This window comes from Labrus mixtus, chromosome 9 (genome assembly GCF_963584025.1).
Source record: "Labrus mixtus chromosome 9, fLabMix1.1, whole genome shotgun sequence".
NCBI lineage: Eukaryota > Metazoa > Chordata > Actinopteri > Labriformes > Labridae > Labrus > Labrus mixtus.
In genome coordinates, this window is record NC_083620.1 from 10393003 (window position 1) to 10599125 (window position 206123).

The 206123-nt window shown below is 39.0% G+C and overlaps 12 protein-coding genes and 4 long non-coding RNA genes across 23 annotated transcripts in view; 8 read left to right on the forward strand and 8 right to left on the reverse strand.

Annotated features, from left to right (window-relative positions):
- Window positions 1–24, forward strand: part of efhd1 (EF-hand domain family, member D1) — an 11294-nt gene extending 11270 nt beyond the window's left edge. Inside the window, exon 5 of the mRNA XM_061046198.1 lies at window positions 7–24. The gene's annotated coding sequence lies outside the window, so the exon portion shown is untranslated. The remainder of the gene's footprint in view (window positions 1–6) is intronic.
- An 810-nt stretch (window positions 25–834) lies between these two features.
- On the forward strand, window positions 835–3255 carry LOC132980206 (uncharacterized). The gene is made up of 2 exons (XR_009674145.1): window positions 835–2166; window positions 2305–3255. It is a non-coding gene; the product is annotated as an uncharacterized LOC132980206 (long non-coding RNA).
- On the reverse strand, window positions 2455–2894 carry LOC132980207 (uncharacterized). The gene is made up of 2 exons (XR_009674146.1): window positions 2768–2894; window positions 2455–2697 (listed from the first exon to the last, which is right to left on the reverse strand). It is a non-coding gene; the product is annotated as an uncharacterized LOC132980207 (long non-coding RNA).
- A 2939-nt stretch (window positions 3256–6194) lies between the features above and the next one.
- Window positions 6195–15387, reverse strand: kcnj13 (potassium inwardly rectifying channel subfamily J member 13). Its single transcript, XM_061046200.1, has 3 exons — window positions 14899–15387; window positions 10340–10902; window positions 6195–8138 (listed from the first exon to the last, which is right to left on the reverse strand). The coding sequence occupies exons 2-3, from the start codon at window positions 10854–10856 to the stop codon at window positions 7564–7566; spliced, it is 1092 nt and encodes a 363-aa protein (XP_060902183.1). The 5' UTR covers window positions 10857–10902; window positions 14899–15387; the 3' UTR covers window positions 6195–7563.
- Window positions 15388–20882: 5495 nt separating this feature from the next.
- On the reverse strand, window positions 20883–33734 carry gal3st2 (galactose-3-O-sulfotransferase 2). Of its 2 annotated transcripts, XM_061046201.1 has the most exons (4): window positions 33569–33733; window positions 28259–28363; window positions 23619–24270; window positions 20883–22637 (listed from the first exon to the last, which is right to left on the reverse strand). In XM_061046201.1, the coding sequence occupies exons 1-4, from the start codon at window positions 33622–33624 to the stop codon at window positions 21837–21839; spliced, it is 1614 nt and encodes a 537-aa protein (XP_060902184.1). In that variant the 5' UTR covers window positions 33625–33733; the 3' UTR covers window positions 20883–21836. The 2 variants fall into 2 exon arrangements, with proteins under 2 accessions (XP_060902184.1, XP_060902185.1); XM_061046202.1 differs by lacking the exon at window positions 28259–28363 and having other exon boundaries at window positions 33569–33734.
- An 11467-nt stretch (window positions 33735–45201) lies between these two features.
- slc37a4a (solute carrier family 37 member 4a) lies at window positions 45202–49093 on the forward strand. The gene is made up of 8 exons (XM_061046203.1): window positions 45202–45798; window positions 45970–46202; window positions 46758–47001; window positions 47440–47598; window positions 47691–47776; window positions 48217–48330; window positions 48423–48561; window positions 48831–49093. The coding sequence occupies exons 1-8, from the start codon at window positions 45651–45653 to the stop codon at window positions 48995–48997; spliced, it is 1290 nt and encodes a 429-aa protein (XP_060902186.1). The 5' UTR covers window positions 45202–45650; the 3' UTR covers window positions 48998–49093.
- Window positions 49094–49460: 367 nt separating this feature from the next.
- On the reverse strand, window positions 49461–51416 carry trappc4 (trafficking protein particle complex subunit 4). Its single transcript, XM_061046204.1, has 5 exons — window positions 51196–51416; window positions 50758–50932; window positions 50301–50404; window positions 49913–50039; window positions 49461–49727 (listed from the first exon to the last, which is right to left on the reverse strand). Exons 1-5 carry the CDS (start codon window positions 51368–51370, stop codon window positions 49649–49651), a joined length of 660 nt encoding a protein of 219 aa, XP_060902187.1. The 5' UTR covers window positions 51371–51416; the 3' UTR covers window positions 49461–49648.
- Window positions 51417–55963: 4547 nt separating this feature from the next.
- On the reverse strand, window positions 55964–58648 carry rps25 (ribosomal protein S25). Its single transcript, XM_061046205.1, has 5 exons — window positions 58548–58648; window positions 57591–57680; window positions 57322–57505; window positions 56120–56221; window positions 55964–56031 (listed from the first exon to the last, which is right to left on the reverse strand). The coding sequence occupies exons 1-4, from the start codon at window positions 58548–58550 to the stop codon at window positions 56124–56126; spliced, it is 375 nt and encodes a 124-aa protein (XP_060902188.1). The 5' UTR covers window positions 58551–58648; the 3' UTR covers window positions 55964–56031; window positions 56120–56123.
- Window positions 58649–63884: 5236 nt separating this feature from the next.
- sgcg (sarcoglycan, gamma) lies at window positions 63885–79016 on the forward strand. The gene is made up of 8 exons (XM_061046207.1): window positions 63885–64043; window positions 69450–69658; window positions 70382–70486; window positions 71560–71647; window positions 72815–72934; window positions 76653–76725; window positions 77057–77180; window positions 77840–79016. Exons 2-8 carry the CDS (start codon window positions 69464–69466, stop codon window positions 78005–78007), a joined length of 873 nt encoding a protein of 290 aa, XP_060902190.1. The 5' UTR covers window positions 63885–64043; window positions 69450–69463; the 3' UTR covers window positions 78008–79016.
- A 271-nt stretch (window positions 79017–79287) lies between these two features.
- sacs (sacsin molecular chaperone) lies at window positions 79288–108649 on the reverse strand. The gene is made up of 10 exons (XM_061046206.1): window positions 108239–108649; window positions 107992–108093; window positions 104805–104955; window positions 102166–102256; window positions 102002–102087; window positions 101560–101671; window positions 101130–101276; window positions 98904–100392; window positions 98681–98772; window positions 79288–92903 (listed from the first exon to the last, which is right to left on the reverse strand). The coding sequence occupies exons 2-10, from the start codon at window positions 108012–108014 to the stop codon at window positions 81352–81354; spliced, it is 13743 nt and encodes a 4580-aa protein (XP_060902189.1). The 5' UTR covers window positions 108015–108093; window positions 108239–108649; the 3' UTR covers window positions 79288–81351.
- Window positions 108650–116577: 7928 nt separating this feature from the next.
- LOC132980216 (mitochondrial intermediate peptidase-like) lies at window positions 116578–134431 on the reverse strand. The gene is made up of 19 exons (XM_061046208.1): window positions 134018–134431; window positions 133734–133907; window positions 133157–133245; window positions 132887–132973; window positions 132728–132791; window positions 132402–132584; window positions 131413–131569; window positions 131179–131227; window positions 130660–130720; window positions 130120–130172; window positions 128569–128722; window positions 128302–128379; window positions 126994–127201; window positions 122789–122898; window positions 122471–122545; window positions 122047–122163; window positions 121499–121620; window positions 120108–120181; window positions 116578–117465 (listed from the first exon to the last, which is right to left on the reverse strand). Exons 1-19 carry the CDS (start codon window positions 134162–134164, stop codon window positions 117365–117367), a joined length of 2103 nt encoding a protein of 700 aa, XP_060902191.1. The 5' UTR covers window positions 134165–134431; the 3' UTR covers window positions 116578–117364.
- A 919-nt stretch (window positions 134432–135350) lies between these two features.
- Window positions 135351–162938, reverse strand: brwd1 (bromodomain and WD repeat domain containing 1). Its single transcript, XM_061046215.1, has 44 exons — window positions 162746–162938; window positions 162575–162633; window positions 162435–162464; window positions 162190–162249; window positions 160716–160866; window positions 160435–160533; window positions 158932–159092; window positions 158583–158804; window positions 157695–157795; window positions 156884–156954; window positions 156654–156754; window positions 156478–156518; window positions 156285–156386; window positions 154507–154660; window positions 154264–154398; window positions 153028–153156; window positions 152623–152771; window positions 152277–152353; window positions 151581–151811; window positions 150963–151146; window positions 149488–149575; window positions 149042–149152; window positions 148851–148921; window positions 147942–148170; window positions 147626–147742; window positions 147281–147388; window positions 146851–146975; window positions 146406–146488; window positions 146079–146190; window positions 143412–143473; window positions 143166–143321; window positions 142885–143005; window positions 142580–142705; window positions 142416–142479; window positions 142082–142132; window positions 141773–141898; window positions 141493–141645; window positions 141130–141290; window positions 140345–140508; window positions 139343–139468; window positions 138620–138784; window positions 138251–138532; window positions 138010–138132; window positions 135351–137910 (listed from the first exon to the last, which is right to left on the reverse strand). The coding sequence occupies exons 1-44, from the start codon at window positions 162780–162782 to the stop codon at window positions 136514–136516; spliced, it is 6615 nt and encodes a 2204-aa protein (XP_060902198.1). The 5' UTR covers window positions 162783–162938; the 3' UTR covers window positions 135351–136513.
- A 4512-nt stretch (window positions 162939–167450) lies between these two features.
- On the forward strand, window positions 167451–186770 carry LOC132980217 (SH3 domain-binding glutamic acid-rich protein-like). 6 transcript variants are annotated; one of them, XM_061046214.1, is made up of 14 exons: window positions 167451–167599; window positions 169204–169369; window positions 169783–169850; window positions 176707–176892; window positions 177002–177082; window positions 178673–178762; window positions 179288–179500; window positions 180657–180686; window positions 181981–182004; window positions 182429–182455; window positions 183577–183603; window positions 184603–184632; window positions 185137–185198; window positions 186125–186770. In XM_061046214.1, the coding sequence occupies exons 1-13, from the start codon at window positions 167510–167512 to the stop codon at window positions 185152–185154; spliced, it is 1050 nt and encodes a 349-aa protein (XP_060902197.1). In that variant the 5' UTR covers window positions 167451–167509; the 3' UTR covers window positions 185155–185198; window positions 186125–186770. The 6 variants fall into 6 exon arrangements, with proteins under 6 accessions (XP_060902197.1, XP_060902192.1, XP_060902193.1 ...); XM_061046209.1 differs by lacking the exons at window positions 167451–167599; window positions 169204–169369; window positions 169783–169850 and adding an exon at window positions 174259–174429; XM_061046210.1 differs by lacking the exons at window positions 167451–167599; window positions 169204–169369; window positions 169783–169850 and adding an exon at window positions 174259–174429 and having other exon boundaries at window positions 180660–180686.
- LOC132979872 (uncharacterized) lies at window positions 173159–173633 on the forward strand. Its single transcript, XR_009674114.1, has 2 exons — window positions 173159–173277; window positions 173325–173633. It is a non-coding gene; the product is annotated as an uncharacterized LOC132979872 (long non-coding RNA).
- A 2387-nt stretch (window positions 186771–189157) lies between the features above and the next one.
- Window positions 189158–202939, forward strand: igsf5b (immunoglobulin superfamily, member 5b). 2 transcript variants are annotated; one of them, XM_061046216.1, is made up of 10 exons: window positions 189158–189262; window positions 190314–190392; window positions 191556–191870; window positions 195258–195382; window positions 197292–197457; window positions 197983–198114; window positions 200772–200796; window positions 201748–201836; window positions 201915–201979; window positions 202489–202939. In XM_061046216.1, exons 1-10 carry the CDS (start codon window positions 189224–189226, stop codon window positions 202597–202599), a joined length of 1146 nt encoding a protein of 381 aa, XP_060902199.1. In that variant the 5' UTR covers window positions 189158–189223; the 3' UTR covers window positions 202600–202939. The 2 variants fall into 2 exon arrangements, with proteins under 2 accessions (XP_060902199.1, XP_060902201.1); XM_061046218.1 differs by lacking the exon at window positions 197983–198114.
- On the forward strand, window positions 195652–197119 carry LOC132980221 (uncharacterized). The gene is made up of 2 exons (XR_009674148.1): window positions 195652–195933; window positions 196101–197119. It is a non-coding gene; the product is annotated as an uncharacterized LOC132980221 (long non-coding RNA).
- Window positions 202940–206123: the final 3184 nt, after the last annotated feature.

Consider the following 206123-nt stretch of genomic DNA (forward strand, 5'->3'; position numbering starts at 1 on the left):
CTGCAGCAGCTTCAGATTTAAAGATTCTGCAGCAGCTTCAGATTTAAAGAGTCTGCAGCAGCTTCAGATTTAAAGAGTCTGCAGCAGCTTCAGATTTAAAGATTCTGCAGCAGCTTCAGATTTAAAGAGTCTGCAGCAGCTTCAGATTTAAAGAGTCTGCAGCAGCTTCAGATTTAAAGAGTCTGCAGCAGCTTCAGATTTAAAGATTCTGCAGCAGCTTCAGATTTAAAGAGTCTGCAGCAGCTTCAGATTTAAAGAGTCTGCAGCAGCTTCAGATTTAAAGAGTCTGCAGCAGCCTCAGATTTAAAGAGTCTGAAGCAGCCTCAGATTTAAAGAGTCTGCAGCAGCTTCAGATTTTAAGATTCTGCAGCAGCTTCAGATTTAAAGAGTCTGCAGCAGCTTCAGATTTAAAGAGTCTGCAGCAGCTTCAGATTTAAAGAGTCTGAAGCAGCCTCAGATTTAAAGAGTCTGAAGCAGCCTCAGATTTAAAGAGTCTGCAGCAGCCTCAGATTTAAAGAGTCTGCAGCAGCTTCAGATTTAAAGAGTCTGAAGCAGCCTCAGATTTAAAGAGTCTGCAGCAGCTTCAGATTTTAAGATTCTGCAGCAGCTTCAGATTTAAAGAGTCTGCAGCAGCTTCAGATTTAAAGAGTCTGAAGCAGCCTCAGATTTAAAGAGTCTGCAGCAGCTTCAGATTTTAAGATTCTGCAGCAGCTTCAGATTTAAAGAGTCTGCAGCAGCTTCAGATTTAAAGAGTCTAGCAGCTTCAGATTTAAAGAGTCTGAAGCAGCCTCAGATTTAAAGAGTCTGAAGCAGCCTCAGATTTAAAGAGTCTGCAGCAGCTTCAGATTTTAAGATTCTGCAGCAGCTTCAGATTTAAAGAGTCTGAAGCAGCCTCAGATTTAAAGAGTCTGCAGCAGCTTCAGATTTTAAGATTCTGCAGCAGCTTCAGATTTTAAGATTCTGCAGCAGCTTCAGATTTAAAGAGTCGGAAGCAGCCTCAGATTTAAAGAGTCTGAAGCAGCCTCAGATTTAAAGAGTCTGCAGCAGCTTCAGATTTTAAGATTCTGCAGCAGCTTCAGATTTAAAGAGTCGGAAGCAGCCTCAGATTTAAACAGTCTGAAGCACATTCAGATTTAAAGAAGTGAACTTCTTTGCGTTTTAATATATGTTATTTTGAAGGCATACAGAGATGTAATTGTTTTACTGATCACTGGAATTTTTGAGTGTCACATCTCTTATAAATCCTATGGCGCTGTTACCACCAACTCTCAGCAGACGTTCATTTTTTCACTCTAACTGTGTGTGGCTGTTAGCGCCCTCTGTTTGTGAGTTAGACTCTTTTTACAATGAGGCTGATCTACAGAGAAAGAGCCCATTGTTTCTCAAATGACTGAATAATAAACATAGACACATTGTTTGCTCTGCAGCGCAGTTAGGGGAGCATTTAACTCTTTGCATGTGGTGAATTTGACAGTGTCATTTAAACTCCTTATCACAGGTTGAGCTAAGGGTCTGAATCAATCCTTATGTGAATCAGACCCTCAGTAGAAACAGGTCATCAGTGTCCACCTTGTCCGCTTTGTTGTCTTGTTGTTGGTGGTGAGGACTACAGGTCTGATATTGATCCTAAATCTTTGTAAAGATCAACACTACATGTATGCTAAGCTCTGTTCTAATCTTTATTTTTTTATAGAAACTTTATTTTAACACTGTGAACACATAAGAACTTACAACCTACAGCCGGATGTTTGGCTTCTTTAAGTGTCTTTGGATTTAGGACTTAGTGTGACGTGGACACTACATACTTTGACCACAGGGGGTGCCATAATCCACAATTACTGATAGATCAAGGGTTCCTTATTTGAAATTATTTCATGTTTGATATTAAAATTATTTGTTGGAATATTTTCGGGGGAAACTACTTTAGGGGTTATATAATGTATAACTCTACTTGGTCTATAATGTCACTATGAATGACATCTGTAGGGTCAACATCCAGGACCAACCAAAACTAAGAACGACAACCCCGATTACCACGATACATGTAGCATTTTGTTTTAGTGAAACACGACGGACAGACAGACAGACAGACAGACAGGCAGGCAGACACACAGAGAGGTAGAGAGACGGACAGACAGACAGACAGGCAGGCAGACACACAGAGAGGTAGAGAGACGGCCAGACAGACAGACAGACAGACAGACAGACAGGCAGGCAGGCAGACAGACAGACAGACAGACAGACAGACAGACAGACAGACAGGCAGGCAGGCAGACAGACAGACAGACAGACAGAGAGAGGTAGAGAGACAGACAGACAGACAGACCGGCAGACAGACAGACAGACAGACAGACAGACAGACAGCTCTGAAGGAGTTGAGACAGGGATGTAGTCCTCTCTCCTCAGTTAGAAAACATTCTCGTCACTGTGAGTGCTAGTTTTATTCTCTCGTCATTATTGGTCAATGTTACTGGATGTTAGAGGAACAGTACCACAAATATACACATCCACTTTTTCATAAAAGCTGAAATAAATGTTTAAATATGACCAGAACCTGCTCAATCCTTCATCTGATTGCGTCCAGGGTCAGAGCCTGACAGGAGAGTCCTCCAGCCCTTAATTTCTCTGTATCTTCGGCCCTTTATTTACTCAGTATATTCAGTATCCGGCCCATTATTTACTCTGTATCTTCAGTGTCTTTCCCATTACCATTATTCACGCTCTATCTTCAGGATCAGGCCCATTATTTACTCTGTATCTTCATTACCTGGCCCATTATTTTCTTTGTATCTTCAGTGTCCGTCCCATTATCATTATTGACTCTGTATCTTCATTACCCGGCCCATTATTTACTCTGTATCTGATGTATCCAGCCCATTATTTACTCTGTATCTTCAGTGTCCGTCCCTTTACCATTATTTACTTTGTATATTCAGTATCCGGCTCATTATTTACTCTGTATCTTCATGTTTTTCAGTTGTAGCATGTTCCAGGTGTCATATAAGAAATCTACTGTACGTATAAAACGTAACTATTTGTTGTGGAAATGGACAATGTATTTTTTCATGAATAAAATAGTATATATATTGTTATTTGTTTTAGCAGAGATTTATAAGTTGCCAAATATAAAGACAAAGTCATTGAGATATATTTTTGGGCACTTGTAAAGATGTTGTGTTGTTATAAACCCCGTCAGGATGGAAATGTTTGACTTGATTGCAATAATGAACAAATTAAAGTGATGTTAAAAAAATATACAGAATCTCTTTTTCCTTATGAAAAGAAAAATATGTAATTTTTGTCTTAACACAACCCATAATATTCAACTATGGAAGCCCAAAGCAGACATGCATTCATACATTTGATTTACTTTGTTTTCCACTGAAAGAAAGTTTTTTCTGGTTGTTTCTCAAAATCTGGACTTATTTTCTTTTACCCCAGAGTCTCAAAGCACAAAATACACATTAGTCTGACCTTACTTTATTAGGGTGGACAATGGCAGCTTGGGATGCCTTATAAATCTGTTGTTGACATATGACAGCCTTTAGTTTTCTTCAGGTAAACTGATCATCATAATGTTGACTCCCAAGTGCCGTTGGTTTCCTCAACAGCATCTGAATCTTTTCCCCCTTGATGGATCTCAGTGTTCATTGTGTGAGTGAGACTTACTTTTTCTTGTGTTATTCACTGCTGGCTATAAAGCAAATTGCCCTGTTGGGATGATAAAGTTTACCTTGGCATTGGCAGTGATTTGTCTCCAGGTAAGTTTATTTATTTGAAATAAACACAAGGTGTACTTGTGCGCTAATAAGGATAAGGGCTCAGTGTAGAAATCCATCTTCCCAACTATGCCCCTTGGCCCAACTGATAAATTACATATCCTACTCTATGGCCTTAGTTACCAACACAACCAAACCAGCATCGCCACCTTCAATAGACCCAGACCAGGTTCATGTGAGTTAATAGTTAATGCCAACGTCGATACTACCTGCCCTATTAGATAGTCGCATCTGGCCCCCCACAACTGAAGTGTGTAGACTGACAGTCAGCAAGAGCACTGGGGATTTCAATTGGGAACCTCCCTTCAACAATGTTTCATCCGATTAGCAGAACCAGACTCATGATGAACAGACAGAAACCTGGAGCAGAACCAGACTCTTGATGGACAGACACCTGGATCAGAACCAGACTCATGATGAACAGATAGAAACCTGGAACAGAACCAGACTCATGTAGAACAGGCAGAACCAGACTCATGTTGAACAGGCACAAACCTGGAGCAGAACCAGACTCATGATGAACAGACAGAAACCTGGAGCAGAACCAGACTCATGTGGAACAGACAGAACCAGACTCATGTAGAACAGGCACAAACCTGGAGCAGAACCAGACTCATGATGAACAGACAGAAACCTGGAGCAGAACCAGACTCATGATGAACAGGCAGAAACCTGGAGCAGAACCAGACTAATGGTGAACAGACAGAAACCTGGAGCAGGACCAGACTCATGTTGAACAGACAGAAACCTGGAGCAGAACCAGACTAATGGTGAACAGACAGAAACCTGGAACAGAACCAGACTCATGTTGAACAGGCAGAAACCTGGAGCAGAACCAGACTAATGGTGAACAGACAGAAACCTGGAGCAGGACCAGACTCATGATGAACAGGCAGAAACCTGGAGCAGAACCATCATTTTCTTTGGTACAGGTAAACTGAGGATGATGATTTTGAAGTTAATCCAGATATGTGAGTTCCTGAGTTGTCACAATACCAGACATTATACTGATTTCTGCAGCCAAACTCTTTCACAGTGTCTAAAAAACACAAACATATTGGCCATGTTTCAGTACAGCAACGATACTTTAAATAATTTGCATAAGGGAGCTTGTATAGTTTAAAAACAGGTGGTATCGAAATGTTGAAAATGTTGAAACCTTTGTGTGTTCTGATATTTCAGGGTTCAGCTTCTGCCAGGTCAGTATGTGTTGTCCAGAAGCTGACGGATTTTAGTAATCGTAGTGAACAGTGAAATGAAAAACAGATCGGCAAAAGACACAGATTAAAAGTGATATGACTTAAACATGATGGTGAATCGTAAAATCTATTGAGTACTAAAGAGCTTCAATTAAATGTGCATCACCTACACCTTTAAAGCTCACATATGTAGTACCACTTTTCACCAACAGGAAGCAGCACCCCTTCTCGAGGCAGTGCAGAAATAACAAAATAAATAATAGAATATGGAGTCCATGTTTCCAGCTTGTTTAGAAAATATTTATTTAATGTCATGTACACTGTACAAAGGCTCTAAACATGTGAGACACTTCAACACCTCACCATTTAAAATCTTCTCCTCTGAAGAAACATAATTTGTTTAAAGATTACAGTGATTCATATCAACAGCATTGAAATGATATACGAAATAAAAACATCTGACTACAACTGCCTCCTCTGATCATCTAGAGATATTTATTATGGTACTGTTTGGACATGAAACTTGAATTTCTGCTTCGCATACTGATTCAAGTAATGATTAAAAAAAGATATACATTAATCAAATCAATCTATCAGTCACTACTGATCAATTTTAAGCAGCTTAGTCTAATGTCATATATTAATGTCTCATGTTCAAATGAACAACTGTAGCAGCTTCAACCTGACAGAATCAGACTCTGTGATTGACAGCTTGTGTTGATCGTTTACAGTTCGATTCTTCAGTTGTGTTGCTTGTCCACAAACAAACATGAATGCCCTTTGAGATGACGAAACATTGCATTTAGTCCATTCCTTATTGCTCTTTCAACAATTTATCACCACACTTGTTCAACCTTCCCCTCAGATTTATAAAATAGCTGATGTTTGGAGGTGAATTTCAGGTTTGATTTTCACTACAAATTTAATTTACTTTACATCAATGGTGGCCATTTCCCAAAGCACTCTGCGGGGTTTAAATATTTGACTGTGCATCTTTTCTACAATAGGTCCATTAGATATCCTGTTCTGTTTCGCTTGTGTACCTAAAATGTTAGCATGCTAACAAGCTAAACTGTCACGGTAAACGTGTCATAGTCTTTATAGCTTGGCTGAGTGTAAATTATAAGACGTAGATGTATTAACTCCTTTCAAGCCTGATTTATACTACTAGTAAAACAAGGCCTTCAATGTCCATGTGACTTCCAGGTTCTAAATGTTCTAAATGTTCATTTATGCGACAGAAATAAGCATGTTTATAGCTTGCTACCAAAACCCTCTTTGGTAGGGTAACCCCCTACACTTAGTTCATGCCTTTATCGGCACACACTGTACAGTGGGTGGGGGTTAAAAAGTCATCCATTTTTGATGAGTTATAGAAAATTTGCTTTTATGACAGATAACAGTTTTGTATAATTGAGGGCTTACAGATATGACTGCAAGCAAGCGCGTTGTCCAGGAGGCTTAAGGCCTGCCTCAGTGCCTTCTCTTTGCTTTTCAATGAGGACCAAAAGTCAGCTTTTTCAATATGGGGAACGCCATCTTTGGACTTCAAATTGTCTTTCAGTAATGACGGATGATGTCACGGAGACTTCGTCCATGTTTTGTACAGCCTGTGGTTAGCAATGAACCAATTCATCAAAGCGTAACAGTCTGCACTCTTTGCTAACTCATTACCTGGTTAAGAAGCCAGTTAAGCATTGCATACCCACAAAGAGAGATTGTTTACATACACTGGTTTATAAGCTGGAGTCGTTTATTTATTGGACTGAAGAAACTAAGAGAGTTTGTAGTTGTGGTTTATGCTTCAGGATGCCGTTTGTTCACATCGATGTTAGCATTTATACTGGTGTGCTTGTGTGTCTGTGCCACTTAGCAATGACTCCCACGAAAAGCTAGTTAGTGGTGGAATTTCACATTCGTTGTGTTTATGTTTTCCAGGCATTGTCAGGTAATTTAAACAAAGAGAAACGGAGTTAATCAAGTTAGAGTAGTAGCTAGATAGAAAAAATACATTTACTTTTATAGAAATGACTGCAACGCAGAAAATATTCAAACACAATACACCTGGAAGCCGACAACAGGAAACAGCTACATGGTATTGTAAAGCCCAGTCATCTTGGATTTTAGTGTGATTCGATCAGGAAGAATAGTTAGAGATGCTGCAATTAGAAACAGCGCAAAAGCGAATTACATTTCATCCCATAGGGTCCATGGCTTCAAGGGCGTAGTATAAATCAGGCTTTACTATTTTGATAGCTTAACCAACAGAGCTCATGACAAAACAAAACTTGTAATAAAACTATTCGTTCGATTTACAAAACATTAAATTCAACACAACAGGATATTTGGGGGGGGGGGGGGGGGGGGGGGGGGGTATGGAAGCCAGTAGGGGGTTATCATTTTTACTACTTTAGAAGGAATGGTTGGGTAGGGGTAATAAGGGAGTCTGAAGCAGCCCCCATATCCGGTATATTTCAAATTAAGCATTTTTTTAAATGAATTCCCAAATTAAATCAAGAACCTCATGATGAAGCTATCTGCCCCACTGTTCCATGCCCTCCATATTAGGCTGCCCTTCTGCACCCTTACTCCATCCGGTCACTACCATCCCCGTTAACCTGCACCACACAGTCCTTACTCAAAGGTTCCTTTGAGTGGGCCGTTTCAAAGTGCTGAGTGCTCACTATGTATCTTCCCCGAGCATCCAGCCCCAAGGCTGGCACAAAGCGACGGTCAAACTGGATTTCCTGCCGCAGGTAGGAGGTCCTCTTCTGGCAAGAGTCTCCAGTTCCCTCCTGTAAGGCGGACAGGAAGATCACCAGCTCAAAGTGGTTGGACGTGCCCTCACACAGGGCAGGATACAGAGGACTCCGACGGTCCAGGGGATGGTAAAAGGTGAGCGGGAATATGAAGAAGGGACAAGGTTGTTGGCCCAGATGATCCAGGTAGAAGTCAAGAGAGGTCTGGTGGAGGGCCTGCCCTTCATGCTCCTCATAGAGCACAGCACTCACCTTCACGTCCACCAGGGGTCGCTGCAGCAGATTGGTGGCTCTTATCATGAGGCACGTCTGGCCTTGGTGTTTGCCCACCACCGCCTGGGGGCTGAACTGGATAGCCCCTGCTCGCTTCTGGGGACGAGCAATCTTTGCTACGAAGGCACCTGAAGGGTAAGAAAATGAGATATAAAAATCACATGACTGGGAGATTTTTAAACCATGTTAACTTTTTGTGTATAATCATTAAGAAATAAAATAAAATAGTCATAGTTGTAACTAAGAACAGATGCCTCATTCATAATATTGTTCAGCCTTTTTTGGCTCTGATTTGAGATCATTTTAAGGCCAAAGATCAGTTGATAATAATGAATGATTATGCCTGATATATTTTCACCTCTGTCTAAAGTATTTAAAAGAAAATGGTACCAACCCAACTGAAGTGAAAGGCAATACTTTCCCAGCTCTTCATTCAAAACTACACCTCTGGGGTGCTGGTGGCGCAGTGGTTAGTGCGCGCACCCCATGTATGGAGGCAGCCCAGGCTCAAATCCAGCCTGTGGCTCCCCTCCCGCATGTCATTCCCCACTCTCTCTCCCTGATTCCTCATTTATGCAAAAACAAACCCTGGTCATCTGGGTGAAAGTCTCATGTTGGTTTGATTTATTCATTCATCTTTGCAACTCCCTTGAATTACAGCTACCACTAGACTGAGTTTAAAGACAAAGACGATTTTTTGTAATGCTTGGATCAGAGCCAGTTATGGTGGTTTGGGTATCCCATCAGGGTCCCCAAAAGTGTCTGTGGAGGTTTTCCAGGCACACTTGAGGAATAAGGCATCCCATATGGCCTCAGAATCACCTAGGAAAAGCTTCTAAAAGTTGATAGATAAAGGAACATCTGGAATACCTGGCTGCTGTTGTGACCCATTAATGTAAATTGGAAGAAAATGGACGCATTGATGCTCTCAGTGTCATGGCCTTGGTCTTTCCCATTTTCCCTGTGTTGTTCTTGTGTTTCCATCAGGCATACATTTTTATATCACCAGGCCTCCTCCCTCCCAGGAGGGATCCTTACTCCTCTTTCAATATGAAGTAGCAACTCTACTCCAAGCTTCTGATGACAACTTATTACAGCCATTTAATGGACTGATAAGGACTGAATCAGCAGCCCCAGGTAATGTGTTCCTGCAGCTTCTCATGGGTCAGTGTACGATCAACATTTGGAAGGAATTCAAGTGAAAATTTAATTTAAATTTTGGGCTAATGGTGGATACAAATGGATTGCTCATGGAGGCTACAGGGGTCAATATGCATCAACCAAAGTGTTTAATTTGTCAAATAACAGCATTTCAGACTGCCCCTCCCCCCACACCTTTTCCACATTTTGCACTCAGGGTGGGTGTACTGTATCCTACATTTAAGTTCTTTAGTGTTTTTTTCTTACTGCTCCCACATTCAAACGATTAATTGGAGGTCTTTGAGTGCAACTGCATTGTTGTAAGAGACACAGTGCTGTTATGTCTCCATCACTACTCCCCCTCATTGTTGACAAGCAGAGGGAGGTATTGTGAGAAGCCAAAGGCTCATGTGGAATGACAATGTTCAGTAATATTACATCATTTTGTGCAAAAACATAACTCGGGTTACACGATTATCTGTATACATTAAAGCTGCTAAACTGAGGGGGAGACGTGACGTAAAAAAAAAAGATGCTGAAGTAGCGGATGAGTCCTCTATACGACGCTATAATGAGAATATGTATCTTTCTATCAAAGCTACGTTTAGTTGAACAGAATCTCAATCTGAAGAAGAACATACTGGAGAACAGGAAACATAATGCAGCAGGTTCATTAGAGCACAGAGATGGTAGAGGTGGCGTGCAGACAGTCTATAGTCGTGCAGCGATCACAGGGAATAAACGTCACCACCCCGTCCCACTCACTCCAGGTGAATTCTCCTGATTATATCCTGCTGCGTTCTCACATCAGCTCACTCTGACTTTCTGCAGAATAAATACGAGGAGGCTGGAGGAGAAACTCCGGGTGAAGAGAGAAACATTCAGCTGTTTGTGTTCACACATGACGCTCAGCACGAACACTTCAAGAGTTTACTGCAGGTGTGAAAGCACGAATAGAAACTGGCCTGGCAAAATAATTGGTAGAGTTTCAAGTGCTCCACATTCCAGACATTCCTAAATCCTTTACCATTCATGCCAGATCTCATTACTTTCCTCTGTTCGACAGCAATGGAGGTGGTGCACTCTGAATTAATTTTTAGACAAAAGCAAATCACCAGTTATAAAACTAATGGCCTTGAAGACTATGCTGATAGTGGAGATGGAGAGTTTCATAATCGGAGAGTCGTACCTGTGATGAAAGCCTCCAGCATGAGCCCCAGCAGCATCTGCACAGCCAGCAGAGCAATGGCACTGGGACAGTCTCCACTGGGGAACATGGTGCCGTATCCGATGGTCAGCTGTGTCTCCAGGGAGAAAGAGAAGGCTGCAGTGAAGCTGGTGATGTGCTTCACACAGACCACGTGCCCCTGTGGGGGGGCATCATGGTCCTGCACCGCCAAGTCTCCATTCAGATGGGCCAGCAGGTACCAGAGGCAGGCAAACAGCAGCCAGTGTGCCAGAAAGGACGCACAGAAAGCCAGAAGGACCCACCTCCATCGTAGACCCACCAAAAGTCCCCACAGATCCTGCAGGGCCAGCCGCCAAGCTCTGCTCAAAGCCCCCCGCCAGGACCCTGAAGGGCACAGAGTAGGCTGGAGGGCACAGTGTCCATCTTTGGTGACGAGGCGCTGACAGGGCGGAGAGGACAGGAGAGGTGAGGAGGAGGCCTTTCCACCCAGAACCAGACTGGTGGATTTGGTGGTCATGGCTGTATATAGATCTCGATCAGAGCGAGTCAAGGTGAGGACGATCCTGAAAGAGAGCCGGGTATAGTTGTCAGCTTATGAGCAAGCAAAGTTCATAGCACAAACAGAATATGAAACAGCTGGAAAATACTTTTTCCCCTAGATTATGTGTAGGCTTTTTTGCCCCTGGTCAGACTCTGTGGTCCTGTCGGGACTTTTTTAATGATGTGAATAGTTACTGAAGACAACTGTTGTCTAAACACAGCTGCATTTTGAGTCGGTTTCCCTAAAATAGTCCCTACCAATATTTTGTTACTTTGGTTCAGGCAGAAATACTTTGCAACAATTTTTTGTCATGTTTTTTTTTTTTTCATGAAATAATTTACCCTGGGAATCAGTCACTTTTGTTTCTATAAAGGACACTTTCCATAAACATCATGGTCTAGACTGTTCTATGTGATATACTGTACTAAGAGAGACCCAACATCAATCCACATTTTATCCACAGGCAGAAACCTTGAGCAGAATCAGACTCACTGGTGTAGACAGGAGTTCTTCCTGGACCCAAATAGTGAGTGTTTGAAGTGTTTGGATAGGGAGGCACTTTCTTTAAAATGCCTCTATTTCCATCATGTTGGTGGAAACCTTAAAACACATTTGACAAGTCTTAGCATCAACCTTCACCAGGAAGTCAGACAAACAGATGCTAAGACTCCCCAATAACATCAGAACATCATCAATGAATGCACATTTTAAGAATGCAAACAAAAGTTTCATATTTACTTACTTACTTAAAAAGAATGATGTCTTTGGAATTTATAGTTAGCATTGTGCAAACATGTAATCCTGTGCACACCTGCAGAGGCTTGTTTTAAAAGGGTTAAGCTATTTTTGCGTGAAATCAAGTCTCAAGTCAACAAATCAGTGACTGAGTCCGACTTGACTTCGAGTAAAGTGACGAGAAAATGAATTCTGCAGTCTTAAACAAGAAGGCACCGAACTGTTTCTCTGAGTGTAGCTACATTAACGAGTCCTGGAGGTCTTTGTAAAAAAGTAAACGATCAATGGTCTGAAATATGTTCCTCATCCTAAATCCATGCAGAGACACCATGTTCGTAACTGAAACAAGACATGTGCATCGAGTGTGTGCTCAGCAGAGGTATGAAACAGGACATACATATGTGTGCAGTGACTTATCAGCAGGTGTATGTGCAGGCCATGTGGACAGCTTCAGAGTCTGTCTTTGTCAGAGTTTCTATTTCTATGTCAATATTGTTGCCAGGAGATTAGAGCTGGTCCCAGCTGGGATCAGTCTGAGGAACACAGCGACATGCAGAGTAGGAATGTGTCTTTCATCTGCAGGGAGCTTTAAACCGACCGCACTGCAACGCTCAGCTTGGCCTGTTTAACAAGTACACCATACGTTCCCTCTCATTTTACACATAGTTTAAATTAAACAGTGAATCTCGAGCTACATACCTCGAACTCTGTCTGTTTGGAAGAACAAAAACAACTTTACCAAGGAGAGAATTTCAACCATCTTCTCTTTTTCATATCTTCTATAGAAAGAAAAAACACTTTTCATATCAGTGACACAAACTTCATCTGACAAGGACACACAGTCTTTATTTCTTAGCTGAAGCATGAATCTCACGTACACACCGCGTCAGGATTATATTTTAAAGACTCACAACAAGAATCAGATCAGATTCTAGATGACTGCAGTATAATTTAAATGTTACATTAAAGCCCCTTCATCTACTTATTGGGAATATAATCATGTTTTTCATGTGTTTAGTCCGACTACATTAGTCATGAACACGTGATAGTTGACTTTAAAGAGTCCTGGTTTAGTGTCAGTGTTCATTGTTTGAAGGTTAGGCTTAGCCTTGTTTTTTCAAAAGTGACTATTTGCCGTAAAACAAGAACTAAAGTAAATAACTGATCAAGTTTATTTCACAAAGTTTAAACTTTAAAAGTATTTTGAATTTGTTCGTCAGTTTGTGTCAGTTCAGGATTAATTATCAACACGAGCTGGAGTTAAGAAAACAGATCCCCATCACAGACAAACAGCAGGAAGGGCAATGACTGATTGATTGTGTGATGAAGATGAGGAACCTGTCACCTGATAACACGCTGTAAATTATCACATGACCTCCGTGGTCTGTCACAGCGGTCTCTTCTGGCTCTTCTATTGATAAGGAACAGGGAATTAACATATTGACTATTTTAGTTCTCTCTATCAGTCTATCCACTCTCAACCCAACTCAGTCTCAGCTGATGGCTGTCCCACATGAGTCTGGTTCTGATCCAGGTTTCTGTCTGTTCATCATGAGTCTGGTTCTGATCCAGGTTTCTGTCTGTTCAACATGAGTCTGGTTCTGATCCAGGTTTCTGTCTGTTCATCATGAGTCTGGTTCTGCTCCAGGTTTCTGTCTGTTCAACATGAGTCTGGTTCTGCTACCGGTTTCTTCAGTAACTGTGTCTCATTTCATATCCTACATGTGAGCTAGTGTTAGCTCATGGTTAGCTTCAGCTGTCACTTTGTTGTTTTGATGGAATGTAACAAACATTAACGTTTTTTTGTGTGAAAAAAGCCATGGAGGTTGTTTATGCGCTCATGTTGGGTACTGTGGTCTGAAGTCAGACAGAGGAACTTGCTAAAAGGGATTCTGGTGCCTTTGGTATCTAATCTGTCAAAATGACAGCCTATAGATTTTTCCGTCATTTATAAAAAAGTATGTGGTTAACGCCACGCCTGATTACATTTATTTGTACTTTGTGTTTTTATGTTTCTTCTGCTCTCTCAGCCAGTTCATCCTATCTTAACATAAGAGACAGGAAGCAGGAGGAAAAGTCCACGTGGTTCTTTCATAAGTTTAAACAATCATCCACACTAAACTCTCTGAGCTGCTGATAGTTTAACTCTTAATGTCACCAAGGGAGGAATCTCTTTCAAACATCACTTGATCGGTTCGCAGAGTTTGTTCTGACTGTAGCCCTCTGTGTTGTGTTCACTGGCAGCTGGTTTCATACAGTGTTCAGAAGTCAAAGTGAAGAGTTGTTACAGGTGATTGGTTCAGGTAAGGCTGTGAAAACGTGATGGTTACTAAGAGATGGAGGTTCCTAACCAGTTTATTAAACGTAAGAAAACAAACAACCTGGCTTTCATAAAAGTTTGTTTTAGTTGCTTTTTGGAAAATGTTTTTATGAACAAGTCAAACGAGAGTCCTGACCCAATGATCAAAAAAAATGTTCTAACAATGTTACAGAAGTTCTTTTATTTTTATAGAATACATTTATTATTTATTTTGAACATAGAGTTTGATCTGTGGGGCTAAGTGTGTATGTGTGTGTGTGTGTGTGTGTGTGTGTGTGTGTGTGTGTGTGTGTGTGTGTGTGTGTGAACTTTAAAGCTGTGTCTAATCCTCTATGTCTATGAGTTCATGTTAACGCTGCAAGTGAGTGAAGACAAAGATTGTGATTTTGCAAACAGAATATTTCAAACTTAAAGATCATGGGACGCTTCATCCTTACAAACTTCTGATCGGCTTCTTTCACTAAACTTTGGATCCACCGCTTCAAGTTTATTCCCTGAATAAGTTGAACTTGTGATGTAAGGACACAAACAACACTTTGTGTTCGGTCCCTTCAGGCTGCTGGAGACAGAGACTGACTGAAGTCGTCTCTTCGCCTCACTTATAGTCTGACATTTTTCAGGTGCTAAGCTAATTGTGCTAACTCAAGAAAAGTAGTCAATGGAAAATAGTCCTTATGGCAAACTCAGAAAGTGTATGTACCTTATAGTTTGCAGCTTTAACTTCTTCTACACAATGAAAATGTCTCAAAAAGTAAAATATCTGCTTAATTGCAGACAGAGAGTTTGTGGTTTTGACTTTCAAATGCCCTTGTGTGCCCATGAAACCTTTAACCTCCTCTCAATATTTAGTTTAACAAATGGATGTCACCTGAAAATGTTAAACAGGTTTATCAGCACTGATCAGATCAGTGTGTCTTTGTCTCTGTGGTTTGAGGGCATCAGTGTGCCCAGCATCACACTTACCAAGAGCTGCAGTCAGGCCTAACCAGGGGCCCAGTGACCTGAGAGCTGATCTGAGGTCTGTGGAGCTGGAGAAAAGGGGGTCCTGGTGGATGGAAGAGAGCAGCTAGTGTCCCTGTATAGTCCAAGAGGAGTCCAGTGAGGATACGTCACCCCGGAGAGTTTCCTCGGTGTGGGAGCCGGACTGAGCGCGCTCGGCTCTCTGTGTCTCCGCTCTGCAGCCTCCAGCTCCGGCGAGGATGATTCAGTTGGTCACATTACTCTGCATGGAGCCTATTAGTGTTCCCGGAAGACAGAAGACAGAGGGAGGGAGGGGGAAAGAACAACACCTTGTCACAGCTCATTCAAAGAGCTGCTTGTTGCTGGTTGGTGTCCCGCAGCTTCTGCTCTGCTCACAACATGCTGCTTGTGTGTTCAGGTTGTCACGATATTATAAATGTACACTTCGATACGATACAATTCAAAATAACACAATATCAATTCTTGTTTGAAAACCATGGCAGCCAAAGTAAAACTGCTGAGCACCCAATAACTGATCATTTAATCACAAACGTTTGTGACCTCTCAGTAACTTTAGGAGTCTCTGGGTTAACGCTGACCCTAAAGATACAACTCGAGGTTTCTGCAAAGTTTAAACTCCACTGACCCCTGACCCCTGACCCATGACCCCTAACCCAACCCCCCCCCCCAATTAAACAATTATGAGAGTTAACTTTTGAAAACGGAGCTGTTATCACAAGTACAAAGTATTTTACATTATAATAATCTTGTGTGTGTGTGCGCGTGTGTGTGTGCGTGTGTGTTTGTGTGTGTCTGTGTGTGTCTGTGTGTGTGTGTGTGTGTGTGTGTGTGTGTGTGTGTGTGTGTCTTTCTAACCTCCTCCTGCAGGTTTAATTCATAATGAATTAATTTAAAATCTAACTCTAACCCGTCCTGGTTTCATTTCTCACACCAGCTTCACTCAGAAACAGCTGACTCGACGTCAATCAGTGTGGGATCTGAAATAGTTAACATATTGAGCAGGAGTCACAGAGAGACTATTCTCTGGGGACAGAGTGATGATAGAGCCACATGACTGGAGGTCAAAGGTCACACACACACACAGGAACAGGACTGATATGAAACTCAGTTTGGATTTACATTACATGAAGACGGATCATTTCAGCCTTAATGTTTCAAAAATAACTCAAAATAAAGCTGATGTGTCCACCCGGTCACATGACACAGGACGGACAAAACAACAGTAGGATAAGACATGTAAAGATGGGTAAAGACGGGTAAAGACGGGTAGAGACATGTAAAGATGGGTAAAGACGGGTAAAGACGGGTAGAGACATGTAAAGACGGGTAAAGACGGGTAAAGACGGGTAGAGTCATGTAAAGACGGGTAAAGACGGGTAAAGACGGGTAGAGTCATGTAAAGACGGGTAAAGACGGGTAGAGTCATGTAAAGACGGGTAAAGACGGGTAGAGACGGGTAGAGACGGGTAGAGTCATGTAAAGACGGGTAAAGACGGGTAGAGACGGGTAGAGACGGGTAAAGACGGGTAGAGACATGTAAAGACGGGTAAAGACGGGTAGAGTCATGTAAAGATGGGTAAAGACGGGTAAAGACGGGTAAAGACGGGTAAATGTCAAAAAATCATCACACACATGAACAGGAAGTTCTCCCACAGATGATTGGATCTGATGTGCAGTTGTTGTTTTATCTGTCATGATTGTTATTACCAGCAGGTGGAGCTGTTTTCTTGTAAATACCATAACAGTTCCTGTTCAGGTTTGCCTCTGATTCCATGACCTCCTCTTTGAGAAGCTGCAGGCAGCTGTGGGCCATGAAGCTTTCACCTTTACACGTTTTAGATTTTATTACACAGAGTCCTTTGCACAGCGGTAAAAACATCATAATGAATTTGTCACAGAATTTAAATCATATGATTCTTGCGATAATCAAATAAAACCTAAAACCAGGGCGCCTGTAGCATCATGGTTAGTGTGCGCAACCCTAGATATGTAAGCTAAAGTCCTCCAAACAGGCTTCTCTCTCTCTCTGGCTCGGGGTGCTGTCGGTTTAAAATATGACTGTGCAGTTTTCTTTAAAGTCTTTATATGTGAATTTTCACACTTAAATATAATAGAAATCAAGTATATCCTCTGAAAATAACTCTGTGAGTCATGACTGTCTACAATGGGTGTAACACCTGAGTCCCACTGTCTGTGATGCTTTCAGAGTTTTCAGAGTCCTATCTTCACTTTATTTACATCGCCCGGACGGCGGCTGACTCCTCCCCTCGAGTATAAAAGTTGTTTAATTGAGGGACCAGAGAAAAGAAGAATAACATACTGTACTCACTGCTTAACTGTGTTTCTAGATCACGCTCATTTCAGGTAAATTTACATGCAGTGTGAAGATACGAGCATAATAAAGATCGCTAGCATTAGCATGCTAACACAACAATGCAAGTTGTTTTGGTTTCATGCTGGTGCTCAAGGGCGACATCTGCTGGATCAAAAAAATCACATATAAAGCCTTTAAGCTTTGGTTCTTTTCCATACCATTGTACATAAAAGAATGACTGGTATCATTTCAAAACACAAAGAATGAAAAGTGTTGAATAATTTTTACCATCATTTGTAACAACTGGGAAACAAAAAATGTTTAATGGGAGAATTCATTAGCTGGTGTCAATACTCGTCTAGTGTAAAAGTCTCCTACTGAAATATGAGAAATGAATGTGTAATTTTGTCACACTAACGGTTTCTTTAAAACACACATGAATAATTCACCAAGCCGGAGGAATGAATTACAAATCTGATGTATGACCCTTTAACCTTAAAGAAGATGAGTCTCTGTTGTGATGAGCTTCAAGTTGCCCAGTTAATAAGGCTCACATCTGCTTTTTGTAAACCAGAAATAAAACTGAACAGATAACAGATAATCAAAGTAACAAAATCAAGTGCAAGGGAAAACAGCTGCAGTTCCTGGAGTTTCCACTTGAGGTTTTTTGCAAGAACAAAGAAACCGCCGTTAAAATCCGGATTGATTTTTTTTTTTTTTACCAGCAGAAATCAAGAAGTCAACACCTAGTTAAAAAATATAGAATAAACATCTCATTCCTTGTTGGTTTACACTGTAGGAGTGAATTTGTTATTTTAGGCCTGACAGTTATTCCTAAATCTGAATAATTAGGGGCGTGGCTGAGTTGACTGACAGGTGGGCGAGTTAAAGTCTCAGCTTCAACTCTTTGTCTCTTTCTAGATTGATCTCGAGTGACCATTTCCAAAATGGCCACAGCAATGGTTGTGCTTCAAAATGCTTGATGTCATTGAGACTCCGTCCATGTTTTATACACTCAGTGTGATCAACAAGAATCTAGCCTCTTCTAAGCTAATGCTAGCTAGTGTTATACGCTCTCTGCCTAAATAAAAACATCTCAAGTTCTTCACACAAAATCTGTGGAGACAAAGTTCGAGGCAACAGAAAACAAACAGGCAGCTGTAATGTTTCATTTACAGTTAGATATTTTTCCCGAATCAGTGATTCATAAAGTCTTTTAATTATTTACATACTTCAAACTTTGATTTCTTTCAGCTGAACAGTTGAACTCAGATGTGTTAAAATGGACCCTTTGCGCCTTGTCGTCTGACTCAGGAACTCCACTGTGTTTCAATCGGTAAAAATGAATCGATAGAAAACTTTCCTGCAAAGAAAACTGCAGCTTTCTTCTGTTTTGTCCTAGTTTCTCCTCATCTCACTGAGTCAGTCCTCCAACTTTATATCAAAGAAGGATTTGTACTCCTTTAAAGCTGGCTTCAGGGACGGCCTCACCTCCACCCTGAGCTCCCTGAACCAGCTGAGAGACGAGCAGATGGAGGTTACTGATTTCTGCAGAAGAGGAAGAAGCTAACTGTTGAGATGAAAGACAAAACAATGAATAACAGAAAGAAAATATTTTCACTCAGAGAAGACGTCTGACTTTGACTAAATCTACGCTCCAAACTGGGAGCTCCATGTTCCTGATTCAGAATATTTAGTTAAAGCCCTCTGTGTGTGTGTGTGTGTGTGTGTGTGTGTGTGTGTGTGTGTGTATTCTCTGCACAAAAGGAAAACATGGACGTGTGTGAGGCCTCGTGGCGTTTTCACGTTCAGGAAGTAGAAACATGTTCTTGTCTCTGGAAACAGATTTCCTTCAGTTTACTGTAAATAATCATCTTTTTGACCACGTCCTCCTCCTCACTTCTGACCAAAGTAAGAAACATCCCGATGTTTTTAAGGTTCTAACGATAATGTTAGTTTAAAGAATGATCCGCACTCCTCAGAAGAACTTTGTGGACACAACGATTTCAAATCGTAAATAGTTTATCTATCCATCCATCCATTCATCTACTCCACAAGCTAACGGTTAGCTAACAACAAGCTGTAGATGCTAGCAGAGTCAATTTTGATCTTCATTATGTAATATTCCTGAACCTCATCAGTCGTCGCCATACAGCGCCAACCAACGTCCTACATGCACCACTCATTGGAGAACAAACATCTGTAAGGCTCAAGTTTTCTAATCATGCTGACAGCCGGATAGAAACTCCTAGAATTCTGAATACTTATATCAATGCATCGTCTGCTCCAGGACAGGAAAAAACAGTTTCCCTGTGTGGGATTTGAACCAGTTATACATTTCATAGAGAAATACCCTAAGCCTAAACCCTAACCCATTTCTAAAGAAGAGTTTATAGAGCTGTTTCAGAAAGCAGATTATTTTTCCCTTCTGTAACTTTATAATCTGAAATCAGTGTATTGACCTTCATAAAGTGCAGAGCTGGGAAACATGATCGTCTGTGTATCTGTAACAAGAGCTCAGAGCTCGTAGGTTCACCTCATGTAACCCTACTCCATCAGTTGAATTATTTCACATGTTTCCAAAAGCTGGGGCCTGTAAATGGAGGTGGTGGTGGTGGTGGTGGTGGTGGTGGTGGTGGTGGTGGGGGGGGGGGGGGGGGGGGGGGGGGGGGGGGGGCGGAGCTTGGTAATAAGGCCTTCTGACATTCTGACCTTCCTATCAAGAGTTATTCAAATTTAAAAAATGAGTGGGAGTATAATCTGGGTTAAAATCAATCAATCAATCAATCAATTTTTATTTGTATAGCGTCAACTCATAATACAATAACTTCAGTAAAACCCTTTTCTCTAAAGTTCCAAGTCAAAACCCTGAGCAATTCAGAAAAACTTAAATGTAAAAATTTAAATCGGAAAAAAAAACAGATTTCATTTGCCTGAAGTCTAAATCTAAAGGAATGTATTTAACACTAAACACAGCTCTGTTATAATTGAGTTGACCAAAGTCTGAACAACAAACCTGAAGATGCATTCTGACTCATTTCCAACTTATTTTATTTCCCATCATGACCATGATCAGTTACATAGATTTATTTCAGACTTTGGACCAATCATGTTCTGTCCTGTGACAGACACAGAACAAGAGATGACACCACTTGACTTAATTAGATGTTTGTTTTTTAATAATCCAATGCTATGTATCTCAAATCAAGTACCTGGTACTTAAGAAGTTAACTGAAGGGTTAAAACCTGAACTTAAAAGGTAAACAACCAGCTGCAACGCCTTTTTGAGTCGAAGTGAACATTTGGGTTCTCTCAACAACAGTTAAGAAGTGCTATTGACGTTTGTTTTCAAACCATATAAGAACACACTGTTTCCATCTTATCAAATTCAAATATGTGACTTTTTACAATAGATGAGGTCAAGTGTGACAAACTTACTGTAAGATAGCACAGTCAGGAAGGCTGTGCAGCTGGTTCGTTTTTGAGTGTATCATGTTTTACAGTGAGGAAGCAAAAATACAACTTTATTAAGAATGTAGCTCTTTCCACAGAAAATATATTTTTGGCTTAAGAAGTGAATTAAAGTTTGCAGGATGAACCATCAGTTTAGGACATTATCCCACAACTGATAACGACCTGAATTTCCTTCAGTTCAATGAAAACTGTTTCATCAGTCCAACGTGTAAGTGAACCTGACCAGAGAGGAGGAAAGCACAATTCTGCTGCACAAATAAAGAGTGTTTAGATCAGACGCAACCAGACGCGCTGCTTGTCATTAGGCAAGGCAGCCAACTGTTTGGGACCTGAAGGGGGCCGACAAAGGCTGACAAACTTCAAATCACAGCAGTGGCTCAAAATGTACAAAGTTTGCAATGACAGTAGAAAACCTCCCTTAGGGGCCCCATCTGACAGCATCATTGTTGCACCGCTAAGCGTGGCTTGCTTTATTCTTATGATAACCTGAAGCAGGGGATTCCGAGTGTGGGTTTAGATCCTAAAGGATACTACGGAGTTTTTAAGATAATCACAGATTTAGGACTACATTTATGTTGAACTTTTTAATTTGTAGCTAGGTATTTTTTTGTACATCTTATTATTAATGTTATATTTCTTTGTTTTATCCTACTAACACGAAAGCCTGCTCTTTTCCAGTAGAGCACAACTTTCAAAGGACTTCATGTTATTTAATGATTTAAGAATTTAATGTTTTGGAATGAACTTGGAAACAAAATATGTTGACATTTAAAGACAATGTTGATGAACGCTAGTTTTAGGGCCCCTCTGTACATTACACAGACTCTAGAATCCCCTTCTGGACCCTGTTATCTGCAGCAGCATGATCCTCATAGATTAATTACTGGTGAGGCTATTAGAGCAGGAAACCACATATTTCTTATTACATCTCAAGACTTTACACAAGTGGTTTCAAATGGACTTACACATGTCTTGGGAACCTTCTCTTTTGTGTGTGATAAATGAAAAGTGTTGCAGGCTCTTTCTTTTTGAGATTAGAGAGTGTGCGTCTGATGACGTTTGTGTGACAGGCCGTTCCCACCACACAAGTTCTGTCCAAGAGCCATTGTTAAACTTTCCCAGTCGATTGTCCTTAATCATGTAGATCTGGAAACTGCTTGTTGTACAGGAGCTTTGTGTACTGCAGTTCTGGAGTTATGAGTCTCATACATTTATGTTTGGTTTGGATGTCTGTCAGTGGGTTTAAATTATAGCCCTGAATAATGGCTTTCCCGCTCTGATATGGCTTTAGCTTATGATCTTTTAGCTGAGACGGGTCAACAGCCCCACCACCTTTCAGGCAGACGTTTGCTAGCTTGGCCTGCAGCGCTCTGAGGGTATTCACTTCCCTTTTCAGCTGCTCTTCCCCTATCAGGCTCTTTACTGTATACCAGAAGGTGTTGTTAAAGTGCAGGTAGATCCTCCAGTCCAAAGCGTTCCACCTCTTGATTTTCTCTGCAGTGCTCTGCAAAAGTGGCTGGCGAGATCTGTCAGAGCGACTGTTGAGCTTAAAGGAAACCACATCTTCCAGGGACCAGCAGAGGGCATGCTTGAGCAAGATCAAGGATTCATCAAAGTATTCAGAAATAAGAATAAGATGGAAGTCCTGTTTGATGGCTGCAATAGCCATGCTAGCTCTCTCCTCCAGGTCATCAGCATAAGATGTAATGTTGTTGTTGAGGCCAAAGTCGAAGGCCAGAGTATTGTGAGCATAGTGGTTTCTAGACACAGCAGACATGTAGTTTGTCAAGCTGTTGTCCAGAAAGTTGTCCAGGTTGAAAGTCTTGCGAAAAACTGCAATGCTCTTGTAGTAAGTGTAGAGGGACTCCATCATGGCCACAGGATGTCTCAGGATAGAAAAGTAGAATGTATCCTCAGGCATAACTTTGGCCACCTTGGAAAGAAGGACAATTATTTTAGAGAAAGAGGGTGAAGTTTCTCTACATGTTTCATCTCTAACTTATCAAGACTATACATTTTATTTAATAAATCCTCAAACCGACTGTGAGGAAGTTTAAACTTGTTATGAAACTGACTATGTGCAAAAGATCCAGTAAGTGGAACAGTGTACTGTGAAAAAAAAAGCAGGATGACATTTTTTCTTTAAAGAATACTTCACACATGAATTGGACAGGATCAGAAATGAGACAGGATGCAGTGCTTCCCCACAGAGGGTGCAAAAATCCACGCAAAATCTAAATTTGTCAAAGTAGCTTCAAGCGATCACTACTGTCCACAATGACCAGATTCAAAATGGCTGAACCCTTTTAGTCAGATAAGTGAATTGGATCCATGAAAGTGATATTAACAGAACACTACTCCTTCAATACAAGTTTGAATGTCTGTATCTACAAAATAAGTCCCATACATCAGAAATAAAACATCTTGAAGAGGAGGAGGAGGAAGAGGAGGACTATCTGGCTAACATTAGCTACGACTGGAAGGCAGCTGCTTACTAGTTTAAGTTATGTGTTAGCCAAGATAGTTTTCCAGTGGTTAGATAAAATTAAATGCATAGTTATTTGTAATAACATTTTTTATTGTTTATGAATTTGCTTATCCAATTATCCAAAAGTAATCTGAAAAGTCAAAGGAGGAGTTTTGCTCTGATTTCTATTTTTGTTGTTCATGGTTGTGTGCTTTTTATTTGTTAGATTTGTTGATTAATGGATTTCATTTTATTATGACCTGCAGTTAATTCCCTGTCTTTGATAAGTGAATGTTGCTTTACAGTTTAAAGTTATTTATACATGTTTGTTGTGTCAAAAATCACTGACCGCCACTTTCTACTCTCCTACTCCTGCATAGCTCCACCAACCACAAGTTTCTACATATATCCAAACAACCTGGAAGTGGAACAGTAGATGACGCTCACCTCAGACTTTCTGAACCTCATGTGGTTGCACATAATGTGGAACTCCTTCACACTTTGGCTCTGAAAACCTTCCACAAAATGCTCTGCGAAGAAGTTTGGATAAAACAGCTGCATGTGTTTTTTCACAGGGAGAGCGAAGGTCAAGTTCCTGCTTTCCCCGTAGCGATACAGGATGTTTAAGATGGTGCTGCTTGCTGTTTTGTGAGTCTTTAGGAAAACTATGTGAGACTTGGGCTGGCAGGTGGTTTCAGTGCCAGCCTGTAGATGACTGGATGGAGTGGGAGTGTTAATGAGCCTTTGAGTTTCTGCAGATAAACTTGTCCTTGTACTTTGAGAAACAAAGAAACGTGGAAGTCCGAGGCTCGGCCTGTTTTCAGGTTCTGGTAAAAGCATCTCTCCATGAAAAACTGTTCTTGCCTCCATCTTAGGGCCTGTGTCAGGGTGGATATTTCCATCCACCTGACTCGACAGAATATCATCTGGTGACTTTCTATGATGCAGATTTGAAGTTCTGTTTTTTTGTAGTGACTTCAGGTCCTGTTTTTCTGCCAGGAGAGACCCAGAGTTGAGGCCTTCTAAAAAGTTCTGTAGAGAAGTAAACAGGTTCTGTTTGCTGACAGTGAGATGTTGGAGTCCTTTCAGTTTGTCATGCCTGAAATAAGTCATAAACACAATAAATTAGAGAATAACATATACAACACTGAAATATATTCTTACTACTTTCATGCTTTCACACCATTATCTTGTTGACCAAAAAAGATGATCTACCTTAAAAGAAGATGATCTACCTTAAATGTGAGGTCAGGGTTTAAGATTTTATTATGATCACCTTTTTTCAAATATCAAACCATTAACGAAAGATAATAGGACACACAACCCTGAGCATAACCCACCTTGAAATCATTTCTGATTTCCTGATCACATTTTTACATTTATTATGGGGGTATAGAATTAATAACTTATTATTAATAATAAGGATTACAGCCCCCATTATTTTAATTGTTATTTGCCTTATGCAACTGCTCAAATATCCTAATGAAATCCTGATGAAACCGCCTAGAAACACCTTTGGCTTTTTCCTGAACATACAAACTATTTTGTCAAATTAAGGAAAACCAATTGTTCTGTGGATAAACTTAGATTAAGGAGAAAGAAAAGGACAGGCTGTAACTTTGCATCCAGCAGGGGCACCAGCGATTCAGAAGGCTGTGGTGCCAATGCAATTATTATCAAGGGAGAACCACAAAGCAGCTCTCAGTGAAACAGCAGCTGATTAAGAAACTCATAGCACGTGTTCACGGACTCTCTGCAGCTCAGCAAACACACATATGAGACTACTGTGTGATTAGTCTTTCTCTGATTTCAAAAAGAATTAAACCAGCTGAAAGAGACATTTTTCCACTTGAGGCTTGAAACCTGCTTGTTGTCTTTTGCGGCACAAAAAGAACTAAGACTCCCGTCTGTGTATGATCTGTCCTACTTTTGCTTGTAATTGCTCATTATCAGAAACTCTATACATTTTTTTTTTGCTCTTAGCGCCAGTCCTTGCAAAGTTTTTGTGTAGAAGTGCAACACATTTTTTGTATGCAACATTTGTAGACAGGACAGATCTTGCTTTGGTACAAAGTCTCCACTGTTTTTCATTGTATTTATAGTACCACCATCAGGCCAATTAGAATGACATTTTTGTGAAAGCTCTATCGCATCACGTCAAGTTACAGTGCAATGTTTGTTGGTTGTAGTTCTTTCCAGCTTATGGGAAACTTGAACATAAGACAATAATGATATCAGACCACACCCTCAAATACTTAACAATCTGTTTGTTATTCATTTTCTGCAAAGCCCAGCCCTTTGGAAAATGTTTGATTGATAGCGACCACTTTTTTGAAATTTTTTGCTAATTTTTTAAAGATCTGTATTCATAAGCTCACACAGTATAAGGTACTAAATCGATTTTATCACACACCATCTAGACTTTACAGAATGAAACTGTTGAATGATAAGTTGTGCTGAAAATGTCGAACTGAAACAGGGACTTTCCTGCATTGTATGTGGGAGTGTGGATTGGTCAGACCTCACTGGACTGAGGTCATTCATATCTTACGTAGTTGGTTTAAGTCAGACATTCCTTTTAATCCAGAGCTGTGTTTACTAGGAGAGCGATCTCAGATACCTAACAATTCTGTGTGATCATGGTCGGTACTAGAACAGCATGTCGAGTTATCTGAACACACTAGAAAACATCACAAGCCCCACATGTAAAAGAATGGGTCAGTGCAATGACTGAAACAGCATCTTATGAGTGTATGCTGAACAGACTCAGTGACAGTATGGTGGAGCCAAATTTGGTAAAAATCTCTTGTACAGTTAAAATCCAAAAGTTAATGTATCGTTGTTCACATCATGAAAATAAGTTTAAAAGGTCAAATTCTTCTCCAATTTAAGTTGTCAGTTCATTCAAATCTCTTTGCAAAGATTCATGGGCAACATGTTTTCCATTCGATCATGCTCATTCAGGACTTCTTGTGCGGGTCAATCTCTGCTCAGCTTGCGTACGCTTGAAGCGAAACTGTCAAAAATGTTGCTCTAGCAAGTTCAGTAACGAAGACTATATTCTACATGTTGGTTTTATTGTTAATTCTCAGTCACATTGCTCCTCCAGGCATGCTCACTCAGTTTCTTGTAATCATCCCCTGGTCACATCACCTGGTCATATCTATCCAATAGCTATGCTCCACTCCTTCATCATTAGCCTATCATATTGCAGCTGGCTTTCTCTTCCACTAGTTTATACATACTATCGTTGGGTACGACCCTCCACCTCCCTGTCACCACCAAGCCTTCGCAGTTTCTTCACCATCATTGGGGCAGCTGTGGTTCAGTGGTAGAGTTGGTCGTCTCTTAACCAGAGGGTTGGGTTCGATCCCCAGCTCCTGCAGCCACATGTCCGATGTGTCCTTGGGAAAGACACCTAACCACGAGTTGCTCCTGCTGCTTAGTCAGCCTTGTGAATATGTATGAATGTTCTTCTGATGATCACTTTACATAGCAGCCTCTGCCATCAGTGTGTGTATTGCTTTTACCCATTCAGCGTAAAAGCGAGTAGTCAGAAGACTGGAAAAGCGGTATACAAGCTCAAGTCCATTAACCATTTACCTTCTTCATCGCATAAGCCTCAGATCACAGAATCAACCTTCTTCCAGTCAACCTCGGTCTTCACTGTTTGGTCAGCCTCTTCATCTCTTTAGCTTCAGACGACATCCTTAGCTTTTCCAGTCAACCCCAGTCTTCAGTTAGATTTTCTTTCATCCCATCAGCCCCAGATGACATCATCAGCCATCTTCTCATCAACGGCAGTCTTCACAAATAAATCAGCTTCTTCAAACCATACACCCAGACCACATCATCAGCTCACGCCTCCACCTTGGACTCCACAGGGGGATAGATCTTGCTGCAGCTCAGGGCAGACACCTTCGATCACCCTATCTCCCTACAGAGTTTTCAGAGAGAGCCAAAGATTCTCTGGCAATCATTCAACATCACATGTGTAAAATTAATAAAATATATATTGTTTTGATGCATTAACTTGTCTCTCCTGATTTAAATGGACCCGTTGTGTATTTGCATAGAGCAAAGTCGGGTGGCGCTGCTGGAACATTCCAGAGACAGATGACAGTGCATGCTGTAGAAACAGAAGCATTGACTACAGAGGACACAATCCGCTCTGTAGTGTGCTGACAGGACACACACACATCTTGTAGAAACTATGTGTAGTAAAGTCAAGTCAATCGGACTAGTATTTTTGGAGGCAGTGTCTTTCAAATCTCTATTTGTTGGCTTAATTAAAGTACACAAATCTAATTGGACTTCTGCTTCTGGAAACATTATAGGTGTATAACATGAGTCTGGTTCTGCTCCGGGTTTCTGCCTTTTAAAGGTTTCCTCTCCCATGTAACTTTGCTATATGTTGCTTAGTGCTCGTGGTGGATTGATGTTGGGTCTTTTTAAATAATACAACATAGAGTAAGCTCTAGACCTGCTCTGTTTCATTACATTTTATGTTTGTAGATCATTCGGCGACCAGATTTGATGATGACTGCTTTACAGGTCTGAACCTTGATAAATAATTTGCAGAAAAATGAGGGGAGGGGAAATGTACCCCTTTGGATTTGAAACATGATGAAAACAACTGTGTAGAAATGTATCCAAATAATTCATTCAAAATGACTTAAAGGTTTATAGTGTTGGTTTATCTAGATCTTTGACAGTCTGTTGCATGTGTGTGCAATTAAACATGGTGAAAGACTGGAAACAGGAAGTACCATTGCAGTGTATTGACCTCCCCACTTGGCAACTAAATAATACAATTAAAATCGTTTGAAAGTTTTTTTTACTGTTACATACCTAAAAACATAAATATTCTAATCTATTTCTGTATTTTCAAAATAACCAGAAAACCAAATCCACACTTAGTTACTGTGAAAACAATATTCCCCCATTTGTTACAACTGTGTGTGTGTGTGTGTGTGTGTGCGTGTGCGTGTGCGTGTGCGTGCGTGTGCGTGTGCGTGTGCGTGTGTGTGTGTGTGTGTGTGTGTGTGTGTGTGTGTGAGTGAGTGAGTGAGTGTGTGTGACTGTACCCTGTCCGGTAGGCAACGAAGGTCTGAATGGCGATGCACACGATGAGTATGATGAGTAACGCCCACAGAGAAGGACGCCTGATGCACAGCCTTCTCCTTACACACCTGCAGGGGGCACATTCACACATTATTTTATAAAGCTTCTTAAATAAATCATGATCTTGTGAGGATTGTTTTGTCCAGGTTTGAAAAAAACATTACAAAAAATAGATTTTTTTAGGAACATTTTAAGGAATATTTTCTTTTAATAAAATCTAGACTCAGAAGTTAATAACTTTCAGGTTGTGTGAAATGCAGCATGCAGGGATCATTCCTCAAACTGAACATGAGCCGAGGTATTTCAGAGTGAACTTGTTCCAGTGGTTGCAGAGATTTTGACAGCAGCTCTGTCAGCAGACTTGGCAGAGCGGAGCTAATGAACACACTGTAACGTTTCACCATCAAAAGTCTTTCAGAAGTCAGGCGGCCTGAACAATATATCAAGCTACCATGAAACGATTTTTCCATTTTAAAACCCACTCACAGAGAACATGGCTCAGTTACGAGTCTCCACAACAAACAGAAGCGTCAAATATTCACGAGTTTTTATTCTGCATCTGTTCATTCAACATGAGGAAGACGAGAGTGCCGGGAAACCCACACATACAGCCTTACTGAGTTTGTCTTCCTGGCAGACGACAGACCAGCAGAATCCAGTGAAGACCTTAAACAGTAAATACTAAAAGTACGAAGCCTGAATGACGTCATCTGTCTGTTCATGCAGGGGGCGCTGGAGTCCCATCGATGGCGGTCTCCATGCTGGAAATGCTGTCTCCTAACTTTCAGTAAACCTAACGACAGGCTGAGAGCTGGAGCTGAGGCGGGTTTTAAACCCCACTGGGCCCACCTGTCAATCAGGTCAGCTGAAATGAGGGTTTTTACTGACGCCAGTATCAGATAAATGAGATCACGTGAAGCTGCATAGGTTTCACAAATTGACAACATGAAAGTTGAACATGAGGAGGAGATGGGAGCTTTAAGCTTCCAGAAAAAATGCAGAAATATGGACTATATGAATGCATGTACATCTTGGATGCTCCGTATTGTATCATATTTAGAGCATAAAGAAACCTTAAGGAGAAACAATTGGATCAAATTTTGACATTCATATTGACTCGGACAACAAATAGCATAAACCAACTCTGTTGTTAGGAATGAAATGGACCAGTGTCTTCCCATTGAGGTTTCATTTTACTTCTTATATCCATGTTAACAACAGAGAGTCCACGTATACAAATACTTTTTTTTTCATTCATGTCTGTTTCCAACTGCTGATGTATGTGCTGTTGGTCTGATGGTTTGAGCTTCTATAAAAAGATTTCAGTATCCAGCCACAGCTCTAAATACCGACCTCATGGAAAAGGAACAGCACACAAACTCCTCCAACAAACCATGAAAACAATGTTTGGATTCAGCTGTTTTTAAAGACCTGTAGGGACACTCATCATCACAGATACACATACAAATATTATACATATATAAAACAACAAATCCTATATGTCCTCAGATCCTCCACAAGTTTATTGATCTTTAACATCAATCTGTCGCTTCTCCTTCATTTTCTAATCCAACATGTTTATATATATAAATATTTTTTTCATCACTATGCGGCCTGGCTCATGATATAAAAACAAAACCTGTTGGTGTTTTCACTCATGAACCCAACTTTTCTTGTGAGCTGCGTTTTTTTACAACAACATGTTCTCGTGAGCCCTCTGGTAAAACGTCCTTGTGAGGTCACGATGAGCCGATGTGCAAACGCAGCAGGATAATTCATTGCTGGCGAGCAGGTAGTGGCGAGGATGTTAATATCCTGAACAGTGTGATCTTCATACTCTTTTCATGAAATCCCTCATAACTCCCCTCTTCTACATCGCTTGAGAAACTCTGTCATCCTCCTGCTTTCTTTTCTTTTTGTTCTTTGTTCAGCAACTTAGAGTACTAAAACATTCTCTCTAAAAGTCTAATGTATTGTCATTATTATTATTCTGCTCACCAGTTCTTTACCACTTGTTGGTTTGTACTGTCGATACCTGTATTATCATGTAGCGTTGGTATGAAGGCAACTGACCAATATGAGTTGCCAATGTATTTGAGCAATTTAAGGAGTGTGCAGGTGTTTGCTTTGAAAATAAGAAGTTACCCAATATGTATATGGGACTTCTACTTTTGGTAACCCGAAATTTTCCATAAATATGTTCATTTCTGGCTCCAGAAAACAGACACGGTGGCGTCATAATACCAAGGGTTAGGGGTGCTGGGTGACGTCACAGAGGCTACCACCATTTATACAGTTTATGATCTGCATGTTAACAAAGTCCAATGTTCATCTCAATTGATTTAAATACTTTACAGATACGAACAAAAACCACTCACTGTCTGCAGACAGGAAAACTGACGGACCCTAAAAACTCTGTTGAAAACATTTACAATGCGATCTGACAGTGTGTTATTACGGTCAGAGGTCAGGGGTCAGGGGCTGTTAGCAGAAATGAGGACTTGATGAAGAGGGAAGGAGAGCTAGGGGCTAGAGTCACATCTGGAGCCTTCTCCTCCTCCAGGCCTTCCACTACAGCCCTCAAACATAAACTTTTAACCTCAGTCTTAAGTGCAGAGGTAGCACTTTGTCTTTTTGAAGAATTCCAGTCATGTCAGTGCCAGCAGCTCAGTGTGATGCAGAGCAGAGTGAGTGCAGATCAATGTGTGCTCTTTGCACAGCTCATACTGTGTTCACACACTGATGTATCCTCACAGCCAGGTCACATGAATCACTTTCACACTGGGCTCAGTGTGTATGCAGCTACGGTAACATGAACTCAGGGACATTTACTGATATACAAATTATCCATTGTTAAATGTAAAATATAGAAAACCGCTGCTCTCTGTTAAACACCTGATAACAAACACAGGGGAGGAATAACCTGTTCTCCTACAGATAGCATAGTAAACTCTGTCTGTCTACAAATAGTACAAAAGAGTCACTTCATTATTGACTGTAATTGTAAACGTTCACTGTACAATGCTAAGGTTTCTTCAGCGTTGAATCCGAGATCTTCAATGATAAGCTTTTCAGGCTTTCACTTTTCAGCAGACTAAATATAAAACACTAAGACCCAGATTCACTAAGGCTGCTAATATCTCCATAACTGGTTCATCTTATTCTCCCTCTATCGTCTTCGTCTCTGAGTCTAACTCTCAAAGTATAAAGCTCTGATGATCTTCAGACACAAACACTGATAGCTCTTGTTTAGTCTGGGAATATGGAGAGAAGCTATCTGCACCTTTACTCTGCAAGGAGCTGCGCTCTCACGCTAACTGAGCTGCACTCTCACCTTGAAGGAGTTGTACTCTCACACTGGTCGAGCTCAGTTCTGTCTACATACAGAAGATGAGAAACTTTTGTCAATTTATCAAGAGGACACACTCTAAACATGTGAGATGAGTTTCACCGTTTCAAACAAAGCTTCATCCCTGAATGGAGTGAGAAATTACGACTTCTTAAACTAGAAAATGTATTTTTACAAGTTCCCGGGGAGGATTGATTAATGGACAGAAGTGTGTTAGCATGACTCTGCCACAGACCTTCTTCTGGTTGACCTATTAAAGTATATTATTATTATTGTGTAATCCCAACATACTCTGTACAATTGTAGAGAAGTTGTGTTGGAACGTCAGCTCACACTGAATGACTGAATCCATTATGACGTAAAATCAGCTCACGGTGTACGACTTGAGAGTTCACAGCTGTCAATAGAAAACTTTCCCAGACAGAGGATAATATCTGTTTTCTCACATGCACGACTGAACTGGGCTACACCAGCCGGCATAAAAGCTCTCTCTCTGTCTCTCTCTCAAACACACTAGCAGCTAAAGCATGTTTTTCCTGTGAACTGGAGGTCTGCAGATATAGTTTCATGATAAGAGGGGGGAGACAGATTAAACAGACATGTCTGCTGTTGTTGCCATGGTGATTGTTGTTGGCAGGTAAAACGTGCAGTTTTACGACAAAAATATCAAACATGATCAACCAACATCAGGTCTTAATCGAGCTGAAATGGCACAGTGTACGCCGGGCTTTACCAACTCAGTGATTGGCCATTACTGGTTTTCTTTTAATTATTGTATCTCAATTTGTTGAACTACTTCAGCTGTCTCCTCGTCCGTCCACAAACGCATGGTTATGGATGTAGCATTCGCCATGTTGATACCTTCATCTTGCTTTCTTCCCAGCTTCCTTCAATGCATTTATGCTATTCTACTTCCTACTCAAAGACTTTAGTAAACTGACCCCCAACCACATTATCTAGATATGTTGTTCCAACGTCCAGAGTGACTGACCCACATGCAGTCAAGTGTGGAGTTACAGCTTCACCTCCATCAGCAGACAGAAACCTGATGCTGATGAGCTCATGTTTCAACAGAACCTGCTGTGATCAAAGATCTGCACTGAGACGTCTGAGGTTTGGGTTTGATTCATTTTCTGACCAGACGATGGACTCAAGAACGTTTGTTTTAATGGTCAGCAGCAGATTTTGTGCACGTACTGATCTTCACTGTGACAAACTCTTCACTGTGACAAACTTCAGACGGTGATCTAGTTTCTCAGGAAATGACCCGAATTAATTTAATGGAATTGGAATGAAGCGTCAGGGGAAATCAGACCTTCAAAACCTTGTCGGAGGGAGGTGACTGCTGCAGCTTGTTTCTTACAGAGAGTCGTCTGTCTCCAATCGAGGTCTAACCCTAAACCTCCACTACAGGGTCTAAATCTCACCCTCTAACCAGGTTCTAGAACTTTGTTCTTCCCCTCGCTCTGTAGAGGATCTCACAATCATAGACTCAAACCCTGCTTCATAAAACCAGTTTCCTCTTTTACTCACTCTTCGGACTCGTCATCAATTCTGCCCTTTTGAAGCCGGTGAAACACATTTAGACTCAGGCTTTTGAGACTATCAGTAACAGCTATTTTAATGATTAGTTGTTTCAAAAAAAGCAGTCCTGAATAAATAAACTTTGCCAATGTTTTTGTGTGAGTGACGAAGTTTTCCATGTTGGGAAATTAAAACCATGAGAATGATTCAATACAACAATAACAACACAATACAACAAATATATAAGTCTCTGTCTTTCAAATGGATCCAACTTTTATAGCAGACTCAGTCACACACTCTGGGTGAGTGTTAGAAAAAGAGATAACGAATAACCGAGACAGAACCAGACAGAAAAACTTGAGCCGGTCAGAGAACAGAGAAATGACACAAAGGGACTTACGAGGTTACAGAGCTGACTGGCTGTTCTCTGATCCATCTCCTCTGAGGAGGCAGCATCTCCTAAAACCCTGTAACTCCTGATCCCACCGACACAGAGACCTCCGTCCGTCTTCGTCAGCTCAGACTCTATCCGTATGAGTGAGTCTCTCTCTCTCTCACTCTCTCTCTCTCTCTCTCTGTCTGTCTAGCTCACCCACCTCTTCCTGTTTAACCCCCCTCACTCAGTCTGAAGCCGAGAGAGAGAGAGAGAGAGAGAGAGAGAGATACAGAGAGAGCGCAGAGTGATCTTTAATGTAGAATTAATTTGTCTCAGTGTCATGTTTCTGTTTCTGTTAATCAAAGGTAAAATAGGTTAGTGTTGTGTTGCCTTCAGGGTCTAAGAGAGAGGGTCAGACTGCAGAGCTTTAGCCTTTAGGTCCTTTAATCCAGCTTGTTACAAAAGTAATAATGAATGGTAATAATCCTCTGTTCATATGCTCACAGCGCTCAAGAAAGCAGCATGAGTCCCCCCCTACACACACACACACTTGCAGAACACTGCAGCCACTTCCTATTTCAGAGTACCAGTCCAGACTCTATAATCTGTGGCCTGTCTGTAATTCCTCTGTGTGTCTGTATGTGTGACCCTGTTCAGACTGCCATTCAAGCCGTGATATTAACGTCTCTGTGACAGCTCTGACTATATCTTACTGTTGTGGAGGTGTAATGGGGGGACGAAGTGACCCCCCCCCTCTTTGTGAGTGTGTGTGTGGGTGAGGAGGACCTATAAAGACTCCTTTGTCTCCATGTACCCAGACTAAACCCGAGCCTGCAGCAGTAACCCTCACAGGGGTAAACATGGCATTGTGTACACACACAAGAACACACACATCCTAACTGACACACACACACAAGAACACACAGACACACACACTGTGATTGGACGGGAGGTAATGATGCTGAACAGACCCAAAGATTTACTGTCCAGGGTTAAACTCATATCTACATCAGTTCTTCATTTTCATTTTAAGAATTTAAAGAAAAGATACAAATGTTGTTTCAGTTTTTAATGTTGATTATAAATTCAAACTTTTAATTCTGGTTGAGGAGGCTACTCCCCAAACTTATCCACATACCAGACCGGTTTCATCTCACAGAGACAAACACATGATATAATATTATAATAAAATAATAGATATAAGTGAGTTCATCAGGGTATACGTATGTGATACACAAATCCAATTATTAATTTATCATATTAATAAAATTATTATTAAAATAAACAATATCTATCAGCCAGAATTAAATAAGAATGTGGGCCAAGACAATGCTGCAGAGAGTCACCTCTGCTCTTTAGCTTCTTAGAGACCCTCAGAGGATCAGACAAGCTGAGAGTATCAAGGGCATCCATATCGGTCCTGAACAACATTAGATCGCACTATATGCAGACGACCTATCACTATACTTAGCCAAACCTTCAAACTTGTTCACTGAACTGATTAAGCTTTTAGATTCCTCCAGTCTATACACTTTCTTGTTCTAAAAACACAGATCCTGACTTTAAATTTGAAATGGATCAGACTACTTTGAAATATTTAGGAGTACTATTACGGGAAGATTAATTATGACCCCCTCCTGACTAAAATGAAATCAGATATACAGAAATGTAACTGTACCCCGTCTCACCCAGAGGACTGAATCTGTTCAAAATAATTTAACTCCAAGATCTCTCTTTATATTTGAAGCTGAAGGTGATATTTAAAAAAAATGTATCTCCAGATTCATCTGGCAAGGAAAAATACAAAATGGAGGTATGGCAGTACCACAAGATGATTTCACTCAACTAAGACCATTGTTGAATCTATGCAATAAAGACTACCACTCCAAGAGGAAAGATATAGAACTTTCATTGGCTAAGAACCGTCCAATCCATGCAGTTCTAGCTGATAATGATTTAGGAAAAACTAGACGACATCCAGAACCCCTGGATTAAATTGTATCTGGAAAGCTGTTGAAGAAGACTATTACCTACAGGATCAAATGGAACTCAGTAAGTTCAAGCAGGAAGACTGGTTACAGTCTCTGACACATTCATTCATTATTCTTCATTCAACTTAGCCACTCCCTCTCTTCCTCTCCCTCCGCCACCCTGCTCTGGTGATCAGCTAATTTTGGGCTTTTTCACTTTAAGTTATAATGTAACTAGATTCTGCCACATCCTCTCTCAACAAATGATCCACCAACACCAGGATCAAGACTTTATCAGGGGGAATCACCACCACCACCAGTGTCTTAGGTACATGTCCTTGATTAAAAGTGTTAAACATAGCAATTTAGAAGAGACGTTACGGCCAAAGCCAAGGGAGCAGGACGTGCAGTGAGCCTGCTGGTGAGCCTGCTGGTGAGCGGCGCTCTGAGTGCTGCCAGCGCAAAGAACGCTATTAGTGGACAAAGGCCCTAAAGGGTCAAACGTAATTAAAGGAAAAGGGCCATGGTGGGTGTCCAAAAGTATTGAAGTATTGATCATTTGGGCAACCCTAACTTTGATGCTGGACAGAAGCGAATATCATCACACGAATGTCAGCAATGGAACTCTTTCCGTTAGAATTCCTGAAGTGTGCGGGACGGAGGACTTTAGAGTTTGGGTGGTATTTATAGGAGCAATTCACTGGCTAGGAAAAGACCTGTAGGGCTCAAATCACACAGAGGTCCAATAAAAAGAAAGAGAAAGAGAATCAAAAATAAACTTTATGAAGTGTGAAAAATAGACCCCAATATAAAAATGGAGTGACGTTTGAATGCAGTTTGTGTCTCTGTGGTAGACAAGGGTTGAGTAAAACTGTCATGCTGGAAGTCGTAGTGCAGTAAATCACCTGAACACGCTCATGAAACAGTCCAATAAAAAGTTAACGAGGTGCTGAGCAGAGAAACAGGAGCTATGAGGAGGAGAATTAGTATTTATCTTTACTTTCTGTTTTCTGTTCAGCAGTTAAAGAAGTTAAACATCAGCTGTATTTAAATTGAACGTATTCACAGTACAAACGAATCAGTGGAACATCATGGTGAGCAGTAAAGAATATAGAACTACAATTCTACAATTCACTTAGCAGATGCTTTTATCCAAAGCGACGTACATCATCGAACTGCTTCATTACGTGCACAAATATCAAACCTGTCGCAAACCGGTTGTGTGATAAACAACGTAATCCCGGCAGCTTCGCCCACAGTGAATCTTTCTGCGGCTTTCAGTTGACTAACCCAACTTCACATGGACATTTGAATCGGAGAACAGCAATGAAAATTGTTACTGTGAGAGAACAATAATTCTTCCACAGCGATGAATTGTATGGAGTCTAGATGAAATGTTAGAACTTAAAGGCACGTTTGTTGATAAAGACCCTTGCAAGTATTCCTGTTCCTGTAATAGTTGTTTGAAGTTTTTTCTCTGTATGTGACAGAGAAGTATTTTCTGAAATGGCTAATTGTTCTTTTCACTTGTTCTGTCTCAGCCTGAATTTTTGTTTGTGTGTGGGCGTCCTCTCAGCAACAGCAGCGACTGTCTGCTTCATGCAGACAGCAGCACACTTATCAGCCAATCAATAAAGCTTTTTAAAGTCCAGAATGTGTGGACTTCAGCTTTACAGTAATCAATTCTACAGCCTGCACTCACTGTGATGCATTACTTCTATATATGTATATATATATGATGCTTTTAGGCACTGACTTTGTATTTAACCCTGCCAGATGCAAACGAGTCTTTCCTCCAAGTTACATTGTTTTTTCCGCCCTGCAAATGGACTAAAAGAAGTAACAAAAGCAGTTTCACACATGCACTCATGAAAATGTCTAGTAGGTTTCAGACAGCCTACGGACAAAGTGAAACTAAACCACCAACCTGCCGAGCAGCTGAAAAAAACATAGATTAAAGGGCAGGGTTTCTGACTCTATCCACTGTCCTATCTCTCAATTAAAGGCACAAAAAACCCAAAAATAAATCTTTAAAAAAATGCCCGGCCCCAACAAACTACACTTAAGCCATTTTCACATATGCACTCCGGATAATATCTAGATATTTACAGGAGGACTTCTCCGGAGATTCTCCCGACCTAGCCGTTCACATATGCTCCTCACAGCTGGAGACTTTCCCTGTCAGAGGGGAGGGGGACGGGGGATTTCCTGAGGTAAGACGTGACGTAAAAAAACAACGCGGAAGTAGCGGCCGTAGCAACAGAGTCCGCTACACGACGTTATAATGACAATATTTGCCTTTATATCAATGCTATGTGTAATCCAATGGAATGACAACATCCACATTTTTTAACCACCTGAGCTTTTTCTTAAATGTTTGAGGTTAGAATGCGTGCAGATGTTACAGCCTGTTTCACTGCTGCAGGATGAACAAACCTACTGGAGACATTCAGAAAGTGTTTGTACCTTTTAAACCAACTATGCAGGACTTTGTTTTGGTGCTTTAGCGCCCCTAAAGGTCTGTGAGTACAGCTACACTACACTATAAAACGTGCTGTTATCTCCTTCCTCTTGTCGACAACGTGCATCTGTTAATAATCAGAGGGCAGAAAAGAGAAGAGAAGCCAAACAACTGACAGCGTCTACAGCCCGTTGTTATAACACTGTTAGCATGTGGACTATGTGTTTGTGTATTCACCTGTTGCCATGACTATAGGCCGTGGCTAAGTGTTTCCATTGGAGAGACTCATTAATTACATGCTAGCTGATCTGTTGTGAATAATATCTGCAGGATGTACACTCGCTCACTCGCTCTCTTTACCTCTTAGCCTCAGCCGCTGTATCAAACAGTACAGAGACGGGCTAACTGGCTGCTTTGTATCTGAAGGCTGCTGTGTGAACTAGCGCCGTAAAGACGTTCGCACTTCTCACCAGATGACCTCGGCCCGCTGACAAAGTTACATAGTGCTGAAAACAGGCGAGCGGGGCACTCTGTGGACACGAGAGAGGTGCCATCCTCCCTGTTGGAGGTTATTGTTCTATTAGATCGACTTTGAAACAACTGAAGGGGGAGGAGTTACTTGTTGATGCTTTAAATTGTTAAGACACCAAAGTTTGTAGGGCCCTGGTTTAAAAAATACCTGAATTCCTCTAAAAGTAAACTAATATGGCTGCTGTGGTTCAGACTATGGAATGTGTTTCGTCTCTTTGACTTCACACAAACAGACGGGGGGGGGGGGGGGGGTTTCTGCTCTCTCTGTGGATTCAGGAGTAAAACCACATCATTCCCGTGTTTTCCACTCGCGCTGTTTCACCAACACACACACACACACAAACACACACACACACACACAGATACACACAGTAAGACACACACATACAGACAGACACACTGATAGGTTTCCACTCAATTATTTGCGGGATTAGAAACAGATGTTTTCGTGACACTTTGGTTTTCTGAATGTTTCATCTGAAGCAAAAACACACACACACACAGGTTTAAGGGGTTAGGGATCTATAGCTCAAACACACAAAGAAGAATTTATTTCAATCCTGAGTCATGAGGAGGATTATTCCGTCCACACTAAATCTTATGATCGTCTTTGATTGTTTGGCAGCTTAGAAAGTGAAGTAACTTTGAAAGAATTTAGTTTTTATACTTCTCGCTCTGCAGCTGAGAGCAGAAGAAGGTCATGACGGAAGAGAAGGAATCCTTTATGTTCAGCATGCAGAACAGGGAGTTAGTTATTTTAATCCATGTCTGTTCCCTGAATAAAAGCCTTCAGAGCAGGAGAAGTCCCCGAGGCAGGCCCTACAAGCTCCCTTTAATATATATATATATATATATATGTGTATATATATACGTTCTCTCCAGTGTTACCCTTAAGATCTGTGTCACAATAGACTGCTGACAGCACGTTTAAACAGGAAGCTCGACCTCAGATTCAAATTAGAGAGAAACATTATTAAATGGTGTTTGTTAAGAAAAAAAGAAAGGCAATAAGTTAATTCATTAATTACATTCTAATTAATTTCCTATGAAATGCTTAAAAATGGAAACTAAATCAAACAAATCCAATTATAAGTTAAACAAAAGGGACTAATTTTATGAAACAATTAGGCTAAATCAAAAGGTTGAAAGGGGAAGGAGGAGGAAGGGATAACGAGGAGAAGCTCTCCTATGTCTATATACCTGGGAGTTGAACAATGTAAAAAAATGCCTCAGGTGGCAGTCTCTGGAGCTCTACCACCATCTAGTGGACAAACGAGGCAATTACATGCTATAAAACGGCTGTAACCAAGGTTTGGTTAGCTAATCCTGGCCTGTGGAACCAACCAAATAATTGTCTTCACCAAGCAAGCACAGATTACACATATATAGCACAGGTTACTGTCTTAAATTGAGGCCCAAAGTGTCCAAACAAAGTCTCTTAAGTAGCTTTGTTCAGCTTTAAAGCGGAGAGGGAACATCTGAATCCAGACAGGAGTGTTGTGAGTCACCCTATCCTGAAGGAGCTGGATCCTTTGTCCAGCTTGTTAGCTTTTTCTCTGGATTAGGGTTATAGGGAAAGGGGAAAGGGATGTTTGAAACAGGATCTTTCAAAGGTCGTAGAGACTCAAGGACAAGACCAGCGTGTTCAGCGTGGTCAAAATATGTTGGATGGATGGCGGTTTGGAGTGGATGCTACGTTCCGTTGTGGAGTTATACCTAAACGTGTTTTGGTCAAAGGGTTGATTCAGAAAGTGTTTAGGAGCACAATACAGAGCATTTGGAGTCTTTGAAGTGTCATTTTTGTGAGTGGACTTGTGTACTTAGTGAGACTTGCAACACATCCCGACTGGTTAGGTTTAGTAAAAGGGTTTGGGAGAGGTTAGAATATTGAATTGTGAGCAAAGAGGGTTAGGGTTAGGGTATGTTAGGAAAGGAGCTTTTAACCAAGATGCAAGGGGGTTGCATGTTCGAATGTTTGAAATTTTAATAACAAGACTTGGAACCAAGATGCGCACCCCCATTTGCAGGCTCTGGCTTTCCATTTGTAGCACTCTGAAGTATGTATCACATCAGGAAGTGGTCGAACGGTGATTGATCAAAGTGTTTTTGGCCATATCTCAGGAATGGAAGGTCGTAGAGACTCAGGGACAAGACCACTGGTTCAGTTATTATGCTAGACGAATCAAGGTTTCGAGTCCGTCCGACCTTCCGTTCTCGAGTTATAGGCGCTATTCTGGAGTATTCAGGAGGTGCCAACATCAAGGCAGAGTCCATGTGAGTTTTTTTTTTAAATAATGAACAATTGAACTATACTAGACTAAGTAAACAACATGAATATAGAACTAAAAACTTTTACAATCATAGCAACGAAAGAACAGTATTATTTATTACTAAAATACACAAAGAACTATGTACACACTGAAGTCCACTAACGCTACTAACGCAATCTCTGTGTTTTGAATGCAGCAAGGGTCTGAATTGGCAGAGATTTGTCTTTGCACTTTTCCATGTACAAGGCATATGCCTCTTTGTGTGTCTTTGCCTTGTCCCTATCTATGATAGACACCTCCAAATCCGACCAGGCCTTCTTTGTGTTGGCTGGAAGACACCAGGCAACGGATCTGACAGGAGGTCTGATGTCGTCTTGTTCCTGCTCCTCCACTGCCTGGACGTCCTCCAGTGGCTGGACACATTCATTGTCGGTGGGTGGGGCTCTCAAGGAAGGAATACGCACAGCCTGCTGCACAATCTTGTGCGGGACTTGTGGGTACTTGTGGGTGCAGCCTCCAGATCAGGGCATTCTTCACCTTGGACAAGGTGAATTTGCCCTGAATCTAGAGCTGAATCTGAATCTAGAGCTTTTGCAGTCCAGACTGAGACATGCCTCCCAAGGACATCTTTTGGAGAACCTCGAGGAGCTTTGAATAGTCGACAAAGCCACAGTTCATGAGGACCCCGACACACGAAATGAAGGTAAGTGTGTGTAGCAGCAAGACTCCCTTCATCTGCTGTGGCAGCCGCTGCAACACCACAGACATCCAAGGCATGCCGTGGTCCCTGTAGACCTCCATGCTCCTGGCATAAGAGAGACCTTGCCTTTCCATCTTGGACAGGACCTGGAGTGTTTGCGTGGCTACAGCCGAGAGGGGATGAGGGTTAGGGATTAGGGTAGGGTTAGGGTTAGGTTACGGGGATGATTACTGCCTATCGCCCAGGTCTGATTTAGAGGGTTAGGATAAGGGATGACTACCACCTGGCTATGTCTAGTTGTTTAATAACTTTTGATTGGAAGGTCGTATCGACTCGAAACCAAGATGCATCCCCCCCATTTGCGGCCACAGGCTTTCCAACAGTATCGGGAAGTACCGGAAGCAGCTATGTCGAGGTTTCCGTGATGTCTGATTGTTGAATAACGTTTGATAGGAGCACAGCATCGCCGTAGCACTAGTGTCTACCCCCCATTTGTGGCTACAGGCTTTCCAACGGTACCAGTGCCTGTAGCACATCGGGAAGTGGGTGAAAAGTCAAATTCAGACGTGAAATGTGGATGTCTGATAACTTTTGATAGGAGTGCAGCACTAGGTCCTACCCCCTCAAATGTGGCAACGGGCTTTCCAACGGTACCACTCACGAGTGTGTGGGCTCGTGAGTGCCTCAACTCGGTGGTATGGGCCCGCTATCCGAAAACTCCGAAAAGAGTAGGGTTGAGGCAGCAGCAAGTATGGCCATTGCAACTTTTAATGAGGGGGCCTCTTCCATGCTTGCTGTTATGGATCAGCTATGGCTTGAAAGCACTATCATTACCATCACCACCATCAGAGAAACCGACATGCTGAGGATCACAAAAGCTGACACCATCCAGTCTGAGTCTGCAAAACGTCGCAGAAAGAATCAGTGCACAGCTAAAAAAGTGATAAGGCATCAGCAAGAGGGGCCTACATATGGTGCAGGCATGGGCATCTAGCCTGTAAAAACTCATGGGTGAACTTTGTGTTCTGTGTGGACATTTTTTGTTCTTATATGGCAATGTTGTTCTATTCAGTTGTTGGTCTAAATTGTTATAACCAATGAACTGAGAAGTTGTTTTGCTTGTTAGCAATGCTTTCCTTTAGAAATGTGTGTCTCAAAAAAAGTCTGAAATCTCCACTTCAGTTGCACCTATACACACCAAGCTTTCCAGTCTTGGACCTAGCTACATTATGAAGACTTTTACAGAGGGATTTGTAAATATATTACTCCTAGCCTGATTTATATAACATTTTATGCCAAAAAACATGGCATGGCATTTTTTAAGGCTATTGGCAGTATATTCTGATTTATAGGATAACAAAAGTAGATATCCATAAATCCCTCTGTATTTTTTTTTCCATCTAATATGTCAACAAAATGAAAAAAATATTTTGAACCTGGCTTTATCACATGATCAATTTTGTTTTTTAAAATGTATGCAAATTAGCACATATTTAATTAGATAGTCCCAAATTTGCATATTTAAACATTAAAATGCAAAAAGCTCATAATACATTTTTTTCTTATCTTAACATAAGTAATCAACTGAGAAAGTTTCATGGTGATATCTATTATATCTTAATATAATATATATAATATAATATACTTTATCTCCTGCCTTATAGCTTTCCTTGCATGCACGGGAAGGGCAGGGAGATCCCTCAGAGCCATACCGCCAAATATAAATAATTGCGTCAAAGTATTCTTTTGACAAAGTGGTCCTGACCGAAATGAAATAAAGGAAGATCTCAAGGAACTTGATGCGGAAAGACTAGCTGCCTTTCTTGCAACAAAGCAGTGTGACATCAGCTTCATTTTGCCTCATTCAAGTCATGTTGGTGGCACATGGGAACGATAAATCAGGACAGTTAGAAGTGTTCTTAGCTCTACACTGTCTCTCTCTCCCGGGAGACTGGATGATGCTTCGCTTCGGACCGTTTTCTATGAAGTAATGGCATTGATTTAAGGCAGACTGCAGTTTGTTGAGAAGTCTCTCAACTACTGTCTCAGCAGGTCCTGTTAAACAAACAAGGTTCAGATAAGTAAAGACAGCAGGCACATAATTAGCATTTACAGTTTAATTAAGTTAGAAAAAGAATTAGCTTCAACTAGCACAATCTTCCTCAGTCCATGTATTATTATTGTTGTAATTTATTTAAGATAACTGGTGTCTTTGACTGGGTATATGCAAGTAAGGTTATCAAAATATGTGAGTGGGATATCTTTGATTCACTATTTTGGGTTTGTCAAGCTGATCAACTAATGAAAATCTTGGTAGAAGCTAGTTAGCTAATTAGCGGTCTATCAAAATAAAAAATTATTATTATTTGTATTATTTCCCAGGCCTAAACTGTAGGCTATAAATGTAAGTACAAACAGAAATACATAGAAACATGTAACTATAATGCAATTCAAACTACTTACATGTGGCTGTATTTTTGTGGTATTTTTGTTTGGTCGGTCAGATGACATTGTCCGAGTCCGACATTGTGCTAGCAAGGACTGCTAGAGAAGGATAAGGCAAAATAGTAAAAAAAAAAACACAAATGTGTCAGAGTCTCTGTAATGTTAAACTAAACAAGTGTTACGCCCCACCATAAGGCAGCCCTATGGAGCTAACAACAATACACACATTGGGTCTCATTCACTAACAGTGCGTACGCACAAGTATGTGCTTAAATCGTGTGTACGAACGTTTGATGCACAAATCTGGGATTCATCAATATATTCTTACTTGAATTTATTCTTACTCTGCGAACAACAATCAAATTCCTCAGACCATGCGTACGCACAAATGATTGACCAGCTTTCTCAGAAAATGTTAACACACACTCTTTTAACTAATTGCATGACAAATTAAAAATACATTCAGTAAAAAAAAAACTATATAGGCTATATAAATATATATATTTAAAAAAAAATGTTGAAAAGACAAGCATTAAAAACGTTAATTAACTAGGGCATTGACTAAATGTATTAAATAACCATGAAATGTTCACCTTATCCTTTAATCTAAAATATTAAAGGTCCCATATTCTGCTTTTTCTGGTTTTATATGCTCTTTAGTGTGTTTTCCAAGTGTCCTGTGCATGTTTAGGCACGCCTGGTGTCTATGTGCAAAAATTCAAAGTCCGCGGCTTCTCCTACCTCCTCCTGTTAGCTGTAGCATTAGCTGCATGTAACGCTCGGTTCTAGCCCCCCTCAAAAAAAATTTGTCAGTGCGGCGTCATTGTCAGTGTGAGATCACTGATCTAAGCCCATTGGCTCGTTGTGCCCTGCTGCTCATGTTGAAATTTCCGAGAAGCGTGCTGAGCAACTGACCAATAACGACAGAGAGCGGATCGGCAGACCAATCAGAGCAGACCCAGAAGTGGGTGGTAAGGCGGTAACCTACCTGCACACTGAGACTTTGAGAGGTTGTTAATGCACCCTTATTTGGATTGTTGCAAGCATTATAACTGATTTAGGCTAATTAACACAGTATTGATTTTAGTTTGCTCAAACCAATTAATTTTTCTCACATAGAACTTTTATAACTAAAGTGGTTTAAAAGCTCTTTCAAAATGTTTTTGCTTAAAATTGCCCATTGATCACTCAGGAATGAGGTACATAATGCCATTAAATGGTTCTTTGCAGCTATATGCACCTATACCTCTGTCCTATATACATTCCTATAATGATCAACACAGGTCACACATCCCTTAGCTTGGTAAGGAGACTCCTCCTGGGCTACAATATTGGATTCCCCAGTTAATCATTAACTGCAGTAATCAGAGGACTTCATCCATAACAGCCTCAGATTGACATGCATAAATAGATGAACGTTACCATAAAGCAGTTGTAAAGGAATGCTAATAGCTGGCTGAAGAAAACAAAAGATCCGATACAACATTTATGCCAAATAACCGATTACTTTCCATCCATTTGGCTGAGCTGCAGCACCTTGTGACAACATAGATTTAATCAGTTTTGGGGAAGAGAAGTTGAACATTAACCATCCTTACCGGTTGGATACTCCCCATGTTAGCAGTTGCTTCTGGTCGGTGGATCCTGAAGCAAAGTTCACAGGCAGCAGAGGTCTGTCAGGAATCAAGACATTCTTTCAGCTTTTACATTTTTGTATGCATCTGCAGTCATGGCTACGAAAAGTTATGGATACTACCGAGGCACTATATTTCTGGCCATGTTTGTAGGATACACACTGTACTACTTTAACAGAAAGACTTTCTCTTTTGTGATGCCCTCTCTGATGAAAGAAATTGAGTTGGATAAGGATGACCTGGGTATGACACTGTATTTTCTTGACTATCCTTATCTTTCATTCTTTAATTATTAGTGTGCTATACAGAGAACAGTGCTGTATGCTGGAGATATAAAGGACCCGACCATGTTTTGCAATACATTTTAAGTGCTTTGATAAAATGCACAGATTCTCATACCTTCCCTATTTCTAGGCATGATCACCAGCAGTCAGTCTTTGTCCTATGCTATAAGTAAGTTCATCAGTGGCGTGCTCTCTGACCAGATCAGTGCCCGTTGGCTCTTCTCCATTGGCCTCTGCATGGTGGGAGGTATTAACGTGGTCTTCTCCTGGTCATCAACTGTCACTGTCTTCTCTGCCTTGTGGTTTCTCAACGGCCTGGGTCAGGGCCTTGGCTGGCCTCCCTGCGGCAGGGTGCTGCGAAAGGTAGCTGAACCACATACCACTATATCATCTCTCTCTCTCTCTCTCTTTATATATATATATATATATATATATATATATATATATATATACGTATATATACACACACATATATATATATATATATATATATATATATGTATATATAGGCAGGCAGACAGGCAATAAATAAAGTTAAGCAGCTGCATTACCAAGCTGCGAAGGTGAACCTGTGAACTATAGGTTACAGTCAACTGAGGGTGTTGCAACACCCCCTAAAATCAGGCAACATTTTATCCATCAGCTTATTGGAATGTTAAAATGTTTAATTGTGGAAAACACATATCATGAGAAAACCTTGTTGATGACGGCACGTTCAGTCACTCTTTCTTGACATGACTGTTTTGTAGCCTGTCAAATCATACAAAATGACAACTGTTAAATGACCATTAGTGGGATATGATCTGCTTTCAGTTTTTAACACTGATTCGATTATTTTACACCTCTGTGTAAGATAACAACATTTCCTGTTATCTCTATCATGGTGTCATGTCTTTGTGTCCTCTTCTCTCCTTTCAGTGGTTTGAACCTTCTCAGTTTGGAACATATTGGGCAGTTCTCTCCTGCAGCATGAATCTGGCAGGCAGCTTTGGCCCCATTATTGCCACAGTTCTGGCCGAGAGTTACAGCTGGAGGACAATACTGTCTGTATCTGGAATGATTTGTGTGGCATTCTCCTTTGTCTGTCTGCTGCTCATCAAGAATGAGCCTAAGGAGGTGGGGCTGCCCAACATAGAGGCAGCAGCAATACATAGCAAAGAAGGTGAGATTGTTTATTACTATATGGTTTTAATGTCATTAGGCACATGACATTTGTTATAGGTTATTTACAGTTTATTGTACCTGCTTTGCCAATGTGTGTGTGTGTGTGTGTTCAGACAGCATGTGCTCATGTGTTGTGATGAAAGGTCAGTGACTCAGTGGACTTTGTACCCAGTGTGCCCTTCACATGCCACTATGTGTGCTGCTACACCTTGCTTAGACATAAGTAAAGTGTTTTGCAGTGTAAAAGCGCTTTATAAGCTCAAGACCGTTCATCATTTTCTAAAGTTGTATGTTAGAAGATGACGTTCCTTCAGACCCTACCTTGGATATGTTAAATGAACTTTTTGGTGTGGACAGTAATGCTCCAGATATATACAAAAAGGGCAGAACAATGAATTGGGAAAAATACTGATTGTTATGCCTGCTTCCCGTTCAGGATCCTTCAGTGATAAAAGCACTATGTCAGAATTCCTTCTGTCACCTTACCTGTGGCTGCTATCTGTCTCCTACTTGGTGGTGTTTGGGGTGAAGACAGCCTGCACTGACTGGGGCCAGCTGTTCCTCGTTCAAGACAAGGGGCAGTCTACACTTATGGGTACACAGGACGAGCACAGAAAACACCTTCTATTAATTTGAGAGAGTTAATTGGCTAGTTATTCTTTGTAATCACTATATTCTTCTTTATAGGTAGCTCATACATGAGTGCCCTGGAGGTCGGAGGCCTTTTGGGCAGTCTTGCAGCAGGATACATCTCTGATAAAGCTGTGGCCACAGTGAGTTATATATTAAACACACTTGTATGATTTAAATCGTATAGATGAGGAGGAGGAGCAGCAAAAAGGTTGACATGTTCACTATCATTCAGAAAGCAGAGGGTTGTCTTTAACTAGATTATGTCATAATATTGGGATATCATTTTTGTATTATCGGGCCAGTCAATGGCCTGCTGCTGGACACTACTTATTTATTGTTTGTTTTTTGCTTGTGTAAGTCACTGTTTGTTCTTTGATGAGTAACTTTGTCAAGACTTGTTTGTAAATGAGATGTTGTATCTTAGTGGGAGTATCCTGGTACAAATGTTAAATATGTTGCAGGCTAAAGATTACATGACATTAGTCATTTTGTAACTTATACATAAAAGTCTAATACAATTCTGCCTATAGAGAGCAAAAAAAAAAATCTCTTATTTAATATATTTACTGATTTTGAACAGCAAGGCAAGAGAATCTACGGCAATCCTCGCCACTTCATCCTGATCTGCATGATGGCTGGAATGTTTGTGTCCATGTACCTATTCAGAGTCGCAGTAACTCCACACAGCTCAACGGTATTTGAACACTGACATCCGATTGGACCAAAATGAATGACTTAGATTATCCTGAACAGATTTTGTAATTCTCGTGGATTTTTGTACATCAGGTCTGGATACTCAGCCTGGGTGCTGCCTTTGGTTTCTTTTCCTATGGACCAATAGCATTGTTTGGAGTTATAGCCAATGAGAGTGCCCCAGCCAACTACTGTGGAACATCCCATGCAATTGTTGCCCTGATGGCTAACAGTAAGTTTGTTGGCTTTCTTTTTTGAGATTAAGCATATTGTGCATCAATAACACATACATCAGTATTTTCTTCTGTTACTAATTTCTGTTATTTTGATAATGCAATGCCAAGGTAAAGTTTCTATATTTGTCATAAGTTTTGTCTTTATTCAGTTTATATATTGTAAGATTCTATGCCTCGAGACATTGCTGGAGTAGATTGGTTTTAAATAACTTAATATCCCTAATCATTGGAATAACCCAAACCATGACCCCTATCATCTTCTCAGTTGGGGGATTATTGTCTGGCCTGCCGTTCAGCACCATTGCCAAGTACCATGGCTGGGAAATGGCCTTCTGGATAGCAGAGATCACATGTGCTGCTGCCACTATTGGATTTTTTTTGCTGCGCAACATTCGAACAAAGATGGGTCATGTGTCAAAGAAGACTGAATAAACCATCACTACACCTCATCCTCGATCCCCCGAGGAAACCGAATACTTTGGGTGAACAGCGTATTTTAATTTTCCATTACTTGAACATTTTTTTTTTTTTAAATGAAGAATTTCTCGGTCAGTCTTACACCAGACAAACATAAGTAGAGGTTCTGAGAAGTTGATCTCCTTTCTTATAAAACCTGTCTACACATCTTTTTTACAGTATGTAAACATGGCATCAAGAACTCAACAAGGGAATGTAAACTACTGCACATTATAAATTGTACATTAAAATAAACTATATCTCATGAATAGAGAATACAACACATTACTGTCTTGTTGAAATTAAATGTGTGGCCAGTGGACTGAATGAACCTTGAATACTTCAATTTTTCTTTTTCAGTTACTTTCATACTTATGTACCTCACCCAGCTGACTGAAGTTAGATCAGACATAATTCTATATAAATGGAGCCAAAACAATTAAATGCAGGTTGTAATTTAATTCTCACATATTTACAAAAAAGTTATTTACATAGTATTCAATCCCAGTCTAGGAAAATTAAATAAAAATGTCATTTGTTTTAACCAACTGCAATCCCAGTCTTAAAATGCCTCTGAACCTGCTGTGAAATTAAAATGATAGAAAATGTGCTCTGGTCTTCCCTGGTTCAAGATCCAGCTCCAAAGTTGCCAGCTTTCTCTGCAATCTCCAGTGCACTCTTCAGATTCTGATCAAAGAGTTCACACCTGAAATTCAGAAAATCAACAAGTGGCTTAAAAGACAAGCAATTACATGTGTGTGTGTGTGTGTGTGTTAGACACTGGACACTTGAGATGTATTTTGAGGTATAAAATGTAAGGTTAAGGTTCTAAGGTTAAAACACATAAGAACAATAGAATGAAGGACAAATCATCATGATACTTTCTACTACCTTATTGGCATTTCCAGAGAATAGAATGGGTTCTTGAGGGCGAAATCTGAATATATTTCGTAAATTTTCCTCAACAGCGCATCAATGCCAGATTGTCGAGGGTCCGCCAGCACAATGAACTTTATCCCTGAAATATCAAGAAATCATCCATTGAAGAGTAACCTGTTTAAAAATGTTTAACTCAGACATACAATAAGTGACAAGGGCAGACAATCTTAAGGGGGGGGGGGGGGCGTTTTATAAGGATGTAACACAAGGGGATTTGCCATGGGCCACTTGAGCTAAATATTACTGTCTCTACTTTTTCTCTCACTATAACTCATGACTGACAACATCATGGCACCCAGTCTTTATGTCACCTATAGCAGCCCTCAGTCACACCACTCACCTGTTAGAGTCTGGAAGCAGTGGAGCTTGAAGACATCAGTTTCTAGCATCTCAATCCCTGAACTGCCAACTTCAGGAGACAGCTGTGAACCAATAGCAAACAGCCTGGAGACATACACAAAACAGGAACTATAATTCTTACGTCAGGGCTGCACTTATATCTATAAAACTTAAAAACTATACGCAAAACTTTAACGGGTAAATGATTCCACGGTGGTCAGACCTGACTGATTTATAAAGCATTGCAATAATTGTCTGTCCTTCACTGTGAGATGAGTAAATAGTTTTAAACCTGGAGCTTAGCACAGTCAAATTGTTGCAAAAGCATGTCATTAAAATCAAGTGAAACATCTTTTTAACGTACTTTATTAATCCCCACGGGAAAACTATGGCTTGTACTTGGCTCAACAACCCCAAGGTGAAGTAAGTGGTTATGTATAAATATTTATATGTCTTACGAGTGGAACATAGATGCCAGCATCAGTTTTTCATTGGAGCTCAGGCGTGCTCGTCCAAAACGAATAGACACTGGATAATTAGAGGGATCCTTCAAGTATTCAAGGATGTCTTTTCCTTCTGCCGTGTTCTTGCCAATCACATCAGCTCCATTTATAGACAGCACTGCATGGCCCACTGGAGAGGGACACAAAAAAACAAGTCAACAAATCGGAAAGCTTTGAAACATGACGCAGTGAATACAGAGCACAAGGCTGACTTAATGAGAAACTAGTTATTGCAGTAAAAGTCGGGCTAAGCAACTCTATAATTATCTATACTGAAGGGTACAATAAAGCGTTTATGTGTCTACTTATAGTTGTTGAATATCGTAGGAGACGTCGTCAGCTGAAGTAGCTCCATTAGCTTGTGATAAATAACGATACGCTGTCAAACATTACCTCTTATTCCGTCTCGCTGTCCAAATGAAACGACTACCTTTTCATCGTGATGCTTGAGTACTATATCTAAAGGATAGCTGAATGTTTTCTCAGCCTCGGCTCTCGGGGTATAATTGTCGTATTGGTAAATTAAACCTCCAGCCTTGTTCACAACATACACACTGAAGATCACCATCTTTGCAGTTTCGTGTCAGCTGATAAAAGTGTCATATGACCTTCTTCTTCTTCTTCTTCTTCTTCTTCTTCTTCTTCGTTCAGCTTCGTGGCGGGAGGCTTTCAGGTGCATTACCGCCACCTACTGCGCGGGATGTGGAGTCGACCAGGAGTCTCTCTCTCTTTATTCAGCATTTTCTATTTTCTGTCACTAACACGTTTTACATTCATCATGATCGTTAATGATCGCAAGGTTTGAAAATGTTCTGTAATTTACAATAATCCTGAGACATCCATATTTTTTTTAAATTATAAAATACACAGTTCACTATCATATTATCAGTAAAAACAAAACATTAATAAATTATTATTATTTAAGCTTTTAGTCGGTAGAAATTGTCTGTTTGTTTTCTTTATTAGCAGACTGCAGGTTGTTCTTCATGATGTTTGTTATCAGGTAAAGTACACAAACGATACACTTTTACTGTATGTATTTTATTGGAAATAATACAGTGCATATGTGTGTGGACACAAACAGACAGCTGATGATCAGCTGATATCATCATCGCAAACCGACGTCACTTCACGTCACTCTGTGGAGGAAAGGACGTCTGATGAACTGAAAAACATGCTTACATTAACAATTTTTCACAAATATCCAGAGTTTTCTTTGCTTTTTTGTCTTTCAGTCCATGTAGTGTTTGTAGATAGTGTTCCATTTCTATTTTAAATTGTTGTATTTTTGGTATTTTCTGATTCCATTTACACTTGTGAATAAAATATTTACCATACAAAATAAAAAAATATAACATGAATAATTTTTCGCTCTCAGTCCCACTCCATCAACAACAATGGCAAACTCCTTAGGAGTAACTATATTCCGTATTTCTTTAAGTATTCTGTGTAAGTAAACAGCAGTCTGTTTTCATTTTATAATTGTGTCACAAATAAAATGTAATTTTTAACCCAGCTGTTAAAGAACAATGTTTTATTCTTATATCTGATATCCTTATTGTTCCAAATTAGAGTTTTGTGTGGAGAGAAGTTGTGCTTATAAATGATTAACTAAGATAATAAAGTTTGCCTATAGTAGTTTGACAGATTAACGGGAATCTTGTTAATATCAGAATTACAATGTAAAAGAAAATCAATACCACCTACCTTTTGAAAAATAAGTTCTGGTATAATATACCATAAACTATTTTTTCCTAGTCTTTTAACCAAATTAACTTTGAAAACTGTGTTTGATGTGCCAAAATGTAATACATTTAAACGCCTGTCACATAACGAGTTACACAATACACGTTTCCCTAAAAAATATTCTTCCACACAAATTCAAAAAGCTTCCTGCCAATCTGTTTCATTATTTTTTGTGGAACATCAAGAACCATTGCTGGAAATAAGCCGTGAAAGCCCCTCACTTTTAGACAGCAATACACGTCCTTCTAAAGATAAGTCTCTTAATAACCATTAATCAAATTTCTTCTTTATGTTTTCCATCAAGGGATTTAATTTTTTTTTGTTTTAAAATAAAAAAATTATTTAACCAGGAGAGCCTCACTGAGATTAAGAATCTTATATACAAGAGTGTCCTGGACAAGAGGGGCAGCAGCACAACAAGAAGTTACAGACATAAAACACAGAGTAATTACAAACACAGTTTAACGTGTGTAAATCAGTGGACTTCTAGTGATATAAGATACAACAGAAAACTCAAAGTACTTTGTCTTTTTCGATTCAAGTTCAAGTCCATCCTTTCCCTTTTGATCCTTACAGATTTTGATGCCAAGATATGAAACAATATATTTTACAGGAATTCCACAAACTTCATTTAAATCATTTGGTTTATCTTTTAGGGCAAACAGCTCACATTTATTTACATTTACTTTTAAACCTAATGCCAAAGTGAATGGCTCGAGACAATCAATGGCTTTCTTAATAGTAGAGGAACAAACCCCCAAAAAAGGCTTTTTTTGACAGAACCACACTGACTTGCAGGAAGTTGTGTCTGCAGAGGAAAATACTTTAAGTATTAACTGAGTCCTCTGCTTCTGCCTAAAAAACAATATTTTTAACGTCAGGTCAGACAACTTATAATCCACTGTTAGAAGAATAAAAGTGAACTCAAAACTGATAGGAACAGCCTAATTTTACAGTGTGGCAGAATCTAATTCAGATTTATTGTATGTTTACAATCTTAACTTAACGGACTATAATGTAAAATCATGCGGGACACATGAAGTGTCCTCCCCCCTTTCGATCAGTGGGCGCAGATTTTCACAGGTTAAATAATAATAATTTATACTTTATTGATCCCGCGAGGGGAAATTCGTTTTTACACTCTGTCTAGTAAACATGATTTGGTTGATTTGAGGTTGATCTCTCATCTCCAACATAACCTCCTCTGGAGCAGGTTAGGTGTGCAGCATAAGTTACCATGGTGATATACCCAGTTAACAAGTGAACCACCTTCGTAGGAATGAAAACCCAGGGTTAACCCTGAAGTTACCTCACTAACCCCAAATCCTTAGTACAGGCCCCAGGACAGATTTATAAACAGTGCATAGTTTGTTTTTGTTTCCCCTGGAGCTGCGTCTTTCACCTCTGCAACATGTCCTGTGATTTCTTTTTTGGAGAGTAGATATTTGGGTATGTAAGGGCTATTGTGTAGTTGTGTTTGGCATTTTTTATGAAGAGAAGAAAGCTACAGGTGCTTTCAACATCAAAGCAAAGTTTGATTTGGAAACTCAAAGCTCAATAGCTTGCATATGCATCAACAGAAAGATACATCATAATTTATTTCCCTATTATCTAGCAAATACATATTTGTGCTGCAATTTCACACACAGGCACAATTTTGTTTTTCATGCACAAACACAAATCATTATCTGACATCATTAAGATCACAGCTATGTAAAGATTGTGTCATTAATTTGCTCCATTGGAGTGCAGTAAGCATCTGGTAGAAAACTTTCAAAACTACAATTTTCAAGTGTTGACTTTAGAATGAAAGCAATTTTACATAAATTGTATTATTTTATACTGTAAATATGAAGGAATTAAAAAATGTAGTTTTCATGGGTTTCAATTGGCCAAAAGTGTACCGTGCAGTACCGTTCATTCATGTATTTAAAGAGCTGAAGTTGAAAATTTTAAAATCAGAAAAAATAAGTCAGACCCTTGTGTCTATATATGCATTAACAGCTAAAGTGGTCACAAAAACAAAGTGGCCACAAATGGCCAGCATAGAGCCCAGAGGGTTAAGTGTGTTCACTGTATATTTATTTTGTGATAATCTTTTTGCTGTAGGCAGGATCAATTGAATAGGAGGCTGAGCTGTGATTTCCCCCAGCTAGCATTTCACTCTAACAATCGCAATGTGTGATGTTTTGTTGAGACAATGTCAGCAGACAAGTTGAGAGCCAGGCTACATCTTACATCAATAGTAATATTAATAGTTTCTCAGCTGTAAGGAAATTGGTTGTTCTATCAACTTTTAGAGCTTCTAAGTAAAAGGTGAATGACTTGGTTACATGTTCCTGTCAGTATTTTAAATTCTAAACATTTAATGTTAACATTATGTTTCCTTGTTTGATTTTCCTGTCTCTAATTTGTTATGCTGCTGTCCTGGCCAGGTCTACCCTGTAGACCAGGTCTACCCTTGTGGTCCAGGTTAAGGATTATTTAAAATAGTGACAGAGAAATCCTGGATGGTATTCCAATTTCTGGATCCATGAACTCAGAGGACCCCGCCAATTATTTTGTGAAGCAGTCAATACATTTACTTGTTTCACCACAAACAAACCCAAAACCTCAGCTTTATTAGTGCTCTGCTCTCCCAACTGAGATTCAGGAGCCCAGGAACCTTTGAATTAAACAAGATTTTACATAACATGGCTTTATTCAACACTTAAAATTGTGTGGTTTAAATGTATGCAAAATAGTGAATATTTTTAAATAATATTTCAGAAATTTGTGGGGGAAAAAATTATCAAAGAAACAACTGGGGAAGTTGGCAACATCTGATAACATATTACCCTATTCACCTGTAGTGTCTCCCCTTCAGCCATCTTTGTCCTTAGTGTGCTTTCTTTCCTTCTTTGTCCAATTACAGTCTGAGAACTTCGATGTAGTAAACATCAGTGTTTTATCAAATTTACCATGTTTAATTTGACTAACTTTGAACACTAAGCCAATATGAGAAGTGTCTATGCAAAAATCAATTTAAAAAGTAGTGCTGTGGAATGAAAAGCACTTTTTCATGATTCCCCTTGTGGCCTTTAGTTATTTTAGTCAGAAACAACCACAACACTACGGGATTTCTAGACAATGCAAGTCTGTCGAGCCACATTCAATGTCCTTGCTTGTGCATGAACTGTACCGTGCTTAAGCATTAACTGGAGCGCTCACTAGTCAGATGAACTGGACTTTGAAGGTGCATGCAGCATGCTTAGGCACAGTATTGCCTAGTGGGAGTACCTCCTAACTGAGTGCTTTGAAAGAATGCTTATAATTTAATTATATGCCACATTAACATCCTTGCAGTTGTAACAGCACCTTTGAACCAAATCTAGGAACATAACCTGGTCAGTATTAACATGAAAACAAATGCAAGTGTTTTGTCTACAATTTTTTTATTCACCTTTCCTTACAGCGTATTAAAAAGGAAGCAAACAGGAGAACCTGCAACACAAAAGCAAAGGGTCAGTGGATACAGTTAAAAATATATTTAATAAAGATGCATGCATTTCTAAATATAACAATGCTGTACCTGTTTATGCTTTCTCTGGTGCTGCTGCCTCCTCATCTCCACCCTTGGTGTTACGGGTATAAATCAGCTGTGCTCGGTGTTTGGACACCAGTTTGATCATGCCTTGAAGATATAACAGGACAATGTTTTCTGTCAGCTTATTCTCATCAGTATAATCACTTAACTAAAATGATTTCAGTTAATCAGTCCCACAACTCAGTGGTCCTGTAGGTATTCATGTCATTTAAAGTGTTGTAAGTCCAGAGTTTCACATACTAAGCAGTATGTGATGATTAACAGTGTAGAAACTTGAAAGAATTTTCAACACATGACTGCACAGATTCACTCCACAGTGGCTGTCAAACTAATTCTGTCATGTGCCTCCTAGAGGATTCAAATTTTGTGTGACCCCCCATCCAAACAAAAAAGTAATTTAAGGGGCCATGTATCACTTGCCATCTTGGTTGATGACTTTAAAAGTAATTTATTTGCTGTGTAACAGCTGGAACCATCAGGTAAGGGGAGGGTCTGGGGTTTTCCCCGAAAAGATTTCTTGATTTATTTTCCTGCACCAATTTGTGTCTTTTCTGCAAACTTCATAATTATGATTAAACTAAATATATTTGTCAAGTTTGTAAAACACAACAAAACAAGGGCTTTAAAAAGTTTCACTTGACATTTTTCCTGTAAAGACCTCACAGCTGCAATCTCTCCTTTTCTCTCCGGTCACCTGCAGTGTAGTGTACGGTACTGCAACATGTATGACGGGTACAGAGTGAGGGAGATCAATCACTTGCTAGTTCTTCAGTCTTAAATGCCGAACATATGGGCAGAAAATGTACCTAGACTGCACACCTAGCATAATCACACTGCTTGGCCAATTCTGATTGGCTATGAACATGAATCAGGTTGAGAGCTTTGTTACTCGCTGCACATTGGTAGGTGAACTCCATTGACTCACTATTCATCAAGTGCATCCGTAACAAATTCCTATGTTTTTTTCCCCCTCCCGGCCTCACGCTGAAGTTTACTGCAAACATGACCTCAGCCCTCCGTCCCAATTATATCTAAATCAAAACTGAACATTTCTGCAGCATAAAAGTAGTCTAGTAGAGTACAATATTCAACCTTTACCACATTACTCTGTAATCTACAATAAAATATATCTGATTGAATTTATCTTATATGCAGTCTTTTTTGGGTTGCTAAGCAGAATTATTCACCTTTTGCAAGCAATTCCTGGAGGGCATTCCTTGCCAAGGAACCACGGATCTTCAGCCTCTCTGACACAACAGCAGGCGTGATAAGTTTATAGTTGGGAACTTCTTTGTACAGCTTTTCATAGGTCGCCTTGTCGAAGAGCACCAGGTTGTTGAGCTTATCCCTCACTTTTCCCTTGGACCACTTCTGCTCAGGATCACAAAAACATTAGTCATGAAAGGCCCACAACACAAAGACCAATACAGATTCTGGGTGATTATGAATCACGTACCTTCTTCTTGGCCTTGCCTCCGGACTTGTTGACTGGGTCCTTATCCTTTTTGGACTTCCCAGTGTCCTTCTTCTTGTCTTGCTTAGGAGGCTGGAAACAAACAAGTAACAATTTCTCACACTGTCTTATCCAGAATGGGTTAGGGCTCCCAAACTTCTCAGCTTGTGGCCCCAAAATAAAGGTGCCAGAGATTTGAACTTCACAGACACAAGTGAACATCTTTAAGTGTGAAAGACCAGCAGACACCTACATTGTTGCTGTAATGTACAAACTGACTAAGTATTTTAACAACAATTTCATGCAAATTGCAAATACTTTTGTACATGTGTTTAGTAAAGTGGGAAAAATAAATTTGAATATTTTTGACATTTGTTTTTTGGAAGGAGGAAATGGATCTGGTGACCCCCCTTGACACTTAAAACTATTGTGTTAAGGTCATGTGGCACCGACACAACCCTTATTTTAAAGGGATAGTGATACAATATGATTGTTGGGGGGGTGTGTGGGGGGGTCCAGGCTTAAGTAAAGAGTCGGCGGTCTGAGCTGAACGGGACGGGCCGACACGGGCTTGACTTGTAATTCAATGCTAATTTGCCTTAGAAGTGCTACTATCATGCACAGGTAAAAGTCGTTGTTCTCTTCGTTGTGAAGAGCAAACAGTAATACCTCAGGCGTACGTGTCGTAAGTAATTATATTATAGCAGTAAACACGGGATTATTCACTTTAACAACAATGTAGCACACAAGCATGGTGATATTAGCAATACGGCTAGTTAGCCGGCCAGTCGGTAACAGGTAATAAAAACAAGGAGTTTGCTTAATCCTCACATTTTATCACATCGTGAGGAATCAAATAGTTCGTGTCATATGAACAGAATAATTTGGACTTGACAAAAGTGACTACAATATGGTATTTATACATTTTGCTTTCACAAAACGTGTAATGAGAAAGCTCACCATGTTTCCTCGTTAAGATGTCGGAGCAAAAGGAAGTTCTCCCGTGCAACTGCCCCTTAGAAAACCCGTTTATCCGGAAATGCAATAGGGGTTCATGGGAAATTGAGTTTTTACACATTTCGACGTTAGACCATTTTATTCACCCAGCACATCCACACCGGTTTTATCTGTAAGCTTTTACAACTAGATCTAACAAAACCAAAAGTGATATGAGCAGGATTACATTTATCTTTTGGTCCTCTGTCATTTAAAGGTCATGTTTACAAACATCAGTTTCACGTTCAGTTTTAATGCGACACAGTCGTTGAAAACAGATAGTAGACATATATTATTTATGAAATGTAATAATAGCTATAGATAACAAATAGACTGAGGCATCTATCATTAACATTCATCTGTATAACAGCACATAGAGGGATTAAAGGAAACAAACATGCAGATCAACCATCAAAGGTCTTTAAACTGGAGTCCCAACATTATGGAAAATCTGATGTACTGACTAGTACATCACAAGATAAATTAATTATCAAAAACTGCATTAGGAAAGAATGGCAGAACATTTGGTATACATGCACCACAGGCAGACACCTTTACTATTTACAGCCTAAAGTGCCATGTAGATGAATAAAAAAATAATGTTATGTCATTTTATGTAGGCTATTTGTTGTTCATTTTTAATTTATTTTCTGTGTAACAGCCGTAATATTTACAGTCTATAGGGTAACGGTCTGATTTTATATTAATGCTATGTAGGAACTATGTTTTTGGTTCATGTTGTGCGACGGAAACTTTTAGTTGTTGCACATTTCCTTCACGAAGGAATGGGCCGGCCCTTTCCGAAGGGTGCGTTCGAATTGTCCCTCCTATCTCCTTTCACTATCCACTTCACCTTAACCCCGGGGAAAACGTCATGAGGTTAAGGAAAGATGTGAGGAGAATTCATAAAGGACTTAGGGAAAGGTGATCTCGTTGCTCTGACAATCCGACCACATTTCCACTAGGTGACGTCATTAAATAAGACGGGCCGGCGGAGGTTAATGACGTGTGTCTGCCGTGTTGAAACTACAATGTTCCGAAAATGGACTACAAAAAGATCATCTTAAAAACTTTCCCTTGTGCCCTCTTACTGGTGAAATAATCCTAATTACCACAAGGTTGGGAATTAAATAAAAGGCATATAGATTACAAGGCTACGAGTAACAAAAGTGAAACCATCACCTTCCTGTCCACTCAGAAATCAACATCAAAATAAATATGATTGTATGAAATTAATTGTTACATTAATGTAAGATATAGCCTACACATAATGTTTTAAGCATACAAATGTACAACTGCAAAAAGCATTCTTAAGTGAATGAAATATGTTGAATAAAACATCATCTGGATAAAAATGTCTCTTATCTTTTTGTGCGTTATTATTTGGCATAATATATTTTTTTTCAAAGCGATCATCTTTGTCTATTTTTCACCTGGGTTTAATTTTCCCCTCTGACAAAACAACTGGCCCCATTTTGGCCCCCTCAGTAAAAATGGTCTAGAACCGCCACTGAGAGGCGGTACCTACTATCCGTGCTGCATACTGTTAGTACCTACTATTTAGTATGCACACACAGTAGGCAGATATTTGTCCCTACTTCTTCTGATTCATTCAGTATGGAAGTGACGTCATTTACGTTTCCCGAACCGGCCGCATCCACCCGTTTTTTTTTTTGTTTAGCTTTATTCAAGAAGAGTAATGCACATATACAGTCAGGTAAACAAAAAACAATATCACAATGTAAATCAAGTAAAAGACAGATTAAATAACTAAATAACATACAGTACATAAAGGAAAGTACAAATGAAAGACAGTAATATACAGAATATAAAGTAAAATAAACCAATAAAGACACATTTAAATAGTGAAATCATTATTTAAATAGAGGGGGAAAGGTTTTATAATAATGCAGATATTTGTTATATTTTCTGTTGTTAATTAAAAGTAGCGATATCAGTCGGGTCTTTAACTCTAGATTAAAAATGTATTAAATTAATCCACGCTCGTTTGTTTTGATTTGGAGGCGGACGTGAAGTGACGATTTACGTTTAATTTCGCACAGCATTGTGGGTGGTAAAATACAATGCATTTCCTGAAAGGATGCATCCGATCCATACTGCATAAAACCCGGAAGTTAGTATCCATACTGAAATGTTCAGTATACTGAGGTGGACCCAAAAAATTCATACTGAATGACCACGAAAGTTCAGTATACTGAAACTCCCTACTGAAAAGTACGTACGTGCAACCCAACTTGTTGTTAATCAGTTACATATCTCAGACTGTGCTGAACAACTGGTAGCACTGAGAATATAGAAAATGGTCATCATTGAGGTTGTTAAACAACAAGTGCATTGTGCAAACAAACTGGCATTTGAAGGGTTAAAAAATAAAAAAAGAATGGATATTTTATACTTATGACAAGAACTAATGTTAGTTAAAAACTTTAGTAGCAAAGAACTTAAAAAAAAAAAAAAAAAAAATACAGACTCAATGGCAATGAACAGGCTGAGATAGCGATTTTGAACAAAGCCAGAGGGTTACGTTCATGCTAGGCTGACTTCTAAATGGACATAGACTGTAAATAATCATGGACGAATCCGTGACGTCATCCATCTGTTACGGCAGTGTGTTTCGGAGGCTCATCGGCAGCAGCCGTCATGGTCGAAATTCTGTCTCAGCCTAACTTTTAGTCAACCAAACGACAGGCTTAAAGCATAGGTTTTAAGGTTTTACATCGTGCCCACCTGTCAATCATGTCAGATACAGTCAGCATCAAGGGGAACGCCCACAAAATGTCACATCCGGTTCGCACTGAGGGGGAAAACAAACCGCTTGACACAATGCTAAAGGGCTGCTTTGTGCCCTTCTTCACTACAAATAAACAGACAAAATCTAAATCTAAGGTTTTATATTTTATCCCACTGAAGCACAGAGCCGGAGGAGAGGCGGGAGGACAAGCATAGTTGCCAGTTGGATTAACTAAAATATGCTATTGTATTCGGTGTTAATGGTTAGACCAGGATACTAATATTATGTTTAGTGTAATTTATAATATCTATAACAAATGTGATATTGTCTTTTATCGGGTGATTCAACCAGGTAGTAAACCTATCTGAGAAAGGATTATTTTCCTGCCCTGCCTCCAACTATGACGCGATGCCAGCTGTATCTATGGATAACACGTATAATTTTCAAAATCAAAACAGAGCCATTTTAAATCTGCCTGAAGTCCTGGTAATGCAAATATCTATCTAATATCTAATTTATTTGATGCCTTTTACTATAAGTTTACCAAATGATATGCTTTTATCACAAAATGAGCAACTGTTATGGAATATCTAGTTGAGCTGCACCTCTAAATGGAAAGGAAACGAGTGCTGTGTTTAGTGTGACATTAAAAAGGAAAGAGTACAAAGAAACACATTTTAAGATGATAAATTATATTATTCTGATTCTGAAAGAGTCAATATTGAATACAATATTTTTTGTGAGTGTGAAATTACATGCACACTTTTTTTGTAGAAGTCAAACCCCCTGTTTTATCTTCAAGAATTAGTTAATAAACTAAAAAAAACTCTTATTCAAATATATTTGAACTAAACAAGCTTAAAAGATTAAGGTTTTGATTCCATATCAGACCACTGACTGTTTTTCTTTTGTTTTCTTCTGTTTATTTTTACAGTATACTTTTGTTTTGTTCCTCTGTTCTTTAAGCGGTGCTTAGTCTTGTGTTTTTTTGTACTTTTTCATAATTGTTAAAGACCAGATAAAGTTGGGAAAAAAGCAATTTTGCAGACTTGCAGCTTCAGGGTGCGATCACACTGGCCATCCGTTGTGCCGTACTCAAGCACGATTGACCCCTGTGGCACCATTCACACTGGCCAGGACTAACCGTGCCTCAGCACGATTACCTCTTGTACATAACGTTGTATTACAATACATGCATGCTTTATGTTATTGTGAAGCGTGCTCAGTTGACAAACAGGCGAGAGAGAGAGAGAAAGAGAGAGAAAAAGGGACACACAGTCGAGTCTGTGTCTGCACATCAGAGAACAACACAGAGAACATGACAGCTACTTTACTGACTTTGCAGCTTATTTTTTGTCGTTTGGCCAGTGTGACCACACGGAGCGGTCACACTGGCCAAACCAACTGGACTTTAGGGTTGGGAACGGTACGGATGGCCAGTGTGACCGCGCCCTCATTCTTTTAAACACTGTGTTTGTTTTAAAACCCTGCTGTGCCTGACCAATCAGAGACATTCAGCACTGCAGGGGCTGCATGCCCTGCCCCCCAAAGTTCCTGGACCTTTAGAAAGTACCCCTAGAAGGGTCCTTCGTAGGGATAGATCTTTCACCCCCGAACTAAATTTATACCCTGGTTCATCCTACATTAGAAATACACATAGTTCCTCAAAAGGTCCCTAGTTCCTGCAGCTGAAAAAGGGACTAATAAGTATGAGTATTGATACTGAATTGCATTCATTGTTGACAGATATATCAACCAGGCATCTAGCTCTTGTCAGGTAGGTCACTTAATTATAGTTGCCTTGCTAAATTCATACAGGGCTCCTTTCTAGTAAGATTTTTTAAATTTGTCAACACATAAACTAGGCACTTTTTTTTTTTTTTTCCCAAAAAGTTAAAGACTCATAATTTGACAACTTTCATATCAACACATGAAAACATTTAGGAGTATGATTACTCTTATTAACAGTAGTAATCACTTATATTCAAGTTATATTGAAGGATGACCACTGTTTATTTATTTGTTTACATAACATACATATATTAAGTTATTAGAATAAGCTTTTAACTGTTTTAATTCACAACTATGACACAAACAGTTTAGTTTCAACATCTACAACCCTCATGCCTATTAAACTTTCTGTTTGTTACCTGGCTTCTCTAAACTCTGACTACATGTCATACTAACAGCCCTCTTCAAGGCCCTGCTGACTATAACTGGTTGGAGCCATTAGATAAACTCAGTGTAGGTTATTACACTCAGTGTGACTTAAGGCTCAAATTAGATCGGACTGCATGGGTCCTAAGGTTGGGCCATGAAAGTAACTCTGGTATGCATGACAAACTACCTTTGATTTCTATTGACAGTTTCTGTGTAAGAAAGAAAGAGAGAACACAATTCTTTAATGAAGATTAGTTATCTTCCCGCTTCCCTCTTTCTTTTGTTTGTTTGTCAGATGCATTCTTAGGGTATTTAAATATCTGCAAAAAGTCCTAATATGCAGAGGAAGTCTTAGTGGTTATGCATGGTGAGTTGTAGCACCATCTCCTGGTGATCAAATGGCACAATCAGAGTTGGATTTATGGAACGCAGCTGTTGAGTGGCTGACAGACGTGTCAGAAGCTCAAACACTGCTGCTTCACAAGCTGTACGTACAAGCTTGAGCTCTACTTTCTGTTTATAATAAAGGACACAAACAACAAACAACGGTGAGTAGACATTTTCTTTCAGAACAAAAACAGATCTGTTTTCTCCTCAACTTTGTTTAAAGGTAATTTTTAAGTAGCTTCATTATGGCAAGCTGACCTACGGTTCCATTTTTTTCAATAGGTTTTCGTTCTTAGTGAGTCATGTTCCATGTTCATAAATTCCTAAAATAGGTTGTTTGGTATTTGGAGAAAGTATTTTTGGCTGCCAGACATTTAATCTTACATGGCTAACAATAATGGAGTACAAGATTAACTTTTAAAATATGTCCTCCATAGTATTTCTTGTTTGTTATGGGGACTACTTCTGTATCTTGTGTTTGTTGTGTTTGTTTGTTTATACATTTGTAGATTGTATCCTGTGCATTTAAACTTTGTTCAAAGCGTTGTGTCCTATTTTTAGAAGTTAAGGCATCACAGCAGATTGGACACATGACGCCAGCCACTTACTACAGAGACCCTAGCTGTGTCCATATTCAGGGGTTGCATCTTACAAAGGATCCAGCTTACCAAGTACCCAGCCTTTGTAGCCTGCATAAACTGCTCAGGCAAGACTTAAATTAGACGGTCTGACCAGAGGATTTAGTTTGCATCACCAGTTGTTCCCATCCTTAACGTTTCATTGAACAGCCAGGTCGGGAGAATCTCCGGAGCAGTCCTCCCAAAATTATCTAGATATTTGCACATGTGAAAACAGCTATACAGAGCTTTCTTAGTGCTCTTGTTTAAATAAATTACATTGCATTGGAAAAGATCGGTTGACAAAAATATAAACAAATCAAGAGTTATTTCATCCTCAAGTCTCAAGAAAGTAAGAAGATTATGCTGCTCAACATAATAACAAACAAATGATCTATGCCTATGGCTTTAAAAGATATAGTTTGATGATATGGGAACAGATCAATTTAACATTATACCAGTTCTCATAGTCCTTTTTTGAGTCTCAATGAAGAACCCCCTTATAAAAACATTGTAAAGGAAGAATGTGCGACTTTTTGATCCATTAGATGTCGCCCTTAAGCACCAATATTAAACCAAAACAAACTGCTGTTTGGTGACACCTCCGCTATTCTGAAGCCTTCCGCTCCTCCAGCTGCACACCTCCAACCCCTCTCCACTCACGTTTGCCCAAAGGAGTTAACAATTAGAACGAACCATAAAAGCATTATTAAGCGCAAGCGGTGGAAAAAATAGTCCTTTGCTTGAGCTGCAATTGCCTGTGGTCTGCATTGTTTTGTTAGCAGGCTAATATTAGTACACTTTGGTTAATTCATAGCTGATCGGGATCTAAACACATCATATCCAAATAAGCAGTGAGCAGTGTTATTCTTCTTTTCTCTAGTCCTTGACTAAAAAAAAAAAAAAAGCTTTATATGCAAGGCCACCCTGTTCATGTAAACATGATGGGCTGTGTTTGGTTATTATTCATATTATAGCCTTTATGTGAAAACACTGTTCTCTTTGCAGCCCCATGAGGCTTTGCAGTCCTTGGCTCTACTCAAATACATCATCCATGCTGTGAAATCTGGACCTGACCTCTGTTGTCAGTGTGTCAGATCATCCAACGGGGCTTTCTGGGGGCATCGGCAGGTTCTGCAGTCCTGTAGTTGGGGTTCTGTCTACCCTCATGTAGAAACACAGAAAACTGCTCTTGGCCTTACAACTTATAAGTACTTGCTGAGCTAAAAATCTTCATTCCTTTGGTTTTAGCCACTGATAGGTCGCTGATGTGTAACCAGAAATTACTGCCTCTGCTCCATAATGAGTGGTATTTTCCTTTGCCTTTGGCTACTTGAACAACTGCTGGAAAAAAAGTTTTCCATGAGCACAGTCAGTCAGATATCCACTGCGTTGTGCAGGAGCTCTTGGCTCAGTTATAAATGATGTACTATGAGGCATCATAAATGGGAAAGCTGTGGCTCAGTCGTAGATTTGGTTGTCTCTCAGCTAGAAGGTCAGGGATTTCGATCCCCTGCTCCTGCAGTCACATGGCGAAATATCTTTGGACAAGACACTGAACCCCAAATTCCTCCTACTGCTGCATCAGTTTATGGATGGGATTAACTGCCTGTTGTGTTTACAAATGCAATGCTTGTAATGTTCCTTCTGCATACTTTGAGTGTAGTTACACCTTCAGTCTACTAGGGGCCGCAGTGAGTTGTGAACGTGATTCACGTCGGAGCTCTCGTTCAGTTCGTTCAGTGATTCATGTCGGAGCTCCGCCTCCGAGTCACTCTCTTCCTCTCAGTACATTCAGTGAACGAAACACTGACTGAACGTGAACAAGCGAGACTGCGAGTCACCAGCCTCAGTCACACACACACACACACACACACACACACACACACACACACACACACACACACACACACACACACACACACACACTGTACTGACTGAGGAGAGGAGGGAGGGCGGGCTTTGAGCGACTCTTACGGTCTAGAGAGAGAGACACGAGACGGGAGAGAGGAGAGCGCAACTGAAGTTGAGAAATGAACGACTCTTTTCAGTAAGTGATTCAGTTCAGTTCGTTCACCCAGATGATTCGTTCGTTTTGAACGAATCGTTCACGAACTACACATCACTAGTAGAGACAAGCAGTGAATAAACAACCGTCACAGTTCGCCGTCTCTCTTGCCTGACTCACGAACATAACAGTGCCTCCTCCATCAGTGGGTTAATGGGTAAATCTGTGACTGTGATTTAGGGTGTAAAAAGTGATTTGAGAAGTCAGAAGACAAGAAAAGCACTATACAAGCTTAGTCCATTTATCACAAACTTTTCACTGTTTGCACTGTCAACAAGGCGAACAATTGAGGTGCAATTGGGTAGCGATTCTGTACACAATTAAATCTAATGGCTTATAAAATATCCTGAATACTTAACAATAACAGTTATAGTTTACATTACCTTTACATCATGATTCAGGATATTTATTTCATTTAAGTTTACCAAACTTGTTAAACCTGCATTTAAGAGTGTACCTAAAGCCAGAAATGTATGGAAAAGTTATCGTTTTAAGATCCAGGAAGAAAAACATGAACTGGGAAAATAAACCCCTTTTGAACTGGCAACAACTCTGTACAGGAAATACAATTGGAGTAAGTTTACTTTAAAGTAAGGACTTTGATGGCCATAGCTGCCAGAGTGAATATTTTGATATCCAGAGTGAAAAGGGTCAATTGTACCTATAATGGCAAACACACATAAACTATTGTATTCCTCCTCAGCCATATAGAATGTTAGAAACTATTTGCAAGACAGTCTGGCTGCAGACCTCCACTGTCAGCTCTACAGACCTCCACTGTCAGCTCCTACCTCTACAGACCTCCACTGTCAGCTCATACCTCTGCAGACCTCCACTGTCAGCTCATACCGCTACAGACCTCCACTGTCAGCTCATACCTCTACAGACCTCCACTGTCAGCTCCTACCTCTGCAGACCTCCACTGTCAGCTCCTACCTCTACAGACCTCCACTGTCAGCTCATACCTCTACAGACCTCCACTGTCAGCTAAACGTTTTAGTCATGTATTTATATGTACATAAATACATTTAATGAATATAAATAAATTGAACTCATTCCTCAACATCCTATAGTTTTTAAAATTGTTAATTTAGTCAGTTAAGATGAGAGATGAACAGGAGAGTGAATTTAATGCAGAGAAAAATGCTTATCGAGTCTGCAGTTAAGAGTCTCTTCTTAGGAAAACACATCTCGTACAAAATTCCTTCTTTAAATATTATAGTGAAGCATATACGGTAAATGCAATCAGCCTTATTTTAATATTTTTTATCATAGTATTAGCTTACCTTGTGCATTTTAATTTGATGTTTTTACTCCTCACCATCATTCAATATTTTTGCTCTATTTGTCTTATTGAGGGATTTTCTTACCTGAGGTGTGCCGCTGTGGCTCAATTGGTAGAGTCATGGTCTCTTAACTGGAAGCTCGAGGGTTCGATCCCCAGCTTCTGCAGAAACTTGTCCCTGGGCAAGACATAAATAACCCCAAATTGCTCCTGCTTCTTCGCCGGCAGCATATGAATCTGTATGAATTAATTAGTTACTTCTGATGGTCTCACGACATAGAATCCTCTGCCATCAGTGTGTGAATGGGTGTGAATGTGTAGGTGTAACATGCGGTGTAAAAGCACTTTGAGTAGTAAGATGACTAGAAAAGGGCTATACAAGGTCAAATCCATTCACCTCGTGCCGTGGGACCATCTAACTGTGTCAGTGAGGGGACATTTCAAAATACATTAAGTCCAGTATGTGTTCAAACTCGTCTTTGTTTGTTCTCAAAGTGAATTATTAAGTCCTTCATTTAAAAACAGGAAAAACACACAAACAGAAAAAATTATAAAAAAGTTCTATTCAATTGTATTATGACCCTGCAGAGTATTAAATATTATGAGGGACGCATTACATCCTGGACACTCTGTTCACCACCCTCCCATCAGACACTGGTCTTTGGAAAAAAGAGAGGAAAGGGCTTTTTTAAGTCTTATGTTGGATCTGAACTCAGGTTACTGAAGATTATCCGAGTTTCCAAGTCGTAATTACAACTTCAAGGGGCGTTCCAGTTGACTCTTCCGTCAGGGAACTCGGAATTTCCGACTTCCGAGATCAACTGGTACGCAGCGTATGTGCTTGCATACTGCGCCGAGGGGAGGGAAACATTGTTTGACAACTTTTTGCATAAATATTGTTCTCCTAATAGTATAATCATTTTATTCAATCATAGAGTGAGTCAATAAATTATGGATGAAAGGGCATATTGCTTCAATGTAGAGTGTAGTATCATACACAAATGACCCCCATAATATTTAGGCAAAAAGTTATTACGTTTTGGGCTCAGCATCTTGTTGAATTATCGACCAGTTATTAGATTTTGGGTTTTATTACATTTTTTTTATAACATTTCGGGTCGTTGTTACATTTTGGGCTCTTACAGGGCTTTGGGCCTGAACCTGTGTCGAGAGCTGGAGATAACTGAAACCTCAGAACAGCCAATCAGAGAGATCCCCTTCGCCTCAAAAACTAGGGCGACCACCGCTCACCGACGGTCCAACTAGGACCAACGGCCGACGATTTCCTTGGTGTGTCAGGGCCTTCAGATGAGGTTGTTACTCCTATGTGAGCCATGTTGTAACGCACAGAAGTAAAATGACAACAGTGTTTCAGTCATAGCTGGGTTTGATGACCTCAAACCGCCCCCCGAAATAGTTCTAATATGTTTGAATGTGTCAAAAGAGTTCTCTCTGTGTATTTGTATTAGAAAACGTTTCCACTGATTCTATATTTAATATTTCATCTCTTCACAGAATAGTATAATTTGATTTCTGATTCTATGTGTATTTATTTACTATTATTTATTTTTCTGTATTCCTTTTTGACCGTGTATAGGACCCGGCCAGCAGATGGTGAGGGAGCAGTATGTCACCACCACCCAGGGCAGCAGTAACCCAGGGCTGGTGCTCGACGACTTCCACAAAATTGGCATCTACGGCTGGAGGAAGCGTTGCCTCTATTTGTTTGTCCTTCTGCTTCTCATCATTTTGGTAGTAAACTTTGCCCTCACTATCTGGATCTTCAGGGTTATGTGGTTCAATACGGTACGCATCTCTCACCATGGATGTTTATATTTTCAGATGGATCACCTCCTTTCCATGCTTGTCTTATATTAAATAAATAAGTATAGCATCAATATTATCAATAATGGATCTGCTCAAGTCCTTCCATAAGTTTTAGTATGGTATCAGTGCCAGAATAGATAAAAAAGTGTTTCTGGGAACACATCAAAGAATGATCTATGTAGGACCTTAAAGGATACTTATCTAACTTTGTTTGTGAAAAGATATTTTAAGGTAGAGTTCATATACTTTTTAAACTTTTTCAACACTTTGAAATAAATGACATATAGCTTTGTAATTATTTTTGGTATAGACAAAAAACAAATCCTGCCCACAGGAGTTTCCGCTGGATAGCAGCTGTTTGCATTCACACATAAAGCTCCTCCTGAAAATAGCAGAGTTTTTTAGGAGTTTTGTGCAAGTGTGAAAGCCCTAGCTTCTACCACTACCAAACATGGGAGCAAGGATGGCAGCATTAACCCTGTTGTGAGCTTCCTCCCACCATCTTTCCTTAAAATAAAGCCCAAGCTCCTTTCTCATGCAGTTCACTGTAATACCTACAAGGGGGGAAAAAAACATAACCTGCTATATTTTGGATTCTAACATTTCAGATAGAGCCTTTCTGTTCATTCAAAGATTGTGATTTACCTTTTCTTGCTGTTTTTTTTTTTGGATGAAAAAATAATTTTCCTCACTTGTTTGTAGGAAGGGATGGGACAACTAGAAGTACACTCTGATGGGGTCAAGCTGGAGAATGGCGAGTCCGAGTTTCTTTTCCCCTTCTATGCTATGGAGATCCACTCAAGAGAAGTAACATAATCAGAAACATACATTATTCTTGCATCTCTTACCAAATTTTCTCTACTTGCCTGCATGGCAATTATTTCTTGTTTTGTAAATCAAGCTAAAAATTTGTGTTCTGATTCTTAACAGATGAAATGTTGTGTTTTCATCCAAAATTATTTTGTAGCAGTGTTATGAAGCTCTTGTAAGTGAAATGCATTTTCTGACAGAATTGTTTTTGGGAGACCTGTCAAAACAAACTTCATAGAGCATATGGCATTCTTAGTAGTGTTGTTTAATGCCACAGGGATTTTAATGGTGTAAACTAGTTTATGGCTCTGAACTGCAAGAACTAGAGGGTATACTTTTCTGAAGTTGTTATTTTATGGGTTTTCTTGCTCATGGCAGACATTTTTTTAACCATTCTTTCTTCTTTATGGACCTCTTAAAAGGGTTGAGTGTTGTTTGACAGACACGTTCTCTAATGTACCATATGGATCTCCAATAAAATTGAGGATTAAGGGATTGAAAGCAGTATAAGTAACCTTCAATTTATGTCAACTTTGACATAAAAAAGCTATATATTTTATGTCCTTGTTTATTTGGTCCTGTAAATGCTTGCATTGCATTCTCAAGAAGACTCTCCTGCCTCCCTTCTGGCTGTTTCTCTCTGTGACTTTGCCAGAGAAAATTTTAACATAAGCACTTTCTATCTGTATATACCTTAAATTACTGTGCCAAAATTCATCTTATGACAGCATGACATGTATTAAAAATAAAAATATAGAAATTCGGCCAAAATGTGTCTATAAAGGCACCATGATGACTTAGACACGGTTTAAAATGGTTTAATAGATGCTTAATTATCCATTTAGTAAGCCAGTTATCCCTGTGGTAACTTTTCTGACACCTCCTGCTTAAAACCCAAAAAGTCAGAAGGATCGTGAGGCCCCGCTTTCACGGTCTGTATTCATAGGTTAGTTATAAGCCACTGAGATAAACGATTTTGGTTTATCATGTGTATACACATACTATCTTATACACTCAAGCAGAATTCTGAATTTCACAGCACTAATTTAGTGCTTCTTTTATTTTTACAGGACTCTATTCTTCTAGCAAACTCATCGGAAAAAGTTTACCTCAATGCTCGCAGTGAAGATGGTGATGTCAAAGGGAGGATATCTGTGGGTAAGAGCCTAAAAAATGACACTTGCACACACAGACACATATAGCACTCATGCATGGCAAAGTATCCCATTGATGTAAGCAGTAAAGCCATTGCCAGTAAAGCCATTGTCCTGCAGGATTTTTTAACATTAAAGATAGAATCAGTAGCTTTTCCTTTAAAGATAAAATATAGACTTGTAAAAAAGTAATGGCACTCAATCATCATTTTATGGGCCTCTATACATGTGTGGTGGTGACTGTGTCTGCAGAGACCCTGTCCCCTGCCTGTATTTTGACATTTTGGTTTACTTGGGAAGAACTGGGCGCTGTGTGTCCCCCAGACAGTGACAGCACACAGGTGAGTATGGGAGAGGATTCAATTCAGTGATTGGACACCATTCAAACCAGCAAAATATTGCGAATCTGGTTGTAGTGGCAAAAAAGGAACATATAATCATACTGAGGTGAAACGCCACACGGTCAAAGCTTGTTCAACTGCAGCCCACCCAACCCCCCCATTTTGAATGTTATGTTTACAAACTACAACATTTATTCTGATTCTACCTTTATTAGTATCAAAAAACAATTAAATAATTGTATGATTGCTTAGATTTTCAGTTTAAGTCCATTGAGTTTAAATTTCTTCTCTCTGCCAATACATCTACAGTATGTCATTCAACAGCTGTGTAGGGGTATTTTGTCATAATTTAAAGGCCAACAAAGCCACAGCCCTACTATGTGTCATAGGTGTTTCAACATAAAAAGCTTGCATCCTATTGATCCTCTGTAAATAGAAGTGAATTCTTGCTAAAGGAGATTTAATAATTTGTTTTTGTGTCTTCTTTCCACAGTGAGTATGTTAAATATCTCACTGGCTGATCTACCTACTTTAGATACTATACTCCTCAGCATTGATTGTAGGCATTGATGTAGCAGAGTGAAGGGGAAATAACCTATATTACTTTTCAGTTTGAGCAGTAATTGTCTTAGCCATGTACACATTTTAAATGACTAATTTAATTAATTCATTTTCAGTGGTTGGTGGTTTACTCAGTTTATTGCTTCATCTGTAAAGTTTAAAAGGTGGGAATTTTCAAAGAATTATGCTTTAATATATCTGTATTGCAGATGTGAAAAATATTTTATTCTGTCAATATATTACAGCTGTCATTGTCTTTGTGGTTGCAGGTGCAAAGGAGGCTCATGGACATGCTGAAAACCTGCTCATTAACTCCCATAATGACAACATGCTGTTCACTGCAAATGGCAACCAGACTGTAATTGGACCAGACAAACTACGAGTCACAGGTATAACAAGGTCAATGGGCGTGTCATAAAACACATACTTTAAAAACCACATTGAGTTGGTAGGAAATTCCAAAATCATTGAAAAAACAATTGCTGCCAGTCCATAGAACATTACATATTGAGTGCACATTTAAACACAGGATCCGATGCCGATGAGTTTAAACATGTTTTTTTGACCGCATGGATGATTTTACATCATTAATGCTTCCACTTCTGTTCTACTTCACTCTCTCAACAAAGGTGAATACAAGGGGAATATTTGTTCTCTAGCAAGTCAGGCTTGGTTTGGAGGGAAAGAGGGAGTAGGAGGCATGAGGGCAGGCCTTTATATCTTAATGTTGGGGGTGTGGCTTGAACAGGCGTGGCAACGAAGTCTGGTATGGTAATGTGAATTGGACGGAGACTTGTGATTTAACATCATAGTATGCTTTAATAGCTTTATTAGAGTGACAGGACAGTTGATATAATCAGAAATCAGGGAGAGGGTAATTGGATGACATGACATGCGGGAAAGGAGCCACAGGTCGGTTTGAACCTGGGCCGCCCGCTTCGTGGACAACAGCCTGTGTTCACTGGGTGTGCAAACTAACCCCTATTATCCATATTGTATATTTGATGCAGAGAGAATAATAATAATAATAATAATAATAATAATAATAATGATAATAATAAATTAGACTTTTATAGTGCTTTTCTAAATTAAGACGCTTAACAAAGAATACAAGAAAAACAAAACAACAACAGCAAAATGACAGATGTCTGGATTGAACCACGGAGAAGAGTGGGTGAAGGAGATTGTTTTTGTTTTAATTGGTGCGACCTGTTTGAGGCAGGAGGAGAGAGTGCAGAATGTACATTAGTATGGTGCAAAAGGCAGTATGTTAGTGTTGAGTTGAGTACTCATTTTACATTTGTGCACACTCAATTGAATAAACGCAAAAAATAACGATCGTTTTTTTAAATATGTAATCATGACTTTAAAATGACAATAGTGACTCAGATCGTGTTTATCACATCCATGATGTGATGGTCATGACAGGTTCACAAGACCTGTCTGACCACATGAGGGACCTGTAACACCCATGCTATTTTTCATTGTTGTTGCAGGTCTCTAGAGCTGCACCCCCTTTAATCTCAGATGCACCCTTAGTCATTTTGTTCAAGAACCGAGCCTGCTCTTATGGGTGGCTCGGTTAGTTTTTCGGCAGAACGATCTACTACTTTCGTGTCCTGCTCACTCACCCGTTTGTCTGATTAAAGAGAAACTATACATCCTCACAATAGTGCAGGTTACGCCAGCAGATGGTGCTACACGCAACGGCATAAAGTTTCACCAAAAGTTTGGAGTGAGTTCTGGGGAAATGGCGACAAAATGCATTTTGAATCCAGATTTAGATCAATATCTCATTAACATCAGAATGAGAATGTTGTGATGACATTATTTAATCTTAACTACGGAGCCCATAGTGCAAATGGCGAATGGATGTCCCGAGTGTAGGGCAGACAGTCCATAGTGCAGGGTGAGGCAGTCCAAAAGTACATAGTACCATAATAATGGTGACAGACTGTCTGTCCAGTTCATACTGTACAAGAAATGCAGCACATACTGTAGGTAACAGGGAAAAAAAGAAAGAAAGAAAAAGATTAAAACAATAAGCCATATTTAAGTGTCGTGTGGCTTGGAGGTAGGTGCTATCTCTGAAGCGTGATGTTCTGCTGGTGAAGCTTCTGAACCTCTTCCCTGATGGCAAACGAGTGAACAGGTGATGTGATGTGCTGGGTGGGAGGAGTCAGTAGTGATGTTTCTAGCTTTCCCTTCTGGTGTCATAGTGTGAGGCTATGGTATTCAGACTGCAGCCAATGATCTTGGAGGCTCTGGGCACTACTTTCTCTAGCTGTTTATCCTGGTTGGTCGTGTTACCGTACTAGGACAGGATAGAGAAGGTCAGCACGCTTTCTATGACTGCTCGATAGAAATGAGTCATACCTTTCTGGCTAAACCCAAATTTCCTCAGCTGACTGAGAAAGGAGAGTCTCTGATGGGCTTTGCATACAAAACCCAACACAGCTGTTGGACATGATGGTTGTAATGCAAAAGAGCAGGAAGTGGAGGATCCTGATGTTCAGGTCCCATGAGAGGGACTGGTGTATGGTGGAATGTAAGAAGCGGAAGGAGGAGACCCTCTCAACAACCTGGCCATCGACGGAGAGGGGGAGATGTTGGGTTGCCTTCTTTCTAGGGTTGACTATAAACTCTTTGGTTTTAGATGTAGGCCTACAGTATTAAGGATTAGGTTGTTGTCCTGGCAGCACCTCACCAGCTGTTCTACTTCACTCCGGTAAACAGATTCATCACCATCAGAGATAAGACCTACTACAGTGGTATCATCTGCAAATTTTAATAGTTTGACTGAAGTTGAAAGGGATAAAAAGTTGTTGGTATAAAGAGAGTATAAAAGAGGAGACAAGACACACCCTTGTGGGGTGCCGGTGTTAAGAACCCTGGTTGATGACACATAACTATGAATTTTCGCATATTGTTTCCTACAGGACAGGAAGTTCAGGGTCCATTGACACAGTACAGCATTTACACCTATGGCCAGAAGAGAGTTGTACAGACTAACAAGGATAATGGTGTTAAAAGCTGAGCTAAAATCAAAGAATATGTGGACTTGGCCTCAAGCTGTTGAAGAATGAAATGTGTGCATAGTGACACTGCATCGTCCACTCCCCTATTTGCCCTGTAGGCAAATTGGTGAGGATCTAGTGTAATATGCATCAAGTTCCTGCAGACAAACACCTTCATGACAACAGATGTGAGTGCAACAGGCCTGTAATCATTAGGCAGGCGATGTTATTTTTCTTAGGTACTGGAATGATAATGGATGTTTTAAAACAAGGAGGTACCGTAGATGAGGGGAGACCAATTAAAATGTAAGTAAGTACGGGGGTAAGCTGGTCTGCACATCTCCTCAGTGTGGTTGGTGTCACACTGTCAGGCCCTGCAGCTGCAGCTTAACTGATGTTTTGACAGTGAAAGTCATAGCAATAAGGGACATTGATTGTAAAGCACTTTCCAGAAATAACTGTATTAATCGCTCTGAGCATTAGCGGAGCTGCACTGAGCGGTAATTCTCGATAACACTCTCAGGAGAAACAGCATTCACAGCTGCTCCTCTGCCCATAAGTCAGAGCCACAGCCCCGCTTCTTTTCATTATCTTGAATCTTGAATATATCGGCATCATTCCATAATTTAACCCCAACAACTGAAACACATCTACTTTTAATAACTGTTTTTGCATTTTGTACAACAAACTTACAAACACCTCTTAAATCATATTTGCTCTCTCGAATTGTAAAGCACTTTGTAAAACCTTTGTCAAATAGAAGCCAGGAAGTTTCCCAAAAAGCCAAAAATGTCAACTTTACAATTATGCAAAAAATAAATTCAGATGATCCCCAAAGTCAGTACTTATACTCTGGGAATAATGCAGGTCACAACTTGACACCACTTGATGCAAGTTTGATGTTGTACAATAGACAAGAAATCCTTGGAATATGCTGCAAGCATTGCAATTGGTACGATCAAATGCAACACTACATTTTACACACTCTGAATATGTGAATCAGACCCTAAGGCAGCAGCAGATTCTATTACACACAGATTTTATGTAACCAAAGGTCAGGTATACCAATGTGTGTTCCTCTCTCTGTTAGGTCCTGAAGGTGCGCTGTTCCAGAATTCGGTGGAGGTACCCCAGCTGAAATCAGAACCTTTGAAAGACCTGAGGTTAGTATTTCAACTGTCTTATGAGGGTGTCTTATTGCTTTTCTTCCTATCTTTAATTGTTTTCTTTCAAAAGCCTCCAGGTGTTGAGAACTAGCGTGTATGCTAAAACACTTAAACAATGCATCTGGTTCGTCCAATGTAAATGTGATGTCCATGCCATATAAAGTCTATCTATATTTATTTTCCCATCTTAAACTTTACCGTACTTCTTATTTCTCATATTTGTTTAAAAGTTTAAGACTATAATTATTGGTGAAAATTTAACAGTATAGGCTACATAATGATATGATTGAAAGCAGTTTTTGTGTAATAATGAGCTGATTTGCTTTAGGTTGGAGTCTCCTACTCGCTCTCTCAGTATGGCTGCACCAAAAGGAGTTCATATCAAAGCACTGGCTGGCAACATAGAAGTTGCTTCTAACATGGATGTGTTTCTGCAGTCAAGTGAAGGACTGGTAAGAAAACCGCTCACAACTTTAAGAAGTCTGAACTTCTTCATGATTTTTTCCCCTTTTGATTCCCAAGGGAATGTATAAAGCTGCTTTTTAGCAACATGCTACTTTATACTTCTGTCTGTTACACCCGGGAAATTCAGGAGCTTCCATATATTGAGTTTTTTTTTCCAAAATTAGCTCTCAGATTTCATTGCAAGGGCTCATTACTACTTTAGTTCTCCAATTCTGCTTTATACTGTTGTAATTATGTATATATGTTCATTGTCCAGGTAACAAAACTTCTGAATTTTTGGTGGGAAATGTTACTGTTTCAAAAGAGTTAAGTGGTTGATTCTGATTAAATAATTCTTTTTAATCAGTTATTCTGTTTTTATGACATGGTAGACACAGGGCATACGCCACCGGCAATTTGCTGTTATCGTTATAGGATAAAAACTCTGTGTTAATTCTACGCAGATTATTTTAATGATCATATTCTGATCTGATTTTATTAATATTCTTCTATATCATGTTCTATTCAACATGTCTTCTTCACAGGGCACTACGTTAGGCAATGTGGGACATCCTTGTTTATCTCCTGCCACACTGTTTTCCATGAAGTGTATAGGGTTATATTTCTGGTTGAATTGTCTTTCCTCTCCACACTGTGTGTTATGCAGCTGGTGCTGGATGCTGAAACTGTGCGCTTGCCAAGTCTGCCCCTGAGCGAAGAAGGGGTTTCTGGAAATGCACAGGGTCTCTACGAGGTCTGTGTCTGTCCAAGTGGTAAGCTCTTCCTTTCAAAAGCTGGGGTCACCTCCACCTGCAGCGAGTATCAGCAGTGCTAGGACATGACAATCTCCCTTGCTCCATCATCTGAGAGGAAACATGCACAACTGTATACCGTCATACATGAGTATTTTTAATTAATACAACAGACACTCTGTGATGGTCTCAGTGTTTAACTCCAACTGATCCCTTAAAAAAAGGCAGCTGGTATACATTTTTAGAGATGTTTAGTCACATCCAATACCCAATTTGCAATCTCTTCCAAATTCATCTCAAAGCTTTGTGGAGAATTATTTTTCCACAAATAGTATCATATATGGGCAATGATGAGCTATTAAGAGCTTACATAATGCAGTTTTACCTTCCGGTGCTATATATAATCTGACACATATCAAGGGCTTGTAAGAATAATGTATTAAAAGATAACCCTTGAATATTCAAGAGTTCTTTTGGTATAGTTTTCTTTAACATATTTGTTATTAGAATTATTTGGGGTAAAAATTGGAGAAAATCTAACAAATATTCTTTGTAGTGTCAAAGTTTATTCAGGGTTAAAAGATTCAATTTATTTAGACAAAACACTACTTATTTGTTGTTTTGTTAATTTGTTTTTTGGGACAAAGATACTATTTCCTCATGTTACTATTGTGATATCACGTGTGTGACTGTTTTTTCAGTTTGTAAGATTATTAAGTTTGCACTGCATAAGCATGTAATGATGTATAAATAACAAGACAGACGCTTTTTCTTGCAAGTAATCTTGAAAGGCCTGTGTTTGCTTAGTATCTTTATTGATGGCCAAGAGTCTATGTGCATTTAACACAATATGCATGACAAGTAACTTATATTAGCCTCTTTTTAAAATCGATGTTCACAGTTGACCTGTATTACAAAGGACTATATATTGGTAATAGCGACTTTGTGTTAAGCACAATTTTCTGGCCTTTCTGTATGTAAGTTAGGCATAATAACCATCTCATGATGCTGTGCTGTCATTTTCAATATGCCAAACAGTAGTACATAACTACATATTAATCAATACATTTGTTGAATAAACTATGCATTGTTCTTCTCTGTGTCTAGGTATTTATTTACATATAATTTAACTTTTTTTTGCAAGTGTATTTATTTGATAGGACTGAAGAGTGACAGTTAAAATGGGGCAGAGATTGTTGAAATGAACAGAATAATCCAGGGTTTAAGTTGAAGCCTGATCCCATGTGGTGAGGATACAAGTGTCCCTGTACCAAAATTAACCTTATCCCTTAAATAACACATTAGAGCCACTGCTGTCAATTACAATAATACACATTTTTAATTCAATATACTTTTTCTTAAGTAAGTACTTTCTGAAAGTATTTTTTTCATTGCAAACTTAAGACACTTGAAATAAGATATTTAAAGACTCATGCAAAATAACAACCAAAAAGTAACTTAAATCTTTATTACACTCTGTTAAAACCTTTATAAAGAGACATTTTTAAACAATAAAAACACACAATTTATTTAGGGGAATTTATTAGGCCTTACAATGGCACAGTGTAAATCAACATGTTTAATATACAAGGTTCTGTGTTGTCCTGGTTGATGTAAGAAACATGAAACAAAACAAAAAAAAAGAAGTTGCTTGCCAAACGTAGCGAGTTCCAGCCCTTTTCATGCCGCTAACTGCAACTGGTAGGTTTCAAACCTCAACATGTTGAAAAATGTCACTTTCAGCTGGTTTAAATTTGTTTAAAAAAAGAGTGAGAACCATCAGTCATTTCATCATCACAAATCCTGCAGCATTTCAGTGTTTGCTGACTTAATGATCCCCCATTTATCCACCCGTCTACAGATTTGAATGAAACTCAGGAAAAAAGAATGTTGTCGCCGAAAATCCATCATGGCTGACTTAGAGGGTCCAAGAGGCTTTTTTGTAAAGCACAATTAGCTGGACTTATGTCAATATGACTTACAGTGTGAGGGGCGTGGCCTTTCAAAAATGTTTTGTTTCCTTAACTACAGTGCCATTATCTGGCCAATTGTTTTCCTATTTCTTGGGAAGCTGATGCTATTGTGTTAATTTTTTCAGTTTTTCATTTTCATCTCACAGGAATTTGAGCCAGGGCATAGGACAAATAATAATAAATCGTCACAAAAATATAAGCCTAAAGCCTAAATAATGCAACAACAATGCCTTTAAGAACAAGGTAAGTGTGGGGTGACTGATAGCTTCAAGTCGCACATGGGGGTCCATCAATCTGTAGTTAGTGCAACAGAAGGTGCAGGGAACCACTCGTGGTCAATCACCACTCGTGTATGCCAGTAAATGGACCACAGATTTTTCTGTTGGGACATACTAACGAGGTTTGGGTAAATTCACACTTGAAGCTTCTACTATTGCATATTGGCAGACATGTTTTCTTTTGCTTTACTCCTGTGTTAGGTGCCTGTGGGTAATGCTGTCTTAATATTCATCTGTATATTCAACATGTGTCCAATGACATATGGCAATGGGAACCTGAGGTTTCCCCACACAACTGATTTGCAGAAAACAAGCAGGTCTTCTAGCTATGCTGTGTCCTGATATATTACTTTTCTTCCCCTTTGGTTTTATCGCATCTGCTTCTTCTTCTGGGGTTGTTGTTAAATAGCGGTTAGAAAACAATTACAAGCAATAATGCCACCTGGATGTGGATACTGCCATGTGTTATAGCCCTTCATCTCAATTCAGACGTATTTGTTGTATGACTGCATGCACAGAACCATGACAACCTGAATACATGTACCGTTACACCCCTAATGATTTCTGTAGGAATCAAATGTGTTCACATGACTCTGTAATGCTATAATGCAGCAGTTAAAATATAAAATAAATCCTGAGGAAAAAAAATGTTTTGAAAGTAAAAAAAAACAACATTTCAATCACTAAAAGATTGGCCCAAGTTGCTGGTGTGACTGAAGCACTTAAAAAAGGCTGTATGGCACTTCATGAAGAAGTGATTGACTTCACATGTTACAGAAAATGTACAGTCTTTGCAGAAATGAAATAACCCCTTAAAAAAAGAGACAAAAGTTTTTATTTTAAAAAATGACAGCTGTTGAAGTATTTGACATTAAACATTGATTAGACGTTGTTTTAACTGGGTCTGTGTGTTTGTGTGGCAAAACAAATTCAGTGTTTGAACTTTGACAAACAAAATATATATTATATATATATATATATATATATATATAGTGAGCCATACATTAATAAATTAACATTGGCCACAAAATCACCATTACTGGTAGAAACTGCATATATGCCATATGCAGCCAGCTAAAAAAAATAAACTTTTGTTGTATCGCACACAGCAAGGAATATCCTCTATTATCATCTGTTACACAGAGGATTTATTCATACTGTAGATTCAAGACATTATTATATTTTTTGCTGCACAAATGTTTCAAGCTTTATGATAATCCGTGCGGTACATTCCATCACTCTCATTGCCACCTCAGATGTGTATCTGTCATTGGGAATCTGTGGAAATGGCAAGAGATCTGGATAGCGAGTTCTTAGGCTGTCCACACCATATCCTTCCAGGATCTGAACATCTTTGGCAAGGCCTGTTAACTGGGAGTTATACTCTTCAACTTTTTGAGCCAGGGCAGTTGGTTTTACATCTTTATCTGACTTTCCTCTGACTGCATAGTCAGCAGCTATCAGGGCAAGCTTTGTTGCCAGGTAGCATTTAAAACAAACCCACTCATTGGCATTTTTATGAAGATCATTCCGAGCAGCAGAGTAGTTGGCTCTTGCTTGTCTAAGCCACCTCCGGGCTTCCACAGGGTTACCAACTGTCCTGAAAGTAGGAGGCACAAAGAAACGGTGAGAGTGCGAGGAACCTGCATAGCCTGTATAATGTTCCCTAAACTGCTGTCTTTCAGACTTGTGGTTCGTTGCTTCCTGGTTCCATGATGAATAAAACCTTTGAAATGAAAACTTCTCTGACTGGAAGCGGGATGATGGTGTTGAGTAGGATCTCCTTGAAGCCCTGTCTGTAGTTTGCTGATCAGCCACAGATTGTTTCTCCATCCTATTGATCTCAATCTGTAAGTGCTTGAAGACTTCAGTGGCAATGTCCAGATTTTCTGCATTTTTGTCTGGATGCCACTTGAGATACAATCGTCGGATTATTTTCTTTCTCTCCAACTCAGGAAGTTTCCAAGCTTGTTCAACCACTAAGGTCACTTCCTTCAAAATCTCAGGCACTGCAAGAAGCTTGATCTTTCTTGGTGACTGTTTTTGAGGGGGAGGTCTCAGATTTTCCTTACCAGTAAAAGGGGGAGGGGTCATTTGTAGACTTGAGGAACAACTGTTTGGACTTGAAGGAGTTGATGGGGCACTGGAGTCACGGACCTGGGTACCATCATCTTGTCGGGAGAATTTGTACAAGTCAAGGGAACTGACTATTTTGTACTCACTGTAACCAATGTCAATCTGGAAGCATTTTCCGAGGAAACTTGTATTTTCCTCCTCTTGTCTATCTACTTCTTGAACAATGATGGCATATGTATATGTAGGCTGGTAGGACCCATACATTTCTCCACCCTCAGAGTCCACAAGGTAACCTACATATTCTCCTGGATAAAATACATTCATAGGATCCATGAGGAGTGTGTGATGTATCTCAGCTGGTATTGGGGTTCCAGGAAGGGGAAGCTCAAGTTTTGAAGGCTCTGTTGAGTCGTACTTTACCCCAAGATTGTCCAACTTCTCAGAGATTCTGTATATGTCATTACAGCCAAGCATGGCAATCAGATAGGATGTATCAGAAATCAAATTGTCTGTGGCAGATTTCAGTGTCATTGCCAGTGCTAAAAGAAAATTAATGTCTTTGCTGTCTGAATGCTGAATGTAAAGGTGAATCACAGCTGTCCCATATCTCTTCAAGAAAGCAAGTGTTTCACTGCGGCTGTGTGGGATTGGACTAAATCCTTTCACTCTTAAAGTTGTTTGGAGTTTTTCAAAACAAGATACTTTTAAACCTTCACAAAGTGCTTTACAGAGACGTATGGCTTTTTCCTCGTTCACAAGGTATGCATTGTCATTCTCATGTTTCATTATTCTGATCAGTCCTGTGATAAACTGCTCTGATGACAGCAACAGCTGAAGGCGTCCTTGAAGTGAACAAAGAGCTCCAAACTGGCACATTTTCGGAGAATCCTCATCAAGTTGCTCTTCAAGAATGCTACTTAACAGTCTTGGCCTAAGTTTTTGTGGAAGTAGCATGATTAGCTTGGTGTGAAAGGAGTGATCTTTGCCCAGATAGCACTGGCTCATATCCACAAGCATCTGAACTCCAATGTTGCCATGAATTCTACTCTTGTAGTGTGGGGCATCATCAAATACCAAGCTACTAGATTTTGCTAACCTACCATCATGACTTGGCAGATAAAATGTTAAATCTCTTACATTTTCGAGATCTTTGCGAATCTCCACTGGATCATTATGGAGAGACTTAAACAACCCTGAAACAACCCTTTTTACTGTTCTCATTTCATTTGGGTCCAGCTGCTTGCCCTCTGAACTTCTGTAAATTCTCCAGAGTACTTCGACATACTGTTTAGTTGACACAACATCTTCTGTACCAAGAAGTTTGAACAGCTGATGAAAAGTACCAAGTTCTAGAGGTAATTTATACAGGTAGGGTTTGAAGTCAGATTCATTGTCTAAATTAATGACAACCTCCTCAGGTTTTAGCAGTTTCCAGCCATCTTCCACCATGACAAAAGACACCCCATGGAGCTGGTAACGGAAATCTCTTTTATCTGCACTGAGAAACTCGTAGGTGGACCTTAAAACTTTGTTTCTGGTTTTCACCATTTCATCATCTGGACTTGATATGTTGCAGATATTCTTGCAGTTGCTTATGACTTTTTCCAACATTGGGTCCAAGTTGACGCCTAATATGTTTAGTACTTGGTCAAGTTGTTCCTGTCCTGTCAGTGCACTTCCCTCCTGGTCCTTAATGCATAATGGTGTAGCTTTTTCAGGTAGAATTGGGCAAGATGTCCAAAGGAGATGAATGACATCTGTTTGCTTGAACTTTGGATTTACCTGAGACCCACTAAAACGAATCAGAGAAAGTGTGCCACTCATGTCTTGGTACTGCGAATGAAGCTTTATAAGCTCCTTTGGAGCTCTCTCTGGATACAGGAATGGTATCATTGAGAGCTCTTTAAGAAAAGTACCCTGAAACAGATCTGACCTCTCTTTGAAGATGTGGTTTAAGAGAACATCTACAATGGTTTGCACTTTTTCTTTGTTCCAGCCCTCTGTTTGGGATTTGATGCTGACCTCTTTTGCAAACTGTAGAACTTGCTGCTGTGAAACTACATTCTTGAGACCAATACTTCTCAGAAAGGTTGTCCATGAGGTCAGAAACAATGCCCCATTTTTGGGTTTTGACACTTGCTCAACTTTCTTAAAGAAGTCACTTGGTATGAATGATTTTGCAGGTAGCATTACTTCAAACACCTTCACTGTTTCATCATAGAAAAACTTGGCTGACCGGAGTCTGTTAGAGTAGTCATAGATGAAGCACAGTCCCTCCAACTTATCAAAAAACTGATCCTTCATCTCCCATGATTCTTCCATTGACAAAAATCTCTCTTTCAAGTAGATAATATGTTCAACTTTAGCATCATAGGAAAAACTCTCAAACTTTGGCAGGAGATGTCGAAGGTAGATTTCCAAGTCATCAATTGGAATGCAGCCAAGGAAGGTGTATAGATCTTTCAGCTGCTGATTGTCAGCAAGAAAGGAAGAGGAGACTGTATGAGCCCATTTTTCAATGTCTGCAGTCGGAATGCTTTTTGTGAGGACATAGTTTGCTCCGTAGTTTGCAATGCTGATGTATCTACCACTTACTGATTTAAAGCATGGTAGGAGTTTCAGCCTCTGTGTATCCTTTTGTGTGAGGTTAGCTAGATTGCAGTTGAAATACAACATTAGAGCCTCAAAGTCTTTGTCAGTCAAGTTTGCTGTTTTGAATGCAGATGTTTGAATCATATAGTCTAAAGCTTTTAGAACACTTGATGGATTTTCAATGTTTGCAGTTCGTTGAGCTAGAAAGGGAATAATGGGGTTATCTTTGACACATACTTTGTTCACTGCAAGCTGGATGCACCCTGCTTTCATCAGAGTGTGAAAGACTTTGTCATTTTGGGCATGAGGAAAAAGGGCTATGTTTATCAAACTCAGAGGTAAAAGTACATCTTGCTCAGGGACAACTATCCTTTCCCTTGTCATGAATTTAATTCCTGGTAGCAATGCCCAGTCTTTCAGAATATCAAGTACTGTGTCAAAACTGGGCTTGCCATCCGCCTGATCTTCCTTTACATCAATATTTTCACTGATGAAGTTCCACACATTCTTCAACCAAGATTCACTTGCAAAGGTGTCTCTCCATTTTACAGGGATCTTTGTTCGATACTCTCTTGGAAGAACTGACCCCAGTAAATCACCAAAGCAACTGATGTCAAAGTTTTTTGCAATTCCTTCCTTTAAAAGGATGTTGCTGTACTTAATGTACAACGTATTCATGAACAATTCTTTCCTTGATGAGATAAGCTCATGATGTATTGTCAGGAACTTTGGTCTCTTGGAATCAAACACCTGAAGCATATTGTCCATTGTTATCAACAGAGGCAAACCCTCAATTTTGACTTCATCCACTTCTATTTCTTTAAAGCAATAGTCAACTAGAAGTTTCAAGTTATGAACAAGCTTGTAGCTTGACTGTTGGAGACGGCAGGGGAGTTTTCCAATATTGCAAGATGTGTCTGGTGATGAGAAGGTTTGTATAAAGATGTGGACATCCTCTGGTGTCACAAAACAAACAGGTATCCCTGCATCTTTCAAACAGAAATAGAGATTTGCTGTCTCATCACAGCTGTAAACCAGGTTGAAACCAATGTCCAGAAGCAGGGTTTTCAATCTGTAAACATTTTCAGCCACAGACTTTCTTGAGGTGATGTTGTACTCTGTGTTTTTCAAGTGCTGAAGCTCATCTTGTAGCAGGTTGTCAAAAAAGGCTCTGTCCTTGTTTGCAGTCGATGTATTCACCCATGAAATGTAAACAACAGAGTGCATTTCAGAGTTGTCATACTGCACTGCTTTGACTACAGGAAGTAAGCGCTTCAGGTCAGCATGGATACAGTAGTAAACTGCTTTAACCAGACAATACCAATCAGGTTGTATATCAAGTCTGTTGACTGGGAAGAAGAACAGATACTTTCGCAATGTATCTTTAACCACATGTAGTGGTGTTCCTTGTAGAATGGTTAGAGTGGAATCAGGACCTGGGAAGTATCGATGCTTAAGCTGTATCAGCAATTCCACACAGGCAGGGGCTATCAATGATGTCATCAAATTGTTATTCCAGTCACTCCTGACTCCCACTCCATTGTCGTCTCTCCATAGGTTTCTTCTAGCAGAGTCTAATGCAAAATGGCCATTTACGTGAAACGGTAAACCAGTCTCCAGTGAGAGGGGCAAAAAGCAGAAAGCTCTGTGTGCTTTTTTGTAGTTTTGGCTTACACATGCAGCTACGCCTCCACGTGGAAAAAGAGTTATGTCTAAATTTTTGTGAGCTGATATCACACTTTTTGAGACGCTTTCAATGTTCGGGAAGCCGGATCGGTTGCACACCATCCATGTTGTCATATTTCCATCAGTGTCTTCCATATCCATTGTGTAGGTTATCTGTTGGACTGGGATTGCAGTGAGCTGCTTCTTTTTAGTCACACTATCAACAACTGAGGCATGAAACTGTTTACGTTTAAGCCGATCACCATCTGTAATTTTGGCTGTTACAGAATAGAGTACTTTTAGTTCTCCAGATACATTATCAATTTCACAGATTGATATTTTCTCCATGTGGTTGAGGAACATTAAAAGCTCTGCCCCATCATTTTTTAACTTATCCAGAAGGTTTTGCACCATTCTGTCTGATGCAGGGACAGAATTGATCTCTGATGTCTTTGCCATCTCTGTGGAGCGGATGGGAAAGCGGAACATTGTGCTGTGTTCTAACTTGAAATGACTGCCCAAGTAAAGATTTAGTACGTCTGAAAACTGAGATCTGAAGTCAGAGTCTAAGTCTTTAAACATTCTCCCAGGACTCACAGATGTAGCCCCAGGTGCATACTGTGCATGTGGGTCAAAGATGCATAGAATGTCATTGTTTGAAATGAAAGACGGGCAATCAGTGATGTGATAAACAGAGTTGAATCCTATGCCATACTGACCTGTTTTTCCAGGATTGGCCTCTTTTGTTCCTCTTCCAAGGTTTTGTATACCTCTGACATCATCCTCTGTGAAAGGTTGGTTGTTGTATACACAAAGGGCAGGGCCTTGCATTGGGATCCATTTGTCATCAAATATTCTGTCAGTTGGGTGTGTCCTTGAATCAAAAACAAAGTAGATTTCAGTTGCTTTTGCATCATCTGCATTTTGCAGCAGCTCTTTTAGCATTTCTTTTTCTGATGGATAAGCATTCAGAATGCTTTTTATCCTGCTCGTGAGTTTTTCTTTCTGTCCAAACTCACTCCCAAGCGGAGTGAAGCAGACATTTGAGGCGTATCTCTCCAAGGCTTTGTGGCGTTTTGGGACCGCTCCTAATTTCACAGCTACCTCTCTTGGAATGTCTCCATGACAGTATTTAACAGACGAGTCTTTGACTTTGATCCAAGGACAGTCATTGTAGCATAGTGATTTTGATGGCTGCAATGTCAGTTTGGAGTCCGGTAAAAGAATCCCGCCATAATTTTCTTTGCAGTATTCTTGGTTCTTTTCTCGTATTAAACTCCATATTCCTTCACTTATAATTCTGCGGCACAACTGAAAACTCTCCTCTTTTAGTGAGTTTTGGCCACATTCTTGCTTCACAGTCTCAAGAACTGCAGAGAAATCCTCAACAGTGTACTTTGGCTGTACCCCAACATTTTCAAAGAGTTCACGGCAGCTGTTTCTGTATTTGTTAGGGAGTTGATAAAGATGTGGAGCTGCATCAAAATTCAGGTGGAAAGCAACTTTGGGAGGATTGACATATGTGTTTTCCACCAAGATGGAATTGAACGCTTTTAGTTCCTCAGATATTTGTCCTTTTGCCTTCTCATCCTGTAGCATTTCCTCATGAAGAAACTTGTAACAGGCATTTGTTATGTTCTCCTGATACAGTGTGATACCATCAAATGATTTAGACAGTTTCTTAAGTTGACTGATAACCAGTCCAACTGATGGCTTCCTTATTAGACCAAGACATTCTTTCACAGCCAGTGACATTGAACCACAACCTTTGAAAGATGGGGAATTTTCATTCAAGATTGGCTTCATCAGACACACTGTGTCCTGGTGTTCCGTTGTGAAGAGTTCTCCAGAGGAGAACAGTGTTGTTGGAGAAAAGTCATTCCCATGCCATGGGAGTGAGAAGCCTGCAGGTCTTGTCAGGAAAGGAAGGAACTTGATGTCCTTTAGCTTCTCTGAAAGTTTAGCTGCTCCTAAATCTCTCATTTTCAGTTTCTCATCAATTAGACTCAGTATTAAACTGCTACGAAAGCATGCAGCTGTGTGGTCGCTATCATTAAGATCAATAACAGATTGAGCACGTTCAATAAGGTCCTCCCATGACAGATCATCTTTTACCATGCCCAACTCCACAAGCTTCACTAAACAAACAGGGTTGACATAGTCCTTAGAAGTCCCTTCAGGAAATCTTCCATCATCAGTGTTGTAGAGTTTAGCAACTCTCCCCTCTGGATGAATGAGCCGGGAAGGCAAAACCAGATCTTTATTGGGACCAGAGCATGGGATACAAGGAGTATCCCTGAGAATTGATGCAAAATCTTCAAGTTTCTCATTCAAGACATAATGCATCAGGGGATCACGGAGATCTTTCTCTATTTCTTGGATGTGAGGGAAAAATACATCTGAAAAGAACTGCTTCTCTGTGAGAGTGTTTTCCATTAACTTCCCTTTACATCCAGCATCGTCAAATCCATCCTTCACCCAGTCAGGCAGCTCAACAGCACAAAGCTTTTGTGAGCCACTCTTCTTTAGGTATTTCAAGAATATCTTGAAAGCAGCAGGCCCAATATCTGCCCTACATAGTAAGGCATCATCAAGGAATCTGACGTATTTGATGGACACCCAGAGTTTGCTGTCTGAGAAAACCTTTGCATGCTCACTGTCACCCCCTTTTGCTATTTCTTGGTAGACACCCTGGCTGATCAGTGTGAAGTCATCATGCACTTGACTTGGATCTGGCCATGCTGCATAATAACTGTAGTTGAGCAGTTCTCCACTTTCAGCCATTGAACGTAGCATTGTGAGTGCTGCTAAATATGCTTGGACAATGACATGTCTCATGAACACAGAATTCCATTGTCCTTTGGTGTCAGTCTTCCAGATCTCTTTTCGGTTCGATGTCACCGCAAAACAGCCATTGATGTGGACTGGAAGACCTGTTTTGATTCTAAGAGGTAAGTAACAAAAAACCTCTCCGATTGGTGTTGCAGTGGTCTTTACTGTCCATTTATGATCCTCTTCCTCTGCAAGCAGAACAGCAACTCCTCCACAAGGCACAAGTCCAAGTCTTACGCCACTGTCACTGAGGGAAAACTTTAGGGCCTCAGTTACATCCATGCATGAGCAAATGAGCCAGTTGGTAACATCTACTGCCTTTTGGGGCATTTCATCTGTAAGTCTTCTTGTCTGAACACCTTTTGCAGCCATCTCAAAGTACTGGTTAGGATCTTCCTCTGAACCTCTGAACAGTGGAGAGTGAAGATCAACAATACGTTTGAACACATTGTGAAACTCCTCCACCAACACACGTATGATACAGCCAGACTTGGGAACATCTGCAGGTACCTTATTGGTGCTTGAAACTTTTTTCATAACCTTTGCAGCTGATTTAAGGATACTCAGAGGTCCATATGAGACCTTAGTTGACCATACACTTTTGTTGATGGTGACCACATCTTGTGCTCCTGCTGGATTTTGTTCCTCACATTTCAGGTATTTTAAGACCATACTGCCCACATGCTGTGTAAACAGAATGAACCTATGGCCACATATGCTGAACTCATCAACCAGGGAATAGATGTCTGTGGTGTTGTAGTACAGACAACTGATTTCACTCACTGATGCTTCCTGCTCTGTTCTAAATGGAAGTCTGAACAGTGTGCCATTGTATTTGTATGGGGAGTCCTGAGCTAGAGGAAGCTGGCAGTTAAATACATTAATGAAAGGTTTGAACTGGTTAGGGAATTTCCTCAGCCTCTTCTGTTGTTTGCTCCAGTTGATTTTGATCCCTGGATTAGACTTATCTCTGATGTGCTTGCTGATGTGATTGATGTTTGGATCAAACATTATCATAAATTCTCTGCTCATTATGATGGGAATATCAGTGATGTGATAAACTGAGTTAAACCCCAATCCAAACTTGCCAACCTTGTCTGCTTCACATCTCTTCACTGATCCACCCAACCGTGTAATGTTCAGAAAGTCATTGTCTGAGAATACAGAGTTGTTATAAGACCATAAGCAGGGCCCATGACAAATAATCATTCCAGGATCAAGAAGATTCTCTCTGATTCCAGTGTTTTTTCTCATGTCAATGAGAAAGCTACACTCTGTTGCACATGCATCATCAGCATTCTGGAGTAGCTCTTTAAAAATGTCTGCTACAGATGGATATTCTTCCAATATGTTCTTTATTCTGACTGTTAGTGGTTCTCTTTGGCCTGACTGTTCAAAACCAAGATTCTCTGGGTTTATTAACCTGGTGCTCAAACATGGCACATTCAACCACTCTGCAGTTTTCATTGGGATGTCATCATGGACTAATATAATGGGCTCTGATGCATCTTCAAGTAGGTCATTCAAATCATCAACCTTGATGTCACAGTAGGTGCATTCATGGATAGGCTTCATCACTAGTTTGCTTGTGTCTTTGTAAGAAAGAATCGGCACATACATGTTAATGTCTACAGGTATCTGACTGTTGTATAGCCATCTTAATATGTTGATTAAAAGGAGGATATCATGCTTGCTTCCCTGGTTGGTGATCCCTACTTCACATATTTTCTGTATTGTGCTAATGACTTCAAACACATGGCTTGGGACAACCTCTTCAACCGATCCACAGAACTTGAAAAGTTTGTGAAACTTTCTTATTGTCTTTGGCAGGGAGTAGAGGTAGGGCTGCAAGTCAAGATCAGTGAGGGGTTTTAGGACCGTCTTGCCAGGTGATGAGAATGTCTTTCCTGTCCAAACCCAATCAAAAGGCAATGATTTCATTGCTTCTCTAGCATCCTCAAGATGAGCCTGCATGAAACCATAAATGTCAAACAAGATCTGCTGGAATTGATACCAATCCTCAGTGGTGAATGCTTGAGATTTATGCCAATCAATCACTGCTTTCAGGTGCTGTAAAACTTGATCCACCTGTGGCTCTGCAGATAGTTTCAGTGCCTTTTTCATGCCTGTAGATGTGTGTTCAACCAAAGCTACTGATGAACCCACAAGCACTGCATGGGATATGTCACACATTTCAGACAAAGAGCTGATTTTGACAGTATCTCCAACCCAGGCAAGGGATTTAGGGTATGTTAGAGGTCTTTCTCTGCAGACAGGTACCCATTTAAGTTTAAACAATGATGCCTGTGCACCTGCTGATTTTACCAGCTTGGTTTGTCTGTTAAGAATTTGGAGGAGTGTTTTTGCTTTTTTGATTATCAAGTCCCATTCAGGTTCCTTGCAACTTTGTAACTCCTCTATTTTCAATCCCACTTTGAGCACATCTTTTTCACTAAGCTGTACTTCATTTCGAAGTCCCAGTTGTCTAAGTGAATAAAGAATATCAGGTGAAGACCTGAATGTACTTGTGGGAAACCTGGTTTTCTCTTCCATGTAGAACAGATTTTGCAGAATCTCCAGCTCAGGATCAAAAAGATCCGAGGCTTTGACTAGCTTTCCACAAGGCAACTGAATGAATTTAAGTGAAGAAAGCCATCCAACAACAGACACATTTTCATTTTTTAGAAAAGCTAGATGTGCAAGTGCCCAAAGCATGATTTGGGTTATTTCATCTGTTGTGTAAAACCCCCTATCAATATCTTGAATGATAATCTTCAAACATTCCGTTGTTTTAATTTGTTCCACATTGAGAATCTTGATGAGGCGAATTGATTCCTCATCACAGCAAGAGACAAGATTCAGAGATAATTTCACATCTGGTGGATACTTAGCTCTATGATGTAAAGCCCTAGCTCCTCTCAACGATGTAAATGTTGTGGTACCTTCAGAGCAGGTCCCAACTTTCTCAAAGATGGCAAGCTCAAGCAGGGTATGCTTTTCCCTCTCAGAAATGTCAGACAGTCCTGCAAGAAAACCTCTGAGCACAATCTTCTCTTTGACAGACAAAGAAGAGACTTGGCTGGATAACCGCTGTATTGACCATCTATCCATAATTTTCAGAAGGATACCAGGAGAGGAAGGGTGAATGTAGTTTTTAAGCAAAGGATGCTGCAAACATGAATCAAGCTTTTTTATCACAACTACTCCCAGCTTTTCCATGATATCAATTAGACTTCCAGAAAGCAGTGTCTCTTCCTCATCAGCAACAACTATTGGGGATGGAGTTTTGAGGCGAAGAAGCTTTACCTTGTCCAAACTTTCCTCAAGTGGCACAAGTGGAATCAAAGGCATGTCTTCAAAAGTGCTTAGGTCATCAGAAAAATGTATATAGAGATGCTTCCATATCATCTTAAGCCAGGAAACTGTAGGCTGCTTCATCTGTACATTTCTAGGTTCCCATTGGACAATGAAGTCCCTTGTTGGCCATGCTGTTGAAAGGATCTCCTTGATTAGTCGAGCTGATCGTTCAGGGTTCAGTAATTGTAGTTGAGTGCAGGGTCGTCCTGTTTAAAACACAAGGAATATTTTATTATTCAGTATTAGACAAGTTGAATTAAATTCAAACAAATTTATTTAACCCTCTTGGGCAATTGGTTTGGAGCAGCTTGTATAATAAAAAAACACAGCTGTCAAACAATTAAATGTTTTAATCGCAATTAATTGCGAAATTGCAATCGCATTTTTAATACCATGTTTGAAATTCCATGATTTCTCATTTTGTAAATAAAAATTGTTAGGCTTTTAATTTGAAGTTCTGATGGTCTTAAACTGAGATTAATTTAATTCAATCATGCTTTTATTTTGAAATAAAGTAAGGACCTTCTGGCAGATCGAAGGTTATGACATTAACTTAACCACGTAAAAACAAACTTGTTACGGAACAAAAATAAATGAAAACAGCCAAATGGAAAGGTAAAAAACTGAGCTGTCTGGAATTTGCAGCTTCACCTCAAGTATTTTAATTGAGAGCCCCCTGGCGGCGGATTTGACATACTGTGCATTTAACATCACATGTCCAGAGGAAGCTAAAATACTTTCAGCCTTTCTGAGGCTGGTTACAATAGAAATTCAAATCTCTTTGTTAACGCCAATAATCAGGTTTAACAATGCTGTTCAGACTGTTTCTGTCCTTAACTGAGAGGCTGTAAAACCAGCAGAGATCTTACAATCTCAACATTTCCATTATGAATGATGCACTCTATGGCTGCCTCTCTCTTGCATCTAAAATAAAAGACAATTCTTTTAGACACTTTCAAGTCTAAAAAGACTTGAAAATCACACAACTTTTAGTAACTGAATGTTAACTATCAGAGCTGTAAAAAATAAGTTTGTTGCAGCACAATATAGAAATTAAGGAGATATTTTCTCAAATATGACCAAATACATAGGCAACAGGCACATTCTCAGGATAGATGTCATGTCAGGTCAACTGCACAACATAATTGGTTAACAGCCTTACTTCCCAGAAATCAACATAAAAGCTTCCTATATAAATGTGGGTTAAATCTGGGCTTTCACTTATTTTCACTTTCATGAAGATTAGATTTTTTGAATTTTTTTAAAAACTGGCCCATCAGTCCAGAAATAGCTTAGGTATTTGTATGGAGCTATTAGTGTTGCAATATTGTATGAGTAGTTGCAAAAATAAATCCACACATGCAAACACAAACTGTAAAAGAATCCACAAATGCATCCAGAGATTCACAAATGTACACAGATACACAAATGCATACACAAATATTTTCACAAATCCACAAATGGTTTCACAGACACACAAATGCATTAACAAATTTGTACACAGATCACCAAATGTATACACATACAAAGGTCCACATATGTGTAACCAGATCTGCAAATATGGAATTTGTAAATGGGCATATATTTATTAACATCTAAAAAGAGATATGCCTTGTGTGTATTTTTATTTCCCAGAGTAAAAAGACTCAGCTCCTTATTTTGACGGCTTAAAGTGCATTGTCTAAAGCCACTGCACAAAGTGATACAGAGTGTGTAAACTACCTTTTGATAATTAAACTCCCTTTCATCATTTTCACGCAGGCTGGTCTCGAAGTCGTTCATTTACAAGGATGCGGGGATGCTGGCTTTTAAGCCATTGATAATTATGTGCCCATAAATAAATTGCAGATCTGTGTACACATTTGTGTATCTGTACAGAGCTGTGTTTGCATTTGTGGATCTGTGATAGCATTTGTGAATTTCTGTAAAGATGCAGATCGGGTAAGTGGCCGTGGGTCAGTGACAGAGTCAGCTTCCCCTTTAACTGGAAGGTCAGGATAGATCCCAAGCTCCTTCAGTCATATGGCAAAGTGTCCTTGGGCAAGCCACTGAACCCCAAATTGTTCCCGCATTAATGGTGTGTGGGTGTGTATCAATGGGATGAGTTAACACTGATGGACACTTTACATAGCAGCCTCTGCCATCAGTTTGTGAATGTAGTGTGAATGGGTTAATGTGACATGCAAAGTGCTTTGAGTAGGATTGCAAAGAAAAAGACTAGAAAAGCGTTGTACAAGCTCAGGTCCAATTTTTTCATTGAAGTCAATTTGTACACATTTGTGAATCTGTGTATGCATTTGTGGATCTGAGGATGTATTAATTGATATGTGTATGAATTTGATGATCTGTGTACAGATTTGTGGATCAGTCTAAACATTTCTATACCTGTAAGGGTTGTCTAACAGTTACAAATTTGAATCCCAATTAATCACAACATTTTATGGGTGATCCCATATAGTCGAATACTCAACGTTTCGTTCATGAGCCTCAGCTGACTTCCAGTCTCACAGTTGAGCACAAGGATCATCCCGTTCAAGCTACATGGGGGTGTTTAATGTCTATTTTTACATAGATTTGCCTGTTTACTCCAAATAATGTATTGCTCATAGCCTATCTTGGTATGAATAACACTTTATTAATATGTTTAATGAAGTAATAAATATACAGCACAATATTGTCTTGACTCGTTTGATACAGTTATTGAAATTGCTTGGGCACGCTATATCACTACTTCCGTCTCCTAATGGTGGTGTTTATGACATGAATGAGGGTAACGTGCGCATAAATTAACTGGCCACAGGTGATGAAGCCTTTGAAATAATGTAAAACTTGGCTGAAAAGTTATTTATTAAGAGATGAAGCGTGATAAGAGGTGAAAGTGACAGAATTTACATTATTTTGGAAGTAAATCTTAAATCTTGATAGAACATTACATTATTGTTTTGCAATATAACATCAATTGCATAATCACTGTATCATGATGTCATTGTTGTTATTGTAGGCCATGGTATTGTATGGGGAATTACCCTGCAATTCCCAACCTTAGTTTTGACAGAAATTAGATAATTTTTAAGTTGCAGCTTGAGATCTCTCACCTTACTTTTTTTTTTTTTTTTTTCACAGTGCCTTCAGTTGCCCCTTCACATTTTTGTGAAGGTTTTAATACAAATACTTTTGTTAAGTAAAAATGAATCAGTCAAAATATTTTACAATACATAGGACTGGGTTTAAAAAAGTCGATTTTCTGATTTAAATCGATTCTCATATGAAAGATCTGATATCGATTCATAAAATCAAAGATCAATCTTTAATAGGTCGTTCCATTTCCCCTCATCTATTGGAATCAGTTTGGGTGAATAGTTCCTCCTATCCCCTTTATCCCACTTTACCTTAACCTCGGGGAAAACGTCATGAGGTTAAGGAAAGATGTGAGGAGAATTCATAAAGGACTTAGTGAAAGGCGATTGCGTTGCTCTGACAATCCGACCACATTTCCACTAGGTGACGTCATTATGCGATGGCGGAGGTGAATGACAGTCTGCCGTGGTGAAACTACAATTTTCCGAATATGGACTACTAAAAGCGCATCTAAAAAACTTCCTTCTGTGCCTTCAGACCGGTGAAATAATCCTAATTACCACGAGGAAGTGAAATAAAAGGAATATAGAATACCAGGCAAGAGTAACAAAAGGGGAGAGTTTGCTCATGTCACCTTCCTGTCCACTCAGAAATCAACATTGATCCAAAAATAAGTATGATTGTATGAAATTAATTGTTACATTTATAGATAGATAGATATCCATAATGTTTTAGGCATACACATTTAAAACTGCACAAAGCATTCTTACGTGAATTAAATATGTTGAATAAAACATCATCTGGCTAAAAATGTCCCTTACATGATCTGCTTCCCTTTATGGTCATCATTAGTTTCCATGAACGGTCGGGTGTGCGAGTCGCTTTAAATGTTGCGGCTGCAAGGAATTGTGGGGCGGCGAAATCTCATCTCCTTTGGTAAAGGATGGTCCAGTGTATCCTATGCTAAAGGAGGTTATAAAGGGAGCATTGACCCACCTTTCCTTAACTTTTAGATCATTTGAACGGCTCTTATCATGGCCGCCACTTAAATGCTTCTGGGGTTAAGGTAAAGAGGATAGTGAAAAGAGGAGGGACAATTCAAATGCACCCTGTCTTTCGTATTTCTGTACAGTGAGCAGGCTGGATTACATTTATTTTTATGAGGATTGGATTAGGACAGTCACTGAATATACACATACTGTAGCCCTCTATGCTTTTATTAGTAAGCGCGTTTGATGTAGCTGCAGCTACTTTTCCCTGCAGTCTACATGACGGAGCATCGAGGGGACAGACACCCCTACGTGCTTCACAAAGGCACACACACACTGGAGTACCAGCCACCATGCGCTCCTGTTTACTTTAAATTCGACAGAACAGAGTCGATCTGTAAGGACCGAGTCGGGAGAACACGTGACCCGGTCAAACGGTCGGGTCGACTTTTCTCTGTTCAGCGTGTCTGCAGCTAACTTAAGAATAACAACGTCATCCACACAGACTCTGTGAAACAGCGCTGCGTTATAAACTCTTCAGATGTAGCGCTTGTAAATGCAGGCTCCACTAGTGGTGTGTCGTTCGCGAACTATTCGTTCAAAAAGACTTTTGAATTTTATGGGTGAGCGAACTGAACCGTATAACTTACTGAAAAGAGTCGTTCATTTCTCAACTTCAGTGGAACTCTCCTCTCTCCCGTCCCATGACTCTCTCTCTAGATCGCAAGTGGCGTGCCAAGTAGAGCGAGTCGCTCTCCCTTTCATGTCTCATACTGGTGCCTCCGAGGCATTGGTCAGTTAGTGATTTGATTTGTGTACTGAACAGGACGGGAACAGGATGGGAGCCCCGTGTCGCTCAAGCCCGCCCCTCCATCTCCTCTCTCTCAAAAATCGAGGAAGTAGCAAATATTTTATTTGACAATTATGTGTCGCGAAAATGTATGTGCTCTTTATAGCTGCTGTCAGTTTGCAAACGGCTTATTTATCCAACTTAATTTAACTCACCTGACTGTTTTATCATCCACTAACGACAGTCTCAATCCGATCATGTTTCAGTACAGTGTCTGTGGGCCTGGTGTTGGTGATTCACACGTTCTGATCTGATTCACAGTCAGAGCTCCGGTTAAGCAATGAACGAATATTTTTACTGAACTGATTCTAATGATTCAGTACCTTCTGCTTTTCCCATCCCTAGGCTCCACTTTTCACTTCCAACATGCGCAGCAGGAGCAGTCAGAGAAACACACACCTCCAACAATAAACAGTCTGCTTATATTAGGTGTTTTACATTATCGAAGTAAAATAGAGAGAAAAGCTTGTTTTTGTGGATTTAGAAAATAAAGGTATAAATATATTTTTTTTTAGAATTTTTCAATTTCCTAATCCGGTAAAATGATTCAATCCGTGATTTACATCTCTCTCTGAATTTTATCATCTACCCACCACCTTGGTCGGTGAGTCAAAAAGTTAATTTCGGACCCTGTTCTCATTATAGCGACAATGAGTGGAGACTCAGTCACATGTTTTTCAGGCAAGGCAAATTCAAGCAAGCCACAAGGCAATTCATCTAGATTAATTGTTTTCTAAGGTGACTTAATAAGTACATTCATGGAACTGCTTTGGGGTACATTTTTTTATGTAAACCTGAACCTTTTTAATATGTTTTCTTTGAGAATCCTAATCATATTGAAACAGAATTGGTATTGTAACTTAAATATCCCTAAATTAATTGCTATCGAATCAAATCGGGAATCGAATCGGGACCTTATGAATCGGTAAATTGAATCGATTCAGACAATCAGTGATGATACCCAGCCCTGAATGACACTATGTCAATGCAAGGTAAAAAATGACATCTACATACATGCATTTATGTGTAAGTAATTATTTGTTAAAAATAAGTCATGTTACATTACCTCTAGTTTTTACTGCTTTCTTTAAACTGCCCATTACTGAAGGTTTGAGGTTTTCCAATATGAACCGACCCTGAAGACCTGGATACAGAGACCTAATGTAAATTCAAGAGAAAATAGGCAGCTTAGTGTTATTTTGACATGAAAATCAACTCAGTTGTAATACAGACTGCCTTTGCCTCCTAATGAGGTGGAAATACATAAATAAAATTCAGTTTATTTCTACCTGGGGTATTCTTCAGATGCAATGTAAATGGCATCCTTTTCACTGACAGGAGATGTAAAGGTTGTAAATGTCCCATCCTGCAGTGGAAGGAGCTCCAGTCCTATGAGGTCACTGTAATTAGCATCACTTAGTGCAAACTCGAGCAGCAGCAGCAGCTTCTCCTGTGAGGACCCTTTGGGTTTGTTCTTCCTGATCACCTGCCGCAACAAAGATGCAGTCACTTTCTTCACCTCAGAGGACTCAGCTATGTAGGCAGCTAAGACAGCGTCCACAACCATAGATGCTTTTGCCACCTGCATTCCTGTGCCTTGGAGGTAGTTGATCACAGTCGCTGAAATGTCCTTATCTGTGTCAAGGTCTGAAAACACAGCCTGCTCTACCTGTACCCAGCTCATATTGAGTGAATAGATTACTGGTTGCTGCAGTAAGCTTTCATAAAGTGGCTTGAGGATGGGTTTCCAGCGAGATTTGACCTGCTTAGGGTCTGGCCAGGCCCTATACGTCCCTGTAGGGGATAGTGGAAAGTCTTGGTCCTTTTCTGTCTGCACCCTTTTTATAGTGTCAGTTATGAGTGTGAAATAAACTCTAGGGGTGACAGTGATTATCAGCAGCTCATTCCACAAGGCTGCTGGATCCCTCCACTGGTCCACCTCCCGCCATTTGATACTCCTACGGTTGTCTGTGAGTCCAAAAAAGCCACTTACATGAACTGGAAGCCCTGTCTCACTCTCTTCTCCGGGAGGAAGAGGAAGGAAGCAAAAAGCTTGTCCTGAGAAACCAGATGTGGCACCTTTGTCTTCTTTGTTCATCAAAGTGAGAGGTAGAGCAATGCCAATGGTAGGCATGAACTTCAGTTCATCTGCCAGAGAGTCTAACTCTGCACACAGTCCTCTGCCCCCAACACCATTACAAACCAGCCATGTCATCCTCTGAGTCTCTTTGGCCATTTCATCCTGTGTCTCTATGTTGACCTTATAAGTGACGCATGTTATTTTAGAAGTGAGAGCACCATCGCTATAGCTGTTCACAGCCTGACTCACTGTCTTCAGTGCGTTAGGTCTTTCTAATTTATCATCAGTATTCCCGGTTGATGTAACCTGAAACATCATGTGCTCTGTACCATCAGACTCACGTACATGCAAGGAGATCTTTTGAATGCTCGTAAGAAAGAGGAGAACTGTGTCTGCATCTGCTTTAAAAGACTCAAAGAGCTCCAAAACCTTTTCTTTGTTGTAAATGTTGCAGCTTAGCTGGGAGGGTTTCATGCGGAGCGGGAAGCGAAACAACGTTCCAGGGAAACTGCTATCCTTAATGGTTTTCTCAGTGCTTCCAAAAATCCCAATGAATGGAGCAAACTGGTCAGCCATTTCTGCGATCTCCTTATGGTCTGTTTTCACGTTCCAACAATGTCCAGACTCGTGCACTCCAAATAGGGTCTGATGAGGGTCCAGCATGGCTATCTGGTCTCCACTGAATATTCCAGGAGCATCTAATTATTGAGAAGAAAACACAGTCACTATATATTCAAATGTTAATCTGTTGTCAATTTCAGGGCGTTATTAAAATAAAGTTTAAATGTGAGATTAAAAGAAACATTTGTTATTATTAAAGTCATAATTTATACATTAAAGCATTTTCTTCAGTTTTTCCAAGGTGAATGTTAGCGACATTTTTGTGTTATTATAAACAAAATATCTTGGGCTGTCTTCGAGACAAAAACACACATTTGAAGGTGTAATCCTAGACTTAAAAAGTAAGGGCCACTTTAAGTATTTTTTCACACCTTATAGACTATGAACCATGCATGAATTGAGAAAATCAACAGCAGACTGGTTGATAATGGTAAATGCAGCCCCACATGAATACATTAAATAACTTTCTTTCAATAAGGGCTTTCAAATAACTTATTTTCATACCAGGGGTTAAGACCTGGTATTGCATTTGCAATCCTGTTATTCAAACTGTTCTTTATACATTGATAATACTTTTTTTCTCCTGTGATTTGATTCTGATGTAAAGCTCAAATTATCAATTAAAAATTGTCGTCTTTTTACAGGCTTGGCGAAATATTTTTTTATAGGCAAACACCAACAGAGTTTCCCAGATAATATTTTGCCAAGATCATTCTTTACGAAGGATACTATCAGATTTTAAAGATTGATTATTCATGAAGGGAAAAAAGCATTCACTAACAGAAATCATAGCTTTCTTCAATACACATCACACCTGTAACATGGTATACGGAATTAAAGCCAATCCCAAATCTTCCAACTTTCAAAGGGTCATCTCGCTTCCTGCTCCTTGCAATTTCCTGAATGCCTTTCCAGTCTTCCGAAGTGAACTCGGCATCATTGTAGACATACAATGCGGTACCTGCAATATAGTGAGTTAAAACCAAGTCAGCATAAACAAGTTAGGAAAACCTAATTATACATATTCGGCCAGGTAAAGTGTACTTATGTATTATGCTAATACTCCCATTATCAATTTAAAAAAAAAAAAATCCTATTTTCTGTTCACAGGGAGAAACTGCTTAATGATGCTTAAGGAAACTGCTGCCATCACAAGGGCTTGAACCCTATTCTCTCTATATGAAGGACAGTCTGCATTGTCATTGGTCTATCCTGATGTGCATATGTGTACTGTAACAACTGACCTTGATACTGAGCCATGTCAGCTGACCACAGTGACTCCACTCCATACTCCCTCTCATCGTACATAAACTTGACTTCTGTGGCTCCAGCATCTTCTGCATTTTGAATCAACTCCTTGAAATAAAACACAGCAGTGCATTCATTTAGAAAGAAAATCCCTTTGTTGTGGCTTTAGGACAGGTAATGTACATGATGACATTAGCTGGTACAGAGAATGCTTTCATCCCAAAAGTGTGTTAGTATTAAAACAAAAGGCTGCAGTCAAAACGTCACGCGTTACTGACTATAGTCTTTAGATTATAGACTATAGCCTTTGCCTGGGATGACATCTTAACATTAAAAGCACACAACAAATAAAATAGAATCTATTGTTCTAAGAATAAAAAATATTTTTTGTTGTTTTTAGGTCCAAAAATCTAAAAAATAATGTAGCATGACACTTACTTTCAGAATCTGTCCACCCTCAGGGTACCTCCTCAAAATATCTTTCAAAAACTCAACAAGTGGGGGTGTAGTCTGTCCAAACCTCCCTGTAAAAGCAGTGTTGAGTAAGACTAATTCAATTCAAAATTGTTATTTTCACAGAGAAGTGGTTGTTTAAATCCTACCTCCTCCTTTAAGGCCTCTTCCCTCCAGTATTACAGATACTTCTGGACTTCCAGCAGGCACCAACGTTCTGATCAGCACACTGTCATCCAGCTAGAAGTGAAGGATGTGGAGACAATAATGTTATTAATGAGGAACATAAATGAATAAAAACATGCTAGTATGTTATGCGAGGATATTGTCTTATGGAACGTTCAATTGCATGCGTTCAGCCGCAGCGTTTGCCTCTCTTATCGATTTTGTATTTTTGTAAACCTGCACAGTTGTCACTTGAAACTTTTGAATTACATAAGATATTGCACTGCCACTCCAATACAGCTTGTGTTTTCTTTTAATACAACCAACACAGTTATCTCTTTTAAAGTTTTTATAGCCTTTTTTTAATCTTATTTATGTCCTATTGATGTTTTTTACTTACTACACAAGAAGTAAGTTAAGTTATTGTTTAGTTAGCAGTCTAGTGAAAACATGAAATTCTCCAGAATTCCATACAGACTTCAACTAACTTTTTTTATTTTTTTTTAAGATTAACTTTTGGGCTTTTTGTGCCTTTAATTGAGAGATAGGACAGTGGATAGAGTTGGAAATCAGGGAGAGAGAGTGGGGAGTGACATGTTGGAAAGAAGCCACAGGCTGGATTTGAACCTGGGCTGCCCGCTTGAAAGACTATAGCCTCCATACATGGGGCGCGTGCACACTAACCACTGTGCCACCAGCGCCCCAGACTTCAACTAACTTTGACCTAGCAAAAACAGATTAGGTCTGAAACAGATTTGTTAGACAAATTAAGTGGTTTGTGAGAAACTAACTGCATTGTCATTGAGGAACAAATCTCAAAAAATGAAAACTTCTACATCTGCCTTTAATTTAAATGTTACTTTACACTCATTGAACAGCTTGAAAGCCAATAACTGACAATCATTTTGATGCAAACTATTAACAGACTTTCAGTTATCCTCCAATCAAAGTAAATATACAATAAGTATCTCATTAGACTGATCAACTATATGTGCTGACATAAGTGTGTTCAAAATTCTTTTGATGCAGCAGGAAGACAGCATTTGTACTCTGCCTGAAACTGCTGCTCTTGCTCTTACAGTAAGGCTTTTTAAGGTGACCCACTCTGCAGTCTTTGTACATTAACACGCTGTCCAGCAAACTGAGCTCTGCTCAATGAAAAACTCTTAGTCATCCTCTTTACAGTCACTGCCCTGTGCAATAGTTATTTGTAGAATTAAAGATAAATTAAATTAAATTCATGTTGAATTTCATGTAAAAATAATGTTGATACTGCCCATATATAAATGAATTGATTATTAAAATGCATACCTTTTGCTTAGTGTGCTTAAGTATAAAATGTTTGGATATACGGTATGACAATATAATATGGTATGGTGGTTATAATGAAAAATATTATTCAATTAGTGTAATCACTGAATGTTTTATTTTTACTGAAAGCACTAACAGAACAGACACACACGCATTTAGTATAAAAAAGTGTAATAAAAATCACATACAAGAGGCAAAACCTTTCCTCTAAAAAGCCTACAACTCAGCTAAGTAATGTTTTGTGCAGTGCCTCCTCCTTTGTTTCTAATTTAAATGGAATCAGGCAGTAGGACAATGTAACTCTAAAGGCACAATGATAATATTCATACAGTATAATATACTCAGTAATATTTTTTATCTTAAGTTTTGTCCTGATTTGTACGCCCTTTGTACTTGATGCAGTGTATGTGACTTGAGTTTGTAGGTGTGACACTGTGGCTTGCAGCTAATTTTTGCTCATGAGATCAGAGGGGGGCTTCTAGAACTGACCACCACCTGGTGTTTTCCATCAGCCAAGCCAAAAACCATAGGATTACCTCTAGTTATATAAGGCACTCACAGGAACTCTGCAAACTATCTATGGCCTTTAGTACTTTACCTTCCCTAAACATCACAGATACATCTGTTTGGTCCAAAATACAATTTATCTATCAATAATAATTATAGTAATCATTCTTAATATCTTAATACTATTAGATTAATATTAAATAATATTATTATAAGATTATAAACATGGATTTTTTAAATGTACCAATAAAGCTATATAATTTTAAAAATACATCACTCCATACATATTTAGTTTACTATGTAAAATGACAAATAATGTGATCTATGCAATATAATATACTACATACTGAAACTGAGCCAAATAAAGGGTTTATGATTATGACTAGGATATGAATTCTACTTAATTACAAACTTCTTTAAGGCCAACTTCAAGACAGAATTGCTACCTTTCCTACTTTTTGTTCTAAAATCTTTGAGCAATCTTTATGCACTCTTAAAGTCCTGTGTAGTTTGGCAAATGCATCTGCTGGATAACAAACAATGACCAAGAACCTAAATATTTAAAAAAAACATCACATTAACACTGAACAGTGAATGACATGAATACAGTGTATTTAGACTATGGACAGACATCTTTTGTAAATACAACATACCAATAACAATTTTCTGAATAATTTACAGGTTTTTGATTAATGGTGCAGATTAGGCTTGCTATTTTCTCAATGGCAAAATGACCAGTTTCCTATTTTTTTATGTTGTGAAGTAGTATATTTAAAGTATTTATTTATTTAAAAAAGAAACGTACCACTCTCCCATTGTGAGTGAGGCGTTGCTCAATGACAGGCAGGTTTGTCTCCTCGTAGAGCAACTGTTTGACATCTTGAACAGATGTGAAGGGAGAGACCTCATAGGACCTCAGGCCAATGTAGTCATGACGAACTGTTACCCGTGGAAACCTTGTGAAAAAAAAAAAAAAATAGTAGAGAAATCATTATTGAAAGCATTTTCATTGTATACAGTGTGAAGAATTTCAGTGTATTTCGTGTGTATTTTTCATTTGTGCCTATTTTGATCATGTCAGCAGACACAAAAGGCACGCTAACCAGGCTACCAGAGAACAATGGTTATTGAACACTGTTGCTCATTTATTTAAAAATAAATAATAATTATGCACATTCATAACTTAGGACACCGTCCAGGCACCATTGTCAATAGCAGAAAAAAGGTTTCAAAATGCATCTAGACACTAGAGGACATTAGAGAATTACTTACAGTCATTATTGATCAACAGAGCTGGGCACACGTCTGTTAATCTACTAATCGTTATTTATCTTTGTTGTCGTAAATATATAACTACACAAGATGCTCTAACTTTCTCATTTACTTATAGGGAGATGCTGCTCTCCTGGTACAGGCTTACAATAGATTAAAAAAACAACTTTATTATCGTAAATCTATTACTTTATTCTCGCAAATTTAAGACTGTATTCTCGGAAATAAAGTCATACTTCCTCTCCCCCTTAATACTCCATCGTCCATCATCCAAAGCCTGCTCCTACATGCCAAGATGGATCACGGACAACCTGAGCATGAGCACACCACCTCCTATACTTTAGAGCAGTGGTTCTCAAAGTGGGTTCCCGAGCTGTTTTAAGGGGCTCGCAAATGTGTGCCTGAAAAGAAACTGTGTGAAAAAGTAAGTGAGTCGCTTTTTAAACAAGTTTGTTTCTTTTTTTTGTTTCTTTGTTATGTCACATTTTGTGTACTGTCTGAGGTCCAAACTGCACTGCACTGCTTGAGGCTGGACCAGATGAGAATCACTGCATTAGAAAGCTTGTGGAAAAAACGAGCAAAAACACCGGTCTCTGCCCCGGGCCTTTGTTGTAAAATGCTGATTGATCTAAATGAAGTTACTTCTGTTTACTGCTAGAGTTAAGACATTGGTGAGTTATCAAAAAAGTTACGACGCTTGCCTGTTCTTTTATATTTACAGCAATACAAACATTATATTCTTTCATATCCAGCAACATGGCACTTGACCGATGCAACCAAGCCAACTGTGCATCCAAGGGGGCTTGAGTAGCAAACACAGTATGGTTGAGAAGCTCCTTGGCGCATTCTAAACAATGCTGGACTCGAAAGAACTCAGGGCCGGCGCGTCCATATAGGTGTACTAGGCGATTGCCTAGAGGGGCACTTTGGTGAGGGTGGAAAAAAAATCAGAAGTAACCAATTGCAGTTCTTCCTGTAGGCAGTACGGTAGGCTAAATGAATTGTTGAGAAATATGTGGATCAATTTGCTCCTACAGCTGCATCCTACCCTAAGACTGTACAACAGCAGCCTATGACAACAATAACAGTCCGTCCTTCACCCCCATAAAACACTACCCACATGACCTGCTTCATTATTATCATTGTATTATTATTATTATTTAGCATCAATATATATATACATATATACTGTACATTCTATATATTTTATTATATTATTATACTAGTCTATATTATATAACATTTCATTATATTACACTATATTGTTCATATTGCACTATATTATATTATACATTATATTATATAACTGCACTCTGCATTACTGTGGTACAACACTGCCTCTCTTCTCTGCTCTTTACATTACTTGCTGCTGTTTATCATACCAAGTCACTTTAATCACTTGTCACTTTATCTTGTCATTCTCTGCAAATACTGTCTCAATTCTCAACTCCCTGTATAGTTAACTTCATCATTCATTTTGTACTGTATATACCCCCTGTTTTTATTTTTATTTATCTTATCTATTCTGTTTAATGTGTATTTTTGAGCTTTCTTGTCTGTGCTGCTGTAACGCCCGAATTTCCCCTCTGGGGATCAATAAAGTACTATCCTATCCTACCCCCACCTCCCCCTCTAAGCTAGAAGAGGAAATGGCAGCAAATTCTACTGACACTGATTTTAAGTCTCCAAGACATATGTCTCAGAGTGTAAACAAATGCCATGTGAGGATACATAAATAACGCTGCATGATTTAACAGCCAAAATGATCCAAAAAGACTAGAAGAAAGAATCAGAAAACAAAGAGTTTACATTTTAAGATACATAGATCCTGAGTGTTAGCAAATACAACTAAGCTAAACAAGGATGTGGATGGCACAAAGTCCACTGTTTAGGTCGACAGAAAACATCCTAACGAGTAAGTCTTTGTTCAGTTTTCACTAAAGACATGGCATTCTGATGAGTATTTCCGACACTACAACAGCCACAAACGCATTCAGCTGAAAGTCACCAGTTAACACGGCCACTCTTTAAGCCGTAACACCGGTTCATCAGCCTCACAAGAATGCCTTTTTTTTTTTCCCTCTGATAAGTCGTCTTAAGCTAGGCTACAACAAAACAAGAGAGACTTTGTGGACTGTTAAGGACCTCCACACAACATCAAGTCACATCTTTGCTGCGATGAAAGCTCATCATGTATACCTGTGAAAGGTAGGTGATAAAACTCTTTTTAAAACTCAGCTGTTTTGTGTGTGTGTGTGTGTGTGTGTGTGTGTGTGTGTGAGAGAGAGAGTGAGTGTGTGACCGAGATGAGAAAGTGTTGTATGGGAGAGATGTGCTTTGGAATTGTTTATTTTGAGGATTTGAAATACAGTTGTTTGAAAAGTATCTGGATCCTATGTGTTGTCCTGATCATGCTGTAATCTATTCTTGCTTCTTTTTTTTTTTTTACTTCCATTCTTTATAGAGTTTCAAAATGAGTGCATGTTGACGAAATAGTAATGCTGACAATTTATGCAATTTTTTATGACTGGGGCAAAACTTGCTTTTTGCCTAGAGCAGCACCAGTAGCCTACGTGCTGGGCCTGGTAGGACCTTACAGTAGAATGACACAGATTGGTAAACAACAGTATGGAGAATATAATGCTGTGTATCTATCTGTTGGTTTACAACAACATACTTTTAATGTGGACAGAAATGTTTTTGCATTATATTACACTAACCTTGACTCTGGACAGTTGGCCATCTCGTTGCTGCTATGTGTCCAGGCACACACACATTGATAGTTTGATCCTCTGCAGAAGAAAACTCCACCCCGAAGACGGCTGTCAACAACAAACCCGTTAGTCTCCTCACCTGTCAGACCTGCACAGCGGGGTGCTACAGCAGCTCTAACATTCACAATATACAAGCAGACAAAGTCAAAATGATAGCCTATATATTGACTTTAAAAGGGGGGCTTTCTCTTACCGTGCCAGTGCTCGGGGTTTGGTTTAAACCTCCTTAGTATCATGATCCTGTTGTGACTCTGTCCAGTGCGCACCGACAACAGTCATCTCTAAAAGCCGATTCACTTCACCACAGATTGTGTTCCTGGAAATAAAATCAGCAAAAATAGAGGGTTACGTGATACCCCTCCTTAAACAACACGCTAAGAACTGCAAAGGCGAAAGGCGATGTTGTAACTATAATGGATTACACTGCATGCCAGATCAAAAACTCTGGAGACAAGTCTTGGTATCTCCTCCTCCCGGCTACTTCCGCGTCGTCTTAAATCCACTCAGGTCTTAAATGTTCTTTGGGCCGTCAATTTTTTAGCGAAACAAAGTGGATATTCAATTTCTTAGAGAGCCCTTTTTCATATTTGGCAAGCCTTCACTACTTCTGGATCACGAATACATACCATATGGACTACCAAGGACCGATCATATTTCGCGCATGCGTTGTTGCGTACTTATGGGATCAAACCATTTGGAGCTAGCCATCTACCAACTATGAGGGTCATATCAGGGGCCCACATTTACAAACAGGCATGGGATGATAGTTTTGACATTGTCAAGGGAAAGGTTTATATACATTTACATATTATTATGATTACATATTATAACATTTTATTATAGATATTTAAAACAAACCAAAGATAAGGGTGGTTCAAAGCATTTGATTGTTTCATACTATATTACATGCCATAATGCAACAGAGATCTGATTATATGTTTAATATATATATATCTAGCTGAGTACAATGAGCTAAGATATTTAACATGTTTTTTTCAAGGCTGAGACCAGCTGAGGAGGGTCTGGAGGATTCTCTAATAAATAGATAACAAACTAATAAATAATCATTTGAAATGTGTTTGTTAAATTTATTTTACAACTAATATCAATAAACATCAGTTGATTAAAGTTGTCATTTCTGTGCATTTCGGTGACCACAAGTTAATTTTAGGGTTAACCAAATATATCTGGGCTAATATTCTCATTATAATGTCGTCTGTGGTATCGTCTGCCAGTTGATTAATAACAATTTATTTTTCACTTATTGTGAGACCTTTCAAGGGACTGAGTTTAACAAAATGACATCGCAACTGAGCGGATAAAAGGAATACGTCTGGGGGAAATAATAGCCCTGTCTGACTTCACAATTTAAATCAAATCTTGGAGAGGTGCCTGTCTGCATTTTAATTGAATAATTTTCTTTCTTATTCATGGTTCAATAGCTGAACAAACGTAATTACCAAAGCTTATCTAATGCATATAATATGAAGTTATGTTCAATGGAGGCCACATGCCTTGTGGATGTCTATAAATTAAATGAAACTATCTTCAACAAAGAGACCAGCATAATCAATAAGGTCTAGCATAAGTCTTATGCTATTAAATATGTAACCAGTTTGAGTTCAATAGATGACATGGACTACAACAGGTTTTATTTTTTTGGAAAATGTTTAGCTACAATATAATAAGCATTATTAAGGAGGCAAATTGGTTGCCAGTTGTCAATGTGAAATGGAAAGAGTTTAAAGACCTTGATCTAAGGTAGGAGGAAGAGTGTGATTGTCAATGCTTTAATAAATACACCTTGCAGGAGGGGGCTTGTTGTTCTGCAAATGCAAATAACATTCTGGTATAAACAGTATATGTGTATTTATCTATTTATTTTACTAAATTGAGCACTATGCTGACAAGGTCAGATTAATTGACTACATTTAAAGTTGTAGTAGATAGTTTTTTATTTGGACTGTTCTTTAGACAACTCTTGAGGGAAATATGGAGCTTAATAAAATGATCATAATACAATTGATAAATTGTTGTTATTAGCACAGCTTTCATGTCATTATTAGACTTTATTGACTTCACCCAGGAATAACAAACCTACTCATCATTCTTACCACACCCTGGACCTTGTAATCTGGCCTTGAAATCAATAATTTAACAATTTTGCCAGAAAATCCTTTTAACAGATCATTTTCAAATAAGATAATAAGATACCTTTTCAGCCAGGCTGACAGAGAGTCATAACTCCATTTAGCCATGTATTCCTTTAACCCTCAGCAGAAAATATTTCATGAGCTTTTTTGATAATAAAATTCCAAACATTAGAGATAGAATTAGTCACATCATGCCCTACCTGGTGCAGAGTCCTCCTCACACTTTGGTGGCTACTTTTTGTGTGACTTTCTCCATGGCAACAGTTTATTTGAAAATGTTCAGTCAGGATATTCAGATAGTACTGAGACTGCACTGGTTGAAGTTACAACTTATCTTCATCCTAACATCTGGCTTCGTCCAGGGGACTTCTCTCTGTGCTTGTCCTGTTAGATCTTAGTGCTGCATTTGACACGATTCTCCATCACATCCTAAATCCTCTACACACACAAAGGTTAGCCATGGAGTTCAACAAAGGTTCAGTTCTTAGACCGATTCTCTTCACCTTATATATGTTTTTCCTCTGGGTAATATTATGAAAAATTCTCCATATATTTACATTTTTAGGCAGATGATACCCAAATATTTCAATTAAGCTGGATGACACCAATCAGTTATGTAAACTAGAAGCATACTTTAAGGACATTAGGATCTGAACGACCAGTAATTGTTTTGCTGCTAAACTCTGACAAGACTGAAGTTGTTGTAGTTGGCCCCGAACAACCCTTTTTAAATTACATAACTAGATATCATCAGCCTGGCATCCAGCTGGTTAGAAATCTGGGAGTTCTACTTGATCAAGATATGTCCTTCAACTCCTAAACCTTCATCACATCTCTAAAATAGGCGACATGGTAAATGAACTTGAGCTTATATAGCACTTTTCTATAGTCTTCTGACTACTCAAAACACTTTTACACTGCATGTCACATCAACACATTCACACACTGATGGTAGAGGTCACTATGTAGTATCATCCATCAGAAGTAACTAATCCCATTCATACACCGTCACCGAAGCAGCGGGAGCAATTTGGGGTTAAGTGTCTTGCCCAAGGACACATCAGACATGTTGCCCAGAAGGGGATCGAACCCTCGACCTTCCTGTTGAGAGGCGCCAACTCTACCAACTGAGCCACAGCCGCCCCAGACATCCTGTCACAGAACATGGAGAAAAACTAGTCCCTGCATTTGTTACCTACAGGTTGGATTTTTGTAATTCTCTTTTATCAGACTGCCCTTAGTATACCTCTAAAGACTCGCCTGTATTGGCTTCTTATTTTTGTGCTGTGAAGAGTCAGATCCTATTCCAGCAGACGCATGTTCAGTCCGTCTCCGCTCCGCCACGGCAGGGGAGCCAGGTTTTTAATTTATTCAATATGTGTGCGTTTCATAGACTGTAAATATTAATGGATGAAGCCTGAGTAACGTCAGACATCTGTTACAGCAGGGGGCTCCGGAGGCTCATCGTCAGCCGGCGCCATGATGGAAATGCTGTCTCCGCCTAACTTTCAGTCAACCTAACAACAGGCTTAGAGCTGAAGTTGAGGCGGGGTTAAAGCCTCTTGACGAACTGTTACATCGCGGCCACCTGTCAATCATGTCAGCTATAATGCGACTAACTATGGATAACACATATTGTTTTCAAAATCAAAACGGAGCGGTTTAAAAAAATAAATAAATGAAATCCCCCCTGTACAATGTGTGATGACAATCTAATCAGACCTATTTCTTTTTTTTGTAACTTTCTGTAAACATGTTTATTAATGCTGTAAAAACAGCTTTTTTTTTTGCCAGTCATGAGTAAGTGACTTCCGGTGTTCCTGGAGCCAGCCTCAAGCGGACACTGGAGGAACTGCAGGATTTTGCACTTCCGGAGCCATCTGCTTCAGATAGGCTTCTATTCCTGACGGATGCTGGATATACCACCAAGCGGGACAGGAAATCATATAGGGGTCTCACCCTACCGAAACAACATTAAACATCCAGTTTATTTCCAGAATGACGTTTGAAAACAATTAGCCTGCATTATGTGTGTGTTTTTTTTTTACTAATCACTGTGGGAACTCCTTCAGTTCTCGGGACTCCAGCTGACCTCCGCGCTGCTCCGCGCTGCAGGTGACAGCAGCTGTGTCAGCCTGCACACTGCGCAGCGTGTGTCTGACTGTAAACATGGTGTTGACGGACAAGGGAGCACGGAGCTGAAACGCAATGCACACGTAGACTACTGGAGGAAGTGAAGTAGGGGCGTATTCCCCTCCATCCTGATCCGCCACACTGGACATGTCGTCAAGATGGAAACTTTGTCTGCTGCTATAGTCAACATGACCCGGCCGATTAATCCAATTTATTTACATACGTAGGTTTAGGGCTGATTTGGAGGATTCAGGCTAATGCGACTCTTGATGGGCACAGGTCTACCTCTACCTATCTGGTGGATGAACTACCATAGACTAACAAATCTGTGTTATTATTTGAAAGAATCGGTCAGTGTGCCTTTTGACAAAAATCAACATGACTCGTGAAAGTGCAATTATCAACTCAAAGTCAAGTAGCCCGGGCCTAGGAGGGCCTACTTCAAAGTATAAACTGGTCTCAGAAGGGTCCTGTTGGATTAGCGAATACTTCACACCGTCCTTCACATCATAACATCACGACAACCATGCAGTGAAAAACATTGTTAGCTCTAGAATACTGTATGCAGAAATACGTCAAACTTACCAGAGTAAAATGATATCAGCCATCCTTAGCTATGCAATAGGTTTGCATATAAGTGTGCAATATATGTGTTTTCTTGGGATCTTAAAATGACCGTATAGCCAAAATGCAATTGTGCGCTGTAGCCTTTCTCTTAGTGCCGCATTGGCGAGAGAGAGGGAGAGAGGATGATACTCACTTTGAAAAAAAGGGGGCATGCAGCGTCAGTGCAGCATCTTTTCTATCCAGGAAGGCTCGAGTTCCTTTAAATGGACTACATCCATGAGTAGCAGAATAATCGACTATAGAGGTGACAGTTTGGCAACAATATGCCTTAGGATGAACTATGCAATGTGATGAGCTCCGGACAGTTTCATACAGTCTCTTAAAGCGACAGCTGCCGTATCAACTAAGATCCAATGGGGTACATACAATCACAAAAATGGGATGGGCAAAGAGTACCAAACTCAATAGAATTAAATGGAATAGAATACAGATGAAGTTGACTTTAGGATGAGAAGTATGCATTTTTGATATAGCAAGTATAGACTTAAGAGTAAGACTTGCACAGTTGATGAATAAGATAGAATGAAAGGGAAAAGACAAGAGTGAAGAGAGTTTTGTTGAAAAGTATGTACATATGGTTTAAAAATATTTTACAGAAGTGTAGATAAAGGTAAGACTGCAGCTCAATTAAAAGAATATAGAATTCATGTCAATTTGCCACTTTGTAAGAAACATGGCCAAAATATTATAGGTTAATAATAATTTAATACAAAAGAACAGGATAGAGTAGGGAATCACATAATACATGTGACTTTATAATATATAATGCCTGTATGTTTTTTAATAACTAAATTGCTATATTGACACATCCCCAGCTGACTAAACAAATACAACAGCAGCCATAAACCATGACACCGACCTCCAAGTAGATGGGGACAAAGCTTGAATCTGTGTGTGAGGGAGAAGCTCTGTAGTGAAACACTTAACACTATAGCTCATGGCACAGTAATGCATGTCACCAGTCTACAGATTTGTTCCCAGCAGAACTGACTTTTACATGTAGGCGAGTACAAAAGCTGAGAGAAGATATATTTCTAATGAAACTGCTTTAATATATAAAACGTTTGCTCAATTTATTAAAAAAAAAAAAACACAACTTAAAGAGACAAACAACAGCCAACTATAACTCAGTCATCACCTAGGTCTAATAATAATCAATAATTATGCATGCATCACAAACACAAGGGTACTGGAATATAAATAGCCATACAATAAGCAACAGGCAACACAATTAGCAAAATCGACACTGATCTTCCTAAATCATATTACACATGCCCAAACATGTAAACTTTTGCTATGCTGAACTTTAGTCTTCTTTGTTTTTTACCTTGGTTTAGACCACACTGGTATACACACAGAACAGATATGATCATGTTTTTAGTTAAAAACAAAATAAAAAAAAGTACAGTGAATGACCTTTATTTTTTATGTAGTGTTGTACAAAGTAAAAAGCCAAAAAGAGGGAGGAGGATTTAGGGCTCTAAAGTGGAATCTGCTCTGGGGGGACAAATAGGTAAAGGAGAGATTTTATTTATCATATCTACGCAGTGGTAGGACAATTGACTTTGATTTATTTTTATTTTTATACAAGCACAAGGACTTCTTTTATTACCAGATTGGACCGAAGTACATATCTTTTTGTCTTGAATGGTTGTTGAACACTTTGTGATTTGGATCTAGAAATGTTGCTAGAAATATTTTGCTTCAGTGTGTTAGTTTTAGAGTCCGAAGTGAGAGTTCAGGTTTCAAAACAAAAGTCCTGGTTCCAAAATAAAAGACCTAAAATAGTTAATTAATTAACCCACTAAATTTAAATATTTAAAACCATTTATCCACTTAAATATACAGAGATAAAGTAAACTGCTTTAAACTTAAAGGAAGATTGTGCAACATTTTAAACATAAATCAAGTAAATGTCTTTCTGAGTCATGTCTGTCCACAATGAGAAGCGTGAGTTCGACCAACTCTACTGTTGTCTGAGTCGTGTTTACATCATGTATAAAACTGTTGTACTCAAGGTCTTTAACATAACCTACTCACTGCTTATTTGGATGTCACGTAAGTGTGTTCAGATCCCGGTCATTCCTTGTCAATTTATGTGCAATGTGATGCTACGAGTTAACCAAAGTTTGCTATAGCCTGCTAACACAGTGCAGGCCACAGGAAGTTGCAGTTCAAGCACAGGACAATTTTATCGTCCGCTTGTGCTCAATGGTGCTTTTATGGTGCGTTCTAATTGTTAACTCCTTTGTGCCAACGTGAGTGGAGCGGGGTTGGAGGTGTACAGCTGGAGGAGCAGAAGGCTTCAGAATAGAGTATGTCACCAAACAGCAGTTTGTTTTGGTGTAATGCTGGGGCTCAAGGGCGACATCTACTGGATCAAAAAGTCTCACATTCTTCCTTTAAACAGAGCCTAAAACAGCAAATGGGTATAACTAAAATAATAGCACATAAACAACTAATGGGACCAGGAGACCTAAAATAATCAAAGAGAGGTGTTATTGTGATTGTGTTGTTGGTTTTTCTATTGTTTGTCTGCTTTGTAAAAGGAAAAAGGAATGTATTAGCCTAACTGGTGAACAAAGTTAACAGAGAATAAATGTTCTAATTTGTTAGGGATCATTTGAAAGGTACGAACAAATTAAAACATTTATTCTTACCTTTCAAATGATCCTAAAGCTGTGTCTTGTTTCACTTTGGCTGGTCTGTATCTGCTATTAATTAAATGGTTTAATATTGTATTTTGTTGTCAAATCTTTTAACTTTGTTTAAAATTTTTATTTTACTGTGATGTTGACTGTCATTGTATGTGTTGTTTTCTGTGTGCTCCTGCTGCAAAAGAAACTTCTACGGCGGCCGGTAAAGGCCGAAAGCTCAGCAACTGCTGAAACCAAGCACATTTAGGAAAAACGCACAGCATATTCATAAACGCTGCACATTCAAAAGCAAATGGAAACTCCCGAAACAAATGCAACTGCTGAAACACGCTGCGAACGCGTGAGGAGGACGGTAGCGAGGTGCCGGGCTTGGCTTCAGACATATCAGGGCTGCTCTCACCAAATCCTTGCTTAGGTCTCTACAGATGGACTTTCACAGATTCAGGAGGGAGACAGAGAAGTGGATTTATTTTCAAAACACAGCCTACCGATAAACACCACCGGAGCAGCGTTTCTCCGATGCCATTCCCCACTGTATATTGTGCAAAGCAGGACTCTATAACATGTTCACACAACTTTGAGAAATGAGGTCTGGTTGACAGGGAGTTGGCTGTAAAGTTGGCTGCCAAGCTGCCGAGACTGATGCCTGTCATGAGTACAGGATAGTTCCTCTGGTCGAAAAGGGGCTAATTTATAGCCTCTTTTCGACTGCAGGAACTTCCCCCACGGAACTAGGGACTTTTTGAGGATCTAAGTGCATTTCAACCACAGGAACCAGCGTCTAAATTTAGTTCTGGGGTAAAAGATCTGCCTCTAAAAAAGACTTAAAGAACTTTCTAAAGATCCAGGAACCTTGTGGGAGCAGGGCATTTATCCCCTGCAGTGCTGAACATCTCTGTTTAAAAGAGTGAAGCTGCAACACTGCATTAGTATTAAAAACAAAAAACAAAAACAGTCAGAGGTCTATTCTGGAATCAAAACCTTTATAGTTGATGTTTTTTAAGTTTATTAACTCATTCATGACAATACAAATGTGGTGGTTTGACTTCAACAAAGAAAAGTCTACATTTATTTTTTTAATTTCAAACACATTGATTAAAGGTCCTCTGTGGAGCTGTCTCCTGTTCTCCTGTTCTGGTTAGTGGGATCATTTACTTTGGACACTGAACTTAAGTAATGGATGCAAATCAAAATGCTGCCATTCCTGTCAGTTGTCCGCCAAAACCAGTTTGTTGTCCCTGAGATGCGTTCACAGGTCATGCTTTGCTTCCCAATATCCATCCTTTTCATCCAGTACTGTGAATATTTTCTTGCAAGCTAGTGTACACAACACTTCCTCTGTTGTTGGGATGGAGTAGTGATGCCTCAGTAATTGCTTTATTTAAATCAGCAGGGTCCAAGCAAACCTGTAGTTTCATCTAGTCTTTTTATTTGATTTGCTGTGAAAACAAAGCTATTTACCCATGGAGTAGGTTCAGTTTCCTGTGCGATCACATTGGCTTTTAACAGGTCATCTAGAATGTTTTTTTAGTCAATCAATTACTTGTCAGAGGTATTTTTCTTTTAAATCAAGTCGATTTCCACAGACTAGGAAACAATCCGATTTGTTTCCAGGATTTGGTAGCGAGGCTTTTATTCTGTTAATATAACCTATTATTGAAGGAAAAATCAGTATCAAATTGTGCACAGTTACTGTTTTCTTTGTCTCATACAGGTTCAAGTCCATTTCAATGCTGGAAATTGCATATTTTAACTTTCAGAGTCCATGATGAATGTCTCAAAGTTTGGGTTGAGCTCAGACACCAGCGCATCCACAAAGTCCTCAATGGTGGGCTGCCTCTGCAGCATTCCTGTCAATGAAAAACACAAAGCAACAGCTTGAAGGTTAAATGTGTCTATTGAGGAAAAATCGCTTTGGCATGGAATGTTAAGCTAAATTCACTAAAGTGCATTCAAAACAGAGATTGGCAATGAAGAAGAAAGTGTGCTATTCTTGATTATTCTGTTTTAATTCAAAATCCTCAGCATCGTGATTATCTCTAGTATCAATAATTGTAAAAAGAGTTGTATTTTAAGATACAGATCTTTAAAAATGTTTTTAAAGCCAATGTAATAAAAAAAAATTAAAATCTATTTTTGGGCTTTTGTGTCTTTATTTTAGAGACAGGACAGTGGATAGAGTTGTAAATCAGGGAGAGAGAGAGAGTGGGGAATGACATAAGGGAAAGGAATATTAAATCCAACTTTTAAGTTTCAATTAATGTGCAGATTGGTATGTTTTTGTCTGTTTTGACATTAAAACACAATATATTTGTTTATTTTTATAAGCAGAAAATTTTGAATACATTTTTTTTCCTGCATTCTGATTTGTTTTTATGCATCAATTTGTGCCTTTTCTGCACAACTTTATAGTTATGATCTAGTGTACTTGTCCTTTTTTGTGTCTTTTTCAAATCTACTTAAATAAACATGTGGACTGGAGAGTTGTAGTGTTTCTGCACCATTCCAGATCTGCAGAATTTTCAACGTTTTTTTTTATACAAAGGTCTATGTATAGCTGATATATAATTTAGTATGACTTCATTTTGGTTTGTTTATGAACGAATGGCAAACAAGATGAACATTTTTAAACATTATCCAGAATGTAATTAATGTATGTGAAGACGCAAACTTATTTTTTTTCTGGGTTCTTTATTTGTTTGTTATTGAAAGAAGGGTCAAAAATGTCAATGACAGACACACTGGCACCTGCCTGCCTGTACACTGAGTGCTGATACAGTATGCTGCATGGAAATAGAAGTGAGGGAGATCAATCACTTAGTTCATTGGTCTTAAATGTCAATCATATTGGCAGAAAAAGTACCTAGATGGTGCAACTAGCATAACATGCTGGGAATTTGTTTGTGGATGTGGCTTATTAAGTCCGAGTCAACAAAATTATACTACCAATGGTATGTGAGTAACAAAGCTCTCACTCTTAACCTACACAAAGTTACTACCTAATCAGAAACAGAGTAGGGCGGGTTTGGGCAACACGAGGGACGTGTGGGATTTCGATATGCTATGCGCGCCTTCCATGTAAACTCTCCGCCCGACCAACGCACTAGTAAGTGATTGATCTCCCTCACTCTGTATCCCTCCATACATGTTGCATGTCTGACTGCTAGATCTGTGATTCAAATACTTTGAAGGTAAAACAAAAAACTTCTTCATTTTGTGCAGCTGCTTGCTGCAGATGTGATTTTCGCTCTCTTGGTTTTGTTGCGTCTTCGCCACAGACTGTAAATATTAATGGAGGAAGCCTTGTACAGTGTGAGCCAGTGATGACAATAACTAATCAGACCTAATTGTTTTTTGTACCAGGCTGTAAACATGTTAATTTATGCTGTAAAAACAGCTTTTTTGTCGGTTGTGTGTATGTGACTTCCTGTGTTCCTTCAGCCAGCCGGAGGTTGCGGCTTGTTGTTTTGTTAACTGCTTAAAAAACAGTTTGATAAGGTCACAAAATATCTGATTAGTTGTGTTGGTGCTTTACGATTGTAGATATGAACCTACAGATCCTTTTGGCACATCAGCATCACATTGTCATGAGTATCAGAACCCTGAAAAGATACTGCAAGAAACTGGTGCTTTTACAGAGAAAGAACCACATTGACTTGGAGGAAATTGTTTACATTATCATCATTTTCACGCAGGCGGATAGCTACTCTTCTGACACACTAACCATAGCTTATTTAATGGGATTTATTTCAATATCTTAAATTTACGTCTTTATTCTTGTAAATTGACGTCTTTAATCTCGTAAATGTACGACTTTGATCTCAAAATTGTATATTTTCTCTTCTTTAACATCGCCCTAATACTCCATTACTTCAACTATCCAGTCCACATGTTTATTAAAGTAATCAAATAATTCAAATAATGCATTCTGGTCTGATCAGATGTCTGATGAACATTGAAAGATATTCGTAACAGACACAAAAGAGAACAAAAAAGGGAAATAAAAAATAATAAAAACAAACATTTCTGATTGATAAGAGTTAGATGATACGTAGATATAATGACAATGCACTGATCTGTTGGTGACTTCAATTTCAGAGGCTGGGTGCAGGGCTGGTTGCAGCAGTCAAAATGACAATCCCATGGAGAAGGTAGGACCTGACCCTGAGGGAGAGTCACCTGATATTTCTACTTAGTTTGCCTCGAGGCCTGTTGCTAAGCTGTTTCTCAGTAGTAGAGTTGGCCGTCTTTCAACTGGAATTTTGGGGTTTTCATCCCCAGCTGCTACAGTCACATCTGGAAGTGTCCTTGGGCCATACACTGATCCCCAAATTGCATAAACAGCTATGCCAGTGGCGTGTGAATTAAGAAGTACTGTTAAATGATTTGGCACTTAATGTAGTGGCCTCTGCCATCAGTATGAGAAAGGGTGAATGTGAGAAGTCAGAAGACTAGAGAAGTGCGATTCAAGTCCAAGTCCATGGTACCCTACCTTCCACCATCAGCATTGGCTCCTTGGCTCCTCCATGGGCTAGCATCTCCCGACGGTAACGTTCACCCATGTCTCTAACAGAAAGAGAGCAAGGGAAAGAGAAAAGGGAGAGCCGTTAGATACTAGGATTCAGAAAATATTCTCCCCTGCAAGCTCAACATAGTCCGCCAACCCCTCCCTCACCATAGATGCCACTCCAAGCCTCCTAAACTGCGGTCAGGTAAAAGGGAATAGATATCCTTAAATTCTTGATTCACGCAAGTAAGTTAATGTATATAGCACTTTTCACAGACAGAAGTTACTTTACAAGGACAAAACATATAGAAAAAAATATAATGCAATATCCACAATAGATATAACAACAACAACAGAAATAACAACAGCAACAATAAAGACAAGGCAAGACTGTAAAATGAAGCCCACATAAGAGAGTATGAAAATTTAAAACACAGTTTTCAGATACAATAAACAGTAAAGTACTCGTTGCATTAAAAAGATGCTTTGATAGAATATAACTCTTATTTTGCGCAGACTTGCGTTGGAAGCATGGGAGAGGGACCACATTTTCTGTAGGATTGAAGGTCCAAACTTATCCTTTGCCACAACTAAAACCTCTATTTTATCAGCATTAAGCTGTAGATAATTGTCAGTCATCAAGTGCTTTATTATATTTATGAAGTCAAGGAGCTTAGACAACCTTGAGGACTTACTAAGTTTAATTCTGAAGAGAATGTGTAAGTCAAATGCTTATAGTTGATGTCCTAATAAAATTGTTTATAATTTGTCCTAAGGCAAGCAGATAAAGGGAGAGAAACAAGGGACCCATGACTGAACCCTGCTGTACACCACATCATAGTGGAGGACTCAGTGACACACAGAGGCGCTGCTTGACAACAGGCAAGGCAGGCGTTGTCAGCCCTTGGTCTTTTATTAGTGGTATAAGAATAGAAGAGGCGCTTCTGTATTTCTTCTCGTGCACTGGCTCTCCTGTTTCGCTGAACAGCCAATCAGAGAGATTCCTATCCACAACCACTCCGATTCAACATGTGGAATCGGCCAAAAAAAGGCCAACCGGGGCCAACAGGTAGCGACGGAGCTGGACACAAAGCAAAAACTAGGGGGGTGACCGCTCACCATCTCTCCTTGGTGTGTCAGGGCCTTAAGAGGGTCCCATATGACAACAATCACTCTTGTTGCTCTGCTAAGCTAGCATGCATTATCCCTGTGAAAACCTTAGTTTGTCAAAGTCACCAAGGAAAAATGAAGAGGAATAAACCATCTGGGAATTACCTAATCTAATTTATTTGGTTTCTTGACAGTAAATCTTTACATTGCAAAACAAAATCAAAAAATCAAATGTACTTAGATTAATACAAATAACTGACTCTTACCTGTTTAAAGGATCCTGAATGAAGCACTGATTCCACACCATTGAGGCGACAGCTCGGGACATAAGGTATGAGTAGTACTTGGCCCCATAGCCAATAAGGTGGCTAAATCTCAGTTGCCATGCCTTCATAAAAAAATAAAATACAGCATTATCACCAAAAAGAGCATGGGCAACCTTAAATTAAAACAATCTTCTACAACAAACATTTTTTTGAGTAGGATGTTGACTAAATGTATGAGTTAAGTTTCAATGAATTGTTAATTAAAAAGAGAAGCAACCACTTTCTCGACAATAGTCACACATAAAATAAATGTCAACTCAGCCAGCAGAATGTCTTGCTTTTTATTTGAAATGACTATCTTGGCTTAAGGAGTGAGGAGAAAATGAAAGGAGAAGCTAAAGGACTCATTTGAGAATTTGTTTTGATGCGTTAAACTTATTATTATGCTCAACCTTAAATATTTTCCTATCTACAAATGCAGTATTATGAGATACTATAAAGGTAGATTAGTCAAAGAGATGTATCTACACAGAAAGTAAGAGATTTACTGTATTTGGCGTATAAGGCAAGCCGTAGAATTTCTGCTGCATCTCCTTCAGTAGGTCCGTGGTTGAGCGGTTCTGTGGTGTGCTGTGGTAGATCTGGTCCAAGACAGCATAGAAAATCTGCCCACACAAAAATAATATTAACACATTTTCTACTGAATTAATCCATTACACATCTAAAGAATTGTAAGCTGTTATTAAATAACATATTGTAATTCACATTACCTGCTGCATTATTTAACTTTCAAGACCAGACAAACTCAGTATTGGCTTCTCGGTTAATAAAAGGTTGTGCAGTCACTTCAATCATCAGATGCTAAATTTGAACAGTCTAATATCAAAAGTTATATCCTAAAATGATAAACCTCCGCAGTTGTTATTATCTTAAAAAGGGGAAGTACACTTTAGGTAAGGTTGGTCATAGTACCTGCAGCTGGGTGTCTGCGGCCCCACAAACCTTCTTTGACTCACACAAGCGAGCCACCATACTCTGAGGCAGAGGCTAGGCAGAAGCAGACACAGATAAAATAAACATGTCAGTTTAACATTGTTATCATCTCATCCAGCCAAATTCTCTTAAAGTTTTTAGTAATGAATTATAATTGCTGTCATCATACAATAGACAGCAAATAGTTATATTTTACAATCATGTATTGATATTGTAATGGAATACCTACAATTTCTTATCAATGTTATTAAGAGCAAAGACATCACAATGGACTGAATTCCTAGGGTTTATTTGTACCTGTCCAGTTTCATAATGGCGTGCAAACTGGCTGATGACTCTATAGTCAGTGGCAAAGTACTCCATGAGGATGGACGGGACTTCAGCAAAGTCAGTCGCACATCTGGTTCCTAAAGGAGAAATGTAAAAGCTTGACATCCAAATAAAAAATAAATAATGTAAAAGAAGGTAAGCAGAGCTCATTCTTATTCAGTGCAGACATTATGCTCCCTCCTTATTCATGCTGCTAATGATTCTCATGAGAAAAGTGCAACAATAACATTAGGACTTCAAATTCCCCTAAAAGAAAACATCAGCCATGCTATAATTGCTAATTCACCTGTCAAAAAACAACCTCATGATACTCATAAATGTTTGTCATTCTTGGGGTGTTGGTTTAGCTCAGTCAGTAGCGTAGGGCTGCAGTAAACTATATATTTCTTTATTATCTATCAGTAATTCTGGCGATTAATGGAGTAATCTGACAAGAAACCTTGCATGTTCAGCCATTTCCCCCCCATTATATCGCTTGCTTTATTCAAGCAATATTATATAAAAGAAAAAATAAGAACAACTAACTTAATTTCCCTTTTTTTAAAACAACTTGTTTTCTCGCTTTTTGACATTTTTAAATAATTATTATTGTTTTTATTCATGCTTATCTCAATTGTTGCTGTATGTTTGCTTTTACTGCTGTAAAAACACTTCATGTTACTTTTTCCAGAATCAGGAGGGCAGAGGGCTCTGTTTATGGGACAGAGGGGCACCAAGTGCAGGACTGGGACTCAACTTTAATCAGGTAAAAGTCAGACAACTTGTCAAGGATTACAATCTTTCTTCATCGATCTCTGCAGTGACTGCGTCTGCAGAGTGAGTCATGTCTGTTTTCATTGCTGTTATACTTTTTCTATTGGGAGTGACAAATCCTAACAATCACAATCAAGATAGTGCTGAAAGTTCCAGCCTACTCTGATCGCCCGTATATTGTATTGAAAGCACAAACTGTTTCTGTTGGCACGCTAATCAACAATGAACCGCTCTCTCTCTCTCTCTCTCTCTCTCACTCTCTCTCTCTCTCCAGTGTAAATAAAAGGCTTACACCAATACTTTCATACTATTCATACTCAATGCAACATCAGCTTCAGTATGTAGCATGATCCGAAATCATAGTATGCAATTGTGGGTATGCGAGGTATAACCGGATGTACAGTATACTAGATCAGCCAGAATTATTCCACTTGATATTCCGTTATTTATTGGAGCAGCAAGTAGCTGTACATTAACATTATTAAAACAAAGCCAGAGAAGCTACAGTTTTGATGGAAGCAAGGCATCAATCAGACAGTTGACCGTCTCTCTCCCTCTCTCTCTGAAGCTGATGTGATTCTGGTCTCTTGGTCTTGCTGCGTCTTATCTCTCTGCAGGAGCCAAGAGGGATTTTGTTTTTATGTTGCACAGAGGGCTCAGTCACAGTTTAAAATTTCATACGCTCAGTGAGGTCCTTGCGCGCACCTGCACTCTCTCTCTCTCTCTCTCTCTCTTACCCTCTGTCTCATGCCCGCAGCAATTTTATGAAAAAAAAAAAACCAACAACAAATAAATAAAAACAGGTCAGAAAAATACTTCAGCGGCCATAAATATATTTGGGCGGCTCACCCAGGTATCGTCTACTGTATGTGTGGGAATTATATTTAGGTCGCTCTAGCTTGATGCCAGAAGTAAGTTGTGTCACCCGTATTTTAGCATGTTGCTAACGGCATACTAACTGTTGGGTTAGTATGCAGTATTTACAGTATATTTTGAGTATGTAGTAGGTAGTATGTTGTTTTGGACACAGCCTCTGTCTTGTGGAAAATGGACGTATTAGTCAACACCATCCATAAAGTTATTTTTAAAGATGTATTTTTTTGGGCCATTTTTGCCTTCATTAGCTAGGACAGATGAAGAGACACAAATGTTGGGAGGAGAGGGAGTGGGGGATGACATGCAGCAAAGGACCAAGGTCGGATTCAAACCCACTGCCGTTGCAACGAGGACTATAGCCTCTGTACATGGGGGTGTGCAACATAACCACTAGGCTATACGACGCCCGTTCCATAAAGTTTTTTAGCACTTTAAGAGCACCTTGCTTTATGCGCTTTTCAATTAACATATTTAAAGTCAGTGGGAGAATAAAAGCTGTATCTGTCATAAATGTTCAAAACAATAACTTTAATATCATCCAATACAACATGGTCTAAAAAAATGAATATGTTCATATCATAGCACTGAATCTTAAACAAACCATAAAGGAGATGTGTCAGTCAGTGTGCTCGTGTCAAAAGACCTAAACTCTCCCTCGGTAGTTAGGCCTACATGAGAGCAGAGCAGAGACGTTGCTCTCAGGACAGAGAAACACATACAGATGCACATGCTCCTCTGAAATAAGTGAGAGCACATATATAAGCCTACTTAAATTCCATATACAGTATTTATTATATTTGGTTCCTTTTGACAGAGCACTGTATAGTAGTCTGGATTTAAACAAAGCCTAGAGGCAGAATTGGCCTCGAGGTATTTTATAAATCAAGTTACTCAATTGATTCAAGAAATTGTTTCAGCTCTACAATTGAGGAGGATATATATATATATATATATATATATGAAGAAAAGTCCTCTATGTACTGGTTGTTGGATCAACTCCTGATCATTTAGTGCCCCCAATTTCTCTCTCCAACACCTGTCTCTCTTGAGCTGTCCTATGCCATCAAGGCAAAGGATCAGGGAAAACAATGCAATGATGTTTTAAACTTTTACTTTAACCCTCTAGCATAACATCTGATATAAAAAAGAGAGATGGAAAATTTTTTGCAATAAGTTTCTAGTATGGCACATCTAAACCGATGTTAACAGTGTTCAATAAAGAAAGAGCCTCATGTTGAGTAAATGGACATCATTGTTGTAAAAATACTTTGGGGATCTAATAATACTGAAGGAGATTATCCATCAACTTTTTATTTTGAAAGTGAAAAAGAATATGGGAATGACAGCTTTCGGATGTAAGCTCAATAAATTTGCCCCACTGTAATGAAAAACATGCATCTTCATCTTTTAAAGATACAGAGCATATTACATTTCAACATGCATCACTTCACAAAACATTGGTAGATTGCTTGTAACCAGTTTGTCCCTCGTAAAAAGTCTAAATAGCACCTTCTGAATGATACAATCCGGACTCTATTAAGTGGCACCTTCTGGTTGTTTATTGATGTCAAGCCGAGTTAAAGGGATACTTCACCCATTTGCATTAAGCTTTGTATCATTAGAAACCTGGTAGTATTTTTGAATGGGCGTGCATCCCGCCCTCATTGTCCCCTGAGATGGGAAATCTTTGTATTTCTGAGTCTGAAAAGGAGCTTCCAGTGACGCAAAATGACGAGTTTTGCGTCACTGGAAGCTGTTGCGGTTAGCGGGGTGAAACTACAACGCTAGTTCCTCATATTTTCGATCACTGAAGCTACAGACCAATCACAGATCAGTGGGTGGGAACTTAACATCCGCCATATTGCTTGGAAGCTATGCTAACAGGCTCTATGGAGAAAGCTGATAATGGCGAAAAAATATAAGCGAGCCGGCTGCTCGCCGGGAGCCCGGCTGCTGGGCTCCGCGACACAAGACCCGCCTGTCGGCAGCAACCGTCTCGCGGCTATATTGCCGCCGCTGCCAGCTCAACAGCAGAGACATAAGGCCTGCCTGTCGGCGGCGGTGAGGACAAGAAGCCGGGGCCGGCTCGAGCTGGGGCGGACTGGTAGTGTCGGTGCTCTCACTGTTTGCCTATGGACACAGACATGGAGTCTGTTTTCTGCCAAGAATTTCCAAGATCAATTCTGGAAGAAATCTCTGAATCAGTTGAGGAAATGTCCTCAGTGTTGAAGTAAATATGTCTGTAAATGTTTTTATTACTATATTTCTAATGTTATACTGTTTATTTTGGAGAAACTGTAATAAAATGTGTAATACTGATTCAGTATTTCTGATTGTGAAAGAAGACCTTAGTGGGAGTGGCCTGCGGTGCTGTGCATTCTGGGATTTGGTGTCTTTCATCCACGAGCCAAAAAGACACTTTCTGCCTTTTCACGGCCAAGAAGGCACCAACTTCAAAATGTATTTCACATTTCTACTACATATATGACCCAATGTCAATACAGATTCATGTTTCAACGGGTGAAGTATCCCTCTAAGCTTACCTGTGACGTGCTGGTAGCGAGTGCGTCCCAGCATGGAGTGCATGGCGTGTCCCATTTCATGGAAGAGGTTCTCCATCATGCCAGGGGTGAGAAGGGTGGGGGCCCTCTTTGTTGGATGGGGAAGACTCAGCATCAGAACCACAACTGGAAGCTGGTACTGACCCATATCCTCGCACCAGCGGCCACCACGGATGGTAAAGTGACAGTCCTGGCAGGAAGAGGAGGTGGTGGTAACAAAAATGAGTGGGTAAGTTAATATTGGAAGAATGAACCTTTATTGCACCATTATATCAAGCCCTAACTTCTGAGCAGTCAGCTAATGTTATTAGGTCCCGACCGATATGAGATTTTGGGGCCGATGCCCATGATGATATTGGGGAAAAAAAAAAAAGATTCCGATATATCGGCCAATGTCTTTCTAAGATCTATGTTCATACTGTAGAGATAGATGGATGTAGAAAAACACATTTATTGCGTTGACCGGTTAGATTCAGTTATTCAGTTCAAACATTTGTGGAAGTATAACGCAGTCACTCAACTGGCAAGTAACTGCACAAGCGTCACTGTTTGACACATTGAGAGTGATAATACTTTTCGTAATCCGTATAGCATACTCTGCTGGTAAAAGAGAACTATTGTAGCTGCGATAAAATTAGCCAATACTGGTAGCCACTTCATATGCTAATACCGGCCGATTAATCGGTCAGTCTCTAAAAGGAACGCACAAACTACTCCTCTGTGTCTATGACTTGTTAGTGTATTATAGCAGTGCCCATCATTACTCCAATTATAACAACAGTTGTCAAACACACACAAAATCAGATTGACCTGATGTGTGCAGCATGTAATAGTATGGAAATGATCTAAATGACATTTGGTTTAGGTACTAGTGCCGTTGCCTTTGTGTATTTCAGAACAAGTGGGGTCAGGTGACTTCACGTGCGGTTATGGTGGTTGCCTCCATTCACTTGTTTATACTGCGGTAATACATTTTTTTGGTTACCAGGACAGCTCTAATAACAAGGATGCACAACAACGATTTGCGCAGACAAGAATCATTAAAAGTGTTTTTCAGATAGAAAGAGATGATGCAAAAAAAAAACAATCTTTCTGAATAAAATATGGGGATCCATAATTTTAGAGGAGCAATCACATAATCACATATTGTCTCATCTCCCTTGTAGTAATGCTCCTGTCATGTCTCTCACTTGTCCTATACTGTTCTGCATCACTAAATAATAATACAAATTCAGAAAAAAGCTAACATGAAGGTGTAAAAACTTGGAAGATGAGAGTGGGTATGTTCACCTGATGAGGTTTATCTGGCCGGTGGAAAAAGTCACAGTAGATGTAACCTAATAATCCTTCTGTGTCATGCACAACAGCCTGTGAAGGACACACAGACATAAACATACAATAAAACACACGCTCATTTTTTAAAACTTTTTGCTTTAAAATATAAACTTCAGCTATGACATGGTGGGAAACATAACTCTGAAAACAGACAAAGACATAAATCAATCAGAAAATCATTAATCAGAACACAAACCTGGGTATTTCATTTTAATCATTTACCAGTTTGTGGACATCATCACTCCAAACCTCTCCAGCAGTGGGTTGCTCGGACATGAAGGACACACCGTACAGCTGAGAGAACAGGTTGTTCAATCCCTCCATACAGGCGCCCAAAGACAAATAGGGACTGTACAGGCTAGGTTCTATGTTGTACCTGACATGTGCAAAACATAGACAAGAACAAAGGAATTAAAAGGGAATCCATTTGAACTGATAAGTCCTTGAGAGCAGGTTATCAAGTCTCCATCTTAATTAAAATTGAAACATCAAGTGACTCAAGATCACCACTAAGGAGTGTTTTTTATTTGGCACAATATGTTAGTAAATGCTTTGTTGAGGGCTGGTGAGCAATATGACTACAATTCCCATATACTGACTTAATACTTTCCTGTTTAAATTGGTTACTGGTGGATAATGCAGACAAAAAGAGGTTGAGTGAGAGTGACTGATTATAAAAAAATCTTGTTTTTGCTTTCATCTTGGTCACCTTCATCATTTTATCAGCATTGGATGCTATAAAAAACGGATTAATGACTACCTACCCGGTTATTTGTGCTGAAAGCTGCCAAGTAACTGTGTCTAGCTTTTTGGTCGGATCAGGGTATTTTAACAGGAATATTTTAGGTCACATAAATGTTAAGTATAAAATATTAATAAATATCTAGTGTTTTTTCATGAGGGATTAACAGATTGTGGGCCCATGTGGTTGTGCACAATTTAGCATTAAACAGTAGCATCTCTGAGGGGTGGCTTTTTGTAGAAATAAGATTGAATCTTTGGTTTCTTTGGGGATCTCATGCCAGCTTGCAGAGCCAGAAACCACAAATAGAAGATTAGAAATGTCCACTGTTGAAGGAGTGGCAGAGAGGGAAGATAATAATATAGTTCTGAAATAGAAAGAAGTAAAAAACGAAAAGCTACACAGCTCATTATGTGACTAGTTTAAAAAGAATAATCTGGATCAGAATGCTCTGGTTTTGGAAATCCTTGCTATCCATCTTCAAAAAGCCTATCTTACTGTTCTGGTTTTCATTGACTGGATCCCCCTCATCTGGCTACAGACTATTCAAAATGAACACATCTGGATTACCGCTTCTTTAGATGGAAATACATTTTAATATTACACACGATGTTAAAGGTCCTCTACTTAATCTACAACGCCTCTGTTACGGTTATATCATGATTTAGAATTTGTGTGAAGAACATTGAAAAATGTCTTAAGTATGAACTACATTATTGTGTTTGTATTGTTCAGCCTACTAAAAAATATTTTATCTTTTTTTTTTTTTCCATTTCCTGAGAGCCTCCATGAATCCCCTCTTCAGCTAGGATCAGGATCAAAAGTATTCAAATTCTACTCAAAAGTTTCAAATAAGATCAAATAAGTTGCAACCTAGTGGGCTGAGGTTTTTCAGGTTCTCAAAGCAACTTACAACTTTCTGGAATATGAAATCACACATATCTAAACCTTACCCAAACATACAAATCAATGTGATTTTCTCAAACAATCCTTGGCTGAAAAATATAGTCTTTAAGATAGTAACTACTCACCTTTCTGCACGCAAGACCCCACTCAGGAACGGATGGTCCCATGGCATGAGCTCCTATAAATTTATAAATTTCACCTTAAACTTCAAACAAATACAACTTTCAAGCATTTATTGCTTAATACTGATTGAGGAGATTACTGAAAATACTCTAGCACCAACATCAGGGACTGGGAAATCAGACCAAAGCTAAAAATAAAAAATAAATCTATTCATGACAATTCTTTTTTTTTTTTTTTACATATACTGGGGGGATACTTTGAACTCTGGTAAGTATGAAAAATGGGGATTCAGTAATTCAGTAAGGGCCCACATGCACATGTCAATTTGACAGTGGGACAGCCCTAACCCCCTTCACTTTTGGAAGGAATGCACCTCAAGTTAGCAAGTCTGTGCATGGAGAATGTGATTGGTCAAAATGGCAGTCGACAAACCAACGGGTTACATCACGATGACTACGTCCATTAATTATACAGTCTACAGTAATATGTGCAGGTGTCGTGATAAAGGCAACACAAATATATTTGAATAAAAAATCACTCACAGAATTACGAGGGTTGAGTTTCTTCTTCATGTCCCTCATCATCTGAAAGTCTTTGGCTGTTCTGTGAGATTAGAAGTAAAACAGACTTGTTCAAGATTTTACAACTCTTTCTACTCAGGGTCAAGAGCATGCATAAGGCTGGCAAACACCCTTGACAGGCCACCATGCTCAAATATGACTGAGGAGGATTTGGGGTCTTAGGTCTGTCATATATGCACAACTTTGGAATTTGAATGAATCCCACACATGCAGAAAAAACAGGGAGTCACAAGTCTCCTGTGTGTAAATCAGTTGTAGAAAATATGATGTGATAAGAACTAAGCATAACATATTTCCTCATGAGAGAAAATACATTTGTGGGTCACTCGTTTCAAAAGATATGTAGGGTACCCTGGGCCTCAAGCTGTTAAAAACACCAATTTATAGTCTTTAAAGACAATTTACAACAAAAAATCAGTTACACTCTTAATTACCAAACAAATTTTAAATTGGAGAAAAACTTTTAAGAGTAGTCCGTACCTGTCTGACAGCTTCTCTGTCAACAGCTTAAGAAAGCTCATCACCGTCTCTGTAAAGGACAATTTCATTCAGGTGAAACATGTAAACTTTCTGAGTGTATGTGTTTGACAAAAGTCCCAGAGTGAGAAACTTTGAGATACTTTTTAAAGCTTGTATTAAAAGTCTAAAAGAAAGACGCACTGACTTTTAAAACTACTTCTACTTAATGTAGAATAAAAACTTGCTACCATTTACCTGGTGTTTTGGCCATCGTTCCTTTTAGAGCTCTGTGCCCATATGTCTCATAGCCCACAAGTTTGGCCAGCTTGTGTCTACATTTCAGCAGCTCTTCCAGACACTCCATTAGATCTGCATTTGGATAGAGAAAAATCCGGTATGCAATTTCTCGTACCTATGATGGGAAGTGAGGACAGAGCAAAATACAAGATAAAACATTACATTTGAAGGGCAACATAACAACAATGTTGTAACTGGGAAAATACTATATTGGAGAATATAGTTACCTTACCTGTATTGAAAGACTTTTGTGCTTTGATAAACATGTTTTATGACTTAGACTGAACTCTAACATTGCTAACATGTTTTGTCATATTATACTTATCTCTTCTTATGAGAGCACATTCACAGTAACATTGGTATTATTCGTATGACATGTATGACAGAAATGCTCTTGTGAATAAATAGTGATTGTCACTTTAATTGAATAATAAAAAAATAGAAAATTTGCATTTATATTAGAATAATACATTTTAAAGTATGCATTTTAAAGACTGTGTATATTTAGAACTAAAGTGCTGCCCGCTTTCAAGATGCAGACATGAGGCTCAAACTACAATTTCAATAATACAAATGCTCTAAGAATTTTAAAATAATGTTTTGAAAGAGAAGTCAACTTTTAGGGCGGCTGCGGCTCGGTTGGTGAAGTCTGTCGCCTCTCAACCAAAAATGTTTTTGGGGTTCGATCCCCAGCTTCTGCAGCCACATGTGCAATACACAGTAACCTCTGCCATCAGTGTGTGAATGTGTAGGTGTGACATGCAGTGTAAAAGCTCTTTGAGTAGTCAGAAGACTAGAAAAGCTCAATACAAGCTCAAGGCCATTTACATTTCTAATCAGCACTGAATATGATACAAGAATTTTCAAAATCCTTCAAGTCAAGTTATATATTTTGCAAAACGTTTAGGAAGGGAGAAATGCTTCATTTACTTAAATGAAGTACATACCAAGTCATCAGGGGAATCTGGATGTAATCCCCCAACTTGGACAAAGCTTCCTTCACTTGCAAAGTGCAGGTGTAAATTCTCAGGAATCGCAGACCTTGCTATTTTGTTTGGAAGGTGAGAGCCAACAAGAAACTCATTGCTGAGATCCAACAGCTTCACGTGAAGAGAAACTGCTTCTTTCCTCTGCAGAGAGAACAAGACAAAAATGACAATACACTGCACTGGTAAGAGGTGTATAAGAACGTATGTCATTCCAGATACTGGAGTCATTATACTTTCAATAAAACTTCTGTTCACATTTATGTATCTCATGATGACTATCTCACCACTTTGTCATCCAGATGAATTCCACTTATTTCAAAGTCGAACATGAACAACTCTGCAACTCGTCTAGAACGGAAAAAATAAAGCAAATGAATCATATTCCAAACACTCTAAATATCTACTTAAGGATCCCCTTCTAAATAAGATGATACTGAAATTACCTGGTATCAGCGTCCAACTGAGACACCATGTCCGGGTTATACAGCAATGTTTTTAGGCTCTTGCATAGCTCTACATTTGTGTTCAGCCTGAAACATGCAAGTAACAAACAACAAATTATGCTTAAGTCCTTCTTAACAAAAGCATACAAGTCAATCATGATGTAAGGAGATGAATGCAACATGTTTGTTTTTGCTCAGGAGCTCAATTTACACGGGTGTTTTTTTTTTGTACTGTGTGGTTGAAAAGACTTTTGTCAATGTGCTTCCTACTTCTCCACAACTGTGCCAATCTCCATGCAGGTCTTCTCAGCAGCCTCTCGAAAAGCTGGATCGGGGTGGGCTACTTTTACAAAGTCTGCCTGTTATGAAATGAAAGATGACAGTTTACTTACCACACTGAACACAAAGAGCAGGCAAAGCACATTACATACAGAAGGTACCAGCAAAGGTTAAGAAACAGAACGTTTTGTAAACGGAGGAGTGAGGATGAAAATGTAGAGAAATATAATAAAACACAGACATCCAACCATTTCCCATTTGCAGCCTTGTTTTTTTTATCATCTCAGTCTACCTTCCTGATCAAGACACGGTTGTTAGAAAAACCACCAGAATGAAAATATGAAATCCTGTTTCCTCCGAACTTAAGTCAATGTCTTCTGTGTAATGCTACTGAACAACATGGTTTGTTTCACGTGTCATCAATAGAACACTTAAATACACTAAAATATCATTTTGTAAGATAGCATGTGATTAAGTTGTATCTACTGCATAAATATCTGCATTGCTTTTAGAATAATAACAATGATATATATGAATAACATATATTATTAAGTGCATTTCAACCCACCAGATCAGCCACTTTACACAAACCATCTGATAGCTGGTCAAAAGCCTGGACTGTCTTCACACCAGGACTAAGAGAACAGACTCTCTCCAACAGACGGTCTGTGTTTATGAGAGCTGTTTGAGTTGCCACCTGAAAACCAGCAGGACAGCTCAGCTCAGGTACTCCAAACAAACCCTGAAACACACACACACACACACACACACACACACACACACAATAAATGCATTAAGTTAATAATGACTAAACACTTGATCCATTGTAATGTTAGGGTGATGTATACAAACCCCGTTTTTCTCCAAGGGGTTGAACTTCTTCTGTGTTTTGGTATTGAAAGCAGCTCCAACAGGGGCCCATGTTGTCAAGTTCTTTCGTCCATGATGCCATGGTCTTTTGTGCTTTACAATGTTAAGCAGTCTTTTACACGCAGACATTTTGTACTGAATCTGAAGTCCTTCTAATGTAACTGAGGCTAGTGCAGATCTCTGTGACTGACAGAGGACATGACACTTTAAGATTCAACAACAGCCTGTTTGCAAAATATAAAATAACAAACACTTCTGTAAAGATCATGAGTAGGTCTATACTTCTTGTTTTCTCTCCATGCGTGAGGCTGCGTACATGCCAGTGTTTTTACCACCTGTAAATATAATGGTTTGGACTCACGTGAAGAGGAGCTCTATTATCAGTCCATTCTACCAGACCGAGGTGGCTGTTTCGTGACAAAAAAATAAAATAAATATCATTACGTGTTCATGACAGTAATCACCATAGCAAATAAAGCATAGCAGAATATAGAGTTCTGAAACAGCATATACATTTAAAATTGTAACAATAGTTAGAAACTGTACAAATTAAATGTTTCGAAAGTGCGAGCAGACGTCAAATGATGTCGTCACAAGCACGCGACGCGGAACACTTGACATTCCTTCACAATAAAAGCAGATCAATTTTAACTCAGTTTAAGCATGCTTTAAAAAATGAATGTGATGATCAAAGATAACGGAAAGTATAAGGGTAATCGGTTTTATATGTTGCCTTAAAGGGAATACACTTTTTATCAAGACGAACGAAAAGTTTAATGAGTGTCCATTTTTATCTTCCAGTTTTAAGTCATGACCTCAAGATGTATTAATAAAGAAGTCCCATAATGTGAACTTTATATCTTAATGTTCAGTTTCCATTTCAAGGTAAATGATAGTATTGAAGATAACGCCCTGGACATGGTGCAGATAAATCCTGTTTCATTTTCATGATTGATCACATTTTGTGTAGAATAAGAGTCAACACAAACTTTGACCTTATGGTATTTTACCAAACTGACTATTTCTCAAAAAGGTCAACATCTTTCGACATCCCCTTCACAAATAAGTTTTAATTGACCTGTTATCTTCTGTCAAATTTCTGGCTGCAAATAAACTTCGAAAGATTCAGTGAGCTGTGAGTCATTATTGGGTTTAAGATGAAGCATGAGAAAACACTGATCACATTCTGAGTGATGAGTCAACAGAACCATGGTGCTCACAGAAGTTAGTCGAGATCTTTTGCAAAATATAATTATTATCTTCAGGATGACAAAAAGCTGATGCTATGAATGGACGAGAGTAACTGAAACACAGATTACAGCTTGAAAAGATGTCTTTATTAATAGGAGGATTAACTAATAAATTGCACTCCACAACAACATTGTCTTCAAAGTTTTCTGTGAAATCTGTTACTTAAGTATACGAAAAACATTGGGCAAAATGTCATCAAATTACTGTATTCAAAAAAAACTCCCCATCACCAAATGAAACCATATGACTGGCTAAATGCTCTAAGTCAACTCTGAAAAAGAATTTAATACTGAAAGCAGGTAATACCGGACAAGAATTAAAGGTCTTCCCAATATGAGAAATCACAGCATTTTGCAATAAGTACTTTTGGTCACTTGTACTTGGCAAAAAGGTACCAGTTTGTGACATATGGCAAGACAATGCATTTAAATGTACAACGAAAGAATACAAATAAAAAGCTCAAATTTAAATATTTTTTACTACCCACTGATGTCCGAAGCTTTCAGACACTGCTATTGTCAATCATATATTTACATCTATTTATTAGAATACAAAAAAAAACTACTTCTAAAAATGAAATGGCACAGGAAAAGAATTCATATTTGTTCATTTGACATCAACTCAAAACAAAGTAAAACATTAAACTGTGGGTTCACGAAGGAGTGCTCAAGGCAAAAGTCTGAACATAGGTGTATTTTGTCCCAGTGAGTGTGCTTGGACATCTTCCAACCTGAATTGTTTCTTGACCTTACCTTAGCTTTATAAAAAAGAAAAAAAAAAAAAAAAAAAAAAGAATCCTGCATGTCTGACAGTAAACTTAGTTGACCCCTGAGTTTCTAATGCAAAACTAGCGTATGAAATACCTCGTTACAGTGTATCATAGTGCAAGCCAGCAATATGCTTGATTTAACAGAGGTATATTAGATAGCACCCAAGCTGATAAGATCCCCCAGAATGGTTTATCTGCTGGAAAAACAACAATGAGCAGTATGGAAGCTGTTTTTGCTCTGTATTCTTGTGAAAACCAGCAGTCCAAATGCTTGAATTGGTTTTACATCTATAAACATGTTTTCATAGAAAATATAAATATCCCTGAATGAAACGGATTCACAGCATTTTCTCTCGAGGACTCCAGTGCAACTACCATAACGTGGCCATCAAGTGTCTTCAAGGTCTCCAGTTAATCTCTCTCTATTTACTCTACAGCATTTAGTTCTAGTCGCTCGTTTATTCACTGTCATGATAAGTCACTGTTCGCTTCCCTCTATTTCGGGTGTTCACGCGTCTCTTTCGATGAGGTTTGCCGTTGGACTCATCGGTCTCCACCTCCTTTGAGGCAGAATGTCTGCGGTGCTGCCTCAGCTGGCGGCTGGCAGTTCTTTCACCAATTACAGACAGTCTGTGACTTCTCCTCTTTGGACTGCTGTTGGACCCTGAGGCAAATGAGTTTTCTGAGGCCGAAGAGGACTCCTTGCTTTCCGAGTCAGAGCTGTGATTGCTGCTGCTGAAGCTTTCCTTTTGTTTGTGTTTTTGTTTACTTGTGTTCTTCTTCATTCTCCTGGAGCTACTAACGTCCTCCTCTTCCTCATCGCTGGGATCAGATTGGGAAGATGTGTCCTCCTCGTTGCTGTTACTTTCCTCCTGTTTGGATTCCTTTTTGATGCGCGTTGAGGCGCCTGACCGGCTAGTTTCATTGTTCTTGGACACAGCTGCATCGTCAGAGTCTGAGGTGTAAATACGTTTTCTCTTGGAAGACAGCGGATACCTGGGTTTATTGGGGGAGGTTCTATGAAACTCTCTTTTATTGTTCCCGTCTTCCCAAGATGCTGTTGCCTTGTTGCGGCTTCTCCGTTTACCTTGGTTTAAAGAAGCAGAGTCCTCCTCAGAGAGAGAGTTCTCACTGATGTATTTCTTTTTTGGCAGGGCTCGGAGACTACATCTTCTATTTGATGTGTTGTCTGATTTATCCGACTGTTCGTCCGACGAGCCAGAAGAGCATTTCTTCCTTACCTTCCTCTTGGGCTTGTATTCCTGCTCAGAGCTATCGGACACCGAGTTGTCATGATGGGGACGTTTTGACTCACTTTTTCTTCTTGTAGGCCTCTTAAACTTAGCTTCAGCCTCAGATTCCTCACAAGAGTCATTACTCGGTACTTCACATCCTTCATTTTTTGTCAGTCGTTTCTTGTGTGGGGTGCGTCTCCGTTGACGATCACTAAGCTCCTCTGAGTCTGCACAATGCATTTTATTAGTTGAGGCAGATTTTTGCTCATCTTGGCGTTTTGACGATACATTTCTTCTCTTTTTCTTAGAGTCTTTGATGATGGCATCCTCCACATTTCTTCCATTTTGGGATGGATGTTTTTGAGACCTGTGGTCCTTGTCCTCTTTGCCTGAGCTTACGGGTTTTTGACGCGTGGTCTTGATTTCAGTGTCCTTTGACTCCTCTTCCTCCTCACTTGTCATCCTCTTCTTCCTGTTTTCAGAGGATTTCTGAGACACTGCCTCTTGTTCCCCCTCCTCTTCAGCCTCTCCGGAGCTATTGTCAGTGGCTTCCTGTTGTACTGAGTTGTTGTCAGACTTGCGGTGCTTTGCCATGTGCCCGTTCACATGAGACGATGTATCTGCGGAGTAGACGGAAATAAAATAAAAAATCCAAATTATTAAGATGTCTCATTACAATTCAAGTAGCAACTAGAAATCAAGATGAAAGTGTTTCTCACGTTTTCCCTTCGTCTTGACGTGATCTTTTAATGCTCTCTGTTTAGTGGACATTGTGTCTCCGTTGTGATTGCCGTCTTCCTCATCCTTGGATTCGCCTCGTGATGGCTTTGTTTTTTGCGAAGCTAAAAGAGTGAAAGGAGGGCTACAATGAACTACTGTATGTTCCACAATATTTCTAAAATGTGATGAAATAACATTTTGGATTTTGTAAAAGAAGTTTAAAGAAAAGCATCTTCCAACCCCTTGATGGCGTCTCTTCATCAGAATCAGAAGTGCTCTGAATCACCGCCGTGCGTTTGCTAGCCCGGGCTGCGTGGTGCACACGGCTGCTCCTTTTTGGCTTCTCCTCTTCCTCGTAGTCTTCATCAGACGCCTCAAGGAGTTTGATTTTGTTCACGGCTGCCCGTGCTGTTTTTCTCGTTAGTGACTTCCTAACCTTTTGATCTTCCTTAAAGTCCCGGCAGTGACGTCTCTTCCTGCCAGGCGACCTGCTGCTGTAACCATTCACCTTGGCTCTGCCTTCTAAAAACAAGAGGGGGGGGGATAAGAAATTTAGCTTCTGGGTTTATTAGCTGGTTTAGTTGATGACAATTCAGTCAGTAGGGTTACCTTTATGTTTCCTGTCTGTGTCAGTGCCGTTTCTGGTCTGCCGTGTGTTTCTGATGTTTTTACTGTGGTAACGAGGACCTGAAGACTGGGAGGACATCTCTCCATCTTCACTTTCACTGTCAAACTCTTCCTCTGCCTCCTCTTCTTCACTATCACTCTCTGCAACTGACAGCAATTACACATGTCTAGTTAGAAACCCTTTGTCGAGAATATATAACTTAAGAATGTCACACTGTTTTGTTTTTTTTTAGAGGCGGCAGTAGCTCAGTCTGTAAGGACTTGCCAAAGTGCCCTTGAGCAAGGCACCATACCCGCACCAGCTAAGGAGCACATCCATTATTGCAGGCCCATAGTACCGGTTTGTGCATGCGTTGATTCCGGGTCTGTGTGTGTGTGAGTAGCATGTAACAGTGTGAAGTTGATAAATAAAGTGTATCAAATTATCATTCCACTCAAAATGGCCGATCTATTTGTTTATATATTTTTAAGACCACTCTTAACCTTCATAACAATTACTTATGAACTATTTATCACGATTTTAATACAGCCACTTGTATGTGTGTTTTTGTGTTGTGCTGAGATGTGTGCGCACTAATGCTCTTTTACACAACTGAAGTTCCTAACGGATAAATAAAGTTCACTGAGGAAGAAATCTACATTCAATGAGTCTGTTTTCAAATTGGATTCCAACAGGTAACATTAAATTGATATTATACTACTCACCCTTTTTCCCTTGCTTGCCACGGTTGCTTCTTGTAACTCTAGCATTCTGTCTGACTTGATGATACCTTAAGGAACCCAGACTTTTCAACCCTTCTGATCCAGTCAGCTCGCTCTCACATTCAGATTCTGAAATCAAATTAAACATATTTACATTTAAAAAGAGCACTCTAACTCAGAGAAAGAAGTGCAAGCCATCAAATAATACATCATTATAATTTTGACATCCCAAAACAACTATTGGCCTACACTGCAAATGATGCGATGGACGCCAGCCTGGGGTGTTCAGACCAGGGTTGAAAATGAACTTTGCCTACCTGCCACTGACTGGTGGATTCAAAAAGCAGTCACTCATTTATTTTTAAACTGTGCTATTTTATGAGGGAAGAGGTTTCAACTATTCATTAGAATACTAACCCAATTCAATGAAAACAACTTTATTAATCCCTCTTGGGGCAATTGGTGTGGAGTAGCCCGTACACATGAGAACAAATATTGACATGCTCCCTACATTTTTGTTATTTCAGTTTATAATTTTGAAGTTGTTTAGAGTTTCCATTGCAGCCATGTCATCAAAGGCTGATTTAGCTGCAACATGAACCGTGACTGAGAGGCAAGATAATCAATTGATTGTTTTAAATGTCTGTGAGATTACCTGAAGAGTAATCCCAATCATAAAGGTTAATACTTCAAAATGGGATTTTTAGAAGATGTTTTGAGCAAATTCACCCGCCACTTTAAAAAAGTTTTATTTGTAGCCTGCTCTGAAAAGAAATGCAGGAAAGTGACTCTGACCAATCTGAACATCTCTGTGATATGTCAAAACTATTTTTAAACTGTACATCCTTTGCACATTAACAGCTATGTCTCCATCATGAACTCACTGAATATAAATATGCAATGGAAATCTATTATAGAAGCCATGATAGAACAACAGTTGAAGTGAACACTGCCAATATATAACTGGCAAACCAAAATTAGGATGACTTTTTTTTTTTTTTTTACCTGGAGTAGATAAAGCACCTTTGGAGTCATCCGAGGAGCTGTGACCTGAGCTGCTGCTTTCACGCCTCCTGGTCCTCTCAGAAACTATCACTTTGGCTGAGGTAGATTTGGTCACTGACATCAACTCCACTTTTACCTGAGTTTTTAAAGCAGCTCTCCTTTGACTTAAAAAAAAAAACACAATAATCATTTTAACAGATATTAATGGTTATTGTCACATGTAAAACTTGACAACTTGCCATTTTTGAGTCCCTCTCCTCTGGTAAGAGGCTGCAGTCTATCAGGATCTAAACCTCGAGCTACAAACAACAGTTTCTTACCCTCTACTGCCAGCCTCATTAAAGCTACTAGACAATAGTGCTGTCAAAAATGGCCAAAAATGTCTTTCGAATGTTCATTCTTAAAAAAAATAACACACAGTTTGAACCGTTCGATTTTCTATTTTTTTTTAAGGGCACAACCAAGCAAGTACTTACAGGTAAGGTTATATTTATTTCAAATTGTTTTACACAAAACAAAATAAACTGTATCATAGCATAAAACCTAAATTAAATACCACAGATCTCTCTCGCATGCGCACACGCTCTCTCCCGAATATTAATTTCCACATTGAATGTTCTTTTAATTATTAAATAAGATTATATATTCGACATTTGTAATATTCTTTGACAGCCCTGCTGGACAACATTCTAATGCCATGTGTCAAAAGATGTACATAAAGCTGTCCACTTGTGGAAAATCACCCAAAGACTTGTTTTAACAGCAGGTGTGTGGCTCAAACAGACCTTGTTGTTGTGGAGGCCTGATCCTGCTGCGGCATTTTCTTGCGGAACCGCTGACTGCGGCGAAGTCTATCACTGCTCTTGACGACACTCTTGTACTCCGATATGATTGTTCTTATTTGCTCCTCAAAGAATGCAGAGAGCCGCAGAGTCATGCTATAAATCTAGAGAGAGAGAGAGAGAAAAAGATGAGTTACAAGAGCCTAAATATACATAACGTGACATATTTCAATCCAAAATCTGAACCTAGATGAGTGTTATTAGATTAACTCTGACCATTATACATATGTACTGTAAATTCTTTAATCCTGTCCTGGGGAGCAGTTCATTTGACATTTTTTCCACAAACTTTAATAAACCCCTTACCTTGGAGCGTTTATTGGGTGTGTAGGCTTTAGCATTGGCAAATATAAGCCTGGTGTCTTTGCACAGCTCTACAGGGTTTTCATAGCCATCTACTTCCAAGGCCCTTTTCACTGTGCACAAGTCCATTGGTGTATCAATGATTTCAAGGTAGTCCTAAACAGACACACAAAATGACAACACTTTATTTATGTTGAAGCACTGGAGCGCAGATCTTTAAAGATAACCTGCTGATTTGATGTAATTAACAGCATGCTCCTGGTGTGTGTTTATTTTAACCTACTGGATAGTTAACAGGATCAACAGGCTGTCTGAATGGTTCCGAGTCCTCACAATCGAATATGTAGTTGAGCAGTTTCTTGCACTGTTCCTTCCAGCCTTCCCTGTCAGGAGCTACCTCTACAGAACGCTGTAAACATAGTAAAGAAAAAAAAATCATTGCAGACAGACTTTCGCTAACACTTCATCATAAATAGTCTCTACCATCACATCCACAATATACCAATCTGTTAGTGTGACAGTATGGATGACCTAAATCATGGTATACAAAAGTTCCTCATTTGATGATAAATGTTTAATTTATTAGCCTTACCTGGCGTAGTCTGTGTCCAGAAGATGTACCTGGCGCTTCTGTTTCTTCTTCCTGTGAGCATAGACAAGAATCAGGATTATTTGAATACAAACATAAACTGGATGGCGTTTCCTCTCTAAAGGTGTAGGCAATCAAAACTGAAAAAAAAGAAAAAACACCTGAACTATCAATTGTAACTGCGTTTGGGCAAGTAACGTTTCCTCTCATTCCTGCCTTTTTGTAATGATCCACTCTATTTGCCAGTCAATTATACATGTAGTTACATGATAGCAGTGCCTTGTAATTCAAACAAAAAAGACCCTGATGATCTAAGTTTCAGTTTAGACAGATTTACCTCATCTTCATCCATGTCTTCCACAGCATTGTATATCTCCATGATATCAGTGCAGCTTTGATTACTGTCAAAGTAAGACATATGTGTCAATTTAATGCGCAGGAAAAATTATTTGAACTTTATGTTGCTCTGATTAATGACAATCAATACAAAGTACAACATACTTGATGAACTTCTGGAGGACATTTGTGATGATTTTTGCAGAGTGGGCAATCTTGCTGCTTGGCTCATTGAATGTGCGGGCATTGTGTGCAATATACCTTGCGTCCCAAATTAATGCTGAGAGGCGTCTGTGGATTACCAGAGGGAAACAATTACACAGTGTCTCAACAACCTGTGTAACACATCAGTTATTTGAATTTCAACTGCTGACGACATTCAATGACAGAGCCAGATCAATGGGGAAAAAGTACAAATACTAAACTGGTGGTTGAAAGGCGGGGGGGGGGGGGAGAATGGTGTGACTGACCTGTAGAATCTGTTGAGAAGACGGAGTCTGATGGTTCCCAGGTCGGTAGGATAGGCGATCAGAGTGCAGTAACTAGGATACTGTATTAAGTCGACAGGACCAGAGAAGGGCGCTGCAATCTCTGTAGCAAAAAACAAGAGTTGGATTAGTACATCTGGAAATAAATGATTTCTTGTTAAAAGAGCCTATCATTCACCAAAGTGAATCAATGAAACAAGTAAATGTTGAAGTGTGGACAAACAAGAGAGTTCAAAAAATGTATATTTTTTTTACACATTTACCAACAGTGATGAGCTGATCTATGCCAGCAATGATTCGCTCACATTCCTCGTCCCTGCTCCTCTCCTCCCATTCCCCTTGCTGAGGCTTGTACATCAGCTCACTCATCTCAGCTGCTGTCACAGGTATACAACCTCCTTCTGTATCTGGCTGCAGGGCTGCAGAGCAGAGACAACCAAATATATTGAAACTCATTTAACAGTGTTTTGTGAACTGATAGTAGTAAGACAGTTAAACGTTTGATTTACCATCATCTGAAATGGGTTCCACATCCCATGGACTCAGTTTCTCTTGTTCTCCATTGTCCCAACTGATGAAAACACAAACAAGTGTTTCCAAAGTCAATTTTGACACTTTCACTAGCTCATTAAACACAGTAATTTAAAAAGTTTGATTTGGTTAAATTTATAAATGTAAATGCATACATTATATATTGCTGTCATGCTTCTCAATGGCCACTAAAAAAGAGACACATCAAATGCACATACTATAAATTGTAAACTTAATTGGATTGGCATCCAAGAAGAAATCAAATCACTCCCAGGAACAAAATGTCAGTGTTCTTTTTAAACAGATAGACAGCTCAGATTTGTGGATCTTGGCGACATCAAAGTTGGTTAGATCCTTCTTTACGAAGGACACAGCATCACACTTTATAAACACAACATTGTGTGCTGCGCTCTTTGTAGTGCAATACGCTGTTAGCCACCTACTGAGTACATGCACTTCCAGCAAATACAAACAACATGGCCCATCCCTGTCCATTTTAAAACAGGTTAAGATCAAACTCTACTCAAACACAAGCATCAATAACAGGAAATTAAAAGCATCTTCACACTTTATTGATCCCGAGGGAAATTGAAACCGCTTCATTCACAAAAAAGCTTATTCACCACTTTCTTGATTGAAAAATGTATCCACAGAATCACCTCCCTGATTTAGTTAATAAACTGAAGAAAGGAAGCAAATCCAGCTTTGGGAAGATAGTCCGCTTCTATTTGTATTTACTACTTTGTTGCCAGTGTGGAAAGACTGAGAGGTAGAGCTCTTTCACTTGTATTACTGCTTTATAATAATTCATATGTTGACCCTGCTTCTCTTAAACTTGTGACTGACAAAAACATGATATCCTAGAAAATAACTGGCTCCACAGCCATAGTGTATCAGAATCAGAAATACTTTATAAATCCAGTGGGGAAACTCAGTTGTTAAAGTTGCTCTTTCACTCAATATGGCGGTAGGAAATATAGAAATATGTACAGAATAAAGAATAAATCAAGAAGAACCAAAGCGGAGAGTATCTGAAGAAATAATAAGCTATGTACAAACCACAGAGAATTCAATATTTGAACAATATTTACAAATAGTAGTAGTCCTCTACAACGTCCACACTGACCCTGTGGATAGAAACAGGGGTCAACGATGCCTTTTTCCTACTCCGATCCACTCCCAGTACTTTTATCTTTGTCACGTTGAGCTGGAGATGGTTCCACTCACATGCGACAAAGTTCCCCACCACAGCCCTGTACTCAGCCTCCTCACCCTTGTTGACGCATCCAACAACAGCCGAGTCGTCAGAAAACTTCTGAAGGTGGCAGGTCCGTGGTGTAGAGGGTGAAGAGGAACTGAGATAAGACCGTCCCCCTGTGGTGCCCCAGTGTTGCTGACCACTCTGTCAGACACAGTGTGATATTCACACATACTGTTGTCTGCCAGTCAGATAGTCAACAGCCCAGGACAGAAGAGGAGCATTAATCTCCATCTTTGCCATCTTCTCACCCAGTACTGCCAGCCAGACGGTGTCCAAAGCACTGGAGAAGTCAAAAAACATGACCCTCACAGTGCTGCCGGACTTGTCATGGTGAGCGTAGTTGAGCAGGAACGTGATGGCATCCTTCACTGGTAGGCAAACTGGAGTGCCACAGGTCTGTAGTCCTTGGTTGCTGGGGCGCACCGAATTCGGTACAGGAATGATGTAGGACGTTTTCCACAGCACATGGACCCTCTGAAGACTCAGGCTCATGCTGAAGGGTAACTCTGCAGCCTTGCTTGCGTGGAGTCTCATCAGCTGTCTTCTCACATGGTCCACGGCGACTGTCTTCGCAAAAGTGCTGTAACTAAGCTCAGCCTTCATAACGTCATCGTACATTCATATTGATTCTGCGAAGTTGTCACCTCACAACAGCCCTGCAGTTTGCCATAGGCCTCTTTCGACCACCTCCTCAGTCTTCTTAATGCGCACTTACACTAGGCCCGGTTGCCGTGTTCCTTGATGAAGCACGACTTTCCACTCCACCTTGATATTTCTGGTAGCGTGGAACAGTGGCTAAAGACTGGATGATAGCAGATACGGCATGGTGGATTTTCTCTGATCTAACAACGGAGAATATCACAGAGAAACATTGATTGCAAATTTACTGACCATGTCGATGTTGCATTTCCATGCTTGTGTGTGCATGAGGAATTGTACTAAGCCAAAGCCCATCTCTTTCAAGCGGGACAAGGAAGTACGGACCACTTTCACTAGACAAATGAAATGGACTTTGGGGGTGAAGTGTGCTTGGGTATGGTAGGTATTGCCTTGTGTGAATGTGCTGTAAGTCCCAAGCTGCCTTTTTGCAAGAGGCACAAAGCAGGAGGTTAGGTGAATCACCCTGGGGGGGAGCCACTGTTTCCCACACATAGACATATATATAATTGGCCTGCCCAGGTATAACAACAAACAAACTAAAATAAGTTAGACATTAAAGCAAAATTAATATATATACACAAACATAATATTAAAATATAACCCAGCCTAGTAAAAACAAATACACAAACACCTAGAAGGTAAGAAACTTGACAGGAGCAAAGACAGTCAGCTTGCACAGTCAGCACATGCACACTTGAGTAACCCGAAAACATTTCTTTCCTACCTGACTTTGAAGCACTGGAAGAGACTATCGGGATATTCCGGCTGGTAGGGCTCCTGACAGACAATAGTCCCAAACCACCAGGCGTCATCAATCACTGAGCGGAACCTGTCATCTGTACAGTTAAAGATGTTTAGAGATTTTTAAAAAGGAGTATGTATTTTGTGTGAGAGTTGTTTAAACCAGAATATTTTAATTGAAAACAAATGTAACAAATATTATTATATTAATAATAAGAATATTTTAAGTGGAGTATGTTTCATCTACAGTACAAACTTGGTCTAAAAAGAGGTAAAAGTAATCTGTGAATTCCATGGAGATGTTACTTACTTGGTTGCCAGTTTCTACGGAGCGCCTCGTCATAACTCTGCCTCAACACGAGAAAATCTATCACATCAGGCATGTCGTGATACCTGTAGAAGAAATTAGCAACACTTCATTGGGGAAGAACAATTTTGATTGAGTGAATTATATTAATATATCCATATGTCATATACATCATTAACAAATTGGAGTAACAGAAACTGAGCCAGTATGTCAAAGCTCAGGATGAAGCCTACCAGAGTTAATCCTAATCATAATATTAACCAAACACTCAAACGAGACTACCATTTCTTCATTTAAATCCGAATTTAACTTCATCTAAGTACATGCAGTTCAAGGTAGACTAGATAATCTATCAGCTTCGTGTTGGGTTGCTGATGGAAGTAATAATGACAACAATACTGAATATGTTCCTGAATAGGAAGCCGTTTAATGAAACCAATATGCTTACTTGATAGTAAACGACTTGTCCGTGATTTTCTTAGTGCCGTGGTCAATAAGAGTCAGCTTCAGACAGCAAAGAGTTGGAGGGCAGACTTCATATTTGATCCCAGTTATCTTCACAAACTCTTGGTCCTTGTAAATATAAAATGACATTTCTAATTAATCTGAAATGTTGAGTTCCACATTTTAAAAACAGTCACACCAAAATAAAAAGAAATATTTGCAAAGTTTAAGCAAAACTACCTCTGTTTAAATACAAAATAAACACATGGCTTTTGTATCCCTGGTTCTTCTTGATATTGTACATCATTTTATTTTCAGTTTTTCATGGCTTCAGAAGGATTGTGTAAATGATGTTTGTTTTTTTAAATACTGTATCATTTTATAAAGTTCTCTACAAAGAAAATGTGTCAATCTTCTTTTTTGTCTGGTCTTACCCGCAGGTCCATTTTCTTCCAGGGCTGCTTGTCTAAATTGATAGGGTACAGTTCATTCCGACTCACTGCTTCTGCATAAGCTTCATGTCCCTGCCGAAAGTAGATCACCTGGCAAATAAAATCCAAAATGATTAAATCACAGAAAATTTGGCAACAAAATATTTTTAGAGTTAAATCTAGGAGCAATCATACCAGTGTTGCAGCCTGTAATGGTTAAACACAATTTCTAATGTTCTAATGTATATTTTTTAAATGCTATTTAATTTTCCCTTAAAGGTTAGTCAATAAATCTTTAACTAAACCAACCAACTCTGATCTTGTTCCTGTAATATAAGAAACTCATACCTCATCACCCATTTGAGGAACAAAAGGAGACTTCCTGGGAATGACATCAGTGATCCAAGGTGAGGGTCTAAATTCGTTGGACACTTCTCTGTTGACTGATGGTCGGGCCTTTGGACGCTGCTTTGAACACCATGATAGAAACATTTAAGTTAATAAATGTGAACTTGTTTTTAAAATATTTGTAACACAATGAATCACTATTTCTTTAGAAAGAGATCTTAAAGCTCTCTGGGCAAAGATGCACCAGTTAAGATTCAGGGCCAGTATCTCCTGAGTGCAGTAGGATAGACTAATTGGATTTTCATTTATATCTCACCCTGTTTGCATTGTTCTTTGCTCTCTTGGCCTTCTCTTTGTTTTTCTTCAGAGGTTTTTCCTCCTCATCACTCTGTGTTTTCTCCTCTTCTCCCTCATTCTTGTCATCTTCATCCTCTTCAGAACTGCTGAGTCTGCGCTGCCCCCTTTTCCTTGATGACAGAGGGGTGGATGGCTGTAGGTTGATACCAGCGTCTGCTGTCCAGTCGGAATACTCACTGGATGTGTGGCTGTACAATTAGAATCAGTCATTGTTTCAACTTTAAGTTACGCACAGTAAATGACAAAAGGCCCTATAAAACCTAAATACAATTATTTGTTTCATCCTGCTTGGGTTACAGGCTGGAGGGGATTGCCACCTAAGACAACACAAAGGAGAAACCCATTCATCTGGTACTCTGTGTACATGTGAAAGCACTATACTTTTTCAAATTTCTGAAAATGTCCAAGAAATAATTCTCAATAGACTGTATGTATGAATGAAAATGAACACATTTTTCACCTAAAGTTTATCTTGAATTTTCCCTGCCAGCCTCCCTGGAAATAATTGGCATAAAGTCAAGGTGCACCAATGTGAGAAAATGTCGAGAAATATTCTGCAACTGAGTAGAGGGAATGATGACATACTGTATATATCCTGTTATTGGTGTATGAACTGTGTTGTTCTTCTCTGCTCTATTGTTGATATTGCAAATATGTCAAACTACACGAAGCATTGATAAAAAGGCAAAAGTTGTCATCATAGCATCAGACTCTGTTGCCTCATCAGACATTTCTGCTTCGTTATTATAACATCATTTCCTACGTCCCTTTCAGGAGTGCATATGTGAAAACAGATGGGAACCACTGAACAAACAAATTTGAAGGATGACAAAAAAAAAGTAGTATGTCACCCTTCTAGACTTTATACCTTGAGCTGTCACTATTCCACTCTTCCTCATCATTGGAGGAATCCAAATCACTGCCTTCCAATTCATTGTCCTAAAAAGGTTAAAAACATAAACAGGAAAAGCTTAAAATCCCAAACAGGACCCCTGAGATTATTTAAAATGACAATTTTACCATGCAGTCTCCGGAGAAAGGGGATACCTCAGAATGTACCTCTGAGCTTGCGGTCTCCTCTCCCTCTTCACATGACAAGTCAATGTAGTCCAGCATGTCACCTCGGCTGTGTGCTTTCTTTGTGTTCGGAAGTTCATCATCTGAATCATCCTGAAAGAACATATGCACCATTTCAACACCAGGGCAACACCTTGTACTGAACAGCTGTGAACAGAGTTTTTATTCTTGCTTATTATTATAAAAACACAATCCTGACATGGGCAAGGCAAGTATGCTAGTTTAGTATGCACGACCACTCAAAAATACTACCAGCTTTCTAATGATCCAAAGCTTAATGCAAATGGGTGAAGTATCCCTTTAATGAAGATACTGTCACATGTAAAGTGTAAACAGGTTTAACTACAGATTCATATAAAATGGGTAAACAAACTATTTTCAAATTGTCATTAAGTATTTCTTGCATGAACAGTGGAAAAGAACCTTACTCGACAGCTGTACATAATGCGTCTTTTCTTTGCACTGTACAGAGCAACCTCCTCTTCTCCTTTGGCTATTCGTCTGTCCTCCTGCTCCCTGAAAAAAAATCTTATTGTTAAACAAGTCATTAGGAACAGAGGAGAATTTAGATTCTATAATACTAATATTGGAGTCAGTGCACAGAGTGTATGCACACGACCAATACAATCTCTGTGCATGGAATTAAATGGCTGCATTAGGTTTTTTCTTTGCCAGTATGTTGTTCTCCGCTCTTTTGTGATAGCGTGATTCCGTTGAACTACACGTAGCATTGATATAAAGGCAAATATTCTCATTATAGCGTGGTCTCTGTTGATTCGTCCGCTACTCTCCCATTGTTCTTTTTAAGTCACGTCTTACCTCAGGAGACCCCCCACCCCCCTCCTGTCTGACAGGAATAGTCTCCCGTTGTGAGGTGCATATGTGAACAGCCAGGTCAGGAGAATATCTGGAGCAGTCCTCCTGAAATTATCTAGATATTTTCAGGAGTGCAGAAGTGAAAACGGCTTATGTCATGAACAACTAGCCTTCTCCATGTGGCTCACCTGATGGTTTGGAAAATTAACCAGGAAGGGAATAAAAATGAACTTTTGCAACTTCATACAGTTGCAAAAACATACTGGTGGTGAAAGTCAACAAAACAGAGGGAGAGAAGAACAGATGCAAGGGGAGAATCAATCAGGTGTGAACAGAGAGCAGAGTCGCGGGTCTGTGTTTGTGAGGAGACGAAGGTAGGCAATGTGTTCAGATTACTTTGTACTTTAAAGACTAGAGTAAATTAAGTAGGAAATAACCAACCAAGCAATCAGGTAATGCAGAGTACTGAAGTTTACCTATGATGCAATGCTTATAAAAAAAAACATGTATATGCGATTCATTTTGATTGATTAATCATAAAATCTGCCATTAACTTAATTATTTTGTAAACACTTGACAGTACTCATAAAACTACACCTGGTACATGAATAAAACTCTTCATGGGCATGTTGAATCACAAGCAACTGTCACTTTTCTGCAGATACCATGCCTTATATGGACTGAATCCTTAGATAGACGACCATTAGTAACATAGATTTATTTTACCATTGAGAAAACCAGGTTACATTCATATTCCCCTAACATACTTTCCATATGAGGCATTTCCTAAAAAACACAAGCCTGTGTTTTGGCTATATTTTCCCAATATTTATCTGATCTATGATAAATGATACTACGACAAATGATAGAGATAGATAGATAGATAGATACTTTACTGATCCCGAGGGAAATTAAAAAAAAATGATGATGATGGTCTAATTTAAATATATAATCAAAAGATAATCAATTGTGTAAAAAGTGTTAATTATCCAATTTAAAGATTATCAATGGGTTACAGTCACCCAGGCACACATTAAATGTCTCCAGCTTTGATTTAAAGAGCTCATTTTCCATCTCCAGTGTTTACCTGTAGTTGCTGGTTGCCAGTTCAGGCACCACCACCCTGTGCCTCCAGGCCTGCAGGTCTCTTTCTGTGGCCATTTGGCTCCGAGGGGCATTCTGGTGCATCTGCCTAACACCCTCCACCTGTCCACTGCGGCGAAGACCCACATTAGGAGGTGACTGCACATCGGCTCGTTCGTTCACAGACACTTTCAAGAAGCAAAGAAGAAAAATGGCCCATGAAATGAAAAATTCATTGTCCTGGTGTAAATCCAGCATTCCTATGGTTAATGGTTCATTCATCTGCAATTATCTGCCAAATAGATTTAAAAAGCATTATCTGAGTTTTTTTTTATTTTTTTTACATCATAATAACTGCATTTTCCCTTCCTGTGGAAGCCAACTATCCAATCAAATTCAACCAAACTTTCGCGTTTCCTATCTTGTTATTGGATCTATCCCATTTCAGTAGAAAATAAGTCACAACACAGCAGTTAGATACTCTCGAAGTTCAGTTAAATGGGGACTTTAAGGTGTATTTTCAGGATATCATGTAAATATCATATGTCCAGTCTCCAACATTTAACTGGGTTAAATAGGTCGCTGAAGCCATCCAGTAACAACACAGGTGATGTATTCATACCTCTGTGTGGTGTGGTTGGAGCTGCTACCAAAGCTGGGCCCTGTGCATCAGCTTGCTCTTCTGGCCCTGCTCCAGCCCCTGGTGCTGCCTCAGTCACAGGCGGATTCTGCCGGTCCTGTTGCTCCTGGAGATGTCGTATAGCCTCATCAAGGAGGCTGATACGTCTTAATGCGACCTCATCATGCTCTGCAGTCTGTTGGCTGATCACCTGCTCCACCACCTCTCCATCACCTGTAATCAAAGAGCACTATTAGAATGGTATCAGAGGACAACTAGATCAACACTTAGAGTGGACTTCTTAAATAAATAACACGCTTGACAAATCATAGAAGCAGAAAAGACAGTGTTCAGGTGTTCTAAGGTGATTTAGATGTCGAAGCGTATATTTTTTAAAAAGGCTTGTTTTGGTTAATTTAAGGCCTGTTTGGGGTTAGCTGGTAAATGGACTTGAGCTTGTGTATTGCGCTTTTAAACTGCAGGTCACTCCGACCCAGTCACACGCTTTTGGCAGCGCCATCCAAGAGGTAGGTCCATTTGTATTTATTAATCTAATTCATACACTCGGAGCAACGTTGGGTAAAGTGTCTTGCCCAAGGCCACATCAACTTGGGCTGCATGTAGCTGGGGATCAAACCCCACCCTTCAGTTTCAGAGACTACCGACTTTACCACTGCCCCACAGCCGTCCCATTCTTACTTGTGGCTACGTATCCTAGCTGAGGAACCAGGTGTTCAGCAGCAATGTTTTCCCGCCCTGGGACAAGACGCTGGTACCTGAAAATGATGTGAGAAATTTGAAGAAAATTAACATTTTTGAAAGTTTATCAAGCCTGTTAGTAATTTGAGGTCATCAAACACTGGCCTTGCTATGAATTATACACATAAGAAATGTGAGACAGGGACAGTATGACTGTAAGTTGACTCAAACTTTACATCAAAACTTAATTTATTTACTCAGTATTGTTTCTCATAATGGCTGTAGGCATCGAGAACCTGGATTTACAAAACATTCCAACATAAATTTGAAGTTTTATAATGTAGACCTTGGAGGATGAGGGTTTCCATCCACGTCCACTAGGAAGGGTGGGGGCATGAGATGGGGTGCCTGCTGTGTCTGTTCATCCAGCACAAAGCCGTTTGTGTCCCTGATCAGTGGTCGGTAGTCTGTGTGGAAGAAGACCTGATCTGGAAGCTGTGTTGTATTCACAGGAAGGGGGTTAAATTCATATCAAGTGGGATTACTGAGACATACACTCGTTTCACTTATATAATAAGACCATAAATACAGTCTATCCATACAGGCAATGAACTTTAATTTTCACAATCATTAACATGGCCTTAGGTGTATTTCTTAAGTTAAAACAATTATGCCATTTTTAGGTGATGTCCTAAAATAGCAACAATAACCAATATGAACAATATGCTCTGCATGCGATGTTAATACTTGCCTTATCATACGGCTTGGAACTGCCAAAACCAAAGATGAGTAGATGGCCATGGGAGTCTGTGCAGGCAAACCGCTGACCATCAGGGGTGAATTTGCAGTCAAAAACTGCTCCATGACCCTGGCCCTCAATCTGAATAAGAAACAAAACAGAAAAACATACAAGGCACAGAAAGTTGTTAGCATGTGAGACAGTCTGCAGCAACAATATATTCACTTTTTTTTTCTAATGGGTGTCCATGATTTCTTTCCAGTTAATGCAGGACCTTGTGCCCAAAAACAAAAATATCTTCAGTAAGTAGGAAGACTTTTTGAAATGTACGTAAGGTGATATTAAACAAGATGAAAAACACTGAAAGATACACAACGGGAGGCCTGGGAACTGATGTTAGCATTCCACACAAATACATACTAAACTAAGTATCGCTTTCCACCATGTTGCTTACTGCTATTATGGTGTACCTTAAAAAACATTCAATAACAATTGGGTGCCTACCATTATATTAATGCTATATTCAGGGATGTGACTGGCATTAGACAAAAAAGCAGGAAAAATACCCACGCAGTACATACAATTTAATACATTAAATTACATCTAGGCTACTGATGAAGGTACTGTCAATGAAAATATGATCTCTGCTTTAAACCACTTTAAATGCACAAATATTTCTTACGCTGTAGGCTGAATACAAGTATATGTAGTTTTTCATAACATGACCGAGAATACAAAGTTTTGTTTTGTGCACTTCCAAAAAAGGTAAAATACAAACTCAAAATGATTTAAGAGGCTGTATTGTTGAATGAACAGTCTTGGCTTCACGCACAGATAAAATGAGCCAGCATCCTTATACAGTTAATGAGGATCGATTTTCTAATATTGGCTTATATAGCATATCTTGGCTATAGCTACAGAGTTGTGGACATCCCTAAAATCAAAGCTGGTTACCCGCACAGCCTGAACACAAACACAAACAGTTAAGCTGGAACTCAACTTGTTTTACACTGACAGTGGTGAGCCATGTTAACACAAACATTAGCATAAATATTTGGCAATGAAACATATTACACACACAAGCCTTTAGATGCCCTGAAATTCTACTTATTTGACAAAACAATTAATTTGAAATTTAACAAAATCTGTTTTATTGACATAAGACATCTCTTCCAAGTCTGAGAATATGTAATTCTTAATTAATCCAGAAGAATCACATCCCTGTATATTCAAAGAGTGACATTGTACCATGTTAAAGTAATGCTGTGTGTTCTCTCCTCGCAGCAGATCCCATATGAAGATGTTCCCATCATGACCAGCAGACAGGATGATCCTGGGGTCAAAAGGATGTGGCTCAAGGACAAATACCTCAGCCTCATGGCCCTGAAAACAATTTACAGATAAGTCATCGGTTTTCAAAATAAAATAAATAGGGGTTGTCATCTCAATATTATACTATGATTTAGGAAGTGAAAACACATGCAACATTACTTTCAGGATATGTAGCAGTTGTCCTGTGTAGGAGTTCCACACTTTGAGAAGATGGTTGTTGACAGCTGTGATGACTGTATTATCATGGCGATCCCACGCTACCATGGTGACTTTGGGTTTGAAGTAGGTTTCCTCATCACTCGTATGTTCGGCACTGGAAAGAAAATACAAATTTAATTAAAAAAAAACAAACTACAAAAGATAGAAAAACAATTCACGTTGTAACTCATTGTCTAATGATCATTTAGATAATTCATTACTGGCCCAAATAGCAATAACATAACTGTAAGCTTGTATATTGAGTTGTCTAGTCATCGATTTTATACCTTCAAAAATGTATTTTTCTTGTTTACTATGTTGTCCTTCCATTGCTGTAATAATGTTATCTCTTTCACTTTGTTCATTTAGTTGCTAGCCTTGTGTATACACAAAAAAGCAGCACTCTTCTCTTCTGGAACACAGAAACATTTACTGCAAAATCTAAGTCTTAAACATCAAACAGAAAGAGTGCATCTTGGTGTGATCTAACATCCCTCTCAGACTGCGTGTTGACTACTATGGCCCATGATAGCTCCAGATTTCACCATTATGGTATTTATACAGGCTGCAACTTGTCTGGGTCTCCCTGCTGCCAGCACTGTCTTTCTTCATAAATATTGCCTTAATCAAATCAATATATATCTTTCAGTTCCTTGCCTTACTGTATACATGTCTAACATTCTATACATTAAAGGACAAATAGGCATGCTCGACTGTGAATTATAATCAATACACTTAGACAAAGTAAACACGCTTTTAATCACTTTTAACATTTCCAAGCTATGTGCCACATAAACAGGTGGTTTCAAGTCTCTTTTCACGAGTTTCAGGGGCTGGGTTTATCAGAAAAACTAAACAAATCAGTAAAAGTAGAGAGTGAGACAGAGGGTGGAAGACAAAAAAAAAGGGGAGAAAGAGGGATCACACTAGAAATATCGACTGTGAAAGTCTGCATAAAACAGAACTTCGAGAGTATCTAAATGCAGTGCTGTGACATATTTCCTACTGAGATCAAATCAAAAAACAGAAGGCTTGACATAAAGTTGGGATACATTTGATTGGAACGCATTTCAAAAAAGAACATAGTGTATTTATAGCCTGTGTGTTTTATACTACTTGCCTTGAGCGAGACAATTTCATAATAAAAGCGTTCTGTACAAACCAGTGAAGATTCTTGCCAGACTGGCCTTTTCAATTTAAAAGATCGCTGGAAGGATGGCCATGCTTTATTTATCACGTCATGACAGAGATACTACAAATGACGACGTAAATATTTGGTGATGTAAGATCAAACTGGCCCTGTACATATTATATATATATATTAAATAAATACTATACATATGAACATTTTGGCCGAAAACTGCGTGCGGCTTCTGGTCAGGCGAGACTTTTATTCTTGCATTTTCTGCATGTCGCACCTGTCACACCCTGGTTTGTGAAAGCTTTGGCCTGTTAACATGCAAGCCAAATTAAAAATAAAGCATTCATGCAGTCGCCACACAGGTGATGCTACCTTAACACACAGTTTAACATTTAATACATGAACACATAGTTGAGATTATACAACCCAATACCTATGAAAATTAAATGTATGTTAGTGGTGTTGTGAGAATTTGAAATGGCCTTGGCCAGTTGAGCCAATTATAGAAACTTCTTGAATGTTAAGGGCAATTACAAGTTTGAACTTGAAGAAAATGTGGCCAAATCCACACTACTGATTTTAGCAAAGTGTTCCTTACCCTGGAAGAGTGGCAGACATGTTGAGCAAGATGGACCTCCACTGCTGCCGCTGATGGAGCTTCCAGATACGTGCAGTTCCATCTCGACTTCCACTCACAAACCTTAGATAACAGGTAACACGTTATGAGATGTAATATTGATGTCTGTATAAATACTTTAAAAATGATAGTACATAGATTGACGTCACTTTACCTTTCCCCTGAGTGACAGAATTGGATGCTATCCACTTTGTCCTAAACAGACAGCAATATGAATCTTAATCATTATTTGCTCAACAACTGGTGGGTTGAACCAGACATGCAGCTGAAGGTTTGGTGAAATATTTTTCCTGCATATGCAAAAAGTTTGGAATTGGAGAATGCTCTCACCGTGTGCTCATGAAGCTCTGATATCTTTTCTGGGCTCCCACTGCCCAAGTAATAAATTCTTATGACATCATCAGTACTTCCTGTTGCTAAGAAAATCCCACCTGAAAAAACGAGATTCAGGACAGTTAACGTTTATTATTTTATGACTGTTAGTTGATGGATACATTCAGCTTCATTCCATGCAAAAGCACGAGTATCCATATAATAGTCTACTTTAAAGAACTCATTACCTGGACTGAAAGAGGAGCACACAGTCTGAACTCCTGGCCTCGGCCTCTCGATAAATTTGTGTGGCCGATCACTTGAGAGATAATAGAGAAAGAGAGGTTAATGAAGGACCACATAATAAAACCACTAAATCATATTCACTTACACTATACAAAAGTAAAGCATAGGAATTGTATCAAATTAATTTTTTTCTTACTTGCACATACACCTTTCATCAAGAAGTATAACATTTAGTACCAGTTTTTTCCCTACATAGTAGTTAACCCATCCTTTAACAAAACTTTCTGAAGTTCAATAAAAAGAAAATAGGAGTTCAACTTCAGATGTGAGAGAAAGCATTCAGGTTAGATTCTTCCACAAACGGAAAACAGACCAAATTTAGTTTAAATCTGTCTATGTAACTGAAATGGCTTTTTAATATTTGTACCCGGTTTCTTGCTAACAACTAGATTCTTGCAAGTACAGGGATTTAAAAAGGAGCTGTATTTCAGTGTGATGTATAAAGCAGCCAGATTAGCAACAAGAAACTATCCCCCAAGTCTGGCTGCTTTTCCTTTCTTGTAGGTCTCTTGCTGAAGGAGAACAGCTATTTACATAACAGTTATCAGCTTCAACTTTTTACTAATAGCCTTCAACTCATACACAAAACAAATTATGTTTTGTTCAAATACTTGTATATTTGGTTATAATCCGTAATACACTGTAAAACATTCAAGTTATCCACAAATCAAAAATATTTTATAATATGATCTTCTATAGGTGACTGCCAGCATTTCAAACACATTTTTAATGTTTGTTAAAAGCAGCACTCACGTAAAGTTGATGTTGTTGACATCCCACTGCCAGAAGCAGACTGTAGCATCAGTTCCAGTAGACAGCATAAAACGTTTTGAGCCCTTAGCAAAAGGTGAGAACTAAAAAAAAAAAAAATACAAAAAGAGGTTCACAGATCAAGAACCTGAATAGCTCAATCAAATCAAGACATTTATTCTACATTGAAGACTAAATTAACAAAACTTGCTAAAAAACATACAGTACTAGGATTAGCGTCAGGATTGCTGCACACTTCCTAAATATCCAATTTACGACATACATTCGATTTTTTGTTTGTGATTTTGATATACTTTATTAATCCCAGAGGAGAAATTCAGGTTTACACTGTTATTTAGGGACATGCTTCTCACACACATGGGTCCGAATCACACACATGCACAAACAGGATCTGTGGACATGTATTAGTGGAGAGATGTCAGAGTGAGGCTGCGACACACTGCTATGCAGAGAGCGCACCAGGGCGGTTGGGGGATAGGTGCTTTGCTCAAGGGCACCTCCAAAATGCTACAAAAGTGTCCTGGCACCTCTCCAGCCACCAGACCAACTACCATATTACTGGGGCTTGGGAACTGGTGACCCTCCGGTTCCCAACTCAAGCCCCTACGGCTGACCTACGGCGCCCCAGAAAGACCCAGACCTAGTATAACTAATATCATTTTTGAGCAGTAGAACAAACGGTTAAAGTCTGACCCGCAGCTCCTTTCCCGCACGTCATTCCCCCAATTTCCTACTCTGTCCACTTTCCTCTCAAAATAAAGGCAAAAAGAAAAAAAAAAGAAAGAAAAAGAAACCAGCTCAATTCTGTCTTTTTTTAAGGAAAACATAACAGGATAGCCCATTTTTCAAATCATGTAAAGATTGTGTTACCTGTAAGGAGGTAATAGATCCACTGTGCCCCTGCAGCACTGCCACAGGAGCACAAGTACGAAGGCACCATACACGGATGGTCTTGTCACAGCTTCCGGCTGCAATCAGTGTGTTTTCGTTATTAACAGCCAAGTCTGTGATCTCTGCAGAGTGTCCTCGCAGTGTCGAATGAAGACTTCCATCAAAAGAAGACCAAATCTTCACCAAACAGTCATCTGAGCCCTGAAAAAGAAAAAAAACTTGAGTTATTTTAGTTACAAGACTCATCTGTGGCCCAAGATATGTTACACAGCAAAACAAACAGGGGTTTATTTTCAGGTAGGAACATATATTAATAGTTGTATCTTACTGTGAAGATCCTGAGACCGGTGCGATCAAATGCAATACAGTATACTGCAGAGAGATGCCCCAGGATGCGCCTGTGCAGCCGCATGTGCTCATAATTGCTGACAGGGTTGATGGAGCTGTAACGTTGCACTCCTGTCAGCTCTCTGCCTCGATGGACCTTCACTGTTGATGACATAATTAAAATCATTAGAATTAAGAGATTCATTTACAGGGCTGAAGCAACACTGGGATCTAAACAAAAACAGTGGGCATCAGATAAAACACATATCAAAACGTTGTTATGCTTGTGCTAAACGGAGCATGCAAGTGGAGTGTCTTCTTACAAACCTTATAACCTTAACCACAGCAACAACTACACACTTAGGTTTCATTAAAGCCTGTCCGTGCACATCATTTTCTTTACACGTCTTTTCAGTCTAATGCTGTCAGACATCTTAACTTTATTTGAACATAAGATTTATGGACACAAATCCCATCCCCAATCAAACAATGATCTGTAGACAATAACAATATGAAAACTGCTCTCAGGTTGGATAAATCTAGGTTTGTAACTTTTTCCATAGCAAACAGTAAAATATTAAATATAATATATTTTCTGGAGATAATTATCAACCTTACCAGCAAACATGAATAGCTGTAAACATTTAGGAATCAAAGAGATTCATTTTTTTTTTTTTTTTTAAATGACGTGATGGAAAACTCCAATGAAATTAGAAACTACAAGCAATTTAACTTTAACTAGTTTGCAACAGAGGATAAAATCTGTCTAAGCCTTTGCAGTGCAAGAAACTTTTATTTCCTCAACAAAGTCAAAATGTATTATATGAAAATCTTAAACTCAGGAAAATTAAAATTAAAATAAAAGTGAATTACACAGTTTGCCGTGTTTACACCATCAATCATTAAGAATTCCGGGATCATTTTCATTCTTCTATATTTTTGAATCTGCAGCAACTAGAGCTGCAGTGAATGTGAAAATCAGGGCCAACGTTTAAATTTACAATTGAGCGACGATTCCGATAGTGATTTGTTGCTAGTAGTTTATCCTCTTGAAATGTCATTGAACATGTCTTGGAAAATGCATGTGTAACTGATCTTTCCAGGAGATACATACAGCCAACGTTTTCTTTCAGATTTGACCATGAAAACCAATTTGTTTCTCCAACATATTCCTTCTTCTTTACCTTAAACAAATCTCTTCTCAAAATCAATAGTTATGTATTTTAGCTTGCCAGCAATAAATTGATGTAGCATTACAGATACACATCAGCTACTGACATTGGTGCATGCCACATTATTTGCTGATGAGTCCATGTCCGTTACCAGGGCTGATATCAGCTGATACTGATGTTCAATCAATACATTGGTGGTTCACTATCAGCAGCAATTATTTAAAAAATGGTAAATGGAAAAAATAACTTCTTACAGTATCAAACACATGTGATCACTATTCATTCTTTACAATGCATAACAGAAGAAAACTATTGTTTCAAACCAAACATACCAAGATGGGGAGGTTTTTTATGGTTAAAAGGCTTCTCTGGTGGTCTACCCCGGTGAAGGGCTGCAAATGACGAAGCTCTCAACCTTACGTCAACACAGTCTGAAAAAGAAAAACAAAAATGAACAGGAGATTTGTCTGATAACCAGCTGAAGCATAATAAAAATGCTGGTGAGCAAACAAAGGATTAATATATTTAAACAATGATATAAAAAGTGCAGGGGCATGTTTGTTTATTGTCAGAGAGGAAAGCTTATAAATTTAATTCCCACACAAATGTGTACCTTTTGCTGTCCGAAGCATTGACTGCTTTCCAGACCCAAGGAGAGAGTGCACCCCTGGGACACATGATGGCACCTCTTTATCAAGAACTGGTCCAATCTGCTTACAAATTTGTAGCAAATGATCTGGTGCAATATGTCTGGTGGCTGCAACCTGATAGATAAAAACAAGAAAAAAAGAGATTGATCGACTTAGCAAAGTTCCCACAATTATCGTAAGTCTTAAACCTACCTTCTTAACTATAAGGATTTGCTGTACTTATTTTTTTAACAGGATTGTTGAATATTGTATTTGTGTATTTCATACTTTGATGTTCTGATATTTTACAGACTTATCACTGACTTATTTAAGTTAATGAATCAATCGTTAAGGAAACAGCTGTTATTTTTCTTAAGATTAAACATTTTTAATGCAGGAGGCATGTCAATTAAATTTGGAATAGGATTCCACCTGCAAGACTGAAGATCAAAGCTGATGTAGTTATTTTACTTTCAAAAGTGTTCTCAAACACAGTACAAAACTAATACAGTTGACGTTGATTTAATTTACTAAAACTAGCAGCCATGAAACAAATACATTCTTCATGTCTATTGCTTGATTAAGACATGGCCACACATTCAGGACAGGACAGGATAATACTTTATTGATCCCCAGGCGGGGGATTTGGGCGTTGCAGCAGCAAGACAGAGAAGTAGGTAATATAAAATTCACAGAATAGGTCACATAAATACAAATAAAAATAACAATGAGGTATATACAGAGAGTATAAATAGTGAGGTGAACTGTACAGGACAAATAAATATAATGTGCAGTGAATGGCAAGTTAAAGTGACCAGGGATGAATTAAAATGATGTGTGAGCAAAAGTTATGTAAACAACAGCAGTCTAAACTTATAATCAATCATGGGATTGATATTTAGTTATATGTAATATATTTAAAGTATTTTCAAACCCTATTTACTATGTGCAACCTGCTTTAACATATGGGTCAAATAACAGTGTGACAGGGTATTTGGTGTTTCATGTGCTTCTGAACTCCTCCTATCCTGAGAGGCGGGACATCTCTTACGCAAATCTTTCCCTTTTCACTTTGTCCAATCACAGCACGGGTCACATGCAAAGTAGCGCAGAGACAGCGCATTTCAGTCTCTGGTTGGCCAATAGATCTATCCGGACGTAGGAAAAAGTCGAAAAACCCACCCTTGCTGCAATACAACAGTCAGGGCTAAATAACACGAAAACGCTTGTAACAAAATTGTCTTATAAGCGACTGTAACACAACTTTGTGTAACATTAAGACAGGCGGCTTGAGTGTTAATCTTGCGGATGATCCCGGCTCAACGAAATGTTGAAGTCATTACGAAACAAAAAAAGAACAAAGGACGTAAACAAATCCACAGCATGCACACTGTCCCACTGTCACAGGATAAAAACAAGAGCTGACATTAAACTGAGAGAAGATGTTTTTAATCTTACCATGTCTTCATATGTTCTCGGGTGCTCGTTTCCCAGCCAGTCCAGTCTCCCGGGCAGGAGCTGTACAACACAGTGTGGTGTAGCGGAGTCACCACACAAAGCATTAGTATATAGTTATCATGAAAACGAGGCAGACGAGCAGCAGCTTTAAAAAGAGTGATTTGAAGTTGTAAGCCCGGTGTAAGTCCAGACAGACTGTTAGCACCTAGCAGTTTACAAGTAGCATATTGAAAGACGAAACCCACCTGATATTCCTCTAGTTCGCTCACCAGGACCTTCAGGGGATGAAAAGAGTCAGTGTAAATTAGATTGTCTCTATAACATTATTATTAACACGCTAGTTGAGAATATAACCCTCCGTGGCAGTAAAAGCACACCAGCTTACCTCAGCTGCTTTACGACATGGACCCGTTGTCAAAAAACGAGTAATCAAGTAATAGAGCTCTGAAAATAAACATTGGGGCGACACGCCGGGGAAAATGAGTTAGTATACCAATTAGGATGAATTACACGGTGTGAATTAAAGCTTTCAAATATGTTTACTTTTGCGGCTTACCCGACTCGAGGAGCGAAATGTTCCGATTTTTGGCCATTGAATCGACCGTGATATTGAGAGATTAAACAAATGTAAGTCTTACTTTAAGACTAAAGAGAAATGATTTGTTCTACTGAATTAGATTACAACGGTATATGTGCACCTCCGAGTTGCTCCCGCTTTCTATTCAGCCTGTTTGCAGTCGCCATTGGAAGGATGAGGCCTCGGCGATACTACTTACTTCCGCCACAGCGGCGTAACACAGGAAAGGGGGGGAGGAGCTCCTTCAACAAAAGACACAAGTCTGCTTCATGATAACATTTACATTATATCCTAACCATGTACATACAAACAGGTTAATACCAAAACACTGTTTGTAAAAATATCTTTATTAAAATAGTTTTAATTGCACAGTACAGCAGATAAAACCCTCCGCATCCATTACACTATATCTCTAGATTTAATAGTTTTATGAATATTTCGGACAACTCCTCCCTGAGGAAAGGGCGGTTACTTATTTATCGCCTAATTCTTTGTTCCACTTACAGGCTGCTTTGATTTTTGGTTATGATGGAGTGATTTGGTTTAATGAAGGGATATTTCCCTTTGGTCTCCAAATTTTTAGCACTTTTAACTTAAGTTTTATTCGGGACTTTTAAAGATTTTTAAAAGATGATAAAAAGTTTAGCAGCACAAACTGCCTCTGGATAACAGGCCACAAAAAGACAAACAAAATAGTGTAAGCTGAGCTGTAAGAGTGCCCCCGCTTTATTGCCATATCAAATAATCATCAAATAAATAATTATCAAATAAAACGGAAATTTTAGTATCTTAGACATTTGGGAGTAGGAAGTTTCTGCGTTGTATTCTTAAAGTTTTCACTGAAGGGCTTAGCACTAACAAGAAGTAATGATTTTAGGTAAGGGGTGCTTTAGATAATTATCTGTATGCACAGCGGAGTAGAATATATAACTGATCACAAACAACACATTTAAGAGAATATCTGCTTTAATTGGCATTTAAAAACATGTATAAAAAAAAGAAAAGAAACTGTACTTTGGTAGAAACATTATTCAAACCACACTGGATATACTGTTAACCAACATGTGTTGCATAACCATTTTGTGGAACTGAGTTTAAGGGTAACCTTTAAATGACAGATCATGACAAATCATTTTCTTGTGTAAAATATAATGTCTCTGACCGCAGTAAGCTGTCGCAACAAATTGTCGTTGTAGTGAACATTGTTCAAGTTAACTAAGCAAAACTAAGCACAGAAAACATCTCTTGAACATTTGGTTATCCTGTTACTTATCAAATACATTGTATTCAATTTCAGAACAGTTCAGGATACAAAATGCTCTGAGACCCCTCGTGAATATCTCAGGTCAACTCCTGAGATCTACAGGAAATTCATAATATGGGCATGACTGCACAGCATGCTGCAGACTACCACCTAAATGAAGGAAATTGAAAAAAAGTTAAAAATACAAAAATAGGACATGTTTTTTTAGTGTATTTTTCACTTCTCAAAATACATTACTGTCCTAGGACAATCGTTGATCAAAATAATCTCTGCATCAAACAAAAGAGGTACTCAGAACCCTGGTGAGTACGTTTCAAGGTGTCACAACTACTCCGCTGCTCCATTCTCCTCTTCAGCCTCCTCCTCCGTTTTTGGGGCGTCATCTGTTTCTGCCGCAGCTGGCTAGAAAATAGAGAAAACATGCTTCATCATTAGTTTATTCTAAAAATTGTATAAGTGCAAATGTCACATGATAATAATGAAGATGACACTTGTTATACCTCCTGAATGTTAGCCTCCCCGTTTTCTGTTGGGGTCTCTACTTCCTCTGCATGAGGTTCTTCATGCTTGTCTTCTATTTTGGGTTCTACCCCCTTTTTGATCGCAGGAGTTTTCTCTCCTTTTACCTGTGTCTTCTCCAGCTGTGGTATCTGCAACACATGCAACACATACAGTAAATTATTTTAGCCATACAATTAACAACATTCTAAAAGAATATTAGAAACTACTCCAGTCTAAAAATAACTTTTATTTTATTAATCCTGCGAGGGGAAATTTGGTTTTACACTGTTTAATGAACATGCTACACACACATTGGCCGAGATACACACAAACAACATCCTATGGACATGCATTAATGGAGAGGTGTCAGAGTGAAGGGGCTGCCCAAAGCGAGCGCTCCAGAGTAGATTTTTTGGGGTGCCTTGCTCAAGGGCACCTCAGCAGTGCCGGGACTTGAACCGACCACCCTCCAGTTCCCGGCCCGAGTCCCTACACAGAGCTACTGCCGCCCCTGGAATGTCAGCATCTTTACTTGGCTACTTACATTTCGAAACCGTGGAGACTTTCTTAAAGGCTGAAAAAGAAAACATACAAAATGTATAAATAGTAAAGTCATTTGAGCATTTTTTTAAATAATGCAGAATTCTTAAGAGTCCCCAAAACACCTTCTTATCCATAAAAGTGATAATAGAGAAAATGTAAACCCAGTAGTAGATTGCTATGAGGACTCAAGACACCAGTTCGTGTCTGATTGTTTCCTCATTGCAGAGTAATGTGGAAGTTGTTACAAACTACACAAGCTCTCTCCTGTGAATATCTGGCTCCTTGTTTTTTTCCCACCTGGTGCGTTTCTCACAACTCCTTTAAATAATTCAAATTTTGAATCACAAGTTAAGCTTAAAAATGTAAATTTGAGATTCGTTTGGAATAAATAATGTAGTCATTTGGGATGCCTGTTTTCCAGCTCCCCCTAGAGGCAGTGCAGATCCTCAAAGCAAACAGAACAACAATTTTATATTAACCTGAACATTCAGAAAAAGTTATTGACCCGTTTATCCTGGTCCAGTTTCTCACTTGCATAATTACACCGGGAGATAACTGACTCTACAAATGTCATCTTATATGAACCAAGATAGTTTCTTTGTCTTTACCCAAAGAAGAACACAATGTTCGTTTGACAGGATGTGTATTGTCAGTTTAGAGAAGAGACCTGAGTACTGACCTCTGTACTTGCATCTGCAGCACTGGTAGACTGTGCAAGAAAGAGAGAAGGAGAGAACAAATTAATAAACCAGGATAAACAATAGTTCATGAGTGAGCTGAAGTGGGTGTGTAATGCAAAGGGGGGATGGTCATTTCTCCCTCCTTAAGTCACAGAGAAATTATACAACCTTCCATCATGTATCTAAATAGACAAAAACAATCTGCAAGCTGTAGTTTTATTGTACCAAGTACCGTCGAGCATCGTGCATGGGTCAGGAGTGTTTCAAAGGCGCATGTAGACTCTTAAGTCGGAGTGAAGTGTCGCGTCTCTGCACATGTGTTTCCATCATCACAAAGGTGAATCTGAAACGTGTTGAAACGTATCAAAAGCCCAGGCTTATTTAATAAATCTGGGCGGCGGAATCGTAAGATACCAGATGAAATGCCACAGCTTTAACTTTATTGGAGTATGTCAGCAACCTCTCCTCTTAAAAAATAACTCTACTCTAAAGGATGCTCAGGAGCTTTCTCATACAGCCAGAGTGATACATCTCAAATCCTTTTGCGTGGACAGCAATGACCAAAAAAAACAAACAGCATGTCAGATCCTATGTGCCTCTGGATGACTGAATACTAATGCCTTCACATTGTACACACATCCAGAGGCAATAACGACTTTCCCTCGAAAAAGCAACCTGTGACTCGACGATGGTTACACCTCTTTTAAATGTTGTCAGCACACAATATTAAACCACAACAACATATAACGAAACCACCTAGTAGTAGGTCAACATAAGACCAGACCATGATGTGCACTGTGGGATATAAAGTATTTGGCGCCACATCGCTGTGTTAACTGGATAAACAAGCCTGAGCACAGCAAAGGTGGACTTAATTAATGCACATGGACACCGTGCACAATGCATTTATTAAAAATATACATACAACCCTATTGTGTGCGTCCACACCAAAGAGACAACATCACCATAATCGAGAATAAGTATTTGTAGCCTATGCATTCCACATAGTGTATATATTTCCACTTACCTTTTTCTTTCCCATTGTTGCGTGAATTATTCAGCAGAGAAAACCGGTTGAAACAAATTTCACAATGTAGAAAAGTCAAGGAGTCAGTAGTGCACCTCTGCCTTCTCCTTCACAGCTGTGTGTTATTAAACATTAGGCTACTGTCCGAACATTACAATAACCAGCGCCAACCGGATTGGATCCATTAGTTCAGAATATTTTATCCTTATCCTATCCCACCTACCAGGAGGAGTTTCTACCCGCCCCTTCCTTCATGTGATTGGCGTTGAGGTCGAAGCGACAGATTTTTGAAGGAAACATCTCACCTGTATGGGCAGTATGTTTGCCAATCAGTCAACACAACAATCTTACTTTTTATAAACAAAAGCTGTCCCGACTCCCGAGTAAGATTTGGAAAAATGAAAGACATCTATGTAATTTAGTAAAGTATTTAATAAGGTTATACTCAAAGTAATCATATAAACATAAATATCAAGAAAAATAGTTTATTCAGACAATGTGGTTTTCACTTTTTGTTGATTAATTTCCCCATGCACACCTATTTTATCATAGCCTGAAAAACGTAATTTATCTTTAAAAGTCAACAAGAAGATTAAACAAATAGCTTGATATTTTCTACCACGACTGAAACAAACAAAGTATTTCTTTATATTGAAGGGGTGACGTCACTAGGACCTCAGTGAATCAGCTGCTATGCAACAAGCAACTTCAGCGGGTGATGAACAAACATGGCGACTGGCTATGCGTGGCTCCTCGTCCTGGGCTCGGTCTTTCTTTGCAATTTAATGAAAACACTTCTTCCGTCTATATCATCATTCGTAAGTAGAGACGCGTTGTATTTACTTAAGGGTCCTGCTTTAAGTTTCTTTGTTGTCGCCTTGTGTAAGGAATAGTTTATTGTTTGGCACGGTAGCCAGCTAGCTTGAAACAACGTAGCTGGGTGTACCTTTACACAGGGGGAAATGTGTGTGTGCTGCACGGTTAATCAACACACTATCTACGTAGCGTTTCCGCTTAGGCGTACCAAAAACATAATCTTTAATGTTTACATTTTAGGCTGCTAGCTGCTAGTATATTTTACTGTGCATGTGTAACACATGAGAGTTGTTTGACTGAGTATCTGCATAAACATAGTCTGAGTTTGATCACTGACTCGACAGGAGACGTGAGGCTTTGGCTTGAACAGCCTGGGTGCTGTTATGTGTCTTCTGCTTTGGGGCAGGGTATTAATATTAATTTACAGGATCTGACAAACCATTGTCATGTCATCACTTCCTGCAAGATAAGCTGCAGAAAACAATGCACAAGGAAATCCAGAGGGAAATCGGTCCATATTTCATGTTAAACAGTACATCTGATTACCCTTTCGTTGAATTCAGCTGACTTTAGCATTAGAATAGATTAGAATATAATTACTTTATTGATCCTAAACTGGGAAATTGTGGCGTTACAGCAGCAGGTTATCCAAACACACAATATGAGTAAAAAACACAATGTTAGCAAATCTAAACACAATATAATATTAAATACAAAGTAAATAAGTACTAAAAGATATCAAAAATAAGAATGTGAATATATACAACCAGGATTTAACTAAGCATTACTAGTCTTAAATAGGAAGATTAAATATGGAAGATTGAATGTAAATGTGCAAAAACAGAGTAGTAAATGGTTGTAAATTAAATATGAAAGATTAAATGTAAATGTGCAAAAACAGAGTAGTAAATGGACAGTATTGACATAAGTTAAAGTGCATGAGTGTAGACATATTATAAACAGAAACTATACAATGTAACGGCGAGTAGACAGCCAAATGAAGTGAACATGAGTGCAGGATAATTTGTAAATTTAACATGTGCAGAACAGATTACAGTATGGAGAGACAGATATTATCATGATGACAGTTCTCTGCTCGCAAGAGATGAGCTGTTGTACAGAGTTATGGCCTTCGGTAAGAAAGATTTATTGTATCTGTCACTCCTTACCGTTAGCAAGGGAGTGGCAATAAGCTTAAATTACGGTTTTGTAATTCAGCACATAAAATAGAAAGTTGTACATTTATAGCCACCGTTGTGGTGGGATAGGAATGCGGATTTACTTCCTCATTTTCATAATGTTAGATGGGGAGAAGATCAATGCTGATATCAGCTGTTGTGTTTGGTTATTTAATACTGTGTTTTAATTTGAAAGTTGTCCAAATGTGTCTCAAGATTTTCATAATAAAATGTTTTTCCGGAAGTGACAAAGTAATACCCATTTTCATATATCCCACAGTTAGAACTTACGGAAAACATATTTATACATTTTACAAGGCAAACATTTGAGCTTCCCTTTCTAAACATGACATCTATCTATAAAAATGGTGAATGCAGTTGAGCCCTATCTCTTGATTCAATAGTAAAAGTATTTTCTTTTTTTCAAGCTGACAAAGATGATGCAGAAAGATGCTGAGCAGGAGAGTGGGATGAGGATTGAAATCCAAGAGTTGAAGAAGGAGCAGTCATCAATTAGCATGATGGATGAGTTTGCTAGATATGCCAGATTGGAGCGCAAACTCAACAAGATGACAGACAAGCTGAAAACCCATGGTAAGAGACACAAGCAGAGATTGTGACTGATGGGAAAGACATTGGCCCTCATTCACAAACAGTGCGTACGCACAAATGTGTTCTTAAACTTGTTGATAATGTGATTCTGTCAAACTACACATAGCACTGATAAAAAGGCAAATATTCTCATTATACCGGCATGTAGGTTGCTTTGTCCGCCACTTCCATGTCGCTATTTTTAAGTCATGTTTTGCCTTTGTGCTTTAACCCTGAACCCCACAAAATATTGGTGAAAACTCTGATCAAAGATTAACCTTGTGTTTATTATATCATGTAATGTTTTGCAATTAATCTGATAAACAGGCAAAAAGTCACAGGGGTTTTACTGAAGAAGGCTTTAACACTGAATAGCATCATAATTGTAACAATTCTGTGTTTCCTCACCTTTACAGTAAAATCCAGAACAGCACAGCAAGCCAAGATGAAATGGATTGTGAACATTGTCTTTTATATACTGCAGGTAAGTGTAGAGCTGGAAGCACAAAGCCATTCGGTCGTAGATTTGATTGTGAGTGTTATTTATTTTAGTACCACAAGTGTTAACCATTTCTTTGTTACAAAACATCCAGTTAATGCTATGTCTGAACTTTGTTATTACATTTTAATAAATATTGCTTTAAAATACAAATGCCATATTTTATATCTTCATATATATTTACCAGGCTGCCCTGATGGTCTCCTTGATATGGAAGTATTACACTGATCCAGTTACTGTGGTGCCAAGTAGATGGATTGCCCCTGTGGAGCGCCTTGTGGCCTTTCCAACAGGAGTGACTGGTAATTCATCTTTGTTTCATGTTAAATAGATAATTAAATGTAAACAACACCTGCATAAAAACTTACCTGTAACAATGTTCTTCTTATAGGATACAGTTTTAAGTGTTTTTTGTACATTTTTGAAAATGGGTTCATAATCATAATGAACCCTTATTCCTGTCATGTAGATGGATTATATTTGTGTTGATTTAAATAGGGTGCTAATATATTATTTATATAAATTACAGTGAACAGAGGGATATATCTCCAAGAGAGTTCAACATAACCAGGCTGTCTTTTAGTAATCTGGCTCAGCGAAGCCAAAAGCTCCAATTGGAGGTATTGGGTAGTAGGGTACCCAGAAGATGGTTATGAACATAATCTTTTTACTCCGCCTTTTTGCTACAAGCAGTGTGTGCACTCACATAAAATGGTAAAGGCTATTATGAAGAAAGATAAAAACTAATGTTAGTTAAGAAGCTGTGTCCCCATGGTTCTTTTATTTTGGGAATGACCTGCTCAAATCAGAAGTGTGAATTTTTACATCAAAATAACTATATTTTCCCTTCCTGTCAAACATTAAATGTCTGATGACTCATCCTGCACTAAGGGGCGTTAACATAAAAATGCTCTGTCAAAGTTAATGATCCAATCAAATTCATCTCAGCTTTATGTCCTGCCTTTTATCTTGTGATTGATTCTATCCTATCCTGTTTCAGATGTAAATACGTCACAATATGTTAGTTAGATACTCTGTACGTTCTTTTTCATTTCATCAACGCTTTATTACACTGAAACTGACATTAGGCTAAACAGACTTTGGACGCTTGGTGGTCTGTCCTGTATTGAAGCTTGTGAAAAAGCTTTGGCTGTTTGATTCATTGACATATATTCTTTCTTTCAGGTGGAGTGGGAATAACATGCTGGTTGGTGGTTTGCAACAAAGTAGTTACACTGGGTCTCCATGCTGTCAGTTAGAGACTGAGTAACATCTGGTGGACTTGGAAGTCTTTGCTCAACATTTTGTAAAAGAGAGGAATGGTTTTTTGTCTTGTATCTATTTTTGTGAGCTGCTTAAGTTAAAAATGTTTTTAAATGCAGTGCATTTTGGCATTGGCTGTTTCATATTGCAACTTTGTTTTGCTGGGGGGTTATGTTTGTGCTTCACATTTATTGTGTGAAGGAGGGGGATCAAATGCTTTTTAAAGAAAACATTGTCAAATTAAATGTGTTTTTTGTTGTTGTTGTATTCTCAATTAATAATTCAGTAACAATAACAAGTCATGCAGATGTATTGAAGGAAACATGTTGAATAAAATCAAGTTAAGAGATTCCAATGGATTGTGTACAGCTCTTTGGTCAAAAAAGGCATTTATTCAGAGAAAATAACTATCCTGTGACTACTATCAAATATCCTTTCTTTCTGTGTATGCAAAGCACAGAAGTGTAAGAGCCTGTCCTTCTGTCCAGTTACTAAATATGTGACTCAAGAGAATGGCTTCTCATTATTCTGCTCTTCCTGTTGTGAACTTCCCTTTACTCAGACTTTACTAAATCCCTCCCAGATACCTCAGATGACACAAAAAATCATACAAGGATCCCCATGCACCAACATCAGACCTTCTGGTTTGATTGAGCTCTAAAATCATCATGCTGTAGGCAGGTCTTCCCCTGTGCAGGTTGTCTAGAGATTATTTAAAGGTGCTGTTGCATTGGATGTAAGACACGTTTCTGTCAAATTCCTGTAAAGTGTTGGTGGTTTGTAGTTTGTATTCTGCCGTAGGCTTCTCGTCTTACAGAAGAGGAACATGATAATGAGGATTATATCCAATATGTGAAAATGAAAAGAGCCGAATGTTTTAACATATTAGCCAACCAACTCACACTTATGGAGCCTGGGAGGTGACATGGAAATATATACAGCTCTAGAAAAAATTAAGAGACCACTGCAATGTTCTCTGAAATCCGCATCTCTACATGTATGAAAGCCATTCCATTCCAGTGTCTGTTGAACACCTCAGTCTACTTTAGTACTGTTTAGGTGATCACCTGATTCCAAATCTTATTAAAAGAGGAAAAGTATAAAAACCACTGCTGTGGTCATCACTATCCTCTTGCAATAGGACCAGCTGGATGGCAAAAACAGTGCTAGTAGTACCTCAAAAGTAATTGGAGTAAAAAGATAACTATTGACCATTCCAAAAGAGTTGAAAATAAAAGTTTTGAGTGAGGAAAAGAAGGGTTCAATTATGGTTTTACTGGCAGAGGGTTACAGTGAGCATCAGCTTGCTTCCATCCTTAAAATTTCCAAGACGGCGGTTCATAAGAACAAGGTCAAGCAGCAGACATTGGGGACAACAAAGCTACAGACCGGCAGAGGGCGAAAACGACTCTCCACTGAACGGAATGACCATCAACTCATTTGAATGTCACTCAGAAACAGTAGGATGACATCAAGTGACCTACAAAAAAAATGCCAAATGGCAGCTGGGGTGAGGTGCATGGTGAGAACATTTAGAAACAGGCACTATGCTCTGCACAAGCCATCAAACAAAGGTGAGCTGCTTGAATTTTTGCACCAGGAGGGGCATGAAGTCACCCAACAGCAATTTGAAAGACTGCTGCAGAGCATGCCAATACGCATGAAAGCTGTGATTGAAAATCAGGGTTATTCCACCAAATATTGATTTCTGAACTCTTCCAAAGTTAAAACATTAGTATTGTGTTGTGTATAAATGAATATGAACTTGTTTTCTTGGCATTATTGAAGGTCTGAAAACACTGCATCTTTTTTGTTATTTTGACCATTTGGCATTTTCTGCAAATAAATGCTCTAAATGACAATATTTTTATTTGGAATTTGGGAGAAATGTCATCAGTAGTTGATAGAATAAAACAAAACTGTTCATTTTACTCAAACACATTTTACACACACTTAATTTTTTCCAGAGCTGTATATATGTCATAGCCTATATGTATTTCCTAACTATATGGATAACACATATGGTTCTTAAAGAAATAAAAAACGGATATATTATTAAAAAATTCACCCCCGTACAGTGTGTGCCCATGAGGATACACAGTAACTATATCAGACCATTATGTTTCTTTGTACTAGGCTGTAAACATTTGTGAACACGCACACATGCACACCAAGCACACTCATAGACACTCACAGTCATTTCTAATGTAAAACCCGACATTTTTAAGGGTGGTGTGTATGTGACTTCCGGGGCTCCTGGAGCCAGCCTCAAGTGGACCCTCGACGAACTGCAGGATTTTGCACTTCCGCATTGGCTTAAATTTTCAACCCTTGAGGTTAAGGGTATATCATGTCAACATATCAACATATCATGTTGTAAAAACCCCAGCGCCTGTCCGTACTCTATTGTTAACTGTGTATTTTTGGCGAGCAAACTTGAAATGAAAGGAACTGTAACATTTATGTCAACCCTGCGAAATGTTGAAAATAAACTCACATTTTATACACTCTGGATCAAGAGTATATGAAAATAACAAGAGTATATGAAAATAACAGTGGGGCTTGAAGGGAGGTCTGCGGTTAATGTTTTGTTGTAAACTGGAAATTGACCTTGGAAGTTTTCCAGTAGGCTACCTCACCTGTACCATAAACATAAAACCATGATAACTTTATAATCTTGTAGGCTAAATTATCTTGCTTTTGATGATAGTACACTAATATTTGTATCCCTAATTAAAAATGCTGACTTCAGATGGATTACAGGTATAGGCCTACTGTTCCAACAGTTTGCGTAACTGTGCGCACAGTTTACGAAACCTCGTGTAGGCTACAGATTGCAAATCCGTGCGGTTTTGAGCCTTCTGGAGCTCAGTAGGCCGTTTTGAAACAAGACTTGCAGCCCATGGCAGCCTACTAGTCAGTACTATTTCTGTCCATATATGCACTCAGCAAGGGTCTGGAAGCTTACTTAGCTGCGTGGACAGACAGCTGAAGTTACCAATCAGTCTATGAAGTTGTGCGCCCCTGGGGCAACCCACCAATCCCGTACCAGTGGTGCCTGGACAAAAATAGCCCCGTGTTTGTGTGTGTGCGTGTGTGTATGTGTGTGTGTGCGAGAGAGAGAGAGAGAGAGAGAGAGAGAGAGTCATCTCAGTGCTATGTCTTCGTCCCGAGTGTGAACTAATAATAGAGGAGGCCGTCTGCTCCTTTAAGAGCCCACTTGTAGCATATAGTCCTCAAAGAATAAAGTAACAAAATGGTTATCAAAGTATTCCTCGCCTCTTCATCAGGATCCACTGCGGTAAGCAATCATCCCGAGCCACTTCTCCTTGTTGTGTTCTTTTTTTTACCGAACAGGACTTTCTCACACTCACTTAACAGTTATATCATGTGTCTTTCATTTGCAAACCCCAAACCATATTTGCATGTTTTTATGACTAGATCAACGTTGAGATGTAGTCTACCCTATGCTTGGGCGGTGCTGAGGTAGGCTAGTGTTTATTTGATCTCACAAGTCTTAGTGATAGACAGAGCTTTCTAGAAAAGGGGCTCCTAATGCTATTCATGTAGTAGGCTATATGCCGTCTTTAACATCTACACCTCCCTACTGCGGTTGCAAGAGGTTTTTCTTCAAAGGAAGCGTTTTCTTTATGTTTCTTCATCTGGTTTAATGTGTGATATATGTGAGGGGTGAATCAATCCTCCTGATCAACTGTCGGCCAAGTTAAATAAGTAGTTTGGACCAGTCCATGATGGGCCAGCTGGTCAGCAGTGGTAACTCTAAGCAGGAAGATTGCTGAAGGACCTGTTGTGCATATTTAGCCTATTCCAAATGTGTCTATCTATAATACGATGTAAAAACAAGTCCATGTACCCCTACTGTATTCAGAAATTAGATTATTGCAACAATTGACAGAATGTACTAGTCTAGTTTACTTAGAATCTTGAACTAGTCCTAGTATTTCAACTCTTAATCTATCTTTCTTTTCTTTTTTGATTTGGTATCAGGGAATAAATAACGAGTGAAAATAACCTCCATTCTCATTATGAGTTTACCTGATTATTTTTATGTGATTAAAAATGTATTTGTTTTGACCATAACTGGTCAAAAAGGAGAGCCAAACAAAAACACAAATAACTTTATACTCCACAAACTAACAGAAAGGTGGCTTCATATGTGATGAAATAGTGACAATTACTTGTTTTTACAGTTTGTATGTTTATGTCATTCGACAAGACATCAGGATAAGAGGTGAGTGTCATGTACCAGCTTTGAATTTAAATGGTGCAGAAATATTACCCTTCAGTGCAGATGGTGAAAAGATTCTCTGATCAGAAGGCCTTGGAAATGATTTTTGAAGAGAGAGAGGAGCTTTGGAAGATGATAAAGAGAAGAGTTTTCACTATGTCAACTCAAAGATTTGTGATTTTGAAGATTAAGATGAGACTGACCATCAGCTAGCTCTAAAAAAAAAGAAAAAAGAAAAGAAGCCTGTCAACAGCCAGCGTCAGGAGAAGTCAGTCACAGGACCAGGCCACAGAAGGCTTGGATGGCAAAATGGTAAACGGTATATGGACTTGAGCTTGTACTGTATAGCACTTTTCTAGTCATCTGACTACTCAAAGCATTTTTACACCACAAATCACACCTACCCATTCACACACTGATGGCATTGGTTGCTATGTAGTGAGACCATCAGAAGTAACTCATCCCATTCATACACATTCATACACAGCAGACAAAGCAGTGGAAGCAATTCAAGGTTAAGTGTCTTGCACAAGGACACATCGGACATGTTGCTGCTGGAGCTTGGGATCGAACTCTGAAACTTCAGGTGGAGAGACGATGACTCTGCCAACTGAGCCGCCGCAGCCACAGGACCAGGCTGTTCAACACTAGTGTCAGGGCCAGCCCCGCAGCAGCCAGACACAAGACCGGGCCGTTCACAGACAGCCACAGCAGTCTGCCCACAGCAAGCCACCGAAACAGGCCGCCCATAGCGAAACACAGATCCATCCCTGCAGCTGCCAGCCACACGCACAAGACCATCCATAGCCAGCCACAGGACCAGGACATCCACAGCCATCCACAAGAACAGACCACAGTACCAGATGTGGATATTATCTGTTTATTGGGACTCATAATGTGAAGACTGTGTTCAGTTTCTAAATAAGTTCATAGAAATTAACATCACCAGTGATGAAACAACTTGTTTCTGCTTTGTTTTTGTTTTTCCCAACCATATCTTGATGGTATTGATGTTTATTATTTATTGCATTTTATCACACAAAACAAGCACTTTTATTCATAAATTTGACAGGGGTAAAGGACACATATTAACCACATGTGCTATCTTTGTTGCTTGTAACTGGGTTAAAGTAAATCTCTGTTAAGTATTTTACATAAATTGTTATGGCTGTATTGATATATGGATCTAATAATGCAGTGGGTTCAGCAGACCCTCGAACATAGGCTGAGTAATAAAAACAAGGGTTAATATAAATTCCTCCAGAAAAATATAAACAACATTGATTTTTGTTACATATTTGTGTACTAATGTATTTTTCTTCTTCCCAGATAAAAAAAAAGCAGCAAGATGTTGTGGGCTTTCTGGAGGCTCTCAAAGTGGACTACACTCAGCTGGACATTGCCTGCAACGAGGAGAATCGCATGTGGATGAGGCAGAATGTCCCAGAGGATAGGAAGCCTACGAACGGCATCCCCCTACCCCCTCAAATCTTTAATGAAGCGAGCTACTGTGGGGTAAATACACACACAAAAAGCTACATAAAATCACTAATCATCAAATATCAAATATTTATGTAATTGAGCAGCCCTAGATAAAAGAATGGTTTATCTCATTTTGATGCAGGACTACGACACATTCTTTGATGCCAAGGAGGACAACTCAGTTTATGCCTTCCTGGGACTGCCCCCTCCTCCTGGGTCAAAGGTTAGATCTTTTCCTGTTTTTTTTTTCTCTCCTCTCTATCAAAAACCCTAAAATTAGATAATCCTATTTGTTATCCGCCTATATGCCAGACTATTTCTGTTGTTTTAGACAGATTCAAAATATATCATACCTCTGTTTTTTTTATAAAATATGTCACCAATAAAGACATTTCTTACAGATTTGAACTCTTTAAACAATAAACTAATACAACACCTGTTACAGAAGATTTGGCAAATGTCACAGCGGAATCATTAAACCTAAGCTATCAGCAGAATAAACTTTAAAACCCTACACAGGGCAAGACAGAGATACCTACCTAATATAACTACAGGATGTAAAATGTGGAAAACAAAGCCTGTGAAGATTTAGGGATGATGTAATCATATAGCTTGTCCAGCAGCTCTGACTCCACAGGTTACAATACTTTTAATACTGTCTGCAAATGTAGCAGATGATCATGCTGAGAAAATGGTGGACTAAACTGGAATTGGGTGACGTATTTTGTCCATGTTGTACCTCTCACAATGATGACATTGTAAAAACAATGCGTACTCTTAAGAGACTTGTTTAAATGCACTGAGCTATACAAATGGCAGAAGTAGCCCCATGTCTCTATCGACTGCCTTATCAGTTTCACTATAGCTACTTTGATTATCAGTTAAGAAAAATTAAGATTATAAAACATTTTGTAAATACAAACTACCAAGCTATCTTTTTTGTGTATTGATAGGCTGAATAAATCTGATACATGTCAATATAGTATATATTGTCATATATCCGTTTAATTACATTTTATTTCTATATGATGATTACAGTGTTTCCTACAGAATGACGAGATACCTTCAGTACTCTCTTACTTTAATTTAATTAAATGTTATTCCACTCCATCTGTTTCCTTTACCCATTTACTCCAGTTGTTCATGAATGAATCTTCTCCGTTTCTTAGCCTAAACGTGATTCTCTCCAGTTCTTTAATTTATTCAACTTTCTACTATTTTAGAGGTTTTAATAGACTGAAACTTTGTTTTGACAACATAAAGAGTGATTGTAACTAAAATAATTTGAGGACATACTGACTGGCCACCCAAAAGGTTAATTTGAAGCCCTAAGTCTGTATAATACACTCATGTGCACAGGGGTGGCTGTGGTTCAGGCTGTCGTCTCTCAATTTGAATGTTATTGTTTTCCATCCCCAGCAAGTGTCAAGACACTTGGGCAAGATACTGAACCCCAAGTTGCTCCCAATTGCATCAACATTGACATGTGAACGTGTATGAATGGGATTAGTTTACACTGATGGGCACTTTCCATAGCAACATCAGCCATCAGTGTGTGAATGTGGTGTGATAGGTGAATGGAACATGCACTGTTAAAGTGCTTTGAGTGGTCAGAAGACTAAAAAGGGCTTTATAAGTACTGTCCATTTAACAGGTAAATCAATCTATCAATTATTCCACTTACCAGGTATATCAATCCATGTATGCACTTGTATCATTACAGTGCCAGTTCATTACAAATGTTATCTCAAGACACTTCACAAAACGAGCAGGCATAGACCATGGTGTTTGTTATTTCATTTCATTGATACAGGAAGCAGAAAAGGCTGACAAGGCGGACATTGTGGAGAATGGGACCCACGCCGAAGAAACTAATACAGTGGGCAACCTTGATGACTTAATAGTAATGCCGTCGTTACTTTCATTGTCTCCTCATTTTTTCTTTTTGTTGTCACTGTATAACCTTTTCCTTTCCATCCAGTATGATTGAACACTTTTTCTTCTGTCCACACCTGGTGAATCTTCTCTGGGCTGCCGTTTCCCATTCATCACACTAACTCATATTTTTGTGTTTTGCATGAAGAAGACATTTAGCAAAGTATACTGAGTTCTCATCATAACAGTGGGATATTGCATTGCTGGGTTCAGCCTGCCTCAGGGTTGTGAAGTTTCAGGTTCATAAACCACAACATTTTTTATTCACATTACTAAAACTCTTGTGTCTACATTTTCACTTCTACTACATTCCTTCTCCAAGTTATTACCAGGATTGAGAATCACCTTGCTACTAATTTTTCACTACTCTATGAATGATGAACCGACTGTTCTAGTGCTGTTGAAGCGGTACCTTTAATACATATGAATAGGTTTCCTGAATTACATCATCTGTTTGCTTTGACCAAAAGTTGTTGTTTCACCTCACGAAAAGGAGGTTCCTGTGGAGGAGCGTAATGGAAATACACACAGAGAGGAGGAGAAGCTGCAACAGGCAGCTGATGAGGAGGAGGAAGCTCAGGATGGCGAGGAGGAGGCGGAAATAACAGAGGGAGAGACTGCAGATAAAGAAGAAACAGCAGGAGACGAAACCCCTATGGAGGAAGAGGAGGCAGTGGAAGAAGCAGACGAGGTCACAGAAGATATAGTAATTGCCTCCTAACTAGAACCAAAGTCCCATGGTTTTTCCTCTCAATTCTTTCTTTGGATGTTTGTGAATTTAATGTTTTTGTCCTTCACCTTCCCATCATTCCTGGAATGCTCTGTTTTTCTCCCCTCAGCATCTAAACTTGCCCATTAATGTTTTCCTTCTCTCCCATATTAAGGGGTCTGCCTCCTATTTAAGTTCCTGTTGCCCTCATACTGCATCTTCTATTTATTAACAAAACCGTTACATTCCTGTTAACTCTTCCTGTTTGCCATTTATTCAACATATTTTAGACAGATAACCCCTAACTTTTGTATTTCTACAACATTTTTGATGGGTTTCAAGGACTGAGTCAGGGGATAGCCAGTCTAGGGTTGCCCTGGCCAACCCCTGGCTCAAAATCCTTAACTTTGGCTGTTTGCCCTGTTAGAGGCAGGCATTATGTTAAAGTTAATTATATGGTCTTTGTTGAATCAGGCTGGCTCGCTTTACATTTAAATTTGCAGTATTTCTTTTTATTCATACTTTAAATGAGTACTTTGGACATACTGTAAATATTTGTTTTGAGTCTTCAAATAATTTTGTTGCTCATCTATTGTGTTACTTAATTTTCTAGATTGATTTTGGGGCTTTTTATGCCTTTATTAGAGAGACAGGTTGATGAATAGCATCGAAAATTAGGGAGATTTTCTCCCGTCTCGAAGACCACAACCTATGCACATAGAGCACACAGACTAACAGCTAGGCCTCTGGTACCTAATAAGTGATTAGTGGATTATAAGGGACAAATAAAAGGTATTCATTGTGTTTGTTTGTTTGTGTGTGTGTGTGTGTTTGTGTGTGTTTGCACACTTCACACTTCAGGCCATCCCTACACAAGTCGGGGCCTCATTTAGGCCTTTGGTTTCTTGTCAGTTTTTCTTACCTCCTCATGCCTTTGCAGACCCCATGAAATTGCTACCACTGTTCTTGATGATCCTCCCCACATTTCACTGCATATCCATTAACTTTCCTAATCAAGGTGTGTCATGCACACCACACTTTGTCTTGTTCAATAAGCCTGGTCTGTGGATGCCGATGTGTTTCAGTTAAAAATCTAAAGTATGTAGTACGTGCACAGTCTGACAAGTCTAACAATATTTATTTCTTCTGTTAGCAGGCTCATGCAGAGGAGGAAGAAGGACAGGTACGTTTCTCAAAAAAACACACTCATTACACACACTACACTTAAAGGCCACGTGTTTCAATTAATATGAAAAATATTCATATGTTAACATGTCAGGTAAAATATTGCAGTACGTGTCAGCTGAACTGAAATTAAGACAGGCTGGCATTTCATAGGATCAAAAATGTTTTATTTCCATTGGTCCCTGCAAATATCAGACAAATTGCATAAAATGAAATGCATGTGAAATACATTAAGTTGAAGTTCATTGGCCCTTTCCATTTTTCTGGTCATTCTGGTTAAGAATATGTGTTCTGACCAATAAGTGTGGCCAAATTAATTTGAAAGCTGGATTGGTGTTAATGCTATAAAATGGCATATATTGTAAAAGGGACTTGGGCTTATTTGTTCTTGTTCACTGTTGGTTTTAAGAGCCTTTAAATAATGTGGATTTTTTAAAGTGTCTGCTATTTTCTGATAAGTATAGTGAGCCAGTCATGACTATTACAATTTTTGCATCCTGAACCTTGCATACGCATGTAAATGCTTGAAACCCTTGTCCTCCTATTTTGTACCTTATCAAAACTAGCATCTTCTGTTCATCCCGTTAGCCACTCTTTGGGTGAGAATGAATGTTGTGATTGTAAGATATTTATCAGCCTTACATGGCTGAGAGGTAGTATATAAGAGGAAATATTAGCAATGATTATTGATTTTACTAAACAATGTATTTGCTATGATGCATCATATGCTAAAATGTATTTAAAAATAGTTAGTTGATGTTACACTCAATTACTCCACCTTCAACTTCAGATAGATGTATTTAACAATTGGTATGTTTCTTTATCCAGTGTTGCAGTCATTTCAATCTTCTGACTCACTTCACATTACTTAGATCATTGGGTTATCTTTGGGGGTGTGTCAAATAATTTTTTTTTGGGGTGGGGTGGGGGGGGGGGGGGGGGGGAATCTGGGGGAGCTCAAATTAGATTTGCGCATTTCAACTTAAATCATGATAAACACTATCACTGGATAGTTTATGCAAAGATATATTGGTAACAATAAGTGTGTATGCCATTTCTGTCTGTTTTACTTATTTTCCATGTGGGTCCTCAGCTTTTCTAAGATAAAAGTGTTAAGAGTTTGGGGTCTGGTGGGGGGCCTTAAAGAAAAATTGGTTAGAAACCGCTGACTAAGATGAATCAGTTTCAGAGATCCTTCTGCTGGTGAATATTCTCATTTTGGTCCTCGTGCACTTAATGGCATTTTATCCCTTTGCCCATCTTTTGTCCATCTCTCGGTTTGCTCCCTCCAGGAGGAAGAGGATTTGCAGTCAGAGGTAACTGTGCGTCGCTGATCGTCTCTTTCTATGGTTCTTCAAATAGCCATCAGAAATATGTGGGTTTGATGGTGTAGAGCTCAGCGTTATCAGCTGTGTTTATATTTGGTTGGGATGGGTGAAGGTCTGCCTTTCCCACTCATCTTTATACTCTTTGATTTGCTCCCTTCAAAAATGTACCCCTCTCTCTCCCTCTTTGTCTCCTGTCTCCATCACTTTTTTTCCTTTATTAACCATTTTTCGTCTTTATGTGCTAACATCCTATTCCTCATTTCTTCCTAGTTCAGTAGCTGCTTCCTGACAACCTCAAGTATCCATATAGTTTCAATTTTTTAAATCTGCAAAGTTTTCACCTTGTGCATGCCTAAGGCACTATTTTTCTCCGCTCACAGCCTGCTCACCTGCTATTTGTTATTCCCTCTAGGAGGAAGAAGAGCTACTACAGCTTGAGGTAGATTCAAATGATTTTTTTTCACTTGCCCCAACCATCCTAATTTCATCTTGTGTTTTTTCATCTTAGTTATTTTTTTCCCACTTGAAAATGTATAAATCATTCCCTAAGTTTTCCCTCTCACTGAGTAGATTTTGAAGACTGGTGTCTCTGTGAACACAGTAATGAGTGAGAATAAAGTGCAAGATTTAGGAAAGCAATGCTGATCTTACAAAAATGTTTTGCTTTTAACAGTGTGCATTATTTCTATTGGCTCACATATACATTGATAATAAATGTTTGGTCTCCAGTTACACATAGGAATGTAATTGTCCAGGGGACCAGGGGAAACATGTCGACTTCACTTCATTTTTTTCCACTGATTTCTCATTTAATTTAGATTTACACACAAAATCTCTCTCAACAATGTTTTCATACCCCTCCACTGTCAGAACATACTCTTGTTTTACTGGGCAGTGCTTTTTCACATTGGGGTTACCTGTCAAAATACATATAATAGACCTGTGACTTTATTATGTCAAAGCACCCTCTGAATCCAATCCTACACACTTGCGCTCACAACTGTCTTACACATCTCCTGATCCTGACACATCTCTCACAACAATTTTAATCAGAGTTACCCAACATGATCTCAAATCAGTATTTTCCTGCTTAAGAAAGCAACACACTGAAGCTTAAAGAAAAAAAATCCTACTGAAAAATGTTACTGTGCTAAATGCTTTGTGATAAGGACTCTGTAGCTTTGAGAAATCACAACAGTTGTTTGGTAGAAAAAAACAAGTATTCTTCACTGCTACGCTTTGCTTTGCCTTTTTCCTCTTTACCTTTCCATCTATTTTATGGTTTGCCCACCTCTCTTGCAGGAGCAAGACAAACAGGGCAGTGAGGTAGTCCCTGTGGTTTGTTTGTGGTTTCTTGTATTTCAAACTATGCTTTCACTGTCCTTTCTCTTTCCCTTTTCTCCCTCTGTATGCTGCATTGATTCTTTCCATGCTGAGTCCCGATAGCATGATAAATGTGACAATATTTTACTTGTACTTTGGTATATATAGTGTTGTAATAACGACTTAGTCCATACATCAGTATTCTTTCACTTACTCTTCTGATTTCATCATCCATAGGAAGAAGAAGAGGCGGAAGTTGAAGAGGTAGATTTAAATTGTAGAGTCTTGATACATTTTTAGCATGGTGTGAATCATTCTGGTATTTTTATGCATGATCTGGTTGCATTCAAAGACTGTATGTATATGAATATGAAAGCAGGTTTGCTGTTTCTTCCCAAAGGCAGTTGTGTCATGCAGTCCAGTGCACAAGTTTGAAAATGTTTCCTCCTGTCTGACTTTTACTGATAATAATTACTTTACAGATGGCAGCATAATATTTGTTTCTTGTTTGCTGTGTTAAGTGAATAATAACCATTCAGATAGTTCCTGTGAGTCTGTCAGGACATTTTTACGTGTTTGTTTTGATGCCTCAAGAATGGTTGGGAGTCTTTTTGTTGTTCAACTCCAACTTCCCTTGATCCAAAGGAACGTAGCTTGAACATGTTTTCACTATGTTATGTTTGCATGGAGAGGTGATTCTGGGGTGTCTTTTTTTCTTTCTTTTTTTAAGAAGTCATGCATTTTGTCAAGTGAGCACTCACAAAACTTTACCAAGAAGGAACAGTCATAAGTCTCTGCAGATGCATAGTGCTAACACAAATCTTATAATGACATGTAGTTTTACTTTTAAAACATCTTATTTTTTTTAAAGATTTATTTTTGGGCTTTTATTTGAGAGATAGGACAGTGGATAGAGTCAGAAATGGGGGAGAGAGGAGTGGGGAACAACATGCAGGAAAGGAGCCACAGGACGGATTTGAACCTGGGCCGCTTGGAAGACTACAGCCTATTTCACTCTGTCTCACAAGGTCAAATCAGAAAATTCAGAATACCAGGAAGTGCCCCTTGGTTTCCATGTCCCTGCCATCATTGCCAATGACTGCACTTCTCTCGAATAACCACTTTCCATTTTTAACTTGCCCTTCCACTCTAAACACTAATATCTTCACACTAACATGCAAAGTCTTCCTCTTATCTACCTGTTATTTGGACCATGGCTTCACATGACCCCTTGCTATCTTTTTTTCCCCCAACACCTTAAAGGACGAAGAAGAAGACTTGGAAGAAACACAGGTAGCAATAAAAAAAAACTATTTGTGATTTCTGATCTGCTGCTTGTGCCCGACACGCCAGCAGAAAATCGTGTCCCACTTTTGTTATAAAGAAGATAGATCTATAAGGATGTCTTGATATTTTAGACCTATCAATCACTAACTGTGTTGGAATAATGAGTCTTAATCCAGGGAAATAATAGTCAAGGCAATTATTTTTTAAACTCTTATTTTTTTATACCCCATCTGTAAGAGGGACCACCCTTGCTTTTAATCAACAGAACAAACTAAGCAGATTAAACACTGTCAAAGCCCCTAACCCTGGAACTATCAGGGTTCCCTAAATGAAGGGGCCCAGACAACAAGCTGTATGGACTGCAACAAATTTTACTGAACTAGCCTATTTTTTATGATGACATAACATTGCCTACATAGAGCAACCCAGTCATTTAACACATATTTAATTATTTCTTTTACCCCTGTCCTTTGTCACATGTTACTTACACATGATAGTCTCTTTTAACAGGAGGAAGAGGCTGAGTAGTTAAAGGCAGGTGTCGTCCCTGATGTTGACTTGCTTCTGTCAAGGTAAATCACCATATTTTTTTCTACTGCTAAGTTTCTGTGCTTTTGCTCTGCCACTAGAGGGCGGTAAATCATTAACAAAACATGAGTAGGCGTCCTAGGTGTTGCATTATATTTAATGTATTTTACCAGATAAATTAAAAAGAAAACTTATTTCAGAGAACAGTTTTTTTGTGTGTGTCTCTTTTACCCTGCTATGAATTTACGACTAAAGAATGAATGAATTACCCAAACTCCCTGCTGAATCTACATTGTAAACTGTAATTTGAAAAAGTTAAAATTGTATCCACTGCTATGAAATGTTCACTTCTTTACATATAAGATACATAGGCTACATCTCAGACACCAAGTCTTATACACTCTCGGCTTTAGCCCTGTTTGTACGGACCTATAATTTGTTTTAAGTTGACTTGAACTCTGAGGTTTTCACTTAGTGGCTACAAAATAAAACATTAGCTTATCTATAAAGGAACTCCTCTGCTACATGTACCTCTGTTAGCAAAAAGCTATGGTGAGCATGTAGAATGCCATGGGAATAATCCGGAGCCATAACAAAACTGTCCCATTTATTTATTTTCTGAGTCAGTAGCATTAATGGTGACTGTGATGATGATAATAGCGGTTCTAATCCTCAAAGCCAAAATTTGAGTCCTTCTCTGAATGTTAGGCAGCTATGACCCAATAAGAAAAGCCGCAGTGAAGGCTTTGATGGGTGGCAATGCTCTTCTCCCTTAGCCCAAACCCTGCAAGCCCCTGTCAAGCCTTGTTAAAGGAAGCTGCAAAGTGAGCTTCAAATGTGCCTCTGGAGGAGTGGGCAAGCTGGGTGGCACCATCACATAGCATGTGATTGGTGGCTACCTAGACCACCACAGACAATGGGAAATGTGTGACTATTTTTATTTGTTTCATATGTTGGCCTTGTGTTTCAGGCGGAAGAAGCCTCCTGTTTGTCTCTCCTTGACCCCTGAAGCTTGACCTCCCTCTGTCCTGTCAAACAACCCCTCTACCCTCCCCTTGGCCACACTGGACTTCACTGGAAACTGCTGAAAAGACTGAAAATTCCTAACCCACATCTGCCCCTATCCCTTGTGACTGCTATATTGACTTAATTTTTATATTTTGCCTGTAGAGACTTGCTTTAATAAAAATGTGCAGTTATTTTGTTAAAATCAAAACATATTTCTCATGTTTTAAGTAGAAGATGTTTTACAGATATTCTTACACAAGAGACAGTGACCTTTTAGGAAAATATTACCTTTAAATACCTCAGCTTGTCAGTATTTCAGAGGTTCATATCTCAAAGTTTTATATCCCACTCTGTTTTAAATTCTGTGGTTTTATTACAATAGTCTTTCGCTAATGTTGTTCCTTTAATGGCTATCAACTTAATGTAAAAATGGAACTAAGACTTCTAAAGGCCACGTGAGAAAAAAAGTATGCAAATATTGCAAGGATGCAAAATGGTCCACCTCTATTCTGACTACTCCTGCTTATCAATGCATTTTGTTGAATGAGTAGAGCTACTAAGTGTTAGATGGACTAACATGTGCAATAAAGTAGACAGGTTAAAAAGAACTTAGCTGTTGTAGTCTGATTAATATTAAACAGCAATAGGTTGGTGCATCAATAGACAGAAAGTCCACTGTTCAGTCACAGCAGCCTTAATCCCGTGAAAAGTGGAGCAGCATGTAAGATCTAATCATTTGATATATATTTTGAAATATACAAAAGCGGTCGACATTGACAAAGGACCAATGCTATACATTTACAATTCAAAGAATTAAACCTTCAAATCATGTTCAAATGGCTAGTTAGGTCATGGAAAATATATAATCTGAACTGATGCTTTTTGATATTGTTGTTCTCCTTTCTTTAACTGAAAATGTGCAATATGTTGTATTACACAATTCTGTATTACAAAGTTCTGAAGAGTGTCCAGCCATGCTAGCAGCATTTTGACATGGCCATTTAAAGCACATTAGTCTCCGAGCAAAATTCAGCTGTAAAGAACACAACAAAACTAAAATGTAGATGCCTACTGGTCCACAGCTTAGGGGCTACAACTGAGAAGGCCCGGTCTCCCCTATCCTTCAGCCTAGCATTAGGGTGCAACCAGACCAGCACACATCAATGACTGTGATGGGACACATGGCTGTAAAAGGTCAGAGAGGTAGGCTGGGGCCAGCCCGTTCAATGCTTTGTAAGCAAACAGCATGATCTCAAAATGGCTCCTAAAATTGACAGTGAGCCAATGAAGGGAGGCGAGAACAGGAGTGATGTGCTCTCGCTTCCGTGTCCCTGTGAGGAGCTGAGCAGCAGCCTTTTGAACTAGCTACAGATGAGACAAGGAAGCCTGGTTAACACCAACTTAAAGAGCATTACAATAGTCGAGGCGAGTTTAAATAAAAGCATGTATAAAACCCTCTCGAAGTCATTAAAAGAAAGACAAGGCTTGATCTTAGACAGTTGCTTCAGCTGGAAGAAGCTAGATTTTACAACAGAATGAATCTGTTTGTCCATTTTAAAATAACTGTCCATTTTCACACCCAGGTTGGTTATTGTGGGTTTGACACGAGGATCAAGGGGGCCAAGGTCTGGTGTGGCATGACTGGCACCACTGGGTCGAAATATTATGACATCTGTTTTACTGTCATTTAAAATTTAAAAAGTTCAAAGCCATCCAGGCTTTGATGTCCTTAAGACACTCTGACAGTGGTTCTAGAGAGTTTGTGCTGCTTTGCATAAAAGTGCAACGAGATGCCATATTTTTTAATAATAGCACCTAGGGGGAGCAGATAAAGGGAAAAAAGAATAGGCCCAAGAATGGAACCTTGGGGGACTCCGTATGGGAGAGGTGCATGGGAGGGAAAGGAACCACCAAGGCTGACAGAAAAGGTTCTATCAGACAGGTAGGACCTAAACCACACAAGAGCAGTACCATTGATGCCCACACAATGCTCCAGGCAAGAGATAAGTACATCATGGTCTATTGTGTCAAAAGTAGCTGTAAGGTCTAAAAGTATAAGGATGGCAGAATCTCCCAAGTCAGTTTTTAAAAAAAGATAATTTAAAAGTGCAGATTCCGTGTTGTGTAGGGCTTTAAAACCAGACTGGAAGACCTCAAGAATACCGTGTACATCTAAGTAGGGTTGTAGTTGTGCAGCTTCCTCCAAGATTTCTATATATTATAGTATAGGGTATTAAGAATACTGTTAATGGTACTAAAAAGAACAAGAGGTTTATGACAGTTATTCACAATAATGAGGTACTTGTTAAGAGACTGCTAGCACAGAGGCTAGGCCAAACATAGCTGCAGATGGGGCCATTTCTAACACATAATACAGCTGATTTGAAGAAAATAAACACCTAAAAAATCAAAATGACCTGGCTGATAAATACATCTGAGGTGCTACGAAATAGTGCTTAAATAAATAAGCTTGCTGACGGTCAAGTATAGAGATGCAAAATTTCTCAATATAGTGTAGCCTACATGGTAATTGATCTTTTTTGACGCTTTTTCTTAAAATTATCAAAATTAGGTGGTACAAATGGCCAAGTCTGCAGCTGAATATAGCCCAGCCTCTGTGCTGACACTCCAAGCAGTGTCTCAATAAAGAACTGAGCTGACTGGCATCTTGTGTGGCTAATACAAGCATTATTGACAAGTACCTCATACAGCCCCACTTCAAAAAAGACCAAACTATCCATTTGATATACATTTTATGACAATTCAACCAAAAGTTTTACATATAAACGGACAGACAGCTTGGTATCAAAGCATGCCATCCTTGTGTGAAACATGCTGTACCATGTTTACCAGACTTCTTCCACTGTGTCTGAACACATTTATTATTCAATTTTATGGCCCCTGGGAACAGGAACATGAGGCATTTTTGTGGTCTGAGTCATTCTGCTGCCTGTATTTACATTTGCACAGGTCAAAGCTTACACTTGGTAATGTTTAACAGGACAGTTTTGGTTGACATAGCTTAGAAACAAGCATGAAGTGGAAGGAGCATCTTTGACCCATGTTGTGTTCCACTGATCCACAGGGACACACAACTGAGGTAAGTCAGAACAAAAAAAATGTTTGATAATATTTTGATTCTGAAATGTACGCTAATTTTGACTTCAGCTTTATACTGCCTCTTGCTTGAACGGTTGACAAACAGGTGCAATACGGCAATGTTGCACATAATATCTCTGTGAATTTACAAGGTAATGGTGTATCTATAAACAAGTAATAATTTTATGAACTAAATTATATATAACAAACTATTACAATTTAACTTAATTTAATTTGTGTCATTGCATTAGTCAACTCATTAGTGTCAGCAAGGAACTCAAATCTGCCTTAACGTGAATGACATGCAGGATATGATTGCACAAGGATGGACAAAGCTATGATTATATAGAATAGAAATGAACTTAACTCTACTGAAATGAGCTCTGTTAGTTTTTCTGACAGCTTGATTTCAAAATCTAATTAAATAAGCTATTTCTTCTGACATGTTTCTTTCTGTTAATTCAACAAGCTTAACTGTCTTTTTTAGAAGAGGTCAGGCATTCATATATATATATTTTTTAAATATTTATATTAATGTCCTTATTTTTCATATTAGAATGAGGTCAGGTTAGCAGCTCTGTGAAGCCATCTAAGGCTCCAGCATGTTAACATTCTTATAGTAACAATACTTAAATGTTGATGGTAAGCATATACAGTATGTTTACCATTTTCACCTAATAAGGATAGCTAGCATGTAAGTTTGCTAATATTTGTTGTTCAGAACTAAACAGAAACCACAACTGTCAGTCAAGTCAAAGTCAGATTGGAAAGTCATCAGTTTTGTTCTACATCAAGAGAATTTGAACATTTTAATCCAACCTGAGATGAAGATTAAGATGAAATGCCAAACGATTACCAAACTGAAGACAAATCATTCTGAGGAGGCTGTGGATGTTGACGGATCTACCTAATACCTAATATTTCAGTCTGTAGCCCATCAAAGTAATTGGCTAACAGACCTACAGTCCGAAGTAGCCCTCTTTTGGGCCATGTTTCTACTATGGCTAAAACCTTAATCAATGTAAAAAATAATTATTTTTATTTTGTTTTAGGTCCATTCATTATTGAACAGTGGATTGGACATGGACTTCTTTTCTCTGTTGGTGTATCTACTTTTCTATTGTATTCATGGTGAGAGTTTAGATCAATATTAATATTGCCTTATGTGATGGGATATCTTTCATAGAGCCTGTAATGTTTTTTTTTAAACGTTTTTTCACATGTGGTCACATTTAGAGTCTAAAAAGTGTGCTCAATGTCAGCAACCTTCAGATTATAGACAATCTAATTAAAGGGGCCTGTCTGCCTATCTAAATAACTATAAGGGGACTATTATGTCTCTGTCTATATCCGAGTGCAATAAAAAAAGAAATAGCAGTATAGACTGGCCTAGATGTTATTGAGACCTAATCTCTTATGGATGCATTATGTATGACTGCATGCTGGTTGGAGAAGTTAGTAGAAGTTAATTAATCACAAATAAGATACACACCACCAAGAGTACTGTGGTGAACCTGTTATTTCATGTTTCATGGTTTGCCATTAATACCTTTTCTCTTTTTTAAAAATTTGATAGGATACCACAAAGACATGCATTACTTTAAGTAGGAATGTATGCATTGACATGCATTATTAGTGATGTGTATCTGTGTTTATGTATGTGTCTGAATTATGTTTATAAAGTATCTGAAGTATGGGTCCCTACAGTTTCTAGGGTTATGAATGATTCTTCACGAGGCTTTTCTTTACATTTGTCCCTTAAAATGTAATCCTTGCAGCTTTATCAATCAATTTATACAGTCATTCATGAAAAAAGCAATCAGCCATGAATTCTCTGCTCTTCCTCGGAAATCTGACTTTGATTTAATAATTAATTAAAAGGACCAGAAGTGTTACAGTCCCAGAGATTAATGCACTGCAATTGACTTGCACAGGATTGTTCTTTGAAAGAAATTCCGTCTTTGCGCAGACAGGACTCCAACCACCGCTGCAAAATAATTTTGGAGAAATGCCAATACATCAAATATTTTCGTCATTCTTTCCACACTAAAATGAACAAATTATCAAGATTATAAAACAATCTTACCACAGATAAGAGTTGTCATTTCATCTAACTCTCAACAATACAGTGCATCTTCGACAATAACAAAATAGAAGTCAAAGTAGAAGCAGAGTGCAAAGAGTGCCTTTTATTTTGATTTGATTTCAGATATGCCCCTAGATATCTCAGACTCAATGAATGATTGAAGTACTGTTATGTGTTTAATGTCCGTCTCCCTTTGGACGTTTGACAGTTGGGGCACAGGTGAAGCTGTTTCCTGAAAAACTAACTATCCTTCGAGGAGAGGAGGCCCGGCTGACATGCAGCACCTCCAACACCAGATGGACTGTTATGATTTGGCTTCTAAATGGTGTAGCTGTTCTCACCATCTCCAAGGAAAATGGTGTTCTGCCCTCCATCAACGCTAATGTGACAGCAGAGAAAAGCGTTGTCTCTACGGGAGACAGCTGGGTGTTGATCCTGAAACACACAGAGAGGTACAATCAGGGACAAGTGACTTGTGACCTCCAGGACATTGATAGGAAAACAGCAAGCTTGTTTGTACAAGGTGCGTATGTTTATATGTGAGAATGATTTTGAGTGTCACTTGGATTTGGAGTGGATACTATGTGCTTGTGTGTGTGCTATCTTGATTCACTAATCTATGGGGACAGTTATGGCTCAGTGGTAGAGTCAGTCATCTCTGAACCGGAAGGTTCGATCCCCAGCTCCTGCATCAAAATGTCGACATGACCATGGGCAAGAAACTCAACACACACACAAGAAATACGTTTTAATTTAATTCTATATAATTGTCACTGTGAATAAAGAAAAATTGATTAGAGATGATTGAGAAAAGGACCAAATGGAGACATTTCCCCTTTTAGCTAAAGAGAAAATAACATTTCATGTATAACTGTAAAAAGATATTTCAAGAAGTGTGCTACTAATGCAGCAAAGTTATTAAAAAACTGTAACACTGGTCATATCAAAGTCAAATTTAATTTAGGATCAGATCTTATGTGTCAGAGCGTATGTCTGATCTAATGTCTCATCTACATCTCCTGTACAAAAATGAGCACTAGTTAAGGCCAAAAGGAGATATTGTGCATTTTCTCATTAGTCTCAAAGACAATCCTGAGCCCTGTGTGAGCACTGAGTGAGATCTCTTATATGTCTTACAGTTGTCCCATTCCAAGATCTTAGCTCAAAAGAAAATACGACTACAGTGAGTTCTCAAATGTGTCTTAAAATGAAGGTTCAGTTTCAAAGTCCAAGTTCTTTGAGTTTGTCTTACAGTTGTCTCATTTCTAGAACTAAGCGTAAAGAAAAATGAGACTAGTGCAAGATTTAGAATGAGTCTCAATATGATTTAAACAACAGGAAACACCTGTGATGTTTTACATTTGTCCTGTCATATACTGTAAATCGTATCCAATCTTTGCCATAATAAGACTGAGAAGATTAATACATAGGATGCACGAGATACATTTTTTATTTACATGGAGTCTGTGAAGCTCACAGAACTTTAGATTATTTCACACACAATTCACATTATTAAAAAATATCCCTATAGAAGATTACGATTGGTCAGTTACACCACTTAAACAACAGAAAGGCATTAAATTTAATTATAGTTTGATTTACTTTTTAAGCAGAAATGATAAAAAAAAATATGATTTCAGCCCCGTATCAGTGTAGAAATGTTGCTGTTATCTTTTTAAAAAAAATACAATAGTTAATTAACCATCATTTGATTTATATTGCCTTGAGCTCTGCTTGAAAAACACATTGTAGAAAATCATAGAAAATAGGTTTGGAGCCTGCAGTATAGTTGTTAACAACACTGACCCACAATCAGAAGTTATTAGATGTTCAGAGTATGAATAAGAGTGATAACTAAGATAAAAATGAGACAATAAACAAAGATAAGATCTCCACTAAGGATCTCTTATCAATGTATTCTTATCTTTATAAATGAAGACACAAATAAGACAAAATAAAAGAAAATGTGATTCCTATTTTCATGTCATAAGACAAGAAGGAATAATAAATATTTACCTATGAAGTGAACCTCAAAATAGATGACAATTTTAGATTGGGCCTATGCTTTTGTTGACCTTATCATTCAGCTTTGTGTCTACAGCATGTATAAACTAGACTAAGAGCTTGCTTGAAATATGTAACAAAACATTTGCAAAAATAACCACTGCAAAAAGAGAATGACCCATCCCCTCCAATATGTTATGAAGAGAGCCTCCATTGCTGCTAATGCCATAAATACCCACTGACATATGCAGCCATTATCAGTAGTGTATGGGGAATCAAGCCTCCCGATCTGGATGCACAGCAACACCAAAGCCTGACACAGCCTCCAAATGAAATGTGCATCCTGTCAAGCCCAGTTAACCGTCAGCAACTCTGACTGTGATTTGTGTACTGCAGCTCCAAATGTGTTGCTGGAACGGAGCCACAAATCCACAGCTAGCTTGTTAACTCTATGCTATCATACATGCCCTGTGCTTTATCCAATATGACGGCAATGAAAATATGACTGCACAATTCTGCTCACTATTATTCTATTCTGCTTATTTCTGTATTGTTTTGCTACACAAATACAGCAAATTCTCACAAACATTTAACATCAGATAAATGGTTGCAATGCACTCTTGAGCAGGAAAGGGCCCAGCACTAAAGGTTTGAGCTGCTAAAAAGGAGGTAAAAATCAATCCTAGAAAACATGCCTGTGATGTCTGGCTTGTAGAGATAATGTTCACTTTTTACTAGAATACATTTACACTCACAAATAAAGTTTATGTCTTATACATTGTTCATGCAAGAGCAATCCCGCCAATCCAGAATGTAAATAAAAACAGAAACTACAGCCATACAGCTATACAGAGGGCCAGGCTGCATGATCATCAGGATCTGATACCAATCACACATGTTCACACATGTATGTGACTGTGCAAACACCTTAAGGAGAAATTTGGGATGTCTTTCCTAAGGACACTTTGACACGTAGACAGGGTGGATTGAAACTCTGATCTTCCGTTTTGGGATTTGGCATCGTCTGCTTCTGAGCACAGCTACCCTGAATTAAATGAAGTCTTACAAGATCTGCCAAGTCAGCCCATATCCTTTTTTTCCCTACAGTGTCTAATACCCTATTAAACCAAATTTCAGAGTTAACTGAGATTGGAGCTTTTGGAGGTAGTGCTTTTTGCCCTCCCCTCTTAAGATATATTAATCTTCCATGATCGCCTTGAGCCCCTCATCAGTTAGTACAAGTGAGGCAACTGGTTTCTCCCTAACTATTATATACTCCCACAGCAGCTGGAGTCCACTTTCAGAGGCAGTTGCTTTTATGATTCCATGATTTAATGTTAATTACATCACATCAGGCATCAAATAAAAGTCCCACTCAAAAAGTGAGAACCTAAACTGTGGATAAAATGAAGATTGGAGCCTTGTTAAACACAGACATGTCATTTTTCAGACATGAACCAAAGGTTCTATAATAATCTTCCTGTCTATAGCAATTGTCTGTTTTATTGGCCACTTTTCATTCTCCCAGGAATAGACTTCACATATGAGAAACTTAACCTCCCAACCAAGTCGTTGATATGGCTGAATGGGAGGAGATGAGGGGGTTAAGAGAAGCATGAAGTTGTTAGGCAATTTAAGACTTATAGACATAAGGAATCAAAACTGTCTTTTGAAGAGGCCAACTAAAGACTTAATGCTCACAGTCGTTTTTAAATACAATAAAAAAAAGGGGTCGGTTAATGAAAGTCATGGATTCCTACCCTGATTCATTTGTATTTACAAACTTACAACCCCTTGATGATTACAGGATTCTACAGAAGTTCCAGCATGCAGATAAAATTGAAAATAATAATAATAATAATAATAACAATAATAAGTTTGTTCATGGACTTTCATCTGATTGCAGAAAAGGGCAGTGTGAAAGTCTCTGGGGATAAATTGGCTTTTATGGGACAGTTGGCCTTGTTTGAATGCCATGCTGAAGGATGGTACCCTCAACCTACTTTACAATGGTGGATGAATGACAAAAAGGTAAGTCCTACATCACCAGTTGCATCTAAAGCAAGTTTACATCATAGCAAAGCAATTCATATTAGAAAAGACGTGTCCACAATAACCTTTTGTGAGATACATTTTTTTTGTAACGCTTTAAAGGTCCCATATAGTGATATATTAAACTGTTTACAACATGTCCAGGTTCTTAGGGCGCTTTCACACCTAACCTTTTTTGACTCAGTTAAAATGAACTCTAGTCCATTTGTCAATTTCAGTGTGGTTTGTTTGACGTTTACAACTTTTAGTTAACAATGTTTACAACTTTTGACAACACACAAGAAATCTACTTGCCATTCAGTAAACGGCTCAGGGAAAATCATTAATGCAAAAAAGCAGTTTCAGCAGTTTAATCAAGTGCGTGATGCATAAAATAAAACTGGAAGCCCTGGTATGGCTGTGGTTTGACGAGCTTGACCGAATACTGGGGACAAAATCTGATCTTGAGCCAGTGGATGTTGTGGAGTCGCATGAGACTGATGCCAACTAACCTAACACGCCTGACCTGGCTTCTGACACGGAGGGAGTTGGTAAGTTTATTCAACTTTTTGCAGTTACATTTCTCTCTCTCTCTCTCTCTCTCTCTCTCTCTCTCTCACACACACACACACACACAATTTACACAGCATGGTGCTTTGAGATGTTTTTTTCTGCAATGATCTGAGTTACACAGAGATTGTATATTTCAAATCAACAGGAGATTTAAGCAGTGCATGCATAATACTGAGGACAGAAACAACTTTGCTGTTGCAGACTGATTAATCCTCGGGCCACTGAGACCAGAAGCAGTGAAGCGTGCACCCGAGATGGGAGCCTGCCCATTCCTGGAGCACAAGCCTGAAAAAGAAAAGTGAAATCCTGCTGACTTGATGATGAATTCCATGCATAAATAAATGCCAGTAAACATGCTGGAGAAAATGCATGGAGTCAAAAAGATACAGTTAGCACAAGGGGCTGCAGCATTTGAAAAGATACTTCAGGCAGGAGGCTGAGGAGCGAAGATTTCAGTCTATGAAAGCACAGCAACGGGCCACCAAGCAGGTGGTTCTGCAAATAATGGACACTTTGCAAGTGCTTTGCATCCTGGCCAAGCCCATTCCTCACCATTTACCACGCTGGAACACAACACCACCATCGGACCCACCCTTAGTTCCTGGTCCTTGCCACAGCTGCATCAGCCAACACATAAAATGATGTCCTGCAACCTTTCATCCCTCCTCATCATCGTTCTCAATCTCCACCCTCTCGAAATAAACACCACAGCACATCATCCATTCTACATGTTAACAGTAGCCATGATTACCACAAGTTGGAGGTTGTTACACACTAGCACTTTAATTAAGGAAATGCTCTTGTTAGTTTACCTTTTAATGTGCACATTTACCTTATTTGAACGCCTGCTTAGAATTGTGTTTTTTGTTCAGTGTTATCAAGATTGTTTTGACATGTTTTTCCAGAAAAGTTGTTATTTCAGACAAACAGGACACAAGAAAGATCAGTGGTGCCAGGTTTTAACAGGCATCAGCATAACATGAAAGTCTATAGGCCATTCCTACACAGAGTCGTAAACTGATTTTAACAAGGGAAGAGAGATTTTCACATGATTGTAAGTGTCAACTAGACTGTACCTGCTTCTTTGTTCTACTGCTAACAATATAGTTACCCTGCCCCTTTTCTCTTAACTGTGCATTCAGCCATTAAAAGAGAAAACAATTAGCTGATTATTATGTGCCCCTTGCCATTATTGCATTCCCAGCAGGGAATAGTGTTACTCAATTAAAACTAACATGAGTTTTGGTCAGCCATTCCTTTCTTTTGAGATTATAAACCAAATTTATCAGCGCAACATAATAATTCTGATTCCTTTTCTCTGGTTGTTGGCATGGAGGTGAGCCAGGCCGAATACAACATTAGTAGTGAAGAGTCAGGAAGGAGCCTCTTTACAGTGAACAGCAACCTCAGCGTGACTGCAGCAAAGAGCTCTTATGTGGATTGTCTGGCCTCAGTGTCGGCCCTGCCCACACCACTAAGGAGCAGAGTCCGTCTAACAGTGGGTGAGAGATGCAGCCATCAATTTAAACACAAAATGTCATATGACTATATTCATACATACTGCACAGTGAGAGCCTCTCTTTGCTATGTTCAAGTTAAGTTCTCTGTATTTGTATTTCTGTTTGTTTCTCTCTTTTTTCCATCTGGTTTTCTCAGTGAATTTCTGTTCAGCATATTTTCTTGTCCCTTTGTCATTTTGGAAGCCTACAAATCATTAATGAGCCGTATTGTTGAAGAAGAGAAGAGTGGATCAGAGCTGTCAGATGAACCCTCTAAAAGTTTACATCACAGTAACTGAGATTGCTTCCCTTTCTAACGCCCACACATTCCAAATATGAATACTGGCTTTTTATCTTTGTTATATTTGACTTGTATTCCTAACATTTTTAAAAGTCCAGAGCAGCTTCCCTCACCAAAAAACAAACAAACTGCACCTTAAAACTGTTAATCTATAAATGACTTACAAAGATAAAATATTGCTGAAGTATTTCTCCACCAAAAACCCTGATATGAACTTCTTTGATCAGTTGCAGAGGTGGTGGAGGAAGGAGATGACTGCAGAGTCCCGCTGGCGGTGACAGCCTCCCTCTCTGCTTTTCTGCTGCTTCTCCTGCTCTGCATCTGCACTGTCCTCTGGTTCAGACAAAGGAGACAAGCAAGTTAGCACTTTTCTCTTTCTTAAATTGCCCTAGGTGAAAAATACCACCCCCTACATTTTCCACAGCAGAGAGTGTGATTAAAGTATAATTAAGAATATGGGCGGTTGCATGCTGTGTGACTCTGTACTACCCCATGCTGGCCTCCACCAAGGGCAAGCAAAATCGTTTCAAAAGAACCGTTGTCGTCAGCAGAAACTTTCTCTTCTCTGTAAAATCAGCAGCACAAAGGTTATAGAATCATACTGTATGTATTGTTACTGAGAGGTTAATGGTTTAAATCCGAGAACATCTTGAGAAATTTGAGCAGGAGAAAGTACTGACTGTAATACCTACTCTAAGCAACTACTACAGTATGTACACTTCACAATGACATTTTAACAATTTAAGTGTAAATGGGTAAATATGCTTTGACCCTTGCAATAACAATAAATGTATTAAATTGCATCACACTTGATTGATTGACTGATTGATAGGATTTTATAGTTAGACAAAGACTGAAATTTGTCTTGCATCACAGCAGCTTCATTTGCGACACAGAAAGTGCCCTTTCAACAAATTGTTCCTAACAGCAACAAAGTTATCTTTTACTGGCCTACTTCTTCAATGTACATTTTTTGACAGCAATTATTGTCTTTATTTTCAGTCATTTTAGTCAGATACCGCCAGAACACGGATTTCTCCATAACAAAGGCTGTCAACGTTGTGAAACCTGCGTGCTTGTGCACGTGCATGAATTGAACCGTGCCGAAGCTCACCTCTCCAAAGCGTGCTAGGGCAAGAAAGTGTATCATGCTTGAGCACGGTATGGAGTGGTAACACTGGTCAAACGGACTGGACTCTAGAGGTGAAGCATGCTTAGGTACGGAAAGGATTGCCAGTGTGACCGCACCCTTATCTATGTAAATTGGAGGGTATCAAGATGGCAGGTCACAGCTGATGTTAGGTGATTGGATACAACCCTTTCCATATTTTGCTATAACAGAACTAAGTGCTGTTGGTCTAAAGTCATTAAAAGGCTTGCCCTTGGTTTCTTAGGTACAGGCACTCAGTCCACAGTTCAATGTCCTTGCTCATAGGTTTCTCTCACTTCACCATAGCTCAAATGTTGGAAGCAGGTGCACCACGTTGTGGTCTGCCTTACCCAGCAGTGGTCTGCCTACAGCCTTGTAAGCATCACACATGTTTTCGTAGCACTTATCCACCTCGCGGATAGATCTAGTAGGACAATCCACGTACTGTTGCATGTGTTGACATCTCCGAGAATAAACACCGGCTGGTCTGAGGAGCAGGTGAGCGCGGTGTTTAGCTCTCTGTTATTCTTGCAGCTGCCTTCTCATTGTCCAGTCCAGGCACATACAGTATATTAAAATGACAGTAATTTGTCCAAATTCCCTAGGTAAATAAAAAGGCCTAAAGGACATAGCAGAGGTGTCGCCAAACAGTAGTTTGTTTCAGTGCTCAAGGCCGACATCTACTGGATAAGAAAGTTGCACATTCTTCCTTTAAGAGTATTTATGTAAATTGTTATCAGCTATGATTGTCTGTATGTGGACGGGAGAAAAATATCTCTTCAATACTTTTCCATCGAGCATTATATGATGTGTTGCCCCAACATATATCTCTCATCTGTTTTGTTAAATAATAGTCTGAGAAGGTAGATTTTGGTTTACTTCTGTAGGTTTTGTCTGATATGGATAAAATAATCTAGGTAATATACACATTTTTATGGATTCAATCTTTGAGCTGAAACTAAAGAAAGATATTGTAATGCTTAAATTGTGTGCATAGGACTCAGACTATACACTGAATAAACGGAGACTTGACAGCTGCAGGAATAACAGCTCTATGCACAGAAAGGAAGACGGAAAACTGCTCTTTTTTGAGATGCTTAAAGAAAAGCACATGTTAGAGAAACAATACTTTTATGGATAGCTCCATATGCAAAATGATGGTAATATGATGAGAAAGGTACCCAAATCTCTGGAAAACAAAATGCAAACCATTGCCATATATTCTGGGATTATTTTGTCATCAAAGACTACTGGGAAATCTTTGAGGGGGCGAGTGCAAGTCAAGTCAACATTGCAAAGTGTTACCACTTTCTAACCTGTTGACTGTTTCTGTACCGGAACTGATAACTCGTTTACCATTTTCCTTCTTTGAGTTTTACAGCTTTATTGTAATATTCCTTTGTTTAGTGAATTTACTTTGTTGGGATGTTGTACATGTTGGTAAATGTGGCCTGCTCTCAAGTCTGTAAGCCCCTTTTTAGAAAATCACTCTCATAGGTAGAAAAGTATCCTTTGTAATTAATCAAGAAAGAGAAGGCATCAAATATAGTTCATAAAGACTTTAACCAGAAACATGATGACCAAGACAAATTCAGTTTATATCTCTCCTGTGGCAAGAACCATCTGCACCACTGATATTTCTTTTCTTATTACCATAGTCAGAAATACAGTTTGCAAAACCAACCTTGAAGCTATTTAACAAAACTTAACACTCAGCTTCAGCTTTTACTGTTAAATTGCAAACCGACTGGAAGTGATGACAAGCTAAATCATAAAGTTAGAAAGTGTTTCTTTGGTAAGATGCTGGTTGCTCATAATAGCTCTGTGAAGTAAATGGCTTTTTTTTTCGTGTTTTGTATTTTTCAGAACCATGCCAACAGGAGGGAATAAGGTAAGATTTAGGAGCTCTTTTCCTAGACATAAACCCAAAACCCCTGATCATCCTCACTTTTTAAACAAAAACAACTTCAACATTAACTGGGCAGTCTTAAGTGAAAGTAAATGGTAAATGGACTTAAACTTATATTGTGAACAATGCAATACTACTAAGTGCTTTTACACCACATGTCACATTCACACATTCACACTCGGATGGTAGAGGTTGCAATGTAAAAGTAACTAATCCCATTCATACACTGCCAACCAACTAACAGGAGTGAAGTTAAGTGAGTTAAGTGTATTGCCAAAGCACACATGGGACATGTTGCTGCAGGAGCTGGGTATCAAACCCCTGACCTTCAGGTTGAGAGACAACCGACCCTACCAACTGAGCCACAGCTGCCCCATAGGTGACTGGCAGTTATCAATGAAAGCAGAAATGTCGTATCATATATTTAGCTCCTCTTATACTTAACATAATCGTTAGACGATTCAGCATGAATGTCATGCATACAACTTAATTATGGAAATGACTGGGTTTTATTGTTTATCATTGACATAAGTAAATTGAAGGGCGGCATATGAAGTTAAGTGCATTAAAAACTCCTTGCATTTAATGACAACTTAATCAAGATTCAATGTGATCATAACTCATTTTAGAAGCATAAATATCAGCATTATATTTGTCAGAAATGTTTTGTTGTTAGATTTTCCTCACTTTTCTAATAAACACACTGAAGAGAAAGCTGAACACATTGGTTTAGTTAAAAATTTTTAGTGAAAAATAATGTTCATTTTTGTATCTGTCAAAGCCCAAAAACAAAACATAGGCCCCTGATATACTGCTTTTGTGTGAAAAGAATTTTGACTGCTAACAACAGCCTAGCATTGGAAAAAGTGGCTTTGCCCTATCTTAGCCAGAGGTTTTTCTTTATCATTTAGTGATTCATTTGGTCATTTGCAGGTTTGACCAATCAGGGAACAAGAGAGGCTTTGTTGCTGAGGTGACTGGGGGCAAGGACAACCTGGGCTTCTGGAGTGAGGGCTCCACAGGTGAGGGAGTGACTTTGAGTTTACTAAGGTAATCGTCCTATATCTTGTTTTTGTTTGTTTTTGTTTTTTACCCCCCAGATGCAGAGTACACTGAGTGGACCATGGAAACTCATAGCAACATGAATGTTAATAGCTTACACAAGGTAAGATAGAGAAGCAGCAGATACTGGGGCAGGGAAACCGAAAGAGAGAAGGAGAAAATGACGGAGGTTAAGCAAAGCAACCTGTATTAGTTTCTGTCACCTCCTCCCATTTTGATGGGATCAAGGGGTGTGGAAATACTTTTAATCTGTAAATCTACATAACAGCTACACTGAGAAAGTCCTCTACACCAGGCCTGACCTTCAATTGACCAATTGATTGTTATATTAATTATGTATTATGGATATAATAATGCAGCTCTGGCATCAGTTAAGCTCCGATTCTCTTTCTTTGAAGTATTACATTTGTACTTAAATCTATAACAATGAGGTCTTTATCTGTAGGTGCTAAAGGTGGAAGACAGTCATTTTAGGCCAGCAGTTGTCTCCCATGTCTGCCTGTGATTTTACCCTCAACATGTTGTTCCAAGGAACACGGTTTCAGAATTTGGATTGTTCAGTGTTGCAGAAAATTACCTGCCATTAAAACCCAATTCCATGCTTTACCCCAGGTCCCTGATGTTGTGTCCTCAAGCACCTTGTCCCTGCACACTGATAGCCCAGCCCAGGTGTGTCTGTCAGAAGAAAGCTCAACGAATGTCAGGAGGATAACCACAGTTTAATTACATTTGTTGAGACTGTATTCATATAAAATAGATGTTAACCATGTAAAAGTGCCGCATAGTACAGTTCTTATAGGTAAACTACTCATAATGTGTGCACTGTGTATTGGATTTTTTAAAGCTTGAAGCATACTATATGTCAACTTAGACTGAATGTGTTTGTACAACAATACAAAAACATGAAAAAAAAATGTCTTTTTTGTTCTTGGCATTTTGAAGATTGTCAAAGGGCTGTAGAGGGAAGGAAAATGCAGATCGTTGAAAGTCAGGATTCATGTCAGTGCAGGTGCAGATAGAGATTAACATTCATGGAACAGAAGATCTCTAGCAAATGTACAAAGCAAAAAAAAAACATAGTACACATTTTAAACAACCACAGTTTGAGTAAGAGTGGGCTAGACTCGGAGGGGCAAAAGCATGAGAAAAGCACAAGATGCAAGTGAGGAGGTGGACAGGTGACTAAAAAGGAGATGGGATAAGAGAGAACAGGTGAAAATGAGAATGTGGCAGCCAAGAAAGTCTGAGGGCAACCGGTGGATAGAATGAACACGCACATGAAGGCGCCTGTGGAATTAGAAATTTGGATGTAGAGTTGGGAGAAAGACACACTGCTCCGTAAGTTTCACTCTGCAGCCATCACCATCAGCACATGACAGCTGCCTTGGTGAAATTCCTGCACCGATGTGGCATCTGCAAAGGCAGCATGCAGCTGCAGAGCTGGAATTGTCATTTTTTGTTGTTGATATCCATGAAAATTGGATCAATAAAAAAAAAGTATTATATTTTTTTTCTGACACACTACTCAAAAATGCAGTGTGAACAAGTCATAACCACTGGGGTCCTGTTTTTGCAGCTTTGGGTTCAATTTTTAATGGTTGGGATATTAACAGAAAAGTTCATGGCTGACATCTGTGATGCAGCAAGATCACTTCTAACAAAGCGGGACATAAAAGATAACGAGATGACAACTGTTGTAGCTGTATTGTCTTTGATCCATTAGGTCACAGCAATGAAAAAAACAAAAGTAACAACAATTAAATAAATTCTCCTTTAACCTTTCTCATCATAAAATGCATGACTCTTACACTTCTAACCCAGAATAGCCTATTATTTCATTAAAGTCATGTTTTCAGGATATGCTCTTATTCTTTTTTTATTTTGATAGTAAATGTGCTGGCGTCAAACTTAATTAATTTCGCAAACATTAAAACCAATACAACAAGTTTGTTTCACTCCATAAATGGTACCTTCATGAAATTCAAATATTTTATCAAAAGATGTCGAAGACATTGATTTCTCATCTAATAACTGCAATAATGAACAAGTGTGAAACTCTGCAAGTCAGTGATGTTAGGTTCTGGTTTAGAGGTAACCCCTAAGCAAAGACTGACACTGGTAGATAACTCACAAAAAGAGTTCATTGACAAACAAAAAGATCAGGCAGTGGACACAGGAGCTTACTGGCCTGTAGAGCCAGGAGGAGGCCTCTGAGATGACATTAGGGCTAAGAGCACAGAGAAAAGCTCAGGCACCAGAGACATAGGAGCAGTGAGGCACACAAATCTAAACGGAGAAACACAGGTAAGGCAAAATCGAGCAAACTATGCTACAGGAAGGTCACTTCAAAAACCACTGATGGAAAGAATGCATGACCGAATGAGTCCGAATTATCTGGCAGAGTAGTAGGTTGCTAAGCAGAGTAGAAACAGGTGTGCCTCATCTGCTGCTGTAGGAGACGCCAGCCACACCCCCTTCCATACACATACCTGCAGGAGAAAGAGAGAGGAAAACACAAAACACCTCCAACAAAGTCTAAACAAAAGCATCACAGGTGAGGATGAAATATGTTTTCTGGACACTGATTAGTCTTATTAGTTCTATGTTTAAATTGTATTCTTAGCTTTTAAATTGGGGGTTTGCTTTTGGATGAGCAAAACAGATTCAGAAAAGCCACAGCATGTATTGATCATGTATCTGTAGTCACCTTAATCATACGCACTAGAATTAAGGAGAAGAGATGTTTGACTGGATAAATACAGAACTTCTGCAATATACAGTAGGTTGTTAAATGCTTGGGTTTATGGGAAATTAACTCTCTTTATCAAGCACCTGTTGCCTGTGTTCAGGTTAATGAATACACAACTGGATGGTTTCCCAAACAATGTGTTGTGAAGCCTCTAACATTCAGTTAAAGTTGATCAGGGTCGTGCAGAAGATTTCAGAGGGACAGAGGCTCAAATCCACAAGTTTTTAAAAAATGGAATAAATGTGGCAACGTGAAAGGAACAATAAAAGATATATATTAAAACAAACGCACGGCTAAAGGTAGTTCAAACAGTGATACATGACAGTTAATAAATAACACGGGAAAGGAACTTATAGGAGCTGTTTCTGTGAAAGCCGGTCAATAGAGGGCGCCAGGGTGCTGCCCACCCAATCCTCACAAGGAGAATGATAGACCTTCCCTGAATACTATTTTAAAATGTGTTTTAAATAAAGGCTGTACATACAGAAAACACAGAAAAGGCAGAATACACAGTTTAAGACTGAGCTGTAAAAGCAGCATGCAACTTTCTAATGACTTGGTATGAACTGTTGGACCACTGCAACAGTATTTCTGGTGTCTTATAAACCCATGAGGGTTGAACACTTTGTGACATTTAAGTAAAATGCAATCAATCAAGCAGTCAATCAATCATGTACACTGCAAAACAAACGACGTGTGACATTTGGTACAACATCAAAATCAGTTGTGCGACTCAAAAATCTGTTTAGATCGGCCTGAAATCACATGCGTATCCGTGACTTAATAGGTTATGCCAAGTTCCATTCCTTAAAGCTATATTAACAAACCAGAAAAACAAGATGTTTTTTCTCTGTTTAAAAGGGGTAAATGATAACATGAAAAACCAGATTAAAAATACTACTATTTATTATTACCAGCTGAAGTGTAGATGAAGAATACAGGGGACAATCTACTACTACATGTTTGTCATGGAAAACTGTGCTAACTGTCTTCTTTTTGTTTATGTATTGGTTACACACAGCTGGGGTAGGGCAGCAGCAGTCTGCAATTGCAGCTCAGCCTTCTTAAGTTGATTCTGAAATAGCTCAACACTTAAGATAAATCACTCACCTCTGCAGTTACAATCACATTGTAGCTCACATATACTGCAGGGCAAATGCGCATGCCTGGACTGATTTGTGCCGTGTACATGACTTTGCATAATATTGCTGATGTCCCCTGCAGTACAGAGTGACTGTGAATTATACTTTGCTCTTAGATCCTGATGTTCAGACTGTGTTTACTGTGAAACTCTGTAAGCTGTCCAGACAAATGTCTGTGCTCTACTCAATGTAAAACCTAATGCATACAAATAAAAGGGAAAGAGGTCTGAAACCTACACCTACTTTTTCAAAAACATATTTGAAATAACATGGTCCAGTATAAACTCATGACAGTATAAACTCTGTATTCTTTTCAACACTTTAGAGAACATCTTAAATATTCTTCTTCTACTGTA

Bases quoted from the DNA above. Each gene is read 5' to 3' on its own strand.
- kcnj13 (XM_061046200.1), bottom strand. From the start codon at position 10,856: ATGACCACCAAATCCACCAGTCTGGTTCTGGGTGGAAAGGCCTCCTCC. The intron at 8,139-10,339 runs GTACGACTCTCC...CTTACCCTTCAG, and splicing joins GCTGGAGGCTTTCATCACAG to GTGCCTTCGTAGCAAAGATT.
- gal3st2 (XM_061046201.1), bottom strand. From the start codon at position 33,624: ATGCTGCCTCCTCAGAGGAGATGGATCAGAGAACAGCCAGTCAGCTCT. The intron at 28,364-33,568 runs GTAAGTCCCTTT...TGCCCCCTGCAG, and splicing joins CCAGTCAGCTCTGTAACCTC to GTGTGTAAGGAGAAGGCTGT. The intron at 22,638-23,618 runs GTGAGCGTCATC...CTTCTTTCCAAG, and splicing joins TGAGGTTCAGAAAGTCTGAG to GTGGCCAAAGTTATGCCTGA.
- slc37a4a (XM_061046203.1), top strand. From the start codon at position 45,651: ATGGCTACGAAAAGTTATGGATACTACCGAGGCACTATATTTCTGGCC. The intron at 45,799-45,969 runs GTATGACACTGT...CCCTATTTCTAG, and splicing joins GTTGGATAAGGATGACCTGG to GCATGATCACCAGCAGTCAG. The intron at 47,777-48,216 runs GTGAGTTATATA...GATTTTGAACAG, and splicing joins CTGATAAAGCTGTGGCCACA to CAAGGCAAGAGAATCTACGG.
- trappc4 (XM_061046204.1), bottom strand. From the start codon at position 51,370: ATGGTGATCTTCAGTGTGTATGTTGTGAACAAGGCTGGAGGTTTAATT. The intron at 50,933-51,195 runs GTAATGTTTGAC...GTCCCTCTCCAG, and splicing joins ACAGCGAGACGGAATAAGAG to TGGGCCATGCAGTGCTGTCT. The intron at 49,728-49,912 runs GTAGTAGAAAGT...TCTGAATTTCAG, and splicing joins TCTCTGGAAATGCCAATAAG to GTGTGAACTCTTTGATCAGA.
- rps25 (XM_061046205.1), bottom strand. The intron at 57,506-57,590 runs GTACGTGATTCA...GATCCTGAGCAG, and splicing joins GAGGCAAGGCCAAGAAGAAG to AAGTGGTCCAAGGGAAAAGT. The intron at 56,222-57,321 runs GTGAATAATTCT...TATATCTTCAAG, and splicing joins CCAGGAATTGCTTGCAAAAG to GCATGATCAAACTGGTGTCC.
- sgcg (XM_061046207.1), top strand. From the start codon at position 69,464: ATGGTGAGGGAGCAGTATGTCACCACCACCCAGGGCAGCAGTAACCCA. The intron at 69,659-70,381 runs GTACGCATCTCT...ACTTGTTTGTAG, and splicing joins GGGTTATGTGGTTCAATACG to GAAGGGATGGGACAACTAGA. The intron at 77,181-77,839 runs GTAAGAAAACCG...TGTGTTATGCAG, and splicing joins TGCAGTCAAGTGAAGGACTG to CTGGTGCTGGATGCTGAAAC.
- sacs (XM_061046206.1), bottom strand. From the start codon at position 108,014: ATGGCCAACTGTCCAGAGTCAAG. The intron at 102,257-104,804 runs GTACGTTTCTTT...CTTCACTTCTAG, and splicing joins TCACTCACAATGGGAGAGTG to CTGGATGACAGTGTGCTGAT. The intron at 100,393-101,129 runs GTGTGATGTGTA...CTCAATAATTAG, and splicing joins TTCCGTATACCATGTTACAG to ATGCTCCTGGAATATTCAGT.
- LOC132980216 (XM_061046208.1), bottom strand. From the start codon at position 134,164: ATGTCTGCGTGTAAAAGACTGCTTAACATTGTAAAGCACAAAAGACCA. The intron at 132,792-132,886 runs GTAATTTCAGTA...TTTCCGTTCTAG, and splicing joins CAGTTGGACGCTGATACCAG to ACGAGTTGCAGAGTTGTTCA. The intron at 122,546-122,788 runs GTACAAATAAAC...GCTTCTGCCTAG, and splicing joins GCCATTATGAAACTGGACAG to CCTCTGCCTCAGAGTATGGT.
- brwd1 (XM_061046215.1), bottom strand. From the start codon at position 162,782: ATGGCCAAAAATCGGAACATTTCGCTCCTCGAGTCGG. The intron at 158,805-158,931 runs GTAAGATACAAC...TTTCTTTTTCAG, and splicing joins CCGGTCTCAGGATCTTCACA to GGCTCAGATGACTGTTTGGT. The intron at 138,785-139,342 runs GTGAGTAGTATA...AATTGCTGTCAG, and splicing joins TGGCAAGCAAGGGAAAAAGG to TTGCAGAGAGTGATAGTGAA.
- LOC132980217 (XM_061046214.1), top strand. From the start codon at position 167,510: ATGGCGACTGGCTATGCGTGGCTCCTCGTCCTGGGCTCGGTCTTTCTT. The intron at 167,600-169,203 runs GTAAGTAGAGAC...CTTTTTTTCAAG, and splicing joins TTCCGTCTATATCATCATTC to CTGACAAAGATGATGCAGAA. The intron at 169,851-176,706 runs GTAAGTGTAGAG...TCTTCTTCCCAG, and splicing joins TTGTCTTTTATATACTGCAG to ATAAAAAAAAAGCAGCAAGA.
- igsf5b (XM_061046216.1), top strand. From the start codon at position 189,224: ATGTTGTGTTCCACTGATCCACAGGGACACACAACTGAG. The intron at 189,263-190,313 runs GTAAGTCAGAAC...ATTTTGTTTTAG, and splicing joins CACAGGGACACACAACTGAG to GTCCATTCATTATTGAACAG. The intron at 191,871-195,257 runs GTGCGTATGTTT...ATCTGATTGCAG, and splicing joins AGCAAGCTTGTTTGTACAAG to AAAAGGGCAGTGTGAAAGTC.